At 38.2% G+C, this 243,793-nt stretch overlaps 2 protein-coding genes and 2 long non-coding RNA genes across 11 annotated transcripts; 2 read left to right on the top strand and 2 right to left on the bottom strand.

Moving 5' to 3' along the window:
- Positions 1-724: 724 nt before the first annotated feature.
- LOC137242238 (uncharacterized) lies at positions 725-8,588 on the top strand. Its single transcript, XR_010950142.1, has 4 exons — positions 725-1,093; positions 3,986-4,190; positions 4,486-4,674; positions 8,278-8,588. It is a non-coding gene; the product is annotated as an uncharacterized lncRNA (long non-coding RNA).
- Positions 8,589-17,024: 8,436 nt separating this feature from the next.
- LOC137242237 (uncharacterized) lies at positions 17,025-18,584 on the bottom strand. The gene is made up of 4 exons (XR_010950141.1): positions 18,294-18,584; positions 17,902-18,234; positions 17,698-17,842; positions 17,025-17,644 (listed from the first exon to the last, which is right to left on the bottom strand). It is a non-coding gene; the product is annotated as an uncharacterized lncRNA (long non-coding RNA).
- A 3,297-nt stretch (positions 18,585-21,881) lies between these two features.
- LOC137240020 (tRNA (guanine(26)-N(2))-dimethyltransferase-like) lies at positions 21,882-30,364 on the top strand. Of its 6 annotated transcripts, XM_067765897.1 has the most exons (9): positions 21,882-22,203; positions 22,260-22,704; positions 22,769-23,146; positions 23,217-23,384; positions 23,474-24,110; positions 24,398-24,815; positions 24,889-25,054; positions 28,830-29,194; positions 29,254-30,363. In XM_067765897.1, the coding sequence occupies exons 2-4, from the start codon at positions 22,694-22,696 to the stop codon at positions 23,224-23,226; spliced, it is 399 nt and encodes a 132-aa protein (XP_067621998.1). In that variant the 5' UTR covers positions 21,882-22,203; positions 22,260-22,693; the 3' UTR covers positions 23,227-23,384; positions 23,474-24,110; positions 24,398-24,815; positions 24,889-25,054; positions 28,830-29,194; positions 29,254-30,363. The 6 variants fall into 6 exon arrangements, with proteins under 6 accessions (XP_067621998.1, XP_067621999.1, XP_067621996.1 ...); XM_067765898.1 differs by lacking the exon at positions 23,474-24,110 and having other exon boundaries at positions 29,254-30,364; XM_067765895.1 differs by having other exon boundaries at positions 23,474-24,815; positions 28,830-29,187.
- A 22,447-nt stretch (positions 30,365-52,811) lies between these two features.
- Positions 52,812-213,807, bottom strand: LOC137240019 (leucine carboxyl methyltransferase 1). Of its 3 annotated transcripts, none has more exons than XM_067765891.1 (5): positions 213,567-213,807; positions 213,237-213,499; positions 54,066-54,491; positions 53,699-54,003; positions 52,812-53,100 (listed from the first exon to the last, which is right to left on the bottom strand). In XM_067765891.1, exons 2-5 carry the CDS (start codon positions 213,453-213,455, stop codon positions 53,064-53,066), a joined length of 987 nt encoding a protein of 328 aa, XP_067621992.1. In that variant the 5' UTR covers positions 213,456-213,499; positions 213,567-213,807; the 3' UTR covers positions 52,812-53,063. The 3 variants fall into 3 exon arrangements, with proteins under 3 accessions (XP_067621992.1, XP_067621991.1, XP_067621990.1); XM_067765890.1 differs by having other exon boundaries at positions 213,237-213,496; XM_067765889.1 differs by having other exon boundaries at positions 213,237-213,807.
- Between the last annotated feature and the right edge of the window lie 29,986 nt (positions 213,808-243,793).

Genomic DNA, 243,793 nt, shown 5'->3' with positions numbered 1-243,793 from the left:
TTGAGTGGGAATCTTCACTCATGAAAATCCGTGCTGCGGATTTATGGAGGAGGCTGGTGACCGAAGTCGAAATTGAGGTCGCGTGAACCCCAAACGGCGCGAAAGTCTACATGATTAAAAAAAAAAAATCTTCATAATTTAAACACTCACCAGGTAAACAAATATTCCACATCCTTATGCAGCAAGGAAATCCTGTCCTGATGGTTGGATGCAGCGTCGTCCTTTTTATTTAAAATTATCGACCGAAACCGCTTTTTTTAATTGAAGGCAATTTGCCTTATATCAAAACTTAAGAATTATTGCTATCGGCACTAAACTGATCCTTTCTGGATCTTCGCGCACAGGGAATTTTTCTTTAAGAAAACTTAAACACAAACGAAATTTAAAATATATTTTCTTTTATTTGGAAAGCGGCGCGCGCACTTTAGCCTGATATGCCGCTATATTTTACTTTATTTCTGTTCTCCTCCAGTTACCCCTTTTATACTATCCAACCCGCTGAAAAGAACCGTTTCCATTTGCCGTTTCCCATGGTCTTTCTTTTGTCTACCGCTACCATGACCACCCTATATCTATCCCTGTCCTTATTCTCACCATATCATGCATGCCCATCCGGCAACCTTACCCTTAAAGCTTTTTTTGTCATTGTGAATTAATGTGAATTCACAATGGTGTTTTTGTTAAGTTTTCATTTGACATTTCTCGTGTTTACATATTTGATAAACACACTTTTATAATTTTTATTATGTTAAAAATGCTGATGTGCTACCAAAAAAAAAAATATCGAGAGATGTTTCACACGAAATAATCTCGAGAACAATGCCCGAAGGCAAAAAATGAAAATTGTATCTCTGTCCGGAGATATTTGCAGTGGAAGTTTGTGATTTTCGTGTGATAGTTGTTCTGTTGGGTACCCAACAAAAAAAACTGTGAACCTAAGTGTTTTGCGTGGATATAGTCTTGGTCTCCAAACCGGTGTTGGACCCACCCAGGGTACTTTTTTATAGGCGCTGCCGACGGCCACCAACGCAGAATGGTGTTCTGTGCAACCATGCTGTGGATACCACCCCCGGTTTAGGATGGGGACCCGCGGGTAAATTTTTGGTTTTTTTGTTCATGTATTCTGAACCGAGTCAAAAGCTTATTTGACTGTGTCTGTTTTAACAGCGTACTCCGCCTAATCATATGAGGCTCTATACATCCGAGCGGGCCAAGGTCTGAATGAAGCCCAACGCGGGGACGACCCACGACCTGACATATACTCCACTTGACGCATAAAATCTGGCATCATAATCAGCATTGAAATTTATTTTTAAATAAATGTCAATTTGTGTGACAAAATGTCAAAATGAAATGGAAACAAACAAATGGCTCTCAAAATGTAAACGTCACTTAGAATTTACATAGAAAATCAAAATTCAACAGACTTCAAAGTCAAGTTAAGTTTTGAGTAATCAATAACATGCAATGTTCATTTAACAGAACTGTAAGTGACAGTTCGCAAGCCAAGTCAAGTCTATGCTAAGTATCAGTAATGGAGCCTTAACACATCGATGTTTCATGCTGTCATCGAAATAACAATTTATCAATTATTCCGGGAAAACATTTTAAAACGAAGGAGAAATATAATTATGATAATAAAGCTTACAAGAGTTACGTTCCATTGAGACGTGAGCGAGATACGGATAGAAATTTAACATGCAAATGCAACAACAACGTTGTGATCCTGATATTTATCTGGTTCAATTTCTGATCCGTATAGCAGTTCTGTTCGTTTCGTTTTCTGTAGTCGATTTTTTGACAGCTAACAACTTTTGAGTTGGTAGCACTCATGGCTCAACTATATGGTTGCCTCATCTCTACAGCAATAACATACCTTTGTTCACATTGCCAAAATTAGCGTGTTGGTGTTGGACGAATGGAATGGAATGAAAACATAAAACTTAGCAGCATTTGTAAGTAGTAAGAAAATGTTGTAAATTCGTTGGTTTCTTTTTAAGTTTGCCATCTCTTTCTGACAATCACTACTCCAGTGAAATGAAAAAAATAAAATCAGCTGGTGAGATGAGCCAACCATATAGTTGAGCCATTGTAGCACTAAACTAAATACGTGTAAATTTGTGTATACATAAAAGATCTCGCAATATTTAAAAGCAAAAACACTGAAAGAGTAAACAACTTGAAGATGATGTAAGGAAAATAAATAGTTTGCTTACGTGCGAAACTATTTAAATGTTAATAATTCTATCAGTATCTTAAAAATTTGTTTACGTTTCTTCTTATTTTCTACAAAACAGATGTTTTATATTAGTGCTGTCAGCTCTCATAAAGTTGATCCAGATCGTTCCAATGAGATTTGAGCCAGAGCCAGAGCTCGATAAACCAATGGAACGGCCCAGTTGTGATCCTGATATTTATCTGGTTCAATTTCTGATCCGTATAGCAGTTCTGTTCGTTTCGTTTTCTGTAGTAGATTTTTTGACAGCTAACCACTTTTGAGTTGGTAGCACTCATGGCTCACCTATATGGTTGGCTCATCTCTACAGCAATAACATACCTTTGTTCACATTGCCAAAATTAGCGTGTTGGTGTTAGACGAATGGAATGGAATGAAAACATAAAACTTAGCAGCCTTTGTAAGTAGTAAGAAAATGTTGTAAATTCGTTGGTTTCTTTTTAAGTTTGCCATCTCCTTCTGACAATCCCTACTCCAGTGAAATGAAAAAAATAAAATCAGCTGGTGGGATGAGCCAACCACATAGTTGAACTAAATACGTGTACATTTGTGTATACATAAAAGATCTCGCCATATTTAAAAGCAAAAACACTGAAAGAGTAAACAACTTGAAGATGATGTAAGGAAAATAAATAGTTTGCTTACGTGCGAAACTATTTAAATGTTAATAATTCTATCAGTATCTTAAAATTTTGTGTACGTTTCTTCTTATTTTCTACAAAACAGATGTTTTATATTAGTGCTGCCAGCTCTCATGAAGTTGATCCAGATCGTTCCAATGAGATTTGAGCCAGAGCCAGAACTCGATAAACCAATGGAACGGCCCAAAGCTCTCGCTTAACCTGGAGGTCGATTCTGTAACGCTTCACAATAACAAATGTTGTTAGCGTAGACAATAATTTTTGCTGTTTGCACTAACAATTTGTTGATTCTGTAACTCTGTGTTAACAATGGTAAACAGCTGATTATTTTGTATTGCTGAAAATTGTGATAGGTGGCACCTCAGGCGAAAAATGCGAAAAACACAAAGGAGAACGTCAAAATAAATTTTTGAGCGCTAAACAATATTGTCTGGATATTGAGTTGCAAAGTAAAAAATAATAATATATTAATAAAAAGGACACATTTTAACCCAAAAGTGGAAAAAATTGAAAATAAGTATTCAAATGATTAATAAAAAAAATAATGAGAATATTTGGTTGCGCTTTAGTTTACAGCGGTACTCCTTATATTAAGCAAAAAAGTGGCTGCGATTTAGCTTGGAATCGCAGGAATTGCACTATTTTTGCTATGGAATGGGAGAGGAAGTCATTGTGTATTGGTACAAGTGTTCCTGATCACAAATATATAAGTTTTACCACGCGCGATTTTATAGTTCTCGAGTGCATGGTGTCATGGATAAACAAAAAGTGTCAGCAGTCACAGCCATGTGAATCGGTGGTGTCTCTAATGTGTGTCTTCGGGAAGACGGGTATTTGATGGGCTATGGGTTATTTTTTGTAAGCGTAATTTACAGTGTGCGGTCAAGTGTGTAAACTTTCACTAAAAGTGTGTAAATAATTATGAAAAACGCTGTAGGAGTACGTAAAACTTCCAACTTTAACCACTATTACCTCGATTACTATACAGCTCCGTATGCTGGGAACTATATGTTTGTGATCAGAAAAGCCTCCTCTACCTTCCTATAGCAATCGTTTTTTCTAAATCAAAGGGAAGGATTTGATTACTTTTTTCGATTTATTTCAACAGAATGTCTTCGCAATCAAAAAGGAGTCGTGCATCGGGGGAGCAGCTAAGCGCGATGCTCGATGTTTTTACATCCGACCCAGACTTCGCCAGCGGAAAATTTCAAAAAATGCATGGCAAATTAGAAAGCCGTAAGAAGTAGCCTGAAATGGGCGCGAAGCTGAATGCCGTTGGAGGCGCGGTAAAGTCGGTTGAACAGTGTCAAAATGTAAGTATGAGAATTGAGTGAAGTAGTACTACATCGTTCCCCAATTTAATACCCACCGATCTGTATACTCGAATAACTAATAGCTCCCCATACGTATCGAGAAATGGGCTGTTAAAAATTTAAAATTCCATTGGCGCATATGGGAGAGGCAGTTAGATTTTCGAGTTTTTTGAACATTGTGATTTTTTGAGTTTATCGCTGTTTAGATCTGGGTGTGCGATATCTACATATGTACATATGTATATATTTGCAATTATTTGGTACTTACAAATATTTTTCGACTTATTTGTTATAGGTCTGGCGGGACTTAAAAAGTCGCACGTCGACTCATGTACGTGAGTTGAAAAAGGAACAGGGGAAGACTGGCAACAGACCCCTTGAACAAGCGCCCCTTAGCGAATTAGAAAAGAGGGTAATAGCAGTAGTAGGGAGCACCTACATGGAAGGATCATCGGATGTCACTGAAAATATTCCCGACCTAGAGGTAATGTGTGTTGTGTCATATCAATATATACTCCATTTCATAGTTGTAAGGTTACTCATATTGGCATGTTCTAATTTTGTTTATATTTCGTTTTTGAATATTTCTTTAACCCTTTCAAACCGATAAAAAACTGTGGGATATGCAATATCGACACTAGTTGGACTTTAAAGACTACTAAAAAGTTAAAACTTTGACCGAGCCCGAATATCAATTTTCCTTATCAGAGGCGCCGTGGGGGGTGGGACAATTAATCCCAAACGGTTGTTTAAGTTTAAAATTTGGGATATGATGTCCCAGCAGTGTCCATAATTAAATATTTCAACCAGAGTAAGTTTATAAAATTTATTCATTCAAAAAACAAATATTACATATGATATGGTGTAAAACACTTAAAACATAGTGGCACTTCGCACGTCTTGCATGTGAAGAAAGTACGCTTATCGTTCTTTCCACCTTTCTTGTCCTTTGAGCACTTCACGCATCGGCGTCGCGTTGTGCCTTCGATGGGCATATGATCGCCAACTATGCCGTAATTGACGTCTCGATTCTTCAAATGTCGTCCAGATTTCTTCTTCTTGGGCACTTTAGTTTTCTCTAGCCCAAACTTAATCATATCCTCCGCTAATGAAATGACAAAATCAATGTAAGGGTAATTTGGCAAGTGGTGCGTTTCTCTTTATAGTATCCATAAGTTGACACATGTAGTCTGCAGAAGTTTGTAGAATACCTTTTTCCACGACTTTGTAGACTTCCTGTTGATATCGTATAGCTGTGACATCTGGTCAGACAGATCGACCCCACCCATGTATTGATTGTATTCGATAATGGACTTTGGGCAAGCCAAGTTGATTTTTTCACCGTTTTTCTGTTTCCGTTGAATCCAACCTATGTCTCCGCCATGACAATTGCTCATTACAGTCACCAGTTTAGTGTCTTGCCAGAAGGCACATGATGTTCCAAATTGATTTTGGTAGCACAAACTCTCTCCTCTCTTCAACTTCTCTGTACACGTAGGAAGCTGCTTCCGATTGGAAATAATAGTTCCGACCGCCGGAAATGGTATGCTGTTGAAGAGGTACACTGAGGAAAAAAATCTATCGAAGAAAAGTGCCACATTCGTTCGCTTTATAGTTTTTGTCAAACTTAAAGCTACCCTCTCGCCCAATGCCGAGATGTCGGATAAATTTCGTGATTCATCTTTCCCAAAATATATATTGAAGTCGTATACATAGCCAGAGGATGAGTCAGATCTTTCCCAAATTTTAATTCCACGTTTTATGGGTTTCATTGGAAGGTATTGCTTCAATGCTGATCGTCCTTTGAACTTGACCATTGATTCATTGATGGCTTGAAATGAACTATCCTCGCGACACGCAGTGAAGGTATGTTTTAGGCAATTGACCACCTCTTCAATATAGTAGCTTTTTGAGCAGCCATTTGGCTTTTCTGGAGAGTTGCAATAAAACTTTGAGTGGAGCAACAGGTATCGGTCTCGTGACATACTGTCCCTAATCAAAGCGTTGCCAACAGACTTTCTCTTAGACCAGTACATGGGGACTTTCGGTAGTCTATTGTAGGAAGTCACGAGCATTTTTCCTAGCATTGTCAAAATTTCATTCTGGTCTGTTTCATGAATATTTACAGGTTTCTTTTTATATTCACCTTGAGCTCTCTTGACGATATTGATCCTTTCATTTGTGCACTGGCTTATCCATATGAGAAGACTTGGAGGAAATAGTTTCAAAAAAGTGTCCAGTTCAGTGGAGCCTCGATTCAAATCGCAAAGCACGGATGGGGTGTACTGTGGAGGCATTTCTTTTCGTGGGCGGCCGCCGTCTGCGATTGTCCATATATTCTCCGCAGCAGGTGTTACTGAAACGGCAAAAATCTCTTCCACGTCATCGGCACCGATATCTTCATCGCAACTGGATTCCTCATCACTATATCCATCACTTTCCATATGTGGACCCTCCTCTTCCCCGGTAGATTTATCGTAATCTTCCGAAGCTAGATACTCAGAGCCACTATCTTCAAATGGCTCCGATTCCCCTGAGGAATTGTAGAGCACATTTTCGATGTCATCGTCTGTTAATTTAGCTCTCTTGCTGGCCATTTTGTCCATTAGGTATAAAAGTTCTAAAAAGACTTTAGTAAACTTATAAGCATTTTGTGAACTCCAGGGATATATAATCCCGAGTTAAAATACTACTGGGACATATAATCCCATAAAGAAATAGCCTTGATTTTATTACGAATCGCTTTATTTCTAGGCTCGAATTGTAAATGTTTATCATAAACACATAATAAACTTACGATAATTGAAAGAATTAATAATATTTACCGTTCTGGTCGTAGTATTTATCAAATTTTCTGCAGAATTTCACAACACGTGCTCACTTTTTCACTGTTTACAACCTATTGTAGCTGTTACATTTCAAAGAAGTGTCAACACAATGTAGTGAAGACTATAAATAACGGGAAAATTTTCTTTTCACGCATATACTTCAGCATATATTGTACCGACCGGGTCGAAAGGGTTAAAGTAAAGAAAATGTTTTGAAAAATGTTGATACTTTTTTGAAATATTTCAAATTAAAAAATCGGAATAATCTTCTTGAATATTTAGAATTTTTTTTCAAAACGCATTATCCATTAGAAAAAAAGTTCTGAAAATTCAAGTAGATTTTTCCCAGACTTAAGAATTATAGGTACCTATAGAATCTAGAATTTAATGGGTACAAAAAATAATTTGAAATATTTTAAAAAAATGTCAACATTGTTCAAAACGTTTTTTTACTTTAAAAAAAATATTCAAATAAACTAAAGTTTCAAAGTTTACACAAATTTCATCAAACTTCGATAAATTGCCATGAAAATTCTCAGTTTTTTAGACAGAAGTCGTAGAAAATTTTTTAGCACGCGGTTTTGTAGCCCATTAAATTTTACTACAATAATTTGCAAGTATGAAGTACCTCCAAATTCCCAACCCTGTTGTTTCCAGGGACTTCCGTTAGAAGAATCCAATGACAATCCACCATATGGACGTGCCAGTTAAGCAAGAAGGTACTGCTAACACAACAACAATAAAAATTTAAAATTTCAGGGAAAATGTACTTCTAACTTGCATATTATTATACTAAAATTTAATGGGCTACAAAACTGCGTACTCAAAAAATTTTTGGAATCTCTGCCGAAAAAGTTGAAAAATTTGATAGCAATTTTTCAAGGTTTGATGAACTTTTCGAAAACCTTAAAACTTTTGTACGAGTTTTTGAGCGGGAATTACCCTTATTGCTTTAAATATATGAAAACATTTATTTGAAGCAATTTTTAATTTATAATTTATGTAATAATTTGGGAAAATTTTAAACAACGTGGTATCAGGACGGACAAGGCGACAGCTGTTTCGATTATACCTTTTTTAAATCTCTTCAAAGTCTTTTCTCCCGGGAGTGGAATTCGAACCCTGCAGTCCTACGATGGTTGAAGTGTTATAAACGCATTCAGCCACGTCATGCCTTAGTTAAATTTAAAACTTTAATTTATAATGTTTCTGTTATAGATTTAAATAAGCCTGTTAAATTTAAATAATGCTACTTCTAGGAACAACAATTGAACATGGAAGACGAAGGGGAATATTTTCATCTGGTCGTAGATGAAGATGACACTCCTCAATGACCCAGCGTGTCTGAAGGCGAATCGGAGACTCGGTATACAACTCCGAGAACGGCAAAACAGACACCACGAAGGGGAGTGAAGAGGCGCTTCCCAAGGCAGTCGGTTCTATGTACCGGAGCGACTCGGGGTTTTTCCCGACCAAGGACTGTCATTTCAGTGTGACCCCATTTAATTTTTTTCGTCCCTCCCACAAATTGTCATCCTCCCAGCAGCTCCTTGCAGCAGGACTTCTACATATTCTCTTACTCCGGGAAGGTATCGAACCCAATCCGGGTCCGTCTCCTCACCCCGGTCCTGAGAAATGGTTTTGCTGCATTTGCCAGAAAAGAATCTTTTTAGGACGGTCATACTCTGTTCAGTGTGTCTCGTGCAAGGGATGGTTGCACCGGACAGGTTGTACTGGGCTTGATCCCAAAACCCGACGTCCACGTAACTTTTATAAATCTTTTGTGGCTCCTTGCTGCTCACGCCCAAGGGCGTCCCGTAGTCTACGCCTAAGCGTATCCCCACTACCTTCCAGCAGCTTCGCTGCTCAGCAAGCCACAACAAGCACCCGCTGCTGCTCGCGCCCCACGGCGCCAACAACTCAAACAGCTGATACCACTCATAACTACTACCTTCGTAGTAGAGCTGGTAGCAATGCTGAGCATCAGCCCCTGCCCCCGTCTTCTTCTCCTCCCCTCTTTTCTGGCAGCAATCGTGCAGGTCAGGGAAACAGACTCTTAGTCCCTGCCTCCGTTTGCACCGTCTGCCAGCACAGAATATATAGGTTTGCGACATCCGCTCAATGCAGCTCCTGCCTTGGGTGGTGCCACTTTCCTAGATGTTCTGGTCTCCGCGACGGCAACCCCTCGACGGGTTTCATCGCGCCATGTTGCCAGGTCGCAAACCCAAATCATCCGGGTACCCCAATGCTTGCCCAAGGGCGCCCAGTCCCAAGGCCACAACAGCAATTGCGTCCTGGCCTTCCACAACCTAGGCGTAGTCACCCCTCACTTACCCCTAGAGTGGCGGCGTCACCCCTCACTTACCCCTAGAGTGGCGGCGTCACCCCTCATGCACTTCAGAATTCTGCAGTTCAACTGTAATGGACTAACTGGGAAGATTACGGAGATAGTCGATTTCATGAAGCGGCACAACATCCGCATTGCTGCGATTCAAGAGACTAAACTCACAGCAAGATCTGCATTGCAGACCTGCTCTGGTTATAATGTCCACAGGAAAGACCGCGAGAGCGGAAATGGAGGCGGCCTCGCGTTTATTATACACCACTCTGTGCAATATCATATATTTGATCCTGGCATCGACCGCAGTGACAATGTCTTAGAACGTCAAGGCCTATCTGTCCGGTCAGGCGATGCAAATCTAGAAATCATTAACATCTACATCCCTCCTGTCACCTGTTGCCCCAGTGGATACCGCCCTAATATCGAGGCCTTACTCACTGGCAACAATCGCATTATCTTAGGCGATTTCAATGCCCATCACGACCTATGGCATTCAAACTTGCGGGCGGACAGTAGGGGTGAGATGTTGGCGGATCAAATAGACGAAACGACGTTCTGCACAATTAACGGAGACGCCCCCACACGTATGGTAGGAAGCTGTCATAGCTCGCCAGATATCTCAATCGTGAGCGCAGAACTCGTAAACTGCGTCAACTGGCAGCCGATGGTAACATTGGCATCCGACCACCTGCCCATACTTATTTCGTTCGAGCGTACCGCCGACTTCATCGTCACCGAAAAACGCACTTTCATAAACTTCAAAAAAGGAAAGTGGGAAGAATATAAATCTGCAACAGACGGCAGCTTTGCTGCCCTCCCTATCCCGACTGATGCCCACCAAGGGGAGCGTGCCTTCCGTAAGGTCATTGAATCCGCCTCGGCACATTTCATTCCCGCCGGGAGAATTCCCGAAATCCGGACCACTTCCCGGCGGAGGCCGCGAGCTTAGCGAGGGAACGCGACCTTATAAGACAGCTTGATCCAGGCGACCCCCAAGTAAGGGATATAAACCAACGCATCAGATTGCTTGTGGACGAACACAAGCGGGCGAAATGGGAAGAGCACCTAAGAGGTTGTAACCTCTCTACCGGTGTAGGTAAACTTTGGTCCACCGTAAAGTCCCTATCGAATCCGACTAAGCACAAAGACAAAGTTTCCATCGCCTTTGGCGATAAGGTGCTATCGGATGCGAAAAAATGCGCGAGCGCTTTCTGCCGACAATATATAATGCATCCTACGGTCGACAAAGATAGACGGAGAGCCAATAGACGTGCACATAAACACAAACTCAGCGCGTCACCAATTACCATCACCGCTAGAGAGGTTGAGGACGCCATTGGTCGCGCTAAACCATCCAAAGCAGTGGGCCCAGACGGCATAGCCATGCCGATGCTTAAAAACCTAGGGAAAGAGGGTTTCAAATATTTAGCGCATGTCTTCAACCTGTCTCTCTCCACCTTTGTCATACCCGAGAAATGGAAAATGGCCAAGGTGGTCCCGCTACTAAAGCCTGGGAAACCAGCTATCGTAGGTGAGTCATATCGTCCTATATCTCTCCTATCGCCAGTGGCAAAGACGCTTGAAGCCATTTTGCTCCCTCATTTCCAAGCACATTTGCAGCTAGCCCCTCATCAGCATGGCTTCAGAAAACTCCATAGCACTACCTCCGCGCTAAATGTCATTAGCACCCAGATAAATTGCGGTTTGAATCAATATCCCCACCATAGAACAGTACTCGTAGCGTTAGACCTATCAAAAGCTTTTGATACGGTCAACCATGGCTCGTTACTGGAAGACCTGGAAGGGTCTACCCTTCCCCCATGTCTTAAAAGGTGGACCGCAAATTATCTGGGTGGTCGGCAGGCATCGGTGCAATTCAGAAACGAAACATCAAAACAAAGGAGAATTAAACAAGGGGTGCCACAGGGTGGTGTCCTATCCCCGCTTTTGTTTAATTTCTACATATCTAAGCTACCTTCACCACCGGAAGGAGTCACAATCGTTTCCTACGCCGATGACTGCACAATAATGGCCACAGGCCCAGGCCCAAATATCGATGAGCTATGCAATAAAATAAACGGCTATCTCCCTGATCTCTCCAGTTTTTTCGCCTCGCGAAACCTGTCATTGTCACCGACTAAATCTTCCGCGACCTTATTTACAACATGGACGCCCCAAATGTCGACCATATTGAACATCCACGTCGATGGCACTACGCTACCGACTGTCCTACACCCCAAAATCTTGGGTGTGACGTTTGATCAGGATCTACATTTTGGTGCGCACGCAACCGCAATTGTTCCAAGAATTCAGAGCCGTAATAAAATCCTCAAATCCCTTGCTGGCAGTACCTGGGGAAAAGATAAAGAAACGCTCTTGACCACATACAAAGCAATTAGCCAGCCGATTACGTGCTACGCGTCACCCATATGGTCGCCAAGCCTAAAAACCGCCCACTGGAAGAAACTACAGGCCTGCCAAAATACTGCTCTCAGAATCGCCACGGGCTGTCTTCTTATGTCCCCAGAACACCATCTGCATAATGAGGCGAGAATACTCCCCATCAGGGAGAGAAATGAGATGCTGACCAAACAGTTTCTGTTGAATACCCAGAAACCTGGGCATCCCAACAGACATCTGATTGACGAACCAGCACCGCCTAGGGGCCTAAGGAGTCATCTCCGTAAGCATTTTGAGGAAATACGGCACCTGAGAACCCAGCCGTATGAAGCGGAAAAACACAAGCAGGTCCTTGGTGAACTCCATAGGCAGGCGTCGGACCTTTATGTCGGGAATTGCCCGGTGAATCCAGTACTTGAAGAAAAATATCCAGAACTCGCAGAAGAGGAACGCATACTCCCCAGGTAAACGCGTGTCACTCTTGCTCAACTTCGTTCTGGATACTGTAACAGGTTAAACTCTTACCTATCCAGAATCAACCCCGACATACAAAATGTATGCCCTGCTTGCAATGTGTCCCCACATGACACCAACCATCTCTTTAATTGTAATGTGGAACCAACGCCTCTAACACCCCTTTCCTTATGGTCCACCCCTGTTGAAACGGCAAGTTTCCTTGGACTCCCGTTAGAGGATATTGATGACAATTTGTGATCGGTCGCGGCTATTAGGTGGGGCGAGCATTGCTACAACAACAACAACAACAAGAGGAAACGGAATGCAGGTTCACCAACAACACAATCAAAATTTTTAAAGATTGCGGAAACACAAGCCGAGACACAAAATGTATACACACGAAGGATAGATCTAGTTTTTCAGTTTTAATTAGTCTTTCATTTTAATTGATGCTAGCAGAGTCCTCGCAGGCCCAGGCTGAGGCAATAAGCAGAATGGCAGCCGCAACTGTAGAAATGGCAAACGCAATGATAGCAATTGGTGAGGGGATGAATCTGCAACTTTACTTTAAATGAGAATTAAAAAAATATTTTTTTCTTTAATAGTCATTTTTTGATTTTTAGTAACAAATATTTGTTCGATCATACGGCTTTCTTAAGACCGCTATTCGATGACATGAAAATCAAAAATCAAAGATGTACTACATATATATTTTAGGATAATTCTTTATTGACAACATAAAATTCACAAATCGAAAAATCCAAAACCGAAAACTGATATATCTTTCTCATTAACTAAGATGTTCTTTGGTTAATAAATAACAAGTAAGGAAGGTTAAGTTCGGGTGTAACCGAACATTACATACTCAGTTGAGAGCTATGGTGACAACATAAGGGAAAATAACCATGTAGGAAAATGAACCGAGGGAAACCCTGGAATGTGTTTGTATGACATGTGTATCAAATGAAAGGCATTAAAGAGTATTTTATGAGGGAGTGGGTCATAGTTCTATAGGTGGACGCCAGTTAGGGATATTGCCATAAAGGTGGATCAGGGTTGACTCTAGAATGCGTTTGTACGATATGGGTATTTTAAAAGGGAGTAATCCTTAGTTCCATAGGTGGACGCCGTTTCGAGATATCGCCACAAAGGTGGATCAGGGGTGACCCTAGAATTTGTTTGTACAATATGGGCATCAAACGAATGGTGTTAATCAGTATTTTAAAGGGGAGTGGGCCTTAGTTCTATAGGTGGACGCCGTTTCGAAATATAGCCATAAAGGTGGACCAGGGGTGACTCTAGAATGCGTTTGAACGATATGGGTATCAAATGAAAGGTGTTAATGAGTATTTTAAAAGGGAGTAATCCTCAGTTCCATAGGTGGACGCCGTTTCGAGATATCGCAATAAAGGTGGACCAGGGGTAACCCTAGAATTTGTTTGTACAATATGGGTATCAAACGAATGGTGTTAATGAGTATTTTAAAACGGAGTAATCCTTAGTTCCATAGGTGGACGCCGTTTCGAAATATCGCCATAAAGGTGGGCCTGGGGTGACTCTAGAATTCGTTTGTGCAATATGGTTATCAAACGAAAGGAGTTAATGAGTATTTTTAAAAGGGAGTGGGCCTTCGTTCTATAGGTGTTCGCCTTTTCGAGATATCGCCATAAAGGTGGACCAGGAGTGACTTTATAATATGTTTGTACGATATGGGTATCAAATGAAAGGTGTTAATGAGTATTTTAAAAGGGCGTGGGGCTTAGTTCTATAGCTGGACGCCTTTTCGAGATATCGCCATAACGGTGGACCAGGGTGACTCTAGAATGAGTTTGTACGATGTGGGTATCAAATTAAAGGTATTAATGAGAGTTTTAAAAGGGAGTGGCCCTTAGTTGTATATGTGAAGGCGTTTTCCAGATATCGACCAAAATGTGGACCAGGGTGACCCAGAACATCATCTGTTGGATACCGCTAATTTATTTATATATGTAATACCTGCCAAGATTTTAAGGGTTTTTTATTTCACCCTGCAGAACTTTTTCATTTTCTTCTACTTAATATGGTGGGTGTCACAACCATTTTATAAAGTTTTTTCTAAAGTTATATTTCGCGTCAATAAAACAATCCAATTACCTTACCATGTTTCATCCCTTTTTTCGTATTTGGTATAGAATTATGGCATTTTTTTCATTTTTCATAATTTTCGATATCGAAAAAGTGGGCGTGGTCATAGTCGGATTTCGTTCATTTTTCATACAAAGATAAAGTGAGTTCAAGTAAGCATGTGAACTAAGTTCATTAAAGATATGTCGATTTTTGCTCAAGTTATCGTGTTAACGGCCATGCGGAAGGACAGACGGACGTCTGTGTATAAAAACTGGGCGTGGCATCAATCGATTTCGCCCATTTTCACAGAAAACAGTTAACGTCATAAAATCTATGCCCCTACCAAATTTCAAAAGGATTGGTTAATTTTTGTTCGACTTATGGCGTTAAAAGTATCCTAGACAAATTAAATGAAAAAGGGCGGAGCCACGCCCATTTTGAAATTTTCTTTTATTTTTGTATTTTGTTGCACCATATCATTACTGGGGTTGAATGTTGACATTATTTACTTATATACTGTAAAGATATTAAATTTTTTGTTAAAATTTTACTTTAAAAAAAATTTTTTTTTAAAAGTGGGCGTGGTCCTTCTCCGATTTTGCTAATTTTTATTAAGCGTATAGGAGTAACGTTCCTGCCAAATTTCATCATGATATCTTCAACGACTGCCAAATTACAGCTTGCAAAATTTTTAAATTACCTTATTTTTAAAGTGGGCGGTGCCACGCCCATTGCCCAAAATTTTACTAATTTTCTATTCTGCGTCATAAGTTCAACTCATCTACCAAGTTTTGTCGCTTTATCTGTCTTTTGTAATGAATTATCGCACTTTTTCGGTTTTTCGAAATTTTCGATATCGAAAAAGTGGGCGTGGTTCTATTCCGATATCGTTCATTTTAAATAGCGATCTGAGATAAGTGATTAGGAATCTACATACCAAATTTCATCAAGATACCTCAAAATTTACTCAAGTTATCGTGTTAAGGGACGGACGGACGGACGGACGGACATGGCTCAATCAAATTTTTTTTCGATCCTGATTATTTTGATATATGGAAGTCTATATCTATCTCGATTCCTTTATATATGTACAACCAACCGTTATCCAATCAAACTTAATATACTCTGTGAGCTCTGCTCAACTGAGTATAAAAATATTTAAGAATTATTTATATGTCTTCAAACTAATAGACTATTTTGATACATATTGTATATGTATGTGCATTAAGCTGGGTCGATTTATTAACCTATATCGCGCCATCGATTTTTCGATAGTTTTTGGGCTCAGGAAGATAAGTTCCACTAAGCATACCCAAAAAAATAATTTTCGAGCCTGCAAAATTTGAGTTTTTAACTTTTTTTCTTTGATTTTTAAGGTTTTTTTTATGACCTACTTAAAAAAGTTTCATTTGATTTTAAAATTTTCATGTATACCCTGTCCGACTCAAAATTGTCCACTTAAAACTTTGGCGATAACAGTTTTTTTGAAAAAAAAAATACATAAAAAATTATTTGGAGCCTTGAAAATGAAAAAAGTCGATTTCGACCAAAACAAGTCCCAAAAACCCAAAAAAAAACTGTTAATGCCAACGTTTTCATCGCATAATTTTAAGTGAGATAGGAACTATGAGACAAATTCGTTTTCATCGGCAACACATTTGCACGTTTCTGAAGAAACCCTTAAAAAATGGCAAAAAAATAAATTTTTTCACCACAACACTCCTCAAAAACCAAAAAATATTTTTTTTAAAAAAAATGTTATCGCCAAAGTTTTTAGTGGACAATTTTGAGTCCGACAGGGTATACATGAAAATTTTAAAATGAAGAGAAAATTTGTTAAGTAGGTCATGAAAAAAAACCTTAAAAATCAAAGAAAAAAAGTCACAAAACTCAAATTTTGCAGGCTCGAAAATTATTTTGTTGGGTATGCTTAATGGAACTTTTTTTTCCTGAGCCCAAAACCTATCGAAAAATTGATGGCGCGTCCATGCAAATCTACCCAGCTTAATGTACATGCAATTTTTTATAAACTGAATTTGTAAGCCTTTGTTTTGATGAAATATCAGAAATAGATTTATTTATAGATCTAACTATTTTGATACATATTGTATATGTATGTACATTAGAGTGGTCCAAAAAATAAAAGCTGTTTGCTTATCATCTCAAAAGCTTTGTTTAGGTCAAAAAAAAAATTTCCTCCAAAGCTCAGCTTCATATCTCAATCCTACACTGAGCTCAATTAATTTTTATTTTCCCATATAAATTACTATGTAAATATTTTTTTTTTCAGGTTTTTATACGATAAAACTACGTAAAATTTTTTTTCGGAATTTTCCATTAAATAAAATTAAATTTCCTACAAAAAAGTTAACCGTGGGCCTATAAAAAATTTATCAAAAAAGACGTTTTTTTGGTGGAAAATTCCGAAAAAAAGTTTTTACGTAGTTTCATCGTATAAAAACTTGAAAAAAACAAAAATTTACATAGTAATTTATATGGGAAAATAAAAATTAATTGAGCTCAGTGTAGGATTGAGATATCAAGCTGAACTTTGGAGGACATTTTTTTTACCTAAATGAAACTTTTAAGACAATAAGACTTGAAAATAATCAAAAACGTTTTTTGGACCACTCTAATGTACATGCAATTTTTTATAAACTGAATTTGTAAGCCTCTGTTTTGATGAAATATGAATAAAATTCGTTATAGCTAAAATAACTAAAATAATTTTATTTAAGGGGTATATTGTCCATACAAAATTTTTAAACACTTTGAAAATTTCGAAAACACTTCATTTTTGTAACTTTTTCCATATTTGTTTCAAATTCGACAGAATTTTCTTTCGCATCACAATATAGAGTAATACCCCTGACTGAAGCCGCACCGAGAATGTTCAACAGGGATAGGGATAGGAATAGTTGTGAGAATAGGGATGGAGGTAGGACACCTTTTTAAAAGAAATTTGCGATTAGCCGTTCTTGTACACGTTTTGCAATCGAGCTTGGAGCAACGACATCGGAAACGATTTCTGTTTCGATTTCGGGATCATAAACAACTCTTTCGTCGAAATCGGTTTGTTGCTCACCCAAACGAATATTGTGCAATGTTGCGCACGCGTTTACTATTTTTCCCGCAAAGCCAGGTTCATAGATTAGTACTTTGGCGTGATAAGCACCGCCATGTACTTTTAAGGACACCAAAAAGTCTCTCGACAGGATTACGTGCTTTACAAAGCGCCTCGTTGTAGCGAAACTTCGGTGTTCCTTCTGGCTGATTTGGCAAAGGTGTCATCAGTCAAGGCTCCAATGGATATCCAGAATCACCTGCAATTATTTGCTTTTGATATTACAACCCACATGGAATTGAAACACCTTACCTATCAAAAACATGTTGTGATTTCCAGATTCGTATGACCGCTGCATTACCCTACGTGCTGCAGATGAGCTCCAAATAAACGAATCATGTCTTGCTCCTGGAAATTTGGCGTTCACGTTTAAAATTTTAGGGCTGGGATCACATATCTGCAAGTTTAAAAAAAAGGCATCATTAATATAATTATTGTGTGCTATTTCCTTCCTACCATTTGTACGTTGATCGAATGGTATCCGTGGTGGTTGACGTAACTAGCTTCGTAATCTTTAGGACCCAAAATCGACACGTGACTGCAATCGATTGCACCGATAGTGCCCGGTACAAACGGTGCAGGCGCTGATGCAAAAATTTCCTTTGGCGCCTGGCGCTCTGCTTGCGTCATAGGGAATTTCACATGTTGGGAAAACAAATAATTGTTTATTGCGTCTGTCACACGGTGTACGGAACGGCTTATTGACGTTTGGCTCATCGATATTCCCCATTGTTCCCCTGCTGATCGTTGGTAGCATCCAGTGGCATAAAACCGTAACGCTGCTAGAACCTGCGAGTTATTTATACATTTATGCAAGTATATAAATAAGCCGATTTTTATAAGATTACCTGCTTTTCGGCTGATAACGCCGTTATCCTTTCTCCTTTTAACTGGCCACTTAACTGCGATATTATATTTTCAGTTAAGCTGGGACTTAATCGGTATAGTTTACGGAACTCCGATGGTGTCTAATCGAAAGGGTTATCAACTTCCCGAAGCCTGCGCCGGTCAACTGTAGGCGCATTAACTTCCTCATTACACAGATGCATTGCAACATATTCAAAAGCCATTAAATTTATTTTTTACCCACAAAAAACTGAAAACAACAAAAAATCTTTTTAATAACAACACAAACTGAAATGCCTTTAGCTTAGCCACGAAAATAAACAAAGCAATGGTGCTTGTTACCGGAACGTAGATAGATAGATAATTTTTTTTTTTTAATTATTTATTATTATTATTTATTTATCTCAAAGTACATTAAGACTTGGAGTCTTTCATTGCACATATTCACGAGGTTAATTACAATTTTTCTTCTTAAATTTAAGCTTAAGCTAACATTAGTTCTAGACAATACGACACAGGCGTTGTAGGTAGGTAGGTTGAAACAGGAGGAGGGGAGGGTTAGTGTTTGAAGAGATCTGTTACTGCCGTTTTGAAGCATCCATATGACTTAATGCATTTTATTGGAATAGGTAGAGAATTCCACAATTTCACAGCACTAACAAAGAATAATCTAGAAGCCGCTACTGTGCTATGCCTAGGGACTACGAAGTTGTGAGTTCGCGAAGATTGTACAAATTTTAGTTTCTCATAAAGATATCTAGGTTGTTGAAATTTAATTATTTTATATAAACACAAAACATTTCGGACATTTAGATAGACTTCTATGCTAAATCCAAGTATATTTTTTGAGTATGGTGAAATGTGGTCAAACTTTCTTTTACAATAGATGAATCTTGCCACGTTGTTAATAGTCAAACTTAGTTTATTTTTAGATTCGCAGTCTAAATCTCCATACACATTTTCAAAATATCTTATTTGAGGCACAATCAGAACCTTAACTAATTTAAGTTTTATGTTATGAGGTAGGCAAAAACAGGTATGCCACAGGTTTCTTAAAGTATTGTATATTTTTGATATACTACAATGTGGTGTGTACATGTTAAGCGGGTGTTGACTTTAAAGCCGAGACTAGTAACGACGGATTGATACTGTAATATATTTCCATCGAGAACTATGGGTGATAGCGCAGTTAGATCAACCGAATCGTGCAATATTGGCAGGACCTGTGTTTTTTCCGCATTCAGGCAAAGGCCATTTGTTTCTGCCCAAACTGATATTTTATCAAGATCTTCGTATAGCCTAAAGACAAGATCTTCCCCAAGTCCTATTGGGCGTGAAAAATAAATCTGAGTATCGTCAGCATATAAATGTATTGACGAATTTTGACAAGATTGCACAGGATTGAATTTTTTGAGGATTGCACAGTGACTTGCACATCTCCTTCACAGCACCTCATCCTAGCCGACTTCCTTGATGAACCCTAGCAGTGTTCTTGGCTTCAGGGATTAAATTTGGGAATGCTCTGGCCATGATGAGCCAATAAACTTAGGCCTAAGTCTTGAGATTGCGTCGCATTCTAGAAGAATATGGTCCGCCGTCTGCTGATCGATCACAAAATCGGCATGTGCCCTGCGAAAATCGTTGGATCATGCCCCTGCAGAAATCGTTGGATCATGTGGTCCACTGGAGTACTTACCATTATATTCCACTGTAATGCAGCAATGGACCAACTCATGTTTCTACACGAACATCCCTGCAATAATCGTTGGATCATGTGGTCCACTGGAGTACTTACCATTATACTCCACTGTAATGCAGCAATGGACCAACTCATGTTTCTACGCGAACATATTGTAAGCCGATCATTGCTCGTTTTTAACGATCGTAATCACTACACGATGTCCATTGGACTGTGGGTACTCCATGGATTACTCTGATGTAATGCGGGGCTCGAATATATGGTCCAGTCCTAGGACATCGCAATGTTAATTGGACCATATTTTTTGTATGAATTGTGGTTAATTTGGAGCACTCTGTTGGTCCATAGCGAGTACTCCATACATGCATGCATGGAGTACTCGTAATTTTTGCAGGGCTATTGTAAGCTGATCATTGCTCGTTTTTAACGATTGTAATCACTACACGCTGTTTATTGGACTGTGGGTACTCCATGGATTACACTGATGTAATGCGCAGCTGGAGTATATGGTCAAGTCCAAGGACATCGCAATGTTAATTGGACAATATTTTTTGTATGAATTGTGGCTAATTTTGGAGCACTCACTTGGTCCATAGCGAGTACTCCATACATGCATGCATGGATTACTCGCGATTTTTGCAGGGTGTTATTAGATAGTATGCCCAGTTTCTGCATACGGCCGTTCAGTCTATAATGCCCTGTAAGAAAGCTCTTGGGATTCTCAGGTTAACTTTCGAGAAGTCTGTAGCAACTTCTAACATAACCTCCTAACAGTAACATATTTTGTCTCAAACCTGGCGTGTTGTTGTTGTTGTTGTTGTAGCGATAACGTTACTCCCGAACGCTTTGGGCAATGTTATCGATGTGATGGTCCTTTGCCGGATACAGATCCGGTACGCTCCAGCCACACAGGACCATTAAGGTGGTAGCCCGACCATCTCGGGAACGATTTATATGTCCACATTAACCCTTCAGGCCATTCCTTCCTCTCCACCCCCAAGTTCCATGAGGAGCTTGGGGTCGCAAGAGCCTCGTCTGTTAGTGAAACAGAATTCGCCGCGGATAGGTGAGGTTGACAATTGGGTTTGGAGAAGCTATATAGGGCGCTGGCAACCCATTGAAAGGGTTGCGCTACACAACCCCTTCAATCAATTTGGTATTTTAGTCGCCTCTTACGACAGGCATACCTACCGCGGGTATACTCTAAGCCCTCTAACCCACTGGAGCCATGAGAAGCGTGGGTGCACTTTGGGTGTCCCAAGGCAAGTTCCGTCGTGCCTGGTATTGTTGGGTGAGCGGCCAGGCAGCAGGGTGCAACAAATGCACCTTTCCGGAGAATACCCTCTCTGAGCCCAGAAAATCGGGGAAAATTAGATATACTGGTCAGATGCAACAAACGAGTATATTCTATATCATATGAACAACTTGGAGACAACCAAGCTTTTATTTTCCTGTCTAGCACGGAACTGGTGCTCGGCACTGCTGCTAAGGAAGGATAGGCGTAGTCATATCAATTCGTTCCCGGGTTTCTCGGGGAAAGCAGTTTTAGCAGTACTTTACCCTTTTCAATTTGAACATCCATTCAAGAACTTCGCATAATAGATTAAACAGTCATCTGTATTTATTTGTTTTTGTAGCACGTCTAATTTACTTCGTAACATCAATCAATTGTCCCTTGTTATAATTTTATGTTCTCTATGAATGCAACAGCAAAGTATCTTTGGGTACCTTTTTAATAACAACACAAACTGAAATGCCTTTAGCTTAGCCACGAAAATAAACAAAGCAAATCAGCTGATTGTGATTGTTGACAATAAACAAGGTCAAGTCTTGTTAAAGGTGCTACAGAATCGCTTAACAACAAAAAAAGTTGTTAAGATGTAGAAACAACGTGACATGTTGTTTAAATTAGTTACAGAATCGACCTACAGGTGGGGCAATGACGCCACATCCACAACAGCAATCGGGTAATGCAAGGCCACGATAGCAGCAGCAACAACCTCCCAAGCCTGGCTATCATCGTTGATTTATAAAAAAACAGTGTTGTGCATCTGTAATGCTTAAATATTTCCTCTGTTGAAACAGTTTCCACGATTCACTGTTCAACGAAAGCAGCAGCCAGCGTATGCCACCACCGAACAGCTGATAACAAAAACTTGGATGCACAGCAGTTTAAAGCCAAAATGGAAGTTGAGGAAATATCTGAAAAGAAGGTAAATATATGTTTCGCGTTATTAACAAAATCGCCCTAAATTTTATGAATTAACAGATCGCTACGAACGACAAAGCACCCGAACGTGTGATCGAAGAAAGCACTACAGAAATTATTGCCGGCGGGGCCGTATTCTACAATCCAGTACAATAATTTAATCGTGATTTAAGTATTTCAGTACTTAATGTATACTCAAAGCGGCTGATAAGAGAGCGGGAAGCGGCGGCGCATAAAAATCCACAAAATACAAAGGAAAGCAAGCAATGCTAATGACAAGAAACCATACACGGCTGGTGGTGTAAAATACAACGATGGACTGCGAATATTGGAAGCGCTTGCTGCAACAGGTTTACGTAGCATAAGTTATGCAAAAGAAGTAGCAGGCGTGCGTGAAATTGTTGCAAATGATCTATCTAAGGTGGCAGTAGATTCCATTAGCGTAAATATGCGACACAATGGAGTGGAACATTTAATTGTGCCAAGCGAAGGGGATGCAATATAGGTTTGATATACGAATCAATAGCTAGTGATTTAACTGTAATAATCAATAATAAAATTCGCAATAGGACTCTCATGTACCTTTCAACTTCATATGAGAAGCGTTTCGATGTTATAGACCTAGATCCTTATGGTTGTCCGAATCGGTTTCTGGATGGCGCTATACAATCACTGACGAGTGTGAGTTCATTACTTGTAACTGGGAATGATATGGCTGTGCTGGCAGGCAATACGCCTGAAGCCTGCAATGCCAAATATAGTTCTGTGCCTTTGCGTATGAAATGCTGCCATGAGATGGGATTGCGTATACTATTGCATTGCATTGAAACGCACTCTAATCGTTATGGAAAATATATTGAGCCACTTTTGAGCATTTCTGCCAATTTTTATATACGCGTATTTGTGCGTATGCATAGTAGTCAAGCGAAGTGTAAATATAGCATGAGGTTGGTATACAGCATTTTGGCCTTTTACCACAATCCAATTACTTACCATATCTTTATATTATGAACACAGCAAACAATGAATGGTATTTCAATGCACTGGTTGTGATACCTATACGCTACAGCCTATGGGTATTGTAAAAACAAGATCTCAGATAAAGGCAATGCGGAAGTAAAATTCGGTATACCAACTGGACCAAATGTTAATACAAATTGTGCGCATTGCGGTGATAAACATCATGTAAGTTTCAACTATCCCACTTAAGTATTTAAACTCGAATAAATCAAATTATTTCCTTCTTACTTAATTGGTGCTGTCCGTTCAAAAAGGCGCGTCAGTCGCTTTTTCAGAGGGTTAACTGGCACCAATTGTTCACACCAAATTGTTTCTTATATTCCCAAATATAGATGGGCGGTCCACTTTGGTCGCATCCCATACATGATCCAACGTTTGTTGAAGAATTGCTACAAATCATAGAAGAAAAACCGCTAAGTGATTTGGACACACAACGTCGTTTAAAAGGTGTGTTATCGGCGGTATGCCTGAACTTGTATTGGGTACATGAGTTTTTATGTAAAAAATATTCATCATATCCAACATCAATACCTCGCATTCAATTGTGGACGCTGTACGCACTACATTGGGTTCACGTAATATGGACAAGCATATTGTTGATTCCAGTGGTAAGGCCACAATTTCAAATGATGGGGCAACCATTAAGAAACTATTGGATAAAATAATAACACAACGTAGCGTGCTCAAGTGGTATAAGCTTATCTGGAAAAGATATTCCGTAACGAAAACCCTGGAAGATTACCGCGCCTTGTCTGCTGTGGTTCAACAAAATATAACTTGGATGTTTGTTGCTCTTTTTCAATTTTCCTGAATACAAATGTCTGGATTGGAAAAATTTCAAGCAAATAAAGCTTGGCGTGCAAAAGTCAAGAAATTACTTGTCATGCAACGGTAAATGCTTATAAATATATCATTAAAATTGTATGCTTGTTTATGATGAGCCATTCGAGTGAGCATGGAGATGGATGTTTTAAATACTGTAGAGTAAATTGGCTTACTATATAAGAATTTGAAATTTTTCCAAATCTTTGACTAAAAAGTAGCTACTAGCTTGTAGAACTTTATTACTTTACTTTTAAAAAGATAAATCACTTTAGCATGGTAATATATACCTATTATTAAAAATTAATACAAACAATATCTTCAACATTTTTTTCTCGATTCACGAACACATTTAGAAAGGCTACAACGCCTGCTAAAGAGCCGGTATCTTGCCAACGCTTTAGCTTGGATTTAGAGGAGGATCTACAAACTACAAAAAGCAACTGTGGCTCGCCAGCTAAAAAGTGTATACATATCTCATTAAAGATGTTGATGTTGTAGCGATAAAGACACTCGAAGGTTTTAGGGAGTGTTTCCGTTTTTTCGTTAATATCGTTTGAACGAGTTAAAATTTTTATTCTCCGCCTTCGTATTATTAATACTGATGTCAAGGCGCGTCGTTTGACACCTCTCGATATTTTTGGCAGTCGACCCCTCAACTAGACTATTACCATTAATAATTCGGTAATAATGAAGATTTCAGGATGATTGGCATATTGGAGCAAATAACTATTGCTTGGCTACTGACTGCGCCGCCGCCTTGTGGTTTATCAGGTAATCATGAATACGCACATTTTAAATATTTAAAAATAAGCTGTATGAACTAATACCATTTGTCTCTGTGTAGATCCTAAATGCAAGGTGGGAAGTATCGAAAGAGTACGACGGCGTTAGGGAAAGTTGTTCTTATTACTAGAGCAAATACCAGCATAGGAAAGGAGACAGCCCGGGAACTAGCTAAACGTGGAGCCACAATTTATATGGCGTGTCGTGACATGGAAAAATGTGAAAAGGTATCAACAAAAATAAACCAGATAATAATTGTTATACAAATTTTGGTAATTCTTTACTTTAGCTCACAACTGTCAAAAATATCGGGAGAGGGTTCAAAAGACGCGTTTTGATCCCTGGACCACGAATCCGAGAGCGGAAATTAAGAATTTAATTTCTGTCACAAGATATTTCAAAAAAACCGCAAAATGACCACGGAGCGCTCCGAAGCCGGAGGTGGGATCCATAGTATTTTTGCGCAGAACACCTTTCTGCATTGGGGGCCTTCGGCCGCGCTTATAAAAAATTACCCTGGGTGGGTCCAACACCGGTTTGTAGACCCAAACTATATCCGCGCAAAACACTTTTACCCACAGTTTTTCTTGTGGGTACAACAAAATCATCAAAATTACAATAACCACATGAAAATTTTTAATTTTGTTTGCAAAGCGCGTCTTTTGACACTCCCGATATTTTTAGACGGTTTTAGCAGTTGTGAGCTAAAGTAAAGAATTACCCAAATTTTTTATTATGATGTCAAGGATGATGTCATACTGTCGACGTCGGGGTTAAAGCTGCTGACTGTGTTTTTTACGTAACGTGCCGGATCCATATCGATAACACTCGTCCAAACCTTTGGGGGTGTCTTTACCGTTAATACAACAACAACCTCAAATAAAGCCGTAACATCCGTGATCGTTGGACTGTTACGTAAAAACATGGGCTCGCATAATAACATATCGCTCATTTACTTCAATAGTGTCATAACTCCAAAAACACAATTTTCCAGGAGAGCCATTCAAAGATTTTAACTGCCATATGTTGTCCATATAAAGGCTTATTTTCATTGTTATAGCACGTGGTAAAGTTTTAACTGATCACAAAGATTTTTTTATACAACATAGATTATGATATTGGGTACGTTTATATGTTATTAACTCAAAAGTCATGTTTTTTGAGTTATGACACTATTGAAGTAAATGAGCGATATGTACGTGCTCCTACTACTTTGTTCGTGTTCGGCACGATGTGAACGTGTGATTGAAGGTAATTTTCCTTATCGTATTCTATCGGTGACTATTCGGCCCCTTAACGCATGACACACATCAGGACTTAACAAAAATATTCTTACCTTTTTCCTCTCCATTTTCTTAACTTTTTAAATGAATAGATTTCTTAACTCATGTAAGAAGGCCTTCAAATCAGGCATTTGCACTCCTTATCATATTATACTAACAAAGTTGCTCTTGCCTCTGAAGAAAGAAGACTTGAGGCTCATGAGGCGAGTGTTTACGAGGACATTCCCTCCGGGGGTTTCATGCTTAGTTCATGCGTTCGTTTCTTGCGCGCGCGTAGTTAAGGCTCCGTTCCCTCGAGGAAGCATAGTTATCAGACTTAGAGGCAGGATTTTAGTTGTTACCTTGAAAACTTCTAGTATTTGCCAATCGGGCTTTTCCGTTTGGTCATCACACCGATTCTGGTAACATTACGGACACATACACCCTATATGAAGTGCTTTGACCGGCCAGCTCAAGTAAACCATTTACATTATCGCTCGTCAAGACCTAATTAAAATTATGTAGAAAAGTAATTCATCTGAAATGAAATGTAGAATTGAAGCTCATCTTCGGTTACACCCGAACTTAGACACCCTTACTTGTTCTACCTGTTTCAGAAGTTATTTTATTCATGACTTACATTATTGGGCGCTAAAGTAAAGAATTACCTTTATATTTTAATTGCCTGATTGAGAGAATGCGAGAGGTACACATGATCTACCAGCAGGAAAGGCGCGGATCCAAGCACGGGGCTGTAAAGTGTCGAAGATTGTGTGTAGGTCTTACAACCTTAGACAAACAAAGTTGCTTATATCATTAAAAAGCGAGGCCTGTAGACTCATGACTGGTATTCTGACTGGTCACTGCTTTCTGGCGTCACATGCCTTTAAATTAGGCTTGGTCAGTGCTAGCAGATGTAGGAAGTGCGGGTAGGAGGAGGAAATGATCGAACAGGTTTTGTGCTTGTGCCCTGCGCTTGTCAGGCTAAAACCCCAGCTATTAAGAGTTATACAGCTGTTAGATATAAAAGCAACAAGTGGTATAAATCCTAGGAAGCTTCTAGTATTTGCCAAGAGGACGGAGTTGTTTTATAACATAGGTCCTGGTTTTTGATAGGATTTTTCAATTTGGTCGTAAAAAAAACTGGTAGCACTACGGACTAATTCTGCCTATGTGAGGTCCGCCTGCAAAATCACAATTAAATCCATGCAAAAACTCTTTATACACAAAATGTTTTCCTGTGTACAACAACATTACAACAACCACAAAATTGTCTGTTGAGAAAATTGAGAAAAAAAAAATATAAGCAAAGCAACAGGGAGCAACAAACGAATGATGCAACCATCTTTCACACGTTGTTATTGTAGCAGTGCTTCGCCCCATCCAATAGGTGCGACCGATCAGAAATTATCATCAATATCCTCTAACGGGAGTCCAAGGAAACTTGCTGTTTCGACAGGGGGGGGGCCCATAATGAAAGGGGTGTTAGAGGCGTTGGTTCCACATTACAATTGAAGAGATGGTTGGTGTCATGTGGGGACACATTGCAAGCGGGACGTACATTTTGTATGTCGGGGTTGATTCTGGATAGGTAAGAGTTTAACCTGTTACAGTATCCAGAACGAAGTTGAGCTAGAGTGACTCGCTTTTCTCTGGGGAGTATGCGTTCCTCTTCCGCGAGGTTTGGATACTTTTCTTTGAGTACTGGGTTCACCGGGCAATTCCTAGCATAAAGGTCTGACGCTTGTTTATGGAGTTCACCAAGGACCTGCTTGTGTTTTTTCGCTTCATACGGCTGAGTTCCCAGGAGCCGTATTTCCTCAAAATGCTTACGGAGATGACTCCTTAGGCCCCTAGGCGGTGCTGGTTGACCAATCAGATGTCTGTTGGGATGCTCAGGTTTCTGGGTATTCAACAGGAACTGTTTGGTCAGCATCTCATTTCTCTCCCTGATGGGGAGTATTCTCGCCTCATTATGCAGATGGTGTTCTGGGGACATAAGAAGACAGCCCGTGGCAATTCTGAGAGCAGTATTTTGGCAGGCCTGTAGCTTATTCCAGTATTTTTAGGCTTGGCGACCATATGGGTGACGCATAGCACTTAATCGGCTGGCTAATTTCTTTGTGTGTAGTCATGAGCGTTTCTTTATCCTTTCCCCAGGTACTGCCAGCGAGGGATTTGAGGATTTTGGTACGGCTCTGAATTCTCGGAACAATTGCGGCTGCGTGCTCACCAAAATGTAGATCCTGATGAAAGTCACACCCAAAATTTTAAGGTGTAAGACAGTCGGTAGGGTAATGTCATATGGTCGACATTTGGCGCGGCCATGTTTTAAATAAGATCACCGATGATTTGGTTGGTTACAATATCAGGTTTCGCGAGGCGACAAAACTGGAGAGATTGGGGAGATAGCTGTTTATTTTATTACAAAGCTCATCGGTGTAGGAAACAAAAGCATAGGTGTAGAAGCAATAGTGACTCCTTCTGGTGGTAAAGGTAGCTATTGATATGTAGAAGTTAAACAGAAATTTGATGAATATAAGTTTTTTTTTAAGTTATTGCAAAAAAGCGTTGAGGATTTTTAATATCTTACGAGGTACCTTCGTACATGTTTCTAAGAATGAAGAATGAGACCTATTCAAACTTCGCTATACTTTAACATACGATACTTTACCCCATTTTAACACAACTATCATTTATTGATTTTATTAAATTTTATAAAATGTTTCTTCCTCCACAGTTCCATTTCCGTATTGGATGGCAAATATGGCTTTCGCATTTTCTCCATCAATAACTGTGACAAGGTGGAAAAAATCTATGCGCGTAAATCGCACAATATCTTGGTCGAGCGTTTCTTCAATAGCTCTCTAGTGGTGATGGTGACAGCAGAGAAACCCAACTGTTTACAAATGTTACAATATATCAATTGCGTCTACGGCTCAAATACCCACAGTATATGAATGAATCGAACGCACCTAATTGTCTGCCTAACGGATAGTATACATATTCATCAAATCGAAAATATTGCATCAAACGAGCTGGGTCTGAATACTGAAACAGTACACATATTCAAAATCGATGAGAAGGTTGTGATGATGGTATAGGGTGAGTTGTTGAATAACATACGAAAACCACTTTAACCCATCTATATATTTGCATTACAGCTAAAGCTTTACAAACAGCAAAAATTGCTGGCGCCAAGCAATTGGAAAAGGCGGTGAAGCATTCATCACACTGTACGGATGGTGCAAGTTAGAAACTGCTGTTGTAACTGCTGCCACCGACACAACGGTCATCTCTACATCGCCGAGTAGCGGCTCGTCCGACTATCTATCGATATATATTGAACCCAATTAAGAGAGTTTATTTATTATTGAAGTACTTACTTTTCTTTATATCAACAGTATTAATTTAAGTTGCAATTTCATGTACATATATAATAAGGGATGTGATACGATTGCTGTGGGAATTAGATTTGAAACCAATCAATACTCCTGCTATGGGTTGCAGAATTATTGCTTGAATGATTAGATTTAGAACAATAATAAGTCTGACTCAATTACTAGTCGTACATTTTTAAGTTCATCAATTACGACAGCAATCGGATTCCATGACACCTTTGAATATTCTTGATCTGAAAAAAGAGTAAACCTAATCTGAATTTCTACTAAGCTTTAAGTTGTAAATTATTCAAATAATTGAAGTTTTTTCTAAAGCTTAAAATTATTTTCTGTTCGCTTGGAAAAGATTTCAATTGGAAAATAAAAACCAATAAGGCGAGTTTATTTATTATTAAAATACTTACTTTTCTTTATATGAACTGTATTAATTTAAGTTACAATATCATGTACATATATAACAAAGAATGTCGTGTACGATTGCTGTTGGAATTAGATTTGAAACCAATCAATACTTCTGCTAAGGGTTGCAGAATTATTGCTTGAATGATTAGATTTAGAACAATAATAAGTCTGACTCAATTACTAGTCCTACATTTTTAAATTCATATTTTACTTTACTTTATTACTTTCAAATTCAATTACGACAGCAATCGGATTCCACGACACCTTTGAATATTCTTGATCTGAAAAAAGGGTAAACCTAATCTGAATTTCTACTAAGCTTTAAGTTGTAGACTTAAATTGATTCAAATAATCAAATTTTTTATTCGCTACCATGGAAACAACTCAAATTTTACATGAATATAACACACTTCTGAATTGTCCAAATATAAAGTTAGCTGCAGCAGCAAAAAAGCTGAAATTTTTAAAATTGCTATGAATTTTCAATAACGGTTTTTAGAATGTTGGCTAGGCAATATTGTCGAAATTTAAATATTTAAAAATTTTTAAATACATATCTGGTTTTGCATCTAGGGGCCTCATATATTCTTATATCATATATTATGTTTGGTTATTATATTTAAAAATAAATATTGAAAATTCAATTTATTTGGTTGGTATTTTATTCATGTGGCTGCTCCAGGTAAAGTAAATCGGCAGGTAAAATTCAAGTTATATGGCGGTTATATAAATGGTAAAACCGCAGTAAACTTTATTGTCAAAAGACTCGAAAATGTAGAGTGAAATGACTGAAGAAATGACCGCCATTTGACGAGCATTGTGCCGTGTGTGAGCAGAACAGTGCTATGCTCACATCCTATAAGTGGGAGCGGAATGCACGATCACATTAATAGGAACGAAACGGAAAATTTGGTCACAAAAGTTCATCACGCCCATGCAAACGTGACTATGAATATAACCGCTGCAGAAAGTCACAATGACCGTAAAATGACTAGTCAAATGACGTGGAGCGTTTTTGCAGGGTACCTCTGCCTTGTAGGGTTGTTGCTGCATTTGCATGTTAAATCTCTATCCGTATCTGGATCACGTTTCATTGGAACACGAGATAAATTGATGTGTCTTGTACAGTAGTCGCTCACAAATTAGAACCTTCAGTAGTTAGAATGTTCAGAAATTACAATCCTCTTGTTCAATACATTACACGCTCAGAAACATATATGTAATACTCCTACATTGCTAATAGAAAATGCTCGCAAAGTGTTTTGAATTCGAAATCAAAACAAGACAGCCTATAAAATTTTTGTGATAGTAGCAGCATAAGCGTGACAAGAAAAATTTTAAATTTTGGTACATTCGATTATTGAATACAAAAACAAAAACGTTTAAACAGTAATTTATCGGCACTCTGATGGTTGGGAATGTACCTAGCCTTTTGTAGCAATATAGGAGTATTACATATATGGCCAGAATCGTGAAAAGTGAAACCGGAGATTTTTTTTATTTTACAAATACTGTATGAAATGTTACTTGATACGAAAGATTATTTCGTAAAATATCTAGTAACACTATATTTCAAGAAATTAGAAGTGTCTGTATTTGACATTTCTCACTCTTTTAAAATTAATCTCCGAATTAAAAAAATGGAAAAAATTTCAGCATCGAAAAAAAAAGGAAATACAATTATTTTGACCTATTTTTTTCCAGAATTTTGAAGTTTTAAGGGAAGAAAATAGTATATTTGGATACTTATCACACTAGATAAGTATCCATATACCGGCATGCATTTTTGGCTTAAAATATGTAGGTCGCAAATTATACGTAACGTCGCAGTGCAAAAAACTATTTTTTTTTTGATGGCGAAATTGACCGCTGTTTTTAAAATTCACTCGTATGTGTTCTTAGTATAATCCGCGATCTTTCGGTCTCATTAGAAATCACATTAATAAAAATTTTTTTTTCCTTTATTAACAACTTTGATATACAATATATATACATACATCAATTTTCTCAAAAAATATAAAATTTTGTGCGAGAAGATAACGAATACATTTTTCTCATTTTGCATCAATCCGTTGTGGCAAGAGGAAATATTCCTAATTAGAGGAGACAATAAATTGGATTGTTCCATAAATATTTTAAGTATGTGGTTATATATATGTTTATATTCTAAAATTATAGTTAGACAGTAGTAAGTTTGTTACATATCGTTTGAATAGTAGAATGTTATTTATATTTTTTATCTCTAACGGTAATTTATTGAATAATCTTATACCGTAGCTTCTAATAGATCTAGCGCATCTTTCAGTTCGAAAAAAGTGAATCCTCATGTTCTGGGAGTTTCGTAGATTATAATCAGTGCTTTCTACTGCTGTTAATTGTATATTGTGTTTTATTAAGTTGTTTTTTATCTTATATGTGACCATAATAGTTTGAAGAGCTGAATACTTTCGAATATCAAGCATGTTTACATATATATTGGATGTGCTAGTTGTACGCGGGAGTACAAGGATATTTTTTATTAATTTATTTTGTAGCCTTTGTAATTCACTTAGTCTTTCTTCTGAACATCTATTCCAAATTGGGTTTAGATAATTTATTTTCGAGAGAATAAAATGAGTCAATCATGTGTAACGTGGCAGTGATTTTTTTTTAATAATTTAACTATGTATATTCTAATATAATAATTATAAAACCACAGGTTCGCGTAAGTAAAACTCAGCAAAATAAAAATTACATAGCTAAGCTTAAAAGCACCGGAGGAGTATAAAAAGAAAAGAGCTGCAAGTACGAAACTTTACCGGCAAAAAAAGAAAAATGAAGAAAATGAAATGCCGCAAACAACAATTAGTAGTGTGCTCGAAAAACGGCGTGAGAACATTCGGCAAAGGGTACAGAAGTTTCGTAAAAAAAACGGAGCAGATCAGTTTTGAGTGACACTCAATTAACAGTGTATAACTGTTCACAAACATTCGATAAGGCGGTGAGGAAAGCAGAACGCGCATTACCCTAATCACCAACTAAGCGGAAAGCAGTCCTGAGCAAATTTTTTAGTACCGTGCGTGAAGCCAATAAAATGGACATGGAGACTAGTATTCTACCAACACCGCCCCAAAAAAAAAAAAATTCACCAAAATATCTTAATGCTCAAAAAAGCTATTATAGCTTTCTATGAGCGTGACGATATTTCGCGAGTCTCACCCAGAATTCGAGATGTGAAGGAATATCTGTCCGAAAGTGGCGAGAAAATCTTGTTGCCCACTAGGCATATGGTACTAAGCTGCAGAGAAGCATGTGCACTATTTAATGAAGAACAAGGCAACTCGGGGAAAGGTAAGTACTGTGATTTTGTTTTACTGTTTAAGACCACTCCACTTTGTTAAGGAAAAACTAGGTTTAAAATTTCTTTCCCCTTCGATATAGACACGTGTGGAATTACTTTTTTCCTACTACCATGCTAATTTCATAGATGCCGTCTCTGCTTTACATAAATTTATTGCCCACGTATCAGATTATGAAAATGGTTTGTTATTGCACTCTTGTGTGATATATCTTCCATGGACTGCTGGTATGGAGAGTGCGTTAAATGTACTGGTATAACAGTACCGAAATTGACTGCCCTGGTGGGTGAAGCTGGTCTAGATATGCAAGTATCATGGATGAAATGGACGAAAAACGATGGTGTCAATCGGACTGAAAGACGAAAGAAAAGTGGAAAGCTAACTGATCTTGTTGCATAAATATTTGGCTTGTCGGCGCAATATTTAGTACATAGTCTTAACAAATGCGAGCAGTCCGACGTATTTAATGTTCATGATCGCCCAAGAGCTCTTAGCGGGGATTATGCCGTAGAATGTCTGTTGCAAGTGGATTTTGCGGAGAATTTCGTTTGCGAAAATCAAGATGAAGTCCAAAGTGCACACTGGAATCAGCGGCAGCTTTAAATTTTTACCAGTAGCTTATATTATAACGAAACCTTCACTGCCAAGGTGCTGGTATCAAACAATTTGTCACATACAAAAGACACTATTGTTCCATACTTGTACATATTGTTTAAAAATTTGCCAAGTACAGTTAGAATTTTAAAAATGTGGAGTCATGGACCATCCCCACAATTAAAAACAAATATATTGCAGCTTTAATTCCTCACTTTGAACAAATATTTGGAATGAAAATTGTTTGGAACTACTTTGCAACATCACATGGCAAAGGTTGTGAAGACGGGATTTGTGCAACCATTAAAACAATCGTTCGAAAACATATAAGAGCACTTGATATAGTCGTTAACAATTCATCTGACTTTGTACAGGCAGTCCACATGACTCCATCAAAAATTACGATTGAAGAAGTAACAAGCAATCAAATTGAAATGATTAACGCTGAATTGCAAGTTGTAGAGCTGTTTTCAAGAGCAAAGCACATACAAAATATTTCCAGCGCCCATCAAATACAAGTTCGCCATAATAAAGTAGCTACTTTTAATACATCCAGACAAGGATATAACTAATATACCTGTATAAATGTTTCTTTAAAATAAGATTTTTTGTGTAAAGGTACTTAGAATAGCTAACCTATACATTCAGAATAGTTCGAAAATTTTAAAAATAAATCATATAAAAAAGCCATTATTGTTTCACTTTTATTAGACCCTCCCATGAGCAAGTCCTATATATTCTTAAAGAGGAGGAAAACAGAGTCTCATCCTGTCTTCGTTTATCAACTAAATCAAGTCCTTTACTCCTACAAAAAAGTAAATGGAAATACATACCCACCCAGCATTTTTTTAAATTATTAATCATATTAGAGTCTTTTTCGAGTCTCCAGCATGATCAAAATATGCATATATGCGCTCATTTTCTGATCAGAAAAGGCTCCCTCGTCGGGAGAAAATGGTACCCTACGAGCGGCTACACTTTGCGAGCCTCTTTTAACCTATATTTAAAATCAGTATTTAGTCTTTTTGCAGTAATATTTACCATCATTTATGAGTTTTGTGGGAATAATTTTTAAGTGTGTTTTAAAGCTTTTGCGATTCTTTCTCGAGACATTTAAGAGTCTATTTCGAATCTTATTTTTATCATTTTTTGTGATCGCTTTACATTTTGTTCTTGCTTTTTCAATAAATCATATTTCACTCATAACAGGGAGTCGATTTCGAGTCTTCTTTTGATCGCAGAATTGATTAAACAGTTTTTAGTCGTCAAAGGACATAGTGTACAAGTACAAGTGTGTTGACTTCTTTCTGACAGGCACTCGCTTAAGTGAGCATAACGGGAAAATCTGGGTTAATTTGAATTTCTGTACCCAAGTTCACTATATTTTTATAACACAAGAATCTGGAGGTTAAATACTTAACTATGAAAAACTGAAAAATGTACACTTATTGAAAACTCATTTGCACACACAATTTACACTTTGAATTTAGTTGTGTTTTTAGGCACAAAATTTTGAAACTAAAAACAAAATGTGTCACAAAAAATTAATAAAAACAGCCTAATGTCAAAAAACCCTATCGAAATACAAATTAGCTTGTTTGTTTTTAATGAAATACGTTGTATTTTTCTTGTATTTCGTTAGTTTTTTTTAAATATAGTTCACACACTTATACTAGTACTGAAACCTTATTGGCTCCCTCGACAAAAAATATAAGAGAAAATACAAGAATAGAAAATAAAGTAGTGCCATATAAAAGTTTGATTTGTTTGCACACAGGCGCTTTGGTTGTGTTGCATTCATTAATTCATCTGTCGGGCGAAGTATCGAAAAATTTACATAAATGCTTTGGTTGCGTGCCTACGCTTTGACAACGCCAGACGGAAAACAATGAAACGCCGTACGTTATCTTTGCTTTGAAGTGACCAAAGCGTTTATATAATTTTGCCCTTATGCATTTGTGTAAACAGCCTTAGAAGAGAAATGTTTCCATGTTACACGTGTGGCGCTTTATATTTTGACTCTAATTTAAATAAATTTTGCTTTCCGTATGTTTCTGCATTGTTGCAGGCTACTACAAAGTTTTATTAAACTATCAAATGCAACTCAGCTTGAAGTACTCTTGCGTACCAAAAATGCAACTCTAGACCTGAGATTTGCCTCAGGTGAGCGAGGCTGTTTGTAGTTTTAACGTTTATCGCTTAGCTGACACACTTGTATAGGTACACTATGATTTATACTTTAATCAATCTTCCATCTGCTATGTGGGTAGAATCAATGTTACTCATACGCCCAGTGCTTATACATTTGTTAGTTATATTTTTAGAATTTTTTGTGTATGCAGCTTCATAGCCCAATATATTTTAGTATAATTAAGTGCAAGTCATTAGAAGTTATATATATTTTTGAGTATCTATTCACTTTCCGCAATAGCGTTTGCTAAAAAAATCGTACGTGTGACGTCACAGTGATATGTTGTAACGTGGCAGTGATCAAAAATATACTTACATATAACGTATGCTGTAATGAGCTTTTACGCAAAAAGAAGGTGTGTATCTATGATTTCCTCTTTTTTCCATGGCACATAAAACAGGGAATATTATCAGATTCGTAGATTCGCAGATTTTTCACAAACTTCCAATAACATCCAAAACCACTTCCGAAATTACGGAACGTGGCAGTGCAACTAAAACCGGCTTAACTTTAAATTTATAACAGATATAAAGAAATGTCAATATAAATATAATGCTATTCATCGGTATCTTTATACATGCCTAGTAGATTCTTCATTTAATATATACTTTGATAATTATAAGCTTAAACAAAGTATGACTGTAACGTGGCAGTGGGAAATTTTGACCATATGCTCAGGAAGAATTTTCGATTTCTGAGCGTATTTCATTTTTTTATGTTGCAGGTAATTGCCACAGCTCGCCTGACATGTCAATCGTCAGTGCAGGGCTCATAAATTGCGTTGAATTGCAGTCGCTCCTTACTTCAGCTTTTGATCACCTGCCCATACTCCTTTCTATTGAGCGACCTGCCAATTATATCACCCCTGAAAAGCGGGCTTTCATTAATTTTAAAAAAGCCGATTGGGAAGACTACACAACCTTTAAAAATCAGTATTTTGCTGCTCTTCCCGTTCCGACTGATGTCCGGAAAGGCGAGCGTGCGTTCCGCAAGGTCATCGCTTCAGCTTCTGCTCGTTTCATCCCGGTCGGTGATTTCAACGCTCATCACGATCTCTGGCATTGCAGCTTGCCAGTCGACAGCAGAGGCAGGCAGCTAGCAGAGCAAATAGACAATACGACTTTCTGCGCGATAAACGGCGATGCCCCACCAGAACTGCAGGTAATTGCCACAGCTCGCTTGACATATCAATCTTCAGTTCAGGGCTCATAAATTGCGTTGAATCGCAACCGATCCTTACTTTAGCTTCTGATCACCTGCCCATACTCCTTTTTATTGAGCGACCTTCCAGTTTTATCACCTCTGAAAAGTGGACTCTCATTAATTTAAAAAAAACCAATTGGGAAAACTACACAACCTTTACAAATCAATCTTTTGCTGCTCTTCCCGTTCCGACTGATGTCCGGCAAGGCGAGTGTGCGTTTCGAAAGGTCATCGCTTCAGCTTCTGCACGCTTCATCCCGGCAGGTAGAAAACCTGAAATCATACCGCATTTCCCGGCCGAAGCCGAAAATTTAGCAAGAGAACGTGACCTTGCGAGACAACTCAACCCCAGAGACCCTCTTATTACGAGTCTTAACTTGGATATCATGCGGCTGGTAAATGAACATAAACGTATGGGGGGAGCATATAAAGAACTGCAACCTCTCTGCGGGTGTTAATAAATTGTGATCAACCGTCAAATCCTTGTCTAATCCAACTAAACACAACGATAAAGTATCTTTATCCTTCGGTGATAAAACTTTATCTGAGTCGAAGAAATGCGCTAGCGGCTTTTGCCGGCAATTTATGGTGAATTTTTCTGCAAACAAAGCCAGACGTCGTGCTAACAGACGAGCTCATAAACATAAACACGACGTCCCACCCATTACTATCACCCCACAGAGGTTGAAGCAGCCATCCGCAAGGCCACGCCCTCCAAGTAGATAGGCCCGACGGAATAGCCATTCATATGCTTAAACACATTGGCGATGAGGGAATAAAATACCTCACACATGTTCTCAACCTGTCACTGGAATCCTTCGTTATTCCCGAAAAATGGAAAATGACAAGGATAATCCCGCTACTAAAGCCTGGCAGACGAGCTAACGAAGGCGAGTCTTATCGACCGACGAGTCTATTCGCCAGTAGCTAAGACATTGGAAACCGTTCTGCTTCTTCACGGCAAATCTTCGCCTAGCCACGCACCAATATGGCTTCCGTAAAATGTACAGCACCACCACGGCGCTCAATGCCATTAAAACTCAGATTAATTACGTATTAAATCAGCAAAGAGGAAGCGAGACGCCTTTTCAGGAAGAAAAAAGCAGAAGCAGAAAGGCGTGAATGCGAGGAGCTTGAGCTGCTAGCCACCAGGAATAACGCCCGAAAATTTTACCAAAAAATACGGCGACAGGCGGAAGGTCTTAAGACCGGGGCAAACTCCTGTAGGAACGAAAACGGCGACCTTGTAACTGATGTCCAGAGAGTGCTTAGATTATGGAGGGAAAACTTCTCTGTTCTCCTAAATGGAGGCAGCAATTCACCGCGCAGAGATGAAGAACCCGATCCCGCAATCGATGATGATGGAATATATGTCTCCCCGCCCGATTATGACGAAGTTAGAATAGCAATAACCAGATTGAAAAACAAAAAGGTCGTGGGCGCTGATGGATTGCCTGCGGAGCTATTCAAGAACGGCGGCGAGGAGTTGGTAAGGCGCATGCAGCAGCTTCTTAGCAAAATATGGGCGGAAGAGTGCATGCCCGACGGTTGGAATCTAAGTGTTCTTTGCCCAGTCCACAAGAAGGGGGATACTGCAAAATGCACCAACTACCGTGGAAAAAGCCTTCTTAATATCGCATATAAGGTCCTTTCAAGTGTATTGTGTGAAAGATTTAAGCCCACCGTGAACCGGCTGATTGGACCTTATCAGTGCGGCTTCAGACCTGGTAAATCTACCATCGACCAGATTTTCCCAATGCGCCAAATCTTGAAAAAAACCCGTGAAAAAAGAATCGACACACATCACCTCTTCGTCGACTTTAAAGCCGCCTTCGACAGCACGAAAAGGAGCTGCCTATATGCCGCTATGTCTGAATTTGGTTTCCCCGCAAAACTTATACGGCTGTGCAAAATGACGTTGAGCACCACCATCAGCTCAGTCAGAATTGGGAAGGACCTCTCCGAGCCGTTCGAAACTAAACGAGGTTTCAGACAGGGTGACCCCCTACCGTGCGATTTCTTTAATTTGATGCTGGAGAAAATTATACTAGCTGCAGAACTTAACCGCACTGGAACAATATACTATAAAAGCGTGCAATTACTGGCATATGCTGATGACATTGATATCATCGGCCTAAACACCCGCGCTGTTAGTTCTGCTTACTCCAAACTGGAAAAATAAGCGGTAAAGATGGGTTTGATGGTGAATGAGGACAAAACGAAGATCCTGCTGTCATCGAGCAAAGAGTCAGCGCATATGCGCCTTGGCAACCACGCTACTGTTGGCAGCCATAATTTCGAAATAGTAAAAGACTTCGTTTATTTGGGAACCAGCATCAACACTAGCAACAACATCAGCACTGAAATCCAGCGAAGAATCAATCTTGCTAATAAATGCTACTTTGGGCTAGGTAGGCAATTGAAAAGTAAAGTCCTCTCTCGGCGAACGAAAATCATACTCTACAAGCCACTTATCGTACCCGTCCTTCTATATGGGGCAGAAGCATGGACCATGACAACAGCAGATGAAGCGGCTTTGGGAGTGTTCGAGAGAAAACTTCTTCGAAAGATTTATCGACCTCTACGCGTTGGCGATGGCGAGTACCAAAGAAGATTTAATGATGAGCTGTACGAGCTATACGCAGACATCAACATAGTCTAGCGAATTAAAACGCAGCGGCTGCGCTGGCTAGGCCATGTTATGCGAACGAAAGATGATGCTTCGGCCAAGAGGGTGATTCTATAGGAACCCGCCTATGGAAGCAGAGGTAGAGGGCGGCCCCCACTCCGTTGGAAGGACCAGGGGAAAAACGATTTAAACTCCCTTGGTGTGACCAATTGGCGCCGGTTGGCGGAGCGAAGAAGCGACTGGCGCGCCTTGTTGGACGACCATAACCGTTTAGACGGTTAAGCGCCAATTAAGTAAGTAAATCACCAAAACCCCATCATAGGACGGTGCTCGTGCCACTTGACCTGTCAAAAGCTTTTGACACAGTCAACCACGGCACGCTACTCCAAGGCATAGAAGGCTCACGCCTTCCCGCTTGTCTAAAAAGATGGACCGCTAATTATCTCAGTTGCCGGCAGGCGTCGGTTCAATTTAGGAACGAAATTTCTAAACCTAGAAAAATTAAACAGGGGGTTCCACATGGTGGTGTTAATTAGTTACTAAAATAAACAGCAATCTCCCCGATCGTTCCGGTTTCTTCACCTCGTGCAACTTGGCATTATCACCGACAAAATCCACGGCCACCCTGCTTACGGAAGGAACAGATGTCGCAAATATTGGACATACGCGTCGATGATGTTACACTACCGACTGTCAGTCATTCAAAGATCTTAGGGGTAACGTTTGATAATACTCTAACCTTCAAGGCTCATGCCACCGAGATTGTTTCTAAAGTAAAAAGTCGCAACAAAATCCTCCACCACGTGTTAACCACGTACAAAGCAATTACCAATTGTCACCAGTCTGGTCGCCTGATCTTAAAATACACACTGGATAAGGCTACATACCTGTCAAAATGCTGCAATCAGAACTGCCACCGGATGTCTCCTTATGATCCCCGAACACCATCTACTTAGTCAGGCCAAAGAGCTCAATATTAAAGAGCACAACGAAATGCTGAACAAGCAGTTCTTGCGTAATTGTCACATACTAGGACATCCTAGAAAACAACTGCTTGATTTGGCACCGCCTCCACGGCGATTAAGGGAACATCTCCTAAAGCACTATGACGAGATCCGGCACCTGCAAACACAGCCGTTTGATCCAGGCAAGCATAAGCAGACCCTTAGCCAAATCCACACAGAATCGGTAAACGCCTTTGTCAGGACGAGCCCGGTGAACCCCGTTATTAATATGCAATATCCCACCTTTACAGAAGTATAAAGCACACTACCAAGGGAGACACGAGTCACCCTGGCCCAACTTCGTTCTGGATACTGTAACAGGTTAAACTCTTACTTGTCCAGAATCACCAACCATCTTTTCAATTGTAATGTGGAACCTACGCCTCTAACACCTATCTCCCTATGGTCCGCCCCTGTTGAAACATCCAGTTTCTTTGGACTCCCGTTAGAGGACTTTGATGACAATTTGTGAGTGGTCATGCCCATTGAATGGGGTGAAGCACTGTTAGTGCAACAACAACAACAGGAGATAGATGGATTTTCTCACCGAATCCAATCAATGCTTACAGCGTCTTAGTCCCTTCGCCATAATCTTTAAATGTTATGAATTGAATGAAATAATGAGACAGCATGGAGATGAACCGTTTGCTATTGCTTTGACATTTTTTGATTGCCAGTAGAGTCGTGGCCAAGTTCCTGACTAAGCAATTCAGCAATTAGAGGAATCTGACAACTATAATGCCCTTAAACTGAGTCAAATTCCTTCTACAGAAAATTTGCCGACTGCGAAAGATGTGGTTAAAGGAATTGTAGTCCGTTAGTGGCTAAAATACTATCATAGAACGGGTCAGATTATTCAAAACTTCGGAAACGCAGGGCCTTGCGTAGAGCTTAACGCTAAAAACCTCGGCCAAATATATGAAGACAGTGAATATCAACACAGACGACGCACAGTGGCGCCTCTGCCGTTAAAGCATGGCAAAAATCAAAAAAATCATGAAAGCGTTCGCTAAATCTAATACATGTTTCTAATAGAGAATTTTCCAGGGATCAAGAATATATAACTGTTTTTTCACAGAAAATTATAGTTTACACTATTTAACTTTTCTTTTTTTCGTTGTATTTAAAATGGTTTTGTGAGTAAATAACGCGGCCGGTTGTCGTTTTCTTGTATAGCAATTAAAGATAATTTAATTTAGGATTGAAACAAAAAAAATTGTTTTTTTTTTGGTAAAAGTTGGCGGATATATCTGCTTTTCAAAATGCCTATTTTTAGGCCCTTTTTAAAATTTTGATGGAAAAAAAATGTTAAAATATGTGCTCCGTCAAATTAACAGTAGTTATTTGTGAAATATTCAGTTACCTAAATTCATAAAGTCTACTTGCATCCAGCTGCAACTTCACTTTTTACATCAAATAAAGTTAAACAACCTTGGGCATAAATACGCGTCTGAGCAGGTATATATAATTCAGTACGGCCGTAAGGTCGTTTTTGTTATTGGAACTTGTTAACAACATATATTTTTTTAGTTACGAATTGTATACCTGAAATTCATTTTAATAATTTGAGTAGGTATATAAAGCTATCCATCATACAATGCACATTATCATTCGTCTTTTGGAGATTAAGGAACTAAGTATTCTGTTTACTTTAATAAAGTGAATAGTATTTTTAAATATAGTTCACATATTAATATTTAGTCAGATACACTCGAAGCCAATACTAATATGTATCTAGAAAACTCGAAACTATTTGCGGTGTTTAAATCCACAAAGTCAAGACGGGACTTCGTTGAGGCTATTATGAGAGAATTAGCGAGTGAAACAAGCATTAAAGAAAAGGAAGGCCTGGAAGAAAAAATTGGTTTACAATACATTATGATAGAAAGAAAATGGAAGGACGTCTATCGTAACAATTCAAAATTTCTAAGTAAGCATGAAAAGTGGCTAGCTGACAAAACTTTTTTGGATGAAGCACGTCAGCCAATCCAACTAGAGGGAGACCAACAAATCCCATAGAAGAGTGTTCTACCTACACAAGGAAAAGGAAGCTGTCTGATACCACAAAAGGTATGGCCACGACTCATCTTTCAGAAGCACTGACTATTAAATATAAAAAAGGTGAAGAAAACGTGAAATCTCATATAACAGAAGCAGTTGCGGTAGCAAGTCCAGTGCGACTGATGAGGATCAAAAACAGCATTCCCACACCACCAAATGCGCTACCTAGGAAATCCGAAGAAGCTTTGGCGCTGTTTATGGATATCGGTTTAACGAAGAAAAAATATATTATATTGCGTAAGTCATTATTGCAACGTAATGCCGATATTTTACCTGGATACAAAAAAATTACTCAAGCCAAGAAAGAAGCAGTTCCTCTAAGTCCCAAAATAACCGAAGTATCAGCTGAAATTGAGCTACAAAACCTAATGGATCACACGTCTACACGACTCCTTCAAAGTTTTACTGAAGAAAAGTTGAAATCACTGCCAAAGGAGCTAGCATTGATAACTAAGTGGGGCTGTGATGGATCATCAGGACAAAGCGCATATAAACAAAGAATAAATGTATACGATGAAACAATTACAGATAGTAATATGTTTATGGCTTCTATTGTTCCATTACGACTAAAAGATGAAGATTCAGAATATTGGAAAAATCCACGTCCGTCATCAACTATATTGTGCCGCCCAATATTATTTAAATACGAGAAGGAGTCTTCGGAACTCATAAAAGCTACAGTGAGTGATATAAAAAATCAAATTGCCAAATAAGAACCAACAATAATTGAAATTTAAGAGGGGAATGTCATTACAATAACAATGGTCGATGGAAAAGTTTTGAACTTAATAACAAATACGACATCTACAATGAAATGTCCAATTTGTAAGAAGAGCCAAAAGGTTTTGAAAATCTTGATGATTCAATAACTGACGAACTAAATTATGAGTATGGAATATCTCCTTTGCATTCTAGGATAAGATGTATGGAATTTGTTTTGAAGCTGGCTTATACACTACCACAACAAGGAGAAGTTTTCGACGACAATACAACATGTAAGGAGAAACAAAACAGGAGAAAAAAAGTAATTCAGGATGCATTCTATAAAGAGATTGGCCTTAGAGTTGACTGTCCAAAGTATGGATACGGAAATACAAATGATGGTAACTCGTCAAGAAGATTTTTTGAAAACGATGAAGTGACTGCTCGCATAACAGGAGTTGATAGAATATTGTGAAAAGATTGGGAGTAATTTTAAATATTTTAAACTGCCATGAACCAGTTAATGGGCCCAAATTTGCAAAAATGCATCTAAAACTACGGAGTTGCTGCATCAAAAGTATCCTGAGAAGAAACTTACACCAAGGGTACATAAAATTTTAGCACATGGAAAAGATTTAATAGAGTACCAGTGCTTACCATTAGGAGAATTGTCTGAAGAAGCTCAAGAATCTAAGAACAAGGACTACAAAAGATATAGATATATGAACACCTGCAAAGTATCACGAGTTAGACAAAACGAAGACCTTTCAACATGTTAGCTATCTCTTCAGATCCAGTCATATCATCTGAGGTATGTAAGACCACAAAAAGATCTTACAGATGCGTATAGCTCAGAAATGGTTGCTTTGTTAGTATATGTTCCAGTGACGATGACTATGTTAAGATAAAATAAGTTTCTCACTTCTTATCACAACAATGAAAAAGAGATTTACTAATCAATTTTGTTACTTTATTGAAAAATAAGATACCTATGTACAAGTTAATTTTTTAAGAATTAATTAATTTCATTGCATTGCATTTCTCTAAAGTTTATCAAATTTATTTTAAAGCTTAGGCATTTCGCCTTCAAACGATATTAAATTTTTATAGAAATCAATACGTCTATCGAGTTTGGTACAAATTGATGAAGCGGTTACTAAGATCAAACTTTTTAGCATAAATGAGCAGTGCCACTCCCCTTTTCCAAAATTCGTTGGCTGTTTAATCTTTAGCTCAAATAAAATTTCATTGAACCAATTTCAATAACTTTTAGTTATTAATAAAATACATATTTGGCTTGTAAATTAAAAAAAAAAAAATGTAAAATTTTACGATGAATTTTGAAGCACCCTGTTATTGTGGCACCAAAAATGGACATTTGAGTTTTATAAGAGTATTGCCATTTAAAAGAAACAATACGTCTATCGATTTTGGTAGTTATTGATTACGTGACTACTTAGATAAAACTTTTTATCATAAGTGGGCAGTGCCACGCTGTCTTATCAAAATCATAAGTTTATCTTATTTAATGCTTAAATACGTCATTATAAGACAAATCTCATTTTATTTTTTTTATTTTTTACTAAAAACATTTTGTTTTTGCTTTTTTCTAAAAATCTTTGACGAATTTTTTTGAAGCACCCTGTATCTGTGACATTCTGAGCTTTCACACAATAAAACTTCAAATAATTAGCTTTCATTTGCATTTTAAATTTTTAAAATATCTTCATTCGTTCAAATGATTTATGGTTATGATTTTTGCAAAGAAAAAACTCAAAAGGCGCCACTGTGCGACGGTTTGGTTAATGGTGCAACTGGCCAGCTTACAAGCCAACCTAATATAAACGCACGCAAGTCATTTTCTGTCAAAAATGTCTCATGCACATACAACTTGGAGAGCAACCCAAATTGAATTTGCTGCGTAAAAACCTAACTCGATTTCCAATTTTTGTCCTGCGTGACATTTAGATTTGACGTTTGCACACATGCTTTACATTGTCGCAACGCATGCTTATTTGGGTTAGGGCAAAAAACGCCAGTTGTTTGCGTGCGCCAAAAACACGCAGTGCGGTTTTATTAGGTTGGCTTGTTATAAAGATAATGTTTTGGAACCCTCTGTTGGTTTGATGGCTAGATCGAATAAGACCCATCCCAACGAACCTTCGTAGACACCCATTGAGAAGACTGTTAGAGCCCTTCAATATAAGAGAAATGAGCAGATAACAATTGAAAGAAACCAGTTTTCAATTGTTCCTGCTTAGGGAATAACCATTCACATTCTATAATACCTAGATCATCTTTATATATAGCCTCCAGTCGAGCTGTAGTGCTGAAAGCAATTTATATTGAGTTACGTCATTACACCTAATCCTTTTTGTGAATCTGATCCTGTTTTTAGGCAGTTGACTGATTTGACCACAACAAAAGCTTTGTTCGCAACATTTAACTTTTTGCTTTCTCGAACATCGAGCCCTCAAATTTATTTCATAATAGCCGAGCTTTTTTACACGTATATGGCTATGCGAGAAGCTATAAACTACAAATATATGTACATGTACATATATGGCTGGTAACCAGACATGAAGTTCGCGAAGTTACTAGACCTTAGGAGAAATGGGTGAAGAAGGCAACAGAGAGTATAAAAGCAACGAAAGCTGAGTAGTCAGTAAGCAGTTTGATTTAAACACCCAATTAGTTGTGAAGTAAGAGGTATTGTTAAGTACTCTCAAAGTAGTGTAATAAAGGCCATTTTGCATTATTGAATATTGGAGTTATTTATTCAACAGTTTATCGATTCGAACGTTAGCAGAAGGTGGAAAAAGCGGAATTTCCCTAAATTCGTTACAATATGTACAAAAAACCTTTCAAATAAATAAACGAGAGAAATTTAATGTTTTTTCTGTCGTCTGATTACTTTCTGAAATTTAACTTCTGAATTTTGACAACTGAAATTTGGCGTCTAGACTTCGCTTCTGTATTTTGACCTCTGAATTTTGTCTTTCTGAAAAAAGGATTCTGACTAATGTTTTCTGAAAAAATGTGTTTCTGAATTTTTGTTTTCTGAATTTATGGGAGGCACCATTTTCAAATATTCACACTGTCCATGTCAAGGCTACTACTAATGCGGCAGTTACCCACCGACGTGTGCCGTACGTAAGGACGTTTGTCGTACGAAGCACGTTTGACCGAACTCTCAAGCCCGTAGGAATCAATGTGTGCGTCTGTGTACATGTACATAAGATATTTGTGTGTGTATTGTTTACAGATAAGCACTGTTGCCATTGACCATTTTGCATGTATGCTTATGGAAACATCAACTTTTTCCAATTTAATTTTTGATATTGTAAAAGGCCGAAATACTATTAAATAAGTATAAATAGATTAAATATTTATAATCAGCACTTTTACATAATTATTTCGAATTATTTTCACAATTTTTCAAACTTTAATTAGGCGTTTTTGCATAAAATTGCAAACGGTCAAAAATTAGCGCACAAAAGTTTACTAGGCAACTCTGTCTAGTGAGAGAGCGATCAGCTGACACGTTCTTACGGAAAAAATCAAAATTGTTTTGATTTCTACGTTCCGGGCTACGTACGTACGGGCGTTGCACGTCGGTGATTTTTCGTTTACATTGCACACTCATAAGATAGGTCGTGTCAGCTGACACGTTTTTTCTACGTACGTTCGTGAGTAACCACGGCTTTATGAACCAGTATACAGTCACCGCGACACCATCTGCGCCTCTTTTCATGAAAATAGCGAAACTATCTAAGGTAGATTAATATATTTATATTCTATTTGACATTCTGTAGATAATTAGGTACATAGTTGTCTGATTCTTGAGATTTATTATATTATCAATATTATTAATTTATCAAATAAGAGAAGCCTTATTGTTAAGTAAATATAAAATTATTAATCGAAATTAAAGTTTAAATCGAAATATATTTGGAAAACACTGTGTACTACTGATTACAAAATATCAAAAGACTTTCATAATATTTTGTAATCGAAGGTACCTAAATTCATTTCAATATTTTCAATATCAATAAGTTTTCTGCTTTTTAAGTGATAACATTTTTTAAGCGACTAATTTTTAACTGTCAAACCTTCTTCATTCGGCAATGAAGTTTTTTTTTATGAACTTTTTTTATGTATAATAGGCTTTTATCTCTGTTGGGTCTGGAAATATCACGCTTATCAAATCACTACCAAAATCTTATATAGCTTTTTTCGTTAGCGAATTATAGCAGACACATTTTCAGAGCTATTATAAACAAGTAAGGAAGGCTAAGTTCGGGTGTAACCGAACATTACATACTCAGCTGAGAACTTTGGAGACAAAATTGTCTTTTTCATGGATACATACAAATGGTAATACTAAAAAGTGGAGCAACTTACCTTTGCTATCTTTCTTCAGCTATGTTTTTGTTGTTGTTGTAGCGATAAGGATACTCCCCGAAGGTCTTGGGGAGTGTAATGTTGTAATGTTGATGGTCCTTCGCCGGATGCAGATCCGGTACGTTCTGGTACCAAGCCCGACCATCTCGGGAACGATTTGTTATGACCACATGCGAAGTTCTAGGTCATACCGCCCTCCCACCCCCTAGATCCGTGAGGAGTTCGGGGTCGCCAGAGCCTCGGTTGTTAATGTAACAGGATTCGCCACGGATAGGTGAGGCTGACAGTTGGGTTTGGAGAAGCTATATATTGCGCTGGCAACCTCAAAAGGTAGCGCTACACAACCCCTTGAATCTATTTGGTACTTTAGTCGCCTCTTACGACAGGCATACCTACCTCGGATATATTCTAACCCCCTAACCCGCTGGGGGGTTTCTTCAGCTATCAATTCGTTTTATTTGAATATTTTTTTTAATATGAAAACTTGGTTAAATTTGAACGCATTTCTTTATCATTTTTTTTTTTTTAAATCACCCTTGATATATGTATATTCGAAGCGCTCTTAATTATAAGTCCGATAAGAGTCCGAAATTATAGACCAAGGGTGACGTTTTTTGGAACGATTTTCCTTCAACTTTGTCAAATAAGGGAAAATCACCATTTAGGGAAATAAACCTGGGGTAACCCTGGAAAGTGTTTGAATGACATGGGTATCAAATGAAAGGTGTTAATGAGTATTTTAAAAGGGAGTGGGCCTTAGTTCTATAGGTGAACGCCTTTTCGAGATACCGCCATAAAGGTGGACCAGGGGTGATTCTATAATGTGTTTGTACGATATGGGTATCAAATTAAAGGTATTAATGAGGGTTGGCCCTTATTTGCATATGTGAAGGCGTTTTCGAGATATCGACCAAAATGGGGACCAGGGTGACCCAGAACATCATTTGTCGGGTACCGCTGATTTATTTATATATGTAATACCACGAGCAATATTCCTGCTATGATTCCAAGGCTTTTGATTTCGCCCTGCAAAACTTTTTCATTTTCTTCTACTTAATATGGTAGGTGTTATATTTTGAGTCAAAAAACCAATCCATTCACCATGTTTCATCCCTTTGTTCGTATATGGTATAGAATTATGGCATTTTTTTTTTTCATTTTCGATATCGAAAAAGCTGGCGTGGTCATAGTCGGATTTCGCCAATTTTTAATACCAAGATAAAGTGAGTTCAGATAAGTACGTGAACTAAAGCGCCAAATACACGACATGAACATTTCCCCGAACATTCCCGTTATGTCATGTTTCTGCGACCTTTTCTGTCGTGTATGGTGGTGTTTTCCAGTTTGCGCAAATGTTCGGCAAAAATCGAAATATTTTAATTTTTGGCGAACATTTGTGCGAACTGTTTGTGCGTGTATGGCGAAATAGCTCATAATCGTAGTAATTTCTGAACGGAACAGACGTGCGCGGAAAAGTAAAATGGACAATAAAAAATTTCTGAGTGAATGTATTGAATCTTCTCTCTTTTTTTACGCTTAATTGCCACAGCGAGCAATATTGCTGCAGCACAATTGTTGTCCGTATTCATCGCTGTCTGAAAGAGAACTAATGTTCGGCCAAAAGTTCGTATGGTGTATGGCCAAAGCTGCGAACAAGATTGCGGAATGTTCGCGGAAATGTTCGTGTCGTGTATTTGGCGCTTAAGTTAAGTAAAGATATATCGATATTTGCTCAAGTTATCGTGTTAAAGGCCGAGCGAAAGGACAGACGGTCGACTGTGTATAAAAACTGGGCGTGGCTTCAGCCGATGTTCGACTTATATCATTGTAAGTATTCTAAACATATCATTACTGCAGTTGAATGTTGACATAGTTTACTTATATACTGTAAAGATATTAAATTTTTTGTTAAAAGTTTACTTTAAATTTTTTTTTTAAAGTGGGCGTGTTCATCATCCTATTTTGTTTTTTTTTTTTTGTTATTTAGAACACATATAGTAATAGGGTCAGCTTTCCTGCAAAATTGCATCATGCTATCTTCAACGACTGCCAAATTAGAGCTTGCAAAACTTTTAAATTACCTTATTTTAAAAGTGGGCGGTGCCAAGCCCATTGTCCAAAATTTTACTAATTTTATATTCTACATCATAAGGTCAACCCACCTACCAAGTTTCATCGCTTTATCCGTCTTTGGTAATGAATTTTCGTACTTTCTCGGTTTTTCGAAATTTTCGATATCGAAAAAGTGGGCGTGGTTATAGTCCGATTTCGTTCATTTTAAATAGCGATCTGGGATGAGTGCCCAGGAACTTACATACCAAATTGCATTAAGATACCTCAACATTTTACTCGTTATCCTAGTCTCGGACAGACGGACGGACGGACATGGCTGAATGACTTTCTTTTCGCCCAGATCATTTTCATATATACAAGTGTATATCTATCTCGATTAGTTTATGCCGTTACGGGGTACTAAGGCTGAGTAACACAGCACTGCGCTGTGTTATTGTGTTAACACTCAGTAATGTGCGGCACGCGCACGCACACTTATCGATTAATTTATAACACAGTGGCACACTAGATGGCAGAAAGCTAACTGTGCAATGCCGCTCAAACTGGTAAATGCTCATAACACAGTAACCCGCTATATAGCACAGAAAATGACACTCAGATCGTAAGTGCACATACATACATAGTCCATTGTGCTTGTGTGTTGATTGTATTGCTCATGATACAAATATTACAAGTTAAAACCGGTGAGAGGATAATGACATTTAAAAAGATTTTAAAATTCTCACTGCGCTCTCATAATTTTTATTTTATTTTGATTTTTTCATAAAAAAATGGTGTCCACAGGGCCACTTACTATCCTCTTGATCAGATGATATGACTTTGAAAACTTGGAGTATGAAAGAAGATAAATGTTGCCATGATTGACTCTTCTGAATGGCGTCAAACGTGGCGTTAGAGGTAAGTAACACAGTACTGTGCTCTGATATTGTGCCTACACTCATATCGACTTTCGATAATCAGTTATAACACAATGTGTTAACACTGCAAAGTGTGCCTGTGCTACTGTGTTAACACTCAAAAAATAGTGTCATTACCCACCACTACGGGCTACCGTTATGCGAAAAAATTAATATACTCTGTGTGTATAAAATTACTACGTTTATAGCTTCTCATATGCGCGTGTATGTGTGAACACAATTATAATTGCATACTTTTGGGAGCATCTCAGATAAGACATCTGCATGTGTTTGTATATGTGAGCGACACTTACACAACCATTGCATACTTTCGGGAGTATCTCAGATTTATGCATGTGGTTTGTGCGTTGCTTCTCCGCTGCGGGTACGTACATATGTGTAGACATAATGATTTAATTTTTGATGTGCATACAAATCACTGCTTAGCATCGGCTTAGACATGACAGTACCCCTTAGTGTTGCTAATATTCTAACATTATGTTTTGTGCCATAAAACCAGACCTGTTAAAAAATGATTACTAATGGTAGCGATTAACCCCTTCAATTGATTACTTTCCTTAAATGCCATTTAATGATTACTTGCCATTATATTCTATTTTTAATGATTACTTTCCAATTGATTAAAAAATAATCAAAAAACTATAATGATTATTTACGATTATTGAAAGAAATCCGAAAAAAATCAAAAGTAACCAAAAAAGGCTTTTTTGATTACTTTTGATTATTTTTAATTTTTCCACTTTGCTGAAAGAAAAATTCTCGTTTATTGCATGCACGGTATAATTTCAACATACAAGTACATTTTAGCATGCAAAAGTAAATCGTAAGCGCTTATCTAGGCGTACAGATTTGCAACATATGGGGCGAATAGTATATGAGCGTTGATTTAAACATATTCTCAGGTAAGTATATACATAATTTGCTACACTCATCATATAAAATTATAACGTTCCTCTACTTCTGCAATTTTTATGTTTACACAAACACATATAATATTACATAAAAATCAATAAAAAATAACATGAAAATAATAAAGCTTACATTTTCTAACTGTAATATTGAGCATGTACATTAGATTGGGGCGAAACCTCACTTTTCTATAATTTCCATTGTTAATACTAAAGGTGGCTCACTACGCGAAACATAAAATTTTATAGGAATTAACAAAGAAGTATCAACCTTCATGTTAATAAATTTATCAGGGATATAACAACCTTTGGTTAGATAACTGATCATGATGATGAATGACAACTTAGAGGATCGCTCCAGTTGGAAGTGAAGCCATCAACCTAACTAGTATTACTCATACATATGGTTTGAGGATATTGTTTTGTCGTAAAACAAGGTATTCGTCCGATACATTTATAGGCACGATAATTTGTGGGTGGGTATGTATGTACCTATATGCCTAAATAAGCGCTCACGATATACCGTTACATCCACCAATATACATAGGTACGTGTATGCACCAAACAATCAGTCACAACGTAATCGAAAATAGTGGATATACTAATTTTGGATTTAACAAAATATTAGTGAAGAAAAATAATGGTAAAACCCGTATGTGTGTGGACTAAACAAATTGACGGCTAGGGACAACTACCATCTTCCACTCATCAAAGTATTTACAGAATAAACGATACTCTATCTTGGACCTGAAGAGTGGATTTCACCAGGTTGATATGTCTCCTGAATCGACACCGATGACTGCTGTTGTAACCCCAAATGGACACTTTGAGTATGTGAAAATAATTTTGATGGAGAAAAAGCAACATATAAAAAAAGTAGTAAACGTTATGGAAGTGTTTTTTTTAAATTTTATTTTAACATATATAAATAAGATAAAATTCGTATTTATTACAAAAAGAAACGAAAAAGTAATTGAGTAATTTACAAGCAAAATTTTTAAGGACACAATTAACTATGAAACTTTGTTTACATTGTTCTAAAAAATTACTGTTATGAAGATAGTAGCAGCAATGGATTAGCGATGCCAATGATGTTTGTTGCTCCATTTAATGAATTTCACTGGGATTATGGGATTCAGTCATAATTCTAATCGATATTAAGTGATGACATCCGTTTTTCCACTCTAAAATTGAAAAAGAGGAAATCAAAAAAATTAAATGATGTAGAATAAATTCATATTCATATCAAAAGTATACCCATTGCCTTTTTAAAATTTGTAAACTACATAAAGCTGCATAAGAAATTTGCAACAGTTTATATGTAAGAGTTCTACATTGTGGCAGCCCAAGTACAACGATTTCCCTTCACTTTGAATTTATTATTTTAGTACCTATTACACTTGAACACTGCTGAAAGGCACTTATGGTACCTTTTTATTTTATTGTTTTATATGTTTAACTGAAAATCTATATAATTTGTATATATTCAATTATATATTCTTCGGAACCAAAAGAGGCATCAAAAACGACGACTTTTCAGTGGAAGTTCTACATTATTACATCTTGTCACAACGTTTGAAATTCGAAAATATGTAACATTGTACTTATATGGCAACAAAAGTGAAAACACCAATATAAGTATATATATATATAATATATATTCAAGTATGTATGCTTTTATGACTGCCGCTCATGGGAGACGTGTATCGGTTCCATTAATACATCATTTACTAGCGCAATTGATACACCATTTTAGTGCTTAATAAAACTGCATTCGCTTACGTTATTTCAATATCTTGAAAAAGTTCTCCTATCCAAGCTATTACAAGGCAATAATGTTGAAATAACTGTATAAGGAGTTCGGCTTCATCTAGCATTTCCAGCCTCTCGACACGCTGTCTCTCAGAAGGGGATATACTTTGATAGACCTGTACCATGTCCCAAGCCCGACTTCCAGTCCACCCACATTCTAGAAACCGCCCCATTTGGGTATCTAAAGAAATGCATGACTCGACGCCAGCCAAGCTACATCCACGGCACCGTAAATTGTTCAGCATCACTTCTCCAAACCTGTCTTTCATGTTAACCTTAGGAAGAAATAACAAAAAGTGTGAGTTTTAAAGTTTTTCCATCAAATATGAAAAGTCACCTGTTCGTAATTAACAAAAACAGCAGTGCTAAATTTACTTGATATCCATTTTAGTAAATTCTTACAATTTTGTGCCTCGATGTATACCAGTACACATTCGGCAAGAAATATTGTCGGAAGAGTGTAATCAACTTCAGCTTGCTGTAGCTTGTTGTCCAATTCATCTAAGTTTCGAAGATCAACACCCATCAAGTGGTAGTTTGGGCCATGCAAATCGGTTGTACTAAGACGGACTTCACCATCTTCATCATGAATTTTCGCAAGTAGAGCTTTATTACGTTTGATTGTGTAACATTTTCGCGCTGTGACTGTAGGAAAATCCAGTTCAATAAAATTTTTTAACTGATGTGATGTATCTCTCAACCGAAAGTAAAGAGTGTCGAATCCACAACCCAGATTTATGATTTGGCAATTTCCATCTGTTTTCTGATCAAAAGAATAGGAATAAAATAGCCCGTTAGGAAAAGTGGTGGTCAATATAATTAAATTATTATATTAAGACCTAGTAAGCTTGTTGTTTTAACCGCAAAAATACTCCTCGAAATATTAAGGAGAGCCCATTGCTATTACGCTTCGATCTGGAAACTCACACCTAAAGACAGGATGGTACATGGTTTTATAATTGTGGCGAATATTGGTTGTTTCCATGAGCCCATTTAATTTGTTGCGTCCCTCCCACAAATTGTCATCCTCGGAGCAGCTTCTTGCCGCTGGACGGCTCCATATCCTCCTACCCCGGAAAAAAAATAAATAAATGTAAGGCGCGATAAACTCCGAAGAGATCTAAGGCCGAGCTTCTCTTCCAATTTGCGTCGTGCTACTCTTGATGTTTCCCTACAAATTGGCCGGACGGGACATACATGTTTTATGCCGACTCCGAACGGCATCTGCAAGGCAGATGAGTTTTCACTGAGAGCTTTTCATGGCAGAAATACAATCTGAGCGCTTGCCAGACACTGCAGAGGGGCGACTCCGCATAGAAAAATTTTCTTCTAATTGAAAAATCTTATTTCTAAAATTTTGATGTTGCTTTGCCCGGGAGTTGAACCCAGGGCATACGGTGTGATAGGCGGAGCACGCTACCATCACACCACGGTGGCCCGGAAAGGTATTGAAAATAACCCCGGCCGCAGGCTGTGGTTCTGATGCATATGTTGGAAAAGGATCTACTTCAGACGGCCATACTCTTGCCAGTGTGTCATGTGTAAAAGATGTTTACACCGTTCGGGTTGTTCTGGGTTAGAACCCAACGTTCGCCGGCCCCCAAATGTTTAGCAAAACCTTTGTGGCTCTCTGTAGTTTGCATCCAAGAAAGTCCCGCGGCTCATTCTCAAGCGTACCTCCGCCACCTACTAGCAACAACGCTGCCAAGCAGGGCACATCAACTGTCCGCTGTTGCTCGCACCTCCAGCTAACGTGGCCGCTCCAACCCAACACTACAATCTACCTAGCATGGACAGTAGAAATGCCGAGTACCAGCTTTTACCCCCGTCCCACCCCTCCTTTTCCGACACACGCACTCGCGTAAGAAGGAGTCATCAACTCCTCGCCCCCAACACCATGTGCTCCGTATGCCAGCAAAGAATATTTATGATCGCGACATCGGTCCAATGCAGTTAAGGCCTTGGCCGATGCCACCTTCATAAATGCGCCAGGCTTAGAAATGGCAGCCGACCGACCGACGGATTCGTTGCATCGTGCTGCTAAAACACAAGTACCAACCCATCGACACCAGGTACTCCAGCAGCAGTCGGACAGCACACTCGACAAAGCCTACATCCTTCAAGATGTATCCACCCATCTCTAACTCCCAGAATGAGGACTGCCCCCGTTGCACTTCAGAGTTATGCAACTTAATTGTAAGACCGGAAAGATCGCGGAGATAGTTGACTACCTCCGAACTTGCGATGGGTACAACATCCATAAGAAAGATCGCACAAGGGGCAATGGTAGTGGCCTTGCCTTTATCACCCACCACACCGTGCAATAAAGTCTACTTTAACCCAATATCAGCCGCAGGGACAAAACCTAAGAAAGTCAACAAACTTTAGAAGGTACAGCCAGGTGATGTTGACCTAGAAATAATTAACACCTATATTCCTCCTCCCACCTGCTGGCGAAGTGGCTGTAGGGTCTATATTTAGCTTTTAACTCTATTTTATTTATGTTAATACTTTAACTTGTTTTTCTACTTGTAATATTTCAATATTTAAAAATTTCAATATTTATAATAAAAGGTTTTGTAAAATAAATATTCAAAGGAATAAAATAGAAATATTTTTAAAATAAATAGTTTTATTCTAACAATAATTGGCGATTCTACCAACGGACCTAAAATTATCTGAACGTTGACTTAAATGAACGTTTTTAAATGCAGAACTAGTGAATTATAAATATATATATAAATGTTAATGTGACTATAATTATCACATACATGTGCCTACACAATGATACAGAAATGTGATTAAACAAAAGCCACATCATTAAGGCAGTGATTAGTTAAAACCAGGCATGCTTAACCAACGAAACGATATCATTTCGTTACGATAATCAACGTTAATAAACGAAACGAAGTCATTTCGTTTCGTTTATTAACGTTAAGATCGTCAAATTAACGAAATGATTTCGTTTCGTTTTCTGCCATATCAAAACGAAATCAAATCGTTTATGTTGATTATTAATTTCAAACTATGCTGGCAAAGCTGATTGATGGCGGAGTCATTAAAGGTGAAAGCATTAGCCAAGCTGATTGCAACTTTTCTCATGAATTTTGACAGTACAAACATTTCTCAGAGTATTTTTGACATTACCACCAACGAATTACAGAAACAAATTACATAGAGTTTGTGTGTGTATGTGCGCTCGTTGTTGCCACCTTACGGCTTCACCATGGCTATAGCATTGCCAGCACAATTCAAACATAAAGTATCACGTTTTTGTTAACGTTTTTAACGTTAACGAAAGCTTTTCGTTTCGGTTAAAAACGAGATACAATTTATCTTGATAATTTCTTTATCGATAATATTTCGAAGTGTTTCAACGGAAACGGTGGAAATTTTTTGATAAACGATTAGCTTAACGTTAAGGTGCATCCCTGGTTAAAACTCAAAGACTTTTTTATTTAAAAATTTAGATAACAGAAACATATTCCAAAAATAACTTATTTTTGTAGTGTAAAAACATTTAAAGAGAATTTTGATTAAAAACAAAGACTATTATTTAGAAAATAGTTTATTTGCAAAATTTTCGCTTCAACATCAGTAAATTAGTTGAACAAAAAATTTAAATTTTTAATACAATATTGAACAAAAATAAAACAATTAAAATCTCTACTATTACCATATATGTAATACTCCTATATTGCTAATATAAAATGGTCGCAATATGTTTTGAATTCGAAATCAAAACAAGACAGCCTATAAAATTTTTGTGATTGTAGCAGCATAAGTGTGACAAGAAAAAATTCAAATTTAGGTACATTCGATTATTGAATACAAAAACAAAACAGTTTTAAAAGCAATATATCGGCACTCTGATATTTGCGAATGTACCTAGCCTTTTGTAGCAATGATACAAATGAGTACCATGATACAAAAAAGTTCCATTTAGTGTGACATTAGCCACTTGACTTTTGCGGGGACAATGACAATTCCACCAAAAGCGAGCTACCAGATTGAAAAATGTTGCGAATTTTTCTAATTTTGATGGATTCATATTAACGAATACGACTAAATTACTTTCATAGTTATTTTAATTAAAAAAGAAAAAAAGGGAGCGCCTTGCCTTGGAAATATTTTATAATACGAAATATCAGCCTAAAAAAGATTTTTAATAAGTTTTCGAGCTCCCGAAAATTGTTTGGGTGGAAGAAACATGGAGCGAAGTATGCAAAGCAAGGCCAATAGCCTTCTTAAGTGTCCGTATGTTTGCTCAGAACATTTTGACAAAACATACACGTTTGTTAATTGCTTGCTAAAAGGAGGTCTTTATAAACCGACACCGCAATTTCTTGATAAATTGGCTACAAGTCCACATTTTTAAACGGTTTTATTTAGCTTGACTTGACAGGCACAACGGCCCCACGGCCGTTGTGAACGAATTTTGTAAATGAAATTTCAGTAACTTCCCGATGGGCTACAAGCTTGAAATTTGGAATATAGTTCAGAACCCGATGACAATGCAATAATAAGAAAAAACTCTGATAGGTGGCGCATGGATCTTGTATATATTTCAAAAAATTGTATTTGTGCTCGGATTTGGTTCATATTTGGAACACATAATACATACATGAACAGAAAGCGACCTATGAAAAAAATCGCCGCTAGTTGGCGCAAGGATCGAGATATTCCAAAAACCGTATTTGTGGTCCGCTTTGGCTCATATTTGGAGCACATAATACACACATGAATAGAAAACGGCTTGTAAACATCTCCGCTAGGTGGCGCAAGGATCGATATATTAAAAAAAAAATCGTATTTGTGGTCCGATTTAGTCCATATGATGTCCGATTTGGTTCATATTTGGAACAAATATTACATACAGTCCGGTAGAAATGACGTCAAAATATTTTACAGTTCGAGGAGGGACAAGCATACGTGGCGCCAAGTCGAGTAAAGTCTTTGGAAGGATTATGTGTTGAGGCCTTAGATTGTAACAAATTGTCAGGAAAGAGTCCTTGTAGTAATGAGTCACTAAATGAACTAAATAGAATGAGAAATAATAGGCAATTACTAAAAACTTGAAAATAAAATAATTAAAAAAAAAAATTTTAAGTTGAACGGTTTTATTGAAAACACTACTTACATGAAGTAATAATAATACTAAAAGCTAGAAAATATACATACCTACCCCAGGTACTAGTCATCATACTCCTCATCAGTCTAGGGCGTTGATCAGACAATTAAGTAAAAGCGTCGGACGCGTCAAATTTCTATTGATAGTCATATATAAGACCAACTGAACCTTAATCATGTTATGCTACGCCTCATATTTTTAGAAATTTCACGCGGCCAACGCTTTTATTTAATTGTCTGATCAACGCCCTAGATTGATGAGGAGTGTGATGACGAGTACCTAGGGCATACCTAATTATTTTCTAGCTTTTAGTATTATTATTACTTGATGTAAGTATTGTATTGTTTTCAATAAACCGTTTAACTTAAAATTTTTTTAAAATTATTTTATTTATTTCTTCATTTATTGTATAATTCAAGCGTAGCGCTTTACGAGGGCATTGTTAAACCATTTCTTAGGGAGAACATTACCCTGTAGCTCTGCAGGTTAGCCACTAGTTATGAAAGTGTTTTTACCCGTTGTACCAGGGGTCACCTTGGGGCAGACCCGCCTATAAACATTCTGTGCCCTTTAAGCATTGACATAGTTGTGCAGACTTTGGAGGTACAATTTTTTTCAACATGCCTTGAGAACTGTCCACTGCAGCGGCATGATAATAGGGCCATGCTAGAACAACAGGATTTTTCTGTCATAAAGATATGAGTCATTAAGCAATGTAGGAGTCATTATACACTATTTTTCAATAAAATCGCATATTTTACTGTATTCTCAATCGATATGTATGCACATAAATCGTTATTATTGTCTCAGATGACCATTACGTTTTCATCCTAAAGGAAATTTCCATCCCGAAAAACCACAATTTCGCCTTAAACTATAACGGTATGGCAACGCTACTGGCAAAACAACAAGCATTATGAAACTTCAAAAATCCCCAAATACGTCAAAAAATTTTGAGTGGAACTACCTTCTTTCTTGTATCATGAGGAGTACTACATATATGACTATTACAAACATCTATCAACAATCCTCAACATTTTTCAATACAAATTTTTCTTCTATCAAATTTCAATATGTTCTACCAATATCAACAATCAATAATTTTACATGAAACTACTCTTCAATCAATTTAAAATTAACTACGATAACAACAATCAATAATCAAAATTTCAAACTAAATTTATTTGGAAATTCGCATGGTATAAATATTACCAGGTAAAACCATTTACTCTTCTTGGCGGCCATAATGGTTTTTTGATTTTAAAAAAATTTTAAAATCTCTTAATTAACTTGTTTATTGGCCGTTAATGTATTTAAAACAGGCCTAGAGTTCATAAAACAGAATAATATATATATTTTAAAATCTCTCTTAAACTTTGTGGAAATGCCAAGAAAACACAAACAAAATTGTTGGTATGACATTTTTCACTTTTTTAATGCCAAAAAAAAAAAAAAAAAATGCTTATGAAATAAGTGAAAAAATATTTCGAAAAGTTTTGTTATGCACATATATGGCAAAAAAAGAGTTACCAATATAATGGATGCCTCAACACGTCCCATTTTTGCAAAGGGACAAAAGAAAAGGCCTTACTTCTTAACCTCTTCTAATTAAGAAACGAATGTTGGAGACCACCCTTATTTATTTTTCATTCATCCTTCTTCACTTGGTTGATACGTCTTTAACCCTTAAATATGCTGAAACTTCACTTTATAAGAGATCAGCAGTCTCAAGTGTCCTCGTTACTGCGGAAAAAAATGATCTTGGAGGTATTCTTTGGTTTGTTTTAGTCCTTTTCCTCGCGGTCGGAAGATACATTTTTTAATTGGCGCTTAACCATTTAGGAGATGCTGGTCGTTGCGTAACAATACACTCCAGCTAACCCTGTTCCGCGATAACTGACGCCAACATGGGGCACCAAGAGAGATCAAAGTCTTCCCCCACCTGCTTCTTCCAACCCAGTGGAGATCTTCCCATAACTTGCCCACGCCAGCAAAAATGCTGTAGCTCTTCGCAGCTTAGCTAAACATCATCGTCCAGTTATAGTATGATAGTTCGTGGAGGCTGAATTGACCGGCTGAAAGGTAAAAGTCTGCCGCCGTGGTGTAGAGCTAGTGTGTTGGCCTATCCATCAAAAATATTTAAGAAAATGTTTATAAATGGTATTGATTGTCGCTCGGCATTACCCTGGCACCAAAAGTTCGCCCGCCTTAGAAGATACATTTTTGGGTCGGCACAAAACATGTATTTAGGTGAGCCAGTTCGTAGAAAAACGAATACACGATACGTAGCCTTCGAATTGGATGGAAAGCTAGACCTTAATCTCCTCAGATATATATCACACCAAATTGTTGTTATTATTAGATATCTGTGGCAATTTGCCAAAAAAAAACCTATTTCGAGTTAGGTAACGGCGACAAATTGAACTATAACTCAAAGACTCTCCGCAACTCATCACTGTGACTTTCTATATTTTGTAGCAGCCATTTGGCGCTAGGGTTATGAATAAACAATATTGGGAGATCTGTTACGGATTTCTGTTAAAGGCCAAAATTTAACTTAAATCCTAACTCGAAATAGGTTGTTTTGTCAAATTGCCACAGATATGTATCTCTTCCGTACACCTTGGAGGTAAGTCGAGTTTTTCTTCTCGTCGCGCAGACGTAAATAAATTTCTAAACAATTTGTTGAGGAAAATTCCTCAGAAGAGGATCGTGGCCTGATGCTTCTTTTTGCGGGAAACCACAATACAATTCTTGAACTGAAAATTCTGGAATGCGGTTGACCGTTGAGATTTCTTTATCACCAACAAAACGTTATTTCCACCAATAAAAAATTCGGTTTTGGATAAAATATCGTAATATTAATGTTAGAACGCAAAAATATATGGTAAATATACGAATGCATGCCACTGGTAATACGCGTCCAAAAATACCGAGAGAGGTGTCAAAGGACTCGTATTGACCTCGACAACAATAATCCGAAGGCGGAAAATAACAATTTTAGATCGTTCAAAAGATATTAACGAAAAACGGAAAAATTAACCCGGAGTGCTCCGAAACCGAGAGTGGGATCCACAGTATTTTTGCCCAGAACACCTTTCGGCATTGGCGGCCTTTGAGCGCGCTTATAAAAAATTACCTTGGGTGAGTCCAACACCAGTTTGGAGACCAAAACTATATCCGCGCAAAACACTTTTGTTCACAATTTTTTTTGTGGGTACCACAAAATCATCAAAAGTACAACAACCACATGAAAATTTTCAAAATTTCTTGACAGACCCAAAATTGTTTAACTCCGCTTTCAGATTCGCGATCCTGGATCCAAAACGCGCCTTTTGATACCCCTCTTGATATTTTTGGACGAGTATTAAGAGTGTCATGCTGTCGTATAGAATAACCAAATATATTAAACTTTGTTATATTTTTTTTTTGAACACAAAACCAAAATAAAAAAATAAAAATGTGAGAGCAGAGAGAATTTAAAAATTTTTTAAACGTCATTTCGGCTCTCACCGGTTTTACTTTGTAATATTTATACCATGGAAATTCGCAGCAAGTTATTTATCATATTTTTTACTTATTTTAATATTTTATCAATATTTAACTCTTTAATTATATGTTGATAAATTAAAAAAAAAACGAATTTTTCTTGATTACCTTATTATTAAATAAATTTTTTCTTTATTCACCTACAATATTCTCAAATTTATTTTTACTTTTGTACAATCCTTCTCCTATAAATTTTAAAATGTATGGATCACCCATACGTACACGAATTTACAACAACAGAAAATCAAAACGAAGATATCCCACAACAAAACACAAATTTAAGCATAACACCAAATACTTTAACACAAGATGGAAACAATTTTAGATCAACTTTAATTAAATCCATTATTTTACCTGAATTTTGGACAGAATGCCCTGAGGCATGGTTTTTATTAGTTGAAGGACAATTTGAAATAAACGGAATTTTAGATGACAATGTTACATTTCAAAATGTTCTGATTGTTCTTCAACGAGAAACTATTTCCAAAATTATTGATATTATTAATCCACCCCTCTTATAAATAAATATTTATTTATTTAGATAGGTGATCGATCTCCATCTGAACTTTTTAGATACATGAAGTCCCTAACAGGTTCCACATCTATTGTTAGTCAGGAATTGCTTTTTAAATTATGGATCCGAAAATTACCACAAGATATTCAAAATATTACTGATACAATTTCTCTTGCAGACAAACTTTTTGATTTAATCAATAAACCACATTCTTCTAAAATTTCTTCAATAGCTAGTATTGAAAATAATGTTATCCAGACTAGAGAAAGAAATCGATCTAACTTGAGATATTTTTCTAGATCTAGAAGTATTGATAATGATAAAAAATGTCCGTCCTGATGTCACGTTGTTTAAATTTTTTCCAAATTATTAAATAAATTATTAATTAAAAATTGTTTCAAATAAATGTTTTCATACATTCAAAGCAATGACGGCAATCCCCGCTTAACTCATACAAATAGACAACATTGGTTAATTCGTTACGAATACACACACGGGCTGGAAACACCGTCATATTCGTGGCGCTGGACCATTTGACCAAATTCGTATTTTTTAAACAAATGCGGCAGGCGACGGCGTCGAACGTCATCAGCTGCCTTGAAAGGGATATATTCCACGTCTTTAGCGTGCCAGAGACCCTGCACTCGGACAATGGTAGACAGTTCATGGCGGACTTCTTTACGGGATTTCTCGCCACATACGGGGTGAAGCACGTAAAAACCGCACCTACGCGCCCCAGGCGAATGCATCAGAAAGGGTGAATCGCTCGTTGCTAGCCATGCTCACAACATATATCAATGGGGTAGATCAACTCGCCTGCGATAAACACGTATCACATGCAGCATTCGCATTGCGAAGCGCGCTGCATGAGGCCATGGGCATGGAAAATCTTACGAGACCCTACGGCGATTGGAAGCTTTGCGAGGGATCGACATAGGGGTCCTACAAGTAGGATATGTAGCAGGACGCGCATACACAGCCACGCTCAGCTGATAAAATGCTTGTTCTTGTTCGTTTTTTTTGTGGATGCTATTTGGCACTGTTGTATTTCTTAGTTCAAAGAAAAGTGTAGTAGCTGCTAACGAAAACTGCGTACAATTTTTATCGTAAAATTACAAAGAAATATCCTTATTTACTTTCAAACGAGCACTTAATTACATCTCTCTTTAACATCCATATGTTTTGGATAATTTTAATTAACAAATTGTGATACTTTATTACCGGGGACGATTGCTAAAACACGACCAAAACCGTCGAGGGAGGTATTAATAGACGCGTTTTTGCCTCGCTTCCAATAATTTGAATACGTTTTCGCCTTTGGACTATTGAAAATAGGACAAAACGTGTCTTTTCATTTCTCATTCCACATTTTTGGACGGGTTATTGCAGTCGATCTCGGTTTCAAACTGTTTTTCGCGGAGAACTTTTGAACGGGTAAAAAATCTGAGCACACGTTTGTTTTCTTAATACTGGAATAACTACACGTCCTCAGATACCACAATTCAAAACTTTTGTATAATTTTCTGTAGGACCCATATAGGTGCACTACATTTTCATACTAAATTCGTTCACAAAAATTGACCATCACAGCAACCCATATCTGATATTCCGCTCCTTTTTTTGTTTCCTTGCGTCGCTTTCCAAGACAGCAACCCCGGTAATTATGACACTTCGTTCAGTGTCAAACGCATGTTCCACGCAGGTTCCACTGAGTTCCACAATAGTTTAAACTGTCGTTAAGATCGTCAAATTAACGAAATGATTTCGTTTCGTTTTCTGCCATATCAAAACGAAATCAAATCGTTTATGTTGATTATTAATTTCAAACTATGCTGGCAAAGCTGATTGATGGCGGAGTCATTAAAGGTGAAAGCATTAGCCAAGCTGATTGCAATTTTTCTCATGAATTTTGACAGTACGAACATTTCTCAAAGTATTTTTGACATTACCACCAACGAATTACACAAACAAATTACATAGAGTTTGTGTGTGTATGTGCGCTCGTTGTTGCCACCTTACGGCTTCACCACTGCTATAGCATTGCCAGCACAATTCAAACATAAAGTATCGCGTTTTTGTTAACGTTTTTAACGTTAACGAAAGCTTTTCGTTTCAGTTAAAAACGAGATACAATTTATTTTGATAATTTCTTTATCGATAATATCTCGAAGTGTTTCAACGGAAACGGTGGACATTTTTTGATAAACGATTAGCTTAACGTTAAGGTGCATCCCTGATTTATTTTGTAGGTATGTTACCATGCTGCCACCTTGTATTATTCCGCTATGCGTACAACTGAACAATTACGCCATTATCTGCCATTGCATCACAGTTTTGCTCGTGGCAGCTGGCCAAACTATTGAAAATATTATTACAAAATACAAGCTATTAAAACTGCAATTCAAAAATTAAAAAAAAAAAACTTCAAAAAGCAAATTCCTAACAAAATGTGCGACGATGTTGAGGAAATCAGTGTTATAAAGCAAAACAAATATTTATAATAGAGTACTATCCCAACCAACTGAAGACTTATCAGTGTAAACAATAAATTATATATAATTTATAAAAATAAAAATATAAGATACATACAAAAAAATACGCAATATAGCCACAGCATACAAGAAAATATTACAATTGTTGAGGCGGTTTGCTTTACGCAGTGGACTGAACACACTTAATGTACATTTAATTGTACTACCTAACATTTATTCAGTTTTTCGATTATTTAGTAGAGCGCAGAATATTTGTGGCGGTAGTTGCACGGAAAATAAAATTAAAGAAAGAAACTTTTTTAAAAATAAGCTTTTATTATTGGTTAATAAAATTAACTAAAAAGTAAACAACAAATTGACTCTAAAGAAATATAACGCTTTATAAGTTCATTGTAAGCTTTAACGATAATTAAACTTTTTCGTCTGCGACAAAAGAATTCTATATTGTACATAATTATATATTTTTAACATTAAAACTTTACACCTAAATTATTAAACCTTACAGTGTATATCACAGTTCTAATTGTTCTAATAAAAAACGTGTTGAATTTTGATGGTATAATTAAGAACATTTAGGATCTCCTTTTCTTGCTATCGCAATGTAACACGCTTTTATTAGAACAATTAGGACTGTGATATACACTGTAAGGTTTAATAATTTAGGTGTAAAGTTTTAATGTTAAAAATATATAATTATGTACAATATAGAATTCTTTTGTCGCAGACGAAAAAGCCTAATTATCGTTAAAGCTTACAATGAACTTATAAAGTGTTATATTTCTTTAGAGTCAATTTATTGTTTACTTTTTAGTTAATTTTATTAACCAATAATAAAAGCTTATTTTTAAAAAAGTTTTTTTCTTTAATTTTATTTTTTACTTTTTAGTTTGTTTTATTAACAAGTAATAGAAGCTTATTCTTAGAAAAGCCTTTTTCTTAAATTTAATTTAAATAGGAATTTTTTTAAATTTTTAGTAGGGTAAAATATTGTTTAAATTAGTTACGTAATCTTTACTTAGTTATTTGTAACGTTTCTCATTCTATCCATTTCTTTTAATGCATCAATTTACTTTTTAGTTAATTTTATTAACCAATAATAAAAGCTTATTTTTAAAAAAGTTTTTTTTCTTTAATTTTATTATATCATAATCCGAATATATTGGGGCATATTCATAATCGAAATAAAATGTGACTAAGTTAGTTGAAGCATTTTTGACAGAGAGCGCATATAAAATTGTGTCAAACAGTGTTAAATAACTTAACTTTGCCTATGCCGCGTTCAGTTTACAACTACTTATTGCAGATCTCTCATCTGTGGGTTAAATCTGTTTTAAAATAAAATTCCTACTTTCGCTTAGCTAAAATTCCATCGCCAAAAATCTGTAAAACAAAATCAAGTGCGCAGAAAAGTATGCAACACTTACCGATAATACCCTAACGGCGTTAGCGTTCGTTGTATCACAGAATTTTTACACTTTGAAAATGACGGCTGTTGTTTGCAAGGTTGCATTCCTTTGAGTCTTCGTTTTCACCATCTGGATTAACAAAGTCATGAGCCTGGACATTCGTGCAATTTTAGTGATGTAAATTGCATGGCGCCAGCGCCAATGCGGTGCCAGCTCAATGGTAGCTCATTGACGAAATGACTCCAATCGAATTTTTGACGCTACTTAGTAGTGAGTGCGTAGTACATTTCACTTGCGCTATTGAGTGAAACGACTTTTGTGTGTCAGGCACGAGTTTGGTGTTATTGGCGCTACTGGCAATGATGACACTGAGCTGATGGCGGTAGCGCTGGTAGTTCAGCTTTTGAATCAGAGAAAGAATTGATGACCCGTGCAAATTATTATGGCTTTGGCCGTGTAAATTATTATGTTGTATTTGCACCAAATAAGTGCTGCGGACATAACAACCGGAGTAATTTTTGAGTTGTATATTTTAAATTTAATGCACAATTAATATGGGTGTGTTTGAGCGGCCAAATAATAACAGTAGTATTGCTAAAGTGCTGCTAAGTTGATGGAATGTCGCTAATTTCCTAGCGATGATCAATAGATTGTCAATATTTCGTTCAACGGACACGCGAAATTGCCACATCTGCTCAAATTTTCAAAGTTCTTCCATTCTTGATTTAACTTAAGCTGTTATGCCAATATTTTTCAGCCAGCTTTTTTCAAATAGGTAATTTTTCCAAAAGCAAAATAAATTACAGAAAAGATTACAGAGTTAAACAGCCTTAAAAATTCAGCTATGTTGGTTATACACAGAAATACAACAGAGGGTTGTGTCTCCGCTTTTCGCAAGCGTTGAGATTCACCACGCGTGAAACGCGTTATTCACCACGTCCAAATATCACAATACACGGATAGGTACCGGCGGGTTTGTATGGGACTTAGGCTGTTATGCCAAAGTAAATACAAATCTTTACCGATAACTGTGTTATCGATTAATTTATCGAATTCTAACAAAGTAATATTGCATTGCCATCGGAGTTATACATGTGTGCAAAATTTCAGCTCAATCGGACACCGGGAAGTGTATCAAATTTAACTTGCAAGATTCCATTACAGACAACAAAAGTGAAACTAAATAAAAGCTTATAAAATAGTAAGAAGTAAAAAGTCTGACAACGAACAAAGATATAAGCAAATGTCAAACATATGTTTCGTGCTTGCGCACTAACCCCTGTAGGAACTAACTTATAACATTATAGATATGCAATTATCAACTCATCAACAATCAATATTAAACGAATTTCGTATATCGTTACCCGAACGTTTACCTCATATAGAACCAATATCTAATGCAGAGTCAGATTCGTCGAGAAGTTTCATTAACTTCAACTCAGTACAAAGATTTGTTACATCGTACGAACTCCCTTCAAGACCGTATATCCGGATTTAACGTGTCAAAAAAAATTTGTAGAATAATGTGCAGGTTTTCAAGCTGATCCGAACCACTACTTCTGTTGCTCTTAGATGTGTATAATTTAACCATTTACCATTAAATGCGATGTTAAGTAGCAACAACAACAAAAATTAACAACGTAACTCATCAATATTGTATCATCCAACTGAATTGAGGACACGCAATCTCAGTAAAGCCATTGCATAAACACAGCTGTTATCTTTGAGTTCCCTGATTGAGCAGCTTAAACATCAAAAGCCATTGCATTAACAGCAACAAACTGAATATTCACAGCAAGTATTTTGGTGAACAATTATATTTATATTATATTTGTTTATGTATGTATACTAATATATAAATATATTATTATTATTATTGTAAACTCTTTCTTTATAGAATTACTAGTTTATTTTACTGTTTTGTAAGTGAACTCTCTTTTCATTTAATTCAATATGATTCGTTCACCACAATATAATACACAAACATCTACATTTACTAACAATTTAAACGACACTTTGATAGATTTACCAAATGACACTTGTAACGGAGCTTTTTTCCTACCCCGGTGCTTCTTTAATAAGTGCTTGGGGTATACTTGCCGTGTCCAAGGTTCATTTACAATAAATTTGTAGTTCGGTACACCTTGCAAATCGTTTTCATATAAAATTCACTTTATTTCTTTAACTCTATATATTTTATAACTATAATGAAAATAATGTAATAAAGAAAGGTGTATGTGTATTCTTCACTTCGCTTTGTGCTTGCTCTATGGTTAGTGGTGGGCTAACGGTCCTCGTGTCCCGTTAGGACGCCTTGCTGGTCGTTGCCTGGGTGTGTATAAATGTATTTCTGTGACGCCCTGCGTCGGCGTGTCTCTCGTACGGCCAGCGGCTGCGCTGTCTCTGCTGCGGCTTATGTCGGTGCGTCTGCGTGCGTGTGTGTAACTCTAGTATGGTTGACGTCGTGTATTTGCGTAACTCTGCTGCGGTCAATGTAGTATGCTTGCGTAGCGCTGTTGCGGCCAGCGTCGTAGGTTAGCGTGACTCTGCTGTGGCCCACGTGGTATGTTTGCGTAGTGCCGTTGCAGCCAGCGTAGTGTGTTTGCGTAGCGTTGTTGCGGCTAGCGTCGTATGTTAGCGTAGTGCGGTTGCGTAGCGCTGTTGCGGCCAGCGTCGTAGGTTATCGTGACTCTGCTGTGGCCAAGGTAGTATGTTTGCGTAGTGCTGTTGCGGCCAACTTTGTATTTTAGCGTGGCGCTGTTGCGGCCAGCGTTGTATGTTGGCGTGACTCTGCTGTGGCCAACGTCGTATGCTTGCGTAAGGCTGCTGTGGGGCGGTCACCGTCGGCGGAGGCGGGAGGACGTCACCTGATCGCGGGTGCGCGTCACTGTGGCAGAGCCGTTGCTTACGAAGTCTCAAGTGGTGTTTGGTGGTATAACCGACACATTCACCACTTGAGGCCACGACTTACTCCTATGAAACGATCTCTCCGGATGGTACAACCGATACCTTCGAGATGCGCTCCACTGGTAGCTCCGGTCTGCTGTGGCGCGGTCACCGTCGGCACAGGCGGCGGACGTCACCTGTTCGCGGGTGCGCGTTACTGTGGTAGGGCCGTTGCTTACGAAGTCTGAAGCAGTGTTTGGTGGTATAACCGACATATTCACCACTTGAGGCCACGACTCACTCCTATGAAACGATCTCTCCGGATGGTATAACCGATACCTTCGAGGGACGCTCCACTGGTAGCTCCGAACACGACCACAGCTCCGTGCTAACTAACTGCTGTACTGCTGTGTCGCTCCTTTTATAGCTGTTGTGTTTTGTGCTGCTAGCTCAATGATTGCGTTGCCATGGTTACCGTGTTGCTATTAAATGTTGCGAACGCTCGTTGTGTTGCTGAGACTTGTTAGTTTGTTGTGTTGCTATTAAGTGTTGTGATTGCTAGTCGTGTTGCTGAGACTTGTTGGTTTGTCGTGTTGCTAGGGCCTTTTGTGACTGGCTGTTGTGTTAAAGCTGTGTTGAATATGTTGTGGGGTCGTTTTGTGTGGGCCAAATTAATGGTTTCCTTGTTGCGTGCGGAACTTTGGCCCTGTGCATTGAGTCCGCTACCCATACATATCGCTCCTGCCAGCATTCCGTGTCGGCAACGTGGTGGGTGACTGCTGCGTTTGCCAGACCGAGTAGGTACCAGTGTTTAGCTGTGTTGTGGGGTGCTAGGATCACACTCTTGCCAAACAGGTCGACGTTCCGGACCCATCGGCGAATGCGTTGGCAGTCTTCCTCCGTGTTCCTCTTCTGGGTCAGCTGCCAGATCACGAACGGGCTGAGAGTCGTATTTTGTTGTCCGTGTTGCTCTTCCAGTCCCCTTGCTCAAGCGTCAATGATGGTGTCGGTCAACCATTTCGATCCTTTGAGGGTGTCGAGGTCAGTCGTATAGGGGGGTATGCCGCCTGGTCCTGCCGGGAATATTATCTTAGGCGTTTCTCTCGCCGGTGGGGCTGTGTCCTCATCCGAGGAGAGCTCGATGGCTGCCGGCAACTGCCCTGCCTCCACGTCTATCCTACCAAGTGTGACTGTTAGCGGTGATGTTCCGGTTCCATTATGGGCCTCGGCCGCGGCTGATTCGGTGTTCGTGGTGTTGGCGTCGGTGCACGTAATTTGTGGTGGTTTAATGATGCGTGCGACGTCAGCGTACGTGTTTGCGCGTGTAGTTGCACGCATGTTGTTGACGTCGCCGCCTGTAGTGTTTAATGATGTAATGATGCGTGCGACGTCAGCGTACGTGTTTGCGCGTATAGTTGCACGCATGTTGCTGACGTCGGCGCCAGTAGCTCCTTCCAGCAGTACGGCCCTAGGGCGTTTTGTTCCTCCTCCTCGTAGCGCTGGCGCATACGCTTGACGCTGTTGGTCAGTTTAGCGTTATAGCTCTGCATTGTAGATTGTTGGCTTATGAAAAAAATTCGTAGCAAAAGAAAACGTTGTTGTCCCCTCGGTAGTTTGCGATAGAATGACCGGTGCTTGCTTATCCTTGATATTAATTAATAATTTAAAAATTGTTCTCCCTGAATTTATTTTAATTTCCCGCGATGATCTCTGCTGCATGGTATGCCTTTAACTCTGCGATGTTGGCCGTTTTCTCCTTTCCTCCGTTGGGTTTTCGTATTTTAAGTATCACTGGGGACACATATCCTAGGATTTGGTAGGCTCCGTCATATTTGGGGGCCAACTTTGCCGCGAAATTTTCCCCGGCCTTGGAGAGATGGTGTTTCTTTGCGAGCACTAGTTCGACGACTACGGGGGTCCATTTTCTCCGTCGTAGATTGTAATGCCGTGCTTGGTCTGCCGCCGCTCGTTCCATGTTCTGCCTCACTATTCTGAATGCCTCCTGCATTCTGTCAGATTTTTCTTCTGCCGTGGTGGGGGCTGTGCCCGTCCGCAGGTTGACTTCGTCAAACAATGCCCCTGATAGTCGCGGCTCCCGTCCTTGTACGAGGAAAGCTGGACTATATCCGGTGGACGCGGTCACACTGGTGTTGATGGCTAGCTCGATCTCTTGGAGAAAGTCGTTCCATCTGTTGTGCTGTGATCTGGTGAGTTGCGCTATGATCCTCTTGACTATTCTGTTCGCCCGTTCCGTTGAGTTTTCTTGCGGTGTGTAGGGCGCCGTGAATTGTTGTCGTATCCTCACTTCCCTGAGGTAACGCTGCTACATTGTGCTGGTGAACTGAACGCCGTTGTCCGATATCAGTATCTTGGGAGCACAAAACCTTGCCAGGATGCGTTCTACGAACGCGCGGTGAAGGCCCTCTGCTGTAGCACACCTCATGGGGTGCAATTCCACCCATTTGCTGAAGCGGTCGAAAAATACTAATAGCATCGTGTTCCCGTGTGTTGATCGTGGGAGTGGTCCGATGAAATCGACGCATACCGTGGCGAATGGTTCTTGGGCCACCTCCGTCCGGCGGATGCCCATGTGTCCAGCGCTTGGGGTGTCGTGATTTTCTTCTAATAATCGTTGTCGCAGTGGTGTGGGTACACAAAATTTCCAAGGGACCGCTTCTTCATCGTGTGACTGGCAGGGAATATGGCGGTACAGTTGTCCATCTTGTATTATGTAGTCGGCGTATTTTTCCGGGTTGGTGCGTACTTTGCCGACGCGCTTGTGCCACCACTTGCATTGTGACTCTGTTGTCGTTGCCAGTCGTAGGGTCTCCAGTGGCTGTCGTGATAGTGCGTCCGCTACCAGGTTCAGCTTCCCTTTCCTGTACTCGATGTTGCTGAAATTCCAAGGCCCATCGTGCTATACGGCCTGAGGGGCTTTCGATGGAGTTTAGCCACTTTAGACATATGGTCCGTGATTACCTTGAATCGGTATCCTTCCAAGTAGGGCCTCATCTTCCGTATTCCCCAGACTATCGCGAGGCATTCCTTCTCGGTGGGCGAGTAGTTGGTTTCCCCTTGTTGAGTTTCCTGCTGGCGTAGGCGATCACGCGTTCTCCACCCTCCAAGTCCTGTGTCAATATGGCGCGCAGCCCGAAATTGCTTGCGTCCTTTTGTAAGGTGAAGGTCTTGGTGAAGTCCGGGCAGGCAAGTATCGGTGCTTCCGTGAGCTTTTGCTTTAAGGCCTCGAAGGCCTCCTGTTGTTCGGTCCCCCACTTCCAGTGTTGCCCCTTTTCAGCAGGGTTGTGAGTGGTTGGCTGATCGTGGCGAAGTCGGGTACGAACCGTCGGTACCAAGATGCTATACCGAGGTATTGACGCACCTCTTTCGCGTTCCTTGGTGGTTTCAGGTCTTTGATGGCTGCAACTTTCTCGGGGTCGGTGTGAATTCCCCTGTCGCTTACTACGTGTCCTAGGTATCGGATTTCCTTCTTGAAAAATTCGCATTTCTCCGGATTTATTCTGAGGTTGGCGCGCTGCAGTCGTAGCATTACTTCTTTCAAGTTGCGAATGTGCTCCTCCAAGGTGGATCCTATGACGATTATGTCATCGAGGTATGCGAAAGCGTAGGGTTCCATCTCCGGTCCAATAACCTGATCTAGTGCTCTTTGAAATGTTGCAGGTGCGGAGTGTAGGCCGAACGGCATAACGCGCCACTGGAATAACCCGCGTCCTGGTACCGTGAAGCCTGTGTAGGGACGGCTCTGGGGCTCCAGGGGTATTTGCCAGTAGCCATTTTTCAAGTCCAAGCTGCTGATGTACTTCGCTCGTCGTAGCTTGTCCAGTATATGTTGTATTCTGGGTAAGGGGTATGCATCGGGTACGGATCGTGCGTTGAGCTGCCGATAGTCCACGCATAACCTCCACTTCCCGTTTTTCTTCTTAGCTAGCACGATCGCTGCGCTGTGTGGGCTACGGGACGGCTCTGGAGTAACTCGTCGACTTCGTTGTTGATGATGGTTTGCATAGTTGTGTTGCGTGGAAAGTAACGTTGCTTGATAGGGCGGTCGTCCGTCAGGATAATAACTGAAGCTGCATTACATTTAAGGAAAGCAGGATTGACCATAAATGTCAACAAAAGCAAGTTTTGTATAAAGGAAGTTAAATATCTGGGATATATTGTGGGCGACGGAACTATACGTACCGACCCCGAGAAGATTTCTGCCGTAATCCAATACCCAGTTCCAACAAATGTCAAGCAGGTTAGAAGATTCCTGGGAATGGCGGGTTGGTATCGCCAATTCGTGGACAACTTTGCTGCATTGACAAGTCCTCTCACTAATTTGTTAAAGAAGTCCAAAAGTTTTGAATGGAACGACGAGGCCCAACTAGCTTTCGAAACGCTGAAAGAAAAGCTCTGTACAGCACCAGTACTGGCTTGTGCAGACTACACAAAACCTTTCATTATCCAGTGTGATGCCAGTAAGCTAGGAGTTGGTGCGGTGTTGGTCCAAAAGAATGCCGACGATGTTGAGGTTCCTATAGCATATTTTTCGCAGAAGTTAAACAAAGCGCGAGTAACTATAGCGTAACAGAGCTCGAGTGTTTAGCAGCTCTGCTAAGTTTAAAGAAATTTAGAGCTTACGTCGAGGCGCAGGAGTTCACTATGATTACTGACCACGCTAGCTTGCAGTGGCTTATGCGACGAACTGACTTATCCAGCCGACTAGCGCGTTGGTCTCTCAAATTGCAAGGTTTTAAATTTAATATAGAACATAGGAAAGGCTCCCTTAATGTAGTGCCTGATTGTCTATCACGGCAAAATTTTGAGGAAGTAGCTGAAGTCCGTGAGATTGAGGTCCGTCCGTTAGTTGATTTCCAGTTGTCCGAATTTGTGTCCGATGATTATCAAACGTTGATAAGTCATGTCCGTCAAAATGAGAACCGCTTGCCTGATCTTCAGGTAATCGACAACCTGGTTTATAAAAGAACCGAACACCCCGATGGCAATCCTGAAAGGGAATCATTTAATTTGAAGCTTTGGATTCCCACATCTCTAGTTCCAGGGGTCAGCGAAAACGCGCACTGTCCACCAAATAAATGTCATGGTGGGATTGCCAAAACATTGGAGCGATTGCGAAACAATTTGTATTGGCCAAATATGACAGTTGATGTCAAGAACTACGTTAGCCGATGCGAAACATGTAAGCAAAGCAAATCACCCAATGTTACGCTAAGACCACCAATGTCCGCACAATACACGGTACAAAAACCGTTTCATAAATTGTATGTAGACTTTCTTGGACCTTACCCTAGATCCAAGCAAGGAAACATAGGAATATTCATTGTATTAGACCATTTGACAAAGATTCCCCTTTTAAAAACTGTTAAAAAGTTCAACACTTCAGTTGTATGCGACTTCCTCCAAGATAACGTCTTTAGTATTTTCGGAACTCCCGAAATTGTAATGAGTGACAATGGCAAGCAATTTAGATCCACGCAATTTAATACTTTATTGTCGGCCCGTGGGATAAGACATGTTTACACGGCCCTATATAGTCCCCAGGCCAATTCAAGTGAGCGTGTGAATCGCTCAATCATTGCAGGTGTAAGAGCTTACCTTAAAAAGGATCAATCACACTGGGACAGGAACATCTCTGAAATTGCTGAAGCACTTCGAAGTTCATATCACCAAACGATCGGTGTAACACCATATTTTGCATTGTTTGGACAGCAGATGATGTCCCATGCAAGTGATTATGAACTGTTAAGGAAGCTGAAGACCCTGGACGACACCGTACTGGAAAGAAGCGACAATCTTAAGCTAATACGAAGAAATATCAGCAAAAACATCACCAAAGCGTTTGAAAACTCGTTGAAACGCTACAATCTTCGTAACTTTGAGAAACGCTTTGAGATTGGTGATTTCGTTTTCCGTCGTAACTTTGTCTTAAGCGACGCCACAAAGAAATGTTCAGCAAAACTAGCCCCAAAATTTGTGAAGAGTAGAGTGCTTGCTATTAAGGGAAATTGTATGTACGAGTTGGAAGACAAAGATACAGGAAGAAAAGAAATCTATCACAGCAAAGCCATCCAAGACAGCAATTCGGTCCAACCGCGCCAACTCTCTAGGTGGGGGATGTGTACCGTAGTACAAAGCCGCAAAAATAATTTCATTTTTTTTTTACTTTCATTTATAGCTACTTTTTTTTTTTTTTTTGATTGATATAGTTTTATTTTCCTTGCCACCACTGTTCAGACTTCAAAACTTTAAGTAACACAGCTCATGTCAAAAACATATGTTTTGAACTGAGTTATCGACACATCTTGGAAACGCAAGGGTCTAATACCATTTCCTGAAAAAATCATCTTTCTTTTCCTGTGGAGATCTGAAAGAAGTAACATGGTTTGTAAAGTTGTCGCGGTGATATAAATTATTTTGGTGTTAGAAGTGAAGCAAAAGTCTAAAGTTAATTAAATAATTTAAATAGCGCGAGTGAGCATAATCATATTCGACCAACAAGGGGGATTCAAGGGGTTGTGTAGCGCAATATATAGCTTCTCCAACCCTATTGTCAACCTCACCTTCGAGCGGCGAATCCCGTTTCACTAACAGACGAGGCTCTGGCGAGCCCAAGCTCCTCATGGAACTTGGGGGTGGGGAGGGAGGGATGGCCTGAAGGTTCAATGTGGCCATATAAATCGTTCCCGAGATGGTCGGGCCAGCACCTTAATGGTGTTGTGTTACCGGAGCGTATCGGATCTGTATCCGACAAAGGACCATCACATCGATAATACTCCCCAAAGCCTTCGGGAGTAACCTAATCGCTACAACAACAACAACAACCAACAAAGACACTCAAAAGCAGTCGTCAACTTCGAGCCGGAGCCTTGATATTTAGTCTTTAAATTTTGCATCTATATACATGGTGAGTTTTCAAATAAGTTTATATACCCTACGTGCAAAGTTTCCCCTTTTTTTTAATGCTCTACCAGTTTAAATAAAACAAGTAAGGAAGGTTAAGTTCGGGTGTAACCGAACATTACATACTCAGTTGAGAGCTATGGTGACAACATAAGGGAAAATAACCATGTAGGAAAATGAACCGAGGGAAACCCTGGAATGTGTTTGTATGACATGTGTATCAAATGAAAGGCATTTAAGAGTATTTTATGAGGGAGTGGGCCATAGTTCTATAGGTGGACGCCATTTAGGGATATAGCCATAAAGGTGGATCAGGGTTGACTCTAGAATGCGTTTGTACGATATGGGTATCAAATGAAAGGTATTAATGAGTATTTTAAAAGGGCGTGGACCTAATTTCTATAGATGGACGCCTTTTCGAGATATCGCCGTAAAGATGGACCAGGGGTGACTCTAGAATGCGTTTGTACGATATGGGTATCAAATGAAAGGTGTTAATGATCATTTTAAAAGGGAGTGGGCCTTAGTTCTATAGGTGGACGCCGTTTCGAGATATCGCCATAAAGGTGGGCCAGGGGTGACTCTAGAATTCGTTTGTGCAATATGGGTATCAAACGAAAGGTATTAATGAGTATTTTTAAAAGGGAGTGGGCCTTCGTTCTATAGGTGTTCGCCTTTTCGAGATATCGCCATAAAGGTGGGCCAGGGGTGACTTTAGAATTTGTTTGTATGATATGGGTATCAAATGAAAGGTGTTAATGATTATTTTAAAAGCGCGTGGGGCTTAGTTCTATAGGTGGACCCCTTTTCGAGATATCGCCATAAAGGTGGACCGGGTGTGACTCTAGAATGCGTTTGTACGATATGGGTATCAAAGGAAAGGTATTTTAAGAGGGAGTGGGCCTTAGTTCTATAGGTGGACGCCCTTTCGAGATATCGCCATAAAGATGGAACAGGTGTGACTCTAGAATGCGTTTGTACGATATGGGTATCAAATGAAAGGTGTTAATGAGTATTTTAAAAGGGAGTAATCCTTAGTTCCATAGGTGGACGCCATTTCGAGATATCGCCATAAAGGTGGGCCAGGGGTGACTCTAGAATTCGTTTGTGCAATATGGGTATCAAACGAAAAGAGTTCATGAGTATTTTAAGAGGGAGTGGGCCTTTCTGGACCAGGGGTGACTCTAGACTTTGTTTGTACGATATGGGTATCAAATGAAAGGTGTTAATGAGTATTTTTAAAAGGGAGTGGGCCTTCGTTCTACAGGTGTTCGCCTTTTCGAAATATCGCCATAAAGGTGGACCAGGGGTGACTCTAGAATGAGTTTGTACGATATGGGTATCAAATTAAAGGTATTAATGAGAGTTTTAAAAGGGAGTGGTGGTAGTTGTGTATGTGAAGGCGTTTTCCAGATATCGACCAAAATGTGGACCAGGGTGACCCAGAACATCATCTGTTGGATACCGCTAATTTATTTATATATGTAATACCTGCCAAGATTTTAAGGGTTTTTTATTTCGCCCTGCAGAACTTTTCATTTTCTTCTACTTAATATGGTAGGTGTCACAACCATTTTATAAAGTTTTTTCTAAAGTTATATTTCGCGTCAATAAAACAATCCAATTAATTTACCATGTTTCATCCCTTTTTTCGTATTTGGTATAGAATTATGGCATTTTTTTCAATTTTCGTAATTTTCGATATCGAAAAAGTGGGCGTGGTCATTGTTGGATTTCGTTCATTTTTCATACTAAGATAAAGTGAGTTCAGATAAGTACGTGAACTGAGTTTAGTAAAGATATATCGATTTTTGCTCAAGTTATCGTGTTAACGGCCATGCGGAAGGACAGACGGACGACTGTGTATAAAAACTGGGCGTGGGATAAACCGATTTCGCCCATTTTCACAGAAAACAGTTAACGCCATAAAATCTATGCCCCTACCAAATCTCAAAAGGATTGGTTAATTTTTGTTCGACTTATGGCGTTAAAAGTATCCTAGACAAATTAAATGAAAAAGGGCGGAGCCACGCCCATTTTTAAATTTTCTTTTATTTTTGTATTTTGTTGCACCATATCATTACTGGAGTTGAATCTTGACATAATTTACTTATATACTGTAAAGATATTAAATTTTTTGTTAAAATTTTACTTTAAAAAAATTTTTTTTTAAAAGTGGGCGTGGTCCTTCTTCGATTTTGCTAATTTTTTATTAAGCGTACATATAGTAATAAGAGTAACGTTCCTGCCAAATTTCATCATGATATCTTCAACGACTGCCAAATTACAGCTTGCAAAATTTTAAATTACCTTCTTTTAAAAGTGGGCGGTGCCACGCCCATTGTCCAAAATTTTACTAATTTTCTATTTTGCGTCATAAGTTCAACTCATCTACCAAGTTTCGTCGCTTTATCGGTCTTTTGTAATGAATTATCGCACTTTTTCGGTTTTTCGAAATTTTCGATATCGAAAAAGTGGGCGTGGTTATAGTCCGATATCGTTCATTATAAAATAGCGATCTGAGATGTGTGCTCAGGAACCTACATACCAAATTTCATCAAGATACCTCAAAATTTACTCAAGTTATCGTGTTAACGGACGGACGGACGGACGGACATGGCTCAATCAAATTTTTTTTCGATCCTGATTATTTTGATATATGGAAGTCTATATCTATCTCGATTCCTTTATATATGTACAACCAACCGTTATCCAATCAAACTTAATATACTCTGTGAGCTCTGCTCAACTGAGTATAAATATAAAAGCTGCGGTATTTTATTTATTTTACCAGATTTCTTTCGAGAATTCCCCGCAGAAAAGTTGTATCATATGCATGTGGGTTGCTTATGCGAACCACAAGCAACCCTCTCCCTCATCTCCCTGCATTTCGCCATCAAAACATAATTCTACTAAAACGCTGCAAAAGTTGCTGAGATCCGCCTAGGGTCACTTTTGACCTATCTCCAAGTCCAACTTGATCCCATTTATATTTAAACCCACTGTGGAAAACAAAAAAAAAGTTAAATTTAAAATATCCATTAAATCTCATAATCATTTTTCATATAATAATTATCAACGTGAATATGTAATGTAACTAGCAATCGCTCATCAACGTATGCCTATGTTGTTGTTCGTGTACAGCAGCCTCTCAAACATACGACAAATTTATATTGTAAGGAATGAGAATGATTGAACATGTTTGGGAGAGAGTTGTATGACGTCGTTTGAACCCAAATTGTAGCTTAAATAATTTTTTGTTGCGATCTCTCTTAAGCATTTTGTATGAATTCGGATGGTTACCGTCATTCGCAAATTTATTATAGATGGGTAATTTATATTTAAAAGAATATTTGAATGCTTACGATATTCCTAATGCAGCAACTGCAAGCGTGAAGGCCTTCGATGCTACGTAGCAATGCAATATATATATATATATATATATATATATTTATTTATATATATAATATATACCTATATCTAATTTTTTTGATGCCCCTAAATATTCAAGCACACCACGTACATAGGCATATCTAGTTAGTCTAGATTTTATTAATGTTACTTAAATACATATTTTTCATAAAACATATTTATTTTGTTGTTGTTGTACATACATATTGTATGTACATAAGCATGTGCGGATATACGAATGCAATTCCAACTTAAGTGAAATTCGATGATTTTTAATGATAAATATTTTTTTTTTGTTAAGTGAGTTTTTTTGCATCTACACACATACATATTTATTACATACATATGTATAAAGCTTTTTATTGAATTTGAAGTTAAAGAAAAAAAAGGCGAGTATGCTTTTAGGAATCATTATAGTTCTGCCACCTCATACTTTTTGTTGTATTTTTATGAAATAATAGGCAAACTAAGCTAAGATCCTTAATATTGTAATGGATTGATTTTGATAAAATAGTAACTGTTAAAATGGGTAGATAATTTGTGTTTGCTTTGGTTTGAGACACAGGAGTTAGTGGTAATGTATCGGGGCCTCAACAACATATATGAGGCCAATGGTAGGGTGGGTAGAGAGGCAGCCACCAAACGTTGCAAAAATGAGCTGCCATGCATAAAGGTGAGTATACGGTGGGTCATATGGCTGAAGTGTGGTATGCAAGTGCGTTTGTTGTTTTTTTTTTAGTTTTTTATGCTAGTGTATCCCAGTGTACAAAACAAATTATTCTGTTTGACCATTGACTGGGGAGAGTCGTGCTGTGCAGTGATCATGTTAAGGCATCTACGAAGCTGAAGCTCCGGGCCTGAACGCCAGTGCACACGTCGTGGTCATTGCACCTTGTCACAGGCACTGCTGCTCGTTTGTTCTTCAATGTGCCTGTTGCACACTCAATCAATGGATATCATAACAAGCGCGGGAATAGTAAGACCCACTATAGGCGTTGAGTGAGGTTAGGGGGGTGGTCAACATGTGTTCTTACCACATGACCAAGTAATCCGGATGAAATAAATTATTTCTAATTTTTAAGCTATTTTTACACAGGACAATCCAAATTCGAATGAATGCATAGTATTATGACTATGCTAATTTCACAGTTCAACTTCTATTTTTAATTCTTTTCTTTTCCCATAAAACCTACCTATTTTTGTCCTTTGGAAATTTTTTTTCTTTAAGTTGCTAATAATTTACATGCATCAACTTCTTTCTCTTCCATTTGCAAGTTGAGATATATATATATGTATTCTTAAGTAAATATATATGTCAAATCTTGCATTGAAATAGTTATGTATAATCACATAATTAATAAAAATGTTCTTTTAAGTAGATATTAAAATCTTAAGATTATGGCTTATCTTGAGATCCAGTATTTGGTTTTCTTTGCTTTAAATATTTCCCAGATCCATTTGGCAGAGGGCAAATGAAATTCGAAACTGTCACGTGGCAGTACCGCCAATAAGCCAGCGCTTCGTACGTCTTGCAATTGGGATTTAATATTGGTATTACTTTCGGAAAATTAGTTGGAGGAACCTAGGAAAAATTTAGGAAATTCATGAAAATAATTCCTAAGGGCACTCGCGAACTAATTAAACACTAGTAAAATTAAATAAATATAAAAAAATTTACACCGAATTCTTACCACGAGTCTGGGTTTGTTTTCTTTTTGCTTTATAATCCCACGATGAGGTAAGCTGATCCTATATACATATGATATTGGATTGCACAAATTAAACTTTTGCACTTACAAAAAACATTTTAAGAAAACTTCTGCACTTACAAAAACTTTTTGAAGGAAACTTCTGCACTGCTTGGCTGGTCGATGTTGAAAGGAAGAACTATTTTCGACGTCAAATTAACCCAAGCACGCGTATTAACATTATCGATATATATATATATTTTTTCGTTTTTATCGGAAACCATATGATGCGAAATTCGATGTTTATATAATACTCTAACGACAGTCATGGCCATATAAAAATCTGAGATTTAAAATTTAAATGTTTAAGAAATTTGAAATGAGGAGAGGCTAACTTTGGTAATTTTCATATTGGAATTAATGTACGGTCGTACACACCCCACTCATGCTCTCGAATTTCCGGAGCTCTTTTGCCAGAAAACCGCGCACTCGCTCCGCCTCATCCTCATCGTAGGTCCCGTTGATCCTATCATCAATGTTGTTGTGCTTGTGGTTACTACTGCTCGGTGGTGTTACTCTCTGAATGCTTCCTGACGTGGCTCCAGGGGTGTCGTACCTGGCGTTACTCGTTCTCGCTGGTGTTATATTCTGAATAGTCCCAGGGGTGTCGTACCTGGCGTTCCTCGTATTCGTTCTCGCTGGTGTTATACTCTGAATAGTTCCAGGGGTGTTACTCGTTCTCGCTGGTGTTATACTCTCAATAGTCCAAGGGGTGTCGTACCTGGCGTTACTCGTTCTCGCTGGTGTTATACTCTGGATAGTCCCAGGGGTGTTGTGCCTGGCGTTCCTCGTTTTCGCTGGTGTTATATTCTGAATAGTTTCTGACGTGGCTCCAGGATGCGGTGTGTGCTGAGCAAGGGGTCTGGTTAGCACGAGGTGGCCGTCTCCACATGATATGGTGGCTCCCATGCTACCTAGCGTATCCAGGCCCAGTATGATGTCGTCGGTCGCCCCGAGCATGACGTGTAAAACTGTATGGAGTGACGCTTCTCCGAGGCGTACCTCAGTCCTTATGGCGTCGAAGATTGTGGTGCTAGTCCCGTTTGTCATCGTTATTTTGATGGCCACTCTCACCATTTCTCCGTTTCCAGAGTTTACTACACGTTCTGCAAGGCTGCTCGAAACGAAGCTTCTCGATGCCCCTGTGTCGATGACCGCCTCGGCTGATTCCGCGCCGAGCCTGGCTAAAGCGTAAAGGCGCCCATGCTCTTGGTACATTACCACTGACGATTCGGAGTTAGGTTCTTTGGGCTCACTGCGCCTTGTTCTTCGTGAAGCCCTCTGTCGGTTCCCTGTCGTCGACGGCAGCATTCTATTGTGCGTATATCACTGCGGCCACACTCCCAGCAAAAAATTTTCCGTGGGTTTCGGCATCTATTGGCGTAGTGTCCTTGTTCGCCGCACCTCCTGCATACGTTGTTGGGGTCGAACCACTGATTGCCGGGAGGCGTTTGGTGCGGATGTTCGGTGGTGGTGGTGGTGGTGATACCAGGGTCGTGTCACTTGCGATGTGTCGCGTAACTTCGCGGTGGTGCCCGCCTGAGGGTTGGTCTTCGATAGTCCTCACGTATGCTCTCGTATTCCTCAGCAAGGGTTAAGAGTTCCGCGAGATTGGTGAAGTCCCTCCGACGGATGTAAAGTTGGTAATCGGGGTGGCTGTTACGGAAGATTCGTTCCAACCGCTGTTCGCTGGTGTATCCTGCGTGTCTCATCAAGCTCTGTATCGCTAGCACGTAGTCCTTATACTTCTCCTTGTTATGCTGCCTCCGTTGGTGTATGTCGTCCTCGAGACGCTCGAATTACCTGACTGATTGGAAGAAACGTAAAAAATCCTGTTTGAAGCTTGACCACCTTTCCCAGTGTGCATTGTTATTGCGATACCATTGTAGCGCGGGGCCGCCTAGTAGCTCGGGCATGGTTTTTGGTAGGAGGTCCACGTTTAGCGCGTACAACTCGGCTAACTCCTCTAGCCGTTCGATGAACGCTAACGGGTCCCGCCCACCTTCATATTTTACCGAACACTTTATTACCTGGTCGATGATGGGTGCGAATATAACGGTCGGTGCCTGAGATGAACCGTTGGATGGTACCGCTTTTCCTGACGATAAGTACTGTTGTGGGGTGCTGTACTCCTGGGAGGGAACGCGAACTGGTCTTGCTCTGCTGGTCTATCGGCGATGTTCATGGTGCCCCCTCCGTTCGATGGAATCGGTGTCTTAACCTCATTTAAATCACTCGTGTCTGTAGTTTCCTTATAAGCGGCTTCTAGGGATAAACATTTTTCGCGTACTTCCGAGTCCACGTTTGCTCTCGAAGCCAGTGCTGCTATGCGCTTTCGGATTTCTCGTGGGGTGCCAGTCTGCTCAATACCCAATTCTGTGTGATGGATATCAGTTGCTCCTTGGAAATGTTGTCTAACCCCATGGTATCAATCTGGTCGGGCATTTTATGGTTAGGTTTCTAGCCAGGAATGTTCCTTCTGACTTTGGACGATTTGCAGGGTCCCTGCTCGGGCGCTAATTGTAACGAAGCTTTTTTCCTGCCCGGTGCTTCTTCAATAAGTGCTTGGGGTATACTCGCCGTGTCCAAGGTTCACTTACAATAAATTTGTAGTTCGGGACACCTTGCAAATCGTTTTCATATAAAATTCACTTTATTTCTTTAACTCTATATATTTTGTAACTATAATGAAAATAATGTAATAAAAGAATGGTGTATGTGTATTCTTCACTTCGCTTTGTGCTTGCTCTATGGTTAGTGGTGGGCTAACGGTCCTCGTGTCACGTTAGGATCGTCCCGTTATGACGCCTTGCTGGTCGTTGCCTGGGTGTGTGTAAATGTATTTCTCTGACGCCCTGCGTCGGCGTTTCTCTCGTACGGCTAGAGACTGCGCTGTCTCTGCTGCGGCTTATGTCGGTGCGTCTGCGTGCGTGTGTGTAACTCTACTATGGTTAACGTCTTGTATTTGCGTAACTCTGCTGCGGTCAATGTAGTATGCTTGCGTAGCGCTGTTGCGGCCAGGGTCGTAGGATAGCGTGACTCTGCTGTTGCCCACGTGGTATGTTTGCGTAGTGCCGTTGCAGCCAGCGTAGTGTGTTTGCGTAGCGTTGTTGCGGCTAGCGTCGTATGTTAGCGTAGTGCGGTTGCGTAGCGCTGTTGCGGCCAGCGTCGTAGGTTATCGTGACTCTGCTGTGGCCAACCTAGTATCTTTGCGCAGTGCTTTTGCGGCCAACGTTGTATGTTAGTGGAGCGCTGTAGCGGCCAGTGTTGTATGTTGGCGTGACTCTGCTGTGGCCAACGTCGTATGCTTGCGTAAGGCTGCTGTGGCGCGGTCACCGTCGGCGCAGGCGGGCGGACGTCACCTGTGCGCGGGTGCGCGTCACTGTGGCAGAGCCGTTGCTTACGAAGTCTCAAGCGGTGTTTGGTGGTATAACCGACACATACACCACTTGAGGCCATGCAACGATCCTATGAAACGATCTCTCCAGATGGTACAACCGATACCTTCGAGATGCGCTCCACTGGTAGCTCCGGTCTGCTGTGGCGCGGTCACCGTCGGCACAGGCGGGCGGAAGTCACCTGTTCGCGGGTGCGCGTTACTGTGGTAGGGCCGTTGCTTACGAAGTCTCAAGCGGTGTTTGGTGGTATAACCGACACATTCACCACTTGATGCCACGACTCACTCCTATGAAACGATCTCTCCGGATTGTATAACCGATACCTTCGAGGGACGCTCCACTGGTAGCTCTGGTCACGACCACAGCTCCGTGCTAACTAACTGCTGTGTCGTTTTGTGTGGGCCAAATTAATGGTGTTTTATTTGGTCCTCACACACTTCTCAACAACAAATTACAAATCCATATGCAAATGTTACTCAAAATGAAATTACAAATCCATATGCAAATGTTAGGTTAGGTTAGGTTGCAAGGGCTGAGCTGGACACTATGGTTACAGCTCACTACTTAGGCCACCAGTGGGCCCATTCTAATACAATATACGGTCTCAAAGAGGACCCCTACCCTGCCTAAAGCGGGTCTAACCACCTCGTGGAAATTATAAATTTTGCTAGAGTATTTACTTCATAGCTAGAGACCTCAGCGGGGTCATGTAGAAAAGATTTACCAAGGATGGCCAACCTACGCCTACTAAGCGCTGGACAATGACAGAGAAGGTGCTGGACACTCTCTTCCTCTTCTGTACATCTGCAGCTGCGACAATAGTCGAAGGTCGTTACCCCCATTCTACCACCATGCGTGCCTATTAAGCAATGCCCTGTTAGAACCCTTATCAGGGACGATAGAACTGATTTGTTTAAAATCAGAAGCGCTTCTGTGCGCCCCTTGTCATATGAGGGCCAGGTTTGCCTGGATGTCTCACACGATGATATGGCTGACCATAGTCCATTTGCGATTCTTATAGTGCTTGTGTTCACACGAAGCCTGAAGGTGGCCATGGGTATGCCTACCGAATCATTTCCCAGAAGGATATGGTCGGTGGTGCCTCTTTTGGCCAGCTCGTCTGCTCTGCAATTGCCTTCAATATCCCTGTGCCCAGGTACCCATTGGGAGATTCACCCTTGGAACGTAGGGAAAAAGGTAGGATTCACCCTCACTCATGTCTGCCTGGGGGGGTTAAAGCAAATTTTTGTTAATTTCGCGCAGGTGGCATAGCGAAATAATCCAATGGTGTGGGAAAATTCCCAATAACGGCAACCGCCATGGCGTAACTATACAAGGTGACAGCTGACTTGTAGTTTTATACGATTTGACACATTAACTTTCAGCGCAGTACGATTTTGACATTAGTCCATCGGTCCACAAAAACAAAGTATATGGAACTTTTAATGATGGCTGCAGGAATGTCACAGCGACCACCACCTCGTATGGCTCCAACATGGCAACTACAGTTAAATCATGCGATTTAACGCCGCCGTTCCACTGCGCAACGCAATAATGGTGCAATTTTGTTTTAACATGTGACGGCGTGGGACGGCCATTTGTAGAAATCATTCGCGAAATTGCAATCGTTGGCGCCGGTATGTTCCACCAAGTGAATTTTTCAATGTGTGTGGTATTGAAAAAAAAGAGAAATAAAAAGTGCGTTTTTGTTAAAATTAAAGCCAATAAATTGGTAAGTTTAGACCATTATTAGTTTTAACTAATTTTGTTGCAAACCGGGAAGTAAAAAACATGGTAATAATAAGCCTAATTCGTGGTCCTAAAAGTCGCTCAAGGGTCTATTGGCGGAAGTATTGAAATTAAACGCACATAACGGCTAAAAATATATATTCATTCATATTAAGCTTGCTCCAAGAAATCTTTTAAAAGCTTGCTAAATTTTGGATCTACCGACTTAACGTTGTTAAAGCAAGAAGAGATTTCACTAACGTTCTTCGACCAAGCATAAAAATAACCAGTGCAAAGAGGCTCCTCTTCTTTTGGGTACAGTTTTGCCTATATTCTTTGGTCATATGCCCCATATACTCAGCTGCGCCGTTATCTATCTATTTTTCTAACTATCAATATTATAATTTTATTTATGAACCAATTTTAATTACCATTTTTTTCAGTGCTATTTATTTTTGAATACATTTTTGCTGTCAAATTGCAAGTGTAAAATTTTTGTATCTTACACAAGTGCCTCGGCTTCATACGGAAACGCTTTTCTTGGCACTGTCATAAGAAATTCGAGCATTTTGATACGACTCAAAATTATATGTGAGGGAATATGCGAGCGCATGAAAACTTTTTTTTTATTAAAGTATGAATTTGTATCTGCGTATATGATTCGGAGCAAAACAAAACAAACGTGCTACAAGTGCATAGGGGTTGAGCAGCCCTGTTCTTAACGAAAACGGATTATGACCAAATTGCCAACTAAAGCAATATATAATCCATGTAATATGTTGTACGTTTTTATCGCTTATAAAACATTAACAGCATTCTTTCTTATTTCATAGCTCCACCATCACCATACCACGCACTACCACCACCGACAGCACAACACCGCGCCCAGTCCCAAGGCCACAACAGCAATTGCGTCCTGGCCTTCCACAACCTAGGCGTAGTCACCCGTCACTTACCCCTAGAGTGGCGGCGTCACCCCTCATGCACTTCAGAATTCTGCAGTTAAACTGTAATGGACTAACTGGGAAGATTACGGAGATAGTCGATTTCATGAAGCGGCACAACATCCGCATTGCTGCGATTCAAGAACCAAACTCACAGCAAGATCTGCATTACAGACCTGCTCTGGGTATAATGTCCACAGGAAAGACCGCGAGAGCGGAAATGGAGGCGGCCTCGCGTTTATTATACACCACTCTGTGCAATATTATATATTTGATCCTGGCATCGACCGCAGGTCAGGCGATGCAAATCTAGAAATCATCAACATCTACATTCCTTCTGTCACCTGTTGCCCCAGTGGATACCGCCCTAATATGGAGGCCTTACTCACTGGCAACAATCGCATTATCTTAGGCGATTTCAATGCCCATCACGACCTATGGCATTCAAACTTGCGGGCGGACAGTAGGGGTGAGATGTTGGCGGATCAAATAGAAGAAACGACGTTCTGCACAATAAACGAAGACGCCCCCACACGTATGGTAGGAAGCTGTCATAGCTCGCCAGATATCTCAATCGTGAGCGCAGAACTCGTAAACTGCGTCAACTGGCAGCCGATGGTAACATTGGCATCCGACCACCTGCCCATACTTATTTCGTTCGAGCGTACCGCCGACTTCATCGTCACCGAAAAACGCACTTTCATAAACTTCAAAAAAGGAAAGTGGCAAGAATATAAATCTGCAACAGACAGCAGCTTTGCTGCCCTCCCTATCCCGACTGGTGCCCGCCAAGGGGAGCGTGCCTTCCGTAAGGTCATTGAATCCGCCTCGGCACATTTCATTCCCGCCGGGAGAATTCCCGAAATCCGGCCCACTTCCCGGCGGAGTCCGCGAGCTTAGCGAGGGAACGCGACCTTATAAGACAGCTTGATCCAGGCGACCCCCAAATAAGGGATATAAACCAACGCATCAGATTGCTTGTGGACGAACACAAGCGGGCGAAATGGGAAGAGCACCTAAGAGGTTGTATGTAACCTCTCTACCGGTGTAGGTAAACTTTGGTCCACCGTAAAGTCCCTATCGAATCCGACTAAGCACAAAGACAAAGTTTCCATCGCCTTTGGCGATAAGGTGCTGTCGGATGCGAAAAAATGCGCGAGCGCTTTCTGCCGACAATATATAATGCATCCTACGGTTGACAAAGATAGACGGAGAGCCAATAGACACGCACATAAACACAAATTCAGCGCGTCACCAGTCACCATCACCGCTAGAGAGGTTGAGGACGCCATTGGTTGCGCTAAACCATCCAAAGCAGTGGGCCCAGACGGCATAGCCATGCCGATGCTTAAAAACCTAGGGAAAGAGGGTTTCAAATATTTAGCGCATGCCTCCAACCTGTCTCTTTCCACCTTTGTCATACCCGAGAAATGGAAAATGGCCAAGGTGGTCCGGCTACTAAAGCCTGGGAAACCAGCTAACATAGGTGAGTCATATCGTCCGATATCTCTCCTATCGCCAGTGGCAAAGACGCTTGAAGCCATTGTGCTCCCTTATTTCCAAGCACATTTGCAGCTAGCCCCTCATCAGCATGGCTTCAGAAAACTCCATAGCACTACCTCCGCGCTAAATGTCATTAGCACCCAGATAAATTGCGGTTTGAATCAATACCCCCACCATAGAACAGTACTCGTAGCGCTAGACCTATCAAAAGCCTTTGATACGGTCAGCCATGGCTCGTTACTGCAAGACCTGGAAGGGTCTAACCTTCCCCCATGTCTTAAAACGTGGACCGCAAATTATCTGGGTGGTCGGCAGGCATCGGTGCAATTCAGAAACGAAACATCAAAACCAAGGAGAATTAAACAGGGGGTGCCACAGGGTGGTGTCCTATCCCCACTTTTGTTTAATTTCTACATATCTAAGCTACCTTCACCACCGGAAGGAGTCACAATCGTTTCCTACGCCGATGACTGCACAATAATGGCCACAGGCCCAGGCCCAGAGATCGATGAGCTATGCAATCAAATAAACGGCTATCTCCCTGATCTCTCCAGTTTTTTCGCCTCGCGAAACCTGGCATTGTCACCGGCTAAATCTTCCGCGACCTTATTTACAACATGGAGGCCCCAAATGTCGACCATATTGAACATCCACGTCGATGGCACTACGCTACCGACTGTCCTACACCCCAAAATCTTGGGTGTGACGTTTGATCAGGATCTAAATTTTGGTGCGCACGCAACCGCAATTGTTCCGAGAATTCAGAGCCGTAATCAAATCCCTTGCTGGCAGTACCTGGGGAAAAGATAAAGAAACGCTCATGACCACATACAAAGCAATTAGTCAGCCGATTACGTGCTACGCGTCACCCATATGGTCGCCAAGCCTAAAAACTACACACTGGAAGAAACTACAGGCCTGCCAAAATACTGCTCTCAGAATCGCCACGGGCTGTCTTCGTATGTCCCCAGAACACCATCTGCATAATGAGGCGAGAATACTCCCCATCAGGGAGAGAAATGAGATGCTGACCAAACAGTTTCTGTGGAATACCCAGAAACCTGGGCATCCCAACAGACATCTGATTGACGAACCAGCACCGCCTAGGGGCCTAAGGAGTCATCTCCGTAAGCATTTTGAGGAAATACGGCACCTGAGAACCCAGCCGTATGAAGCGAAAAAACACAAGCAGGTCCTTGGTGAACTCCATAGACAGGCGCCGGACCTTTATGTCGGGAATTGCCCGGTGAATCCAGTACTTGAAGAAAAATATCCAGAACTCGCGGAAGAGGAACGCATACTCCCCAGGGAAACGCGTGTCACTCTTGCTCAACTTCGTTCTGGATACTGTAACAGGTTAAACTCTTACCTATCCAGAATCAACCCCGACATACAAAATGTATGCCCCGCTTGCAATGTGTCCCCACATGACACCAACCATCTCTTTAATTGTAATGTGGAACCAACGCCTCTAACACCCCTTTCCTTATGGTCCACCCCTGTTGAAACGGCAAGTTTCCTTTGACTCCCGTTAGAGGATATTGATGACAATTTGTGATCGGTCGCGGCTATTAGGTGGGGCGAGCATTGCTACAACAACAACAACCACCTACAAACGTATACCCCAACCGAGCGTGAACATCATCAGCGCGCCGCACCATGCAACAGGAGAACAGTGTCATAAAAAAGGCAGAGGCCCATCTAAACGGCCTCCTGCACACCACCAACAGTGACAAATAAAAGGCAGAGGCCCTTCGAAACGGCCTCCTGCAACCACAACAGTGTCATAAAAAAGGCAGCGGCCCATCTAAACGACCTTCTGCAAAACCAACAGTGACAAATAAAAGGCAGAGGCCCATCTTAACGGCCTCCTGCAGCATCGGCAGTGACAATTAAAAGGCAGAGGCCCACCTAAACGGCCTCCTGCACCACCTACAGTGACAAATAAAAGGCAGAGGCCCATCTAACGGCCTCCTGCAGCATCGGCAGTAACAACTAAAAGGCAGAGGCCAACCTAAACGGCCTCTTGCAGCATCGGCAATGACAATTAAAAGGCAGAGGCCCATCTAAACGGCCTTCTGCAAAACCAACAGTGACTAATAAAAGGCAGAGGCCCACCTAAACGGCATCCTGCACCATCTACAGTGACAATTAAAAGGCAGAGGCCCACCTAAACGACCTCCTGCAACCACAACAGTGTCATAAAAAAGGCAGAGGCCCATCTAAACGGCATCCTGCAAAACCAACAGTGACAAATAAAAGGAAGAGGCCCACCTAAACGGTCTCCTGCACCCCCCACAGTGACAATTAAAAGGCGGGGGCCCACCTAAACGGCCTCCTGCAACCACAACAGTGTCATAAAAAAGGCAGAGGCCCATCTAAACGGCATCCTGCAAAACCAACAGTGACAAATAAAAGGAAGAGGCCCACCTAAACGGCCTCCTGCACCCCCCACAGTGACAATTAAAAGGCGGGGGCCCACCTAAACGGCCTCCTGCAACCACAACGGTGTCATAAAAAAGACAGAGGCCCATCTAAACGGCCTCCTGCAAAACCAACAGTGACAAATAAAAGGCAGAGGCCCACCTAAACGGCCTCCTGCACCCCCCACAGTGACAAATAAAAGGCAGAGGCCCACCTAAACGGCCTCCTGCACCACCTACAGTGACAATTTAAAGGAAGAGGCCCATCTTAACGGCCTCCTGCAGCATCGGCAGTGACAATTAAAAGGCAGAGGCCCACCTAAACGGCCACTAAAACCACAACGGTGTCATAAAAGAGACAGAGACCCATCTAAACGGCCTCCTGCAAAACCAACAGTGACAAATAAAAGGCAGAGGCCCACCTAAACGGCCTCCTGCACCACCTACAGTGACAAATAAAAGGCAGAGGCCCATCTAACGGCCTCCTGCAGCATCGGCAGTAACAACTAAAAGGCAGAGGCCCACCTAAACGGCCTCCTGCAAAACCAACAGTGACAAATAAAAGGCAGAGGCCCACCTTAACGGCCTCCTGCACCACCTACAGTGACAATTAAAAGGCAGAGGCCCACCTAAACGGCCTCCTGCAACCACAACAGTGTCATAAAAAAGGCAGAGGCCCATCTAAACGGCCTCCTGCACCCCCCACAGTGACAATTAAAAGGCAGGGGCCCACCTAAACGGCCTCCTGCAACCACAACAGTGTCATAAAAAAGGCAGAAGCCCATCTAAACGGCCTCCTGCAAAACCAGCAGTGACAAATAAAAGGCAGAGGCCCACATAAACGGCCTCCTGCAAAACCAACAGTGACAAATAAAAGGCAGAGGCCCACCTAAACGGCCTCCTGCACCACCTACAGTGACAAATAAAAGGCAGAGGCCCATCTAACGGCCTCCTGCAAAACCAACAGTGGCATATAAAAAGCAGAGGCCCACCTAAACGGCCTCCTGCACCACCTACAGTGACAAATAAAAGGCAGAGGCCCATCTAACGGCCTCCTGTAGCATCGGCAGTAACAACTAAAAGGCAGAGGCCCACCTAAACGGCCTCCTGCAAAACCAACAGTGACAAATAAAAGGCAGAGGCCCACCTAAACGGCCTACTGCACCACCTAAAGTGACAATTAAAAGGCAGAGGCCCATCCAAACGGCCTCCTGCGCATCGGCAGTGACAACTAAAAGGCAGAGGCCCACCTAAACGGCCTCATGCAGCATCGGCAGTGACATCATAAGGCAGAGGCCCACCTGAACGGCCTCCTGCAGCATCGGCAATGACATTATAAGAGCCCCCCCAAACGCCCTCCTGCACCACCGGCTCAGACAACGAGAACACCATATAATGGGTGAGTTCGTTCCATAATACGGACGATTTAGAAATCTGAATTTTTTCCCTTTGAATTTAAATTTATAATTGAATTTAAACATATTTAAGCCATTAAGCTGTCTTAGGATGACATTATAGAAGAAAAACGTTTTCATTAAGTTAATATCCAAATATGTAATAAGAATTACGCCTAATTGTATGTTACATTAAACGCAAAACTTGAGGCGTGTTTAATTGCTGCTCGCATTCATCATATGCGCTAATTTTTTTTCTAAGGCTTAGGTTAGAATTTGTAAGTAAATTTTGCGGTTGGCAGCAACAAACAAAATTTACTTCATTAATATTTCGGCTTTGATTGTATTTGCTTAATAAAATGTAATTAATAAATGTAATTAAAATACATATCTATGCATAGTTGCTAGTAGAATCAACTCACCCATACTTTATCATGCACTTGCGTATATACATAGGCATAGACATACATTCACCTTTTAAATATGCTTATTCTCAAGTATACAACTACTTAAAATGTGTGTGCATATGTATCAGCAACACAACATACGCACATGTATACACAGAAATTCAAACTATTTTTTTTTTAATTTGTAAGTAAATTTTGCGGCTGACAGTAACCAAACAAAATTTACTTCATTAATATTTCGGTTTTGATGGCATTTGTTTAATAAAATTCAATTCAAAAATTGCTTTAGCATATTTTATAAACATACATACATATTTATAGCTGCTAGTAGAATAAAACCACACAATACCATACGATGCACTTACGTACGCTTCCCAAGGCAGTCGGTTCTATGTACCGGAGCGACTCGGGATTTTTCCCGACCAAGGACTGTCATTTCAGTGTGACCCCATTTAATTTGTTTCGTCCCTCCCACAAGTTGTCATCCTCCCAGCAGCTCCTTGCAGCAGACTGCTCCATACTCTCTTAATCCGGGAAGGCATCGAATCCAATCCGGGTCCGTCTCCTGACCCCGGTCCTGAGAAGTGGTTTTGCTGCATCTGCCGGAAAAGAATCTTTTTAGGACGGTCATACTCTGTTCAGTGTGTCTCGTGCAAGGGATGGTTGCATCGGACAGGTGGTTCTGGGCTTGATCCCAAAACCCGACGTCCACGTAACTTTTATAAATCTTTTGTGGCTCCTTGCTGTTCACGCCCAAGGGCGTCCCGTAGTCTACGCCTAAGCGCCCCCACTACCTTCCAGCAGCCCCGCTGCTCAGCAAGCCACAACAAGTACCCGCTGCTGCTCGCGCCCACGGCGCCAACAACTCAAACAGCTGATTCCACTCATAACTACTACCTTCGTAGTAGAGTTGGTAGCAATGCTAAGCATCAGCCCCTGCCCCCGGCTTCCCCCCCCCCCCTTTTTCCGACAGCAATCGTGCAGGTCAGGGAAACAGACTCTTAGTCCCTACCTCCGTTTTCACCGTCTGCCAGGACAGAATATATAGGTTTGCGACATCCGCCCAATGCAGGTCCTGCCTTGGGTGGTGCCACTTTCCTAGATGTTCTGATCTCCGCGACGGCAACCCCCCGACGGGTTTCATCGCGCCATGTTGCCAGGTCGCAAACCCAAATCATCCGGGTACCCCAATGCTTGCCCAAGGACGCCCAGTCCCAGGGCCACAACAGCAATTGCGTCCTAGCCTTCCACAACCAAGGCGTAGTCACCCGTCACTTACCCCCAGAGTGGCGGCGTCTCCCCTTATGCACTTCAGAATTCTGCAGTTAAACTGTAATGGACTAACTGGGAAGATTACGGAGATAGTCGATTTCATGAAGCGGCACAACATCCGCATTGCTGTGATTCAAGAGACTAAACTCACAGCAAGATCTGCATTGCAGACCTGCTCTGGGTATAATGTCCACAGGAAAGACCGCGAGAGCGGAAATGGAGGCGGCCTCGCGCTCATCATACACCACTCTGTGCAATATTATATATTTGATCCTGGCATCGACCGCAGGGACAATGTCTTAGAACGTCAAGGCCTATCTGTCCGGTCAGGCGATGCAAACCTAGAAATCATCAACATCTACATCCCTCCTGCCACCTGCTGCCCAAGTGGATACCGCCCTAATATCGGGGCCTTACTCACTGGCAACAATCGCATTATCTTAGGCGATTAAAATGCCCATCATGATCTATGGCATTCAAACTTGCGGGCGGACAGTAGGGGTGAGATGTTGGCGGATCAAATAAAAGAAACGACGTTCTGCACAATAAACGGAGACGCCCCCACACGTATGGTAGGAAGCTGACACAGCTCGCCAGATATCTCAATCGTGAGCGCAGAACTCGTAAACTGCGTAAACTGGCAGCCGATGGTAACATTGGCATCCGACCACCTGCCCATACTTATTTCGCTCGAGCATACCGCCGACTTCATCGTCACTGAAAAACGCACTTTCATAAACTTCAAAAAAGGAAAGTGGGAAGAATATAAATCCTTTACAGGCAACCGCTTTGCTGCCCTCCCTATCCCGACTGATGCCCGCCAACGGGAGCGTGCCTTCCGTAAGGTCATTGAATCCGCCTCGGCACGTTTCATTCCCGCCGGGAGAATTCCCGAAATCCGGCCCACTTCCCGGCGGAGGCCGCAAACTTAGCGAGAGAACGTGACCTTATAAGACAGCTTGATCCAGGCGACCCCCAAATAAGGGATATAAACCAACGCATCAGATTGCTTGTGGATGAACACAAGCGGGCGAAATGGGAGGAGCACCTAAGAGGTTGTAACCTATCTACCGGTGTGGGTAAACTTTGGTCCACCGTAAAGTCCCTATCGAATCCAAGCACAAAGACAAAGTTTACATCGCCTTTGGCGACAAAGTGCTGTCGGATGCGAAAAAATGCGCGAGCGCTTTCTGCCGACAATATATAATGCATGCTAAGGTCGACAAAGATAGACGGAGAGCCAATAGACACGCACATAAACACAAATTCAGCGCGTCACCAAACACCATCACCGCTAAAGAGGTTGAGGACGCCATTGGTCGTGTTAAACCATCCACAGCAGTGGGCCCAGATGGCATAGCCATGCCGATGCTTAAAAGCCTAGGGAAAGAGGGTTTCAAATATTTAGCGCATGTCTTCAACCTGTCTCTTTCCACCTTTGTCATACCCGAGAAATGGAAAATGGCCAAAGTCGTCCCGCTACTGAAGCCTGGGAAACCAGCTAACATAGGTGAGTCGTATCGTCCGATATCTCTCCTATCGCCAGTGGCAAAGACGCTTGAAGCCATTTTGCTCCCTTATTTCCAAGCAAATTTGCAGCTAGCCCCTCATCAGCATGGCTTCAGAATACTCCATAGCACTACCACCGCGCTAAATTCCATTAGCACCCAGATAAATTGCGGTTTAAATCAATATCCCCACCACAGAACAGTACTCGTAGCGCTAGACCTATCAAAAGCTTTTGATACGGTCAACCATAGCTCGTTAATGCAAGACCTGGAAGGGTCTACCCTTCCCCCATGTCTTAAAAGGTGGACCGCAAATTATCTGGGTGGTCGGCAGGCATCGGTGCAATTTAGAAACGAAACATCAAAACCAATGAGAATTAAACAAGGGGTGCCACGGGGTGGTGTCCTATCACCACTTTTGTTTAATTTCTACATATCTAAGCTACCTTCACCACCGGAAGGAGTCACAATCGTTTCCTACGCCGATGACTGCACAATAATGGCCACAGGCCCAGGCCCAAAGATCGATGCGCTATGCAATAAAATAAACGGCTACCTCCCTGATCTCTCCAGTTTTTTCGCCTCGCGAAACATGGCATTATCACCGACTAAATCTTCCGCGACCTTATTTACAACATGGACGTCCCAAATGTCGACCATTTTGAACATCCACGTCGATGGCACTACGCTACCGACTGTCCTACACCCCAAAATCTTGGGTGTGACGTTTGATCAGGATCTACATTTTGGTGAGCACGCAGCCGCAATTGTTCCGAGAATTCAGAGCCGTAACAAAATCCTCAAATCCCTCGCTGGCAGTACCAAGGGAAAAGATAAAGAAACGCTCATGACTACATACAAAGCAATTAGCCAGTCGATTACGTGCTACGCGTCACCCATATGGTCGCCAAGCCTAAAAATTACCCACTGGAAGAAACTATAGGCCTGCAAAAATACTGCTCTCAGAATCGCCACGGGCTGTCTTCATATGTCCCCAGAACACCATCTGCATAATGAGGCGAGAATACTCCCCATCAGGGAGAGAAATGAGATGCTGACCAAACAGTTCCTGTTGAATACCCAACAGACATCTGATTGATGAACCAGCACCGCCTAGGGGCTTAAGGAGTCATCTCCGTAAGAATTTTGAGGAAATGCGGCACCTGAGAACACAGCCGTATGAAGTGAAAAAACACAAGCAGGTCCTTGGTGAACTCCATAAACATGCGTCGGACTTTATGCCGGGAATTGCCCGGTGAATCCAGTACTTAAAGAAAAGTATCCAAAACTCGCGGAAGAGGAACGCATACTCCCCAGGGAAACGCGTGTCACTCTTGCTCAACTTCGTTCTGGATACTGTAACAGGTTAAACTCTTACCTATCCAGAATCAACCCCGACATACAAAATGTATGCCCCGCTTGCAATGTGTCCCCACATGACACCAACCATCTCTTTAATTGTAATGTGGAACCAACGCCTCTAACACCCCTTTCCTTATGGTCCACCCCTGTTGAAACGGCAAGTTTCCTTGGACTCCCGTTAGAGGATATTGATGACAATTTGTGATCGTTCGCGGCTATTAGGTGGGGTGAGCATTGCTACAACAACAACAACAACATGCACTTACGTATGTACATCTGCCTAACGATACATTCGTCTTTTACTCATAGTTAATATCAATTACGAGAACTACTCGAAATTTATGTGCATATGTATCAGCAACAGAGCCTATGTACGCGCATACATCTTTGTTAGTACTATGCTATATTCTTATATAATACGGCATTAAGACTTCAGAATAAGGAAATGGATTTTTTTTTAAGTTTTAAGTTTACAATTATTTGACTATTAGAGTGCAAATTTCGGATGTACATACGAACCTAGTTTCGAAAGTTCAAAATTTTGAAAACCATTTCTAAGTTAATTTCGAAATTGGCAATGGCATAATTTAAATTGTAAAACATTCGCGCGCATTGAATAATCTACTAGCGCTTTTTGAACGTACCTTCGAGCAAGTTTTTGCACTAATTTATTAATAGTTAGCAGACGAAATTATAAAATAAGAAAATTGGGGTAGATAAGCATATTTGACACAGCTGCTAACGTCTCATGCTCCTTTAAATGAGCGAATTAATTAAATTTCCATGTCTTCAAAAACTAAGCCTGTTACGATACCTAACAGCGGTACTGCATACATATATTTAGAATGTATATAAATATATATATATATATATAATTAATTATTTAAAGATCAAATAAAATGAATTAGAATAAAATACAATAAAATTGAGCTGAATCTTCAACAAAACATAAACTACCCTATATAAAATTAAGAGTAATGTTAAACTAAATAAAATGAATTAAACTAAAATAAGATAAAATGAAATAAACTAAAATAAGAAAAACAAAAATAAAGTAAAGTAAACTACAATAAAATAAACTATAATAAAATAAAATAAAACAAAATAAGTTAAAATACTGCAATTTTTTTATATATACTCTTCCGCCCCCTACTTAATTATATCTATGGCCATCCGCTAACTTTGCAACTCAAATCTTTTTTTTTTTTTGAAAAGAATATGAGATTAGCCTGACCTTGAGTTTTTTCTGCTTAGGTTTCCCTTATATTAGTTTGAATAAGCCTTAGTATAGGGTTAGTCGTATAACATGTATTGGCTATAAGTACAGAATAGGGCAAGTTTTTAGGACATAACATTTCGAAACAGGTATTCGACCTTCTGATGAAAAGGTATCAGCTATTCGCAATTTCGAACGTCCAAAATCAGTTAAGAAGGCACAGAAATTTATTAGTATCGTAAATTATTATCATAGATACATTCCAAAACTAGCAGAATTTACCAACAAAATTTATGATCTAATTAATAAAGTAAGAAACGTGACAAAACTTTGGTATGGGACGAGTATTCGAATGAAGCTTTTGAATGCATTAAAGATAAATTTGCATCTACGATATTGTTAAATCATTTTAACAAAGATGCTAAATTATCTTTAACAGTAGATGTATTCAACACAGCGATTGGGGGCGTTATACAACAAAATTACAATAGTAAAATTGAACCCATTGCATTCTTTTCTAAAAAACGTTCTCCATCTGAAATTAAAATAGTGCTTTTGATAGGGAGTTATTGGCGATTTACTTAAATATAAAACATTTTAGATATCTTTTGGAAGGACGCCAATTTACAGTTTATACGGACCATAAACCTTTGACTACTGCTTTAAATTCAACAACAGAACGAAGTCCTAGACAAACAAGACACTTGGAATTTATAGCACAATTTACTGATGTCATACAATACATTAAAGGAGAATCAAATGTTGTAGCAGATACGCTATCTAGAGCTTTTGAGGTTAATGCAATATATAATACAGAACTGAATTTTAAAATTTTACAAACTGAACAACTAAAAGATGATGACTTAAATCAACTTGTATCTGTTTCTAAATATCTTAATTTAAAACTGATTAGTATTCCCATTTTAAATTTTAATATTTGGTGTGAAACTTCAGGAGAAACTCTTAAGCCATTTTGCGAAAAACAGTATTTGATATTTTACATAGAATAGCACATCCGGGTAGAAGAGCTACACGACGGCTCATAGATAAAAAAATTTATTGGCCTAATATGAATAAGGATATTAATATTTGGTCAAAAGAGTGTCTTAATTGTCAAAAGTCTAAAGTTTATCGTCATACAAAATCCCCTGTTGTCAAAATTCAAATTCCCAAGAATAGATTTGAACACATCCATTTAGATATAGTTGGTCCATTACCTATTTCAAAAGAACATCGCTATATTTTAACGATTATTGAAAGATTTACCCGTTGCCCTGAGGCATATGCATTAAAAGATATTTCAGCAACTACAATTGCAAATAAGTTTTTTAGAGAATATATTTCTCGGTTTGGAGTTCCGTTAAAGATAACAACTGATCAAGGTAGCCAATTTACATCGAAATTGTTTTCAGAGTTAACTAATTTACTTGGTAGTCACCAAATTACAACATGCGCATATCACCCTCAAGGAAATTGTATGGTTGAAAGGTTTCATAGACAATTAAAGACTACTATAATAGCTAGAGAGGACACAAATAATTGGTAGGACGAGTTACCTGTCATATTACTTGGTTTGCGATATTTACAAAGAATATATTTCGGCTACACCAGCGGAAATGGTTTTCGGTCAGAATTTACGTTTGCCAGGGGAACTTGTTGTGCCATCAGCTAAAAATTTCTCATCAACTGAAATATTAAGTAATTTACGTGAACATTTTCGAAATGTTAGATCAAATTTAAGTCATCACAAAGATTCTGATACTGGAATTTACGTTCCAAAAGATCTTCAAACTTGTAAATTTGCATTTGTTCGAGCCATTAATAAACATTCATTACAACAACCATATGAAGAACCTTACAAAATTGTGGAAAAATGTCAAAAATGTTTTAAACTTGAAATAGATAATAATATTAAAACTATTCCTATTGATAGATTAAAACCTGCAATAATTGAAACAACAGACACAAACAACACCAAGAATTTACATAAAAAGAGATTTACGTTCAATTTGTTTAATGTTAAATTTTCTTGAAGCGGGAGAAATGTAGGGTCCTTATTATTTGTATTTTAGTAATTTTAAAATGTTTTATCAATATTTTAATTTCCAATATTGATTTTTCAATTTTCAAAAATTTTCATGATGGTGAAAAATTTAAAAAGATATTGAAGCATACATTTAGGCGTATTCTTTATTGAACAAAAGTTTCTTTATATATAAAATTAAAAGTGATTGCAATCACCACAATTAGTATGTATCTTAAGAATGAGGCAATAAAGACACTATAATGCATTGTTGAATTTAATATTGAAAATGTTTGATTTCTTATTTCTGATGCGATGGAGACGGACGGACATGGGGGCGATATGGGCGGGTGAAGATTGCAGGGATAGGGGGGATGAATTTTGAGGTCGGCAACGAAAACAACAGCAACATTTCCATTGCCGACAAAGGAAGGGTGGGTACAGAGTGACCGGCTAAGCAACATCTATGGCCAAGTGGGGATTCAGGGGGCGGGATAGTGTTGAGGAAGAAAGGGGGGGGGGGGGGGGGGCAAGATGGCGCGACATCCCTGGAGTGCAAGTAATGGAGAGATCGGTACGATTTTTTTGTATGGTGCGTTGCATGGTACGGGGCGGCGCAAGAGCCACCCCACAGTCCGGCGAGCTAGCTCGTGCTAAAATGCAACCGTACCGGCGCTGACCTCGACATGCCGAGTGGATTGGAGTGAGGGAGCAGGCTGGTGTGAGAGTTTGAGTTCGCTCCACCACTGGATGAAAACCCGTACGTAACAAAGTTTTTCACAATAAATTGAAAAACTACGTTTTCTATGCTTTTTACGGTTAGACAAGTAACTTTATGTAATAAATTAAATGTTTAATGAAAATCAATAACTCTGAACTGAAAAATTTTCGCCATGATATAAAATTAAATGCTGTGGAACAGAAGCAACACTTTTGTGACTAGATAAACCCTGTTTCAATCTTTTACGTCCCTGCACAGAACCCTAATTAACCGTTTTCAAACGAAACAGCAAAGGCAACCCAGATTAGCCCCGACAAATAAGCAGTTTTTCATATAGATGCGTTTTACTCAATCTTATGCATTATGAGTGGATTGCACGTATCTTTATGGAGAACGGTAGAATGAGCAACACTGGCGCCATCTGATATTGAAAAGTAGCCAGCTCCAAAATTTTGTTGCAAGCAAATCATAAGAAGAAGAATTTGACATTTGCTTTGGCAAATTATTAATTAATAATTATTTTTCCCACTGGTTGGTAAATTTTCTAACATTTTTCGCAATTAAAAACTGCAATATAACAATCGAATACGATACAAAGTATATTAGGAAGTATTTTTGTTGTATAGGGAGAAATAAACTTCCATTGCCAAGTCTGAAGTTCCTTTATACTTACAAACACAACATCTTGGTTGATTGTGGCGATGTTATTGGAATGCATAAGCTTGTGTTAAACGCCTCTATATGAAAAATGTCATTCTGCCGCGGCCTTAAGCGAGTGCCTGTCAGAAAGAAGCCAACACACTTGTACTTATCCACAATGGCCACTACGGGCATAAAATTCGCTCTACCGTGTGTACGTACGGCATAGGTATACGTACGTTACACGCGTCTGTGCATAACTGTAGCTTAAGCCAAAGCAAATATCAAATTCTTCTTGTTCTGCTTTACTTCCAACAAAAGCTAAAAGTTGGCTACTTTTCCATATCAGATGGCACCAGTGTCGCTCAATCTACCGTTCTCTAGTCTTACATTTCCTTAAACTCATTAATTTAATTTGGGCTGTGTGGGAAAAATTTAAATATCGACATTCGAAACGAAAAGTAACACTTTCAATATTTTTACATAGTATTTCTTTTAAAAAATTTTTTTAAGGGTCACTTTTTGTTTGGCATGTCGATATATTGTTCCACAAACTCTCAATACATATCGGTATGATTGAACGCATAACTTACATATATTTAGGGAGTGGCAAGTGCACTTAATATAAAACAAATTAGTATCTGCTTTTAGTTCCAATTCAAGGATGGCTTCATCAGTGCCAATCTGCCGCCAATTTGCTTTGAGTTACACGTGCATTTGCACGTGCACCCTTATTGTCATTGTCGTCGTCTTCACTGAACGACGTTTCAGTCGTTCAGTCGTTCAGTGACGACGACGACGTGTTAAATTCGGCATTGCCGCCGTCGTTTTCGATAACTATTGAAGACTATCGACAAATGTTTGGTATTGGTTAATCAAATTTGCTGTCGTCGTCGCCCTCACACGAGGCCATTTTTGTCGACGCTGTTTTTACTGACGACAGAAGGAAAATATCTAAAAAAAACAATGCATTTCTTTTTAATTAATTAAATATACAAACATATTACATGCATTGTTTTTTTTAGATATTCAAAATGAAAATAACGAGTGCGCAACAATTCGAGGTTCTTGTAGCTAGAAAAAATCGGAGTTATTTCTGATTTTTTTTTCTATTGAGTAAGCTCCTCTTTATTATTTTCGTCACTAGAGCTTGCACTACTGTCATAATAAAACATTTTTGTAAAATCTTGAAATGAAATATTTAAACAAATCTCAAATCGCGAAAAAAGATACAGAATTTGTAAAGAAAATCGAACAGCTGATCCAGAAATGGCAGAGATGGTATATTTTCCTTTCGTTTTATCGATAAATTGTCGTCGTCGTCTCAACAAGCTTAGCCAATACCGATTTGGTGTCGACGTCGATACGATGTGAGATCGACTGAAAAACGACGAAGATGTCAAAGACGACAACGACAATAAGGGTGATTAACTTTGGCACGAATCTCAAAATTGTAAGTCCTTAGAGGAAAATAGATAGTCCCACCATTAAGTATACCGAAATAATCAGGATGAAGAGCTGAGTTGATTTAGCCATGTCCGTCTGTCTGTTTGTATGCAAACTAGTCCCTTAATTTTTGAGATATCTTGATAAAATTTGGTAAGCGGGTGTATTTAGGTGTCCGATTAGACATTTGTCGGAAATGGCCGGATTGGACCACTATAGTATATATCCCCCACAACCGATTTGTTCAGATAAGAAACTTTTCGTAATTACTGGCCCATTTTAAGAGCTAGAGGCTTCAAATTTCAACGAATGCTTACGTATATAGCATATATTGTTCTCTGAAAAACTCATAGAGATGGGTGATATATTGTATATATATGGTGGTATATATATATATGCCCCCGCCCGATTATGACGAAGTTAGAATAGCAATAACCAGATTGAAACACAAGGCCGTGGGCGCTGATGGATTGCCTGCGGAGCTGTTCTAGTACGGCGGCGAGGAGTTGCAACTTCTTAGCAAAATATGGGCGGATGAGTGCATGCCCGACGGTTGGAATGTAAGTGTTCTTTGCCCAGTCCACAAGAAGGGGGATACTGCAAATGCACCAACTATCGTGGAATCAGCCTTCTTAATATCGCATATAAGGTCCTTTCAAGTGTATCGTGTGAAAGATTGAAGCCCACCGTGAACCGGCTGATTGGACCTTATCAGTGCGGCTTCAGACCTGGTAAATCTACCATCGACCAGATTTTCACAATGCGCCAAATCTTGGAAAAAACCCGTGAAAATAGAATTGAAACACATCACCTCTTCGTCGACTTTAAAACCGCCTTCGACAGCATGAAAAAGAGCTGCCTATATGCCGCTATGTCTGAATTTGGTTCCCCCGCAAAACTTATACGGCTGTGCAAAATGACGTTGAGCAACACCATCAGCTCAGTCAGAATTGGGAAGGACCTCTCCGAGCCGATCGAAACTAAACGAGGTTTCAGACAGGGTGACCCCCTATCGTGCGATTTCTTTAATTTGATGATGGAGAAAATTATACTAGCTGCAGAACTTAACCGCACTGGAACAATATACTATAAAAGCGTGCAATTACTGGCATATGCTGATGACATTGACATCATCGGCCTAAACACCCGCGCTGTCAGTTCTACTTACTCCAAACTGGAAAAAGAAGCAGTAAAGATGGGTTTGATGGTGAATGAGGACAAAACGAAGTACCTGCTGTCATCGAGCAAAGAGTCAGCGCATACGCACCTTGGCAACCACGCTACTGTTGGCAGCCATAATTTCGAAATAGTAAAAGACTTCGTTTATTTGGGAACCAGCATCAAGACTAGCAACAACATCAGCACTGAAATCCAGCGAAGAATCAATCTTGCCAATAAATGCTACTTTGGACTAGGTAGGCAATTGAATAGTAAAGTCTTCTCTCGGCGAACGAAAATCATACTCTACAAGTCACTTATCGTACCCGTCCTGCTATATGGGGCAGAAGCATGGACCTTGACAACAGCAGATGAAGCGGCTTTGGGAGTGTTCGAGAGAAAAGTTCTTCTTATGGACCTCTACGCGTTGGCGATGGCGAGTACCGAAGAAGATTTAATGATGAGCTGTACGAGCTATACGCAGACATCAACATAGTCCAGCGAATTAATACGCAGCGGCTGCGCTGGCTAGGCCATGTTATGCGAATGAATGATGATGCTCCGGCCAAGAAAGCGTTTCTATCGGAACCCGCCTATGGAAGCAGAGGTAGAGGGCGTCCCCCACTCCGTTGGAAGGACCAGGTGGAAAACGATTTAAACTCCCTTGGTGTGACCAATTGGCGCCGGTTGTCGGAGCGAAGGAGCGACTGGCGCGCCTTGTTGGACGGCCATAACCGTTTAGACGGTTAAGCGCCAATTAAGTAAGTAAGTAAGTAATATATGGTGGTATATATATATATATTTTCGCAATTTCAGCCCCATTTTAACAGTTAGAAGCTTTAAATTTCACCAAATGCTTACGTATATAGCATACATTATTGTCTGAAAAAATCATAGAGATCGGTGGTATATATAGTATATATCTCATACAACCGATTGTTCAGATGAGAAACTTTTCGCACTTTCTGCCCCATTTTAACAGCTAGAAGCTTCAAATTTCACCAAATGCATACGTATATAGAATATATTGTTGTCTGAAAAAATCATAGAGATCGGTGGTATATATATTATATACCCCATATAAACTGTCATTTCTGCCCCTTTTTTACCGCTAGACGCTTTAAATTTTATCAAATACTTACGTTTGCATCATATATTGTTGAAATACGCGATTCGTAGTCATAGGGACATATTCATAGTCAAGTTAAAGTATGAGCTAAAAAAGTTAGAGCCTATTTCAATAAAAAGTATAGTTTATCTTTATCATAGTCGCAAAAAAAACCGCATTCATCGGTTAGAGCCATCACTAAAGTTAGAGAGGCGAAAAGCTGTCACTAAAGCTATTACTAAAATCTGTCAAATGAAATGAAATTTCAATTTACGTGTGTATTCAGTAATTTAAGCTGTATTTTTGATTCAAGAAGAGTGAAAATGTCTTACTTTGACGAAATCGAAAGAGAAATTATTATTGAAATTTGAAATTATTGACGATTCGCGATTAATGAGAAAGCCAAAAATATATAAAGAACGATTTGATCCATTTGTTTTAAGGTACAAGGTGTCTTTAAATACTAAAAAAGCATAATTCGTTTTGCGAGCAAAGCTCATTATTTAATACAATTTGTATTCTTTTTGATATTAGACAAAAAGTGCACACGGCAATGGTTACTAGGGCATGTTTCTGAATTTCACTTCTTCATCGGATGCGAGCTTCGAAATCAAGTACCTGCATTTGAAAAACAAGCTGATGACGAAGTGAAATTCAGAATCAAGTCCCTGGAACCAACTCTCTAATATGAATAACAAACGTAATTCAATCTAAATATTTCAAATATACTACATGTTAACACCGTTCTATCAACCGACTGCTTCCCAAGGCAGTCGGTTCTATGTACCGGAGCGACTCGGGATTTTTCCCGACCAAGGACTGTCATTTCAGTGTGACCCCATTTAATTTGTTTCGTCCCTCCCACAAATTGTCATCCTCCCAGCAGCTCCTTGCAGCAGGACTGCTACATATTCTCTTAATCCGGGAAGGTATCGAACCCAATCCGGGTCCGTCTCCTGACCCCGGTCCTGAGAAATGGTTTTGCTGCATTTGCCAGAAAAGAATCTTTTTGGGACGGTCATACTCTGTTCAGTGTGTCTCGTGCAAGGGATGGTTGCATCGGACAGGTTGTTCTGGGCTTGATCCCAAAACCCGACGTCCACGTAACTTTTATAAATCTTTTGTGGCTCCTTGCTGCTCACGCCCAAGGGCGTCCCGTAGTCTACGCCTAAGCGTATCCCCACTACCTTCCAGCAGCTTCGCTGCTCAGCAAGCCACAACAAGTACCCGCTGCTGCTCGCGCCCCACGGCGCCAACAACTCAAACAGCTGATACCACTCATAACTACTACCTTCGTAGTAGAGCTGGTAGCAATGCTGAGCATCAGCCCCTGCCCCCGTCTTCTTCTCCCCCCCTCTTTTCTGGCAGCAATCGTGCAGGTCAGGGAAACAGACTCTTAGTCCCTGCCTCCGTTTGCACCGTCTGCCAGCACAGAATATATAGGTTTGCGACATCCGCTCAATGCAGCTCCTGCCTTGGGTGGTGCCACTTTCCTAGATGTTCTGGTCTCCCCGACGGCAACCCGTCGACGGGTTTCATCGCGCCATGTTGCCAGGTCGCAAACCCAAATCATCCGGGTACCCCAATGCTTGCCCAAGGGCGTCCAGTCCCAAGGCCACAACAGCAATTGCGTCCTGGCCTTCCACAACCTAGGCGTAGTCACCCGTCACTTACCCCTAGAGTGGCGGCGTCACCCCTCATGCACTTCAGAATTCTGCAGTTCAACTGTAATGGACTAACTGGGAAGATTACGGAGATAGTCGATTTCATGAAGCGGCACAACATCCGCATTGCTGCGATTCAAGAGACTAAACTCACAGCAAGATCTGCATTGCAGACCTGCTCTGGTTATAATGTCCACAGGAAAGACCGCGAGAGCGGAAATGGAGGCGGCCTCGCGTTTATTATACACCACTCTGTGCAATATTATATATTTGATACCGCCCTAATATCGAGGCCTTACTCACTGGCAACAATCGCATTATCTTAGGCGATTTCAATGCCCATCACGACCTATGGCATTCAAACTTGCGGGCGGACAGTAGGGGTGAGACGAAAGAACGTGTATTACGGGAGTCCCTGTCGTGAAGACTTACCTCCGGTGTAAAACACAGATCAATGTCCGTTGATCTTCGGCCCAACAAGTTGGTACCAATGCGGTGAGCTGGGGTGTTCAAGTCAACCAGCCTTGGTTTGGCCGAGGAGGACTATCCATCCTCCTCTTCCATTTTCGGGTAATGGCACCCGGTTGCACGGCAACTCCACCGCGAGTTCCGTGCTTGCCTCAAGGTCCCTCTTTCATTGATTTTGGTATCTCGGTATCTGGTTAACAAGTTAACCAGATTGAGATATTTGGCGGCGCTTGGTTTTGCTTAGATGTTGCTTAAAGGGCCGCACTACGTTGACAAACAAAGTGAGCTTGGCATCCAATATGCGCCGTCTTCAACACCAAACACCATCACAATTTAAATCAAGGGATGTGACCAACCTTTTCCGCACACAGACCTGTGAGTGCCGAGTGCCCGCCTCAACAATGCCCCTCGACATCGCTTGAGGCCACACTACGTTGACAAACATTGTGTGCCATATCGTCTTCTATTGGCTTCCATTTTCGCTACTAATTTCGCTCCAATTTCCACTCAATTACACAACAATTATGCACCGATTTGCCTCCAAATACACTCCTACCACAATTAAGGGATGTGGCCAACCTTTTCCGCTCACAGACCTGTAAGTACCGAGTACCTGCCCCAGCAACATCTTTGCATTGCAGTCCGCCACACTGCAGTGATTTGACAACGTCAAATCTTGCCACATATAGGGTGTGGCCATCCACACAGCGAACGCCTTCTATTCGCTTGCGCACTCTAAAGCAGCCTCAAAACATCTCAAAAGACGAGATGAGCACCGGCCCACTCGTACAATTATCGATTGTTTTTTTGGCTGACGATAGACATGCGCTCTTACACCATCTTTCGTCAACTATTTTTCAGCATTTGTCACAATTTAAGGGATGTGACCAACCTATCATCTGCCCCTCAGGGTCAGCTTCTCAATGAAATTGGGACCGCCGTGGCAAGCCTGAGACCGAATTCCCTTGGGTCTAGGGTCCCCAAGGGAAAACAAGTCTACTCAGAGCGTGTGTCATAAGTGAACTCTATTTGAAACCACAGCCACCGCGATGCTCCCACAAGGGGGCCATCCCAGGACAGGAGGTGAGACCTGAGTACAAAGCATCGTTCGATGCAGTGCACCAGATCACACTGGCTACTCCTGCTCCCGCGGTAGCAGTTTTTATAAAGACCTTGCCTAGGGTCCCACAGGGTGATACACCGCGTCCACCCTGCTACCTTTCGAGTAAAACACCTTACTCATGGATTGGGTACCCATGGTATTATGGTCGCCTTTTACGACCGGTATACCTACCGTGGGCATATTCTAACCCCTAACCCACAGGGGGAGTAGGGGTGAGATGTTGGCGGATCAAATAGACGAAACGACGTTCTGCACAATAAACGGAGACGCCCCCACACGTATGGTAGGAAGCTGTCATAGCTCGCCAGATATCTCAATCGTGAGCGCAGAACTCGTAAACTGCGTCAACTGGCAGCCGATGGTAACATTGGCATCCGACCACCTGCCCATACTTATTTCGTTCGAGCGTACCGCCGGCTTCATCGTCACCGAAGAACTCACTTTCATAAACTTCAAAAAAGGAAAGTTGGAAGAATATAAATCTGCAACAGACAGCAGCTTTGCTGCCCTCCCTATCCCGACTGATGCCCGCCAAGGGGAGCGTGCCTTCCGTAAGGTCATTGAATCCACCTCGGCACATTTCATTCCCGCCGGGAGAATTCCCGAAATCCGGCCCCACTTCCCGGCGGAGGCCGCGAGCTCAGCGAGGGAACGCGACCTTATAAGACAGCTTGATCCAGGCGACCCCCAAATAAGGGATATAAACCAACGCATCAGATTGCTTGTGGACGAACACAAGCGGGCGAAATGGGAAGAGCACCTAAGAGGTTGTAACCTCTCTACCGGTGTAGGTAAACTTTGGTCCACCGTAAAGTCCCTATCGAATCCGACTAAGCACAAAGACAAAGTTTCCATCGCCTTTGGCGATAAGGTGCTGTCGGATGCGAAAAAATGCGCGAGCGCTTTCTGCCGACAATATATAATGCATCCTACGGTCGACAAAGATAGACGGAGAGCCAATAGACACGCACATAAACACAAACTCAGCACGTCACCAATTACCATCACCGCTAGAGAGGTTGAGGACGCCATTGGTCGCGCTAAACCATCCAAAGCAGTGGGCCCAGACGGCATAGCCATGCCGATGCTTAAAAACCTAGGGAAAGAGGGTTTCAAATATTTAGCGCATGTCTTCAACCTGTCTCTTTCCACCTTTGTCATACCCGAGAAATGGAAAATGGCCAAGGTGGTCCCGCTACTAAAGCCTGGGAAACCAGCTAACGTAGGTGAGTCATATCGTCCGATATCTCTCCTATCGCCAGTGGCAAAGACGCTTGAAGCCATTTTGCTCCCTTATTTCCAATCACATTTGCAGCTAGCCCCTCATCAGCATGGCTTCAGAAAACTCCATAGCACTACCTCCGCGCTAAATGTCATTAGCACCCAGATAAATTGCGGTTTGAATCAATATCCCCACCATAGAACAGTACTCGTAGCGTTAGACCTATCAAAAGCTTTTGATACGGTCAACCATGGCTCGTTACTGCAAGACCTGGAAGGGTCTACCCTTCCCCCATGTCTTAAAAGGTGGACCGCAAATTATCTGGGTGGTCGGCAGGCATCGGTGCAATTCAGAAACGAAACATCAAAACAAAGGAGAATTAAACAAGGGGTGCCACAGGGTGGTGTCCTATCCCCGCTTTTGTTTAATTTCTACATATCTAAACTACCTTCACCACCGGAAGGAGTCACAATCGTTTCCTACGCCGATGACTGCACAATAATGGCCACAGGCCCAGGCCCAGAGATCGATGAGCTATGCAATAAAATAAACGGCTATCTCCCAGATCTCTCCAGTTTCTTCGCCTCGCGAAACTTGGCATTGTCACCAACTAAATCTTCCGCGACCTTATTTACAACATGGACGCCCCAGATGTCGACCATATTGAACATCCACGTCGATGGCACTACGCTACCGACTGTCCTACACCCCAAAATCTTGGGTGTGACGTTTGATCAGGATCTACATTTTGGTGCGCACGCAACCGCAATTGTTCCAAGAATTCAGAGCCGTAATAAAATCCTCAAATCCCTTGCTGGCAGTACCTGGGGAAAAGATAAAGAAACGCTTTTGACCACATACAAAGCAATTAGCCAGCCGATTACGTGCTACGCGTCACCCATATGGTCGCCAAGCCTAAAAACCACCCACTGGAAGAAACTACAGGCCTGCCAAAATACTGCTCTCAGAATCGCCACGGGCTGTCTTCTTATGTCCCCAGAACACCATCTGCATAATGAGGCGAGAATACTCCCCATCAGGGAGAGAAATGAGATGCTGACCAAACAGTTTCTGTTGAATACCCAGAAACCTGGGCATCCCAACAGACATCTGATTGACGAACCAGCACCGCCTAGGGGCCTAAGGAGTCATCTCCGTAAGCATTTTGAGGAAATACGGCACCTGAGAACCCAGCCGTATGAAGCGAAAAAACACAAGCAGGTCCTTGATGAACTCCATAGACAGGCGTCGGACCTTTATGTCGGGAATTGCCCGGTGAATCCAGTACTTGAAGAAAAATATCCAGAACTCGCAGAAGAGGAACGCATACTCCCCAGGGAAACGCGTGTCACTCTTGCTCAACTTCGTTCTGGATACTGTAACAGGTTAAACTCTTACCTATCCAGAATCAACCCCGACATACAAAATGTATGCCCCGCTTGCAATGTGTCCCCACATGACACCAACCATCTCTTTAATTGTAATGTGGAACCAACGCCTCTAACACCCCTTTCCTTATGGTCCACCCCTGTTGAAACGGCAAGTTTCCTTGGACTCCCGTTAGAGGATATGGATGACAATTTGTGATCGGTCGCGGCTATTAGGTGGGGCGAGCATTGCTACAACAACAACAACAACAACCGTTCTATCATTTGGTGCTAACCACTTCTTTTTGTATTTGTATCTGGATTTGTGTATAAAGTAAATAATAAAACTAATTACTACAAAATACTTAAATGGAATCATTCTTCCAAGTAGATATGCGTATATATCATATAAAGCAGCGAACAGAAAAATAGCGGTGCAATTTTTATTAAATTTCGTAAATTTTCTATGTGGCAGTTTTGTTCTCTTTTATTGTTCTGTAGTAATAAATACAAATTTTAATTAGTTAACGAGGTTAAAATACACTTTTTATTAACAAATTGCTTACTTTTTGAATGTTTAGCAATCAGGCGCAAGAAATGAATAACAACAAGCAAACTTCAAGACGAGTGATTTGACAACATTGCGTAATAGATTTTTTTATGTAATAGAATTTTGGCTAAAGTAGGCTCTCGTTACAGCATGCCACTTAACGGACTATGATATACTTAGAAATGAAATTTACTCTATCTTTTTAGTGCCGCACCAAGTGAAGCATACTCTAACTCAGGACTATGAATATGCCCCATAGTTTTTAAATGCAGACCACAAAAAAACGTGAAACTTCGCATGCTCACACAAAGTACCTACCTATTTTTTATTTTTTATTTATCTTAAAAATCGTTTAGGTATGTACATCTGTTCACTATATATTTCTTATCTTTTACAGCCGATTATTTGGAGATTACGAATGGGATAAGATTATTGTTCAGTCCCATTCATCAAAGGTATGAAGTCTTCGGCACAGCCGAAGACAGTCCCGTTGTTAATTGTTTAAGCTCAAATAGCGACAAAAATCTATCACGAAAAGTGTTTCATAATTGAACGAAATATGTAGCCACCAAAAAACAAGATTTTCGAATTATATAAGGGTTAATGAAAAAAATTACAAAATCTTGGTTACAGCCTAAAAATGACCAAAATTGAAAAAAGAGATCAGCGGCCCAAGTGGGGTTGGAAAGGACCATTTCTAGGCCAAATGGACCAAAGTGGCAGCCGTGTGTAGATGACAATAAAGTTCGAATATGGCCTTACATACACTTCAGATATACATATGTACATTAGGGTGGGCCGATTTGTATGAAAGAAAGTTAACCGATATCACACCATCGATTTTTCGAAAAGATTTGGGCTCAGGAAAAAAGTTCCACTACGCATACCCAAAAAAATAATTTTGATAAAATTTGGTAGCCTTGAATGCTGCAATTAATTAGATTAGTTGAGCTGAAAAGCCGCGGTTAATGAATAAAACTTCCTTTTGGTTTGTTTTATATTCATAAATTTTAATTTTGGTCGATATTTCGACTTCAATCTGAAGCCATCATCATAATTAATTGCAAAAAAATAATTTTCGAGCCTGCGAAATTTCATTTTTTTTTTACATTTTTTCGACTTTGATTTTTAAGGTTTTTTTCATGACCTACTAAAAAAATGTTCATGTGTATACCCTGTCCGACCTAAAAATGCCACTAAAAACGTTTTTCAAAAAACTGTTACCGCCAACGTTTTTAGCGAACATTTTTGTAAAAAAGAAGGTAATTCCACTCAAATTTTTTTGACGTATTTGGGGATTTTTGAAGTTTCATAATGTTTGGATTTGCTAAAAGCGTTGCCATACCGTTACTGCTTAAGGCGAAATTGTGGCTTTTCGGGATTGAAATTTCCTTCAGGATGAAACCGCAATGGTCATCTGAGACAATAATAATATGCTTAGCATGATTTATGTGCATAAATATCGATTAAGAATACAGTAAAACATGCAATTTTATTGAAAAATAGTAGATGATGACTCATACATTGGTTAATGACTCATATCTTTATGGCAGCTTGACCCCTAGACAGAAACAAATACACGAATGTAAATTGGTTAGGTATTTCAATTATTTTATACGATGTTTAGTGATTAAGTTGGAACACAACTTTTCTAGTCTTTAGATTTACCGGAAGTACCGGCCATCATATTTATTTCGAAGGTTGGCCTCTATTTTCATATCGATAGTTTTACAACATTTACAATAGGGTTGCTTAACTTCAAGTAACTTAAGCTACATGCACATAATGGGTTTACAACTCGGCCAATCTGCCAATAGATCGGTCTCGATCATAGATATATTTACTTTTTTTTCTTTACATACGAATGTCTAATTAATTTCTAAAGGATCTACTTCAGAACCTCCATCCTTAGTGATTAGGTTTTTCTAGCCACCGTTGGATGCGGTGAGCTTCCACAACCCCGTCATATGGTAACTGTGTCAACTGACAGGACGACATATCGATCATTCCCTAAGACTTTATGAATAGCATACGGTCCCTTGTATTTAGGTATAAGTTTCTTATGAACTCCGGCAGTCGTATCTATATTTCTTATCATCACATAATCGCCTACCTCATGTTTCTTACAACTAGATCCATCCTCGAGCTGTCGTCTCGAGTCGTAATCCTGTCTAGCTTTGATAGCGGTTGACCCTTGTGCACGGATGGATGCTAAATTTCGATCATCAGCAGGACATAACTTTTCTTGAAAATGTTCAGTAAACTCGTCGACTATACAACGCCGTTGTTCAACTCCAAACAAAAGTCGGCTAGTAGTATCTCGACAAGTGCTATGCACGGAATTATTCACAGCATATTCTACTTCTTGTAACTTCTTACACCAGTCGGCATGGTTAATTGGATCGGTAATTTTACCTAACATCGTCTTGAGGGTTCTATTAACATGCTCCACTTGGCCATTCGCTTGAGGAGAGACGGTGGCTACTTTCACGTGAGCGATATTTCGCTCATATAAAATCACTAAACTCTAGGGATGTAACGCGCGTACTACGATCACTAATGATCCGCCTAGGTCGGCTATAATAGCTGAAATATTTTTCGAGGGCACAAGTTACTTCTCGTGTGCTGGCCGAATTAGTTGGGTATAGTTTCACAAACTTAGTAAAACCGTCGACCACAACTAGAATATGTTTCCGTTTTGAATTTATAGACGGCAGGGGACCGAAGTGGTCAATATGGAGCGTATCGAACGGAAAGGGAGATTTAGGGATGGGATATAAAGTCCTCTCCTTGGAGCGAGGAGGGGTAGCATACATAAGGCACTTTAACCAATTTCGGATAAATATTTCCACCTTCGTTCGCATATTGGGAAACCAGTAATACGTTAATAGCTTCTCAATGGTCTTATCAACTGACTGGTAACCTAATTTTTCATGAATATTATATTAGATTCTATTTCGCCCGGAATAAACAAAATTTTCCTTCCATTAGGCTTGCATTTGTATACAAGGCCGTCAATCAGCTCATGGTCCTTCACTGAACCATTTTCTAGACGGTTTCGAAGAATACTTATATTTTCATCGCGTTCCTGGGCGATCTGAACTTGAAATTCAACTTCCTCAATGTTAAGGACGTGTGCAATTTGCGCTCTACTCAGAGCATCTACATGTGCCATAGACGTGCCCTTCCTATGTTGCATTTTATAGTTATAGTGCTCAAGTTCGAGAGCCCATCTAGCAATTCTAGGGTTAAGTTGTTTCTTTTCGATAGTCATGGTTAACGAATTACAATCTGTAATAATTTTGAACTGAATACCCTCAAGATAGGTTCTAAATCTCCTTAGGGCATAAATTATTGCTAGAATCTCAAGCAAGGCTATGGTATCTGGATTCGGCACTAGAAGCAGTTTTGAAAAGTAAGATATAGGGTGAAATTTTTTGTCATCCTGTCGCTGTAAGAGGACTGCACCAAATCCAATGGAACTTGCGACACAATGTAACTCGGTTTCCTTCCGTCGGTGATAAATAGCTAATACTGGGCTATTAGTCAGGCGATTCTTCAATTCATTAAAGGCATTAGGCAGTTTTCATCAAAATTAAAGTCAGTGTTTCTTTTCAGCAGATTCTGTAGGGGGTTAGCAATCTGAGAAAATGACGGCACAAAACGTCGAAAATATGAAAATAATCCTATACAAGACTGCAACTGCTTTTGATTGCTAGGTATTGGGAAGTTATCGATGCTTCGGATATGGGATCCGTTTGGCCGGATTCCCGATTGGGTCACTTCATACCCGAGATAATCAATTTCCCGGTATCCAAATTTGCTTTTATCTAGGTTAAGTTTTAGTCCTCTCAAAGACAATCTTTCCAAAACGGGTTTCAATAGGGTCCTGTGCTCTTCAAAATCGACTGACTCTATAACAATGTCATCCATGTTGCTCTACTGTCTACTAAATCTCGGAACACTGTATTATTAATTAGTTGGCATTCTTTAAACCGAACGGCATTTTCAAATATTCGTATTGCACATTAGGGGCAATTAGGGTCACAAAGGCAATGTATGGAATGGATTCGGGTGATATTTCCACTTGGTGAAAACCGCTTTTTAAGTCTTGTACGGAGAAATATTTTTTATTTTCTAAGAACTCGATGCAATCGTCAATAAGGGGCAATGGGTAGTTGTCCCTAACAGTTATTATATTTAGAGGTCGATAATCCACACACATACGAGTCTTTCCGTTTTTCTTTCGTACCAGGACTATAGCGGAAGCGTATGGTGAATTGCTTGGTCTTATTATTCCTTCCGTCTGCAAATCATTTACTATTCATTGCACGCTATTTCTTTCAGCATAAGACAGACGTCGAGGAGCACAATGGAACGGCACATGTTGTCAGATGAATTTTCATGTGGTTCGACCTCAATGTCGTTCTTAAAATAGCTATTTTCAATTAATAGTTTCATGCAATTATATTCTTTCTTTGAAAGTTTAGGATTTATATCAAGACAGTTATTATCTGTTGCTATATACGAATCTATACTAAAAATATCTGGAATGTCAGTATCAACAGGTACCATACTACATAAGGGGTTACTAGTCTTAATAATGCATACAGATCCAGATGCCGCAGCATTTGGTACATTGAAGGCATTAGTAATATTTGTTTGCTTGTTGACAATTGGTCGGATGTCGTAACCTGACTGCATTTGTTTTTTTTCACTTAAGTATTGCTTATTCACACTAATTAATTTGATGTTAAATAAGTCTAAGAAATCACGTCCCAAAATAACCGGCAGATTCATGTGCTCATCAGATAGTATTTTTAATACAATTTTTTTATTTTATCATGAAATTCAATATTACATTTCATATTACAAAGATATTTAATTAAATTTCCACCGATCGCTTTATATTTGGATTTTATTTCCGTCTTCCTTCCTTTGGGACCACTGATTTCCTTATAAAACTAACCGGACTGCCGGTATCAAAGAGACAAAATAAATTATTAGTTTCTACCCTTTCATTTAACTTAAATATAACTCGTTACGTAATTATATGCAGCAACCATGGCAAATTCCTCATCATCCTCGACATTAGCTTCAGCTACTGCAGCCATTACGTTTTTTCGTTTGAGTACCTTTTTGGGGTCGGGGCAAGCTCGATGGTCGTGCCCCATCTTCCAGCATTTGAAGCATGACCCGTCTGGTCTTAGCGGAAATGGGCAGTTAGGTTTTATGTGCCGATGTTGAGAGCAGTTGAAACATAATGGTTTCACTTCACTTTTCTGCCTTGCCGCTTCTCTTGCTTGGCTCTTATGTGCATTTGTAGTTTGTGGGGCGCTATTTATTTGATAGCGGCTTATGAGTCCTTTTAGCTCTTCAATACTTCGAGCCGGCAGCAACAGGTTAGCATTTGGCACTGCATTCCCAATGCCGTCGATGACAAAGTCAATTATTTCTTCTTCTGAGATGTTGGCTCGTTTGGCAATTGCTTGCATGTGAAGGACATAGCAATGCAATGTTTCGTCCTTTTTGTGCCATTTCCTTTGGGACAGCATTTTATATATTTCTTGTCGCGTGACGGAGAAATTAAATTCTTTCATAACTGCGCTTTTTTAGTCATAGTAGCTCAATGCCATTGTAGTGTTCAGAAACACTCGTGCCGTGCCGATCATGCAACGTCGAAGGGCAAGTAATTTGAAATTTGCGTCTGCAGAGGTTGAATCGAGGATCTCCTCTAAGTCCTGGATGAAGTGGTGGACAGGGTATGCCACATCGTCCTCACTAAATTTCGGCAACGCATGCTCGATGGCAGCAAGATCGAATCTGGGTTTATTTTTTACCGCGGTGTAAGTTTGCAATTCCTCGATCTGCTGCATTAATTTCAGCATTTTTACTCTTTTCTGGAGCAACGTTATTTCCTCATCGACCTTACCCAATCTCATTTTCCCAGCTTTAGTAGTATTCACATTATTAACACCATTAGGGGTAAAGTCATCGGCATTGGTAGCGGCATCGGCGTTTGTCGTATTACTGGCATTAATTACGGCATCAGCGTTAGTGGCAGCTTCGGCATTTTTTCCAGCATGGGCAGTGGTAGCGGCCTCGACGGCATCCTCATTGTGCACAATACTGAGCGCTTCAGTGAGCACATTTATAATTTCCTGTCTCGATTGGTTCATTGTAAAAAAAATTTTATCGCACTTATTTTTTAGGGTTTACCCTACACCCGAAGTTGTAAATTGGGTAGGTATTTCAATTATTTTATACGATGTTTAGTGATTAAGTTGGAACACAACTTTTCTAGCATTGTGAATGACACTAAGTGTGATATCTTATCTGTCAACTGCCTGACAGGATGTTCAGTATGGCTACTTTTTAGCGTTTTGACAGGGTGTCCAATATGGCGGCGCATAGGGCCGGCTATCTTCAGCGGGTGATAGAAGAGATACAGAATGAGACAGCGATAGTCAATTACAAATCAGGTGATCCAATCACTTTGGAATTTTGTCGTCTATGCAGAAGATATCACACTTAGTTTGGTTCACAATGTTTTCTAGTCTTTAGATTTACCGGAAGTGCCGGCCATCATATTTATTTCCAAGGTCGCCCTCTATTTTCATATCGATAGTATTACGATATTTACAATAGGGTTGCTTAACTTCAAGTAACTTAAGCTACATGTACATAATAGGTTTACACGAAAAATTCTGTTGTCCTAACATGGCCCTATTATCATGCCTCTACAGTGGATATTTCTCAAGACATGTTGAGAAAAAGTCTACCTCCAAAGTCTGCAGTGACTGGTAGGTGTTTAATTTGTTACGTTTGTGGGACGTCACATCCATGTCAATGCTAAAGGGGCACAGAATATGTATAGGTGGGGCTTGCCCTAAGGTGCCCCTGGTACAACGGGCAAAAGAACTCTCATAACTAGTGGCTACCCTGCAGAGCTACAGGGCAATGTTCTCCCTAAAAAATGGTTTAACAATTCCCTCCTCAAGAGCTACGCGTGAATTATACAATAAATAAAAAATGTGGACTTGTAGCCAATTTATCACCATTCAATTTAATAAAAATTGCGTTTAAGTATGCTAAACTCTTTAGAAATTGCGATGTCGATTTATATGGACCGCCTTTGGGCAATCAATTTACAAACGTGTATGTTTTGTCAACATGTTCTGAGCAAACGTACGCACACTTAAGAAGGCTATATTCCCTTGCTTTGTATACTTCGATCCATGTTTCTTCCACCAAAGCAATTTTCGGGAGCTCGAAAGCTTATTACAAACCTTCTTTTCTAGGCTAATATTTCTTATTAAAATATTTCCAACGCATGCGGCTAATTTTTTCTTTTATATTTAAAATAACTATGTAAGTAATTTAGTCGTATCCGTTAATATAAAATCCATCAAAATTAGAAATATTCGTAACATTTTTCAATCTGGTAGCTTGTTTTTGGTGAAATTGTCATTGTCCCCGCAAAAGTCAAGTGGCTAACGTCACATTAAATGGAACTGCCTCTATTTTAATTAAACGGCTTTATTTACGTTGACTTGACAGGCTGCACGGCCAGCGCGAATTTTGTAATTAAAATTTAAGTAACTTCCCGATAAGCTACAAAAGATATTCACAAAAATCGTATTTGTGGTCCGATTTCGCTCATATTTGGAACACATAATACATACAATAGAAAGCGACATATGAAAAAATTCGATCGAGATATTCACAAAAATTGTATTTGTGGTCGATTTGGCTCATATTTGGAACACATAATACATACAAGAATAGAAAGCGACCTATGAAAAAATCGCCGCTAGGTGGCGCAAGGATAGAGATATTCACAAAAATCGTATTTGTGGTCCGATTTCGCTCATATTTGGAACACATAATACACACAAGAATAGAAAGCGACCTATGAAAAAAATCGCCGCTAGGTGGCGCATGGATCGAGATATTCACAAAACTCGTATTTGTGGTCCGATTTGGCTCATATTTGGGGCACATAATACATACATGAATAGAAAGCGACCTATGAAAAAAATCGCCGCTAGGTGGCGCAAGGATCGAGATTTCACAAAAATCGTATTTGTGGTCCGATTTGGCTCATATTTGACATACAGAAATAGAAACCGCTTTAGTAAAAAAAATTCACGCTAGGTGTCGCAAAAATTGTGATATTCAAAAAACTCGTACTTGTCTGTCCGATTTGGCTCTTTGAACAAATATTATATACTGTCCGGTAGAAGTGACATCAAAATACTTTGGAGCACATAAGTTCAAATTTTGCTAGTGAAATTTCAGTATAAAAATTCTAGTCCCGTTAGAAGAGACGTCAAAATACTTTGGAGCACATAAGTTCAAATTTTGTTAGTGAAATTTCAGTAAAAAATTCATTTCCCGGTAGAAGTGACGTCAAAATACTTTGGAGTACATAAGTTCAAATTTTGCTAGTGAAATTTCAGTATAAAAATTCAAGTCCCGCTAGAAGTGACGTCAGAATACTTTGGAGCACATACATTCAAATTTTGTTAGTGAAATTTTAGTCAAAAATTCATTTCCCGGTAGAAGTGACGTCAAAATACTTTGGAGCACATAAATTCAAATTTTGTTAGTGAAATTTCAGTAAAAAATTCATTTCCCGGTAGAGGTGACGTCAAAATATTTTGGAGCACATAAGTTCAAATTTTGCTAGTGAAATTTCAGTAGAAAAATTCAAGTTCCGTTAGAAGTGACGTCAAAATACTTTGGAGCACATAAGTTCAAATTTTCTTAGTGAAATTTCAGCGTAAAAATTCAAGTCCCATTAGAAATGACGTCAAAATACTTTGGAGCACATAAGTTCAAATTTTGTTAGTGAAATTTTAGTAAAAAAATTCATTTCCCGGTAGAAGTGACGTCAAAATACTTTGGAGCACATAAGTTCAAATTTTGTTAGTGAAATTTTAGTTAAAAATACATTTACCGGTAGAAGTGACGTCAAAATAATTTGCAGCACATAAGTTAAAATTTTGCTAGTGAAATTTCAGTATAAAAATTCAAGTCCCGTTTGAAGTGACGTCAAAATACTTTGGAGCACATAAGTTCAAATTTTGTTAGTGAAATTTCATTACAAAAATTCATTTCCCGGTAGAAGTGACGTCAAAATACTTTGGAGCACATAAGTTCAAATTTTGCTAGTGAAATTTCAGTATAAAAATTCAAGTCCCGTTAGAAGTGACGTCAAAATACTTTGGAGCACATAAGTTCAAATTTTGTTAGTGAAATTTCATTACAAAAATTCATTTCCCGGTAGAAGTGACGTCAAAATACTTCTTTGGAGCACATAAGTTCAAATTTTGCTAGTGAAATATCAGTATAAAAATTCAAGTCCCGTTAGAAGTGACGTCAAAATACTTTGGAGCACATAAGTTCAAATTTTGTTATTGAAATTTCATTACAAAAAATCAAGTCCCGTTAGAAGTGACGTCAAAATACTTTGGAGCACATAAGTTCAAATTTTGTTAGTGAAATTTTAGTCAAAAACTCATTTCCCGGTAGAAGTGACGTCAAAATACTTTGGAGAACATAAGTTCAAATTTTGTTAGTAAAATTTCAGTAAAAAATTCATTTCCCGGTAGAAGTGACGTCAAAATAATTTGGAGCACATAATTTCAAATTTTGTTAGTGAAATTTCATTACAAAAATTCATATTCCGGTAGAAGTGACGTCAAAATACTTTGGAGCACATAAGTTCAAATTTTGCTAGTGAAATTTCAGTATAAAAATTCAAGTCCCGTTAGAAGTGACGTCAAAATACTTTGGAGCACATAAGTTCAAATTTTGTTAGTGAAATTTCATTACAAAAATTCATTTCCCGGTAGAAGTGACGTCAAAATACTTCTTTGGAGCACATAAGTTCAAATTTTGCTAGTGATATATCAGTATAAAAATTCAAGTCCCGTTAGAAGTGACGCCAAAATACTTTGGAGCACATAAGTTCAAATTTTGTTATTGAAATTTCATTACAAAAATTCAAGTCCCGTTAGAAGTCACGTCAAAATACTTTGGAGCACATATGTAAGTTCAAATTTTGCTAGTGAAATTTCAGTATAAAAATTCAAGTCCCGTTAGAAGTGACGTCAAAATACTTTGGAGCACATAAGTTCAAATTTTGTTAGTGAAATTTTAGTAAAAAATTCATTCCCGATAGAAGTGACGCCAAAATACTTTGGAGCACATAAGTTCGAATTTTGCTAGTGAAATTTAAGTATAAAAATTCAAGTCCCGTTAGAAGTGACTCAAAATACTTTGGAGCACATAAATTCAAATTCTGTTAGTGAAATTTTAGTAAAAAATTATTTCCCGGTAGAAATGACGTCAAAATACTTTGGAGCACATAATTTCAATTTTGCTAGTGAAATTTCAGTATAAAAATTCAAGTCCCGTTTGAAGTGACGTCAAAATACTTTGGAGCACATAAGTTCAAATTTTGTTAGTGAAATTTCATTACAAAAATTCATTTCCCGTTAGAAGTGACGTCAAAATACTTTGGAGCACAAAAGGTCAAATTTCGCTAGTGAAATTTCAGTATAAAAATTCAAGTCCCGTTAGAAGTGACTCAAAATACTTTGGAGCACATAAATTCAAATTTTGTTAGTGAAATTTTAGTAAAAAATTATTTCCCGGTAGAAATGACGTCAAAATACTTTGGAGCACATAATTTCAATTTTGCTAGTGAAATTTCAGTATAAAAATTCAAGTCCCGTTTGAAGTGACGTCAAAATACTTTGGAGCCCATAAGTTCAAATTTTGTTAGTGAAATTTTAGCCAAAAATTCATTTCCCGGTAGAAGTGACGTCAAAATACTTTGGAGCACATAATTTCAAATTTTGTTAGTGAAATTTCATTATAATAATTCATTTCCCGTTAGAAGTGACGTAAAAATACTTTGGAACACATAAATTCAAATTTTGCTAGTGAAATTTCAGTATAAAAATTCAAGTCCCGTTAGAAGTGACGTCAAAATACTTTGGAGCACATAAGTTCAAATTCTGTTAGTGAAATTTCATTACAAAAATTCATTTCCCGTTAGAAGTGACGGCAAAATACTTTGGAGCACAAAAGGTCAAATTTTGCTAGTGAAATTTCAGTATAAAAATTCAAGTCCCGTTAGAAGTGACGTCAAAATACTTTGGAGCACATAAATTCAAATTTTGTTGTGAAATTTTAGTAAAAAATTATTTCCCGGTAGAAGTGACGTCAAAATACTTTGGAGCACATAATTTCAAATTTTGCTAGTGAAATTTCAGTATAAAAATTCAAGTCCCGTTTGAAGTGACGTCAAAATACTATGGAGCACATAAGTTCAAATTTTGTTAGTGAAATTTCATTACAAAAATGCATCGCCCGGTAGAAGTGACGTCAAAATACTTTGGAGCACATAAGTTCAAATTTTGTTAGTGAAATTTCATTACAAAAATTAATTTCCCGTTAGAAGTGACGTCAAAATACTTTGGAGCACAAAAGGTCGAATTTTGCTAGTGAAATTTCAGTATAAAAATTCAAGTACCGTTAGAAGTGACGTCAAAATACTTTGGAGCACATAAGTTCAAATTTTGTTAGTGAAATGTCAGTAAAAAATTCATTTCCCGGTAGAAGTGACGTCAAAATACTTTGGAGCACATAATTTCAAATTTTGTTAGTAAAATTTCATTACAAAAATTCATTTCCCGTTAGAAGTGACGTCAAAATACTTTTGAGCACATAAATTCAAAATTTGCTAGTGAAATTTCAGTATAAAAATTCAAGTCCCGTTAGAAGTGACGTCAAAATACTTTGGAGCACATAAGTTTAAATTTTGTTAGTGAAATTTTAGTCAAAAATTCATTTCCCGGTAGAAGTGACGCCAAAATACTTTGGAGCACATAAGTTCAAATTTTGCTAGTGAAATTTCAGTAGAAAAATCTAAGTCCCGTTAGAAGTGACGTCAAAATACTTTGGAGCACGTAAGTTCAAATTTTCTTAGTGAAATTTCAGCGTAAAAATTCAAGTCCCGTTAGAAGTGACGTCAAAATACTTTGGAGCACATAAGTTCAAATTTTGTTAGTGAAATTTTAGTAAAAAAATTCATTTCCCGGTAGAAGTGACGTCAAAATACTTTGGAGCACATAAGTTCAAATTTTGTTAGTGAAATTTTAGTCAAAAATTCATTTACCGGTAGAAGTGACGTCAAAATAATTTGCAGCACATAAGTTAAAATTTTGCTAGTGAAATTTCAGTATAAAAATTCAAGTCCCGTTTGAAGTGACGTCAAAATACTTTGGAGCACATAAGTTCAAATTTTGTTAGTGAAATTTCATTACAAAAATTCATTTCCCGGTAGAAGTGACGGCAAAATACTTTGGAGCACATAAGTTCAAATTTTGCTAGTGAAATTTCAGTATAAAAATTCAAGTCCCGTTAGAAGTGACGTCAAAATACTTTGGAGCACATAAGTTCAAATTTTGTTAGTGAAATTTCATTACAAAAATTCATTTCCCGGTAGAAGTGACGTCAAAATACTTCTTTGGAGCACATAAGTTCAAATTTTGCTAGTGAAATTTCAGTATAAAAATTCAAGTCCCGTTTGAAGTGACGTCAAAATACTTTGGAGCACATAAGTTCAAATTTTGTTAGTGAAATTTCATTACAAAAATTCATTTCCCGGTAGATGTGACGGCAAAATACTTTGGAGCACATAAGTTCAAATTTTGCTAGTGAAATTTCAGTATAAAAATTCAAGTCCCGTTAGAAGTGACGTCAAAATACTTTGGAGCACATAAGTTCAAATTTTGCTAGTGAAATATCAGTATAAAAATTCAAGTCCCGTTAGAAGTGACGTCAAAATACTTTGGAGCACATAAGTTCAAATTCTGTTATTGAAATTTTAGTAAAAAATTCATTTCCCGCTAGAAGTGATGACAAAATACTTTGGAGCACATAAGTTCAAATTTTGTTAGTGAAACTTTAGTCAAAAATTCATTTCCCGGTAGAAGTGACGTCAAAATACTTTGGAGCACATAATTTCAAATTTTGCTAGTGAAATTTCAGTATAAAAATTCAAGTCCCGTTTGAAGTGACGTCAAAATACTTTGGAGCACTTAAGTTAAAATTTTGTTAGTGAAATTTCATTACAAAAATTCATTTCCCGGTAGAAGTGACGTCAAAATACTTTGGAGCACATAAGTTCAAATTTTGCTAGTGAAATTTCAGTATAAAAATTCAAGTCCCGTTAGAAGTGACTTCAAAATACTTTGTAGCATATAAGTTCAAATTTTGTTAGTGAAATTTCATTACAAAAATTCATTTCCCGGTAGAAGTGACGTCAAAATACTTCTTTGGAGCACATAAGTTCAAATTTTGCTACTGAAATATCAGTATAAAAATTCAAGTCCCGTTAGAAGTGACGTCAAAATACTTTGGAGCACATAAGTTCAAATTTTGTTATTGAAATTTCATTACAAAAATTCAAGTCCCGTTAGAAGTGACGTCAAAATACTTTGGAGCACATAAGTTCAAATTTTGTTAGTGAAATTTTAGTCAAAAACTCATTTCCCGATAGAAGTGACGTCAAAATACTTTGGAGCACATAAGTTCAAATTTTGTTAGTAAAATTTCAGTAAAAAATTCATTTCCCGGTAGAAGTGACGTCAAAATACTTTGGAGCACATAATTTCAAATTTTGTTAGTGAAATTTCATTACCAAAATTCATATTCCGGTAGAAGTGACGTCAAAATACTTTGGAGCACATAAGTTCAAATTTTGTTAGTGAAATTTTAGTAAAAAATTCATTTCCCGCTAGAAGTGATGACAAAATACTTTGGAGCACATAAGTTCAAATTTTGTTAGTGAAACTTTAGTAAAAAATTCATTTCCCGGTAGAAGTGACGTCAAAATACTTTGGAGCACATAATTTCAAATTTTGCTAGTGAAATATCAGTATAAAAATTCAAGTCCCGTTAGAAGTGACGTCAAAATACTTTGGGGCACATAAGTTCAAATTTTGTTATTGAAATGTCATTACAAAAATTCAAGTCCCGTTAGAAGTGACGTCAAAATACTTTGGAGCACAAAAGTTCAAATTTTGTTAGTGAAATTTTAGTCAAAAACTCATTTCCCGATAGAAGTGACGTCAAAATACTTTGGAGCACATAAGTTCAAATTTTGTTAGTAAAATTTCAGTAAAAAATTCATTTCCCGGTAGAAGTGACGTCAAAATACTTTGGAGCACATAATTTCAAATTTTGTTAGTGAAATTTCATTACAAAAATTCATATTCCGGTAGAAGTGACGTCAAAATACTTTGGAGCATATAAGTTCAAATTTTGTTATTGAAATTTCATTACAAAAATTCAAGTCCCGTTAGAAGTGACGTCAAAATACTTTGGAGCACATAAGTTCAAATTTTGTTCGTGAAATTTTAGTCAAAAATTCATTTCCCGCTAGAAGTGATGACAAAATACTTTGGAGCACATAAGTTCAAATTTTGTTAGTGAAACTTTAGTAAAAAATTCATTTCCCTGTAGAAGTGACGTCAAAATACTTTGGAGCACATAATTTCAAATTTTGCTAGTGAAATTTCAGTATAAAAATTCAAGTCCCGTTTGAAGTGACGTCAAAATACTTTGGAGCACTTAAGTTCAAATTTTGTTAGTGAAATTTCATTACAAAAATTCATTTCCCGGTAGAAGTGACGTCAAAATACTTTGGAGCACATAATTTCAAATTTTGCTAGTGAAATTTCAGTATAAAAATTCAAGTCCCGTTTGAAGTGACGTCAAAATACTTTGGAGCACTTAAGTTCAAATTTTGTTAGCTCATCGCGTGACTCTAACGCGACAACGAAATTTTCGAAAGACTAGCTAGGAGCATTATTACAAATAACTCCTCCTGCAGATCTATACCAATTTCTGCTAGCTTCTCAACTATACTCGAAAAATTGCTTAGATATTGTTGTACCTGATCACTTTCTGCCATGCGCATATCCAGTAGCTGCGCAAATAAAGACACCTTTCGCGCAGGGCCTTTTGGTCGATGTATATCCTGCAACACACTCCATGCTTCTTTTGCTGTTTTGCATTTTTTCACGTAGGCAATTTGTATTGGCATTAGGCTTAACACAATTGTTGCCATGGCCTTCTCATCACTCGATTTCCATGCTTTTTGTTCAGCGTCTTCGGCTTCTGTAGCTGGCTGCATAAGTGCACCTGACACCACATCCCAGAGCTCCTTGTATACAAGTATACTTTTTACTTGAACGCACCATGCGTCATAGTTGGACTCATCCAACTTCTCAACATTAAAAAACGAGGAATTGTTCATTTTTCTTAGCACTTTATGTAGGGGCTGGGCCCATAACCTGTTGGAGGTCCTCTAATTTAAAATAAAAACAGCCGCTCTTCTGAACAATAAAGAATGTATATTTCGACTTACTTCAACGTCGGTTAGATACACAGAGATAGAAAAGAATTATTCGTAAGTTAAAATGGCGAATATAAAGAATGAATTCGCAAAGCAAAAATGCGATTACAAGTTGCAAATGAAAAACAGAGTTGCCACATGAAATAGAATTTCAACATCATTTCCCGTTAGAAGTGACGTCAAAATACTTTGGAGCACAAAAGGTCAAATTTTGCTAGTGAAATTTCAGTATAAAAATTCAAGTCCCGTTAGAAGTGACGTCAAAATACTTTGGAGCACATAAGTTCAAATTTTGTTAGTGAAATTTTAGTCAAAAATTCATTTCCCGGTAGAAGTGACGTCAAAATACTTTGGAGCACATAATTTCAAATTTTGCTAGTGAAATTTCAGTATAAAAATTCAAGTCCCGTTTGAAGTGACGTCAAAATACTTTGGAGCACATAAGTTCAAATTTAGTTAGTGAAATTTCATTACAAAAATGCATCGCCCGGTAGAAGTGACGTCAAAATACTTTGGAGCACATAAGTTCAAATTTTGTTAGTGAAATTTCATTACAAAAATTCATTTCCCGTTAGAAGTGACGTCAAAATACTTTGGAGCACAAAAGGTCAAATTTTGCTAGTGAAATTGCAGTATAAAAATTCAAGTCCCGTTAGAAGTGACGTCAAAATATTTGGAGCACATAAGTTCAAATTTTGTTAGTGAAATTTTAGCCAAAAATTCATTTCCCGGTAGAAGTGACGCCAAAATACTTTGGAGCACATAATTTCAAATTTTGTTAGTGAAATTTCATTACAAAAATTCATTTCCCGTTAGAAGTGACGTCAAAATACTTTGGAACACATAAGTTCAAATTTTGCTAGTGAAACTTCAGTATAAAAATTCAAGTCCCGTTCGAAGTGACGTCAAAATACTTTGGAGCACAAAAGGTCAAATTTTGCTAGTGAAATTTTAGTATAAAAATTCAAGTCCCGGTAGAAGTGAAGTCAAAATACTTTGGAGCACATAATTTCAAATTTTGCTAGTGAAATTTCAGTATAAAAATTCAAGTCCCGTTTGAAGTGACGTCAAAATACTATGGAGCACATAAGTTCAAATTTTGTTAGTGAAATTTCATTACAAAAATGCATCGCCCGGTAGAAGTGACGTCAAAATACTTTGGAGCACATAAGTTCAAATTTTTTTAGTGAAATTTCATTACAAAAATTCATTTCCCGTTAGAAGTGACGTCAAAATACTTTGGAGCACAAAAGGTCAAATTTTGCTAGTGAAATTTCAGTATAAAAATTCAAGTCCCGTTAGAAGTGACGTCAAAATACTTTGGAACACATAAGTTCAAATTTTGTTAGTGAAATTTCAGTAAAAAATTCATTTCCCGGTAGAAGTGACGTCAAAATACTTTGGAGCACATAATTTCAAATTTTGTTAGTGAAATTTCATTACAAAAATTCATTTCCCGTTAGAAGTGACGTCAAAATACTTTGGAGCACATAAGTTCAAATTTTGCTAGTGAAATTTCAGTATAAAAATTCAAGTCCCGTTAGAAGTGACGTCAAAATACTTTGGAGCACATAAGTTTAAATTTTGTTAGTGAAATTTTAGTCAAAAATTCATTTCCCGGTAGAAGTGACGCCAAAATACTTTGGAGCACATAAGTTCGAATTTTGCTAGTGAAATTTCAGTATAAAAATTCAAGTCCCGTTAGAAGTGACGTCAAAATACTTTGGAGCACATAAATTCAAATTTTGTTAGTGAAATTTTAGTAAAAAATTCATTTCCCGGTAGAAGTGACGTCAAAATACTTTGGAGCACATAATTTCAAATTTTGCTAGTGAAATTTCAGTATAAAAATTCAAGTCCCGTTTGATGTGACGTCAAAATACTTTGGAGCACATAAGTTCAAATTTTGTTAGTGAAATTTCATTACAAAAATGCATTTCCCGGTAGAAGTGACGTCAAAATACTTTGGAGCACATAAGTTCAAATTTTGTTAGTGAAATTTCATTACAAAAATTCATTTCCCATTAGAAGTGACGCCAAAATACTTTGGAGCACATAAGGTCAAATTTTGCTAGTGAAATTTCAGTATAAAAATTCAAGTCCCGTTAGAAGTGACGTCAAAATACTTTGGAGCACATAAGTTCAAATTTTGTTAGTGAAATTTTAGCCAAAAATTCATTTTCCGGTAGAAGTGACGTCAAAATAAGTTCAAATTTTGTTAGTGAAATTTTAGTCAAAAATTCATTTACCGGTAGAAGTGACGTCAAAATACTTTGCAGCACATACGTTAAAATTTTGCTAGTGAAATTTCAGTATAAAAATTCAAGTCCCGTTTGAAGTGACGTCAAAATACTTTGGAGCACATAAGTTCAAATTTTGTTAGTGAAATTTCATTACAAAAATTCATTTCCCGGTAGAAGTGACGTCAAAATACTTTGGAGCACATAAGTTCAAATTTTGCTAGTGAAATTTCAGTATAAAAATTCAAGTCCCGTTAGAAGTGACGTCAAAATATTTTGGAGCACATAAGTTCAAATTTTGTTAGTGAAATTTCATTACAAAAATTCATTTCCCGGTAGAAGTGACGTCAAAATACTTCTTTGGAGCACATAAGTTCAAATTTTGCTAGTGAAATATCAGTATAAAAATTCAAGTCCCGTTACAAGTGGCGTCAAAATACTTTGGAGCACATATGTAAGTTCAAATTTTGTTATTGAAATTTCATTACAAAAATTCAAGTCCCGTTAGAAGTGACGTCAAAATACTTTGGAGCACATAAGTTCAAATTTTGTTAGTGAAATTTTATTCAAAAACTCATTTCCCGGTAGAAGTGACGTCAAAATACTTTGGAGCACATAAGTTCAAATTTTGTTAGTGAAATTTCAGTAACAAAATCATTTCCCGGTAGAAGTGACGTCAAAATACTTTGGAGCACATAATTTCAAATTTTGTTAGTGAAATTTCATTACAAAAATTCATATTCCGGTAGAAGTGACGTCAAAATGCTTTGGAGCACATAAGTTCAAATTTTGCTAGTGAAATTTCAGTATAAAAATTCAAGTCCCGTTAGAAGTGACGTCAAAATACTTTGGAGCACATAAGTTCAAATTTTGTTAGTGAAATTTTAGCCAAAAATTCATTTCCCGTTAGAAGTGACGTCAAAATACTTTGGAACACATAAGTTCAAATTTTGTTAGTGAAATTTCAGTAAAAAATTCATTTCCCGGTAGAAGTGACGTCAAAATACTTTGGAGCACATAATTTCAAATTTTGTTAGTGAAATTTCATTACAAAAATTCATTTCCCGTTAGAAGTGACGTCAAAATACTTTGGAGCACATACGTTCAAATTTTGCTAGTGAAATTTCAGTATAAAAATTCAAGTCCCGTTAGAAGTGACGTCAAAATACTTTGGAGCACATAAGTTTAAATTTTGTTAGTGAAATTTTAGTCAAAAATTCATTTCCCGGTAGAAGTGACGCCAAAATACTTTGGAGCACATAAGTTCGAATTTTGCTAGTGAAATTTCAGTATAAAAATTCAAGTCCCGTTAGAAGTGACGTCAAAATACTTTGGAGCACATAAATTCAAATTTTGTTAGTGAAATTTTAGTAAAAAATTCATTTCCCGGTAGAAGTGACGTCAAAATACTTTGGAGCACATAATTTCAAATTTTTCTAGTAAAATTTCAGTATAAAAATTCAAGTCCCGTTTGATGTGACGTCAAAATACTTTGGAGCACATAAGTTCAAATTTTGTTAGTGAAATTTCATTACAAAAATGCATTTCCCGGTAGAAGTGACGTCAAAATACTTTGGAGCACATAAGTTCAAATTTTGTTAGTGAAATTTCATTACAAAAATTCATTTCCCGTTAGAAGTGACGTCAAAATACTTTGGAGCACATAAGGTCAAATTTTGCTAGTGAAATTTCAGTATAAAAATTCAAGTCCCGTTAGAAGTGACGTCAAAATACTTTGGAGCACATAAGTTCAAATTTTGTTAGTGAAATTTTAGCCAAAAATTCATTTCCCGGTAGAAGTGACGTCAAAATACTTTGGAGCACATAAGTTCAAATTTTGTTAGTGAAATTTTAGTCAAAAATTCATTTACCGGTAGAAGTGACGTCAAAATACTTTGCAGCACATAAGTTAAAAATTTGCTAGTGAAATTTCAGTATAAAAATTCAAGTCCCGTTTGAAGTGACGTCAAAATACTTTGGAGCACATAAGTTCAAATTTTGTTAGTGAAATTTCATTACAAAAATTCATTTCCCGGTAGAAGTGACGTCAAAATACTTTGGAGCACATAAGTTCAAATTTTGCTAGTGAAATTTCAGTATAAAAATTCAAGTCCCGTTAGAAGTGACGTCAAAATATTTTGGAGCACATAAGTTCAAATTTTGTTAGTGAAATTTCATTACAAAAATTCATTTCCCGGTAGAAGTGACGTCAAAATACTTCTTTGGAGCACATAAGTTCAAATTTTGCTAGTGAAATATCAGTATAAAAATTCAAGTCCCGTTAGATGTGACGTCAAAATACTTTGGAGCACATAAGTTCAAATTTTGTTATTGAAATTTCTTTACAAAAATTCAAGTCCCGTTAGAAGTGACGTCAAAATACTTTGGAGCACATAAGTTCAAATTTTGTTAGTGAAATTTTAGTCAAAAACTCATTTCCCGGTAGAAGTGACGTCAAAATACTTTGGAGCACATAAGTTCAAATTTTGTTAGTGAAATTTCAGTAAAAAAATCATTTCCCGGTAGAAGTGACGTCAAAATACTTTGGAGCACATAATTTCAAATTTTGTTAGTGAAATTTCATTACAAAAATTCATATTCCGGTAGAAGTGACGTCAAAATACTTTGGAGCACATAAGTTCAAATTTTGCTAGTGAAATTTCAGTATAAAAATTCAAGTCCCGTTAGAAGTGACGTCAAAATACTTTGGAGCACATAAGTTCAAATTTTGTTAGTGAAATTTTAGCCAAAAATTCATTTCCCGTTAGAAGTGACGTCAAAATACTTTGGAACACATAAGTTCAAATTTTGTTAGTGAAATTTCAGTAAAAAAGTCATTTCCCGGTAGAAGTGACGTCAAAATACTTTGGAGCACATAATTTCAAATTTTGTTAGTGAAATTTCATTACAAAAATTCATTTCCCGTTAGAAGTGACGTCAAAATACTTTGGAGCACATAAGTCATTTCCCGGTAGAAGTGACGTCAAAATACTTTGGAGCACATAATTTCAAATTTTGTTAGTGAAATTTCATTACAAAAATTCATTTCCCGTTAGAAGTGACGTCAAAATACTTTGGAGCACATAAGTTCAAATTTTGCTAGTGAAATTTCAGTATAAAAATTCAAGTCCCGTTAGAAGTGACGTCAAAATACTTTGGAGCACATAAGTTTAAATTTTGTTAGTGAAATTTTAGACAAAAATTCATTTCCCGGTAGAAGTGACGCCAAAATACATTGGAGCACATAAGTTCGAATTTTGCTAGTGAGATTTCAGTATAAAAATTCAAGTCCCGTTAGAAGTGACGTCAAAATACTTTGGAGCACATAAATTCAAATTTTGTTAGTGAAATTTTAGTAAAAAATTCATTTCCCGGTAGAAGTGACGTCAAAATACTTTGGAGCACATAATTTCAAATTTTGCTAGTGAAATTTCAGTATAAAAATTCAAGTCCCGTTTGATGTGACGTCAAAATACTTTGGAGCACATAAGTTCAAATTTTGTTAGTGAAATTTCATTACAAAAATGCATTTCCCGGTAGAAGTGACGTCAAAATACTTTCGAGCACATAAGTTCAAATTTTGTTAGTGAAATTTCATTACAAAAATTCATTTCCCTTAGAAGTGACGTCAAAATACTTTGGAGCACATAAGGTCAAATTTTGCTAGTGAAATTTCAGTATAAAAATTCAAGTCCCGTTTGAAGTGACGTCAAAATACTTTGGAGCACATAAGTTCAAATTTTGTTAGTGAAATTGCATTACAAAAATTCATTTCCCGGTAGAAGTGACGTCAAAATACTTTGGAGCACATAAGTTCAAATTTTGCTAGTGAAATTTCAGTATAAAAATTCAAGTCCCGTTAGAAGTGACGTCAAAATATTTTGGAGCACATAAGTTCAAATTTTGTTAGTGAAATTTCATTACAAAAATTCATTTCCCGGTAGAAGTGACGTCAAAATACTTCTTTGGAGCACATAAGTTCAAATTTTGCTAGTGAAATATCAGTATAAAAATTCAACTCCCGTTAGAAGTGACGTCAAAATACTTTGGAGCACATAAGTTCAAATTTTGTTATTGAAATTTCATTACAAAAATTCAAGTCCCGTTAGAAGTGACGTCAAAATACTTTGGAGCACATAAGTTCAAATTTTGTTAGTGAAATTTTAGTCAAAAACTCATTTCCCGGTAGAAGTGACGTCAAAATACTTTGGAGCACATAAGTTCAAATTTTGTTAGTGAAATTTCAGTAAAAAAATCATTTCCCGGTAGAAGTGACGTCAAAATACTTTGGAGCACATAATTTCAAATTTTGTTAGTGAAATTTCATTACAAAAATTCATATTCCGGTAGAAGTGACGTCAAAATACTTTGGAGCACATAAGTTCAAATTTTGTTAGTGAAATTTCATTACAAAAATGCATTTCCCGGTAGAAGTGACGTCAAAATACTTTGGAGCACATAAGTTCAAATTTTGTTAGTGAAATTTCATTACAAAAATTCATTTCCCGTTAGAAGTGACGTCAAAATACTTTGGAGCACATAAGGTCAAATTTTGCTAGTGAAATTTCAGTATAAAAATTCATTTCCCGGTAGAAGTGACGTCAAAATACTTTGGAGCACATAATTTCAAATTTTGCTAGTGAAATTTCAGTATAAAAATTCAAGTCCCGTTCGATGTGACGTCAAAATACTTTGGAGCACATAAGTTCAAATTTTGTTAGTGAAATTTCATTACAAAAATTTATTTCCCGGTAGAAGTGACGTCAAAATACTTCTTTGGAGCACATAAGTTCAAATTTTGCTAGTGAAATTTCAGTATAAAAATTCAAGTCCCGTTAGAAGTGACGTCAAAATACTTTGGAGCACATAAGTTTAAATTTTGTTATTGAAATTTCATTACAAAAATTCAAGCCCCTTTAGAAGTGACGTCAAAATACTTTGGAGCACATAAGTTCAAATTTTGTTAGTGAAATTTTAGTAAAAAATTCATTTCCCGGTAGAAGTGACGTCAAAATACTTTGTAGCACATAAGTTAAAATTTTGTTAGTGAAATTTCATTACAAAAATTCATTTCCCGCTATAAGTGACGTCAAAATACTTTGGAGCACATAAGTTCAAATTTTGTTAGTGAAATTTTAGTCAAAAATTCATTTCCCGGTAGAAGTGACGTCAAAATACTTTGGAGCACATAATTTCAAATTTTGTTAGTGAAATTTCATTACAAAAATTCATTTCCCGTTAGAAGTGACGTCAAAATACTTTGGAGCACATAAGTTCAAATTTTGCTAGTGAAATTTCAGTATAAAAATTCAAGTCCCGTTAGAAGTGACGTCAAAATACTTTGGAGCACATAAGTTTAAATTTTGTTAGTGAAATTTTAGACAAAAATTCATTTCCCGGTAGAAGTGACGCCAAAATACATTGGAGCACATAAGTTCGAATTTTGCTAGTGAGATTTCAGTATAAAAATTCAAGTCCCGTTAGAAGTGACGTCAAAATACTTTGGAGCACATAAATTCAAATTTTGTTAGTGAAATTTTAGTAAAAAATTCATTTCCCGGTAGAAGTGACGTCAAAATACTTTGGAGCACATAATTTCAAATTTTGCTAGTGAAATTTCAGTATAAAAATTCAAGTCCCGTTTGATGTGACGTCAAAATACTTTGGAGCACATAAGTTCAAATTTTGTTAGTGAAATTTCATTACAAAAATGCATTTCCCGGTAGAAGTGACGTCAAAATACTTTCGAGCACATAAGTTCAAATTTTGTTAGTGAAATTTCATTACAAAAATTCATTTCCCTTAGAAGTGACGTCAAAATACTTTGGAGCACATAAGGTCAAATTTTGCTAGTGAAATTTCAGTATAAAAATTCAAGTCCCGTTTGAAGTGACGTCAAAATACTTTGGAGCACATAAGTTCAAATTTTGTTAGTGAAATTGCATTACAAAAATTCATTTCCCGGTAGAAGTGACGTCAAAATACTTTGGAGCACATAAGTTCAAATTTTGCTAGTGAAATTTCAGTATAAAAATTCAAGTCCCGTTAGAAGTGACGTCAAAATATTTTGGAGCACATAAGTTCAAATTTTGTTAGTGAAATTTCATTACAAAAATTCATTTCCCGGTAGAAGTGACGTCAAAATACTTCTTTGGAGCACATAAGTTCAAATTTTGCTAGTGAAATATCAGTATAAAAATTCAACTCCCGTTAGAAGTGACGTCAAAATACTTTGGAGCACATAAGTTCAAATTTTGTTATTGAAATTTCATTACAAAAATTCAAGTCCCGTTAGAAGTGACGTCAAAATACTTTGGAGCACATAAGTTCAAATTTTGTTAGTGAAATTTTAGTCAAAAACTCATTTCCCGGTAGAAGTGACGTCAAAATACTTTGGAGCACATAAGTTCAAATTTTGTTAGTGAAATTTCAGTAAAAAAATCATTTCCCGGTAGAAGTGACGTCAAAATACTTTGGAGCACATAATTTCAAATTTTGTTAGTGAAATTTCATTACAAAAATTCATATTCCGGTAGAAGTGACGTCAAAATACTTTGGAGCACATAAGTTCAAATTTTGTTAGTGAAATTTCATTACAAAAATGCATTTCCCGGTAGAAGTGACGTCAAAATACTTTGGAGCACATAAGTTCAAATTTTGTTAGTGAAATTTCATTACAAAAATTCATTTCCCGTTAGAAGTGACGTCAAAATACTTTGGAGCACATAAGGTCAAATTTTGCTAGTGAAATTTCAGTATAAAAATTCATTTCCCGGTAGAAGTGACGTCAAAATACTTTGGAGCACATAATTTCAAATTTTGCTAGTGAAATTTCAGTATAAAAATTCAAGTCCCGTTCGATGTGACGTCAAAATACTTTGGAGCACATAAGTTCAAATTTTGTTAGTGAAATTTCATTACAAAAATTTATTTCCCGGTAGAAGTGACGTCAAAATACTTCTTTGGAGCACATAAGTTCAAATTTTGCTAGTGAAATTTCAGTATAAAAATTCAAGTCCCGTTAGAAGTGACGTCAAAATACTTTGGAGCACATAAGTTTAAATTTTGTTATTGAAATTTCATTACAAAAATTCAAGCCCCTTTAGAAGTGACGTCAAAATACTTTGGAGCACATAAGTTCAAATTTTGTTAGTGAAATTTTAGTAAAAAATTCATTTCCCGGTAGAAGTGACGTCAAAATACTTTGTAGCACATAAGTTAAAATTTTGTTAGTGAAATTTCATTACAAAAATTCATTTCCCGCTATAAGTGACGTCAAAATACTTTGGAGCACATAAGTTCAAATTTTGTTAGTGAAATTTTAGTCAAAAATTCATTTCCCGGTAGAAGTGACGTCAAAATACTTTGGAGCACATAAGTTCAAATTTTGTTAGTGAAATTTCATTACAAAAATTCATTTCCCGTTAGAAGTGACGTCAAAATACTTTGGAGCACCATAAGTTCAAATTTTGCTAGTGAAATTTCAGTATAAAAATTCAATTCCTGTTAGAAACGACGTCAAAATACTTTGGAGCACATAAGTTCAAATTTTATTAGTGAAATTTTAGTCAACAATTCATTACCCGGTAGAAGTGACGTCAAAATACTTTGGAGGACATAAGTTCGAATTTTGTTAGTGAAATTTCAGTAAAAAATTAATTTCCCGGTAGAAGTGACGTCAAAATACTTTGGAGCACATAATTTCAAATTTTGTTAGTGAAATTTCATTACAAAAATTCATTCCCGTTAGAAGTGACGTCAAAATACTTTGGAGCACATAAGTTCAAATTTTGCTAGTGAAATTTCAGTATAAAAATTCAAGTCCCGTTAGAAGTGACGTCAAAATACTTTGGAGCACATAAGTTCAAATTTTGTTAGTGAAATTTTAGTCAAAAATTCTTTCCCGGTAGAAGTGACGCCAAAATACTTTGGAGCACTTAAGTTCGAATTTTGCTAGTGAAATTACAGTATAAAAATTCAAGTCCCGTTAGAAGTGACGTCAAAATACTTTGGAGCACATAAATTCAAATTTTGTTAGTGAAATTTTAGTAAAAAATTATTTCCCGGTAGAAGTGACGTCAAAATACTTTGGAGCACATAATTTCAAATTTTGCTAGTGAAATTTCAGTATAAAAATTCAAGTCCCGTTTGAAGTGACGTCAAAATACTTTGGAGCACATAAGTTCAAATTTTGTTAGTGAAATTTCATTACAAAAATTCATTTCCCGCTATAAGTGACGTCAAAATACTTTGGAGCACATAAGTTCAAATTTTGTTAGTGAAATTTTAGTCAAAAATTCATTTCCCGGTAGAAGTGACGTCAAAATACTTTGGAGCACATAAGTTCAAATTTTGTTAGTGAAATTTCATTACAAAAATTCATTTCCCGTTAGAAGTGACGTCAAAATACTTTGGAGCACCATAAGTTCAAATTTTGCTAGTGAAATTTCAGTATAAAAATTCAATTCCTGTTAGAAACGACGTCAAAATACTTTGGAGCACATAAGTTCAAATTTTATTAGTGAAATTTTAGTCAACAATTCATTACCCGGTAGAAGTGACGTCAAAATACTTTGGAGGACATAAGTTCGAATTTTGTTAGTGAAATTTCAGTAAAAAATTAATCTCCCGGTAGAAGTGACGTCAAAATACTTTGGAGCACATAATTTCAAATTTTGTTAGTGAAATTTCATTACAAAAATTCATTCCCGGTAGAAGTGACGCCAAAATACTTTGGAGCACATAAGTTCGAATTTTGCTAGTGAAATTACAGTATAAAAATTCAAGTCCCGTTAGAAGTGACGTCAAAATACTTTGGAGCACATAAATTCAAATTTTGTTAGTGAAATTTTAGTAAAAAATTATTTCCCGGTAGAAGTGACGTCAAAATACTTTGGAGCACATAATTTCAAATTTTGCTAGTGAAATTTCAGTATAAAAATTCAAGTCCCGTTTGAAGTGACGTCAAAATACTTTGGAGCACATAAGTTCAAATTTTGTTAGTGAAATTTCATTACAAAAATTCATTTCCCGTTAGAAGTGACGTCAAAATACTTTGGAGCACCTAAGGTCAAATTTTGCTAGTGAAATTTCAGTATAAAAATTCAAGTCCCGTTAGAAGTGACGTCAAAATACTTTGGAGCACCATAAGTTCAAATTTTGCTAGTGAAATTTCAGTATAAAAATTCAATTCCTGTTAGAAACGACGTCAAAATACTTTGGAGCACATAAGTTCAAATTTTATTAGTGAAATTTTAGTCAACAATTCATTACCCGGTAGAAGTGACGTCAAAATACTTTGGAGGACATAAGTTCGAATTTTGTTAGTGAAATTTCAGTAAAAAATTAATTTCCCGGTAGAAGTGACGTCAAAATACTTTGGAGCACATAATTTCAAATTTTGTTAGTGAAATTTCATTACAAAAATTCATTCCCGTTAGAAGTGACGTCAAAATACTTTGGAGCACATAAGTTCAAATTTTGCTAGTGAAATTTCAGTATAAAAATTCAAGTCCCGTTAGAAGTGACGTCAAAATACTTTGGAGCACATAAGTTCAAATTTTGTTAGTGAAATTTTAGTCAAAAATTCTTTCCCGGTAGAAGTGACGCCAAAATACTTTGGAGCACATAAGTTCGAATTTTGCTAGTGAAATTACAGTATAAAAATTCAAGTCCCGTTAGAAGTGACGTCAAAATACTTTGGAGCACATAAATTCAAATTTTGTTAGTGAAATTTTAGTAAAAAATTATTTCCCGGTAGAAGTGACGTCAAAATACTTTGGAGCACATAATTTCAAATTTTGCTAGTGAAATTTCAGTATAAAAATTCAAGTCCCGTTTGAAGTGACGTCAAAATACTTTGGAGCACATAAGTTCAAATTTTGTTAGTGAAATTTCATTACAAAAATTCATTTCCCGCTATAAGTGACGTCAAAATACTTTGGAGCACATAAGTTCAAATTTTGTTAGTGAAATTTTAGTCAAAAATTCATTTCCCGGTAGAAGTGACGTCAAAATACTTTGGAGCACATAAGTTCAAATTTTGTTAGTGAAATTTCATTACAAAAATTCATTTCCCGTTAGAAGTGACGTCAAAATACTTTGGAGCACCATAAGTTCAAATTTTGCTAGTGAAATTTCAGTATAAAAATTCAATTCCTGTTAGAAACGACGTCAAAATACTTTGGAGCACATAAGTTCAAATTTTATTAGTGAAATTTTAGTCAACAATTCATTACCCGGTAGAAGTGACGTCAAAATACTTTGGAGGACATAAGTTCGAATTTTGTTAGTGAAATTTCAGTAAAAAATTAATTTCCCGGTAGAAGTGACGTCAAAATACTTTGGAGCACATAATTTCAAATTTTGTTAGTGAAATTTTTGATTACAAAAATTCATTCCCGTTAGAAGTGACGTCAAAATACTTTGGAGCACATAAGTTCAAATTTTGCTGGTGAAATTTCAGTATAAAAATTCAAGTCCCGTTAGAAGTGACGTCAAAATACTTTGGAGCACATAAGTTCAAATTTTGTTAGTGAAATTTTAGTCAAAAATTCTTTCCCGGTAGAAGTGACGCCAAAATACTTTGGAGCACATAAGTTCGAATTTTGCTAGTGAAATTACAGTATAAAAATTCAAGTCCCGTTAGAAGTGACGTCAAAATACTTTGGAGCACATAAATTCAAATTTTGTTAGTGAAATTTTAGTAAAAAATTATTTCCCGGTAGAAGTGACGTCAAAATACTTTGGAGCACATAATTTCAAATTTTGCTAGTGAAATTTCAGTATAAAAATTCAAGTCCCGTTTGAAGTGACGTCAAAATACTTTGGAGCACATAAGTTCAAATTTTGTTAGTGAAATTTCATTACAAAAATTCATTTCCCGTTAGAAGTGACGTCAAAATACTTTGGAGCACATAAGGTCAAATTTTGCTAGTGAAATTTCAGTATAAAAATTCAAGTCCCGTTAGAAGTGACGTCAAAATACTTTGGAGCACATAAGTTCAAATTTTGTTAGTGAAATTTTAGCCAAAAATTCATTTCCCGGTAGAAGTGACGTCAAAATACTTTGGAGCACATAAGTTCAAATTTTGTTAGTGAAATTTTAGTCAAAAATTCATTTGCCGGTAGAAGTGACGTCAAAATACTTTGCAGCACATAAGTTAAAATTTTGCTAGTGAAATTTCAGTATAAAAATTCAAGTCCCGTTTGAAGTGACGTCAAAATACTTTGGAGCACATAAGTTCAAATTTTGTTAGTGAAATTGCATTACAAAAATTCATTTCCCGGTAGAAGTGACGTCAAAATACTTTGGAGCACATAAGTTCAAATTTTGCTAGTGAAATTTCAGTATAAAAATTCAAGTTCCGTTAGAAGTGACGTCAAAATATTTTGGAGCACATAAGTTCAAATTTTGTTAGTGAAATTTCATTACAAAAATTCATTTCCCGGTAGAAGTGACGTCAAAATACTTCTTTGGAGCACATAAGTTCAAATTTTGCTAGTGAAATATCAGTATAAAAATTCAACTCCCGTTAGAAGTGACGTCAAAATACTTTGGAGCACATAAGTTCAAATTTTGTTATTGAAATTTCATTACAAAAATTCAAGTCCCGTTAGAAGTGACGTCAAAATACTTTGGAGCACATAAGTTCAAATTTTGTTAGTGAAATTTTAGTCAAAAACTCATTTCCCGGTAGAAGTGACGTCAAAATACTTTGGAGCACATAAGTTCAAATTTTGTTAGTGAAATTTCAGTAAAAAAATCATTTCCCGGTAGAAGTGACGTCAAAATACTTTGGAGCACATAATTTCAAATTTTGTTAGTGAAATTTCATTACAAAAATTCATATTCCGGTAGAAGTGACGTCAAAATACTTTGGAGCACATAAGTTCAAATTTTGTTAGTGAAATTTCATTACAAAAATGCATTTCCCGGTAGAAGTGACGTCAAAATACTTTGGAGCACATAAGGTCAAATTTTGCTAGTGAAATTTCAGTATAAAAATTCATTTCCCGGTAGAAGTGACGTCAAAATACTTTGGAGCACATAATTTCAAATTTTGCTAGTGAAATTTCAGTATAAAAATTCAAGTCCCGTTCGATGTGACGTCAAAATACTTTGGAGCACATAAGTTCAAATTTTGTTAGTGAAATTTCATTACAAAAATTTATTTCCCGGTAGAAGTGACGTCAAAATACTTCTTTGGAGCACATAAGTTCAAATTTTGCTAGTGAAATATCAGTATAAAAATTCAAGTCCCGTTAGAAGTGACGTCAAAATACTTTGGAGCACATAAGTTCAAATTTTGTTATTGAAATTTCATTACAAAAATTCAAGCCCCTTTAGAAGTGACGTCAAAATACTTTGGAGCACATAAGTTCAAATTTTGTTAGTGAAATTTTAGTAAAAAATTCATTTCCCGGTAGAAGTGACGTCAAAATACTTTGTAGCACATAAGTTAAAATTTTGTTAGTGAAATTTCATTACAAAAATTCATTTCCCGCTATAAGTGACGTCAAAATACTTTGGAGCACATAAGTTCAAATTTTGTTAGTGAAATTTTAGTCAAAAATTCATTTCCCGGTAGAAGTGACGTCAAAATACTTTGGAGCACATAAGTTCAAATTTTGTTAGTGAAATTTCATTACAAAAATTCATTTCCCGTTAGAAGTGACGTCAAAATACTTTGGAGCACCATAAGTTCAAATTTTGCTAGTGAAATTTCAGTATAAAAATTCAATTCCTGTTAGAAACGACGTCAAAATACTTTGGAGCACATAAGTTCAAATTTTATTAGTGAAATTTTAGTCAACAATTCATTACCCGGTAGAAGTGACGTCAAAATACTTTGGAGGACATAAGTTCGAATTTTGTTAGTGAAATTTCAGTAAAAAATTAATTTCCCGGTAGAAGTGACGTCAAAATACTTTGGAGCACATAATTTCAAATTTTGCTAGTGAAATTTCAGTATAAAAATTCAAGTCCCGTTTGAAGTGACGTCAAAATACTTTGGAGCACATAAGTTCAAATTTTGTTAGTGAAATTTCATTACAAAAATGCATCGCCCGGTAGAAGTGACGTCAAAATACTTTGGAGCACATAAGTTCAAATTTTGTTAGTGAAATTTCATTACAAAAATTTATTTCCCGGTAGAAGTGACGTCAAAATACTTCTTTGGAGCACATAAGTTCAAATTTTGCTAGTGAAATATCAGTATAAAAATTCAAGTCCCGTTAGAAGTGACGTCAAAATACTTTGGAGCACATAAGTTCAAATTTTGTTAGTGAAATTTTAGTCAAAAATTCTTTCCCCGTAGAAGTGACGCCAAAATACTTTGGAGCACATAAGTTCGAATTTTGCTAGTGAAATTACAGTATAAAAATTCAAGTCCCGTTAGAAGTGACGTCAAAATACTTTGGAGCACATAAATTCAAATTTTGTTAGTGAAATTTTAGTAAAAAATTATTTCCCGGTAGAAGTGACGTCAAAATACTTTGGAGCACATAATTTCAAATTTTGCTAGTGAAATTTCAGTATAAAAATTCAAGTCCCGTTTGAAGTGACGTCAAAATACTTTGGAGCACATAAGTTCAAATTTTGTTAGTGAAATTTCATTACAAAAATGCATCGCCCGGTAGAAGTGACGTCAAAATACTTTGGAGCACATAAGTTCAAATTTTGTTAGTGAAATTTCATTACAAAAATTCATTTCCCGTTAGAAGTGACGTCAAAATACTTTGGAGCACAAAAGGTCAAATTTTGCTAGTGAAATTTCAGTATAAAAATTCAAGTCCCGTTAGAAGTGACGTCAAAATACTTTGGAGCACATAAGTTCAAATTTTGTTAGTGAAATTTTAGCCAAAAATTCATTTCCCGGTAGAAGTGACGTCAAAATACTTTGGAGCACATAATTTCAAATTTTGTTAGTGAAATTTCATTACAAAAATTCATTTCCCGTTAGAAGTGACGTCAAAATACTTTGGAACACATAAGTTCAAATTTTGCTAGTGAAATTTCAGTATAAAAATTCAAGTCCCGTTAGAAGTGACGTCAAAATACTTTGGAGCACATAAGTTCAAATTTTGTTAGTGAAATTTCATTACAAAAATTCATTTCCCGTTAGAAGTGACGTCAAAATACTTTGGAGCACAAAAGGTCAAATTTTGCTAGTGAAATTTCAGTATAAAAATTCAAGTCCCGTTAGAAGTGACGTCAAAACACTTTGGAGCACATAAATTCAAATTTTGTTAGTGAAATTTTAGTAAAAAATTCATTTCCCGTTAGAAGTGACGTCAAAATACTTTGGAACACATAAGTTCAAATTTTGTTAGTGAAATTTCAGTAAAAAATTCATTTCCCGGTAGAAGTGACGTCAAAATACTTTGGAGCACATAATTTCAAATTTTGTTAGTGAAATTTCATTACAAAAATTCATTTCCCGTTAGAAGTGACGCCAAAATACTTTGGAGCACATAAGGTCAAATTTTGCTAGTGAAATTTCAGTATAAAAATTCAAGTACCGTTAGAAGTGACGTCAAAATACTTTGGAGCACATAAGTTCAAATTTTGTTAGTGAAATTTTAGCCAAAAATTCATTTCCCGGTAGAAGTGACGTCAAAATAAGTTCAAATTTTGTTAGTGAAATTTTAGTCAAAAATTCATTTACCGGTAGAAGTGACGTCAAAATACTTTGCAGCACATAAGTTAAAATTTTGCTAGTGAAATTTCAGTATAAAAATTCAAGTCCCGTTTGAAGTGACGTCAAAATACTTTGGAGCACATAAGTTCAAATTTTGTTAGTAAAATTTCATTACAAAAATTCATTTCCCGGTAGAAGTGACGTCAAAATACTTTGGAGCACATAAGTTCAAATTTTGCTATTGAAATTTCAGTATAAAAATTCAAGTCCCGTTAGAAGTGACGTCAAAATATTTTGGAGCACATAAGTTCAAATTTTGTTAGTGAAATTTCTGTTGAACATTGAAACTCTGTACTTTGAATCTTTGAACATCGTGAACCCTGTTTTAAATGTCATTCATAATATGTAAAATGAAACTATTTTCTTACTTCTTAATAAACCACTGAATTGAACGGTATTAAAAATTTGCGCAGTTTTCATTAGGTTATGTGCCCAGAAGTTTCCATATAAAAAATTGTGTAATATAAAATGGCATCATCATCACTTTATGCTATTGAAAAACTGGATGTGTCCAGCTATGAAACATGGATTGTACAGATGAGAAGTGTGCTAATCCATGGTGGTTTGTGGAAAGTGGTAAATGAAGCGAAACCTACAAATGCAGACGAATTGGCATTATGGACAGTAAATGACGAAAAAGCGTTGGCAACGATTCTACTCAGTGTGAAGTCAAATCAACTTATTTATATCAAGAACTGCAAGTCATCAGCAGAAGCATGGCAGAAATTAAAGGAGGTGCATAAGCCTCAGGGTCCAGTACAAAAAGTTTCATTGTACTAGCAGCTGTTAAGCAAGCAAATGGGCGAGGAGGAGAATGTACAAATATTTCTAAATTCTTTTACTGAAGTGGCTGATAAGTTGGCGGAGACTGGTATTTCAATACAAGATGAATTGTTAAGTATAATTCTGTTATCCAGCTTACCTAAATCGTACGATAATTTTGTAATAGCGATGGAGACGCGTGATGATCTACCAAATTTTAATGCATTAAAGTTAAAGTTTTTAGAAGAGGGAGAACGGCGTAAAAGGCAGGTCATAGCATCGGAAATTGGTGGACAGCAAGCATTCGTAGCTCGTGAAAATGTCAATAAGAGAACGCAGCAGAAGTTTAATGGTAAATGTTTTGTATGCGGTAAGAAAGGTCATTATGCAAGTAAGTGCAACAACAAAGAAAAGAAAAATGTTAGCGAAGCTGCTATGAATGTTATTGCAATGACAAAAACGCCCAGAACATTCGACGAAACATGTTGGTATATAGACAGCGGGGCAACATCTCACATGTGTAACAACAAGGCAATGTTCGTGAATTATGAAGAGGTAAGAGAGAATATTTGGCTAGCATCAAACACATCAATAGTAGCATTTGGAAAAGGTGATGTATTGTTGAAAACAAAACAACGAAATGTTCGGTTGCACAATGTATTGTACTCGCCGAATTTGAAGGCGAATTTCATTTCTATAAGCAAAGCAGTAGAGCGCGGTATGACAGTCAAGTTTAAAGACGAGCATGCATATATAAACGACAAGTATGGTGAAGTTGTATTGAGAGCGATCAAACAGCACAACCTGTATGTAGCAGAATTGAATCGAGAAGGCTTGTTTACTATGATTAGTAATGAAGTTTGGCACAACAGGTATGGCCATCTTAATTATCAAAGCCTACGTGATTTAAATAAAAATGATATGGTGCGAGGCATGAATTTACAGCAGAAAGATGATAAAATATGTTGTAATACTTCTATGATAAGTAAAATACATACGTTACCATTCCCTAAGCAATCTGAGAGAAAATCAGAAATGTTATTAGAACTAATACATTCAGATGTACATATGTGGCCCGATAAATATACAATCAGTGGGGGGTTCGCGTTATTTTTTGACACTAATTGATGATAAATCAAGGTTTATTAGTATTTATTTTCTAAAAACGAAGAATGAAGTTTTAGATAAATTTAAAACATACAAGGCGTATGTAGAACGTGAAACAAACTGCAAAATAAAAGCATTAAGAAGCGACAATGGCAAAGAATATGTCAATAGTGAGTTCGATTCGTTTTTGAAAAAACATGGTATACGTCACGAATTAACTGTGCCTTATCACAACAGAATGGTGTAGCAGAAAGGGCGAATCGCACACTTGTGGAAATGGCACGATGTATGCTTTTACATGCTAAGGTTTAGAAAAAATTTATGGGCTGAAGCTATATCAACGGCAGCTTATTTGAGAAATAGGTGTCCAACAAAATGTCTTGTTAACAAAACCCCGTATGAAATGTGGTTTAATAAAAAACCAATAGTCGCACACTTAAAAACGTTTGGCGCTATAGCAGTAGGGCTAGATAAAACACAGCACGGCAAATTCGAAGCTAAGGGAAAACAATTTATAATGGTTGGATACTCACTTGAAAGCAAAGCATATCGTTTGTACGACAAAGAATGTAATCAGATTATTATAAAACAAGTAAGGAAGGCTAAGTTCGGGTGTAACCGAACATTACATACTCAGTTGAGAGCTATGGAGACAAAATAAGGAAAATCACCATGTAGGAAAATGAACCTAGGGTAACCTTGGAATGTGGTTGTATGACATGTGTATCAAATGGAAGGTATTAAAGAGTATTTTAAGAGAGAGTAGGCCATAGTTCTATGGATGGACGCCATTTAGGAATATCGCCATAAAGGTGGACCAGGGCTGACTCTAGAATTTGTTTGTACGATATGGGTATCAAATGAAAGGTGTTACTGAGCATTTTACGAGGGAGTGGGCCTTAGGTCTATCGGTGGACGCCCTTTCGAGATATCGCCATTAAGGTGGACCAGGGGTGACTCTAGAATGTGTTTGTACGATATGGGTATCAAATGAAAGGTGGTAATGAGTATTTTAAAAGGGAATGGGCTTTAGTTCTATAGGTGAACGCCTTTTCGAGAAATCGCCATAAAGGTGGACCAGGGGTGACTCTAGAATATGTTTGTACGATATGGGTATCAAAGGAAAGCTGTTAATGAGTATTTTGAAAAGGAGTGATCCTTAGTCCATAGGTGGCCGCCGTTTCGAGATATCGCCATAAAGGTGGACCAGGGGTGTCTCTAGAATGTGTTTGTACGATATGGGAATCAAATGAAAGGTGTTACTGAGCATTTTAAGAGGGAGTGGGCATTAGGTCTATAGGTGGACGCCTTTTCGAGATATTGCCATTAGGGTGGGCCAGGGGTGACTCTAGAATGTTTGTACGATATGGGTATAAAACGAAAAGTGTTACTGAGCATTTTAAGAGGGAGTGGGCAATAGGTCTATAGGTGGACGCCTTTTCGAAATGTCGCCATTAGGGTGGGCCAGGGGTGACTCTAGAATGTGTTTGTATGATATGGGTATCAAATGAAAGATGGTAATGAGTATCTTAAAAGGGAGTAATCCTTAGTTCTATAGGTGGACGCCTTTTCGATATATCTCCATAAAGGTGGACCAAGGGTGACTCTAGAATGTTTGTACGATATGGGTATCAAACGAAAGGTGTTACTGAGCATTTTAAGAGGGAGTGGGCATTAGGTCTATAAGTGGACGCCTTTTCGAGATATCGTCATTAGGGTGGGCCAGGGGTGACTCTAGAATGTGTTTGTACGATATGGGTATCAAATGAAAGGTGGTAATGAGTATTTTAAAAGGGAGTAATCCTTAGTTCTATATGTGGACGCCTTTTCGAGATATCGCCATTAGGGTGGGCCAGGGGTGACTCTAGAATGTGTTTGTACGATATGGGTATCAAATGAAAGGTGGTAATGAGTATTTTAAAAGGGAGTAATCCTTAGTTCTATATGTGGACGCCTTTTCGAGATATCGCCATAAAGGTGGACCAAGGGTGACTCTAGAATGTTTGTACGATATGGGTATCAAACGAAAGGTGTTACTGAGCATTTTAAGAGGGAGTGGGCATTAGGTCTATAGGTGGACGCCTTTTCGAGATATCGCCATAAAGGTGGACCAAGGGTGACTCTAGAATGTTTGTACGATATGGGTATCAAACGAAAGGTGTGACTGAGCATTTTAAGAGGGAGTGGGCATTAGGTCTATAGGTGGACGCCTTTTCGAGATATCGCCATTAGGGTGGGCCAGGGGGACTCTAGAATGTTTGTACGATATGGGTATCAAACGAAATGTGTTACTGAGCATTTTAAGAGGGAGTGGGCATTAGCTCTATAGGTGGCCTTTTCGAGACATCGCCAATAGGGTGGGCCAGGGGTGACTCTAGAATGTTTGTACGATATGGGTATCAAACGAAAGGTGTTACTGAGCATTTTAAGAGGGAGTGGACATTAGGTCTATAGGTGGACGCCTTTTCGAGATATCGCCATTAGGGTGGGCCAGAGGTGACTCTAGAATGTTTGTACGATATGGGTATCAAACGAAAGGTGTTACTGAGCATTTTAAGAGGGAGTGGGCATTAGGTCTATAGGTGGACGCCTTTTCGATATATCGCCATTAGGGTGGGCCAGGGGTGACTCTAGAATGTGTTTGTACGATATGGATATCAAATTAAAGGTATTAATAAGGGTTTTAAAAGCGAGTGGCCCTTAGATGTATATGTGAAGGTGTTCTCGCGATATCGACCAAAATGTGGACCAGGTGATCCAGAAAATCATCTGTCGGGTACTGCTAATTTATTTATATATGCAATACCACTAACAGTATTCCTGCCAAGATTCCAAGGGCTGTTGATTTTGCCTTGTAGAACTTTTTCATTTTCTTCTACTTAATATGGTAGGTGTCACACCCATTTTACAAAATTTTTTCCAAAGTTATATTTTGCGTCAATAAACCAATCCAGTTACCATGTTTCATCCCTTTTTTCGTATTTGGTATAGAATTATGGCATTTTTTTTCATTTTTCGTAATTTTCGATATCGATAAAGTGGGCGTGGTTATGGTCGGATTTCGGCTATTTTTTATACCGAGATAAAGTGAGTTCAGATAAGTAGGTGGGCTAAGTTTAGTAAAGATATATCGGTTTTTGCTCAAGTTATTGTGTTAACAGCCGAGCGGAAGGACAGACGGTGGACTGTGTATAAAAACTGGGCGTGGCTTCCACCGATTTCGGCCATTTTCACAGAGAACAGTTACCGTCATAGAATCTATGTACCTACCAAATTTGAGAAGGATTGGTAAATTTGTGTTCGACTTATGGCATTAAAAGTATTCTAGACAAACTAAATGAAAATGGGCGGAGCCACGCCCATTTTGAAATTTTCTTTTATTTTTGTATTTTGTTGCATCATATCAATACAGGAGTTGAATTTTCACTTAATTTACTTATATACAGTAAAGATATTAAATTTTTTGTTAAAATTTGAATTAAAAAATTTTTTTTTTTAAAAAGTGGGCGTGTTCTTCATCCAATTTTGCTAATTTTTATTTAGCACATATATAGTAATAGTAGCAGCGTTCCTGCCAAATTTCATCATGATATCTTCAACGACTGCCAAATTACAGCTTGCTAAACTTTTAAATTACCTTCTTGTAAAAGTGGGCGGTGCCACGCCCATTGTCCAAAATCTTACTAATTTTCTATTCTGCGTCATAACGTCAACCCATCTGCCAAGTTTCATCGCTTTAATTGCCTTTGGCAATGAATTATCGCATTTTTTCGGTTTTTCGAAATTTTCGATATCGAAAAAGTGGGCGTGGTTATAGTCCGATATCGTTCATTTTAAATAGCGATCTGAGATGAGTGCCCAGGAATCTACATACCAAATTTCATCAAGATAGCTCAAAATTTACTCAAGTTATCGTGTTAACGGACGGACGGACGGACGGACGGACGGACGGACGGATGGACGGACGGACGGACATGGCTCAATCAAATTTTTTTTCGATCCTGATTATTTTGATATATGGAAGTCTATATCTATCTCGATTCCTTTATATATGTACAACCAACCGTTATCCAATCAAACTTAATATACTCTGTGAGCTCTGCTCAACTGAGTATAAAGAGATGTTGTTTTCAATGAGGCAAATGTTGGTGACAACTTTGCGTATAGTGACAGCATAACAAATGTAGATACAGTAGATTTACAATTCATTGTCGAGGAGGAGAGTAATAGAAATATTGTTTGCCAACAGCTGACACAGAGGAAATTCATAGCGATAGTTCAGTGTATGATAGTGCGGATGAGCTGAGTTCAAGTTCAAGCTATTCTGAGGAAAATAGCAACCAGGAGGAGACTAGTGAGAACGTTAATAAAATTGGTAAGGGTAGACCCAGGTTGGTGCGAACAGGATTGCGTGGACGTCCTAAAAAGCAGTACCATGTTATCAATAATGTAACAAGTGTGATCATTCCACTTACTGTCACTGAAGCGCTATCGAGTGAGAGTCACGAATACTGGAAGAAAGCAATGCAAGATGAATTCGATGCATTGATGAAAAATGAAACTTGGATGTATGTAGATTTACCACCGGGTAAAAAGGCTATTAAAAATAAATGGGTTTTTACATTGAAACGTAATAGCAGTGGTGAAATTGAGCGATACAAGGCAAGGCTTGTAGCTAAAGGATGTGAGCAGCGTTTTGGTATAGATTACAGTGAAACGTTTTCTCCTGTTGTTCGCTACGCTACCATTCGCATGTTATTGGCAATAGCTGTAGAAAACAAAATGCATTTACATCAGTTAGACGTTAGTACTGCATACTTAAATGGCGATTTGATAGACGAAATATACATGCAGCAACCTGAATATTTTATTTGCAAGAAAGAACCCAAAAAAGTTCTTAAGTTGCAGAAATCACTTTAAGGGTTGAAACAATCTGGCAGGCAATGGAATGTTAAGTTAGATGAAGTACTTAAGCAAATTGGGTTTGACGCTTGTGAGAATGAGCCATGTTTATATAAAATGAAGTTCGAGAACGAGTTTGTTCTTATCGCAGTATATGTAGATGACATGATCATAGCATGCAAATGTAAATCGAAATTGCTAACAATTAAAGCACTGATATCTAAAAAATTCGAGGTAGTAGATAAAGGTGAACTCCAACATTTTCTTGGAATAAAAATCCATCGAAAAGACGAGGTGGGTCATATTACTTTGAGTCACGAACAATATATTAAAGATTTGTTAAATGAGTATGGCATGAATGAATGTAAACCAACGGCTGTTCCATTAGAAGCTGGATATCAAGTTGCATGTAACGAAAACTGTAACAAAGCAGATATTAAGCAATATCAATCGTTGATAGGGGCTCTTATGCATTTGGGCATAACAACCCGACCAGATATTTTACACTCTGTTTCAAAATTATCGCAGAGAAACAATGATCCACATGTTGAGCATATGACTGCTGCGAAACATATTTTGAGGTATTTGAAAGCTACCATTGACTTAAAACTTACGTACAAGGCGGGTAGTAAACATGTTGAAGGTTTTGTCGATGCTGATTGGGGAAGTGATTCCCATGACCGAAAATCATATACGGGATTCGTATTCTTTTACGGAAACAGCGCTATATCTTGGGAGTCCAAGAAGCAAGCCACCATAGCGTTAAGCAGCACAGAAGCTGAATATATGGCAGCATCAAATGCCGCCAAAGAAGCAGTTTACTTACAACGTTTACTAACAGAGATAGGTTTCTGGAATGGTGATCCGATCACTCTAAACATCGATAATCAAGGTGCACAAAAGCTGGCAAGTAATCCTGTGTACCATAATAGAACCAAGCACATCGACGTTCGATATCACCATATACGCGAACTGGTAAATGCTAAAAAGATCGTTTTATCGTATTGTCCAACGGATCAGATGACAGCTGATGTATTCACGAAAAGCCTTCCGAAAGTCAAACATATGAAATTTACGAATGATATGAATATTTAAATGCTAAAAAGATCGTTTTATCGTATTGTCCAACGGATCAGATGACAGCTGATGTATTCACGAAAAGCCTTCCGAAAGTCAAACATATGAAATTTACAAATGATATGAATATTTTGTAATTATTTTTTAATGTAAAACAGCATTCACGTTGAGAAGGAGTGTTGAACATTGAAACTCTGTACTTTGAATCTTTGAACATCGTGAACCCTGTTTTAAATGTCATTCATAATATGTAAAATGAAACTATTTTCTTACTTCTTAATAAACCACTGAATTGAACGGTATTATAAATTTGCGCAGTTTTCATTAATTTCATTACAAAAATTCATTTCCCGGTAGAAGTGACGTCAAAATACTTCTTTGGAGCACATAAGTTCAAATTTTGCTAGTGAAATATCAGTATAAAAATTCAAGTCCCGTTAGAAGTGACGTCAAAATACTTTGGAGCACATAAGTTCAAATTTTGTTATTGAAATTTCATTACAAAAATTCAAGTCCCATTAGAAGTGACGTCAAAATACTTTGGAGCACATAAGTTCAAATTTTGTTAGTGAAATTTTAGTCAAAAACTCATTTCCCGGTAGAAGTGACGTCAAAATACTTTGGAGCACGTAAGTTCAAATTTTGTTAGTGAAATTTCAGTAACAAAATCATTTCCCGGTAGAAGTGACGTCAAAATACTTTGGAGCACATAATTTCAAATTTTGTTAGTGAAATTTCATTACAAAAATTCATATTCCGGTAGAAGTGACGTCAAAATACTTTGGAGCACATAAGTTCAAATTTTGCTAGTGAAATTTCAGTATAAAAATTCAAGTCCCGTTAGAAGTGACGTCAAAATACTTTGGAGCACATAAGTTCAAATTTTGTTAGTGAAATTTTAGCCAAAAATTCATTTCCCGTTAGAAGTGACGTCAAAATACTTTGGAACACATAAGTTCAAATTTTGTTAGTGAAATTTCAGTAAAAAATTCATTTCCCGGTAGAAGTGACGTCAAAATACTTTGGAGCACATAATTTCAAATTTTGTTAGTGAAATTTCATTACAAAAATTCATTTCCCGTTAGAAGTGACGTCAAAATACTTTGGAGCACATACGTTCAAATTTTGCTAGTGAAATTTCAGTATAAAAATTCAAGTCCCGTTAGAAGTGACGTCAAAATACTTTGGAGCACATAAGTTTAAATTTTGTTAGTGAAATTTTAGTCAAAAATTCATTTCCCGGTAGAAGTGACGCCAAAATACTTTGGAGCACATAAGTTCGAATTTTGCTAGTGAAATTTCAGTATAAAAATTCAAGTCCCGTTAGAAGTGACGTCAAAATACTTTGGAGCACATAAATTCAAATTTTGTTAGTGAAATTTTAGTAAAAAATTCATTTCCCGGTAGAAGTGACGTCAAAATACTTTGGAGCACATAATTTCAAATTTTGCTAGTGAAATTTCAGTATAAAAATTCAAGTCCCGTTTGATATGACGTCAAAATACTTTGGAGCACATAAGTTCAAATTTTGTTAGTGAAATTTCATTACAAAAACGCATTTCCCGGTAGAAGTGACGTCAAAATACTTTGGAGCACATAAGTTCAAATTTTGTTAGTGAAATTTCATTACAAAAATTCATTTCCCGTTAGAAGTGACGTCAAAATACTTTGGAGCACATAAGGTCAAATTTTGCTAGTGAAATTTCAGTATAAAAATTCAAGTCCCGTTAGAAGTGACGTCAAAATACTTTGGAGCACATAAGTTCAAATTTTGTTAGTGAAATTTTGGCCAAAAATTCATTTCCCGGTAGAAGTGACGTCAAAATACTTTGGAGCACATAAGTTCAAATTTTGTTAGTGAAATTTTAGTCAAAAATTCATTTACCGGTAGAAGTGACGTCAAAATACTTTGCAGCACATAAGTTAAAAATTTGCTAGTGAAATTTCAGTATAAAAATTCAAGTCCCGTTTGAAGTGACGTCAAAATACTTTGGAGCACATAAGTTCAAATTTTGTTAGTGAAATTTCATTACAAAAATTCATTTCCCGGTAGAAGTGACGTCAAAATACTTTGGAGCACATAAGTTCAAATTTTGCTAGTGAAATTTCAGTATAAAAATTCAAGTCCCGTTAGAAGTGATGTCAAAATATTTTGGAGCACATAAGTTCAAATTTTGTTAGTGAAATTTCATTACAAAAATTCATTTCCCGGTAGAAGTGACGTCAAAATACTTCTTTGGAGCACATAAGTTCAAATTTTGCTAGTGAAATATCAGTATAAAAATTCAAGTCCCGTTAGATGTGACGTCAAAATACTTTGGAGCACATAAGTTCAAATTTTGTTATTGAAATTTCATTACAAAAATTCAAGTGCCGTTAGAAGTGACGTCAAAATACTTTGGAGCACATAAGTTCAAATTTTGTTAGTGAAATTTTAGTCAAAAACTCATTTCCCGGTAGAAGTGACGTCAAAATACTTTGGAGCACATAAGTTCAAATTTTGTTAGTGAAATTTCAGTAAAAAATTCATTTCCCGGTAGAAGTGACGTCAAAATACTTTGGAGCACATAATTTCATATTTTGTTAGTGAAATTTCATTACAAAAATTCATTTCCCGTTAGAAGTGACGTCAAAATACTTTGGAGCACATAAGTTCAAATTTTGCTAGTGAAATTTCAGTATAAAAATTCAAGTCCCGTTAGAAGTGACGTCAAAATACTTTGGAGCACATAAGTTTAAATTTTGTTAGTGAAATTTTAGACAAAAATTCATTTCCCGGTAGAAGTGACGCCAAAATACTTTGGAGCACATAAGTTCGAATTTTGCTAGTGAAATTTCAGTATAAAAATTCAAGTCCCGTTAGAAGTGACGTCAAAATACTTTGGAGCACATAAATTCAAATTTTGTTAGTGAAATTTTAGTAAAAAATTCATTTCCCGGTAGAAGTGACGTCAAAATACTTTGGAGCACATAATTTCAAATTTTGCTAGTGAAATTTCAGTATAAAAATTCAAGTCCCGTTTGATGTGACGTCAAAATACTTTGGAGCACATAAGTTCAAATTTTGTTAGTGAAATTTCATTACAAAAATGCATTTCCCGGTAGAAGTGACGTCAAAATACTTTGGAGCACATAAGTTCAAATTTTGTTAGTGAAATTTCATTACAAAAATTCATTTCCCGTTAGAAGTGACGTCAAAATACTTTGGAGCACATAAGGTCAAATTTTGCTAGTGAAATTTCAGTATAAAAATTCAAGTCCCGTTAGAAGTGACGTCAAAATACTTTGGAGCACATAAGTTCAAATTTTGTTAGTGAAATTTTAGCCAAAAATTCATTTCCCGGTAGAAGTGACGTCAAAATACTTTGGAGCACATAAGTTCAAATTTTGTTAGTGAAATTTTAGTCAAAAATTCATTTGCCGGTAGAAGTGACGTCAAAATACTTTGCAGCACATAAGTTAAAATTTTGCTAGTGAAATTTCAGTATAAAAATTCAAGTCCCGTTTGAAGTGACGTCAAAATACTTTGGAGCACATAAGTTCAAATTTTGTTAGTGAAATTTCATTACAAAAATTCATTTCCCGGTAGAAGTGACGTCAAAATACTTTGGAGCACATAAGTTCAAATTTTGCTAGTGAAATTTCAGTATAAAAATTCAAGTCCCGTTAGAAGTGACGTCAAAATATTTTGGAGCACATAAGTTCAAATTTTGTTAGTGAAATTTCATTACAAAAATTCATTTCCCGGTAGAAGTGACGTCAAAATACTTCTCTGGAGCACATAAGTTAAAATTTTGCTAGTGAAATATCAGTATAAAAATTCAAGTCCCGTTAGAAGTGACGTCAAAATACTTTGGAGCACATAAGTTCAAATTTTGTTATTGAAATTTCATTACAAAAATTCAAGTCCCGTTAGAAGTGACGTCAAAATACTTTGGAGCACATAAGTTCAAATTTTGTTAGTGAAATTTTAGTCAAAAACTCATTTCCCGGTAGAAGTGACGTCAAAATACTTTGGAGCACATAAGTTCAAATTTTGTTAGTGAAATTTCAGTAAAAAAATCATTTCCCGGTAGAAGTGACGTCAAACTACTTTGGAGCACATAATTTCAAATTTTGTTAGTGGAATTTCATTACAAAAATTCATATTCCGGTAGAAGTGACGTCAAAATACTTTGGAGCACATAAGTTCAAATTTTGTTAGTGAAATTTCATTACAAAAATGCATTTCCCGGTAGAAGTGACGTCAAAATACTTTGGAGCACATAAGTTCAAATTTTGTTAGTGAAATTTTATTACAAAAATTCATTTCCCGTTAGAAGTGACGTCAAAATACTTTGGAGCACATAAGGTCAAATTTTGCTAGTGAAATTTCAGTATAAAAATTTATTTCCCGGTAGAAGTGACTTCAAAATACTTTGGAGCACATAATTTCAAATTTTGCTAGTGAAATTTCAGTATAAAAATTCAAGTCCCGTTCGATGTGACGTCAAAATACTTTGGAGCACATAAGTTCAGTATAAAAATTCAATTCCTGTTAGAAACGACGTCAAAATACTTTGGAGCACATAAGTTCAAATTTTGTTAGTGAAATTTTAGTCAAAAATCCCGGTAGAAGTGACGCCAAAATACTTTGGAGCACATAAGTTCGAATTTTGCTAGTGAAATTACAGTATAAAAATTCAAGTCCCGTTAGAAGTGACGTCAAAATACTTTGGAGCACATAAATTCAAATTTTGTTAGTGAAATTTTAGTAAAAAATTATTTCCAAGTAGAAGTGACGTCAAAATACTTTGGAGCACATAATTTCAAATTTTGCTAGTGAAATTTCAGTATAAAAATTCAAGTCCCGTTTCAAGTGACGTCAAAATACTTTGGAGCACATAAGTTCAAATTTTGTTAGTGAAATTTCATTACATAAATGCATCGCCCGGTAGAAGTGACGTCAAAATACTTTGGAGCACATAAGTTCAAATTTTGTTAGTGAAATTTCATTACAAAAATTCATTTCCCGTTAGAAGTGACGTCAAAATACTTTGGAGCACCATAAGTTCAAATTTTGCTAGTGAAATTTCAGTATAAAAATTCAATTCCTGTTAGAAACGACGTCAAAATACTTTGGAGCACATAAGTTCAAATTTTGTTAGTGAAATTTTAGTCAAAAATCCCGGTAGAAGTGACGCCAAAATACTTTGGAGCACATAAGTTCGAATTTTGCTAGTGAAATTACAGTATAAAAATTCAAGTCCCGTTAGAAGTGACGTCAAAATACTTTGGAGCACATAAATTCAAATTTTGTTAGTGAAATTTTAGTAAAAAATTATTTCCCAGTAGAAGTGACGTCAAAATACTTTGGAGCACATAATTTCAAATTTTGCTAGTGAAATTTCAGTATAAAAATTCAAGTCCCGTTTGAAGTGACGTCAAAATACTTTGGAGCACATAAGTTCAAATTTTGTTAGTGAAATTTCATTACATAAATGCATCGCCCGGTAGAAGTGACGTCAAAATACTTTGGAGCACATAAGTTCAAATTTTGTTAGTGAAATTTCATTACAAAAATTCATTTCCCGTTAGAAGTGACGTCAAAATACTTTGGAGCACAAAAGGTCAAATTTTGCTAGTGAAATTTCAGTATAAAAATTCAAGTCCCGTTAGAAGTGACGCCAAAATACTTTGGAGCACATAAGTTCAAATTTTGTTAGTGAAATTTTAGTCAAAAATTCATTTCCCGGTAGAAGTGACGTCAAAATACTTTGGAGCACATAAGTTCAAATTTTGTTAGTGAAATTTCATTACAAAAATTCATTTCCCGTTAGAAGTGACGTCAAAATACTTTGGAGCACCATAAGTTCAAATTTTGCTAGTGAAATTTCAGTATAAAAATTCAATTCCTGTTAGAAACGACGTCAAAATACTTTGGAGCACATAAGTTCAAATTTTATTAGTGAAATTTTAGTCAAAAATTCATTACCCGGTAGAAGTGACGTCAAAATACTTTGGAGGACATAAGTTCGAATTTTGTTAGTGAAATTTCAGTAAAAAATTAATTTCCCGGTAGAAGTGACGTCAAAATACTTTGGAGCACATAAGTTCAAATTTTGTTAGTGAAATTTCAGTAAAAAAATCATTTCCCGGTAGAAGTGACGTCAAACTACTTTGGAGCACATAATTTCAAATTTTGTTAGTGGAATTTCATTACAAAAATTCATATTCCGGTAGAAGTGACGTCAAAATACTTTGGAGCACATAAGTTCAAATTTTGTTAGTGAAATTTCATTACAAAAATGCATTTCCCGGTAGAAGTGACGTCAAAATACTTTGGAGCACATAAGTTCAAATTTTGTTAGTGAAATTTTATTACAAAAATTCATTTCCCGTTAGAAGTGACGTCAAAATACTTTGGAGCACATAAGGTCAAATTTTGCTAGTGAAATTTCAGTATAAAAATTTATTTCCCGGTAGAAGTGACTTCAAAATACTTTGGAGCACATAATTTCAAATTTTGCTAGTGAAATTTCAGTATAAAAATTCAAGTCCCGTTCGATGTGACGTCAAAATACTTTGGAGCACATAAGTTCAAATTTTGTTAGTGAAATTTCATTACAAAAATTTATTTCCCGGTAGAAGTGACGTCAAAATACTTCTTTGGAGCACATAAGTTCAAATTTTGCTAGTGAAATATCAGTATAAAAATTCAAGTCCCGTTAGAAGTGACGTCAAAATACTTTGGAGCACATAAGTTCAAATTTTGTTATTGAAATTTCATTACAAAAATTCAAGCCCCTTTAGAAGTGACGTCAAAATACTTTGGAGCACCATAAGTTCAAATTTTGCTAGTGAAATTTCAGTATAAAAATTCAATTCCTGTTAGAAACGACGTCAAAATACTTTGGAGCACATAAGTTCAAATTTTGTTAGTGAAATTTTAGTCAAAAATCCCGGTAGAAGTGACGCCAAAATACTTTGGAGCACATAAGTTCGAATTTTGCTAGTGAAATTACAGTATAAAAATTCAAGTCCCGTTAGAAGTGACGTCAAAATACTTTGGAGCACATAAATTCAAATTTTGTTAGTGAAATTTTAGTAAAAAATTATTTCCCAGTAGAAGTGACGTCAAAATACTTTGGAGCACATAATTTCAAATTTTGCTAGTGAAATTTCAGTATAAAAATTCAAGTCCCGTTTCAAGTGACGTCAAAATACTTTGGAGCACATAAGTTCAAATTTTGTTAGTGAAATTTCATTACATAAATGCATCGCCCGGTAGAAGTGACGTCAAAATACTTTGGAGCACATAAGTTCAAATTTTGTTAGTGAAATTTCATTACAAAAATTCATTTCCCGTTAGAAGTGACGTCAAAATACTTTGGAGCACCATAAGTTCAAATTTTGCTAGTGAAATTTCAGTATAAAAATTCAATTCCTGTTAGAAACGACGTCAAAATACTTTGGAGCACATAAGTTCAAATTTTGTTAGTGAAATTTTAGTCAAAAATCCCGGTAGAAGTGACGCCAAAATACTTTGGAGCACATAAGTTCGAATTTTGCTAGTGAAATTACAGTATAAAAATTCAAGTCCCGTTAGAAGTGACGTCAAAATACTTTGGAGCACATAAATTCAAATTTTGTTAGTGAAATTTTAGTAAAAAATTATTTCCCAGTAGAAGTGACGTCAAAATACTTTGGAGCACATAATTTCAAATTTTGCTAGTGAAATTTCAGTATAAAAATTCAAGTCCCGTTTGAAGTGACGTCAAAATACTTTGGAGCACATAAGTTCAAATTTTGTTAGTGAAATTTCATTACATAAATGCATCGCCCGGTAGAAGTGACGTCAAAATACTTTGGAGCACATAAGTTCAAATTTTGTTAGTGAAATTTCATTACAAAAATTCATTTCCCGTTAGAAGTGACGTCAAAATACTTTGGAGCACAAAAGGTCAAATTTTGCTAGTGAAATTTCAGTATAAAAATTCAAGTCCCGTTAGAAGTGACGCCAAAATACTTTGGAGCACATAAGTTCAAATTTTGTTAGTGAAATTTTAGTCAAAAATTCATTTCCCGGTAGAAGTGACGTCAAAATACTTTGGAGCACATAAGTTCAAATTTTGTTAGTGAAATTTCATTACAAAAATTCATTTCCCGTTAGAAGTGACGTCAAAATACTTTGGAGCACCATAAGTTCAAATTTTGCTAGTGAAATTTCAGTATAAAAATTCAATTCCTGTTAGAAACGACGTCAAAATACTTTGGAGCACATAAGTTCAAATTTTATTAGTGAAATTTTAGTCAAAAATTCATTACCCGGTAGAAGTGACGTCAAAATACTTTGGAGGACATAAGTTCGAATTTTGTTAGTGAAATTTCAGTAAAAAATTAATTTCCCGGTAGAAGTGACGTCAAAATACTTTGGAGCACATAATTTCAAATTTTGTTAGTGAAATTTCATTACAAAAATTCATTCCCGTTAGAAGTGACGTCAAAATACTTTGGAGCACATAAGTTCAAATTTTGCTAGTGAAATTTCAGTATAAAAATTCAAGTCCCGTTAGAAGTGACGTCAAAATACTTTGGAGCACATAAGTTCAAATTTTGTTAGTGAAATTTTAGTCAGAAATTCTTTCCCTGTAGAAGTGACGCCAAAATACTTTGGAGCACATAAGTTCGAATTTTGCTAGTGAAATTACAGTATAAAAATTCAAGTCCCGTTAGAAGTGACGTCAAAATACTTTGGAGCACATAAATTCAAATTTTGTTAGTGAAATTTTAGTAAAAAATTATTTCCCGGTAGAAGTGACGTCAAAATACTTTGGAGCACATAATTTCAAATTTTGCTAGTGAAATTTCAGTATAAAAATTCAAGTCCCGTTTGAAGTGACGTCAAAATACTTTGGAGCACATAAGTTCAAATTTTGTTAGTGAAATTTCATTACAAAAATGCATCGCCCGGTAGAAGTGACGTCAAAATACTTTGGAGCACATAAGTTCAAATTTTGTTAGTGAAATTTCATTACAAAAATTCATTTCCCGTTAGAAGTGACGTCAAAATACTTTGGAGCACAAAAGGTCAAATTTTGCTAGTGAAATTTCAGTATAAAAATCCAAGTCCCGTTAGAAGTGACGTCAAAATACTTTGGAGCACATAAGTACAAATTTTGTTAGTGAAATTTTAGCCAAAAATTCATTTCCCGGTAGAAGTGACGTCAAAATACTTTGGAGCACATAATTTCAAATTTTGTTAGTGAAATTTCATTACAAAAATTCATTTCCCGTTAGAAGTGACGTCAAAATACTTTGGAACACATAAGTTCAAATTTTGCTAGTGAAATTTCAGTATAAAAATTCAAGTCCCGTTAGAAGTGACGTCAAAATACTTTGGAGCACATAAGTTCAAATTTTGTTAGTGAAATTTCATTACAAAAATTCATTTCCCGTTAGAAGTGACGTCAAAATACTTTGGAGCACAAAAGGTCAAATTTTGCTAGTGAAATTTCAGTATAAAAATTCAAGTCCCGTTAGAAGTGACGTCAAAACACTTTGGAGCACATAAATTCAAATTTTGTTAGTGAAATTTTAGTAAAAAATTATTTCCCGGTAGAAGTGACGTCAAAATACTTTGGAGTACATAATTTCAAATTTTGCTAGTGAAATTTCAGTATAAAAATTCAAGTCCCGTTTGAATTGACGTCAAAATACTATGGAGCACATAAGTTCAAATTTTGTTAGTGAAATTTCATTACAAAAATTTATTTCCCGGTAGAAGTGACGTCAAAATACTTCTTTGGAGCACATAAGTTCAAATTTTGCTAGTGAAATATCAGTATAAAAATTCAAGTCCCGTTAGAAGTGACGTCAAAATACTTTGGAGCACATAAGTTCAAATTTTGTTATTGAAATTTCATTACAAAAATTCAAGCCCCTTTAGAAGTGACGTCAAAATACTTTGGAGCACATAAGTTCAAATTTTGTTAGTGAAATTTTAGTAAAAAATTCATTTCCCGGTAGAAGTGACGTCAAAATACTTTGTAGCACATAAGTTAAAATTTTGTTAGTGAAATTTCATTACAAAAATTCATTTCCCGCTATAAGTGACGTCAAAATACTTTGGAGCACATAAGTTCAAATTTTGTTAGTGAAATTTTAGTCAAAAATTCATTTCCCGGTAGAAGTGACGTCAAAATACTTTGGAGCACATAAGTTCAAATTTTGTTAGTGAAATTTCATTACAAAAATTCATTTCCCGTTAGAAGTGACGTCAAAATACTTTGGAGCACCATAAGTTCAAATTTTGCTAGTGAAATTTCAGTATAAAAATTCAATTCCTGTTAGAAACGACGTCAAAATACTTTGGAGCACATAAGTTCAAATTTTATTAGTGAAATTTTAGTCAACAATTCATTACCCGGTAGAAGTGACGTCAAAATACTTTGGAGGACATAAGTTCGAATTTTGTTAGTGAAATTTCAGTAAAAAATTAATTTCCCGGTAGAAGTGACGTCAAAATACTTTGGAGCACATAATTTCAAATTTTGTTAGTGAAATTTCATTACAAAAATTCATTCCCGTTAGAAGTGACGTCAAAATACTTTGGAGCACATAAGTTCAAATTTTGCTAGTGAAATTTCAGTATAAATATTCAAGTCCCGTTAGAAGTGACGTCAAAATACTTTGGGACACATAAGTTCAAATTTTGTTAGTGAAATTTTAGTCAAAAATTCTTTCCCGGTAGAAGTGACGCCAAAATACTTTGGAGCACATAAGTTCGAATTTTGCTAGTGAAATTGCAGTATAAAAATTCAAGTCCCGTTAGAAGTGACGTCAAAATACTTTGGAGCACATAAATTCAAATTTTGTTAGTGAAATTTTAGTAAAAAATTATTTCCCGGTAGAAGTGACGTCAAAATACTTTGGAGCACATAATTTCAAATTTTGCTAGTGAAATTTTAGTATAAAAATTCAAGTCCCGTTTGAAGTGACGTCAAAATACTTTGGAGCACATAAGTTCAAATTTTGTTAGTGAAATTTCATTACAAAAATTCATTTCCCGCTATAAGTGACGTCAAAATACTTTGGAGCACATAAGTTCAAATTTTGTTAGTGAAATTTTAGTCAAAAATTCATTTCCCGGTAGAAGTGACGTCAAAATACTTTGGAGCACATAAGTTCAAATTTTGTTAGTGAAATTTCATTACAAAAATTCATTTCCCGTTAGAAGTGACGTCAAAATACTTTGGAGCACCATAAGTTCAAATTTTGCTAGTGAAATTTCAGTATAAAAATTCAATTCCTGTTAGAAACGACGTCAAAATACTTTGGAGCACATAAGTTCAAATTTTATTAGTGAAATTTTAGTCAACAATTCATTACCCGGTAGAAGTGACGTCAAAATACTTTGGAGGACATAAGTTCGAATTTTGTTAGTGAAATTTCAGTAAAAAATTAATTTCCCGGTAGAAGTGACGTCAAAATACTTTGGAGCACATAATTTCAAATTTTGTTAGTGAAATTTCATTACAAAAATTCATTCCCGTTAGAAGTGACGTCAAAATACTTTGGAGCACATAAGTTCAAATTTTGCTAGTGAAATTTCAGTATAAAAATTCAAGTCCCGTTAGAAGTGACGTCAAAATACTTTGGAGCACATAAGTTCAAATTTTGTTAGTGAAATTTCAGTCAAAAATTCTTTCCCGGTAGAAGTGACGCCAAAATACTTTGGAGCACATAAGTTCGAATTTTGCTAGTGAAATTACAGTATAAAAATTCAAGTCCCGTTAGAAGTGACGTCAAAATACTTTGGAGCACATAAATTCAAATTTTGTTAGTGAAATTTTAGTAAAAAATTATTTCCCGGTAGAAGTGACGTCAAAATACTTTGGAGCACATAATTTCAAATTTTGCTAGTGAAATTTCAGTATAAAAATTCAAGTCCCGTTTGAAGTGACGTCAAAATACTTTGGAGCACATAAGTTCAAATTTTGTTAGTGAAATTTCATTACAAAAATTCATTTCCCGTTAGAAGTGACGTCAAAATACTTTGGAGCACATAAGGTAAAATTTTGCTAGTGAAATTTCAGTATAAAAATTCAAGTCCCGTTAGAAGTGACGTCAAAATACTTTGGAGCACATTAGTTCAAATTTTGTTAGTGAAATTTTAGCCAAAAATTCATTTCCCGGTAGAAGTGACGTCAAAATACTTTGGAGCACATAAGTTCAAATTTTGTTAGTGAAATTTTAGTCAAAAATTCATTTGCCGGTAGAAGTGACGTCAAAATACTTTGCAGCACATAAGTTAAAATTTTGCTAGTGAAATTTCAGTATAAAAATTCAAGTCCCGTTTGAAGTGACGTCAAAATACTTTGGAGCACATAAGTTCAAATTTTGTTAGTGAAATTGCATTACAAAAATTCATTTCCCGGTAGAAGTGACGTCAAAATACTTTGGAGCACATAAGTTCAAATTTTGCTAGTGAAATTTCAGTATAAAAATTCAAGTCCCGTTAGAAGTGACGTCAAAATATTTTGGAGCACATAAGTTCAAATTTTGTTTGTGAAATTTCATTACAAAAATTCATTTCCCGGTAGAAGTGACGTCAAAATACTTCTTTGGAGCACATAAGTTCAAATTTTGCTAGTGAAATATCAGTATAAAAATTCAACTCCCGTTAGAAGTGACGTCAAAATACTTTGGAGCACATAAGTTCAAATTTTGTTATTGAAATTTCATTACAAAAATTCAAGTCCCGTTAGAAGTGACGTCAAAATACTTTGGAGCACATAAGTTCAAATTTTGTTAGTGAAATTTTAGTCAAAAACTCATTTCCCGGTAGAAGTGACGTCAAAATACTTTGGAGCACATAAGTTCAAATTTTGTTAGTGAAATTTCAGTAAAAAAATCATTTCCCGGTAGAAGTGACGTCAAAATACTTTGGAGCACATAATTTCAAATTTTGTTAGTGAAATTTCATTACAAAAATTCATATTCCGGTAGAAGTGACGTCAAAATACTTTGGAGCACATAAGTTCAAATTTTGTTAGTGAAATTTCATTACAAAAATGCATTTCCCGGTAGAAGTGACGTCAAAATACTTTGGAGCACATAAGTTCAAATTTTGTTAGTGAAATTTCATTACAAAAATTCATTTCCCGTTAGAAGTGACGTCAAAATACTTTGGAGCACATAAGGTCAAATTTTGCTAGTGAAATTTCAGTATAAAAATTCATTTCCCGGTAGAAGTGACGTCAAAATACTTTGGAGCACATAATTTCAAATTTTGCTAGTGAAATTTCAGTATAAAAATTCAAGTCCCGTTCGATGTGACGTCAAAATACTTTGGAGCACATAAGTTCAAATTTTGTTAGTGAAATTTCATTACAAAAATTTATTTCCCGGTAGAAGTGACGTCAAAATACTTCTTTGGAGCACATAAGTTCAAATTTTGCTAGTGAAATATCAGTATAAAAATTCAAGTCCCGTTAGAAGTGACGTCAAAATACTTTGGAGCACATAAGTTCAAATTTTGTTATTGAAATTTCATTACAAAAATTCAAGCCCCTTTAGAAGTGACGTCAAAATACTTTGGAGCACATAAGTTCAAATTTTGTTAGTGAAATTTTAGTAAAAAATTCATTTCCCGGTAGAAGTGACGTCAAAATACTTTGTAGCACATAAGTTAAAATTTTGTTAGTGAAATTTCATTACAAAAATTCATTTCCCGCTATAAGTGACGTCAAAATACTTTGGAGCACATAAGTTCAAATTTTGTTAGTGAAATTTTAGTCAAAAATTCATTTCCCGGTAGAAGTGACGTCAAAATACTTTGGAGCACATAAGTTCAAATTTTGTTAGTGAAATTTTAGTCAAAAATTCTTTCCCGGTAGAAGTGACGCCAAAATACTTTGGAGCACATAAGTTCGAATTTTGCTAGTGAAATTACAGTATAAAAATTCAAGTCCCGTTAGAAGTGACGTCAAAATACTTTGGAGCACATAAATTCAAATTTTGTTAGTGAAATTTTAGTAAAAAATTATTTCCCGGTAGAAGTGACGTCAAAATACTTTGGAGCACATAATTTCAAATTTTGCTAGTGAAATTTCAGTATAAAAATTCAAGTCCCGTTTGAAGTGACGTCAAAATACTTTGGAGCACATAAGTTCAAATTTTGTTAGTGAAATTTCATTACAAAAATTCATTTCCCGTTAGAAGTGACGTCAAAATACTTTGGAGCACATAAGGTCAAATTTTGCTAGTGAAATTTCAGTATAAAAATTCAAGTCCCGTTAGAAGTGACGTCAAAATACTTTGGAGCACATAAGTTCAAATTTTGTTAGTGAAATTTTAGCCAAAAATTCATTTCCCGGTAGAAGTGACGTCAAAATACTTTGGAGCACATAAGTTCAAATTTTGTTAGTGAAATTTTAGTCAAAAATTCATTTGCCGGTAGAAGTGACGTCAAAATACTTTGCAGCACATAAGTTAAAATTTTGCTAGTGAAATTTCAGTATAAAAATTCAAGTCCCGTTTGAAGTGACGTCAAAATACTTTGGAGCACATAAGTTCAAATTTTGTTAGTGAAATTTCATTACAAAAATTCATTTCCCGTTAGAAGTGACGTCAAAATACTTTGGAGCACATAAGGTCAAATTTTGCTAGTGAAATTTCAGTATAAAAATTCATTTCCCGGTAGAAGTGACGTCAAAATACTTTGGAGCACATAATTTCAAATTTTGCTAGTGAAATTTCAGTATAAAAATTCAAGTCCCGTTCGATGTGACGTCAAAATACTTTGGAGCACATAAGTTCAAATTTTGTTAGTGAAATTTCATTACAAAAATTTATTTCCCGTTAGAAGTGACGTCAAAATACTTTGGAGCACATAAGTTCAAATTTTGTTATTGAAATTTCATTACAAAAATTCAAGCCCCTTTAGAAGTGACGTCAAAATACTTTGGAGCACATAAGTTCAAATTTTGTTAGTGAAATTTTAGTAAAAAATTCATTTCCCGGTAGAAGTGACGTCAAAATACTTTGTAGCACATAAGTTAAAATTTTGTTAGTGAAATTTCATTACAAAAATTCATTTCCCGCTATAAGTGACGTCAAAATACTTTGGAGCACATAAGTTCAAATTTTGTTAGTGAAATTTTAGTCAAAAATTCATTTCCCGGTAGAAGTGACGTCAAAATACTTTGGAGCACATAAGTTCAAATTTTGTTAGTGAAATTTCATTACAAAAATTCATTTCCCGTTAGAAGTGACGTCAAAATACTTTGGAGCACCATAAGTTCAAATTTTGCTAGTGAAATTTCAGTATAAAAATTCAATTCCTGTTAGAAACGACGTCAAAATACTTTGGAGCACATAAGTTCAAATTTTATTAGTGAAATTTTAGTCAACAATTCATTACCCGGTAGAAGTGACGTCAAAATACTTTGGAGGACATAAGTTCGAATTTTGTTAGTGAAATTTCAGTAAAAAATTAATTTCCCGGTAGAAGTGACGTCAAAATACTTTGGAGCACATAATTTCAAATTTTGTTAGTGAAATTTCATTACAAAAATTCATTCCCGTTAGAAGTGACGTCAAAATACTTTGGAGCACATAAGTTCAAATTTTGCTAGTGAAATTTCAGTATAAAAATTCAAGTCCCGTTAGAAGTGACGTCAAAATACTTTGGAGCACATAAGTTCAAATTTTGTTAGTGAAATTTTAGTCAAAAATTCTTTCCCCGTAGAAGTGACGCCAAAATACTTTGGAGCACATAAGTTCGAATTTTGCTAGTGAAATTACAGTATAAAAATTCAAGTCCCGTTAGAAGTGACGTCAAAATACTTTGGAGCACATAAATTCAAATTTTGTTAGTGAAATTTTAGTAAAAAATTATTTCCCGGTAGAAGTGACGTCAAAATACTTTGGAGCACATAATTTCAAATTTTGCTAGTGAAATTTCAGTATAAAAAATTCAAGTCCCGTTTGAAGTGACGTCAAAATACTTTGGAGCACATAAGTTCAAATTTTGTTAGTGAAATTTCATTACAAAAATGCATCGCCCGGTAGAAGTGACGTCAAAATACTTTGGAGCACATAAGTTCAAATTTTGTTAGTGAAATTTCATTACAAAAATTCATTTCCCGTTAGAAGTGACGTCAAAATACTTTGGAGCACAAAAGGTCAAATTTTGCTAGTGAAATTTCAGTATAAAAATTCAAGTCCCGTTAGAAGTGACGTCAAAATACTTTGGAGCACATAAGTTCAAATTTTGTTAGTGAAATTTTAGCCAAAAATTCATTTCCCGGTAGAAGTGACGTCAAAATACTTTGGAGCACATAATTTCAAATTTTGTTAGTGAAATTTCATTACAAAAATTCATTTCCCGTTAGAAGTGACGTCAAAATACTTTGGAACACATAAGTTCAAATTTTGCTAGTGAAATTTCAGTATAAAAATTCAAGTCCCGTTAGAAGTGACGTCAAAATACTTTGGAGCACATAAGTTCAAATTTTGTTAGTGAAATTTCATTACAAAAATTCATTTCCCGTTAGAAGTGACGTCAAAATACTTTGGAGCACAAAAGGTCAAATTTTGCTAGTGAAATTTCAGTATAAAAATTCAAGTCCCGTTAGAAGTGACGTCAAAACACTTTGGAGCACATAAATTCAAATTTTGTTAGTGAAATTTTAGTAAAAAATTCATTTCCCGTTAGAAGTGACGTCAAAATACTTTGGAACACATAAGTTCAAATTTTGTTAGTGAAATTTCAGTAAAAAATTCATTTCCCGGTAGAAGTGACGTCAAAATACTTTGGAGCACATAATTTCAAATTTTGTTAGTGAAATTTCATTACAAAAATTCATTTCCCGTTAGAAGTGACGCCAAAATACTTTGGAGCACATAAGGTCAAATTTTGCTAGTGAAATTTCAGTATAAAAAGTCAAGTACCGTTAGAAGTGACGTCAAAATACTTTGGAGCACATAAGTTCAAATTTTGTTAGTGAAATTTTAGCCAAAAATTCATTTCCCGGTAGAAGTGACGTCAAAATAAGTTCAAATTTTGTTAGTGAAATTTTAGTCAAAAATTCATTTACCGGTAGAAGTGACGTCAAAATACTTCGCAGCACATAAGTTAAAATTTTGCTAGTGAAATTTCAGTATAAAAATTCAAGTCCCGTTTGAAGTGACGTCAAAATACTTTGGAGCACATAAGTTCAAATTTTGTTAGCAAAATTTCATTACAAAAATTCATTTCCCGGTAGAAGTGACGTCAAAATACTTTGGAGCACATAAGTTCAAATTTTGCTAGTGAAATTTCAGTATAAAAATTCAAGTCCCGTTAGAAGTGACGTCAAAATATTTTGGAGCACATAAGTTCAAATTTTGTTAGTGAAATTTCTGTTGAACATTGAAACTCTGTACTTTGAATCTTTGAACATCGTGAACCCTGTTTTAAATGTCATTCATAATATGTAAAATGAAACTATTTTCTTACTTCTTAATAAACCACTGAATTGAACGGTATTATAAATTTGCGCAGTTTTCATTAGGTTATGTGCCCAGAAGTTTCCATATAAAAAATTGTGTAATATAAAATGGCATCATCATCACTTTATGCTATTGAAAAACTGGATGTGTCCAGCTATGAAACATGGATTGTACAGATGAGAAGTGTGCTAATCCATGGTGGTTTGTGGAAAGTGGTAAATGAAGCGAAACCTACAAATGCAGACGAATTGGCATTATGGACAGTAAATGACGAAAAAGCGTTGGCAACGATTCTACTCAGTGTGAAGTCAAATCAACTTATTTATATCAAGAACTGCAAGTCATCAGCAGAAGCATGGCAGAAATTAAAGGAGGTGCATAAGCCTCAGGGTCCAGTACAAAAAGTTTCATTGTACAAGCAGCTGTTAAGCAAGCAAATGGGCGAGGAGGAGAATGTACAAATATTTCTAAATTCTTTTACTGAAGTGGCTGATAAGTTGGCGGAGACTGGTATTTCAATACAAGATGAATTGTTAAGTATAATTCTGTTATCCAGCTTACCTAAATCGTACGAGAATTTTGTAATAGCGATGGAGACGCGTGATGATCTACCAAATTTTAATGCATTAAAGTTAAAGTTTTTGGAAGAGGGAGAACGGCGTAAAAGGCAGGTCATAGCATCGGAAATTGGTGGACAGCAAGCATTCGTAGCTCGTGAAAATGTCAATAAGAGAACGCAGCAGAAGTTTAATGGTAAATGTTTTGTATGCGGTAAGAAAGGTCATTATGCAAGTAAGTGCAACAACAAAGAAAAGAAAAATGTTAGCGAAGCTGCTATGAATGTTATTGCAATGACAAAAACGCCCAGAACATTCGACGAAACATGTTGGTATATAGACAGCGGGGCAACATCTCACATGTGTAACAACAAGGCAATGTTCGTGAATTATGAAGAGGTAAGAGAGAATATTTGGCTAGCATCAAACACATCAATAGTAGCATTTGGAAAAGGTGATGTATTGTTGAAAACAAAACAACGAAATGTTCGGTTGCACAATGTATTGTACTCGCCGAATTTGAAGGCGAATTTCATTTCTATAAGCAAAGCAGTAGAGCGCGGTATGACAGTCAAGTTTAAAGACGAGCATGCATATATAAACGACAAGTATGGTGAAGTTGTATTGAGAGCGATCAAACAGCACAACCTGTATGTAGTAGAATTGAATCGAGAAGGCTTGTTTACTATGATTAGTAATGAAGTTTGGCACAACAGGTATGGCCATCGTAATTATCAAAGCCTACGTGATTTAAATAAAAATGATATGGTGCGAGGCATGAATTTACAGCAGAAAGATGATAAAATATGTTGTAATACTTGTATGATAAGTAAAATACATACGTTACCATTCCCTAAGCAATCTGAGAGAAAATCAGAAATGTTATTAGAACTAATACATTCAGATGTATGTGGCCCGATAAATATACAATCAGTGGGGGGTTCGCGTTATTTTTTGACACTAATTGATGATAAATCAAGGTTTATTAGTATTTATTTTCTAAAAACGAAGAACGAAGTTTTAGATAAATTTAAAACATACAAGGCGTATGTAGAACGTGAAACAAACTGCAAAATAAAAGCATTAAGAAGCGACAATGGCAAAGAATATGTCAATAGTGAGTTCGATTCGTTTTTGAAAAAACATGGTATACGTCACGAATTAACTGTGCCTTATACACCACAACAGAATGGTGTAGCAGAAAGGGCGAATCGCACACTTGTGGAAATGGCACGATGTATGCTTTTACATGCTAAGGTTTAGAAAAAATTTATGGGCTGAAGCTATATCAACGGCAGCTTATTTGAGAAATAGGTGTCCAACAAAATGTCTTGTTAACAAAACCCCGTATGAAATGTGGTTTAATAAAAAACCAATAGTCGCACACTTAAAAACGTTTGGCGCTATAGCAGTAGGGCTAGATAAAACACAGCACGGCAAATTCGAAGCTAAGGGAAAACAATTTATAATGGTTGGATACTCACTTGAAAGCAAAGCATATCGTTTGTACGACAAAGAATGTAATCAGATTATTATAAAACAAGTAAGGAAGGCTAAGTTCGGGTGTAACCGAACATTACATACTCAGTTGAGAGCTATGGAGACAAAATAAGGAAAATCACCATGTAGGAAAATGAACCTAGGGTAACCTTGGAATGTGGTTGTATGACATGTGTATCAAATGGAAGGTATTAAAGAGTATTTTAAGAGAGAGTAGGCCATAGTTCTATGGATGGACGCCATTTAGGAATATCGCCATAAAGGTGGACCAGGGCTGACTCTAGAATTTGTTTGTACGATATGGGTATCAAATGAAAGGTGTTACTGAGCATTTTACGAGGGAGTGGGCCTTAGGTCTATCGGTGGACGCCCTTTCGAGATATCGCCATTAAGGTGGACCAGGGGTGACTCTAGAATGTGTTTGTACGATATGGGTATCAAATGAAAGGTGGTAATGAGTATTTTAAAAGGGAATGGGCTTTAGTTCTATAGGTGAACGCCTTTTCGAGAAATCGCCATAAAGGTGGACCAGGGGTGACTCTAGAATATGTTTGTACGATATGGGTATCAAAGGAAAGCTGTTAATGAGTATTTTGAAAAGGAGTGATCCTTAGTCCATAGGTGGCCGCCGTTTCGAGATATCGCCATAAAGGTGGACCAGGGGTGTCTCTAGAATGTGTTTGTACGATATGGGAATCAAATGAAAGGTGTTACTGAGCATTTTAAGAGGGAGTGGGCATTAGGTCTATAGGTGGACGCCTTTTCGAGATATTGCCATTAGGGTGGGCCAGGGGTGACTCTAGAATGTTTGTACGATATGGGTATAAAACGAAAAGTGTTACTGAGCATTTTAAGAGGGAGTGGGCAATAGGTCTATAGGTGGACGCCTTTTCGAAATGTCGCCATTAGGGTGGGCCAGGGGTGACTCTAGAATGTGTTTGTATGATATGGGTATCAAATGAAAGATGGTAATGAGTATCTTAAAAGGGAGTAATCCTTAGTTCTATAGGTGGACGCCTTTTCGATATATCGCCATAAAGGTGGACCAAGGGTGACTCTAGAATGTTTGTACGATATGGGTATCAAACGAAAGGTGTTACTGAGCATTTTAAGAGGGAGTGGGCATTAGGTCTATAAGTGGACGCCTTTTCGAGATATCGTCATTAGGGTGGGCCAGGGGTGACTCTAGAATGTGTTTGTACGATATGGGTATCAAATGAAAGGTGGTAATGAGTATTTTAAAAGGGAGTAATCCTTAGTTCTATATGTGGACGCCTTTTCGAGATATCGCCATTAGGGTGGGCCAGGGGTGACTCTAGAATGTGTTTGTACGATATGGGTATCAAATGAAAGGTGGTAATGAGTATTTTAAAAGGGAGTAATCCTTAGTTCTATATGTGGACGCCTTTTCGAGATATCGCCATAAAGGTGGACCAAGGGTGACTCTAGAATGTTTGTACGATATGGGTATCAAACGAAAGGTGTTACTGAGCATTTTAAGAGGGAGTGGGCATTAGGTCTATAGGTGGACGCCTTTTCGAGATATCGCCATAAAGGTGGACCAAGGGTGACTCTAGAATGTTTGTACGATATGGGTATCAAACGAAAGGTGTGACTGAGCATTTTAAGAGGGAGTGGGCATTAGGTCTATAGGTGGACGCCTTTTCGAGATATCGCCATTAGGGTGGGCCAGGGGGACTCTAGAATGTTTGTACGATATGGGTATCAAACGAAATGTGTTACTGAGCATTTTAAGAGGGAGTGGGCATTAGCTCTATAGGTGGCCTTTTCGAGACATCGCCAATAGGGTGGGCCAGGGGTGACTCTAGAATGTTTGTACGATATGGGTATCAAACGAAAGGTGTTACTGAGCATTTTAAGAGGGAGTGGACATTAGGTCTATAGGTGGACGCCTTTTCGAGATATCGCCATTAGGGTGGGCCAGAGGTGACTCTAGAATGTTTGTACGATATGGGTATCAAACGAAAGGTGTTACTGAGCATTTTAAGAGGGAGTGGGCATTAGGTCTATAGGTGGACGCCTTTTCGATATATCGCCATTAGGGTGGGCCAGGGGTGACTCTAGAATGTGTTTGTACGATATGGATATCAAATTAAAGGTATTAATAAGGGTTTTAAAAGCGAGTGGCCCTTAGATGTATATGTGAAGGTGTTCTCGCGATATCGACCAAAATGTGGACCAGGTGATCCAGAAAATCATCTGTCGGGTACTGCTAATTTATTTATATATGCAATACCACTAACAGTATTCCTGCCAAGATTCCAAGGGCTGTTGATTTTGCCTTGTAGAACTTTTTCATTTTCTTCTACTTAATATGGTAGGTGTCACACCCATTTTACAAAATTTTTTCCAAAGTTATATTTTGCGTCAATAAACCAATCCAGTTACCATGTTTCATCCCTTTTTTCGTATTTGGTATAGAATTATGGCATTTTTTTTCATTTTTCGTAATTTTCGATATCGATAAAGTGGGCGTGGTTATGGTCGGATTTCGGCTATTTTTTATACCGAGATAAAGTGAGTTCAGATAAGTAGGTGGGCTAAGTTTAGTAAAGATATATCGGTTTTTGCTCAAGTTATTGTGTTAACAGCCGAGCGGAAGGACAGACGGTGGACTGTGTATAAAAACTGGGCGTGGCTTCCACCGATTTCGGCCATTTTCACAGAGAACAGTTACCGTCATAGAATCTATGTACCTACCAAATTTGAGAAGGATTGGTAAATTTGTGTTCGACTTATGGCATTAAAAGTATTCTAGACAAACTAAATGAAAATGGGCGGAGCCACGCCCATTTTGAAATTTTCTTTTATTTTTGTATTTTGTTGCATCATATCAATACAGGAGTTGAATTTTCACTTAATTTACTTATATACAGTAAAGATATTAAATTTTTTGTTAAAATTTGAATTAAAAAATTTTTTTTTTTAAAAAGTGGGCGTGTTCTTCATCCAATTTTGCTAATTTTTATTTAGCACATATATAGTAATAGTAGCAGCGTTCCTGCCAAATTTCATCATGATATCTTCAACGACTGCCAAATTACAGCTTGCTAAACTTTTAAATTACCTTCTTGTAAAAGTGGGCGGTGCCACGCCCATTGTCCAAAATCTTACTAATTTTCTATTCTGCGTCATAACGTCAACCCATCTGCCAAGTTTCATCGCTTTAATTGCCTTTGGCAATGAATTATCGCATTTTTTCGGTTTTTCGAAATTTTCGATATCGAAAAAGTGGGCGTGGTTATAGTCCGATATCGTTCATTTTAAATAGCGATCTGAGATGAGTGCCCAGGAATCTACATACCAAATTTCATCAAGATAGCTCAAAATTTACTCAAGTTATCGTGTTAACGGACGGACGGACGGACGGACGGACGGACGGATGGACGGACGGACGGACATGGCTCAATCAAATTTTTTTTCGATCCTGATTATTTTGATATATGGAAGTCTATATCTATCTCGATTCCTTTATATATGTACAACCAACCGTTATCCAATCAAACTTAATATACTCTGTGAGCTCTGCTCAACTGAGTATAAAGAGATGTTGTTTTCAATGAGGCAAATGTTGGTGACAACTTTGCGTATAGTGACAGCATAACAAATGTAGATACAGTAGATTTACAATTCATTGTCGAGGAGGAGAGTAATAGAAATATTGTTTGCCAACAGCTGACACAGAGGAAATTCATAGCGATAGTTCAGTGTATGATAGTGCGGATGAGCTGAGTTCAAGTTCAAGCTATTCTGAGGAAAATAGCAACCAGGAGGAGACTAGTGAGAACGTTAATAAAATTGGTAAGGGTAGACCCAGGTTGGTGCGAACAGGATTGCGTGGACGTCCTAAAAAGCAGTACCATGTTATCAATAATGTAACAAGTGTGAGCATTCCACTTACTGTCACTGAAGCGCTATCGAGTGAGAGTCACGAATACTGGAAGAAAGCAATGCAAGATGAATTCGATGCATTGATGAAAAATGAAACTTGGATGTATGTAGATTTACCACCGGGTAAAAAGGCTATTAAAAATAAATGGGTTTTTACATTGAAACGTAATAGCAGTGGTGAAATTGAGCGATACAAGGCAAGGCTTGTAGCTAAAGGATGTGAGCAGCGTTTTGGTATAGATTACAGTGAAACGTTTTCTCCTGTTGTTCGCTACGCTACCATTCGCATGTTATTGGCAATAGCTGTAGAAAACAAAATGCATTTACATCAGTTAGACGTTAGTACTGCATACTTAAATGGCGATTTGATAGACGAAATATACATGCAGCAACCTGAATATTTTATTTGCAAGAAAGAACCCAAAAAAGTTCTTAAGTTGAAGAAATCACTTTATGGGTTGAAACAATCTGGCAGGCAATGGAATGTTAAGTTAGATGAAGTACTTAAGCAAATTGGGTTTGACGCTTGTGAGAATGAGCCATGTTTATATAAAATGAAGTTCGAGAACGAGTTTGTTCTTATCGCAGTATATGTAGATGACATGATCATAGCATGCAAATGTAAATCGAAATTGCTAACAATTAAAGCACTGATATCTAAAAAATTCGAGGTAGTAGATAAAGGTGAACTCCAACATTTTCTTGGAATAAAAATCCATCGAAAAGACGAGGTGGGTCATATTACTTTGAGTCACGAACAATATATTAAAGATTTGTTAAATGAGTATGGCATGAATGAATGTAAACCAACGGCTGTTCCATTAGAAGCTGGATATCAAGTTGCATGTAACGAAAACTGTAACAAAGCAGATATTAAGCAATATCAATCGTTGATAGGGGCTCTTATGCATTTGGGCATAACAACCCGACCAGATATTTTACACTCTGTTTCAAAATTATCGCAGAGAAACAATGATCCACATGTTGAGCATATGACTGCTGCGAAACATATTTTGAGGTATTTGAAAGCTACCATTGACTTAAAACTTACGTACAAGGCGGGTAGTAAACATGTTGAAGGTTTTGTCGATGCTGATTGGGGAAGTGATTCCCATGACCGAAAATCATATACGGGATTCGTATTCTTTTACGGAAACAGCGCTATATCTTGGGAGTCCAAGAAGCAAGCCACCATAGCGTTAAGCAGCACAGAAGCTGAATATATGGCAGCATCAAATGCCGCCAAAGAAGCAGTTTACTTACCACGTTTACTAACAGAGATAGGTTTCTGGAATGGTGATCCGATCACTCTAAACATCGATAATCAAGGTGCACAAAAGCTGGCAAGTAATCCTGTGTACCATAATAGAACCAAGCACATCGACGTTCGATATCACCATATACGCGAACTGGTAAATGCTAAAAAGATCGTTTTATCGTATTGTCCAACGGATCAGATGACAGCTGATGTATTCACGAAAAGCCTTCCGAAAGTCAAACATATGAAATTTACGAATGATATGAATATTTAAATGCTAAAAAGATCGTTTTATCGTATTGTCCAACGGATCAGATGACAGCTGATGTATTCACGAAAAGCCTTCCGAAAGTCAAACATATGAAATTTACAAATGATATGAATATTTTGTAATTATTTTTTAATGTAAAACAGCATTCACGTTGAGAAGGAGTGTTGAACATTGAAACTCTGTACTTTGAATCTTTGAACATCGTGAACCCTGTTTTAAATGTCATTCATAATATGTAAAATGAAACTATTTTCTTACTTCTTAATAAACCACTGAATTGAACGGTATTATAAATTTGCGCAGTTTTCATTAATTTCATTACAAAAATTCATTTCCCGGTAGAAGTGACGTCAAAATACTTCTTTGGAGCACATAAGTTCAAATTTTGCTAGTGAAATATCAGTATAAAAATTCAAGTCCCGTTAGAAGTGACGTCAAAATACTTTGGAGCACATAAGTTCAAATTTTGTTATTGAAATTTCATTACAAAAATTCAAGTCCCATTAGAAGTGACGTCAAAATACTTTGGAGCACATAAGTTCAAATTTTGTTAGTGAAATTTTAGTCAAAAACTCATTTCCCGGTAGAAGTGACGTCAAAATACTTTGGAGCACGTAAGTTCAAATTTTGTTAGTGAAATTTCAGTAACAAAATCATTTCCCGGTAGAAGTGACGTCAAAATACTTTGGAGCACATAATTTCAAATTTTGTTAGTGAAATTTCATTACAAAAATTCATATTCCGGTAGAAGTGACGTCAAAATACTTTGGAGCACATAAGTTCAAATTTTGCTAGTGAAATTTCAGTATAAAAATTCAAGTCCCGTTAGAAGTGACGTCAAAATACTTTGGAGCACATAAGTTCAAATTTTGTTAGTGAAATTTTAGCCAAAAATTCATTTCCCGTTAGAAGTGACGTCAAAATACTTTGGAACACATAAGTTCAAATTTTGTTAGTGAAATTTCAGTAAAAAATTCATTTCCCGGTAGAAGTGACGTCAAAATACTTTGGAGCACATAATTTCAAATTTTGTTAGTGAAATTTCATTACAAAAATTCATTTCCCGTTAGAAGTGACGTCAAAATACTTTGGAGCACATACGTTCAAATTTTGCTAGTGAAATTTCAGTATAAAAATTCAAGTCCCGTTAGAAGTGACGTCAAAATACTTTGGAGCACATAAGTTTAAATTTTGTTAGTGAAATTTTAGTCAAAAATTCATTTCCCGGTAGAAGTGACGCCAAAATACTTTGGAGCACATAAGTTCGAATTTTGCTAGTGAAATTTCAGTATAAAAATTCAAGTCCCGTTAGAAGTGACGTCAAAATACTTTGGAGCACATAAATTCAAATTTTGTTAGTGAAATTTTAGTAAAAAATTCATTTCCCGGTAGAAGTGACGTCAAAATACTTTGGAGCACATAATTTCAAATTTTGCTAGTGAAATTTCAGTATAAAAATTCAAGTCCCGTTTGATATGACGTCAAAATACTTTGGAGCACATAAGTTCAAATTTTGTTAGTGAAATTTCATTACAAAAACGCATTTCCCGGTAGAAGTGACGTCAAAATACTTTGGAGCACATAAGTTCAAATTTTGTTAGTGAAATTTCATTACAAAAATTCATTTCCCGTTAGAAGTGACGTCAAAATACTTTGGAGCACATAAGGTCAAATTTTGCTAGTGAAATTTCAGTATAAAAATTCAAGTCCCGTTAGAAGTGACGTCAAAATACTTTGGAGCACATAAGTTCAAATTTTGTTAGTGAAATTTTAGCCAAAAATTCATTTCCCGGTAGAAGTGACGTCAAAATACTTTGGAGCACATAAGTTCAAATTTTGTTAGTGAAATTTTAGTCAAAAATTCATTTACCGGTAGAAGTGACGTCAAAATACTTTGCAGCACATAAGTTAAAAATTTGCTAGTGAAATTTCAGTATAAAAATTCAAGTCCCGTTTGAAGTGACGTCAAAATACTTTGGAGCACATAAGTTCAAATTTTGTTAGTGAAATTTCATTACAAAAATTCATTTCCCGGTAGAAGTGACGTCAAAATACTTTGGAGCACATAAGTTCAAATTTTGCTAGTGAAATTTCAGTATAAAAATTCAAGTCCCGTTAGAAGTGATGTCAAAATATTTTGGAGCACATAAGTTCAAATTTTGTTAGTGAAATTTCATTACAAAAATTCATTTCCCGGTAGAAGTGACGTCAAAATACTTCTTTGGAGCACATAAGTTCAAATTTTGCTAGTGAAATATCAGTATAAAAATTCAAGTCCCGTTAGATGTGACGTCAAAATACTTTGGAGCACATAAGTTCAAATTTTGTTATTGAAATTTCATTACAAAAATTCAAGTCCCGTTAGAAGTGACGTCAAAATACTTTGGAGCACATAAGTTCAAATTTTGTTAGTGAAATTTTAGTCAAAAACTCATTTCCCGGTAGAAGTGACGTCAAAATACTTTGGAGCACATAAGTTCAAATTTTGTTAGTGAAATTTCAGTAAAAAATTCATTTCCCGGTAGAAGTGACGTCAAAATACTTTGGAGCACATAATTTAAAATTTTGTTAGTGAAATTTCATTACAAAAATTCATTTCCCGTTAGAAGTGACGTCAAAATACTTTGGAGCACATAAGTTCAAATTTTGCTAGTGAAATTTCAGTATAAAAATTCAAGTCCCGTTAGAAGTGACGTCAAAATACTTTGGAGCACATAAGTTTAAATTTTGTTAGTGAAATTTTAGACAAAAATTCATTTCCCGGTAGAAGTGACGCCAAAATACTTTGGAGCACATAAGTTCGAATTTTGCTAGTGAAATTTCAGTATAAAAATTCAAGTCCCGTTAGAAGTGACGTCAAAATACTTTGGAGCACATAAATTCAAATTTTGTTAGTGAAATTTTAGTAAAAAATTCATTTCCCGGTAGAAGTGACGTCAAAATACTTTGGAGCACATAATTTCAAATTTTGCTAGTGAAATTTCAGTATAAAAATTCAAGTCCCGTTTGATGTGACGTCAAAATACTTTGGAGCACATAAGTTCAAATTTTGTTAGTGAAATTTCATTACAAAAATGCATTTCCCGGTAGAAGTGACGTCAAAATACTTTGGAGCACATAAGTTCAAATTTTGTTAGTGAAATTTCATTACAAAAATTCATTTCCCGTTAGAAGTGACGTCAAAATACTTTGGAGCACATAAGGTCAAATTTTGCTAGTGAAATTTCAGTATAAAAATTCAAGTCCCGTTAGAAGTGACGTCAAAATACTTTGGAGCACATAAGTTCAAATTTTGTTAGTGAAATTTTAGCCAAAAATTCATTTCCCGGTAGAAGTGACGTCAAAATACTTTGGAGCACATAAGTTCAAATTTTGTTAGTGAAATTTTAGTCAAAAATTCATTTGCCGGTAGAAGTGACGTCAAAATACTTTGCAGCACATAAGTTAAAATTTTGCTAGTGAAATTTCAGTATAAAAATTCAAGTCCCGTTTGAAGTGACGTCAAAATACTTTGGAGCACATAAGTTCAAATTTTGTTAGTGAAATTTCATTACAAAAATTCATTTCCCGGTAGAAGTGACGTCAAAATACTTTGGAGCACATAAGTTCAAATTTTGCTAGTGAAATTTCAGTATAAAAATTCAAGTCCCGTTAGAAGTGACGTCAAAATATTTTGGAGCACATAAGTTCAAATTTTGTTAGTGAAATTTCATTACAAAAATTCATTTCCCGGTAGAAGTGACGTCAAAATACTTCTCTGGAGCACATAAGTTAAAATTTTGCTAGTGAAATATCAGTATAAAAATTCAAGTCCCGTTAGAAGTGACGTCAAAATACTTTGGAGCACATAAGTTCAAATTTTGTTATTGAAATTTCATTACAAAAATTCAAGTCCCGTTAGAAGTGACGTCAAAATACTTTGGAGCACATAAGTTCAAATTTTGTTAGTGAAATTTTAGTCAAAAACTCATTTCCCGGTAGAAGTGACGTCAAAATACTTTGGAGCACATAAGTTCAAATTTTGTTAGTGAAATTTCAGTAAAAAAATCATTTCCCGGTAGAAGTGACGTCAAACTACTTTGGAGCACATAATTTCAAATTTTGTTAGTGGAATTTCATTACAAAAATTCATATTCCGGTAGAAGTGACGTCAAAATACTTTGGAGCACATAAGTTCAAATTTTGTTAGTGAAATTTCATTACAAAAATGCATTTCCCGGTAGAAGTGACGTCAAAATACTTTGGAGCACATAAGTTCAAATTTTGTTAGTGAAATTTTATTACAAAAATTCATTTCCCGTTAGAAGTGACGTCAAAATACTTTGGAGCACATAAGGTCAAATTTTGCTAGTGAAATTTCAGTATAAAAATTTATTTCCCGGTAGAAGTGACTTCAAAATACTTTGGAGCACATAATTTCAAATTTTGCTAGTGAAATTTCAGTATAAAAATTCAAGTCCCGTTCGATGTGACGTCAAAATACTTTGGAGCACATAAGTTCAAATTTTGTTAGTGAAATTTCATTACAAAAATTTATTTCCCGGTAGAAGTGACGTCAAAATACTTCTTTGGAGCACATAAGTTCAAATTTTGCTAGTGAAATATCAGTATAAAAATTCAAGTCCCGTTAGAAGTGACGTCAAAATACTTTGGAGCACATAAGTTCAAATTTTGTTATTGAAATTTCATTACAAAAATTCAAGCCCCTTTAGAAGTGACGTCAAAATACTTTGGAGCACCATAAGTTCAAATTTTGCTAGTGAAATTTCAGTATAAAAATTCAATTCCTGTTAGAAACGACGTCAAAATACTTTGGAGCACATAAGTTCAAATTTTGTTAGTGAAATTTTAGTCAAAAATCCCGGTAGAAGTGACGCCAAAATACTTTGGAGCACATAAGTTCGAATTTTGCTAGTGAAATTACAGTATAAAAATTCAAGTCCCGTTAGAAGTGACGTCAAAATACTTTGGAGCACATAAATTCAAATTTTGTTAGTGAAATTTTAGTAAAAAATTATTTCCAAGTAGAAGTGACGTCAAAATACTTTGGAGCACATAATTTCAAATTTTGCTAGTGAAATTTCAGTATAAAAATTCAAGTCCCGTTTCAAGTGACGTCAAAATACTTTGGAGCACATAAGTTCAAATTTTGTTAGTGAAATTTCATTACATAAATGCATCGCCCGGTAGAAGTGACGTCAAAATACTTTGGAGCACATAAGTTCAAATTTTGTTAGTGAAATTTCATTACAAAAATTCATTTCCCGTTAGAAGTGACGTCAAAATACTTTGGAGCACCATAAGTTCAAATTTTGCTAGTGAAATTTCAGTATAAAAATTCAATTCCTGTTAGAAACGACGTCAAAATACTTTGGAGCACATAAGTTCAAATTTTATTAGTGAAATTTTAGTCAAAAATTCATTTCCCGGTAGAAGTGACGTCAAAATACTTTGGAGCACATAAGTTCAAATTTTGTTAGTGAAATTTCATTACAAAAATTCATTTCCCGTTAGAAGTGACGTCAAAATACTTTGGAGCACCATAAGTTCAAATTTTGCTAGTGAAATTTCAGTATAAAAATTCAATTCCTGTTAGAAACGACGTCAAAATACTTTGGAGCACATAAGTTCAAATTTTATTAGTGAAATTTTAGTCAAAAATTCATTACCCGGTAGAAGTGACGTCAAAATACTTTGGAGCACATAAGTTCAAATTTTGTTAGTGAAATTTCAGTAAAAAAATCATTTCCCGGTAGAAGTGACGTCAAACTACTTTGGAGCACATAATTTCAAATTTTGTTAGTGGAATTTCATTACAAAAATTCATATTCCGGTAGAAGTGACGTCAAAATACTTTGGAGCACATAAGTTCAAATTTTGTTAGTGAAATTTCATTACAAAAATGCATTTCCCGGTAGAAGTGACGTCAAAATACTTTGGAGCACATAAGTTCAAATTTTGTTAGTGAAATTTTATTACAAAAATTCATTTCCCGTTAGAAGTGACGTCAAAATACTTTGGAGCACATAAGGTCAAATTTTGCTAGTGAAATTTCAGTATAAAAATTTATTTCCCGGTAGAAGTGACTTCAAAATACTTTGGAGCACATAATTTCAAATTTTGCTAGTGAAATTTCAGTATAAAAATTCAAGTCCCGTTCGATGTGACGTCAAAATACTTTGGAGCACATAAGTTCAAATTTTGTTAGTGAAATTTCATTACAAAAATTTATTTCCCGGTAGAAGTGACGTCAAAATACTTCTTTGGAGCACATAAGTTCAAATTTTGCTAGTGAAATATCAGTATAAAAATTCAAGTCCCGTTAGAAGTGACGTCAAAATACTTTGGAGCACATAAGTTCAAATTTTGTTATTGAAATTTCATTACAAAAATTCAAGCCCCTTTAGAAGTGACGTCAAAATACTTTGGAGCACCATAAGTTCAAATTTTGCTAGTGAAATTTCAGTATAAAAATTCAATTCCTGTTAGAAACGACGTCAAAATACTTTGGAGCACATAAGTTCAAATTTTGTTAGTGAAATTTTAGTCAAAAATCCCGGTAGAAGTGACGCCAAAATACTTTGGAGCACATAAGTTCGAATTTTGCTAGTGAAATTACAGTATAAAAATTCAAGTCCCGTTAGAAGTGACGTCAAAATACTTTGGAGCACATAAATTCAAATTTTGTTAGTGAAATTTTAGTAAAAAATTATTTCCCAGTAGAAGTGACGTCAAAATACTTTGGAGCACATAATTTCAAATTTTGCTAGTGAAATTTCAGTATAAAAATTCAAGTCCCGTTTCAAGTGACGTCAAAATACTTTGGAGCACATAAGTTCAAATTTTGTTAGTGAAATTTCATTACATAAATGCATCGCCCGGTAGAAGTGACGTCAAAATACTTTGGAGCACATAAGTTCAAATTTTGTTAGTGAAATTTCATTACAAAAATTCATTTCCCGTTAGAAGTGACGTCAAAATACTTTGGAGCACCATAAGTTCAAATTTTGCTAGTGAAATTTCAGTATAAAAATTCAATTCCTGTTAGAAACGACGTCAAAATACTTTGGAGCACATAAGTTCAAATTTTGTTAGTGAAATTTTAGTCAAAAATCCCGGTAGAAGTGACGCCAAAATACTTTGGAGCACATAAGTTCGAATTTTGCTAGTGAAATTACAGTATAAAAATTTAAGTCCCGTTAGAAGTGACGTCAAAATACTTTGGAGCACATAAATTCAAATTTTGTTAGTGAAATTTTAGTAAAAAATTATTTCCCAGTAGAAGTGACGTCAAAATACTTTGGAGCACATAATTTCAAATTTTGCTAGTGAAATTTCAGTATAAAAATTCAAGTCCCGTTTGAAGTGACGTCAAAATACTTTGGAGCACATAAGTTCAAATTTTGTTAGTGAAATTTCATTACATAAATGCATCGCCCGGTAGAAGTGACGTCAAAATACTTTGGAGCACATAAGTTCAAATTTTGTTAGTGAAATTTCATTACAAAAATTCATTTCCCGTTAGAAGTGACGTCAAAATACTTTGGAGCACAAAAGGTCAAATTTTGCTAGTGAAATTTCAGTATAAAAATTCAAGTCCCGTTAGAAGTGACGCCAAAATACTTTGGAGCACATAAGTTCAAATTTTGTTAGTGAAATTTTAGTCAAAAATTCATTTCCCGGTAGAAGTGACGTCAAAATACTTTGGAGCACATAAGTTCAAATTTTGTTAGTGAAATTTCATTACAAAAATTCATTTCCCGTTAGAAGTGACGTCAAAATACTTTGGAGCACCATAAGTTCAAATTTTGCTAGTGAAATTTCAGTATAAAAATTCAATTCCTGTTAGAAACGACGTCAAAATACTTTGGAGCACATAAGTTCAAATTTTATTAGTGAAATTTTAGTCAAAAATTCATTACCCGGTAGAAGTGACGTCAAAATACTTTGGAGGACATAAGTTCGAATTTTGTTAGTGAAATTTCAGTAAAAAATTAATTTCCCGGTAGAAGTGACGTCAAAATACTTTGGAGCACATAATTTCAAATTTTGTTAGTGAAATTTCATTACAAAAATTCATTCCCGTTAGAAGTGACGTCAAAATACTTTGGAGCACATAAGTTCAAATTTTGCTAGTGAAATTTCAGTATAAAAATTCAAGTCCCGTTAGAAGTGACGTCAAAATACTTTGGAGCACATAAGTTCAAATTTTGTTAGTGAAATTTTAGTCAAAAATTCTTTCCCTGTAGAAGTGACGCCAAAATACTTTGGAGCACATAAGTTCGAATTTTGCTAGTGAAATTACAGTATAAAAATTCAAGTCCCGTTAGAAGTGACGTCAAAATACTTTGGAGCACATAAATTCAAATTTTGTTAGTGAAATTTTAGTAAAAAATTATTTCCCGGTAGAAGTGACGTCAAAATACTTTGGAGCACATAATTTCAAATTTTGCTAGTGAAATTTCAGTATAAAAATTCAAGTCCCGTTTGAAGTGACGTCAAAATACTTTGGAGCACATAAGTTCAAATTTTGTTAGTGAAATTTCATTACAAAAATGCATCGCCCGGTAGAAGTGACGTCAAAATACTTTGGAGCACATAAGTTCAAATTTTGTTAGTGAAATTTCATTACAAAAATTCATTTCCCGTTAGAAGTGACGTCAAAATACTTTGGAGCACAAAAGGTCAAATTTTGCTAGTGAAATTTCAGTATAAAAATCCAAGTCCCGTTAGAAGTGACGTCAAAATACTTTGGAGCACATAAGTTCAAATTTTGTTAGTGAAATTTTAGCCAAAAATTCATTTCCCGGTAGAAGTGACGTCAAAATACTTTGGAGCACATAATTTCAAATTTTGTTAGTGAAATTTCATTACAAAAATTCATTTCCCGTTAGAAGTGACGTCAAAATACTTTGGAACACATAAGTTCAAATTTTGCTAGTGAAATTTCAGTATAAAAATTCAAGTCCCGTTAGAAGTGACGTCAAAATACTTTGGAGCACATAAGTTCAAATTTTGTTAGTGAAATTTCATTACAAAAATTCATTTCCCGTTAGAAGTGACGTCAAAATACTTTGGAGCACAAAAGGTCAAATTTTGCTAGTGAAATTTCAGTATAAAAATTCAAGTCCCGTTAGAAGTGACGTCAAAACACTTTGGAGCACATAAATTCAAATTTTGTTAGTGAAATTTTAGTAAAAAATTATTTCCCGGTAGAAGTGACGTCAAAATACTTTGGAGTACATAATTTCAAATTTTGCTAGTGAAATTTCAGTATAAAAATTCAAGTCCCGTTTGAATTGACGTCAAAATACTATGGAGCACATAAGTTCAAATTTTGTTAGTGAAATTTCATTACATAAATGCATCGCCCGGTAGAAGTGACGTCAAAATACTTTGGAGCACATAAGTTCAAATTTTGTTAGTGAAAATTCATTACAAAAATTCATTTCCCGTTAGAAGTGACGTCAAAATACTTTGGAGCACAAAAGGTCAAATTTTGCTAGTGAAATTTCAGTCTAAAAATTCAAGTCCCGTTAGAAGTGACGTCAAAATACTTTGGAGCACATAAGTTCAAATTTTGTTAGTGAAATTTCAGTAAAAAATCAATTTCCCGGTAGAAGCGACGTCAAAATACTTTGGAGCACATAATTTCAAATTTTGTTAGTGAAATTTCATTACAAAAATTCATTTCCCGTTAGAGGTGACGTCAAAATACTTTGGACCACATAAGTTCGAATTTTGCTAGTGAAATTTCAGTATAAAAATTCAAGTCCCGTTAGAAGTGACGTCAAAATACTTTGGAGCACATAAATTAAAATTTTGTTAGTGAAATTTTAGTAAAAAATTCATTTCCCGGTAGAAGTGACGTCAAAATACTTTGGAGCACATAATTTCAAATTTTGCTAGTGAAATTTCAGTATAAAAATTCAAGTCCCGTTCGATGTGACGTCAAAATACTTTGGAGCACATAAGTTCAAATTTTGTTAGTGAAATTTCATTACAAAAATGCATTTCCCGGTAGAAGTGACGTCAAAATACTTTGGAGCACATAAGTTCAAATTTTGTTAGTGAAATTTCATTACAAAAATTCATTTCCCGTTAGAAGTGACGTCAAAATACTTTGGAGCACATAAGGTCAAATTTTGCTAGTGAAATTTCAGTATAAAAATTCAAGTCCCGTTAGAAGTGACGTCAAAATACTTTGGAGCACATAAGTTCAAATTTTGTTAGTGAAATTTTAGCCAAAAATTCATTTCCCGGTAGAAGTGACGTCAAAATACTTTGGAGCACATAAGTTCAAATTTTGTTAGTGAAATTTCAGTATAAAAATTCAAGTCCCGTTAGAAGTGACGTCAAAATACTTTGGAGCACATAAGTTCAAATTTTGTTAGTGAAATTTCAGTATAAAATAAATTTAAAAAAAATTGTTAAGTTAAACGGTTTTATTGAAAGCAATAATTACATTAAGTAGTAATAATACTAAAAGATAGAAAATAATTATAAATAATACTAATTATAAATAATACTAAAAGATAGAAAATGAAATCCCCCAGCGGGTAAGGGGGTCAGAATATACCCGCGGTAGGTATGTCTGTCGTAAGAGGCGACTAAAATACCAGATTCAAGGGGTGTGTAGCGCAACCCTTTAGGTTGCCAGCGCAATATATAGCTTCTCCAAAACGAATTGTCAACCTCACCTATCCGCGGCGAATCCTGTTTCACTAAGAGACGGGGCTCTGGCGACCCCAAGCTCCTCATGGAACTTGGGGGTGGGGAGGGAGGGGATGGCCTGAAGGTTTAATGTGGCCACATAAATCGTTCCCGAGATGGTCGGGCTAGCACCTTAATGGTGCTGTGGTACCGGAGCGTACCGGATCTGTATCCGGCAAAGGACCATCACATCGATAACACTCCCCAAAGCCTTCGGGGAGCAACCTTATCGCTACAACAACAACAACAACATAGAAAATAAAAGCGTTGGGCGCGTGAAATTTCTAAAAATGTGAGGCGTAGCATAACCTGATTAAGGTTCAGTTGGTCTTACTTATGACTATCAATAGAATATTGACGCGTGCAACGCTTTTATTTAATTGTCTGATCAACGCTCTAGATTGATGAGGAGTGTGATGACTAGTACCTAGGACCTACCTAATTATTTTCTATCTTTTAGTATTATTACTACTTAATGTAAGTATTGTTTTCAATAGAACCGTTTAACTTAAAATTTTTTTTTTATTATTTTATTTGTATTATGGGTCGAACAGGGTATACATGAAAATTCTAAAATCAAATGAAAATTTTTTAGTAGGTCATGAAAAAACCTTAAAAATCAAGGTCGAAAAAAGTACAAAAAAATTAAATTTCGCAGGTTCGAAATTTATTTTTTAGGTATGCGTAGTGGAATTTTTTTTCCTGAGCCCAAATCCTATCGAAAAATCAATGGCGCGATATCGGTTAATAAATAGACCCAGTTGTTGTTATTGTTGTAGCAATTCTTCAGGTTTCTGGGTATTCAACAGGAACTGTTTGGATAGCAGTTCATTTCTCTCCCTAATGGGAGTATTCTCGCCTCATTGTGTAGATGGTGTTTTGGGGACATAAGAAGACAACCCCTGGCGGTTCTGAGGGCAGTATTATGGCAGGCCTGTAGCTTCTTGTGGCGACCGTATCGGGGACGCATAGCATGCAATGGCCAATTGCTTTGTAAGTGGTAATGAGAGTTTCTTTATCTTTTCCCCAAGTACTGCCAGCAAGAGATTTGAGGATCTTATTACGGCTCTGGATTTTCGGTACAATTGCGGCTGCATGCTCTCCAAAATGGAGATCCTGATCGAACGTCACACCCAAGGTTTAGGGTGTAAGACAGTCGGTAGCGTGGTGCCATTGATGTGGATGTTCAAAATGGTCGAAATTTGGGACGTCCATATTGTAAATAAGGTCGCCGATGATTAAGCCGGTGATAATGTCAGGTTTCGCGAGGTGAACAAAACTGGGGAGATCAGGGAGGTAGCCGTTTATTTTGTTGCAAAGCTCATCGATCTGTGGGCCTGGGCCTGTGGCCATTATTGTGCAGTCATCGGCTTAGGAAACGATAGTAACTCCTTCTGGTGGCGAAGGTGGCTTTGATATGTAGAAGTTAAACAAAAGTGGGGATAGGACACCACCCTGTTGCACCCCTTGTTTAATTCTTCTTGGTTTTGAATTTGCGTTTCTAAATTGCACCGATGCCTGCCGGCCACCCAGATAATTTGCGGCCCAACTTTTAAGACATGGGGGAAGGTTAGACCCTTCCAGGCCTTGCAGTAACGTGCCGTGTTTGACCGTATCAAAAGCTTTTGATAGGTCTAGCGCAACGAGTACTGTTCTATGGTAGGGGTTTTGATTTAAACCGCAATTTATATGGGTGCTAATGGCATTTAGCGCGGTGGTGGTGCTATGAAGCGTTCTAAAGCCATGCTGATGACAGGGTAGTTGCAAATTTGCTTTGAAATAGCGGAGCAAAATGGCTTCAAGCGTCTTGGCTACTGGCGATAGGAGAGATATCTGGCGATATGACTCTCTTATGTTAGCTGGTTTCCCAGGCTTTAGTAGCGGGACCACCTTGGCCATTTTCAATTTTTTCGGGGATGACAAATGTGGACAGCGACACATGTGCTAAATATTTGAAACCCTCTTTTCCTAGACTTTGAAGCATCGGCATGGCTATGCCGTTTGGGCCAACTGCTGTTGTTGTTGTAGCAATGCTCGCCCCACCTAATAGCCGCGACCAATCACAAATTGTCATCAATATCCTCTAACGGGAGTCCAAGGAAACTTGCCGTTTCAACAGGGGTGGACCATAAGGAAAGGGGTGTTAGAGGCGTTGGTTCCACATTACAATTGAAGAGATGGTTGGTGTCATGTGGGGACACATTGCAAGCGGGGCATACATTTTGTATGTCGGGGTTGATTCTGGATAGGTAAGAGTTTAACCTGTTACAGGATCCTGAACGCAGTTGAGCAAGAGTGACACGCGTTTCCCTGGGGAGTATGCGTTCCTCTTCCGCGAGTTTTAGATAATTTTCGTTAAGCACTGGATTCACCGGGCAATTCCCGGCATAAAGGTCCGACGCCTGTTATGGAGTTCAAGGACCTGCTTGTGTTTTTTCACTTCATACGGCTGGGTTCTCAGGTGCCGTATTTCCTCAAAATGCTTACGGAGATGACTCCTTAAGCCCCTAGGCGGTGCTGGTTCATCAATCAGATGTCTGTTGGGATGCCCAGGTTTCTGGGTATTCAACAGGAACTGTTTGGTCAGCATCTCATTTCTCTCCTTGATGGGGAGTATTCTCGCCTCATTATGCAGATGGTGTTCTGGGGACATAAGAAGGCAGCCCGTGGCGATTCTGAGAGCAGTATTTTGGCAGGCCTGTAGTTTCTTCCAGTGGATGATTTTTAGGCTTGGCGACCATATGGGTAACGCGTAGCACGTAATCGGCTGGCTGATTGCTTTGTATGTAGTCATGAGCGTTTCTTTATTTTTTCCCCAGGTACTGCCAGCGAGGGATTTGAGGATTTTGTTACGGCTCTGAATTCTCGGAATAAATAAATCGTCGTCACGAGTGGACGTGTTTTTCGGTGTGTGTGGAGTGCGCGCATTTGATTATTTCGTTTCACTAAACTGATTTAGTTGTTTCTTTTACACTAAATAATTTACATAAATAATTATGAACTGTCAAGTTTGCAAGCAAAAAATTGACCGCGCAGATCCTGCCAAAGTCACCTGTGCAGACTGTAAGTGCATATTTCATTGTTTGTGCGCCAAGATGGACAAGGCTGATGTGGAATATATGAAAGCCAATAATCTTAACTATAGATGTGAGGGATGTTCCATCCTCCGTCGCAAATCGATGCAGACGCAGTCCCTGGCACCAATGGAAGCTGTTTCTGATCCACCTGTCGCCTCCACAACTCCCACTGCGCTGTACACTAATTCGGCTACAGCAGGTGCAGAGGAACAAAAACAACGTGCAGCTCAGTGTAACACACATGCCAATACGATTAGCATGAAAAATAAAGGTAACAACCAAATAAAAAGTCAAATTCAAGCATCTACGGGTCAACAACCTTGCGGATTACCGAATAGCAGCAAAAAGCCAATAACTCTTCAGCTGCTATATGAAGAGATAGTTGCCCTAAGAAGTGTTAACTCTGAAATGCTTAGCACACTGAGTATGCTTGGTGATGAAAACAAAGCATTAAAAGAAAAGGTGACTACGTTAGAGAGCAAGCTTAACTGGAGAGACCAGAGAGACCTTAACAACGTGATTGAAATTGCTGGCATTCCACAAGAACACAGCAACAATGCGGAAGAATGTATGCAGAAAATCGTGGACACTTTGGGCATCTCAGTAACACCATCTGAGATTGAAAAATGCGTAGTAAGAAGCATAAAGCAAAAAAATGACGCTTCGCTCACCCGCAGTGTTATACGCGTGCATTTCTCCTCAACTGATACCAAGAAGAGAGTTATGGCAGCGAGAAAAACAAAAGCACGTAAGCTGACAGCGGGAATGTTTGATGGAACTAGCAATAGCAAAATATATATTAATGATGCACTCACGGGTTTTAATCGAGCTTTGTTTACGGCAGCATATAAATTAAAGAAAGAGAAACACTACAAATATTTATGGTTAGGGAAATCGAGCTTCCTATTAAAAAGAGCAGAAAATGAGAGGGTTATCAACATCAGAACTTTTGAAGACATAAAATTTATTGTTGATTAGCTACTCTGTAGCTATACTCTTTGTTCTTTTTTTCTTCATTTTACTTCGATGTTTGTTGACGTTCTGATTGATGATAACCCAATCATCGCTAGCAAAAATTTTTTTCAAAAAGCGCCCTCAGTAGGTTCTAACGATATAAAAGTTGTGCATCAGAATATACGTAGCCTTAGGCAGAATTTTGATTTATTTTTAAGTCATATCGATGAATTAGGTTGCCTACCAGATATTTATATTTTTAACGGAAATTTGGATATATTCTTATGAAGTAAGTGACTACAGCATACCTCATTTCAATTTCTATGCCAATGCGAATGATAGATACAGTGCGGGAGGTGTTGGAGCCTTTGTGCGCGATACTTATGAGTGTACCTCAGTAAGTAAAAATCTTTATAGTGCTGATATGCTACAAAGGCGAACAATTTGTTTTCCTAGGGGTATACAGACTACAAGCTGTTCCTATTTCTGTATTTATTCAAGAATACTCCAGTTTCGTGCTGTGTGAAGAAACTACAAACTTTTTCATACTGGGTGATTTTAATTTAGACCTTTTGCATCACTGTAATACAACTGACGATTATTTCCTTGATGGCTGGAAATGGTTATACTTCCTATATTAATGAGCCGACGCGCTTAAGTTCGGGTACGTGTATTGATCATATTTTTTGCCGCTTTAATTCTGTACCATATAGATATTGTAATAGTTTTAACATTGACTTGCAAGTAACTGATCACACGATGACGGGTTTGCAAATATTTGGAATTGTTTTCGACAAACCAAAAGCAAATCGCGTTCAGAAATCATATATATATATTAATTTCCCTATGCTGAACCATAAGCTATGTTTCGAAAGTTGGTCGAATGTCCTCGCTGAAAATGACATATCAGTAGCTTTTTACATATTTTTAGATACCTTAAACGCGCACATTCTCAACTCTTCGTATACTGTGAATAATCGTAAAAAAAAATGTGAGACTTAAGCCTTGGATTACTCGGGATCTCCTACAGAAAATAAAGCTCAAAAACCAACTAAGAAAAAAGTGTGCTAAGTATCCTAGTAATAGAAGGCTTCGCACTAGATACAACAAAATAAGTAATAGCACCAATAAGGCCATACGACTGACGCGGGAAAACTTCTTTCGAAACGAGTTTAATTCAGCACTTGGTAATATTAGGAAAGAATGGGAAGTTGTCAATAATCTTCTTAATCGAAACGGTGAAAAAGATAATGAGCGAATAGCATTACAAGCTGGAAGCCAGTCGATTACGGATGCTGTGGAAGTAGCTAATAAACTTAACACGCACTTTACAACGGTTGGGAACACAGTATTAACTAACTGCAATTGTCGGTTTGCGACCCATTTACCATCGGGCCAAGATGCTCGAAATAGCTTCTTTTTTGACCCTATCACAGGTTTCGAAATTATAAGCATTATAAAAACCTTAAAAAACTCTAGTTCATGCGGTGAGGATGGTATTTCCAATTTAATTTTAAAAAAGATATATTTTAATGTGGTTGATATACTGATATACTTATTCAACACCAGCATTACTCAGGGTATTTTTCCCGATGGTTTGAAATGTGCGATTGTAATTCCGATCTTGAAAAAAGGGGATAAAAAAGATTTTAACAATTACAGACCTATTTCACTACTCTCGGCCATATCTAAAGTTTTTGAAAAGGCTGTGAAAACCAGAATTGTTAATTTTCTAAATAAAGCGAGCTTTTTTAGCTCCATGCAGTTGGGCTTTCGTTCTGACCTTTCAACAGAAGACGCTTTGCTAGATTTTTGCACCAACGTCTACAAAGCTCTGGATGAAAAAAGAAGTTGTGCTGGTCTCTTTGTGGACATAACAAAAGCTTTTGATATGGTCGATAGGGGTGTACTATTGGATAAACTATATAGTACAGGATTCCGCGGTGTTATGCATAAGTGGCTTAAATCGTATATATCGGGCAGAACACAAAAAGTTAAAGTAGAATGTAGCTACAGTAGCTTACAGCTTGTTAATCTGGGCGTTCCCCAAGGCTCAGTTCTTGGTCCAATATTGTTCTTGGTCTATATTAATTCAATATTTAAGCTTCCATTGGAGGTAAGGCCACTACCTTTGCAGACAATCTTGCAATTGCGTACAGTACACCGAATTACTTTGAATTAATATGTGACATTAACCATGATATACATTTGTTACGAACCTGGTTCGCTTCACACAAACTGATTGTAAGTAGTAAAACTAGACTTATGTATTTCAGTCATGTTCTCAAAGAACAACCAAGTTATGAAGTCATATTTCACTCCGCAGTGTGCTCTCGCTTTAACATGCACCATATAGCGTGCACTCAAAGTGACGCGATGGGATCTTTTGATTGTAATAGAAACTGTAGTGAGAGCTGCTTCAGGGTTGAAGTTGTTGAGAATTTCAAGTACCTAGGAATTATAATAGACAACCGCTTGAGTTGGTCTGAGCACATTAATGCTCTAAAAAAATACTTTCTATATACCACTCGTCACTTTTATCGTCTGAAAAAGTTATGTTCAATATCCACTTTAAAAGCAGTTTACTACGGAATATTTCAATCTAAACTGCAATATGGTATCACATGCTGGGGCGGCGCTTCGGCTAATAAGCTGTCAGCAGTGGTAACAATTCAAAAGGGGGTTATAAGGCGAATTTGTAGTGCAAACTATAGGTCTCACTCTATGCTATATTTTAGGAAACTAGATATATTTCCGTGTCGACATCTCTATCTTTACAAAGTTTTAAAAACATTCTTTATACGGTGTGGCTACCTGGAAAGCTTTCCTTCGGAAGTCTACAACTTACGAAGAAATCTACTTCCGATGGTACAAATTCCGCATACTAGGACGTCGCACTTTAGAAGTTTTTACACATACACGTCGTGCAAATTTTTCAACTCCCTTCCTGCCACTGTACAGGTAATAAGAAATGTCAACTTATTTAAAAAAGAAGTTAAGCTGTATCTTTTTGGTTATAATCACTTTGAATTAGAAACGATGCTGAGGATGACCCTATAAACCGTACATACCTTAGGAAGCTGCAAATATTTAGTATTGATTCTCTTTCATATCTTTGATGATTTAATTTAATGTATAACTTAAACTCTTTATGAAATTTTTATTTTTGTACACCCCACACAAATCAATATACCAAAGCTAGGACTGGCTTTTAGAACTATGTTAAACTTTAATATAAAAAATGCCATATACTTTTCCTATGCTGCATAGTAATTTGAAATTATTTAATGTAATATTGTAATCTTAGGTTAATAAGTATGCATCTGGAAAATGTTTAATAAAATACAAAATACAATACAATACAATTTCGGCTGCGTCCTCACCAAAATGTAGATCCTGATCAAACGTCACACAAAGATTTTGGGGTTTAGGACAGTCGGTAGCGTAGTGCCATCGACGTGGATGTTCAAAATGGTCGACATTTGGGACGTCCATGTTGTAAATAAGGTCGCGGAAGATTTAGTCGGTGATAATGCCAGGTTTCGCGAGGCGAAGAAACTGGAGAGATCAGGGAGGTAGCCGTTTATTTTATTGCATAGCGCATCGATCTTTGGGCCTAGGCCTGTGGCCATTATTGTGCAGTCATCGGCGTAGGAAACGATTGTGACTCCTTCCGGTGGTGAAGGTAGCTTAGATATGTAGAAATTAAACAAAAGTGGGGATAGGACAGCACCCTGTGGCACCCCTTGTTTAATTCTCCTTGGTTTTGATGTTTCGTTTCTAAATTGCACCGATGCCTGTCGACCACCTAGATAATTTGCGGTCCACCTTTTAAGACATGGGGGAAGGGTAGACCCTTCCAGGTCTTGCAGTAACGAGCCATGGTTAACCGTATCAAAAGCTTTTGATAGGTCTAGCGCTACGAGTACTGTTCTATGGTGGGGGTATTGATTTAAACCGCAATTTATCTGGGTGCTTATGGCATTTAGCGCGGTGGTAGTGCTATGGAGTTTTCTGGAGCCATGCTGATGAGGGGCTAGCTGCAAATTTGCTTGGAAATAAGGGAACAAAATAGGATAGGAGAGATATCGGACGATACGACTCACCTATGTTAGCTGGTTTCCCAGGAATTAGTAGCGGGACCACCTTGGCCATTTTCCATTTCTCAGGTATGACAAAGGTGGAAAGAGACAGGTTGAAGACATGCGCTAAATATTTGAAACCCTCTTTCCCTAGGCTTTTAAGCATCGGCATGGCTATGCCGTCTGGGCCCACTGCTTTGGATGGTTTAGCACGACCAGTGGCGTCCTCAACCTCTTTAGCGGTGATGGTGATTGGTGACGCGATGAATTTGTGTTTATGTGCGTGTCTATTGGCTCTCCGTCTATCTTTGTCGACCGTAGGATGCATTATATATTGTCGGCAGAAAGCGCTCGCGCATTTTTTCGCGTCCGACAGCACTTTGTCGCCAAAGGCGATGGAAACTTTGTTGTTGTTGTTGTTGTAGCAATGATCGCCCCACCTAATAGCTTAGTCGGTTTCGATGGGAACTTTACGGTGGACAAAGTTTACCCACACCGGTAGAGAGGTTACAACCTCTTAGGTGTTCCTCCCATTTCGCCCGCTTGTGTTCATCCACAAGCAATCTGATGCGTTGGTTTATATCCCTTATTTGGGGGTCGCCTGGATCAAGCTGTCTTATAAGGTCACGTTCTCTCGCTAAGTTTGCGGCCTCCGCCGGGAAGTGGGCCGGATTTCGGGAATTCTCCCGGCGGGAATGAAATGTGCCGAGGCGGATTTAATGACCTTACGGAAGGCACGCTCCCCTTGGCGGGCATCAGTCGGGATAGGGAGGGCAGCAAAGCGGCTGTCTGTAAAGGATTTATATTCTTCCCACTTTCCTTTTTTGAAGTTTATGAAAGTGCGTTTTTCAGTAACGATGAAGTCGGCGGTACGCTCAAGCGAAATAAGTATGGGCAGGTGGTCGGATGCCAATGTTACCATCGGCTGCCAGTTGACGCAGTTTACGAGTTCTGCGCTCACGATTGAGATATCTGGCGAGCTGTGACAGCTTCCTACCATACGTGTGGGGGCGTCTCCGTTTATTGTGCAGAACGTCGTTTCTTCTATTTGATCCGCCAACATCTCACCCCTACTGTCCGCCCGCAAGTTTGAATGCCATAGATCATGATGGGCATTGAAATCGCCTAAGATAATGCGATTGTTGCCAGTGAGTAAGGCCCTGATATTAGGGCGGTATCCACTGGGGCAACAGGTGGCAGGAGGGATGTAGATGTTGATGATTTCTAGGTTTGCATCGCCTGACCGGACAGATAGGCCTTGACGTTCTAAGACATTGTCCCTGCGGTCGATGCCAGGATCAAATATATAATATTGCACAGAGTGGTGTATGATAAACGCGAGACCGCCTCCATTTCCGCTCTCGCGGTGCTTCCTGTGGACATTATACCCAGAGCAGGTCTGCAATGCAGATCTTGCTGTGAGTTTAGTCTCTTGAATCGCAGCAATGCGGATGTTGTGCCGCTTCATGAAATCGACTATCTCCGTAATCTTCCCAGTTAGTCCATTACAGTGTAACTGCAGAATTCTGAAGTGCATAAGGGGAGACGTCGCCACTCTGGGGGTAAGTGACAGGTGACTACGACTGGGTTGCGGAAGGCCAGGACGCAATTGCTGTTGTGGCCCTGGGACTGGGCGTCCTTGGGGTGCTTAGGCGTAGACTACGGGACACCCTTGGGCGTGAACAGCAAGGAGCCACAAAAGATTTATAAAAGTCACGTGGACGTCGGGTTTTGGGATCAAGCCCAGAACAACCTGTCCGATGCAACCATCCCTTGCACGAGACACACTGAACAGACACACTGACCGTCCTAAAAAGATTCTTTTCCGGCAGATGCAGCAAAACCATTTCTCAGGACCGGGGTCAGGAGACGGACCCGGATTGGATTCGATGCCTTCCCGGAGTAAGAGAATATGGAGCAGTCCTGCTGCAAGGAGCTGCTGGGAGGATGACAATTTGTGGGAGGGACAAAACAAATTAGATGGGGTCACACTGAAATGACAGTCCTTGGTCGGGAAAAATCCCGAGTCGCTCCGGTACATAGAACCGACTGCCTTGGGAAGCGCCCTTCCAGTGGTCGAACGGAACAGTTTTGAAGCTTTAATGGCCGCTGTCGCAGACGTTACGGAAGCGAGCATAGGAAACAGATATCCCAAATTGAGTTGGAAAACCGCTACCGCTTGCATCGGATGTCGAAAGGTTGGCCCATGTGGCAAATGCAAATGAACCTGTGGAATGCATCGAGGATAAAAACTCAGGGCTTCACAAATGGCATGCGGGATGTTGACACGAAGCGAGCTACATATGCAGATCTTAAGCCAACATATGTTTAAACAGTATCCTATGCACTGACTCACTTTTTAATAAACCAGCATACAAACTCATCGCGTGGAAGTCGAGAGGCCAGACTGGGTAGACACAATTTTGGAAGCATAAAAAGGAACGCAGCAGAAAAACAATGGTGCCGACAAATGCTTTCAATGTGTAAAGCCAGTGCACATTACACGTTATTGCAGTACCAACCCTTATAGTTCCAACAGTGTGAGTGGTCGTAAACGCAGAGCTGAAGGATATGAGCAAATCCCCAAGTCTACACAGCCGCAAGGAGCGACAGCTGGCTCCCGCAATTGAATGCCCCTAATCTTTGTCTCGCAAATTGGAAGGAGGTCGAGCAATCTTACCGTCGGAGGACATGTAGAGGGAAAGGAACGTTTATTGACTGCATATGCGGGTGCATGTCATTCCATCATTCGATCTGATTTAGACAACAGGAAGATAAGACCATTGCATGGAGTAAGATTGCGTACAGCCACTGGAGAGGACATCTAGATAATGGGAGAAGTAGCATGTGAAGTCGCAATTGCGAGAACGTCACGGTACTATACAATTGTATAATAGCAGAGATTGTTGATGAAATCATAATTGGAGTGAACTTCTTAATCGACCAAGGCATCAATATCGACATGCAAAGCAAGACGATGCGATGCAAAACCATGGATGTGGCTACAGCAGTAAACGAGTGCTGGTGGAAGAGAGTCAGCAAATACCACCAAAATTCGAGGCAGTAATCTGGGCAAAGGGAAAGGGAGAATATGGGCAAACAAACTGAGGGCTGTAGAGGAAGCGAACAAATCAACACCAAATATAATTTAAAAAAACCCTGGTTGTGACTAAACTAGATGGACGTTATTCAGGTCCGTCAAGCTGGACCTCCCCCCCCCCCCCCCCCCAGGGATGGATTCGAAATTTGGTAGGCCAGGTATTATGTGCTAAACTGTTCCCAAAATAAAAAATGTTGTGCTCAAAATTGAAATGGACATCCAGCTAGACCGCCCCCCCCCCCTCGTAAGCACTAGGCCAAACAAAAAAATTTAAATGTGGGAATTATGTGCTATTTATGTGCTAAATAGCGCCAAATATAATTCGGTTTTTTGACAATTTTTAATGATTTTTTTAAAACTTCAAAAGTGGGGTCCAGCTGGACGTCAGCAAGGGGGGAGCGGGGGCATATAACCCCAGACGGCAAAATCGAAACGGGATAGGTGCAGAATTTTGTGCTATTATTCGTTTTTTGACAACTTTTAATGTTTTTTTTTTTAACGACAAAAGTGGGGGGTCCAGCTGGAATTTAATGTGCAGGACGTCCAGCTATAACCCCCTCCCCCCTCATAAGCACTAATCCAAACACAAAAATTTTAATTTTTATGGGCTCAATAGTTCCAAAAACGATTCGTTTTTTTTGACAACTTTTAATGTTTTTTTTAAACACCAAAAGTGGGGGGTCCAGCTAGACCTCCCCCCTCGTAAGCACTAGGCCTAACAAAAAAATTTAAATGTGGGAATTATGTGCTATTTTGTGCTCAATAGCGCCAAAAAGAATTCGGGTTTTTGACAACTTTTAATGATTTTTTTAAAACTTCAAAAGTAGGGGGGGGGGGGGGGGGGGTCCAGCTGGAATTTAATGTGCTGGACATCTAGCTAGACCCCCCCCCCCCCCTCATAAGCACTAGTACAAACAAAACAAGTAAGGAAGGTTAAGTTCGGGTGTAACCGAACATTACATACTCAGTTGAGAGCTATGGTGACAACATAAGGGCAAATAACCATGTAGGAAAATGAACCGAGGGTAACCCTGAAATGTGTTTGTATGGCATGTGTATCAAATGAAAGGTATTAAAGAGTATTTTATGAGCGAGTGGGCCATATTTCTATAGGTGGACGCCATTTAGGGATATCGCCATAAAGGTGGACCAGGGTTGACAAGAATTTGTTTGTACGATATGGGTATCAAATGAAAGATATTAATGAGAATTTTAAAAGGGAGTGAACCTTAGTTCCATAGGTGGACGCCGTTGCGAGATATCGCCATAAAGGTGGACCAGGGGTGACCCTAGAAATTGTTTGTACGATATGGGTATCAAATGAAAGGTGTTAATGAGTATTTTAAAAGGGAGTGATCCTTTATTCCATAGCTGGACGCCGTTGCGAGATATCGCCATAAAGGTGGGCCAGGGGTGACCCTAGAATTTGTTTGTACGATATGGGTATCAAATGAAAGAGGTTAATGATTATTTTAAAAGGGAGTGGGCTTTAGTTCTATAGGTGGACGCCTTTTCGAGATATCGCCATAAAGGTGGACCAGGGGTGACTCTAGAATGTGTTTGTACAATATGGGTATTAAATTAAAGGTATTAATGAGGGTTTTAAAAGGGAGTGGTGGTAGTTGTATAGGTTGTCGCCTTTTCTAGATATCGCCATAAAGGTGGACCAGGGGTGACTCTACAATGCGCTTGTACAAGGTGGGTATCAAACGAAAGGTGTTAATGAGTATTTTAAAAGGGAGTGGGCCTTAGTTCTATACGTGGTCGCCTTTTCGAGATATCGTCATAAAGGTGGACTAGGGGTGACTCTATAATATGTGTCTACGATGTGGGTATCAAATGAAAAGTATTAATGAGAGTTTTAAAAGGGAGTCGTGGTAGTTGTATATGTGAAGGCGTTTTCCAGATATCGACCAAAATGTGGACCAGTGTGACCCAGAACATCATCTGTTGGATACCGCTAATTTATTTATATATGTAACACCACGAACAGTATTCCTGCCAATATTTCAAGGGTTTTTTATTTCGCCCTGCAGAACTTTTTCATTTTCTTCTACTTAATATAGTAGGCGTCACACCCATTTTACAAAGTTTTTTTCTAAAGTTATATTTTGCGTCAATAAACCAATCCAATTACCATGTTTCATCCCATTTTTCGTATTTGATATAGAATTATGGCATTTTTTTCATGTTTCACAATTTTCGATATCGAAAAAGTGGGCGTGGTCATAGTCGGATTTCGGCCATTTTTTATACCAATACCAAGTGGGTTCAGATAAGTATGTGAACTGAGTTTAGTAAAGATATATCGATTTTTGCTCAAGTTATCGTGTTAACGGCTGAGCGGAAGGATAGACGGTCGACTGTGTATAAAAATAGGGCGTGGCTTCATCCGATTTAGCTCTTTTTCCCAGAAATAAGTTATCGTCCTAGAATCTAAGCCCCTACCAAATTTCACAAGGATTGGTAAATTTTTGTTCGACTTATGGCATTAAAAGTATCCTAGACAAATTAAATGAAAAAGGGCGGAGCCACGCCCATTTTGAAATTTTCTTTTATTTTTGTATTTTGTTGCACCATATCATTACTGGAGTTGAATGTTGACATAATTTAGTTATATACTGTAAAGATATTAACTTTTTTTTTTTAATTTGACTTTAAAAAAATGTTTATTAAAAGTGGGCGTGGTCGTTCTCCGATTTTGCTAATTTTTATTAAGCATACATATAGTAATAGGAGTAACGTTCCTGCCAAATTTCATCATGATATTTTCAACGACTGCCAAATTACAGCTTGCAAAACTTCTAAATTACCTTCTTTTAAAAGTGGGCGGTGCCACGCCCATTGTCCAAACTCTTACTAATTTTCTATTTTGCGTCATAAGTTCAACTCACCTACCAAGATTAATCGCTTTATCCGACTTTGGTAATGAATTATCGCACTTTTTCGGTTTTTCGAAATTTTCGATATCGAAAAATTGGGCGTGGTTATAGTCCGATATCGTTCATTTTAAATAGCGATCTGGGATGAGTGCTCAGGAACCTACATACCAAATTTCATCAAGATACCTCAAAATTTACTCAAATTGTCGTGTTAACGGACAGACGGACGGACGGACATGGCTCAATCAAATTTTTTTTCGATCCTGATGATTTTGATATATGGAAGTCTATTTCTATCTCGATTCCTTTATACCTGTACAACCAACTCTGTGAGCTCTGCTCAACTGAGTATAAAAATTTAAATGTGGGAATTATGTGCTATTTTGTGCTCAATAGCGCCAAAAAGAATTCGGTTTTTGACAACTTTTAATGTTTTTTTAAACCACAAAAGTGGGGGGTCCAGCTGGAATTTAATGTGCTGGACTTCCAGCTATAACCGCCCCCCCCTCATAAGCACTAAGCCAAACAAAAAAATTTTAATTTTTATGGGCTCAATAGTTCCAAAAACGATTCGTTTTTTTTGACAACTTTTAATGTTTTTTTAAACACCAAAAGTGGGGGGTCCAGCTAGACCGGCCCCCCCTCGTAAGCACTAGGCCAAACAAAAAAATTTAAATGTGGGAATTATGTGCTATTTTGTGCTCAATAGTGCCAAAAAGAATTCGGTTTTTTGACAACTTTTATTGATTTTTTTAAAACTTCAAAAGTGGGGGGTCCAGCTAGACCCCCCTCATAAGCACTAGGCCAAACAAAACATTTTATGGGTGCCTTTCATGGGGGTGTTTTGCGCCTTGCACTCACCGGCGTCACCCCAAACCGTCGACTCGTAGGTGTTTTTACACCCTCCATCCCTCATGTAGGGGCGGAGCCTCCTCGTGGTGGCACCTGGTAACGCTTCGGCGGCTAATTCGAGCGGCGACCTCTCTTCCCACTCTCCTCAAACCCTTTTTTCCCTTCTTCTTCCTTTTTCCTTTTTCTCTCCCCCTCTCCTTAAATGGGCTGGATCAAGGTGTTATACGACCCGTGCCGAGGATCAGCCTGGCTGGGGGCCCATAAATAGCCCAGTCGTTAACGGAGTACATCGAATACCGGGCGACCTTCGATGCTATTAAGCCTTACCCGGACATCGCGGATCTCTGTCCGGGTGGACCTTTCCCCTTCTCCGCTACTCGTGGGTATAAAGTATGGAGGATAAAATTCTAAAAAATTATAAGGAGGGCGACTCTCCAAAGAAGAAGTCGTTAGGAGCTTGCTCCGCTAAGGCTACGGCTCAGCCGGGCCTAAAATTAACTGAGAGAACTCCTCAGAGGTTCGCTGCTGCAGCGGCAGATAGGCAGAAAAGGGCCGAGAGTTTATCCGGTTCGAGCAGTCCGATGGCCAGTACCTCTCATGGAGGGGGTACTGACCGGGAGGTCATCAGTGCCACTACCGCCCCTCCCTTGGGCCCCACCAGCAAGCCCTCCACCCAGCGACAAGCGTCTGGTGGGTCAACTGCTGGGGGCCTCAGGGCGAGGGGAGGGGTCGGCTATAGGGCCAAGGACAAACCTAGGCAAGAAAGGGCTGAGGTAAAATCCAGTCAGGGTACTCCAAAGGCCGGTACCTCTCGGGGAGGGGCCACCGACCGGGAGGCCCTTGGGGCGGCTGCTGTCCATCCCGTAGCCACCAGCACGGCTGCCACTCAGCGTCAAGCGTCTGGCGGTTTGGCTGCTTGGGGCTCCAGGGGTGTGGGGGGCTGCCCGGATCCTGCGTAGGAATGCCTCCTCACCGGTTAGGGAGGTGGAAGTTTCCGCGGAGGACTGGGCAAAGGCTCAGCGTGATCTTGTTTGGGCGAAGCAAATGTTGCCGGAGTTCAGATCGGACTGGGTCGAGAGCGATGAAGCCTCGAAGCGCCAGCGGTCCATAGATGAAGCCAACCCTACGGCGCCGAAAAGGGCCAAGGTGCAGGGAGGCTGGACTCGGTCTTTCGCCGAAATAGCCAAGGATCGGCAGATCATTGGTGTGATGGATGAGAGCAGCGAAGATGGCAGGATCCCGAAACAGCAGTGGAAGTGGATCGAGGAAGCGCTCGCTACTGTGGCCGTTAAGGTCAAGAAAGATAACCCTGGTCCGCCGCCTTCTTATACCGATGCGGGGTGGTTCCAGGGCAATATAAAACTAATTGCGTGTGACGACGCCAGGTCGGCGAAGCTTTATAAAGCCGCCGTTTCGCTGATAGGGGAGGTGTATCCGGGCGCGCGCCGCAAGGTAGTGGAGGCGTGTGATATCCCCTCACGACCAAGGGCGCGTGCCTGGGTTCCAGTGACGCCAACGGACCCCGCTGATATCCTGGAACTTCTCCAGGAGTACAACCCGGGTCTACCGACCCAAAACTGGAAGGTGGTTAACGTTGAGAAGACTGAACGGGCCACGATGCAGATAGTCCTGCTGCTCGACAGCGCAAGCGTCAAGGCGTTGAAAAGGCAGGATTTCAGGATAAGCTACGGCTTCAAAAATATAAGCCTTAAGGTTTATAAGGCTGATGTCGAAGCCTTGGTAATCCTTGCATCTCGTGCGGAGGTAGCTGAACTCCCCCCAGTGAAGACGAGATGGAGGTAGACGAGGGCGAAGAAGCTGGGGGCTATGCTTCGGCAAGTTCGAGCGGAAGCTTGGCTCTCAGAGGGTTATACTCTGAGGGTCAGCTTCTGGAGGATGGCGATTCCGACGCGACGCTCAAGGGGGAGAGCAAAAAGAAGCAGTGATCCGGGTCCTCCAAATAAACCTGCATCACTGCAAAGCAGCATCAGCTGCACTCCTACTGCACCTGTCTTCAGGTGTGGTAGACATCGTTCTAGTCCAGGAGCCGTGGATCACTGGCAATAGGATCTGTGGCCTGCGGACACCAGCGTATAAGCTTTATAGCGCTCAGGAAAAGGGTAAGCCTCGCACATGTATACTGGCTAAGTCTACTCTTAATGTTTTTCTTATACCCAACTATAGCGATGGGGATTTGACAGCGGTCATCGTCTAGGGGCTAGGGAGGAGCTTTAAACTCGCCTCCTTCTACCTAGCGCACGATCACCAAGGCTCATTACCACCGGATAATTTCAAGGAGTTCGTGAGAGCGGCAAATCCACGAAACGATTTTATGTTGCTCGGAGGCGACGCCAATGCACATCACGCCCAGTGGGGCAGCAGAGACACATATGACCGAGGTGAGTCTCTATTCAACTATCTGTTAGGCACTAACCTGAGTATATGTAATAGGGGAAATGATCCCACTTTCATTACGAGGAACTGCAAAGAGGTCCTTGACATAACACTGGCCGCAGACTCTTTCATTGACCTTATCGTTTCTTGGAGGGTTCTAAAGGAGCACTCCTTTTCTGACCATAGATATATAAGTTTTTCTATATCGCAGGCGCACGCAAGTCCTAAGTATATACAAAACATTAGAAGAACTAACTGGGGCTACTATAAGAAGATTGTAGGTAAAAAGCTATCTGAGGAGGTACGAGTCCCAGAAAGCGAGGAGGAGCTGGACTTGTTTGTAAACAATTTCAGTCAAAATTGTAGGAATGATTTAGATAGGGCTTGCCCGGCTAAAAAGGTTTTGGAAACACACAAACCACCATGGTGGTCGGCTGATCTTGATAAACTTAGAAAGTCATGTAGGGCGGCCTTCAATAAAGCAAAGCATGATGGACATGAATCCTCATGGGCTGCTTATAAAGCGAAGACAAATATATATAAAAAAGCAATCCGGAATGGAAAGCGGTCCTCCTGGAGGGATTTCTGCGGCAGGATTGAATCCGCATCCGCGGCCTCTCGGTTAAGGAAGGTGCTATCAAAATCTCCAACTCAGCTAAGTTACGTCCAAAAGCCGGATGGGCACTGGACGGACTCCAGCGCTGAAACCATAAACCTGCTAATGGATACGCACTTCCCAGCAGGAATGGGCGTGTCTTCAAGTTTTGTCAGCGGAGGGTCACCTAATGATCAGCTTATAAGCGAAATCACAGACGATAAAAGGATAGATTGGGCGTTACAGACCGTCAAGCCCTACAAATCGGCGGGGCCGGATGGAATCTTTCCGGCTCAGCTCCAGTATACTGCCGAACTTATAAGGCCCTGGATTAAAGGGATGTTTATAGGTTGTCTTAGGCTAAATTACGTACCAGTATCGTGGAGGGAAGTCAACGTGGTATTTATTCCCAAGGCAGGGAAACCCTCCCACTCTAAACCAAATGATTATAGGCCTAAAAGCCTATCTTCTTTTCTGCTTAAAGCACTTGAAAGACTTCTAGAGGATCACATCAGGAGGAGGATGGAGCCGTCGCTTCTTTCGCAGGGCACAGCATGCCTATACTAAGGGCAGGTCAACTGACACGGCCTTGCACTCACTGGTATCCGCTATCGAAAGGTCGCTAGACCTCAAGGAATACACATTGGTGGCATTCCTAGATATAGCGGGTGCTTTCAACAACGTTCTCCCTGAGTCCATCACCTCGGCGCTGACCGATCTGGGGGTGGACGCGTGCCTGGTGGAGTTTATATACAATCTGCTTACGCGAAGGCAGATTAAAACTGAGCTAGGTGGATGTGTGATCCGCAGACCGGTCGGCAGAGGGACTCCGCAGGGAGGTGTTCTCTCTCCGCTACTTTGGGTGGTTACCGTCAACCAACTACTCCGCCTCATGGAATCGGAAGGTCACCAAGTGATCGCGTATGCAGATGACATCTGCGTCACCATGCGGGGGAAATTTCCGCAAACTCTTTGCAACCTAATGGAAGGGGCACTATCCAAAATCTCGCACTGGGCCACAGCCACAGGCAAGAGGGCTATTGGCACCTCCTGGGGATTCTCCCCCAAGGTGACATACTGGATTTATACAGCCATTGTGCGCCCGATTCTTCTTTATGGTGCCTTGGTCTGGTGGCCTGCACTAGCTAAAACTACCTATCTTAAGACGCTTCAAAAGGTGCAACGGAGTTCGGAACTCTGCATCACCGGGGCTCCACTCCATCTGAAGCACTTAACACAATGCTATACCTTCCACCTCTTGACTTGGTGGCGAAGGAAATAGCGGTCATCGCCGCTCTACGCATAAGGGAAACAGGTCTCTGGTCAAACGGATCTGGTGGACACGCGACAATCCTGGGCACGAGCGCCCCAGTCCCAATACCGGCGCGCACTGACTACTGCACGCCAAATAACGTCTTCGTTAAAAATTACAGTATATATATACCATCGCGACAGGACTGAAATACCAGACAACATACGGTATCGGGTGCCATCAACATATTCACGGATGGTTCTAAGCTTGACGGGAAGGTGGGAGCAGGCCTTTTTTCGCCGGATCTGGGTATAGAGGTCTCTTTTCGCCTACCGGATCACTGTAGTGTTTACCAAGCGGAAATGCTGGCAATACACAGGGCTGTGAACTATCTCGGGTCTATGCCTAAGGATGGTAAACGGGTGTTTATTTTCTCAGACAGCCAGGCCGCATTAAAGGCCCTGGACTCATTCGTCGACAATGCAAAGTCGGTCACTGAATGCCGCAGATCTCTCAACGAGATGGCTCAGCACTTCAGTATCAGCCTTATATGGGTACCTGGGCACAGTGATATCGAAGGCAATTGCAGAGCACACGAGCTGGCCAGAAGGGGCACCACCGACCATATCCTTCAGGGAAATGATTCGGTAGGCATACCCATGGCCACTTTTAGGCTTCGTGTGAGCACAAGCACTTTAAGAATCGCAAATGGACTATGGTCAGTCATATCTTCGTGTGAGACATCCAGGCAAACCTGGCCCTCATATGACAAGGGGCGCACAGAAGCGCTTCTGACTCTAAACAAATCAGCTCTATCGTCCCTGATAAGGGTTCTAACAGGGCATTGCTTAATAGGCACGCACGGTGCTAGAATGGGGGTAGCGACCTTCAACTTTTGTCGCAGCTGCAGATGTACAGAGGAGGAAGAGAGCGTCCAGCACCTTCTCTGTCACTGCCCAGCGCTTAGTAGGCGTAGGATGGCTATCCTCGGTAAACCTTTTCTACATGACCTAGCTGAGGTCTCTTGCTATGAAGTAAAGGCTCTGGCAAAATTTATAATTTCCACGAGGTGGTTTGACCCGCTTTAGGCAGGGTAGGGGTCCTCTTTTGAGACCGTACAGGGTATTACAATGGGCCCATTGGTGGCCTAAGTAGTGAACTGTTACCATAGTGTTCAGCTCAGCCCTTGCAACCTAACCTAACCTAACCTAACAAAACAATTTAAATGTGCTATTTATGTGCTCAATATTCTTTTTGGCACTATTGAGCACATAAATAGCACATTTAAATTGTTTTGTTTGGCCTAGTGCTTATGAGGGGGTCTAGCTGGACCCCCTCCCCCCCCCCCACTTTTGATGTTTTAAAAAAACATTAAAAGTTGTCAAAAAACGAATCGTTTTTGGAACTATTGAGCCGGTAAATAACATAAAAATCTGCACCTATCCCGTTTCGATTTTGCCGTCTGGGGTTATATGCCCTCGCTCCCCCTTGCCTCCCTTTTGTTTTTCTGGACAGACCGTAGCTTATGTAGGAGCACATAAATATCACATAATTCCCACATTTAAATTTTTTTGTTTGGCCTAGTGCTAGACGTCCAGCTGGACCGCCCACGTTTGATGTTTTAAAAAAAAACATTAAAAGTTGTCAAAAAAAACGAATCGTTTTTGGAACTATTGAGCCCATAAATAGCACAAAATTCTGCAACTATCCCGTTTCGATTTTGCCGTCTGGGGTTATATGCCACCGCTCCCCCTTGCCCCCGTTTGTTTTTCTGGACAGACCGTAGCTTATGTTGGAGCACATAAATAGGACACACATTTAAGTTTTTTTGTTTGACCGAGTGCTTATGAGGGGGAGGGGGTCTAGCTGGACGTCCAGCTTGACGGACCTACGTTATTCGGTAAGAGTACTCAATGAGTTCAAATCACCACTCAAACTTACTAAAGGAGCTATATTAGGAAAATGCCATGTGGCTGAAGTTGTTATTAACTGTGAACAGATCCAGGAACACGTTTTATCTAGTAAGACTGATCTTTCAAATGACATCACGGCATGGACGGAGGGGCTAGAGGAAGACTATCAAAGTAAGGCAAAACAACTCCTAAAGTACGCGAACATATTTGACCAGGATGGTTCCAAACCCAGGGCGCACCAGTTGCGAAACATTTAATTGACACTGGAGATGCGAGGCCGATCCGTCAAGCTCCTCGTAGTGTTCCACTGGCGAAGCGAGAAGTTAAATCATACAAGAAATGAGTGACAGCGACGTAATCGAACCATCAGCTAGTCCATGGAGCTCACCGGTGGTACTTGTGAAGAAGAAGGATGAAAAATGAGGTTTTGCGTGGACTACCGGAAGTTGAATGACGTTACGAAAAAAGATAGCTACCCATTGCCAAGAATTGACGACACTCTAGACTCGCTATCAGGTACGAAATAGTTTTCCACTAGGGGTGGGACTATCCGAATAAAAATTATCCGAATAATACTCTTTTATCCGCCAGGTATTCGTACTCCGAATAATATTTATTCGGATTTTTTATTCGCTTATTCGGATAGTCCTATCCGGATAGTGCGCACTATCCGGATACTTTGAATAGTAAAATAAAAGACATTGCGTTTATGTTACGCTCATCGCTTGTGCAGATGAGCATGCACATATATTTATACGTACATATATTTATGTGTGTATAGATGCATATATGCAAATATTTTTGTTTGTTCGGGGTTGCTTTGTTAATATTCATTTATTTAGTTATATATATTTACGTAACTAAAGTTGTGCTTGAGGCTTAAACTAGAAATAGTTATCGGGGTCGTTTACAACTGTACTGATCATAGAACTTTGTTTATTAGTAAACAGGTGTGGAAATGGTAATATGGTAGGGATTTTTGTTTCCCATATACATAGATATATACATATGTATGTATGTAAGTTGTATGGAAAATGTTTGTTTTGATATCTTTTGGTTTGTATAAACATCTAATTGGTCACCATTAAAAAAAAAAAAAGTTTACATGTCATTGTCAACATTTTTTGCGAAGTCTAATGGATCAAAAGTTATTTAAGGTCAATGTTAACTTAATGAAAACTTTGGACTTTTTTCTAAAATAAAGTTCGAAGCAATCCATTTTAAACATAACAAAATTCTGGTGGAATTAGTGACTAGTTTCAAAAACGACTGTCTGTCTGTTTTAGCCGCTCCTTAAAATTTTGATTGTCCTTGAACGCGTTAAAGCTGTAATATAAATACCCAAATATGCATATAAGCATATTCTAACATATGTACATGTTGTATTCTTGCAGATTCCTTTGAATTTAATTTAAATAACTTTTGATCCATCAGACTTCGCAAAAAATGTTGACAATGACATGTAAACTTATTTTTTTAATGGTGACCAATTAGATGTTTATACAAACCAAAATATATCAAAACAAAAATTTTCCATACAACTTACATACATACATATATATGTATATATGTATGTATATGGGAAACAAAAATCCCTACCATATTACCATTTCTACACCTGTTTACTAATAAACTAAGTTCTATGATCAGTACAGTTGTAAACGACCCCGATAACTATTTCTAGCTTAAGCCTCAAGCACAACTTTGGTTACGTAAATATATGTAACTAAATACATGAATATTAACAAAGCAACCCCAAACAAACAAAAATATATGCATATACATATGCATCTATACACACATAAATATATGTACGTATAAACATATGTGCATGCTCATCTGCACAAGCGATGAGCGTAACATAAACGCAATGTCTTTTATTTTACTATTCGAAGTATCCGGATAGTGCGCACTATCCGGATAGTTCTATCCGGAATAGATATTATTCGGATTATTTGAAACGAATAAATTTATTCGTTTATTCGAATAACGGAATAAATTTATTCGTTTAATTGAATAACGTTTATTCGAATATAATTCGAAAATAATCCCACCACTATTTTCCACTCTTGACTTGAAAAGTGGCTTCTTTTGAAAGAGTCATGGATCAGGTATTGAAAGGATTACATTGGAAAATATGCTTGGTGAATCTAGACGACACCGTCGTATTCGGAAAGAACTTCTTAAGAACTTGGAGCAAGTTTTCCAGAGAATAGCCGGTGCCGGTGTCAAGTTAAGTACCAAAAAGTGTTTACTATTTAAGAAGGAAGTAAGTTACTTGGGTCATAAAATAACAACGGAGGACATCTGCACCACCGCGAATGAAAAGATAGAAGCAGTAAAGAATTGGCTACGACCACAGAACCTGCATGAATTAAGAAGTTTCGTTGCGCTGTGTATATATTACCGCCACTCCTCAAACCTTCGGGGGTTGTCTTTATCGCTATAACACAGATATCAATGTAGTTATTATTATGCAAAGGATTACGAAATTTTTTTTAGTACTGCAATCAAAGGAATGCAATCCAGTGAATGAAAAGGAAAAAAAAGCAATAATTGGTCCGAAATAACGAATGTCGGTAAAAGTCTGGCGGTCGACTGCTAATACGCGTCCAAAAATATCGGGTATCATATTTCGCGTCGTTCAAAACCGAAATCGGTGGTGGGATCCACAGTATTTTTGCGCGAACACCTTTCCACATTGGCGGTCTTCGGGCGCGTTTATAAAAATGCGGCTTTATTTTTTAGTATTCCAATCACGCTTCTACAATTGCAATGCGCAAAATGTAAAATTGTTGTTATTGTAGGAGTGCCCAATCCAATAGGTGCGACTGCTCGCAAATTGTCATCAATATCCTCTAACGCGAGTCCAAGGAAGCTCGCAGTTTCAGCAGCGGTGGACCAGAGAGAAAGGGTGTTAGAGGTGTTGGTTCCACATTGCAATTGCAAAAGATGGTTGGTGTCATGTGGGGACACGTTGCAAACAAGACACATTTTATGTGTACGGGGGATGATTCTGGATAGGTAATAGTTGAACCCGTTTCAGTATCCAGATTGAGCTAGAGTGGCGTACGCCTCCCTGAGGAGTTTGCTTACCTCTACTGCGAGTTTATGTATTTGTCTTTAAAAACAGCGTTCCGTGCAATTAATAGCATAGAAATTCGAAGCTCTGTTTTTTTTTTTTTTTTTTGATATCTCTAAGGACATCTTTGTGTTTTTTTTTTCTACATACGGCTGAGCTCTAACTTGCCGTATTTTCTCATAATGCTTGGCGAGTTGACTTCTTATGTTGTTGTTGTTGTTGTTGTATTGTATGAGCATTGCTACAACAACAGTTGACTTCTTATGTCCCTGGGAGGCGGGGCGTCTTCAATCAGATTTATTTTGGGATGCTCAGGTTTCTGGATTTTCAGCAGAAACTGATTGTTCAGCAGTTAAGAATGGGGAGTGCCATTAAGGTTGATGGTCCTTTGCCGGATATAGATCCCGTACGTTGTGGTAAAAAGCAAAATAAGGGGACTAGCCCGAACATCTCGGGAAAGACTGATTAGACCACCCCATAGTTCCTAGCGGAGCTTGAGTGGCCAGAACATCGGCTGCTATATATGTGTATGATAGTTTCATATTTGTATGTTGACAATTGGATTGCGGAAGCTGTCAAGCTTTTATGCGCTTAGCAATCCCTTGAAACTGTATGTGAGTAGGTCGAACATAGCAGGATCGCGAATTCAAATCTCACTCTCGGTAGGAAATGCTTTACAGATTTACATATATTAGCTTTACCTACCTTCAAGAACTTTTCAATACACATTTCCACACCTTTTACTCGAGCAAAATAACCACGATTTATTTCAGGCGCTTTACGATCCTGATTACGTATAAAATAACCAATATAATCATCCTTCCAATATCCCAATCGAACAGCGCAGCGCTTGCAGTCGCTGGCATCATCATTAGTAGCAATCACAGCCTCATCGCAAGGATGAAAAGAGCAGGGCGCTTCCATTGCTTTATTTTATTGCCGAAAGTCCTTTACAAGTTTCTATTCTGCTAAATACAACGTTTTTAAATGAATCAGTGTTGCTATTTGCATCAGTCTTGGCTAGAAGCCACAAACCTTGAGGCAGAACTGTACAAGCAATATTCTTGATACTTGTGCGATATATTCACTTAATAAAATTCAACTCTAACAAATTTTCCTTTCAACTTATAAGACAATTAATTCAGGCTAAATCAGTAATTCTTCCTTGCCTGCCCATCCTCAGTTGTCATTTTTTTAATGTTCTCTTGCCCGATTAGAAAAATCCCGAAAATCTATTTGGAAAGTGATACATTTCAATCATGATACAACTTATCGCTACATCAATAAAATATTTATGTTCAGATTGTCAAAATCTCGTGTGGTCTTATGACCGCGACACAATGCAATTTCTTATGCTCATGACGGCCGCGTCACAGTCAACTTTATCATGTAGATGCGTTCAACCCAATCTTATACTGTTTTCACACAGACGGCTTATTGAATAATAAAGGCAGTTTTCTACATTAAGACGCTTATTGAGCTCAATCTTCCCTACAAAATTCGAATCTATTATTATTTCATTAGTAGCTAATCGAATGCCTAATGAAGTCAAAAGCGCAATGCAACTCTGTTGGCAGCGTTCCGCTTCTTAGTTTTCAAAGCAAATGTCATTGTCTGCATGGCGGAACGATACAAGGGGGCCGCATCGAACAGCTGATTATAACCTTTTAAAGGACTTAAGTTGAAATTTTACTAAATTTGGAAATTAAAAAGCTTATTTTTTATTTTATTTATTTTATTTTTATTTATTTATTTATTTAAAGTCGACGCAAACACAAAGCGGTCGACTAATTATTGTAATAGACAGATATATATGTAAAATACAGAGCCATTCTTAAAATTAAAAAATTCAAAAAAGGTACATAGAAAATTTGTATGTTATAATCATTTGACATCGCATTGTATAAGAAAAAATAAAATTAAAATATCAGGCTAAACATAAGAGTATAGCAGTATGTAAAGCAGCAAACGAACATTCAAAGCCAATGCAGTTATACAAATCATTGTACCGCGAGCACCAATGGCGCAGGGGACTGTTTCTAGCAAAATTTTGCCGGCATAGAGGTAAATGAAAAGGCACAAAATGCCTGGACGCTCTAGTAGGAACCGCAAAATTTAGTTGACTGATTAGGTCAGGGGAGTCAATCACACCAATGATGAGCTTGTGAATGAACATAACGCCAAGTAATACTCTACGATTCTCTAGAGATGGCAAATTAATTAGAAGAAGTCTATTCCTGTATGGTGGAAGATGAGTACTTGATTCCCAGTTGAGACCTCGTAATGCAAAAATTAAAAACCGTCTCTGGACCGACTCAATCCGATCAACATGGATTTGATAGATCGGAGACCAGACACATGAACAGTACTCGAGAATAGGACGTACCAGCGAGGTATAAAGGATCTTTGTGAAATAAGGGTCATCAAACTCTTTAGCCCAACGTTTGATAAAACCTAATACACCAGTTGCTTTGTTTATAGCGGTTGAAATATGTGTGGTAAAACTTAATTTCGGATCAAAAATAACTCCTAGATCAGTAACAATAGATATCCGCTCCAAGGGGTCGCCGTTAAGTGTATAAGATGATAGGACCGGCTTCACACGGTATATTTCATAAACTAAGAGTTTCCTAGAGTTGCGGATGATAATTTTGTTATTTTTAGGACCCCGTACCCCTACAAATCAACAAAAGTTTGAAAATCGTGGCACCTTATAGAAAATCCAACCCTCGATTTAAATTGAGTGGTGTTGGTACAACTCAATTTAGCTTACACAATAGTTATTTGATAGCTGGCTGCTCGTCTCTACAGCAACAACATACCTTTGTTCAGACTGCCAAAGTGTGCGTGTTGGAATTAGGCGAATGCAATGAAATGAAAACATAAAAATTTGAAATTTTTGTGTGTTTGTAAGAAAATGTGTTCAATGTTTTAGTTTCATTTTGAGTTTGCCTTCTTCTTTTTACAGTTCCTACTCTAGTGAAATTAAAAAAAAAATCAGCTGATGAGATGATCCAACCATACAGTTGAGCCATGCGCGAAACTGACGTTTAAATCTGCTCAATATTCACACTTTGCAAGTAAAACCACTTTTTCCACTCTTTGGCACTTTTCCAACGTTCTTACCTCCTTTATATTAATTTTGTTTATTATTTTTCCTCTAATTTCCTTGCCAAATTGAAGTCTTGAATCTTGGAACTCACACCGCAACCCAAAGATACGTTAACATAACAGAAAAAAATTTGCTAGCTGATCCAGGAATTTTAAAAATTCTAAAAACCTCCGAACATGCAATTTTTTTTTCGAGTTTTAAGAAACTTTCCGATAACCCAGTATAGTCGTTGGCTAGGACTTAGCAAATTTAACTCAAAATCAATGAAAATGCTGTAGTTAACAAAAGATTAATACATAAGAAATTTAAAGTTATAAGTACATATTTACGTTCTTATGTACACATGCATATTTCGATTTAAATTGGTGTATATGGAATACGACAATTAGGCAATACAAAGATAAATAAGTTTCAAGTAAATGACAGAAAATAGTGAAGTTATTATAGCGTAGGTTAAGTTAGGTTGAACTGACCGGTCCATGAGGACCTCACATAGACTGATTGAGTCCGCAGTGTTACCAGAAGTTTGTTTTCAACGACCAAACTGAAAACAAAAACAGGACCTATATTATAAAATAACTCCGTCCTCTTGGCAAATACTAGAAGCTTCCTAGGACTAAAGCCACTTTCTGCTTCTAGATCTGACAGCCGTATCACACCTAATAGCTGGAGTCTTAGCCTGGCAAGTACAGGGCACGAGCACGGAACGTGCCCGATCGTTTCCTCCTCCAACCCCCACTGACCAATCCTAATTTAAAGGCATGTGACGCCAGAAGGCAGTGCCAAGTCAGAACACCTGACATGAGTCTACAGTAATCTCGTTTTAATGATACAAGCAACTTTGTTAGTCTAAGGTTGTAAGACTTGTAATGTAACTGCTTGGTCCGGGGCGAGAAGGGCGGCGGTTAGGCATGGTGGTAGCCCGGCTGAGGCTCGTCGGCGTTGAGGTTCTTGCCACCTTACTCGACCCACAGTCACAAAAACAAAATTGTAGATATCATGCCTAGATGAGAAGAATATAGGGACCTGTGAAAGATAAAGAGAAAGAAAAGAAAGAGTAAGCGGGAGAAGACCGTCCGTGTCAGGTGGAGTCATCCCACCTCTCTTGTTCATGAGGCATGAACAACCTTGAACTCCACTTTGACTCCGATAACCGGGTGGAGTTCCCTTTTCCTGCTAGAGATGGGAGTAATAGAAGAGAGCAACAGCTGCTGGAACTCACCTGTTTCCCTCGTAATCCCTGTGCCTCGATGCCCGAAAAGTTAATGAACGCACCATTAAAGATGCCTATCCACTCCCACATATTGATGGTATTTTAAGCCGACTACAAAACACTCGCTATATATCTGCTATCGACTTAAAAGACGCGTTTTGGCATTAGAGAAAAGGTCAAGAGAAAAGACGGCTTTCACGGTACCTGGTAGACCCTTGTACCATTTACGGTAATGCCCTTCGGGCTGTGCAACGCTGCACAGCGCACGTGCCGACTACTGGACAAGGTGATACCCGCTTCCCTTCGTGAATCAATGTTTGTGTATCTAGACGATTTACTTGTTTGTTCAGAAGATTTTTCGTCCCATTTATATTTGTTATCTGTTGTAGCTAAGTGTCTTCGTGATGCGAAATTGACGATCAACGTTGAGAAGAGCAAATTTTGTTACAAGGAAGTGCGCTATCTCGGATACGTGGTCGGGGACGAATGCATCCGTACAGACGATAGTAAAATAGCGGCGGTGCGGGACTTTCCGGAGCCACGAACTCCGAAATACCTTAGAAGGTTCCTGGGGATGACGGGATGGTATAGACGATTTATACAGGACTATGCCACGATTGCTGCACCACTACACGACAGACTGACGAAAAAGTTTGCAATGACGGAGGATGCAAAGGCGGCGTTTAACAGCCTAAAACAAAGCCTGATATCGGCACCTGTACTGACTCACCCGGACTTCAACAGACATTTTTATATACAGTGTGACGCGTCGACAGACGGGGTGGGTGGAGTACTATTCCAACTGGATGACGAAAACAACGAACGACCGATAGCGTATGTGTCAGCTAAACTAAACAAAGTGCAACGCAACTACAGTATTACGGAACTGGAATGTTACGCTGCTGTAATCAGCATAAAGAGGTTCAGGCCATACGTGGAGGGTCTACCTTTTATGGTGATAACAGATTACGCTAGCTTGAAGTGGCTCATGGGTCGAAAAGATCTTTCAGGTCGATTGGCTAGATGGAGCCTAAAACTACAGTCATATGATTTCAAGATAGAACACCGTAAGGGGACCCAAAACGTGGTGCCTGATGCTCTTTCACGAAAGGACATGGATGAAATCGACGTTAGACAGAAGACTGGACATCGACATTAACTCAGAAGCCTTTAATTCGACTGAATAGGTCGAACTGCAGAAGACGATAACGGAGAATAAAGACAGACTACCGGAACTTTGCGTTTCAGACGGCTACGTGTACAGACGAACACAATTCAACAGGGGAGACGAGTTACAGGAAGGCCATGCCTAGAAACTCTGGGCTCCAACTGAGCTGCGAAGGGGTTTGTTAGAAACAGCACATGGATCGCCTTCAGCTGGACACGGTGGAGTTCACAAAACCATATCACGTATCCGAGAAAGATATTATTGGCGCGGTATGGTTACAGACGTACACACACTCGTTAAAGCATGCGAAATATGTAAAGGCAACCAAACACAAAACGCCTTCCACAAACCAAACATGCGAAAGCAGCACCTCACTGAAAGGCCTTTTCAACGTTTGTTCGTCGATTTCATGGGTCCATACCCACGTACTTGTGATGGTAATGTTTATATATTTGTATGTTTAGATCATTTTTCAAAATTTGTCTTCCTGAAGCAAATGCGAAAAGCCACCTCTGCCGGAGTCGTGAAATATTTAGAGAGAGACGTGTTCCATATTTTCGGAGTACCTGAGTATGTGCATTCAGACAACGGAAAGCAATTTACGTCAGATATATTTACTTCATTCTTGAAGAAGTATGGTACGACGCATATAAAGACAGCATTTTACTCGCCACAAGGGAATGCCACAGGGAGTGTTAACCGCTCCGTGCCGCAAATCATCCGGTCATACATTAAAGGAAACCAAAAGAATTGGGATAGAGCTGTAAGCGACGCAGCATTTGCCCTTCGCAGTGTCGTACATACGGCAATAAGTACGTCGCCATATGCAGCTGTGTTTGGAATCCCGATAATGCAACACGGCGCGTCATACGAATTTTGCAGGAAATTCAGTGCCCTGAAAGATACTGACGTCGAAGTAGAGACAACAGAATATAAGATGCACATGCTCAGGGAAAAGATCATGAAGGAACTCAAATTGGCACACGAAAGAAGTAAAAGAACGTATGACCTCAGAAGCAGAGAAGTTGTTTTTAAAGTAGGGCAAACAGTATACCGCCGCAATTTTAAACAAAATTCAAAAGCAGACAATTTTAACGCAAAACTCGCACCAAAACAAGTTAATTGCACCGTAATTAGGGTCATTGGCAACTCGATGTACGAGTTAGGAGATACTAGCGGCAAAGCAATCGGGGTATACCACGGAAAGGATCTTTTCGCGGCTTAAGATATATGTTCTATGTAGTCCTTGTAACTAATGTAAAGTGTAGCTTGTGCTCAAATCATGTTTTATGTTATTTATTGTTAACTACGGTAGAAATTCTCTAGACCAATAACACACTCTGACTAAGTATCCGACTTGACCATGTATTTATTAACCATTTTGTTTATTTATTGATTGATTCATTTATTCATTTATTTATTTATTTATTTATTTGCGTGATTATTTTAGTATTTATACATTTAAATTTTGCCTTTTTTACCACCGACGATGGACACTATCGCCTAACAACATTAATCTGTGATATAGAATAAGATTAACTTGTGATATAGGTTTAGATTAATCGGTGATATAGATTTAGGCTAACTTGCAATATAGACTTAGAGTTTCCTTACCAGTGATACCTTAGATAAGTAGTGTCAAGACCCAGTGATTTTAATAGTAGAATAGCTGTCTATATGTCCTAATATTAGCGTAAACGGTACAACTCTGTGAAGCCCGGCATTGGGAGTAGGTCGAGGCCACACGTTGGGCCAGAGATGAAAGGAATCAGCGGCTGCGTTATGAACTTTTCTTACGCACACGCTCCATGACGCGGGAATCATCGGCGGATGCGAGCCTGTAACGACAGCCTTTTAACAACCTACGCCCCTGTGCGCCTACACGCACGCGCACCACTTTCTCTTCAAATAACTATGCCAATTGTCTGAAAAGCAACTGCGTATTATGTGTGTATGTGTGTGAATATAGAACCAATCGTTGTAGCTAACATGTTGGAAGCCTTCCAGGAACTTTGAGTGACTTTGGGCTAAAGTGGGTTGACAGTAAACCGAAAACGGTAGTGGCAACAGGAAAAAGTTGTCTATAAAAGGGCCACCATCCCGTTCTTCTCTATCACAAAGTTTTGAATACGGTGCCCACAACGCGAGTGCAGTGAAAGTGAAAAAAGAAACAAAAATTAAATAAAAAAAATAAAAACTGTATAAAGTGATAAGGTTTCAAAGTGCGAAACCGTAAGCTACCGGTTCGGTGAAAAGTACCGCATCCAAAAGAGAAATAGTATTCCTTCCACCACCAGATCCAGCACCACCAGCAACGGTAAGTACCACCACCATTTCCGTATACCCAAAGCCCTTACTGTAGTCCCATGTCCATAACCTCCATTAACACCCGCATAATTTCTCTAACCCCGTTTTTTTTTCATCCTATAGTTTCTATTGAAGGAATCTCCAAAGGAAACTAACCACCATCGTCGGTGCTAGGCACCAAAATCCACCAACGGTAAGTAAATACATCTACCTTAGTGACTAGCCCACAAGTGATATTGAATTTAGTGCCATTTTCTCAAGTGAACTTCATAGTTTGTCTGCTCTGTAAAGGAAAATGATTTTGAGAGAAAATTGATTTATTTTTGGACAGAAAAACATTTAAGTTCGCCGGACAAAATGGCCTATAAATGCTTTACACGACGTGATACCCAGCTTTATATTTTTATTGTTTGGTTTTCTTTGCAGAATCACCATCACCACAAGAAGACTCGCTTAAAGCAACGGTGCGAGGCACCCGAACACCAACTACAAACCACACCGCGTCACAGCCAGCAACAGACACCACACCGAGTCACAAACACCAAAAGCTACAACAAACCACACCGTACACGTAAGCCACCAGTACTACATAAAACACTCTCATTCGTCCAAACCACAAAAAAAAAAAGTAAGAAAGATCGCATCCACACCAAAAGATTGCATACATCCATATTCACAACCACACGCATTTGCAACCAACCACCGAAACATAGATAAGCTACTACACCGCAGATCCACATTCAAAACCACAACCTCAGAAATACACGCCTAACCTTAACCACGAAACATTCGACCAGCAACCACACCTGCCGATCACAAACACACCAGCGACATCCACACAAACACACCAGCAATAACCATGCAACACTCAAAAACCCCACGACCACATTTCTACATACGTTCTGATACGAAACATTCAAACACGGAAATAGTAAAAGCAACATCCAAAAATCAATACACGGTAAGCACAAACACAACCAACGCGTTTAACAGGTGAAAGACCATCTTCGAACACTCAACTCTAAACGCATCCTAAGAGAGGGCATCATATCACATCACATCAAATCACAGCAACATATCACATCACAAATATCACCTCAGAGCACATCACATCATATCACGAACAAGTAACTAATAGTGGCGAGTTATATTTAGCCGGTCGCTGGTGTGGATTGTTACATCAGTAAGGCCGTGGTGAGAAGAGCCTAAAAGGTAGATAATACACTCAGCACATTTTTCAAATTCGGCGCAACAACGACAACATCACACTACCACGGAGGGGACCGACAATATTGATTTAGTTTTTTTTGTTATTTAAAAATTATGTTTTAGATTGTAAGATTTATGCCCTGAATTTCCCTGCTGATCCTGAAATATTGTTGAATTGTAAGTTAGTTTTTTTGGAGTTTTCTCATTCTTATATGCATACACATCTTTCATACATATTTAACTTACCCAAAAACACACACACATATGTATTAACCACTTCACACACATTTCTTTTTTTTTTTTCTTCGCACATACCTACATATAATTTTGTTTGCTTATATATTTCAATATTTTTGGTACTTACTAAGTACTTGCCTAATTTTTTTTGAACTTTTTTGCGAGCTGGGTTTTTTTTTGATATTTTTTTTCTCACACCCTAATCCGTGGATACACCGGAATCTTTTCAATTTTTATTACATATGCTAATTTCTTTCTATTAAATTATTTTTTTTCATTATATTTTTTTTTTCACTTCGTTTTCCAGACAAAAAAATATAGAAATCCTTTTCCTTTTTTTTGGTTTGGATTTTTCTTTGTGTGAAAGGAGGATCCTACTCCACGCACTTTGTGAAACTATATGACACACGTGTCACCTCTTTTTTTTTCTCTGCAGTCGGGACAAGGAGAAGCATTTGCAACTTTTTTTTTATCACTTACTTTTAAACCACTTGGTTTTTTTATACTTACTACAATACTTTCACTAAAAGCGTACTTCGCACTCGGCTCGCGATTCTTTTCACTTTTTATTTTTTTATTTTTTTAAACGTTTTTCTTTTAGTAATTATCACGATCGCGAAAAATGTGCATGCGTGTTTTTACTATTACAAACCGGAACTGAAAGTTCCATGAGGTAATAGTATATAATAGTACAAAAGTACATGGAATAGGGTTTTTTTGCTCTTTATTTCTGTTTTCTTTCAGCTCCCGCTGCTACAGCCTTGGTACCTGGACTGCAGATGAGCGTGAGGAGATGAGTAAGTGAATGGTTATATATAATGAATGGTAATCTCTATATAGAATTGTTGTAATCTCTTTTATTTTATTTTTTTGTTTCTTTGCCTATCATATACTCGTATGCACATATTTTATTGATCACCTTAAATATTGCTTAATGCAAACAAGAATTAGAGATTTTAATAAAAGGGTGTTCCCGTCTGGGGTATTTTATTTTTTTTGTTATCTATTTGATTTCTTTTAAACTTTGAAAGTTATATGCAGTACCTGTTTTTTGGTAATTTTGATTGATAAATTGATAATTATTTTGATCAGGATAAGAAATAAATGAATTTAGAATTACCAATACAAACCACTAGTATATAAGTAAACTTGGAATTTGTGAAAATAAACTTGTATGAAGAGGAAATGAGTTATGGTGATTTTATTAGTTGAAACAATATTAGGAAAAATGCAGGCCCTCTAAGTTTTCTTTTGTGTTAGTGTGGGTGTTGCCCTTGTGGCAAACTAGGAATGAGTTAGGTGTTGCAACTTACTGCCGGAGAATGATTTAGACTAGACCATTACAGACGGACGAACTCCATTCGGTTATCGGAGTCAAAGTGGAGTTCAAGGTTGTTCATGCCTCATGAACAAGAGGGGTGGGATGACTCCACCTGACACGGACGGTCTTCTCCCGCTTACTCTTTCTTTTCTTTCTCTTTATCCTTCACAGGTCCCTATATTCTTCTCATCTAGGCATTATATCTAAAATTTTGTTTTTGCGACTGTGGGTCGAGTAAGGTGACAAGAACCGCGCCTCAACGCCGACGAGCCTCAGCCGGGCTACCACCATGCCTAACCGCCACCCTTCTCGACCCGGACCAAGCAGTTACATTACAGACCTACACATAATCTTCGATAATTAACAGCCCCGCCCTTGAACCCACGCCTTTCCCGCTTGGTCGATTATATGCACCTCTCGCCTTCGCTTAATCTCGCCCAGTCTAATTGGGCCGTCTACGGAGCAAGCTTCAAGGGATGCGCCCTTTTTAGGTAGTTCGTCCGCTTTTTAATTCCTATCTATTCCCATATGCCCTGGAACCCAATATAGATATATGCTTCTCCTTGTCCCGACTGCTTATACTTTAACACGCATTTAGATGCTGTGCTTTGTGAGATTATTATAGCGTAAATTATTATTATTATTATTAACGCGTAAATGAACGTTATATGGCACAGGATGAATGTGCGTTCTGCGAAAATCCCACCCCGTGAATCAAACTAATTCACCATCATCAACATTCAAAATGGCCAGTTTCGGCACTCCCCACGCCTCATCCCAGCCGTGTTTTATCAGCTTGTCAAATCTTACCATCTCAACAGTCTCTCGAGTATATTGACATAATATTTATCAGTAAACAGCGAGAGTGATATGATGGTACAGGACGAAGTTCATCAACCGCAACGCAAAGCACACAAAAGCTCTCTGAGGAGACACAAACATCATGAAAAGGTCTCCAAACAAATACCGCATACTCCAACCTCGATCGAGGATGAAGCCAACATCGCGTAAGCTTTAGAAACTATATAGCTTATGTGAGTGGTAAAAGGAAGCTTGGTATCAAAATTCACAACCAAATCTTTAATTTCAGTTAACTTTTTTGGAACATCTGAGATACTATACCATGTAGGAACTAAACCAGAACCTTTAGCATAAGTGCTAAAATTACACTTACCAATATTTAGGAATAAAATATTACGGATACATCAATGGTGTTAGTTTCTAAGCTCACTTTGTAAGATTAAAGGGTCATTCAAGCACTTTAATGAAAATGAAAAAATAGTAGCGGACCCAAAACGCTACCCTGGGGGACACCAGAAGTTGCCGCGAATGGAAAGGAAAAGGCGACACATTATCTAGAAGAGCGCCACAACTTCTGTTCTCTAAGTAAGAAGAAATCCACTTCAAAAACTCAGAGTGAAAGCCCAAGCATTCAAGTTTTGCCAGTCGTATTCGATGCGATACCCTATCGAAAGCCTTAAAAAAAATCGGTATAGGCCGCGTCGATTTGGTAGCCCTTTTGAAACGAATCCAGTCTTCCGTAAAAACAACCAAATTAGTTATGGTAGATCTACCCGCAACGAACCCATGCTACTGAGGACATAGTAGATGTTTCACGGAGAAGTATGTTTTATTCTTAACTGTGCACTTAAATAGCTTAGACACAGTGGTAAGTTTGGATATTGGCCTATAATTTTCGAAATCATTTTTGTTACCACCGTTAAGGATAGGTGTAATAAAAGTCAATTTCCATGCATCAAAAAAAACTCTTGCAGATAGTGGTATATTAAATATGTGCCTTAAAGGAACAATCAAAGATGAAAAATTTTTCAACAGGACAGCTGAGAGACCATCTGTGTCAGTTGTGGTTGATATCTTTTAATACCATTAGATATATTTAAATCCGTCAAACATATCTTCCCGAAATTGATGCAAGTATCTACAATTTGCAGATATTCAGACGAAACCCTACTACTATTATCCGTAACGAAATTTGAGTAAAATAATTAAGCGAATAAGTCAGCCGCTTCTGAAATTGAGTTGGCTGAAACACCTCTCAGGTGGACCGATGTCGTAGCTCCAAAAAAATTTGGGGTTTCATTTAATACTGTTTTCAACATTATGAATGTACCGCCAATACAAAAATCTATTGAGCTTATTAAATTCATGATGTATATTGGAACGATTTTCCGTCATCCCTAGTCAAATTCGATGTCGAGACAAACCGATTTCGGCGTTTTGCCATCATCAGTGTCGATTTTCGAGAGAACGAAATATAAATCATTTATTCACCCTGTCGGAAAATCAACAAAACAAAATCAGTTTAAATTCAGCTCTGTAAAGTATATAGCGCTCACGAACATTGGCATTGGTAGAGCGTTTATGCTTTTTATAGAACTTATTGTTTAAATTCCTTAACCGTTTGAGTTCCTTGGAGAACCACGGGTGTTTATTTTCGTTGCTCTATAAATTGGAATGCTATTCATACAGATGTCATAAATTATTGACTTAAAAATATCATAACCATCAGAAAGTTATTAGGCGTGAAAGGTTGCTCTTGGCCTACGTAAATTGGCAAGTGTGTAAGTGGTCGAGAGTTCACGACATCCTTCGCCTCAATTAGGAAGCAGTTTAACGCATTGTAACGAATTTCGGGAAATTCTGCTTATTTGCAACCTTCTGCTAACGTTCGAATCCCTAAACTGTTGAATAAATCACTCCAATATTCTGTATTGTAAAATGGTCTTTATTAGACTACGTTGGGAGTAGTACAATTATACCTCACAATTAAACTTAACTTTGCAACTGAAGCTTTCGCTGCTTTTATACTCTCCGTTGCCTCGTTCACCCATTTCTCCTAAGGTCTAGTAACTTCGCGAACTTCATGCTTGGTTTCCAGCCATATATGTACATGTATTTTTGTAGTTTATAGTCTCTCGCATAGCCATATGCGTGTGTATATGTGAGTACGACTTCGGCTAATGATTACATTAGTTTATGAGTATCTCTCCGTTGCCTTGTATGTATGTGTGTAGATGATGATTGATTTGTTTACGTACATACGAGTGGCTGCTTAGTATCGGCTTAGTGATGGTACTATTGGTGATGTTAATATTCGCCACACGGCCCTCCACCTAAGTCTGATCGTCCCGATCAGACAAATCTCTCGATGTAACCGCTGTTAGCCTCTCCAAATGAACCACCCTTCTATTTCGTGCTTTCCCAATGATTTGTGTGCGGTAGATGTTATCACTGATCCTCTTCACAACTTTGTACGGCCCTTCCTAACTGCACCAAAATTTGGATGGAACACCTTTCCGCCGGTGGGGGTTGTATAACAGTACCAAATCTACCTCCAAGAAACCTTCCGAATTGTTGTTCTTGTCAAACCTCTGTTTCATCTTACTACTCATTACCCTCGTTCGTTCCCACACACTCTGTTGTTTGGCAAATGAACTACTTCGGAGAGCTTGCGCTTGACAGATTGGCTTCGCATAATCAGTATCGTTCCGACGGTTCACAATAGTAGTGCGCCCTGGCTTGAAACCACCCTTGCGTTCTTTCAGTGAAATTCTTTCCTTTGTTTTAGTGCGTCCATTAGGGTTGTGTCAATGCCAGTGTTTTTCTCGCAGGTACCATCGGTTTTGATTTGTTTGGCCCATTCGTTCCACATGTCTTTGCACGACCTGCTGTCTCCGACTTTCGTGGTCTTATAGAGCTTCCTTCACCAGCACTCGCTTACTGTTGAACCCGTTCTCAAAACTGTAGTAGGTACATCCTTGTTCTTATACTGCATAATCCTTTTCTGCATATCGATCCTGATGCCATGATCAACCAAGAAGTCCACACCCAATATGACTTCATCAACGATCTCCGCCACAACAAATTTGTGTAGATCCGTGACCTTTCCAATTAAGACCTCACATACCACTTCTCCTTGGACTTGGTTATACTCGCCAGTGAACGTACGCAATCTTGCTCCAGGTAACGGTTTTACTCTCCTGTTGACCAAGTCAGATCGGATTAAGGAATGAGATGCCCCCGTATCTACAGTCAGTATACGCTCCTTGCCATCCACATTTCCTCTGACGGTAAGACTGCTCAATTTCCTTCCGATTTGCGATACAGATATCACAGAACATTCAATAGCTGCAGGAAGATCCCGATCTTTACATCTGACTCGCTGTTGCTCCATCTCCTCCTCTTTGTTCTTAAGACCACCCATGCTGTTGAAACCACTAGGATCAAGATCGCAATGACGTGCAATGTGACCTGGCTTCCCGCATTTGAAGCATTTGATAACTCTTTCACTCCGCTTTTGCGATCCTTTCAGTGCCTCCAATATTGTGTTCGCCCAGTCTGGCCTTTCTACCTACAACACGGCGTGCTTTAAAAGCTGGCTTACACAGAAGCGATGCTGTCTCCTGAATCAGAGCATGTGATACCGTTTCAGCAAATGTCAGCTTTGGGTTTGCGTATGTAGCTCGCTTCGTTTCCACGCCCCGTATGCCATTTATAAAGCTCTGAATTTTTACCCTCTCGGTGTATTCCACGGATGCGTCCGCATTTGCCAAATTAGCCAACCTTTCAACAACCGACGCAAACTCTTGCAATGTTTCACCAGGCCTCTGGAAGCGGTTCAGTAACTCCATTTGTTATATCTGTCTCTTATGCTCGATTCTGTATCGCCTCTCTAGAGCGCTCATCAATGTTTCGTAGTTGTTCCGCTCTCCCTCGGGAATAGTCTGTAGGATTTCAGCAGCAGATCCTTTCAGTTCCACGAATGATCCAGCAACTTTATCTTCAGCACTTCAGTTGTTCACTGCTGCAGTCTTCTCAAACTGAATCTTAAAGAACTGGAAAGGAACAGAACCATCAAACGTTGGGGATTTTACCTTCAGAGTAGACGTTGAAGTGATTGGACGGTTCAATTGTAACTCCTGAATACGATCCTTTAAAGCTTCTAACTCGGCTTTGATTTTTTCCTATCGGCTACTGAACCCTTCATGAAACTGGGTTAGTTTCTTTTCCGTGCGCGCTTCCAGCTTAGATGATATACGGACTTCCTGCTCTTCAAGTTGTGTAGAGATCTGAAATGATATCTGCGCTGAAATTTGTGCCGACATTTCGGATATACGTGCCTCCTGTGATTCCAGTTGGAATGCCATATATGTCTTCTGTGATTCCAGTTGCGATGACATGTTGGTGGATATTTGTGATGACATTTCGTACATTTGTACCGATGTTGCAGCCAATATCATGTTCAGGCCTGTGTTCGCATTGTCTGTGGTGTTTCATTTTTCTCCTCCAATTTTGTTGTCAAATCGCCATCAAGATGAAAGACATACTCTTCCACGTTAATTCCCTCTGATTCCATTGCCTCTCGGAGTTTATTGCCGGTTGTATTCAATCCACGGCTCTCCAACTCCTTCTTCAGTTGCTGGATCTTCAATTCACTCCACTTTGCCATGTCCACAATTCCTCTTCTGACACCAATTGTAACGCATTTCGGGAAATTCTGCTTATTTTCAACCTTCTGCTAACGTTCGAATCGCTAAGCTGGGGAATAAATCACTTCAATATTCTGTATTGTAAAATGGTCTTTATTAGACTACGTTGTGAGTAGTACAATTATACTTCACAATTAAACTTCACTTTGCAACTGATAGCGTGTTTAAATCAAACTGATTACTGACTACTCAGCCTTCGCTGCAGGCGGGAGCCCAAGACAGCTGCCTGCAACTCGAGGCGTGGTATGGTTAGAGTCTTCAAAGGTGCGCATATTAGTGTTGCTTCAATGTAACCGGCAGTTCGTAACGCGCCAATATACAACAGCAGCGAAGGCGTTTTCGCTGGCATCCGCGAAGATATGTAGCTGCAATTCTTCCGGCTGGCCATAGCGGGAGTAAAACCTCGGAACGGCAAAGTATGTCAAGTTCGGAAATTGTCTGCGCCATTTTCCCCATAACTCGGTAACGCTATCACTCAATGGGTCATCCCAGCTTACCTCGTGACGCCAAACCTCCCGCATTATTAGTTTAGGGCCTATGACAATCCTAGCGGGTCAAATATAGCCATGACTACACTAAGCAATTTTCTCTTTGTCGGGCGTCTGTCACCTCTTACCACGGCTTTGCTGACTTTATTGAATTTAACGTCGAAATAAAAGCATTCTGTTGCAGGATTCCATAATAGACTAGCACTCTCTCAGCTGTCATACCTTCCTTCTTGTCAAGCGCTTTGCTTACATCAATTCCACCCAAAACTTTAAGAACCTCTAACGAGTTTGATGTTAAGTTGCGTATTTCGAAGCCTGCATCTTTATGTAATTACTTGAGATGATATGGCGACAGCTTCTCCTGCTGTGTTCAAGCTGTCCACAAAATCGTCGACGTAGTGATAGTCTACAATGACTTTTATAGCTCGTGCAATGCTACAAATTATTTGTTGCCGAAGCCGTTCTGCAAATAACGGGCTGATTCGTTGAACCAAAGAGCATAGATTATCTGTTCTCTTTGCTAAAATCGTACTAGGAGGGTTGACGTTAAAAAATTTTAGAAAAAAACGAAAAAGGGCAAGAAAATAAAGTAGTGTTGGCCAATGGCCAATGAAGTTTTTCATATAGATGCGTTCCATGCAATCTTATGCATTCCAGTAACATAGCCACAATCAACCAAGATGTTGTGTTTGTAAGTATAAAGGAACTTCAGACTTGGCAATTGAAGTTTATTTCGCCTTGCTCATTCACATACAAAATTTCGCGAAGCACTGTTGTAAACATTCTCACTATACAGAATAATACTTGCTAACATATTGTTACGAATATTAGCAACAGTAAGGGGTACTATCCTTTCTAAGCCGATGCTAAGAGTGACTTGTATGCACATCCATAAATCAATCATTATATATCTACATAAACGAATCAATCATTATGTCTACACATATGTACGTACACGCAGCGGAGAAGCAACGCACAAACACATGCAGATATCTTATCTGAAATGCTCCCAAAAGTATGCAATTGTAATTGTAGAAGTGTCGCTGACAAATACACGCGAATATGATAGCTACAAACGTGCATCTGTAGTTATAATTATATACCAGTAACTAAGTAAATTCTGGAAGCGCCTAGAAGATGCAACGAGGAAATCACACAGTATAAAAGCAGCAACAGAAGAGGCGCAATAATCAGTTTCGATTAAGCACGCTATCTGTCGAGCAATAGAAGTGTTATTTTGAAAGTACTTGAATAAAGGCCATTTTGCATTATTAAATATTGGATTTATTTATTCAACAGTTTAGTGATTCGAACTTAGCAGAAGGTTGAAAATAAGAGGATTTGCAGTAAATTCGTTACAATATTTTCTGTTTATTCAATAGTTATAAGCTGCAGTTTTTAACTGTGAAAAATTTTAGAAAAGTATCAATAATTTTACTTGAAACTTGTGAAAGCACCCTCAAATGTCAAATCAAATTTCAACTTCTTATGCTTTGCTTGCAACAAAAGTTGCAAGATGGCTATCAGATGGTATCAGATGGCGCCAGTGTCGCTCGATCTGCCGTTCTCCAAAAGAATACGTGCAATCTCATAATGCGTAAGATTGTGTTAAACGCATCTATATGAAAAACTACTTATGTGAAGGGGTTTTAATATTAGTAACACTATATATTAAAGCTCCAGCGGTTTTTCAAATGAAAAGTTTTGTTTGAAATTAAATTCAATTGCCAAGTCTGAAGTTCCTTTACATTTGCAAACGCAACATCTTTCGTGATTATGGCGATGTTACTCGCATGCATAGGATATCGTTGAACGCATTTATACGAAAATCTTCATTGTGGTTTGTCCATTAGTGCATACGCTTCTTTAAAGGCACGAACACAGAAGAATAACCTACTTGGCGATCCACATACAAACACATGCAGTCAACTACAGAATCGTGCGCTGATATATGAGTTGATTGCATGTGTTTGCATGGGGATCCTCAAATAGGTTATTCTTATGTGTTCGGGCCTCAAGGCTCCGCCAAATAAGATTTTAAATGCTGCATCGTGTCCTAACAGATCAGTGGCCCTATTCAGTAACTGTGAGTTTTAAAATGTACACTTTTTCTTCATATAATTTGTATGAAAGAAAAATGTACAGTTCAAAACTCATAGTTACTGAATAGGGCCCCAGGAGATTGCACATATTTGCATTAGGAGCTACAAATTTTTTACACCTTACCCATTCACCTAAAAAATTTCGTGAAGCACTGTTATAAACATTCTCCTACCCAACAAAAAATTTTGCTAATATATTTTGTGTCATTATATTGCAGTTTTTGACTGCGAAAAATACTAGAAAAACAAGTAAGGAAGGCTAAGTTCGGGTGTAACCGAACATTACATACTCAGTTGAGAGCTATGGAGACAAAATAAGGAAAATCACCATGTAGAAAATGAACCTAGGGTAACCCTGGAATGTGGTTGTATGACATGTGTATCAAATGGAAGGTATTAAAGAGTATTTTAAGAGAGAGTAGGCCACAGTTCTATGGATGAACGCCATTTAGGGATATCGCCATAAAGGTGGACCAGGGCTGACTCTAGAATTTGTTTGTACGATATGGGTATAAAATGAAAGGTGTTACCGAGCATTTTAAGAGGAAGTGGGCCTTAGGTCTATCGGTGGACGCCTTTTCGAGATATCGCCATAAAGGTGGACCAGGGGTGACTTTAGAATATGTTTGTACGATATGGGTATCAAATGAAAGCTGTTAATGTGTGTTTTGAAAAGGAGTGATCCTTAGTTCCATAGGTGGACGCCGTTTCGAGATATCGCCATAAAGGTGGACCAGGGGTGTCTCTAGAATGTGTTTGTACGATATGGGAATCAAATGAAAGGTGTTACTGAGCATTTTAAGAGGGAGTGGGCATGAGGTCTATAGGTGGACGCCTCTTCGAGATATCGTCATTAGGGTGGGCCAGGGGTGACTCTAGAATGTGTTTGTACGATATGGGTATCAAACGAAAGGTGTTACTGAGCATTTTAAGAGGGAGTGGGCATTAGGGCTATAGGTGGACGCCTTTTCGAGATATCGCCATTAGGGTGGGCCAGGGGTGACTCTAGAATGTTTGTACGATATGGGTATCAAACGAAAGGTGTTACTGAGCATTTTAAGAGGGAGTGGGCATTAGGTCTACAGGTGGACGCCTTTTCGAGATATCGCCATTAGGGTGGGCCAGGGGTGACTCTAGAATGTTTGGACGATATGGGTATCAAACGAAAGGTGTTACTGAGCATTTTAAGAGGGAGTGGGCATTAGGTCTACAGGTGGACGCCTTTTCGAGATATCGCCATTAGGGTGGGCCAGGGTGACTCTAGAATGTGTTTGTACGATATGGATATCAAATTAAAGGTATTAATGAGGGTTTTAAAAGCGAGTGGCCCTTAGATGTATATGTGAAGGCGTTCTCGCGATATCGACCAAAATGTGGACCAGGTGATCCAGAAAATCATCTGTCGGGTACTGCTAATTTATTTATATATGCAATACCACTAACAGTATTCCTGCCAAGATTCCAAGGGCTGTTGGTTTCGCCTTGTAGAACTTTTTCATTTTCTTCTACCTAATATGGTGGGTGTCACACCCATTTTACAAAGTTTTTTCCAAAGTTATATTTTGCGTCAATAAAGCAATCCAGTTACAATGTTTCATCCCTTTTTTCGTATTTGGTATAGAATTATGGCATTTTTTTCATTTTTCGTAATTTTCGATATCGGTAAAGTGTGCGTGGTTATGGTCGGATTTCGGCCATTTTTTATACCAAGATAAAGTGAGTTCAGATAAGTACGTGGGCTAAGTTTAGTAAAGGTATATCGGTTTTTGCTCAAGTTATTGTGTTAACGGCCGAGCGGAAGGACAGACGGTGGACTGTGTATAAAAACTGGGCGTGGCTTCCACCGATTTCACCCATTTTCATAGAGAACAGTTACCGTCATAGAATCTATGCCCCTACCAAATTTGAGAAGGATTGGTAAATTTTTGTTCAACTTATGGCATTAAAAGTTTTCTAGACAAACTAAATGAAATGGGCGGAGCCACGCCCATTTTGAAATTTTCTTTTATTTTTGTATTTTGTTGCATCATATCATTACTGGAGTTGAATTTTGACTTAATTTACTTATATACAGTAAAGATATTAAATTTTTTGATAAAATTTGAATTAAAAAAAATTTTTTTTTTTAAAATGGGCGTGTTCTTCATCCAATTTTGCTAATTTTTATTTAGCACATATATAGTAATAGTAGTAACGTTCCTGCCAAATTTCATCATGATATCTTCAGCGACTGCCAAATTACAGCTTGCAAAACTTTTAAATTACCTTCTTGTAAAAGTGGGCGGTGCCACGCCCATTGTCCAAAATCTTACTAATTTTCTATTCTGCGTCATAACGTCAACCCATCTACCAAGTTTCATCGCTTTAACCGCCTTTGGCAATGAATTATCGCATTTTTTCGGTTTTTCGAAATTTTCGATATAGAAAAAGTGGGCGTGGTTATAGTCCGATATCGTTCATTTTAAATAGCGATCTGAGATGAGTGCCCAGTAATCTGCATACCAAATTTCATCAAGATACCTCAAAATTTACTCAAGTTATCGTGTTAACGGACAGACGGACGGACATGGCTCAATCAAATTTTTTTTCGATACTGATGATTTTGATATATGGAAGTCTATATCTATCTCGATTCCTTTATACATGTACAACCAACCGTTATCCAATCAAAGTTAATATACTCTGTGAGCTCTGCTTAACTGAGTATAATTACCAACCATTGGGAAAATTAATTTCACTTGCAAGGTCTGCCAACATCCTTAGCCAAAGCAAATTTTAAATTCTTGTTCTTATGATTTGCTTGCAACAAAATTAGGTAGTTGGCTATTTTTCCATATCAGATGGCGCCAGTGTCGCTCAATCTATCATCCTACGTAAAAATACGTGCAATCTACTCTTAATAAATAAGCTTGTGTTAAACACATCTATATGAAAACTGTTTATGTGACGGAGCCATAAAAAGTATCCAACTTTTGTTGCATTATAAAGCTGCCGGGCAACGCACAAATTTGCTTGATGGTTACCATAGCAACGGGTAGTTGTGTGCGTATCGGGTGATTGTTGCTTGCCCGGCCACCACACAAGCATAAAGCATCAAGCGCCATTTGCATTGAAAATTCGTAGCGTGCGGACGTAAACATGTCGGATGACGATTTTTTATTGCCTGTAACTGCAGTTATTTTGGCGGAAAAATCAGAATATCATATTGCTTATTTTTTTCCATCATGGTTGGAATATGCTTCACACTTTATATTCCACAATGCTGGTAAGCATTCGTAGGTTTCAATAAACCGCAACGTAAAATCTTTTTCTTCTGCGAAGTTGCTCATTGCACGTTCTCACAAAACTAACACATTAATGCTTGTCAACCACGTCGGCCACGATCAAATAGACCAGCTGTTAAGCGAAAAAATCTAAAAATTTTGATTTTCATCAACGCGAAGCCGACAAAAAATACGTGTGAGCACGACATCGCCCGATACGCACACAACTAACCGTTGCTATGGTAACCATCAAGCAAATTTGTGCGTTGCTCGGCAGCTTATGCAAAAGCAGAAGAAGGATTTAAGATTTGTTTTGGCTATGGGTGCTCCCGACTTTGCAAGTGTAAGTATTTTTCCCCTCTTTGGTACATTTCTAACATTTTTCACAATTAAAATCCGCATTGGAACAAATTATTAGTAGACAAGTAATGTAAAGTGAAAATGTTTATAGCATTGCTTCGCGAAATTTGTTTTAGTGAATGGGCAAGCCGAAATAAGTTTCAACTGCTAATTGTGAAGTTCTTTATATCTACAAATGCATAGAAACTAATGAAGATGAGAAATTGCATATGACGCGTTCATCAGTGGCGCCACCATATTGTTGTAGCTGTAGCAGGCGCTCCCCGTGTAGCCCCGCTACGTTACAGAATGACTGGCAGCAGGAAAATCCGTCAAACCAAATATCATTGCGGATCACAAATCACCTACGCATCTACGTCATAGTTGACTATTGAGCTAATAAAAAAAGGGAGAAAAAAAGAGCTAAAGGAAAAGAGTCAATTTATACGTCATAAAAAACAGCTGATCAAATGTTCACATGCGCAATGCGCTATCTTGTGTAATTTGTGGATTAAGGGCTAATTAAACCTCCTTAACCCCAACGCCATAGTCGTAACCATGACCATATCCATAACCATCTCCAATGTGATCGATTAATGGTGCCTTAACCTAAAAATCGTGAAAATTTCATAAAAATGAAGAAAACGCAAAAAATTATAAACATATTCCACAAACAATAAGTCTCTTAATCATAACGTATCCAAAACAATGAATAAAATCTACAAAAGGTTATTAAATTCACCAACTCAAATATTTTTAGGTTATGGATATGGCGAGAAACGAAGAACCAATTGGTTGGCTATGGTATGGTTATGGCGTTAGCGTTATGGTATGGCACCATTAATCGATTACATTGATTTCCATAAGGTAGGTTCGATCAGCTGTTTTATATGGTGATGGTTTTATGGTTATAAGTCACCATTAGGCAAGGTGCACACGAGGCTACGCGTCATAGACACGTACAAGATATTTCATATAGCTACAATTTCTTTACGCCTCAAGATCTGCACACGAAGCTACTTTCGAGCGTCGCTACAAAAAGCAAACAATTATTGAAAAAATAAAAAAATTAATTTCTTCATCTATATCCGTCCCGAAACCAAAGGAAAATAAGTATTAAACGTTGTTTGCATCCCCGTGCCTTTGTAAATTATGAAATGCAATTTTAAACCACCGCGGACTAGAGAAAAGGGTGATTTCTAGTTTCCAACACTTTTTAGCCTTTTAAACTCTTCAACAATGTCTAACCAAGCTGTTGTGGTGTTTAATACTCTTTTTCGCTTTGGTACTATACCTTTCACGCACTTTTATTAACTAAAGTAACATTTTTTAAATAATTACATAAATTTGCATACAAAAAAATGTAAACAAACATCTTGTTCTTCCTTTTTTTCAAGCGTACGTACGCTCAGCGACCAACATTGCTGTAGGCTTAGCTACACGAAAATTTCATGCTTTGTCGCTTTCATGCAGCTGACGCCTCGTATGCAGCTCTCCATTCAAATACATGTGTTCGGCATCAAAGCGTACAAATTTCGCCTGCAGCGTCTATGACGCGTAGCCTTGGGTACACCTTGCCTTAATTGGCACTTCATCCACAATTCCAAATAGTGATGGCCGATACACATTATTTTGATGTATCAGTGAAAATATTTGAATCGCGGCTATTTTTTATAGCTATAGCAATCGCTTTAATTTATTTTTAATAAGCGATCGAAAAATGCTCATAATAGGGACCACAAATTTTATAAAACTGCTAACGGCTAATGCCTAGAGGTATTAACTTAGGAATTACACAGGCAACCAATCTTAGTAAAGTTGTGCTTTTTCGTTCATTTCAGAGATTCGGGTCTCTCGTTCTTTTTTGATGAACGAACAAGTTGTTCTTTTTGTTCATCTGTTCTTTTTTTTCAAGCAAATTTGTTCACTGCTGCTCGCACCCGCGAAAAAATCTCACAAGTATTGATGGTGGTGTGTATGCCGCAACCCAGCCAGCATTTTTTTGAAAATTTTGATCAAAAAATATTTAAATATCATACCCCAAGATGATTAAAAACGTTCAAATTAAAAGCATTTTCTGTTCGAAAATTAACGTATCGTCGTGAGAAAAATGTACCATAAATGTGATTATTCTTGAATAATCATTTATGATTCATGTTTCGAAACGCTTTTTGTTTATATCTAATATCATTGTAAAATTGGGCTTTAATTGTTTTAGAGTAATATTTGAATGCTTTTCACAGTCACTTTCTGATCATATTCGTGAACATATTTCAATCATTTTGGTTGAAATTTTTGAATCATTTTTGAATGCGATTATCATGCATTTTTTCTTCATATCTCATACAAAATAAGACAGTACATGCTAATCTTATTTCATCAGGGGAAGAAAATATGCGGAAGTGAGTTATTTGAACTACAGGTCACTCGCAACACCTGCGACTACAACATCCAACATCAGTTATGATCGTCAATATCTTAAAAAACGATAAGGTACGGGATGTTGAAGCCGTATTCAGGTATGTCAAGAGAGTTTCACTTACCTGGGGTTCAAATAGCTCACAAACTTTGTATTGACCAACCATTATGTATTTTCTTGGAAGCCGAAGGTGGAGAAATGGTTGTGACATCTTCGGTTAAGAGCAGCATTTACAATATATTTTGTATAAATAAACAAAATTTTATATATTTTTTCTAACTTCATGATTGAAAAATGTGTGCACGTAAAAAAAATAAGATTTTCAATGAAAAGTAAAATTTTAGCAAATATAAAATTTATTGTTCAGTCAAAGAAGATAGTCGGAAAAGATTCAGAAAGCTGATTGAAAAATTATTAAAAATTTGTGATCACCTAAACTAAACACATTTGACTCAAATATGATTCCAAAATGTGATTGAAAAACAGTACTCAGTTTTCGATCATTAAAAGTATTCATATTTGATTATTCTCTTTGTTGATTTTTATGAAATATTAAAATCTAATCATCAAAGGACTTCAAAAATGATTCCAAACAGTGATCGAAAAATGATTTTCAGTTTTTGATCATCAAAAGTATTCATATTTGATTGTTTCTTTTGTTCACTTGTATGATAACTCATTATTTAGTCAGAAAGAGTAATCAAATTGTCTGATATATAGGGAAATTCAAAATTGAATAACCTAAATGCTGAGTGGGAATGCTTTGTGTAGGCATATTTAAATGTGTTATGAATAAATAAGTTAATATATATATGTATAATTAACTTCAAAAAAAGTTACAAATTTCGGAAGATCCAGGAAATTGAAAGAGTACAGACACAAATTGTAAATATAAACTTTTCAAGTATAATAAATGTAATAATTATGTTGGTCCACCAACTTTTAAAAGCAACTGTCACACCAGAAATAAAACGCAAATTTGTGTTTACAGAAGCTTTAAAAAACTGTTTAATAAAAGAAAAATGGTTACAATATTTCCATATTCTATTAAAACATTTTCTTTAGTTTTCCGTTAGAATGAATAATATTGAAAAAAAGATAAATATTTGTTTAATTCAGTCGTTCTGGCGTTGATATACGTCTTCATTACAAAATGGTTGTCCTTTCATTTATGGTTGTCATTCTCATTTTAGTGTTGCCACACTTCATTCACATTCTCCCCCCGGTATTGCGAACCTAGGGTGATAATACCCTAATACGATGCAACGTCGCCGCTAATATCACCTTTCACATCAAGTACGGCTATTTTCGCTGCTGGACGGTGATACTCGCCCGTCGATGTACGTACTATGACACTGCGGACCTGACCGTCCTTTCCTTCGAACGTTTGTTCAACGATGCCCTTAGGCCATGAATAGCGTGGTAGTTTTGGGTCAGTAATTATTACTACGTCGCCTTTCTTGATTGGTTTCATCTCCTCGAACCATTTGGCTCTTATGGTCAGAGTAGGCAACATCTCCATTACCCACCTCTTCCAAAATTTATCGGCTAAATATTGAGAATGCCGCCAAGACTGTCTGACATATTGATCGGAGGAAAATTGCCCTGGTGGCTTATGTCCGGATGAACTTCCCAACAAAAAATGGTTAGGAGTTAGTGCTTCTTGTTCTGCGGTCTCTAATGACAGGTATGTGAGGGGGCGGCTATTTACAATGTTCTCAATCTCTATAAATAAGTTATTTAACTTTTCGTACTTAAGCTTAGTTTCAGGTGTCACAACGCGGTACAAGACGTTCTTGAATGTTCGTATCATTCGTTCCCAAACGCCGCCCATATCAGGGCTTGCAGAGGGTATAAAGGTCCATTTCATTTCAGCGCTCGTAAATTGAGCTTGTAGATCTTGTACGTTCAGTTTTTGATACGCTTCCCGTAGCTCCTTTTCCGCCGTCACTAAGTTTGTTCCGTTGTCGGTGAACACCTGTATTGGCATTCCCCTTCGACTCATGAAGTTTCTGATAGCAGTCACACATGAATTCATGGATAAGGAATACGCCATCTCGACGTGTATACTGCATGTCATACAAGTAAATAAGACTCCATATCGCTTTTCTGTACGCCTCCGACGGTGGCTAGAAATGGTCCGAAGAAATTTATTCCCACGAATGAAAACGGTCATGTGTACGGCGATAGGCGTGCTTCTGGTAACACTCCCATTCGTGGTGGAACTGGTTTAGCGGAGTTCAGTTTACAATACTGACAATTTTTACGCACTGTACGTAATGCTCGTCGCAAGCCGGGTATATAAAATCGTTGAAATATTTCGTTCACTACAGTCTCGTGAAGGACGTGTTTATACTTGCGGTGATACCATTCAATAACGAGTTGCGTAACTTTATGGTTTTTAGGCAGTATTATTGGATTTTTTGCTGTATCCTTAATTGGCGCCTTCTCTAGGCGACTGCATTGTCGTATGAGGTCCTCTTCGTCAATAAAGAGTGACAGCTTTCGTAAAGCACTATCTTTTGGTAAAATACACTTGATGTCACTCTTAAGTGACTTAAACTCCTCATGGAATGAATCGGCCTGAGCGAGCCGATAAAGGAAGCATGGACTCCAGTGTAGTTCTTCGGAGGTTAAGGTAAGGGATACCGTTGTCGAGCTTCTGGTTCATCGTATCTTGTCTTTGCACTGCTCTACAAAACGCTTAACGTATGCCATACATCTTTCAAGACGTTCCCACTTGGAAAATCGGGCGGGATCAATCAATGGCTGTCTCTCTATGTGGACGCCAACATATTCTGGTTGCAGCACGTTAACTTCGTCCTGGCAATTACCGTTGCTACTATCGGATGCATAGTCGGACAGCTCTATCTGAGGCGCGTGTAGAAAATCTGGTCCACAAAACTAGTTACTGGTGGGGCTAAAATCTGTGGCTTTTTTGAATTTGGAGGTCATGGCCTCTAGAGATTTCCGCAGCAAGACGGGAACCTAGTACCGCTGCCAGTAACTCCATACTAGGGATCGAAATGGGTCGCAAAGGTGCTACCTTAGTTCTGGAAGCAATGAGGGAAACTTGAACTTGATTGCCGTTTGTAATTTTGAAGTAAGCCACCGCCGCAGATGCCGCCTCGCTAGCATCCGCAAACACATGCAACTCTATCTGACACATCTTGCTCGGCAACGTACCGGAATAGCACCTAGGAACGTGTACTTGTTTGACGAATTCGAAAACAGATAACCATTGCTTGAACGCACTAAAATGTTCTGTAGTAATGTGTGCATCCCAATCAATCCCACTGCGCCAGATCTCTTGTAGTAGTATTTTAAGTTGTATAGTGTAGAAGGACAAGAATCCTAGTGGATCGTATATTGACATGAGCAACCGTAAAACTTCTCTCTTGGTTGGCAGCCTGTGTCCGTTTAGAATTTCTTTATTTGCTTTAGTAAACCTTGTGCTAAATGTAAACACGTCAGCGCTGGTTTTCCACCATAACCCGTGTACTTTATCCGGTTCTATAACTTGGTCAACAATTTTCCCAGCGGTCCAAAAGTCTTCACGTTGTGAACTATCACTTACCGGATCGTTGGCAACCTCACCCGAATTAGTAAGCCATCCTCTAATATGGAAATTACCTCGCTTGTGAACTTCAGTTACATCACTTATTAGCTTGGAGCCTCCTCAACGGTATCAACGCTATCCAGCATGTCATCTACATAGTGCCGTTCTGTTATTGACTTAGCAGTTCGTGGGAACTCGTTGGCATAATCCATTGCATTTTTGTTACAAACATTTGCGCGATAGACGGGGAAAAAGGTGCACCAAATCACATTACTTCTAACACATATATATCTGGTTTTCGAACCGAATCGCAATCGCGCCAAAGAAATCGCTGTGAGTGCTGGTCTTCTTCGTGTACTCTTATTCTGTGCAAATACCGATTTTTCGTATGCGAAAGTTGAAAAGTACGTGTATAAGTGGTTTCAGTAGATCCGGGACTTTCTCAAGGCAGTTATTGAGGGACCTTCCTTGATATGTAGCTGCTGCATCCCACACCACTCGTGATTTTTGGGCTTGTTTGGATTAGTAACTGAAAATATGGGTAGGTACCATTTACGTTGAAATTCTTGCTTGATCTCGCCCTCACTGAGCTTCCGTATGTACTGTTTCTTTTCCATGCTACCTATTAACTCATTTACTCGGCCTCTTAAATCGCTATCTTTTCCCAACTTTTTCTCAAAACACACAAGTCTGCGCATTGCAAATTCAAAATTGCTTGGTAGTGATATATCGTCAGAGCGCCACAAGAGGTGGGTTGTAAAGTGATATCCTGTTCGCGTAACGTTCTTTTCCAAAATTTCTAGCTGGCTCGGGATAGTACGTAAACTTGATAATGCAGCTTGCTCTAGATTTTCCAGTTTCATATTCTCTTTTACTAGTCTATCAAGTGCCATGTTATGTTCACACTCGCACACATGTAGTTGAAAATCATTATTTATATTACGCTCATTAACCTCCACGGTGTCATACACTGTCCAGCCCATACGTGTTTTTGTAGCAGCTAGTTCGTGAATCTTTCCTTCCCTAAAATTCAATGGCATGGCCAAGTGCTTGTTATATACACCGATAATTAGTTGTGGTACGGCGTTTTGATAAGACCTAACGGGCAATCCCTTTAAATGTTTGTACTTGTTTGATAATTCTGAAATGACAAGCGTTTGTGCAGGCAGATCAAGTTTTTTTTACTGTACGAACGTCGTTCATCTTGAATATCTTGTTATTTCCTTTCGCCGATACCTGCAGATTTACCAGTTCCGTATCATTCTCAACTCGGGTGGACCCATCAGTCCAACGAAGGTGTAATGGACGCACCTCGCCCTTCAATTGCAACATTTTTATTACGTCGTGTTCGATTATGGTTGGTCCTGACCCATCATCGAATAATGCATACAACTCAACGTCAGCATGCTGGCCATGAATCGTGACTGGTACAATCCTGTACAGCACCTTTGATGTAGTATGCATCTGCGTGGCAAGCAGACTTGCTCCCGCATCTGCTTTTTTGTTTACTGCCACCGGCTTGTGTAGACTAGGATGGTGTTTAGCGGTGCAGCCGTTTATACTACATTCGTTGCGCTCCTTACAAAATTTCGGATTATGTTTTTTAAGACAAGAGCGACACAATTCCATGCGATGAATTATGTTCCACTTGTCGTCATAGCTCATCCCTTGAAAATTTTCACATTGTGCTATAAAATGATTTTCGTCACATGCTGCACATTTACGTTCCTCGGTATTCTTAGTATATATCTTTTCCTCTTCTTCGTGAAATCCCACCCGGTACGTACGACGTACTTCTTGTTGGCTAGAGATTGCTGGTTTCATCATGATAGAACTTGCTACCTGCGCTAACTCGAACAACCAGTCACTAAAATCTGACAAGTTTGCTCCGATAACGTATTTGCAATGAAGTGCCCAGTCCAAGCTAAACCTAGCTGGCAATTTACCAATTAATTCTTGCAGAAGGATTGGATTGTCCAAATGTGTCATGAGGCCGGCAGCTCGCATTGATGAAACTAAGTTTCTGATCTCCATTGAATAAGAAACTAATGTATCTAATTTATTTGCATTGACACTTTGTGCTGAGCGAATTTTTTCAAGAAGGCTATTAATGATAAATTCAGGCCTACCAAAAACCATTCGCAACGTGGCAATAACTTCTGGCACCAAATCAGGTAGCAGCAGTTGACTGCTTACATATTCAAGGGCTTTGCCTTTTAGTGCGCGCTGTAGTCTTAGCATATTTTCGTCATTAGTGAATCCTCATATACGTGTCGAGCTATCATAATTGCTAATGAAAATTGACCATTCCTCTGGCTTACCGCTGAATGTTGGCAGCTCTTTTGGAATGACATACCTTGCTTGTATCTGCTCAGCACGCAAGGGTGACCCCCAATACATACTATTCTGATTGTAATCATAACAACGATTATAGGTACCATTCTGATCATTAGGTTGATTCTTATTATCATGCACTTGCCTGTCTTGCTTGCTTGCTCGATTTGTTGTACCTGCTGGTCCGACTGTCGGGTATACCGCATTGTTACATGAAGGAAGACTAAACTTGTAAAACTGACTTTGTACGACTTCTTTTGCACAACTGCTTGTATTGCATGCATTCATGTTAGGTGTACGAGAATTTGCTACATCATTTACGTTTGCCACACGAGAAATTTCTGTGGCTTTGCATGTTATAATTTGTTGTTTAAGAATGTCCTACTTTCTTGCTAAGTAACTTAGCTCTGCTTGTCTTTCCTCTTCCAAACGCTGTATCTCCAAACTCACATCAACTGTGGTACTTACATTTGTCTGGTCGGTACGCTTATGCTCCGTGTTGTCTTTGAGCTGTGCTTGACTTGCAATTGTATTTGTTGCTTGTGTTGCCGTATCAATGATGTTTTGGTTTTTTTTACAATCGTTGCAGATCCAGTCGACCTTTTCGATTCCGTCCGAGACTCCATCACAATGGAAGTGAAACCACTTGTCACAGTCATCACGCACCATTTTCCCTTCATC

Source organism: Eurosta solidaginis, chromosome 2, assembly GCF_040869045.1.
Source record: "Eurosta solidaginis isolate ZX-2024a chromosome 2, ASM4086904v1, whole genome shotgun sequence".
NCBI lineage: Eukaryota > Metazoa > Arthropoda > Insecta > Diptera > Tephritidae > Eurosta > Eurosta solidaginis.
Note: the sequence above shows the minus strand (reverse complement) of the source record. Positions and strands in the feature narration are given on the sequence as shown.

Coding starts and splice junctions, on each gene's coding strand:
- LOC137240019 (XM_067765889.1), bottom strand. CDS start 213,455: ATGGAAGCGCCCTGCTCTTTTCATCCTTGCGATGAGGCTGTGATTGCT. Junction 54,492..213,236: donor GTATTGAAAAGTTCTTGAAG/GTAGGTAAAGCT, acceptor TCTTTTGATCAG/AAAACAGATGGAAATTGCCA. Junction 53,101..53,698: donor TTTCAAGATATTGAAATAAC/GTAAGCGAATGC, acceptor TTTCAATTTTAG/AGTGGAAAAACGGATGTCAT.